Genomic DNA, 220,502 nt, shown 5'->3' on the forward strand with positions numbered 1-220,502 from the left:
GATGAAGCGTTCATGTCTAATTGCAGCCGTTATTTCTGAGAATTTTTTATAGAAATTCTTTGCAAAGTAGATGACATCTAGGAGTTTTGGTTGACTCGTATAACCTTTGTGTGACTCCATTCTGAGATTTTCGAACATAATGTTAGTTGAAATAATAAATATGCGGAGTTGCTAAAAACAGGCATCTGTAATGCTCTGGGTGGCAGCGAAGATGATGCTGTTTTAGCCGATGGTGACCTTGATGGAATGCACAAAGAATTAGCTTTGGAGGCAGTTGGTAGTGAATAGCCATGTTCATTTGCATGCAGAATAAGGCTAGTAGCACTTTTTCCCCCTGATAGATGAAATGAAATGTTAATGGAGAGTGTTGGTGGAATGAAATATGACAGGGAAAACCGGAGTACCCGGAGATAAATATGTCCCGCCTCTGCATTGTCCAGCACAAATCTCACATGGAATGACCGGGATTAGAACCACGGTATCCAGCGGTGAGAGGCCGGCGCGCTGCCATCTGAGCCATGGAGGGTAATGTATGCAAATTTAATGTTTTAAAAAAATAACTTGTTTAGTCTGCTCATAAATCTTGTATTCTCAAATTTGTCTATGGATTTCAGGTATGAGCGAGAGTTATATTCAGTTAATTGAGTTACTTTGAGGACAGTTTATACAGATTTATTAAATCCTGCTTTTAATGCGTGTTCTTGCGGGACTGAAAATTTGATTTATGATACTTCTAAGGACAATCGATGGAGGACGAATACATCATCATTTTTGCATTTTGTAGAAGGAGGCAGGTAAATTAAATGTTGTTAACCATGTTTGGAAATTATTATTTTTTAGACAAAATTGTCAGCTTTCATTGGTTATTTTCTCATTTGCTGCACACATTTCTGTCTTGTAATAAATCTAGTGGGGGAAAGAGCAACTCATTATGCTTGTTGATGCAAAGAAAGTAGTGTTTCATCTTAATTGTACTATGGCAGTTTATTCCTTGACTTGGTGTGTTGTATAGAGTGTTTTTTCTGAATCAAAGTTGAAGCCAGTGACATTCCTAGGTGTGGTATGACTCGTCTGTTCACCTTTGTCTTCCAGCCTCAGCTGCTTAATAAAAGACCAACTGTTTCAACTTCCAACTCAACTTGTTCAAATCTCATATCTTTTCTGTTATTTAAATCAAACTTTCTGTGGCACTTTTCCGAATTTTGTTTGTTCTGTTCCTAGCTTGTCCTTGCAAGACTCCTAAACAGTTTTTTATTTGCTTGCTTTCATCTTGTATTTTGTGGTATCTAGCTACCCACTTTATCATTCCTATCTTGTAGCTCTTCCCAATGGCCACCTCTTCAGTATGTTGTTCCTTCAGGCCTTTTAGAACAGCGTCAGTGACTGCTCTCTCAAACCACCCAAATCTGAACTCGTATCCATATTTATCTGCACCATTGATTTTAGCAAGAAGAAGAAAACAGAATCCTTGAGTAAAGTTTGTTCATAGATTCACATTTGGATTAACCCTTACCCCTCGAATTAAAGTTCTCTGTGTTGTGTCTACTATTCGTATTTTATATGACCTGTATTCATCTATCATGATTTCGGAGATAGCACTTGCTCTTAAATTTAATGTTTTCAACAAGCCATACTGGAGCAAATAAAAACAATATGTGCAATTTAAGACAAATTATTTTACATTTTTATTATTACAGTAGAAGCTCGATTATACGCTCCCGGAAGCTACGTTTTCCCATATTATTCATTCAACTTACGTGGTCCCGCGAGCATCCAAATTAAATCACGTTGTAAAAATCCTGCCTTGTCCGTTCCTCGAAGAAATTATTTCCTGTATCAACCGTACAGGAAATTCAGTCCCATCAACGCTAAATCCTCGATCACGCGTTTTTTAAGAAACTGTATCTAACAAAAGGACGGCGCCGGCATACTTACGGATCTTGGTGTTAACTTCCCATCATTGCGGTAATTTGAGGAAGTACTATACTGGAAAAGCGATCGGCAGTGAACGTGCATAAGGGACCATCTTAGCATCACATTCTGGTGGTATTGTTTAGAGGATTGAAATCATAAATTGGAAGGAGACGGAGCGCATTTCGACAGCTCTGCTTGAAAATGGAATGAGTTTCGTCAAATGTTCGTACTTGCAAAATGTCTACATTATGTCCAGGGTTAGATATTATTTTTTTTTGTTTTTTTACTTTTTTCGAGTGTATTGCCGAACAGGTTTTCGCTATTTCTCTCAGGGCACTATGTAGTCACTGAGCTTTCAGGCAGGAATCGAAACTGCTCCTCCTTAACCCAGGAAGTGCCAAGGATCGCTAAAAGTGGCTCACTGCGCCTTCCTGTGGTGCCAGGATCGCTTATTGAGATCATTGGTAAAAGTGTGTTTTCTTGACTGTTAAGCCATCTGTTGGTGAAACATTCATACTACATCAACCTTAAATGTCTCTAGTTCCCATTTATCACCACTATTGGTGCTTTTGTTAGTATTTGTTGGAGTTGCAGGTCTACACAAATCTTGTATCTAGTTGTTATCATGTGACTGTAGTAAACAAACATGGCAGTGTCGAGACATTTTATGAGCTTTTGATGAGGGTAGTGAGTTCAGTGATTATGAAGCAGGTGAAATTGATAGTGAAAATGATTCTCAGGAGATTAAAAATACGGGTGAGGCAAGAGAAAGTGTGGATACTTTTATCATATGGCGATACACCATTGCAGACATGCACATGTAAGTAGTAGGCCTGTACATTTACCAGATAGATTTCAAAAGGTGACTTATACTGAAATACCAAGGAATTCTGTAAATTTTGTTGTTAGAGCATTAGGCCTACAGCCTCAATTCCCTCATAATGTTAATGTGATGGAATGTTTAATTTTTTAATTTTTTTTTTTTTTTTTTTCCCCTTATGAGTTGTGGGATTTAATTGTCCTATTGTGACATAAAGTGTTCTAAGAGTGATAATTATGTACACATTTTCTTGAAACTTTCAGGGATTTTTCAGCACTGTATAAGGAACATTTTGCATATTTCACGTTTTTTTGTTATGACGATATATTTTTGTGCAATTTCACTTTGAGTTTGCAAGATATCCAAAATTAAAACCAACAAAATTTTTGTTTTCTATAAAGGATCAATAGTTTTACTATTTTCATTTTTCTTATGTCTTTTTGTTGTGAAACAACTCTTTCTGATGAAAATGGTGCATGTATTGTTGATTTCTGATAATATTTACCAATTTTATAAAGTATTTTCTAAAACCACTATATTTTCAGCATTAACGTCTGGCACTATGACAATTTCTCTTTCCTATAATGCACATTGTGTACTATCCTCCTATAATAATTATTAAGTGACACAAGTTTAGTATTTTAATATTATCATATATTACCGCGACCAGAACAGATGTTGCACCTTACGTACATAAAGCCCTGGGAGGTTTTGGGATTGCCTATTACTGTTTTGGTCCTAATAAATGACTGGGAATTTCACGTTTTTGTGTTAAAATGTTATAAAAACTGCAGTCGTTTTATCTGTGCACGTTACATTTAAAAAAATTTTGTATCATTTCGCACTCGTATCAACTTGTACAGCGAGCTCAAGGTCGCGAATAACCGTAATTTCAGAAGTTTTGATGATTTTTTGCCTTTCCAGTTTGATTGTGATTAGTGACAGGCAGAATTGAATATAATGCATTCGAGAACTTGAGAATCGATACTTACATTCGAAACCATATTCTCGAGTTGAACATAGCCTTTAAAAGTCGATGTAGGCCTAATTTATGCAGTACAAGATTTCCATAAACTGAACAATAAAATAAACAATATACCGGTGACCAAATTACAATGGAAGATTTAAAAAAAGTGATTTTGCCATCATGTTGGGAGTTTTTGTTTCCAGTGTGCTTTATTTTATTAGATTAGAGAATTAAAAACTACTTGCGGTCGATTGTTGTTTGGCTTGGTGTTATTAGGTTTTTCGAACAGTTCGACTGCTCAAAGTTGCTGAACTGAAAGAAGTTTTCAGAGAAAACTGACAAAGTTTCTCCGGTAAAACTGAATGTAAAGTTACGAACTTCAAAATAAGAATAATAGTTAACACCACCTTTTCAATACTTAACTTTCCTTATATTTAGGAAATAAACATTACAACAGGCGTTGTAAGATGGGACATGTTTCGCTTAACTATCATAAGCATCATCAGCCGAAAATAAATCTTAGCCTAAAGTTAGGTCAGGGCCCCGAACCTACTGTCCTTAAAATGTATGGTATCCTAAGAAACAACATTTACATTTAGAAAATCAAATAGGCTTAAAACTAGTTAGGCTAAGATTTATTTTCGGCTGATGATGCTTACGACAGTTAAGCGAAACATGTCCCATCTTACAACGCCTGTTGTAATGTTTATTTCCTAAATATAAGGAAAGTTAAGTATTGGAAAGGTGGTGTTAACTATTATTCTTACTTTAAAGTTCATAATCTGATGTCCAATATGGTCTACAATGAGATTTATTACTTGTAATTAATGTAAAGTTCCGAGATTTTTAAGTCTCGTACCGGTAATTAATGTTTGAAGCCAGCCCCGTGGTCGAACTTGCCTGCCTCTCACCCAGAGAGCCCGGGTTCGATTCTCAGCCAGGACAGGCATTTTTACCTGGATATGAGGGCTGGTTCCAGGTTCACTCGTTCTACGATTACCTTTAATTGAGGCACTATTTAATGGTGAGATGGCGACCCTGGTCTAGAGAGCCAGTAATAACGGCCTAGAGGATGCGTCACCTCGTAATCTGCAGGCCTTTGGACCGAGCAGCGGTCGCTTGGTAGGCGGAAGGGCCATTGGGGCTGTGGTTTGGTTTAGGGGTGTTTGTAAGATTATAAGAATACATATTTCTTTTATTGTGGTGTTTAGCTAAATTGTTGATGGTTCATTCGTTCCCAGATTTTCCACTTTCCCGTGTTGGACTTTTTTTTTTTTTTTTCTGGGGTCCCTCCAAAAACTGAGAATCGAGGTTCCACTGTGCTATCATTATCGCATACCAATTGGTTTCGTTGGTAATTCTGCTGAAAAACTCTAATTCAGTCTCTGTTACATACCTCGCGGTGGTTTGGAGCTTGAAATCGCTGTAAAAGGCAATTTCTTGAAATCTGGATCTGTTGATTTATAATTGCACCAGCCGTCGGCATCAGCTACGTTTTGGGTTACCATCGCCAGTTTACTTGTAGATGCCGTCAAATGCTGTTAGATAATATATTCTTTAGGGTACAGGGAAGGAGTAGACTTGTGAAAATAGATTTTTTGATTGACTGTCAAATTGTATGTAGATTTTACAAAGTTCCACGCTGAAGCAAAAGATGGCAGTACAGTGCAGCATCGTGTATTTTGTCGGCTAAAAGACGAGCGGTGGGCGATACAGACGAGGGGTAAGGGTTAAGCGTGGTCGATAATGACAGTGTTCATGTACTTTCTTATGATATTAGAACACTTATTAATACGTTCTGAAAATAACTCTGAATTTGATAATATCTTATGTTCATTATATTCTATATAATTGTGTGAAATATGACTTTTTAATGGTAAAAATGTATATTGTTGACTTCTTTTTGCTGCATAATGTACCTAGTATTGTTATTCTAACTTAGCCATGTTCATCTTTATCATTCACCTGCTGTAGTTACCGTGAGAGCAAAACTTCATAAAACTTGTTTATCTCCTTCACCTTTTACGGTCAAGGGAGAGCAAGGACACCCTAATTTTAATTTTAATGGTTTTGAAACCGTTAACACATTTATGGATGAGGACCGTTCAAGGATTATAGCATATTACCGTCACATCTTGGCGGTAGGCTATCTTATCTCCTCTTGTCCTGTTTATTGAATTTATTCCAAGTTTAAATTATGGATAAAGACACTTGAATTTCGTTACATAACACTCTATCTGATGTTGGTTGGAATTTGAAACTAAAGATCATTTGAATAACAGCCTAAGATTCTTTACGACGAATTTTCGCTACATATCGTGTATATGTTGAAAGTTGTACAAAATTGTTGTAAATAAAAAGTGACTTTTTAATGACTTGAATTTTTCTGCTGTGCCTGACACCTTATCAAGAAACATCATCTACGCAATTGTTAACCTTCAGAGTGCTATCGATCAATTAGTTCACCATGAGTGCTGCCACCCGGTAAGTTGTTGACAAAATGGTTCGTCGCTTCATGCGCACATTCTTGGTTCCACATTCCAGCTTCTTTTTTGTACCTCTTTAATTAACTAGTATACAGTACTTGAAGCTTGAATGTATTAATGTGAGAAGTTGGATTAAGCGTATAATCATCATCATTTTAATTTCCCCTGCTCCTGCCAGGTTGTGGTGTTGATGGTACTAATCTACCATTCCAGTCCCCTGTTCATGACAGAGTGTATCCATTTGGCTCTGGGCCTCCCTCTTACCCTCGTTCCTTCTATCTTAGTCTCCAACACTTGTTTTGGTATCTTTCCCTCCTCCATCCTCGTAACATTTCCAAACCGTTTTATTTTATTCTTGCCGGGTTGAGTGGCTCGGAGGTTTGAGATACTGGCTTTCTGACCCCAACTGGGCAGGTTCGATCCTGTGTCAGTCCAGTGGTATTTTAAGGTGTTCAGATACATCATCCTTGTGTCGGTAGATTTACTGGCACGTGAAAAAACTCCTGCCGGACTAAATTTCGGCATCTCCAAAAACCATAAAAGTAGTTAATGGGACGTAAAGCCAATGATCTTGTTTGAGTCATCGGTCAATAGACTGGTTTGATACAGCTCTCCATGCCACCCTAGTCTGTACTAACCTTTTCATTTCTACATTACTACTGCATCCTACATCTGCTCTAATCTGTTTGTCATATTGATATCTTGGTCTACCCCTACCGTTCTTGTCAGCTACACTTCCCTCAAAAACCAACTGTACAAGTCCTGGGTGTCTTAAGATGTGCCCTATCATTCTTTCCCTTCTTTGGTCAAATTTAGCCAAATCGATCTCCTCTCACCAGTTCGATTCAGTATCTGCGCATTTGTGATTCGATCTACCCATCTCACCTTCAGCATTCTTCTGTAACACCACATTTCAAAGGCTTATATTCTCTTTCTGTCTGAGCTAGTTATCGTCCATGTTTCACTTCCATACAATGCCACGCTCCAGGCGAAGGTCTTCAAAAACATATTCCCTATTTCAATGTTCGAGGTAAACAAATTTCTTTTCTTAAGAAAGCTCTTCCTTGCTTGTGCTAGTCTGCATTTTATGTCCTCCTTACTTCTACCATCATTAGTTATTTTACTACACAAGTAACAATATTCATCTACTTTTAAAGTGAAAAACTTCATTTAAAGTTAAAAACTTCATCACTGATCTGTATTGAACTAATAGTTACAATGCTAAAAAGAGAAAAATGTTCCACCTTTTCAATACAATAACACTGTTGCACGAATCAATGTAGCAACATATTTAATTTATTAAGGGACCAGTTTTGACATCTGTCCATGTCATCATCAGCCTACACAAAAATGGCAAGAAGTCAACACAATTGTAACACTTATGACACTTTTCTTGAATTAAAAATAGAAGTTCATGTAGAGGTTCTTGAGCACTCTTGCTGATCTAATATTTCCTGCATCACGTGACCTTGTTTGACCGCACTCCATTACTTTTGTTTTGGACTTATTTATTTTCATCTTGTATTCCTTCTCCAAGATTCTGTCCATACCATTCAGCAATTTCTCCAGATCTTTTGCAGAGTCAGATAAAATAATATCATCATCGGCAAATCTCAAGGTTTTGGTTTCCTCTTCTTGGACTTTGATTCCCTTTCCAAATTCCTCTTTCATTTCCTTTATCACCTGTTCTGTGTAAACATTGAGGAGAGGGGAGAAACTGCAGCCTTGCCTCACTCCTTTCTGGATTGCTGCCTCTTTTTCAAAGCCCTTGATTCTTATCACTGCAGACTGGTTTTTGTATAGATTGTGGATACTGCTCCTTTCTCAGTATTATTATTACAATTTACTCTCCCCCCTGTTACTCAGTTTTTCTACCCGTATCTCATTTCTTAGTCTGTCTGTCCTTGTCTTCCCTACTATACTCCTCAGGAACTGGCCTGAATTGTACTTTCATTTCTCTCGAAACATGTTTGAATTTTATTACTCCACCTAATGATGGAATTATGTGTCCGGCTCTATGGCTACACGGTTAGCGTGCTGGCCTTTAATCACAGGGGTCCTGGGTTCGATTCCCGGCAGGGTCGGGAATTTTAACCATAATTGGTTAATTTCACCCTCATCACAACGTGCAGGTCGCCTACGGGTGTCAGATCAAAAGACCTGCACCTGGCGAGCCAAAGTCCTCGGACACATCTCAGCACTAAAAGCTATACGCCATTTCATTTCATGGAATTATGTAATGTATTGAATTGGGGGATACATTTAACTTGACCGTACATACATACGAATATTCAATAGTGTTATATTATGAGAGGGTTTCTTTTTTCTTTTATATAATATGTTTGCATATTAGCCCGTACGGTTGCCATGATCGTTAAAGCATCAAGTCTAAATGGTCTGACACTGTGATTAGCCAGTTTGAGTCCCATATGTGAATATGTCGCAGAGAGGGGGGGGGGGGGGAGAAAAAACCACCATCAGAATGTTGGCGCGCAGGGTAGGAGATGTGGTAGTATACAGTTTCTAATCACTAGATTACGTGCCTAATCCTGGATTAAATTCCAAACCTCTCTGCATTGTTCATAGGGAGGGCATATTACTAGTGATGAGCAACACTCTCGCTCGAGACTCTCAGACCGATTCTCCTGTATTGCGAGCTGTGCGTCGTCGCAGTAACTACGATTGTAAGCTTGATAGTATATCTTCAGCAGTTCTAATATGGAAATGTATGTGCCGATAAATTTTACTAAAAGCCTGGGAGAGTACAGCGTTTTGAACTGTGAGCCCCTTAATACCATTAACGAAAGTGAAAATTGAATGTCAGTGCAGTGAAACCTCGGAAAGCGAGTAACTTGGTCTACGAGTGTTTTGCAAGACGAGCAAATATTTTAAATAAATTGTAACTTGATAAGCGAGTGAGGTTCCGCAATACGAGCGTCACGTGTGCCTGGGTTTTCTCCTCCCCTGTTCGTTTGTTGAATGGATGAACGAGGTCTTTGGTCTTGTAGTGAAGAAATACCTTTCAGAAAATAATCTGCCGCTCAAAGTCTTGCTGGTTACGGACAATGCTCCTACTCATCCTCCAGGCTTTGAGGACGACTTACAGGAGGAATATGCGTATGGATCAGCAAGTCATTTCGAACTTCAAGAAGCTATACACCAGAGCACTATTTCAGCGATGCTTCGAAGTGACCTAAGGAATAAACCTTACCCTCCGAGAGTTTGGGAGAAATCATTTCCCCATCGTGAACTGCCTAAAGATCATCGATAAAGCGCGGGATGGAGTCACCAAGGGAACTCACTTCCGTTTGCGGAAAGCTGTGGCCTGACTTTGTCCTTGGACGTGGCTTTGAGGGGATTGTTGGTGACAATGAGCCGCCGATTGTCGATGAAATTGTGTCCTTAGGGAAGATTGTGGGGCTGGAGATGAATGACGTGGATATTCAAGAGCTGGTGGAAGAACATAGCCAGGAACTAACCACCAACTAACTGATGGACCTGCATCGTGCACAACAGGAGGAATTTATGGCGATCTCGTCCGTGGAAGAGGAGGAGGAAAAGTCAATGGAAATTCTCACTTCAACTGAGATTCGGGAGAAGTGCAAAATGTTGGAAACTGTGCAAAGTTTTGTAGAAAAACACCACCCGAATAAGGCTGTGGCAGTGCGAGCGATGAATCAGTTCAGTGACAATGCAATATCACATTTTTGTGAAATCCTCAAAAAGAGGCAAAAGCAACAGTCATTGGACATGTTCCTCGTTAATGTTGCATGAAAAGATAACAATTCCAGTGAGCCAACAGATAGCAGTGATTCCGTTAGTGAAATTCGTGCTACATAGTAACCCTTCTCATATCTCTCGTCTCCCTCACACCAACAGTATGATTCTATTGTAAAAAAAAAAAGTGCACTTTAATTTGTTTTACGTTATATTTTGTTTTAGAAGTGGTATGCGAATAAATATTTTTGTGTTGTGGACTAATCATCCGCGTTTCAATTGTTTCTTATGGGAAAACTTGCTTTGATATACGAGCGCATTGGATTACAAGCATGTTGCCGGAACGAATTATACTCGCAGTCCAAGGTTTCGCTGTATCTTAAACTGTTCACAACTTATTTGAGGTGGACATCTTAACTGAATAACCTTCTATAATTTGTGAATAACTGTAGATAGGATGTACACCTACTTGGATACTAGAGGCGTACATTATTCGAACCTGAGACGGGGAAATATATGCTTTGCTACATATGCAACCACCATTACACATGAGTGGAACGTGTAATCTAAAATGCCTCGGTATGCTCCAATTCTTTCGAGAGGGGTGATGGGCATCGCTCTCGAGACCGATTCTCCTATGCTGCAAGATTTGTGACGTCCCAGTAACTATGAGTGTAAGCTTAATATATATCACCAGTTCACATATGGAAACGTGTGTGCCAATAAATTTTGTCAAAAGCCTAGGAAAGCACTGCAGGTTTAACTACGAGCTCCTTAATACCATTAACGAAAGTGAAAACAGAATGTCAGTATCTTAAACTGTTCACGACCGATTTCAGGTGGACTTCTTAGCTGAATAACCCGTGTAATTTGTTAATAACTGTATATAGGATGTACACCTACCTGGATACCTCGCAGTTGTCGTCGACGGGTAGCTTCTTATGATGCAGACCGGCCCGGAGGTGTTTTATGACGATTCCTCTTCAGCGATAGTATGCGGGCTGTGTTATGTGACATCTCTTCAAAATAACCGACATCCACGACTTACGTTGCGTTTCGGACGTAGGCTTCAAGTTGTCGCGTCCAACTGGACAGAATTACACATTGCACCGCCATATACCGAAATACCTAATTATAACGCGAATACTCTATAACATTGTAAGGAATTATTTCCTTCGTCACCAAAACATCGGTAAACACAAGCAGTGGTCATGTTATTGAATGTGGGGTCTGATAACGATGTTCACTTACCTGTCGAAAGAATTGGAGCATACTCAAGCATTTTAGATTCCACTCGTGCGTAATGGTGGTTGCATATGCAGCAAGTCGCATCTTGCCTCGTCTCGAGTTCGAATATGCACGCCTCTAGTATCCAGGTAAGTGTACCTACAGTAGCCGTCAGTTTCTGTACTTGGCCTATTCATTCGCATACTTGCGCTGCATGTAATGAGAGAATTAGTGACGGGCAACGCTCTCGCTCGAGACTCTCTAGAATGACGTCACAGATCTCGAGACCGATCCTCCTGTAGTGCAAGCTGTGCGACGTACCAGTAACTACGACTGTAAACCTGATAGTATATCATTGGCAGTTATTGTGTGAAATAACGTTCTCATATGAAAACGTATGAGCCAATACATTTTGTCAAAAGCTTGGAAAAGTACAGCATGTTCAACTCTGAACCTCTTAATGCCATTAACGAAAGTGAAAAACGAATGTCAGTATCTTAAACTTCACGACATATTTGGAGCGGCCATCTTAGCTGAATAACCCTGCATAATTTGTGAATAACTGTAGACAGGATACTAGAGGCGTGCAATGTTCGAACTTGAGACGGGGAAGACGTGCTTTGCTACATATGAGTGGAACGTGTAATCTAAAATGCCCGATTTTGCTCCAATTCTTTCAGCGGGGGGTGATGGGCAACGCTCTCGAGACCTGTTATCGTGTGCTGCGAGCTGTGCGACGTCCCTAGGAAAGTACTGCGTGTTGAACTAAAAGCTCCTTAATACCATTAACGAAAGTGAAGACAGAATGCCAGTATCTTAAACTGTTCACGAGTTATTTCAAGTGAACTTCTTATCTGAAAAACTGGCATAATGTGTTAATAATAATACGTTTATTGCAGCCAATGGCCATAGAGAAACTTACATACTGTACAAAGTAGATGATCATAAATTACAATTTCATCAAATAATTCTCAGTTTGCACAGTATTAACTCTCTTCCGAGCAGAATTTCTTAAGCGACATTCGCCGGTTCTCACAGAATTGCACGTGGTATCGATCGCATAGCTTGCCACACAATGAACAACTACAGTCTTCACATGGCTCATGGAATCGATCCGTGCAACTGACTTTGAAGTGAAAGCCGTGTATCGCGAACCTTGTCACGAGGTGCCTCAGCTCGTAGTTCGCTTCCTTCCAGTCATTTGTTGTCATCGCGTCTGTGCTGTAGAAGTCAATCCAAATGTCTTTCTTTTTCCTCTGGTGTTCGGAGACTATTTCTTCGTAAGCTGGCGTGGATGGCAGTCCAAGCTGTAGGCGGAGATCTTCCAAAAGCATCGTTCGCTGCACAACTCGTAGATCAATCTGGATGGGGAAAATTTGGAGACGCCGAGGACTCGCTTCAAATACGTGGCCTTAACATTTTCGATGTCCTTCAAGTTCGCTTTTGTAAGGCATTCCCAGATTAACTGTAATCCATACGTAGCTCCGGGTATGATCTTAAATTTAAATAGTTCCATCGCTGTTCGGAGTGAAATCTTCCTGATATGTCTGACATCATTTATTGCAATCAGAGATGCGGCCACTCTGTCTTTAACATGTGCAGAAAATGTTCTCCCCTGTGCCTGAAGAGTTATTCCCAGATATTTGAATCTGTTCACATTGCTTAATGGTTGCTGGCCCAAGTATATTACGTCCTCGGCTGCTTGCCGTCCTTCTTTCTTGAAGGTCATTTTCACCGTCTTCAGCCTCTTCAGTTGTAGATCGTTGTCATTCGCCCAGTCAACTAGGTGGTCGAATGCTTTTTGTAGCGAAGTGATCGATGTTGAAACCAGGGCGTACGTCTTCTGTCTTTGTTGCCTGCACCACGTCGTATGTAGCAATGTTGAATAGGAGGGGGCTAAGTGGGTCCCCTTGTAAGACTCCCGTCGTCTGGTCAATCGGGTTAGAGGTGATAAATGTATCGTCCACTTCGATATAGTTCCTCGAAAGTATATTTTTCACCAGAATCGTACAGGAGTTCTCTTCTCCTACGAGCTGAACGAGTTTCATCATTAGCTTCGTTCTGTTGATAGTGTCGAATGCCTTGGTATAATCAACGAAGATAACATGCAGTTTCCCTTTTGGATGTCGAAGGGCCTCATTTATGTCGTTCTGTAGACATTCTACTGCTTGGATTGTCGATCGACATTTCCTAAAACCGAATGTGTTAATAACTGTTATTAGGATGTAAACCTACCTGGATGCCTCACAATCGTCGGCAGGGTACCTTCTTGTGATTCAGACCGGGCCGGAGGTGTTCTGTGACGATACCTCTTCATTGATATTATGTGTTTGTAAGTGCCGCATCATCCCTGAAGTATTTCTGCCGACGTATTTTACTTCTTTTGAACAAGTAACACAGCGGTCTGTGCTATGTGACATCTCTTCAAAATAACCGACATCCACGACTTACGTTGCGTTTCGGACATAGGCTTCAAGTTGTCGCGTCCAACTGGACAGAATTACACATTGCACCGCCATATACCGAAATACCTAATTATGACGCGAATACTCTATAACATTGTAAGGAATTATTTCCTTCGTCACCAAAATATCGGTAAACACAAGCAGTGGTCATGTTATTGAATGTGGGGTCTGATAACGATGTTCACTTACCTGTCGAAAGAATTGGAGCGAACTGAAGCATTTTAGATTACACATTCCACTCATACGTAATGGTGGTTGCATATGAAGCAAGGCGCATCTTGCCTCGTCTCGAGTTCAAATAATGCACGCCTCTGGTATCCAGGTACGTGTACCTACAATGCCAGAATGCGTATCCTTTATAATTATGTTAAACTGTGTCAAAATATACCTCGGTAGAAATGAACGTTCAAGACGCTTGTTGACGCGTATTTACGGAATGGAGAAGGCACGTGGTTTGCTATTCGCATACTCGGCATAAACAACATTCAGCTCCGACTACCTGTATGCCTACGGCAGCCTGCTCGCCACACAACGCTCTCGAGATCTCTCGAAATTTCTCGCGAGAAATAGTGCCTGCGCTAGTCTCGAGAAATACCGAGAAATCTCGAGAGCTTGTCTCAGACTACCCATCACTACCACATGCATAATATTGGAACTAGGTATGAATGCTTTAACTTGGAGAGTAGTGAGAAGAGGATTAGTTAAGAAAGCATTGGCTTGCACTGCATGTGAAAATTCAATCTGAAGACGATTACGTCCCTTGCGAGTAATGGATTTGGCACTTAAATTATGTTCATGAAATTTTCACCCCAAAGCCATCGGGTGCAAATTAGTGATATTCTGTGGATTGCTAGATTCCACATATACAATATATGGTCCATAGTAATTATTAGGATAGGTTTCAGTTACAACAGGCGGAGTAGAATCAGATTGGGGTTGATAATTAAATCCTTCCATATTTTGAGAAGAAGAATTGGGTAATTGAGCGGAATTAAGTAGTGAGTTATCATCTTCCATACGGAGTTCTATTTCCCGTTCAATCTGTAGCTGTGACGAATCAGGCGATTCATCATCCCCACTATTCTCTGCCATATCGCACACAAACACACTACACGAAGAGGTAAAAGATAGTAATATGCTATGTAGCACACACTGCACTACACTACACTCGACCGTATGCTATATTATACAAGGCAACCGTTCAGGAAAAATCCCGGATATGAACTAAGACACGTAATAACGCAATTCACTGTTCACAGATTTCCTATTCCAGGCACAACTTCGCTCCAAACCACCAAATCCGAACAGTTTTAATAGCACGCTGCTCCTAGTTTACGTATTTCACAACAATGTGGAAAGAAAGAACATGAATGTAGTAATTTTATATTGATAACGGAGAGAATTGAAAACAAAATATTGGAGCTCATTGATAAAAAGTTCATAAATTCACCACAAAATGGCTATATGTTACTAAGTTTTTGCACGGCCGACTTGATACGTCGCTCTCGCTAGCTAAGGAGCACAGCGAGCGATCCAGTCGGCCGTGGTTTTTGATGAAAAGTTCTTAAAGTCACCAGAAAATGGCTAAATATATAATGTTAAGACTGGGCCTGGGGCACAGTGCCGGACTTCACACCTGGCCCCACCCGTCGGCTGTCCTGAGAATGGCTTTCCGTGGTTTTCCATTCTCCTGCACTAAGGCGAATGCCGGGACAATTCGTAGTGTAGGCCACGGCCGCCTACCCCCTCTCAGAGGTAGGTGCATCAAATGTGGTAACTTCTTGTTGATAAACGTAGACTTCTTCACATGTACATCATATCAATGATAATAATAACAACGGATCAATATGAACATGATTACTGTCCTTAATAGAACGCGGCATGTAGCATTCCTGGTGCAGTGTTATGTCTCAGGCGGTTGAGGCGCTGACCTTTCGACCCCAACTTGGCAGGTTCGATTCTGGCTCAGTCTGGTGGTAATCAAATACGTCAGCCTCGTGTCGGTAGATTTACTGGCACGTAAAAGAACTCCTGCGGGACTAAATGCCGACACCACGGCGTCTCCGAAAATCGCAAAACTAATTAGTGCGACGTAAACCCAGTAATATTACTCTATTAGTCTTATATCTCAAGTAGCAACCAACTTTGTTAAACCTCTGCTAAAAGTGACCTAACATCCCGTTAGGTTAGAAAGAACGATATATTCACTGTTTTCATTGATGTAATATTATAAATACATGCTCTGAGATCTGTCTTTATGATAAGGTAATATTCTTGTCTCCATCACAGGTGAAAGGAAGTGTCTCCATGACTCAGGTGGCAGCGCGCTCGTCTCTCGCCGCTGGGTTCCGTGGTTCAAATCCCAGTCACTCCATGTGAGATTTGTGGTAGACGAAACGGAGGTGGGACAGGTTCTTTCCCCGAGTACTGCAGTTTTTCCTGTCATATTTCATTCCAGCAACTCTCTCCACTATCAATTCATTTCATCTTTCAGTCATTAATCATTGCCCCAGAGGAGTGCGACATGCTTCGGCAACCGGCACAATTCCTATCCTCGTCGCTAGATGGGGGTTCATTCATTTCATTCCTGACCCGATCAAATCACTGGTAACAGGCTGTCGATATCCATTGCTAAAAGGAAATGTTACGTCTATAGGGTTTGTAGTTAAGCTGTAAAGACTGGTAAGACCACAATGGGACAATTTATATGGACTACAAAAAGCAATTGAGTTTATCCTTGAAAGAAATCTGAGATGAATTGTTGAAGCTCGAGTTCCAGTGAAGGTGCCACATCTGCAGCAGTGAAGCGTTAAAGAACGTGAAGTAGGGAAATGCAGCAAACATTGTTGACTTAGCTCGACTTGAAAGTGTTGAGGTAACATTTTTATTCAGGTTTATATTCTGAAAAGACACAATTACATGTGCGCGGACATAAATGTTAAATCACTCATCGCAGGGAAGAACGAGATAAAGGAAAGGAGCTCGATTTGTTTTGGGTGATTTCCGACAAAGGAGTAGCGTTACAAACTTTGGGCTGGGAAGACTTAGGAGTAAGGAGAGGAGCTGCTCAACTATGTGGTATGTTTCGAGCCGTCAGCGGAGTGTTGGCGTGGAATGACATAAGTAGAAGAATCTGCTCGAGTGAAGCTTTTAAAAGTAGGGAAGATCACAATGTGAAGATAAAGAGGAGAGATTGGGGCAAGTATTCATTTACAGGACGAGAACTAAGGGAATGGTAAACATTATCAAGGGAAATGTTCAATGAATTTAAAATTTTGTTGAAAATATTTAAGAAAAATCTAGTAAATGAAAATATGATGTAAAATAATTAATAGGGAATCTGCGATCTGGGGACCACCCTAAATGCAGAGCATTGATTAATTGATTGATTGAGTTATCTTATTAATATTCTGAAAATTGTTAAAAGTGGCTTCAACCGGATAAATCAATACTATCATTTTTGTTGTTATTATGAACGTCGACATTACTATCTTGTAGATGAATAATTGGTAGTGAAATTGCACAGCCGCCTTTGTTAAGAGAGCGGTTAAAATCTTACTAGTTAACAAAACACAAATGTGACTTACACCACTTTGGTTCTCGTCAATAAAGGACAAGTCAGTTTCATTCGCTATTCAAATCAGATACTAACTAAAATTTTGATTTAAACAAAATGAAACCAGAACCATTATTTAAAAGCTGTTTCATGTCACGCAGAATGGTTTGACAACATTTGGTTAATGGGTGATTTCGTATTGTTTAAAAAACTTCCGCTGATAACTTTAATTTTCTAATTATCTTGTTATTCGCTGGTATGAGAGAAATGATCTTCCACTTTCTGTAATGTTTCATATTTTTATATTATATTTTTTTCTAAGATAACTATTTTCATTCATTATTCACAAGGAAACTTGTCTTGATTAGATTAGGCCCCCTCAGTGGTAAAAGAAAGGGTTGGCATTGCTACAGTTAACAAAACTTCGCCACCCCTGCTTAAGAAATTGACAGTATATGTGAAAATAATCAACAAGAAGACAATGACATGAAAACAAAAGATCCTACTTCACTAGTCAATATGTCACTTTCTCTTGGACCATGCCACCGATCATATTATCATAGCAATCAATCAATGATTTGCATTTAGGGCAGTCGCCCAGGTGACAGATTCCCTATCTGTTGTTTCCCTAGCTTTTTCTTAAATGATTTTCAAAGAAATTGGAAATTTATTGAACTCCTAAAAACGAATATTTGCCCTAATTTGTCCTCTTGAATTCCAACTTCATCCTCATATTGTGACCTTTCCTACTTTTAAAGACAGCACTCAAACGTGTTCGTCTACCAATATCATTCCACGCCAACTGACCAATGACAGCTCGAAACATACCACTTAGTCGAGCAGCTTGTCTCTTTACTCTCAAGTCTTCCCAGCCCAAAGTTTGCAATATTTTAGTAACACCACACTTTTGTCGGAAATCACCCAGAACAAATCGAGCTGCTTTTGTTTGGATTCTTTTTTTTTTTTTTTTCAGTTCTTGAATCAAGTATACCCAATGAAGATCTTTTCTTATATTAGCACCTAGGTACTTACAGTGATCCCCATAAGGAACTTTCACCCCACCAATGCAGTAATTAAAACTGAGAGGACTTCTCCTATTTGTGTAACTCACAACCTGACTTTTAACCCCGTTTATCATCATACGGTAAGTGAAATGTATTCCACTCGCAGCTTTCCTATACAATAGTGATCTTCTGTTGAGTAACAGCCAAATGCATGTATAGTAAAAATCAGCAAAAGTCGTCTTACCATCAATATTGACTAATATCAAATACACTATACACGTATTTACCAATACCTCGATGTAACAAAACTACCCGAAGGGAAGGAATGCTTATATTACTCAATGACTAATAAAAACTCCCTGGTCGAAACTTACTCGCTCTCGGCTGAACGCGCCTCAACTTCACTCATTGGCCGAGAAACAACGCGGGATGAAGCAAGACCGACTCCAATCCTCAGACCGTAATATAAAAAAACATGGCGGCCGAAGTAGCCGGATTGCTGGTATTGGCTAACACGAAAATATCACGTACATATTATATAAACGGCGATAATTTAACATAATAAATGTAACATCATAGGGAAAATCACTTTTGCACGTATGAAAACGCTTCGCCAACAAGTACGCACCACATAAAATCAAGTAGAATCACATACCGTATATTCTACTAGAAAAGAGACAACAAGCTGATTATTTAGAAATTTCAATTAGTCAAATAACGTTTTCTCTTAGATTTCACTTCGCTGGATAGATGAAAATACATGATAAAACTGTTAAAATGATACTTCTAACATCATTTTGAATGTTTCAAAATAAATTAAATTGCGAAATTCCTCTATTTATTCGCTCTTAGAGAACTATGAAACATAATTTGTTGCCTTAGTTTGGAAATGGTGGACAATTTCTTAACATCAGCACCCAATCAATGGGAAGTACACCCGAAATAATAATGTTATTGGCTTTACGTCCCACTAACTACATTTTTTACGGTTTTCGAAGACGTCGAAGTGCCGGAATTTAGTCCTACAATAGTTCTTTTACGTGCCAGTAAATCTACAGACACGAGGCTGAGCACCTTCAAATGCCACCGGACTGAGCCAGGATCGAATCTGCCAATTTGGGGTCAGAAGGCCAGCGCCTTAACCGTCTGAGTCACTCAGCCGAAGTACACCCAATGAACGGACATGGTAATATTAAAATAATGTTGACATATGGCATAGCAGCACTTCACACAATGATAGTAACGTTAGTAATGAAACGTTCAGACACTAAAGATATAATAGGTTTTTACCCATTAAATAACATGAGTGCGAAAGCTCTATTGACTAAACATTGATATTTAACCACATGCACGAGCTTCAGTTCGACGCAGTCTGCTTGATAACAGATAACCACAGCATGAATCGGAAGGTGTTGGTAGTGTAAAACCCTACGTTTCAAACCCAGCTAATCCCTCTAAGTCAGTATTTATTTTGTGTAACAGTATACAGATTGCTCCAACTGTCACACGTATGTTTTGTTATACTCCAAGATCCAGCCAAACTTTTCCACAGACAAAGTACAGATTGTTGTAAAATACACTTGCATCTAAATCACTCGGCACTTCGAAGGACATAGACACTGACGGAATAACACAATATCAATTATATTCTATCTAAATTAATATTTTACGAGGAACACGAATAGTTTGGAAGTAGGGAAATGACATCTCTAACCTCAGACTTATTTTCAAAATGTTGTATGCACGCTACAGTTTTGTCATGGACTTCAAAATAATCACGATGTATATTCCTAATCCATTTCTTTCATAATGTTCTATTCCTTAGGAAACGTAAGAATAGTTGTATGAGAGGCATTGCCACAGTTAGACTAAAACCTGGTCCACCTAGTGTACTCATGTTCTTTAATGGATAAAAACACGATCAAAACAAGCACATTCTCACATTACTGCGTATAATTACAGATCCTGCGTGTCCACTGACTTATATAAATACACTCGCACACTTATATTCTACAAGGAAACTAACTTTATCGTCAAATTTAATAAAATTATAACGACTACGTACGATAACAACAAACCATGAAATTTAAAAAGTGATACGAGGGCAGGTAGGAGGTCCACTCTGCCTCGGGACGTCAACTGAGTAGAGATGGGTTCGATTCCCACCTCAGCCATCCTGGAAGTGTTTTTCCGTAGTTTCCCACTTCTGCTCCAGGCAAATGCCGGGATGGTACCTAAGTTAAGGCCAGAGCCGCTTCCTTCCCTCTTCCTTGTTTATCCCTTCCAATCTTCCCACCCCCACCAAGGTCCCTGTTCAGCATAGCAGGTGAGGCCGACTGGGCGAGGTACTGGTCATCCTCCCCAGTTGTATCCCCCGACTCAATGTCTCACGTTCCAGGGCACTGGGGTTGGCGACCACGGGGTCCTCAGCTGGGTCCTGGCATTGCTTTCACTTACTTGTGCCAGGCTCCTCACTTTCATCTATCCTATCCGACCTCCCTTGGTCAACTCTTGTTCTTTTCCGACCCCGACGCTATTAGGTTTGCGAGGGCTAGGGAGTCTTTCATTTTCACGCCCTTCGTGGCCCTTTTCTTTCTATGACCGATATCCTCATTTTTCGAAGTGTCGGATCCCTTCTATTTTTCCCTCTGATTAGTGTTATATAGAGGATGGTTGCCTAGTTGTACTTCCTCTTAAAACAATAATCACCACCACCACCACCACCACATCCAGGACACTGCCCTTGAGGCGGTAGAGGCGGGATCCCTCGCTGAGTCCGAGGGAAAAACCAAACCTGGAGGGTAAACAGATTAGGATGAAGAAGAAGAAGAAAACTTGCAGTTTATTAAATACTAATAGCGTATTAGATCTTGAAAAATATTTTTGCCATATTGGAAATTATTCAATCGTATTTACTTCAACATATTATTGCAGTACTGTGGCTACTAAACCAAATTCGTTGTACTTGTGTGCGTGGTTCTTATTAGGCCCATTCTCTTTTGCATTTCATTACCCAAGATGTCAACGCCGCTCTGCCACGGCGATGTATAGTCTCGGGGTAACGTACTGGAGTGCGAAAGCTGAACCCTGAAGTTCGGATCTCAGTGGGTCAGAGGTTTTTTTAATGAATATTTAATGGATATAGCCTTTAGTAACAGAATATCAAGGAAGTGTGTGGACCAGAACAGCCAATAGGAAGCAGGACGCAAGGGCTGAATAGGTGATGTCATACAATCGATATGCAGGACTGAAGAAACTTGAAAACGCATGTATGAAATAAGACATGAAGAACAAGTCTTACGAAGGGAACTCCTGGAAATGGTTCGGAAGAAATACGATATGAGTAAATGGGTTGGGCTGAAAGGGAAACATGCGCCTGTGAAGTAGACAACCCGTACAGTAGGATATAAACCAGCGTAGAGTCCTCTCTGTATTTAAGACGTGTTCCAACAAGTAGCCCGCCCTTATACTTCCACTTATCAGGGCGAATGGATTTTTTACCTCCCTTCTTTTTGAACTTTATTACCCAGTATCTCAATTCTAACGTTCGACAGTGAAGAGTAGTCTCGGGGTAACGCACTGGAGTGTGGATGCTGAACACTGGAGTTCGAATCCCAATGGGGCGGAGTATTTTTACTGAATAGTAAATGAATATAACTTTCAGTAATAGAGTAGCAAGGACGTGAGCAGCCAATAGGAACAGCTGAGTGGAAGGTGTCATGGCGGAGACATGGATGGGTCAGAAACAAATATCAGAAATATGGCGGATGAGAAATATGAAATAAGGAATTCTGAAAAAGACAATGTCCAAGAAATGGTCGAGAAGAAAGATGATACGAGTAAGGAAAGTTGTTCAAGGGTGGGAGTGAAAATGGGGTTAGCGCCTGTGGGGCAGGCAACCCGCACGTCAGGGGTCAACGAACTATTTTTAAACAAACCGACATAGCGTCCCCCCTGCATTTTAGACAGCTGGGGGTAATGGCTCCGGTTCCCCCCTGGGATCGGCCGACCGCTGCCTTCGACGTGTTCCCAACTACTAACCCACCCTTATACCTACATTAAACAACAGACCAGAAATCCAGTATTTCGTTCTGGTTACTGATTGGTTGTTAGCGGTCACATGCTCACGCATGCGCACTGGAGTATATTGGTACTCTTATTACTGAAAGTTATATCCATTTACTATTCAGTAAAAAATTTCTGCCCTCTTGAGATGCGAACTCCAGTGTTCAGCATCCATACTCCGATGCGTTACCCCGAAACTACTCTTCACTGCCGAGCATTTGCGCTGAAATCATGGGTAATCAACTGCAATAAATAAAAGGACTAGTAAACCCATTCTTCTTCTTCCTCCTCCTCCTCCTCCTCTTCTTTATCTGTTTACCCTCCATGGTCGGGTTTTTCCTCGGACTCAGCGAGGGATCCCACAGCCTCAAGGGCAGTGTCCTGGAGCGTGAGACTTGGCGTCGGGGAATACAACTGGAAAGGAGGACAAGTACAAGCGGCTTCACCTGGCATGCAGAAAAGGGTCATTGTGATGGGATGAGAAGATCCAAGCCTCGTACCACTTTTCAAATTTTGCGGCAGAATCGAACCGTGACCTCTGGGGGTGGCAGCTAATCACACTAACCACTACACCACAGAGGCGGGCTCTATTACTGTTATGTTGCTAATAATTGGGATATATCAACGTTAATGTCATGGTAATGTACCTCGTAGACAAATGCTACTTAAATACCTAAGTACACAGACTGAGATAGGTCGGTTCCTTATTGTACCTAATTACACAAAATCCAAACACTAGCGGTCGTGGGTGTTGTTTGGTCTCGGAGTACAGCAACGGAGTGAGAATATACAGCGCATGAGTTTGATTCACGTCAAGGCAGAATTTTTTTAACTGAATTGTAAGTGAATGCTACTTTCAATAAATCATTGTGACTGTCATTGTTCTACAGATCTGATTTCTGGTCTGATGTTTGATGTAGGTATAAGGGTGGGCTAGTGGTTGGGAACACGTCGAAGGCGCTATGTCGGTTTGGACATTGTCTTTTTCAGAATTCCTTATTTCATATTTTCTCATCCGCCATATTTCTGATATTTGATTCTGACCCATCCATGTCTCCGCCATGACACCTTCCACTCAGCTGTTCCTATTGGCTGCTCACTTCCTTGGTACTCTATTAAAGTTATATTCATTTACTATTCAGTACAAATTCTCTGTCGCACTGGGATTCGAACTCCATTGTTCAGCATCCATACTCCGGTGCGTTACCCAGAGACTACTCTTCACTGTCGAGCGACTACCCTAAAATCATGGGCTATCAACTGCAATAAATAAAAGGCATAATAAAATCCATTTCTACAAGTAAAATTATCGCCAATTTTATTTAGCATGTACACTACTGTCCGCCTCTGTGGTGTAGTGGTTAGTGTGATTAGCTGCCACCCCCACGAAATTTGAAAAGTGGTACGAGGGCTGGAACGGGGTCCACTCAGCCTCGGGAGGTCAACTGAGTAGAGGTGGGTTCGATTCCCACCTCAGCCATCCTGGAAGTGGTTTTCCGTGGTTTCCCACTTCTCCTCCAGGCGAATGCCGGGATGGTACCTAACTTAAGGCCACGGCCGCATCCTTCCCTCCTCCTTGCCTGTCCCTTCCAATCTTCCCATCCCTCCACAAGGCCCCTGTTCAGCATAGCAGGTGAGGCCGCCTGGGCGAGGTACTTGTCATTCTCCCCAGTTGTATCCCCGACCAAGAGTCTGAAGCTCCAGGACACCGCCCTTGAGGCGGTAGAGGTGGGATTCCTCGCTGAGTCCGAGGGAAAAGCCGAACCTGGAGGGTAAACAGATGATGATGATGATGTACACTACTATTACAAACATAGTGTAAGTGACCACAATAAAATAGAATTGTTTTAAATATAGTAATGAAATCGGTAGTAGGTCTAATTTCTTTCCTAATTCCGTTTACCCTCCAGGGTTGCTTTTTCTCTCGGACTCGGCGAGGGATCCCACCTCTACCGTTTCAAGGGCAGTGTTCTGGAGCGTGAGACATTGGGTCGGGGATACAACTGGGGAGGAGGACCAGTGTCTCGCCCAGGTTGCCTCACATGCTATGCTGAACAGGGGTCTTGGTGAGGGATGGAAAGATTGCAAGGGGCAGGCAAGGAAGCGATTGTGGCCTTACGTTAGGTACCACCCCAGCATTTGGCTGGAGAAGTGGGGGAACCACGAAAGAACACATCGAGGATGACTGAGGTAGGAATCGAAACCATCAAGCTCAGTTGATCCCGAGGCTGAGTGGACCCCGTCGTAGATCTCGTACAACTTTCAAACTTTTGTGCAGAGCCGGGTATCGAGCCTCGCACTCCGAGGGAAGGCAGGTAATTACACTAACCGCTACACCACAGAGGCAGATAATAAAAATAATATCCACCTCTGTGATGTGGTGGTTAGTGTAATTAATTATCATTCCCGGAGGCTCGGGTTCGATTCCAGGCTCTGCCTCGGGAGGTAAAATGAGTATAGGGGGTTCGATTCCCACCCCAGCCATCCTCGAAGTGGTTTTCCACTTCTCCTCCAGGCAAATGCCGGGGTGCTACCTAACTAAAGCAATCTGATATATATCTTCTGCATATTTTGTAGTACAATTCACAGATGCATCTATCATTACAATAATGAAAGTGTTTTGATCTGCATATTTGTTGGTGACGACCTTGAATTGCATATTCTGTAACAACACGTCTTCGGTTTTGATTTGTTTTCATCCTCTTCATGTTTCTTGTGCGTAGGACTTTCTTATATGGACTGGTATATAGTAGCAGTAATTTAAAAAAATGTTTCCTTGGCCAGTTCATTGTCGAGTCTTGATGGAGCTGTTTTTCCTATTCTCAATGCATATTTTAGTAAATGTGCTTTCACTTTCTCGATCCTCTCAAGACCACATGTTACTGCTTCCCAAATTAGTTCTGCACCCTGTGTTACTGTAGGCACTGTTGTGGATTCACCGAGTTGTATTGGTGTGCATAAAGATAGCTGCAGTAAGTTTTGCCCCGGTAGCTGACTTGGAAATAGTTTTGAACTCCATATACAGTGTCGCCGTCGTCGTCATCGGTTTGCCCTTCCAGCGAGCTGGGTAGGGTGTTTGAAAAGGAGCGTCTTCCAAAGTTGCCTATTCAAAAACATTTTGTTGTCCATGACAGATTCGCAGTTCCATCCTCTTCTCTCCAAGTCTTCCCTCAGTTGGTCCATCCATCTTCTTCTTGGTCTTCCAGCTGGTCTTCTACCTGTTATTTTCTTTTCCAAATAAGCACATGGTAACCTTGTGCTATTCATTCGTTTAACATGCCCAAAACATGTCTTTCCTCCATCAATTCATTTAGACCTAGGTTAGATGGGATCTCATCATTTTTCACGTGATCAAGTCTTATCTTTTGGAGGGCAGTTCTAAGAAATTTCATTTCACAGGCTTGAATCCTACTACAATAATTTGATGTTAGTGTGCAGGTTTCAGATAATATGTAAGGATGGGAATGAAATATGCAGACATGCCAACTTTCAAAAGTGAAAAATCAGGAGAAATTTCGCAGCCAATCGCGACGTATTACGACATATCACTGATGGCAGAACATGTACAAATCCATTATAATTCAATACATTAACAATTCTATTTGCCCATATATATTTTTTCATCATTTACATGTGAATACTAAAGACTGGACATACCTGAACTGTAGAAACATGTGACTTCACATCCTTCAACATGGTGATCACACTACGACTAATTGTTGTTCAACACACCGGTAGCTGACTTAGCCCTCTTCAGAAACTCGGAACTAAATTTTTGCTCAAAGCATTTGCCTTGCTGAACTGATTTCAAGGTTAAAAGTTTCTCCAAAGTTTGTTCAGACAGCAAGGATCTGAACTGTGTTTTTGTCTTTGTGACTCTGCTAAAAATCCTTTCACATTCTGCATTGCTATGTGGAACTAATAAAATAGCAAGCATCACCTTAGAGAGTCTGTCATATGTAAGTACACCATCAGCTGATTTCATCTGACCTTCCAATGCCCATTGAACATCAATTCTTCCTTTTGCCAGGTCTGTTTCTTCGAGCTGAAAGTTACAGAACTGGGAGTGCAGAATATCAGTTTCTTTATCCAAATATTCCGCTTCACTAGTCAAAATGTTCGGACACTTGTTAATGAAAAATAAGGCTAGAAAATGATGCCTTACTTATAGCAGAAATATTTGCAACTTCTGCACTAATTAACACTTCATTTCTGAATGGAAATTTATGTACCATGTAGTCACACGATGAAGAGAAACACTTTCTAACAGATTTAAAGAATATGCACTTTTCCTCAGACTTCAAGGTGTTCACTAAAACAAACGCAGAGTTCCGTATCATCAAATCACAAACATCCTTTTGATTTGCTGGAGAATGATAATCTAAAACAAGGAAAGAGGAGGATCTTTTAATAATGTTTGGTTTCACAAACCTTGCCATCACATTCTTCAATAGTTCCTCCAAAACTGACCTCCATAAACGGATGTGCGTCATACTTGACTGAAGAGCTACGTTTGAATTCTCAAAGATAGCCATAAAACTTGAGAGAAAAAGGCAAAACGATTTATGTAAAATTGATGAAAGGAACATGAAAAGTCGTTCTTCACGTGACAATGCATGGCGCTTAGTGTCATCAGTAGTTTCATTCTTTTTTAAGTGAAACTAATGACTGGGTTTTCCTTTTAACTGAGGAGTGAGGTGAAATGTTATAACTATCCTTCACGTTTTCATACAAACAAGACACATCTGCACTTAAACTGTGCTTAGGAATTTTGTAAGTTTTCAAAGTTCCCATCTGAGAATCCTTACTCACAATTTCGCTCCTGAATAATGTAACCAAAGGGTCCCACTGAAGCAAAATCCTGTCTAAACACCTTCTTAGTGATAACCATCGAGTAGGCACATGCTTCAGAATTTTCCTGATCTCTGTGTTGTGTAAAGTCTGAAATTCTCTGAACTTTTCTTTCCTCTTTGCACTCCTTTCCAGATAATAAAATATAGCAATTATACTTTCATCTACATTTACGGGCAAGCACGCCGCACCCTTCTCGGCAGCAAGATTAATTAGATGACAAGAGTAGCCTACGATGATTATGTTACTATTTTCCCGCTTCAAACATCCTGCCATACCATTCTTTAATCCTACCATTACTGAAGCATTATCAGCACCAAGAGCTAGCCAGTTTTTTAATGGAATGCAGAATTCCCGAAAAGTTGAGAGCAAAAGATTGGCAATGTTAGCTCCAGTAGCATCCCCTTCTAAATTAGGCACAGAGAGTAAACAACTCTGAATTTCATTGAGTTCAGGCCTAAAAAATGTTACAACAATGGGATACCAGTATCCCTTCAAGTCGCTTTTACTGCTACCATCAGTAACAGAAAATGCATTCACCTGCAAATATGATACAATTTTCGCCCTTTCTCCCATGCACACTTCTGTAATGATAGCCGCTGTTTTCGTTCTAGCACATCCATATCGTTTAGCGATTTCCGAATCAGGAAACATTTTGCGAAACAAAGGTCCGGCGTGATCGGCACAATTTACAGGCAGATTATGTTCTACTATAAATGACATAAATAACGCCTCGGCATTCGTCACAGGATTTACATATTTGTTTTTACATGAAAAGTTCAGTTTCTGGTTTCTTTCTACACACTGGACACTATCCTTGTGTTTTTTCGTTTGCATATGCTTGAGTATATCGCATTTCCCGCTATGTGCAACTGAAAAATCACACCTGCATATAGTACAGAATGTGAACGTTGGTCCCTTTCTGGATTCACTCAAACACGGAAACTTTTCCCTATAAGCACTTTTAAACACTGCATCATTTTTAAATTTTTTTTTTTTTTTTTTTTTTGACATTTTGACCAAAACAAATATTAAGGCACAACACGAGCACTCTACGGGTAAAACAAATATGATGTGCTACTTCTGAGGTTAGGTTACTCCAAAGAGAATGTTACTCGCTTGACACGCTTGCAAAGCGAATGACCGTATTATAGACTTGCTTGCTTGCTGATGCTTATGGGCTGTGTCTACGACATTTCACCCAGTCAATACTCGCTTACTCATGTAAACACACTAGTATAAATGAAAAACATTCAGTTCAATAATTGATGCTTGAGCTTGCAAGTAGAAAAACACAAAACACGGAACTTCACTATATCACATAACAACCCCATTTTGCTAAAGTAGACTGTTGTCATACGGGAAACTTCCAATCTTGCAATCACACTGCGTCTAAAGCTTCACCCACACGAAGAATCCAAAATAGCACTCACAAGTAATACCGTCATTTGGGGTAATTTCGGACACTTTTAGCGATTTTTTTGGTTACGGTCCTTATTAACGAATTTAATTTATATTATTTTAATTTCTACGTCTAGGTACATATCTAAGAGATAAAATGAACACCGGAAGAAACACGAGAACGCACATCGTCGTGTTTTAAAAAATATTAAAATGTGTCCGAAGTTACCCCATATGTTGGGGTAAATTCGGACATGCAGTGTTTTTAAGTTACCGTCCGCGATTACCTCATGTATGGGGTTATTTCGGACAGTTATTTGCGAAAAAAATATATGTGCATGATATAGCAGAATTATTCTTTATTTACATAACAAAACAAACAAAACTTTGCCGCAAAATATAATATAGTTTACTTTCTATTCAATTTAGTCATTCCTGTGGATTATTTACACAACGTCTGTATCAAAGGTGAATATTCCCCTTTTCTCTTTTGGTGCCGGTAGAATTTTGGCAATCTGGTCCTTCAGAACTGTGTCCTTATCCTCGACACTCGGAAACACAAATATTTTCTTGCTTCCCCTGTGTGATCGTAGGAATTTTACGACGACGTCCTGAGCTCCTATGTTGACCGTCACACCAACATATTGCCTAGTTTGTTTCTTGCTCCCAGACTCGTAATCGTAGTTCACTACGACGAAACTTTCTAGTCCAAGTGTGGAACTGCATGGTTGGCCATCTAATAACTGTGGAACTTCTTCCTGATTTTGTACAGCAGTTTCACTGTCACGTAAGTGACCACCCACGATAGATTTTCCGGGAGGAACATTCAGTTTACGACGGCGAGATGATGCGGTAGAACCAGAGCCGTAACGAGCTTGAGATAGTACTGTCTCGAAAGTGGATAACCAAGACGATTCCTTTGCATTTGAATCTGATGTTTCTGGAAACCTTCTAAGGACTCTCTGGGGGTCAAGAGGAATTAATCCAGTGCTGCGGAAGCCACTTCTGATATTATCTGCTTTTCGCGCCTCTATCTTATCTAGCGTCTCCTTCAGAAGAGATGGGAAAGCATCTCTAGATATAGGCCCACGTGTACACTTCTTCCAGTTCGTCAGCACATCCCTCCAGGCTTTCTTAAGTGGCCCAAAAAAACACACGTCTAAAGGTTGTAGAATGTGTGTGCTATTTGGTGGGAGAAGGATAAAAGAAATGTTGTGCTTTTCACATTCTTGAATAACTGAGAGAGACACATGGCTCGATAAATTGTCCCCAATCATGACTTTTGGTCCATCCAGCTGTTTCAAATACGGCAGTGCCACCGTTAAGAACCAGTCTTCAAAAATCGGTAGATCGAACCATCCACTTTTGTTCCTGTTGTATCGGGTGCCAGGAGGGCCACCTTCTTGCCAGGTATCCCACAGATGCTCAGACTTGTACAAAACGTACGGGGGTAGTAGTTTTCCATCCCCACTTGCACACATCATGACAGAAATACTTGTCTTGGAGAAGTCCATTACTCTCTCCGCATGCTTAATCCCTCTCCTAACAATCACGTGTTTCTTCCCAGGGTCGTCACTTAAGTTGGTTTCGTCATAGTTTATGACATTTTCCGGTGGAATGTTTTCCAGAGTGGGTTGCACGTTAACGAAAAATTCGCGCACGGACTCCGAGCTAAACTCCGCACGAGCTCTCTTAATGTTCTCTGAGAGACGAACGGAGAGAATGCTGGAGTGCTTCTTTAAGAAAGACCTTGCCCATTCGACGCCTGGAAGATTCTGGGTAAATCTCCTCTCCTTTCTTCCAATCCTGTCAAGGTACCCCTTTACAATGTATCGAATATCACTTGAAGTGAGAGGATATCCCCAGTGTGCTGCTCGGACGATCCCGTGTACAAGCATTTCCTCCTCTTCAGTGTCCAGGACAGGTGGTGCTCCGATTGCTTTGGGGTTGGTGCGGTTCACCTTATTCTCCAGGGTCGATCGCGGTACCTGAAAATACTCCGCGGCTTTGCGGTAGGACATTTTTCCAGCCTTAATGGCATTTACTGCCGCATCGAGTTTACTTTTCTCGTAGTTGCAATACAACTGTCCTCCTAATCTTCTCTTGTATACACGCGGCATAGTCCGAAATTACCCCAGCCTTGCACAGATTCACAGAAAAATGTGTGTAGAACGAAGTGTTTAAAGATAAACTTCGTAGAAGCCTCACGGATACTTTCAAACACAACAGAACAAATGGTAGACAATAGTGAACAGCAGCTGGACTCTTTTAATACCTGTGTACACTAAGAAGTTCCTGTACCAATTGTCAAGGCTATAATGAAACCGACAACAACGACCATTATTAACGTGATAATTTCGTAAGTAACGCAGGATATACGCGCTAAAATTGGCGCGGGAATTCGTCTTGAATTCAAAAAATTCGAGCGCGGGAATTCTATCTTGGAAAATTCAGAGTGACCAACCGTGAAACGAAAAAGTACCGTTTTGTCCGAAATTACCTCCTGCGTCCGAAATAACCCCAAATGACGGTACACTAATGATATGAGGAATCACTCAAATGGAACCTTGAAAAGCATGAGTAATTCTCACACTATATTACAGACAGAATTATAACACGATATTGGCTTCATCTAGAAACAAATTTAGCACTCGAATAATCTCGACTGTAGGATTACAGAGCAAACAAGAAACACTGGTAGGAAAAACCTGCTTGAGTCGCTTGAGGTTAGCCAGAAGTTTTTTACGGGGGTTAGCATATAAAGAACATTCAAATAAAATGTGGTTGGAGTCGCCATTACGGATATTTGTACCACACAAACAGTTTGTATCCTGCGTTAAATGGAAATGTGATCGATATTGTGGTGTAAGGGCATGATTAAACCGTAACCGAATGATGTTAATAATATGTCGTCTAGTATAAGATGCTCGTATAAACCAAGGTTTAACCAAAAGTGTTGGTTGTAAATGATAATAAAAGTTACCTTTGACTTGTGCAGTCTGTCGGAAGAAATTCTGCCATTCTTGACACCCCTCCTGTCGGACGTATTATAGACCAAAGAGCAGCACATGACTGGCCACCGTTCCCCGTACTGCCATCTGGTATCATCATTAGAACTACTATCGACCAGCCATACTCGGCCATATATCGATAGAACGAGAAAATCCGCGGGAGTTTAAAATAGTACGAAAATTACGGATATTGCTCTGAAAATCGGGAGATACGATGCAAAATCGGGAGTCTCCCGCTCAAATCGGGAGACTTGGCACGTCTGAATTTGACTTGTACGGGATCATTTTTGCTCTTTTTGGGACCTTCTCATCCCATAGTAGGTGTCTAACGATACTGTAAAAGTTAGAGCCTTTGGTTACTCTGTTATTTCTATCTCAGCTCTGTTATTACTAGCCATTACGCTTCCTAAATATATGAATTGGTGTACTACTTCAGTTTGGTGGTCCTGTATTTTTATGTCTGCTGATTCTCAATGCTGCTGTTTTTGATGGGTTCAGTTTCATTCCATAATCATCAAACTTCTTACACCATGCATTCACATGGCTGATGCTAGTGAGTTCTGCGACTGTAATGTTTTCTTTCACTTCCTCCAGTGTGTGAGGATTTGTTCGATACACTTCTCCGTTCTGTTAACCCTACAAGTATAAATCACACACTGCTAGATCTGAAGAACGAGGGGGAAATAGACCAGCACCGATCACTCTGTTTGCAAACACTTCCGAAATTGTAAGAAGGGAATCTTCTGCTGTATGAGCAGGGGCTGAATCTTGTTTAAACCACCCACGCAAGTTTTCTTTTTCCGTTAAGTGATGGAAGAATGGCGTCAAAATGTCATCTTGGTGCCTGTCTGCATTTACTGACGTGACTTCGGCTCAGTGGTTCTTCAATTGGATACCAGCCAACATATTCTAATCTACTTATCCAGCGACTCAAGGATTCCTTTCTATAACATCTTAATGTGCACTCGACTTCTTATAAATCTCTTTCATAGTTATTTTTTAACATAGTGCTGCACAATATCTCACATGGTATTTACTTTTACGAGACCTTATGTGTCTTTACATTGTTTAATTTCTTTGGTATTTGTGTTTCAATGTTGCTTTAGGCTGACGATGACCTAGTACTAGGTCGAAACTAGTCCCTAATCATTTATTAATTTAAACTCTTCACATTTTGTATTGAAAAGGTGGACCCAAATAATACATTAATTTACTCTCTTGTAATCACAGTTCAATACGGATCTATCATTATGAAACTTATTTCATTTAATTATCCCATCGTTGCCATAAGACCTATCTGTTTTGGTGCGACGAAAAGAAAATTATTGGTCCTTTAATGCAGGGGTTCTCAAACATTTTAGGTCATGACCCCTTCTGAAACATGAAATATCTAGGCCCCTCTACCCACCAATCTTCTTTCCCTTCTTAGCACTTTCCATAGGCTACTTCGCACAAAAACGGATCACGAGATCTACAGTATTTGCTTCTATTATTCAATAGAATGCTGATAAAGCCTAATGTCAGATAATAGTCTTGATATTTACGTACTTTGCTTTTGGATGTAGAATTAATGTTGCTAGTGGGAGCAGAAGTAGAAGCGGAAGAACAATGTGCTTTGATTAAATTCTCATCTCTCGTTCTTTATTACGAATGAATATTTTCGAAATAAGGCAAGCAGTGAAATTGAAATAATAAATAAGGTAGTTCAACCTATTTAATACTAATTTAATACATTTCAATACGGAACATTATGAAATGTTTATCTTTAAATATAATGCAAGCACTCGATAAATCACTTCCATTGGGATTTCTTTTTACCACTGCTATGGCAATACTCTCTATCAGTTTATTGTAAATCGGGCTAACCACTTCCACTAATCACGCACTAGAATTCACCTGTTCATTAACTGTCTTTGAACTGACTGCAAATAGAATCGACAATGGCAGAAACAGAAGATCCATTCTTGTAAGGAAATGGTGGTCACATTGTTATTGGTGGTTGTTAAGTGTTTGGTAAGGTGACACCGCTGCGGGTGAAATGTTACTTGCAGTTTTTATCTGAATACATGCAGACAGGATCTACGTCAGTTTTTGTGAAATAAGACAGCAAATGTACGAGTTTGTTAGTCTTGAATGGCGGTGGAAGAGCTTCCTACCTAGGTTAATGAATGTGAGAATCCGAGGATAGTAATATTTGTTGCAAAATAAGAAATATAAATATTTCAGTCAGCCCCCCCCCCCCTCCCACTTTAGGACCACTGCTTTAATGCACAGTAATTTCCACAACACAGTTTTAAAGAAGCTTTACTCTTGACGTTTCAGGCAGTAAAATTTAGCTTACAATTACAGATTATTGTATAGCTGTAAGCAACAATATTACATGCAAACATCATGTAAGTCACTGCAATCTTGATCTTCAGCCCAAGTCAGTGTTATTGGCTTCCCTGGAGGACAAAATTCTGATTGACTAGAGTCGTAACTCCATCAGCAGTTGGAATGAATGTTGCACACGTTTGTATGGAAGTGTACAGAATTAATTTAAAAAAAAAAAAATTAAAAATGGGTGTTCCATTTAAAATGAGAGCTGGGGTTATTTCCAATTTAAATGGAAGTAGAAGAAATCATTGAGTTCCCAGTATATGGCTATCTCCATGCACACAGATCTGTTTCACTGAACCACATGATGTAGGTGGAGCAGGACTTTTAACCAACTTCCTGGAAGAAAACAAGATCTTACTGCATAAAGTGGTCTTGAGGAATTCTAGGACAGGTGTATGGGGTAGAATAAAACTTCACAAACAATGCTTTGCTATTTTTAATTTTTAATACAATTGTTTCACAAAATATTTCAGGTGCCAACAGCTTTATACATTTCATCTCGTTATGTTAGCTTTAAATATGTACATAAACAACTTATATACATTGAGCATACATGAAAAAGGTAGTCACACTATCTACAGCACCAGCAGAGAGACAGAAATTGTAAAATGGGACAGAGTAATGTGAGCTTAAGAAGATGTACAATATTATAGGGAAGGATCCACCTTTCAATACTCCGTAGTAAGTTGAACTAAAAAGTAGTTACAACCTGTTTATTGGGACCGGTTTCAACACATTTCAAGTGTCATCATCAGCCAATTAGCGAAGATCTTAAAACAACTAATTAAAAAATTAAAAAATGAACATTGTATCATATCGTAGCAATTCAGTTTAACTGAATTTAAGATCTTCGCTAATTGGCTGATGATGACACTTGAAATGTGTTGAAACCGGTCCCAATAAACAGGTTGTAACTACTTTTTAGTTCAACTTACTACGGAGTATTGAAAGGTGGATCCTTCCCTATAATATTGTACATCTTCTTATTTCTCTATTCAATACGAAACAATCATGAAGTTTTTAACTTTTAATGTGAGCTTCTCGTGACTCAGGAAAGGAAATTTCATGATTACTGGGGAACCATAAAATACAAGTATTAATTAAATTTTGATGTTGAACATTTTAGTGAAAACAAAATTGTAGAAATAAGTGGACAAATGTCCTGTCATTGCAGATGGGTCTTGTTCTGATCCTGGAGCATCTTTTGGTGAAGCCTGGCCAGGAGTACTTCTGCTAAGGGCACTTGGACATGAAAACTACATGTTAAGGCCATTTTAGTACTTCATATCTGAGAAACTATTTGTTCCAAGATTACCAAACTTTGTTCACCTTTCGACAGCTCACTTGGTGGCTGTGCTCATTAAGACACCAAGTTTATATTGTCCAATATCGAGGTTAGCTGGTTTGAGTCCCGTTTGTGGAAAACAAATTCATAATCGGAATGCTGGCCGTTAGGGTAGAAGACTTGGTGGTATACAATTTATAATCACTAGATTGCGTGCCAAAAGCTGATGGAGATTTGTCCTTCGGATGGAGACGTTAAGCCTTGAGCAGACAGACCCCTGGTGTTATTCAATGGGAGTACGCTATATACCGACACCAGGTTTCGCCCTCTTGCTAGCTCTGCTCATTTATCTCAGCCAAATGCGCAGGTCGCCCATGGGAGTCAACTCCAGAAAAGCCAAACATGTCCTTGGACACTCCTGGCACTAAATAAATAAACCTTAGCTCATCAACAGTATAATATTATTATAGAAATTTAAACTTTTAAAAGAAAGACTTGCAAGTAAGAACATTTGGAGGTGGTTAGTGCCAGTGCAGCTTTTAGGCAATCAAAGAAGAACACCGAGTTTATTGCTCTGGCTCTTACAAGAAAAATGTACAGATTAATGTCCTTTTCGGAAATTTAATGTTCGCTGACAGTGGTGTCACCATATTTAAAACGCACTTTTGTCGAAGAAACGTACACATATTGAATATTTTTGGATTCAGGAAAGCTTACTCTATTAAAAAAGTGAAAAAGCAAACATGTGAATGTCTTATGTCCAGGTGGCCTCGAGAGAGTCACAATATCTACTCCATAACAGACAGTGCTGTAGGGCTCGGCAAAATAGTATATCCTACCGTTGTCCAGGGTGTTGCTGTATGTTGCAGCTCTTGCTTACAGCTGCGTCGCACACTAGTTCTTTTCCAAGATCAACAAATAAACTAAAATTCCTACTCTGTCAGCATGTAGGAGATTTATTTGTCTCAGTTTCAGAAGCGAATTTGGGCCAATTGCAGAAAAGATGACTAGTTTCAAGCCTTAGACAACGTCTACCTAAACAACATCTAAGTTACGGATGATGTTCCACTGCATAAACAATGTTCAACCAATGTTTAGCTGGACGTCGTTTAAACTTCAAAATTGGTTCGAAAATGGAAATAGGAGTATCTTCCATGCAACTCTTTGCTTGTTGCAACCGATAAAATTTGTCGGTGTGCGCGTCAAACGTTAGTCAGCTGTTGTCTTCCTAAACATTACACAAACATGGCTAAACATAGATAAGAATATCACTTTTGGTGGAAATGAAATATCATAACATTACCAGGAGTAAAGCGACATGCCACCGTACAAGGAAGTGTAGCTTTGATTACAGGGTATAATCAAAATAGTATCAGCAAACGGAAGATGAAATTATAGTACTGTGTAACCGAATGAGTTGTACGGACCATATAGGTAGATGTAGCTTGCATTCTGTAGATCGTAGGTTCGAAATGCACTATCAACAGCCCGAATATTATTTTCTGTAGTTTCCCCATTTTTACACCAGACAAATACTGGGGCAATTATTATGGCCATGGTTCTTCCTTCCCAGTCCTTGCCTCTTGCCATCTCATGGTTACCAAAATTTCTCTGAATTAGCGCACTGAGTGTCCGGAAGAAAAAAACCCTACTTTATAGTGTCATTATGTATGCTTACCTACCAGTAAATATAATAGAATCACTCCCGGCTGACGATCGGGACAAGTTATTCTGATAAGGATGTAACTGATGTGACCATTTTCCAAAGAAAAATAAAATATATCGGTTGCCAAGAATTGTAGCCAAGTTGACAGATAACGAACTGTCCCTTGTGTCAGGCTCGAGAAACAAGTCCCTTATATTATCTCTTGAAAAGCGAAATCGTATTTTAAACTGTGCCTTCCCGCACATTTCAAATGAATTGTTGCGATATCGCAGCAGAAGATCCACAGGAGGCCGTCGGACTTTTCTTCCTGGAATCCTCTCAACAAGGTAATACATACAAAGAACGTGTGTCATGGTACATAACCTCCCACTGTGATTCACTCATATAATTTGAGGTTAAAAACTGTCCTCTATACTTAGTCGTTGTTTAACCATAGACATCGTTTAAATACCGTTTCTGCCATCGGCCCTTCTTGTTTAATTTAGATGTCTGGTTACAAATGTACAAAGACTGGATGCTCAAAAATTTGAACAATCAAAGTGGAGAAACTGATCAATATGGTTACTGGCTAAAAAATTTGACGTTATGATCTGTAGAAGTGGTCAAGCACACAAGCGCTGGGAAGGCGACTTGTAGCTGATGTGCCGCTAGCTATTTTATGTAGCGTGGTTTGGTGACCGTGGGTCCAACCACGTCGATAACAAGTTTGGAAGAACTAAGGATAATTTTTTCCTCTACTTGTTTTTAATAGAGGATTGTTGTCTAGTTGTACCTCCTTTTAAAACAACAATGAACAGCTCAACGCACCGCTTGCTGACAAGTTTTCTGCTCTCCACATATGTCTGGGGCATTCACATTATTTCTTTCATATTTATAAGAGAATTTTCAAAGATTTCTGCTGTCCTGTTCCAAAGAACTTTAGCTTCTTGTTCCCATTTTCATGACAGTTTTTCACAGCAGTTCAATTATCCGCTCAATGGTCTTGTGACATACAGATGTACAGTCTATATTCTACCAGGCCTGTGTACTCCATTTGTCTTGCCTTTCTTATAATAACGTTATTGCTTTTACGTTCCACAAACAATTGACAGTTTTTGGAGATGCCGAGGTGCCGGAATTTAGTCACACAGAAGTTCTTTTACGTGATTTACGTACCAGTAAATGTACAGACACAAAGCTGACATATTTGAGCACCTTCAAATACCTCCAGACTGAGCCATAACTGAACCTGCCAAGTTGGGGTCAGAAGGCCAGCGCCCCAACTGTCTGAGCCACCCAGATCTTACATTTGATCTCCTAGAACTTTTAATCCTTCCCAATTAACTTAAATGTTATAAAATGATTCACTTTATTCCCCAAATTTTCTACTAGAACTCTTTGTCACTGGCTGTGTGAATGTAGATCGTGCTTCTGAACCTATGAGAACAAACAAAAATGCTCCCTATAATGTAGTTTATTTGTTGGCAACAACAGAACTAAAACTGACAAAGAATAAACATAAGAACAAAAATATTATTTCAAAAAACAAGAGACTTTGACTATGTATTTAATAGACTAGGTACCATGGCCTTTGGCTCTTTTTAACATCATTCTTACTATCAATAATAATATCTGGAATTTGGCAAAAATTTCCTTAAAATAAATACTCTTTCAATAATACTATTTTGGGATTAAAATTATATACATTTCAAATTATTATTTATAAAAATATTCTTATAAAATATCCCTCCAGTTAAAACAATGGAGTTTAATTCTAAACCTCTTACAAAGTTTCTTAATATTATATTTTTGCTGGGGCTGTCGCAGGATAGTATTTTATAAGAGTAATCTCAAACTGGTTTCATTCAATTATGACCTAATGGTATACATTTCTTGGAAGATCTAGAAGTTTTGCTTACTTTTTTTCCAATTGCTTTTTTAATAAATTATTTTAAATAAGTTTACACTTTCTTTGTAGAAACCAACTGAATGAATACTAAATTTTTCTGTTGTATTCTTCAAAACCTTCCAGGTGTGCAATATTCTCTGCTAATCTAACATTATTGGCAAGGGCTTATTTCAATAAACGTTAACTGTTCGTTTAATATTTATCAGAGATATTGGCCCTTTTAATATGCTGTAGGCCAGAATAAACTGCTTTTATGTCTGTTAATATCTCAATTTCAATAAAAAATGAGGATGGCTCTTTTAGAACCAAGCCACAGAAATCTTGAGAAGCTATAACAAGACTTAGCGAGGGCGAGGATGGTATACACACTCCTCACAAGAAACTAATTAGTTAGAGGTCAATGTTATGTTTGCTGATTGCATACAACACAACAGTTCCTCCTAGTCTGTCAACTTCTGACATATTATTATTTGTTTTCTTGAGAGGTCATAACCCTTTGCAAGGGAATCTAAATCCATTGCTTTGATGACCTGATCTTCTGGACTCGTTTGCTCTTTGTGCGCATCAAGAACATATAGACACACTTCCAAGTTCTGCAACAGCCCTGGGGTTTTTTTTTGAGCTGCGATAGATTTTCCCTACATTAGAAAGGTACTGTGCGTTAGAGGTGAGAGGCGTTGCCCGAGATATCCGTGATGTCCACGTGGTGATTGGCGTACTCTGGGAAGTCGTACAGGTTGTAGATGTAGGACCCCAGAGTCGGGAACAGAACACACAGGATGACGAGACAGATGATGTTCATAACGATGCCTGCCTTCATCTGCAAGGAGAAAGACAGTCAGCATCAATCTTAGCAAAAGCAACTTTAAAATGCCCACATTTTTCACATTTTTTAAGGGTAAAAAAAAAAAGTTAATAATTGGATAGATTTATACCAAACAGACGTCAGAATGGACGAGCTCTGACTACGAACTGTGGCATACCATAACGTGCTTCTTATTAAATGTTCATAAAACCATTGAAAAGGGCAGGCAAAACAATGTGACTAGGAACGGCATAACAAGACGAGTTATATGACCTAATTATAACGAATGCTGCGGAGCACTTCCTTCCCACTCCTAGCCCCTTCCTGTCCCATCGTCGCCATAAGACCTATCAGTTACATTTTAAACAGTTTTGAAAATATTTCAACGAGTCTTTAATCAGTATTAGTGAATTAATAAATTATATAATTTATTATGGAGTTTGAACTTGTCTTTACTGATACGCCATGCGATTGGATCAGGTAAAGAGTGGGGAATCTTTTAGCTATGATTGTTAAGGTTATTCTGGTTGAGTTTTTTTTCCAATGTGAATCTCTATTGACTCCTTTATGATTAAGGATTCTTGTCATGTAATACTTTAAGATCTGTGCTGATGTCTGTGAAGTGGTGGGTGTTGTGTTCGCAGAAGGCTGAGAGTCTGTTATGTCTAAGTGCGTTTTTGTACCTGCTGTGGCCAATGTATGTGGCATTATTACAGTTCACTTCTTCCTGACTAGCTGATGTACCTGTGCTTCGGTACGGGATTCTCAGAAAGACTGTCTTTGTGGTTTTTCTAACTGAAGTCAACATAGGTCATTACAAAAATGTCAGTAGGAATGTAACGATTAACAGCAAAGCTATCATATAAAATACTCGATCAAATGAAAAACCGCACATTTTCTCAATTTTAACGAACAGTACTACGGTTCATATAGATGTTGGTTCCCATAGGGAACCTGAAATATTTGTCCCGAATGAGTAAATTTATAATGTCCAATAATGGACCATTTATATATCAGTATTACAGTGCCGATCTAAGTCCAAAGTTCCAGAGCTGGAGTGACCAGGCCTCAGACAGCCGTGAACACTCCTCTGCCATTGTTCTGTTAAATATGCACACTACTCATTACAATCAGTGCCTCAGAGTGCCGCCTGAATATCTCGAATACTATATTATATTATTAACATCTTCAGCCATATAACACTGTTTAGATGAAAAATTTATATAATGACAAATGCTTGAGAGGAAGTGTCCTTAAAATTGACATTAATTTCACGATGTAGCATGCTATTGTCTTATCAGAACCAGTCCGTGAACTACCGGCTACTGCCTGCCACCGCCACTAGTCTCTTTAATATTTCATTATGAGCATAGCAATTTATTTCTAGTTCCTATCTTTATAGTATGACCTGCTGCGTGGGCTTATGTTATAATAAACCTTACAGTAAGTTTCCAGAACCCTTCATATATACCAAATTATAGTAGAATAAATCTAATATACGAAAATTATAGAGTTTTCTACCCCTTTCGACCATACAGATTTTGAGGTTAAACTTATACACAATACGTATTTGAGGTTATACAAATTTTATTACACATATTTACAGGGAAACTATGAAACATTTAATAAAATATAATTAAAATATATTAAACATAATAACATAATAATACACCAGTTACGATGTCGTACCGACAACAATTATCCCCTAAAACCTTCAATATCTATCCTCTACATTCCTTACTCTAGGTCTTAAATATTATATCTAGGTGTCCTTATATCTATGTCTTTGTCTCTCTTAAATCCTCACTATTTAATTACACTTAGACTACCACAATTACACTGTCTTCTCGTTGGCGCTGTTGCAGTACACTTTTCACAGCCAGATAGTTCGATCGGTGGCCACCACCTTTCCATGTGAGATTCGCTGGGTCTCGCCAACGGTGTCCTTGTTCCCGGTGGCAAAAATCCACAGGTCCTCGCGTGGTAGTCAAAGCTCCACTGACTTTCCCCTCGTTTGCACCTTTGTGTTCTGTCAGGGCCCACACATCTTCGTAGTCCACCGGTGTGATGCACCTGTTGAGTCTCCTTTTTTTCCGGGATGCTGAACTCAATGTTCCTACCGGCATATGGTTCGTGCTGGGACTAGTGTCCTGGTCAGGTGGCACCCTCGTTTGTTGGTTGTTGGTTCGGACCCCATTGGTTCTCCCTCTTCTTGAGGGGGTCCCCCTGGCCGTGTTGTTGCCATCACTACAATGATCCCGTCGTCCCGTGGAGTTGCCATCTTCACGACGCCGGAGCCGCCATCACTGCTTGCAGACTTTACCCGTCTCTCCAGAGCTGTCGTACTCTCCTCACACAGGGCACTTGCTTTTTCCGCTGGGCCTTGAACTACAGACTCCATAACCACAAGCATCACTTCGGACCGCTTTCCGTCTGGTTCGTTGTTGTCCTGCATGACGTCAGTGATCACCTTGGTTCTGAGAGAGCGCACTTCGTTGCCCAAAGAATTGATTTGGTCCTCTATTTCTTGAGACTGGGCCTCGATTTCCCACTCGAGTTTTTCGGATTGGGCCTCGATCTTTTTAGACTGGGTCTTGATTTGTTTAGACTGGGCCTCGATTTTTTCAGTCTGTGCCTGAATCAAAGCAGTTAGTTGAGCAAACATATGCTTACCCAGTCGTTGGTTTCTTCCTCCGAGGTGACTTTGAAGTCGAAACTGCCTGGGTCCTCTTCGTTGTCTATCAAATCCTGGCGCAGCCTCTCTTGTAAATCTGCTTTGCTTCCAGCCGTCTGTAAACCTCGGAATGCCAGCGCTTTCCGTAACATCACCACGGTCATTTGGTCGATCTTCATTGCCGAGTCTCGAAGTGTCCTGTCCTATCCTGTCGCCAATTTTTCGTTCTCAAATGCGATTTTATTTGACGGAGATAAATATCACACGAGAACACGTTCACTTCCTTATATAAATTACTTTATTATCACTGTAAGTCACAACATACAATTATACACACTAGCAAGTGACACTACAGTAGAATTCCATTAGTCCGGCATCCAACAGTCCGGAACGCCCGATGGTCCGGCATCATTCCAGAATTTTTTAATATTATTATCTCTTAATAATGATCTCTAGTAAACAATTTGATGCATTATTTGTCGAAACAAATCGAAGTGTATTTTTTATTATTTCAAAGTTAATAGTGGAAATGTATCTTATACAATCCATTGTTATGTATTGACTGACTTAAATATCTCTTCTGGAAATATTCAGGCTGTGTGCTGTACTGAGTACTGGAAAGCCAACCATATAATAAAAAACAGAGTTCAAAAATTGACTGTATGGGCCACGTTCAAAAACGGATGGGAACGTGCCTTCAAAAACTGAAGCGGACAGAAGGAAAAGAGAAGTTGTAGATGGAAAGACTCTAAATGGTAAAGGAAGACTTACAGATAAAAACATCGATGAACTCCGGCATTATTATGGAATGGCAATAAGAAACAACATGTTTGAAAAGAGGAGTGTGTTATTAAACTAATGATTCTGCTGATCAACATTTTACTGCAAAACGCCGTGTTACAGCTGTTTTCGCTCTACGCCTTAACCTATATCGCAGTATGAGGTACCGCCCGATAGTCCGGCATTTTCGGTAATCCGGCACCAGGCCGGTCCCGAACGTGCCGGACTATCGGACTTCTACTGTACAACACTTAATAGCGGAGTACCCTGAAGTCAATTCTGACAAGTACAGAAATCAATAACACTGACTCGTGCACTATAACATACTCTCTCTTGAACTCACCGACTCCACCTCGGAGTGTCTCTACACGTATCTGGATAATACAACTTACAGTAAGTTTCCAGAACCCCTCATATATACCAAATTATAGTAGAATAAATCTAATATATGAACATTATAGAGTTTTCTACGACTTTTGAATATAGATTTTGAGGTTAAACTTATACACAATACGTATTTGAGGTTATTCAAATTTTATAATACATATTTACAGGGAAACCATGTATTAGTCATATTTAACATTTAATGAAGATAATTTATCATTTAATAAAATATATTAAACATAACAATTGAAGGTTTTACACCAGTTACGATGTCGTACCTATGACACTGTGCTAACCTTTTCATTTCTAGAAAAATACTACATCCTATGTCTGCTCTAATCTGCTTACCATATTCATACCTTGGTCTACCCCTACCGTTCTTACCACCTACACTTCCCTCAAAAACCAACTGCACAAGTCCTGGGTGTCTTAAGATATCTCCTATCCTATCTTCTTCTCGTCAAATTTTGCCAAATCAAACTCCTCTCATCAATTCTATTCAGTATTTCTTCATTCGTGATTCGATCTATCCATTTCACCTTCAGCATTATTCTGTAACACCACATTTCAAAAGCTAGAAAAGCATTAAGTTATTGTTAATGAATGCTGAAGTTTTTTTCTATGTACTGACTGTTGTCTTCCCATTATCTGCTTTTGTGATGATTAAGGCTCTTTTTTTTTTTTTTTATTTTTGATCTTCACACCTTTCTTACAGAGTTATTAATTTAAAATTAGCGTGTTTTATGAAATTTTATTGTCTAATTATGTTCAGGGCTTTGTTGTAGCTACGTTTTTTACTGTTTCTCTTTGTAGTACTGTTGTGTTTTTGCAGGTAATTTGTACGTCAGTGATTCGTCGTTTTATGTTGTTCTCCGTGTAATATTCATTGCAGTTGAACTTGAAACCATTTTCTTTAGATTTACTTCCTTATTCAGAAAGGTTGTGTAGGATCTGTTGATTTCTCTTGGTTGTTTTCTCGTTTAGTTTGTTTATTGCTTAGGTTAGCAATTTTGTAAGTGATGGAAGTTTTCAGTGTAGGATGTCCATTGAGAGAGGTGCCAAAAGTTGCTTATATTTAAGTGAATGAATAACATTTGCTTGTTTATTTCTTGTTTTGTTATAAATCAAGATGATTTAAATTATAGCTCATGTCGACGTGGGTTTTGTTTTTATGAGTACTTATTAGGGGATGGCCTTTTCTTATTAACTGTAATGGATTTGTCAAATGAAGTGTAACACTTAAAACATGTGAATAGGAGAATGATATGTTTTGCTTTTCACGAAAATCCTCAGATTCTATCAAATCACTTTTAAACATATATAATATGTACAATATTGTTTGCATTGCATAAACTTGTTAAAGATTGTGAACCGATGATATTCTGAACACACGTGACAAATTACAGTGCCTGAAAGTTTTAATCCGTTACTGACACTAATATATTTGAGAAAGTTTTCTGTATTTACATACAGCTCTGGTTCCACACGTTTGTTATCTCCCGTGTCTGAGCTTGGACTGATTTCAGATCGTTGGCCTCAACCATGCATGACAAAGCTGTCTATAGAGGTGGTAGGGGAAGACAGAAGGGGGACAGGGGTCTGATAAATGGAGAGCAAAGAGGATATAATAGGATAGAGATGAATGTCAATAATAAATTTCGGTTCCAAGACAGATAACCCCTTGTAGTTTCAGTCCACAATCAGAGAGTGCGCTGCAATGCGCATTGTGTGCAATACCTTACTATTATTATCAACAGATAGTGCAGAGAAACGACTTCCACCATAGTGACACATATCTGGTTATGCTAACCACAACCTCTCCCTCCAACTTCAATCCTATTCCCCCCTCCTACCCCCCACACCCATATATGATGATTATAATGCAGTTCTATTATTTCCATACCCAATTCAGTACATTATAATTCATATATTTTTATTTTCAAGTACTTGCTATGTCCTAAATAATGATCTGATACCCCTAGTTCATACGGCATACTATGTTATTGAGAGCATAACTTCACATACAAAGTAGTGGATGGTTGCCCAGTTGCACTTCCTCTTAATAATAATCACCACCACCACCAAGTAGCTTTACCTTGAAATGAATGATTGACACATTACCACAAAGCTGATATTATGACAAATAATAAATCCCTTCTAAAGCAAGACAGCAGAGCACAGCATACGCAAGATATGGGTATCACATCAGTATCCAAGTACCACATGAAAATAAAAATAACAGAATTGAGTGCACTGAGACAGGATATATAGAAATACATTAACAGAACCATTCAGCTTCGAGCCCCTGAGGTGTACTCAAACAGGAAACACAGGATTTCAGGATGACTGGAAAAGATATATTTCTAATAAATAAGCACAAGGAACAAAGATTTGCAGCACAGGCACATGGACACTTGGAATTTAAACAACACAAATACTGTAGCATCATGGGAACTATCGCTTAAAATCAATATTAGTTTGAACAAGGTTAATCGATTGGGTAACGCAATCCAGCAATATTATCTTCATAATACTTGACGTTATACGACTAATTCTTTGTCAGAAGGGCCCACTGACTGAGGTTAGACTTGAAATACTTCACTTCGAGACAAACAGCCTTTAATTATTAAAATCGTTATTTTCATGCCTACTTGCCTGCCATCTACAGAACCTTCCTACAACTATCTACTCGTTGTGAATGACCTCCAGCGCCATCTAAAAATTAGGACTGGAACTACCTTAAGCTAGCTACAGATTGGAACCATAAGCCATATTAGACTTTCACTGACTGAGCTTGATAGCTGCAGTCGCTTAAGTACGGCCAGTATCCAGTATTCGGGATATAGTAGGTTCGAACCCCACTGCCGGCAGCCCTGAAGATGATTTTCCGTGGTTTCCCATTCCTAGCCCTTTCCTGTTCCATCGTCGCTGTAAGACACATCTGTGTCGGTGTGACGTAAAGCCAAAAAAAAAAGACTTTCACCGGGGTGGTGGAGAGAGAGTAGTGGTTATGTATTAGAAAACTATTGCATAATAATGATTTTTGGAATAACTTAAAATGTGCAGCAATTAACACTCTCACTACCAGACCATATTGTATTTATGTAAATATCCCTGGAAACCAAACATTTTCTGCGATATTTAAATTTATTTTGTGTTGTAATTATGCTCCGAACTTTAATGAAACTTATATAAGGTCTATTCTTCTGAAATAACAAATAAATAAAATAATTTACAAAACAATTATTTCCAATAAATCTCAAACTTTACTTGGGATTTTTCAACCACGTAAATGTAACAGAAAAGCCCAACAAGGATCACCGTTCACAAAATTGTATAATTTCACCTATTATCACCAAACCTATGGTGCAACAGCCCCGAAGGGCCATGGCCTAGCAAGCGGCTGCTGCTCAGCCTGAAGGCCTGCAGATTATGAGGTGTCCTGTGGTCAGAATGATGAATCCTTTCGACCATTATTATTGACTTTCTAGACCGGCGCTGCTATCTCACCGTCAGATAGCTCCTCAATTGTAATCACGTAGGCTGAGTGGACCTCGAACTAGCCCTCAGATCCAGGTAAAAATCCATGACCTGTCTGGGAATTGAACCAGAGGCCTCCAGGTAAGAGACACTGCAGGGCTGGCACACTTACTATCATGGTAGATAGGATTTATAGCATGTTTTACACCATTATTATTAGTTTTAGGTACATTACTACACAGAATCATATTGTTTCTTTGTGTGATGAATTTTGAAGCATGGCTACATACACAGCACAACACCGCACTGCTAACATTGGTGGCATGTCTCATTTACGAGAAGCTTTCTTGCTTGATTTCTTTCTTCTCGCTCTGTAAACGTGGCATATCCTTGCAGCATACTTCTTGGTTGTAGAAGGAAGTACTACATCACTAACTATGTATAACCCTGGAGTTAATTTGAGTGATCAGCTTTCTCAGTATAACCCACCTGAAGAGAGAACAGTGAAGGGGTGGAGGAAATTGTACTGTTTGGTAAACGCTCATTATTTTGTTATACCGTGCTTATTGTATGGTGTTTTATCAAGTACATACCTTCAAACGTACCAGCATCTAATTCCTCATATTCCAAATCATCCATACAGTCATCTATATTAGCAAAACAATCCTCAATATCATGCCGTGATAAAATTTGGCGAGCTTCCAATTCCAATCACCTGCGCACGCTCGTGAAGTGGTGTGATAACACTGTCATGTGAAAGGCATAGCCTCGAAAATATGTCAACTGGAAGGTCATCTCTTGCTCAACATCAATACTAACAGTACGAGGCATAAACCCCCCATGTCCAGACCCGTAGAAACATTGCTTAGCAAAGTAACATTCGTTTAAATGAACAACCCCGTAGAAACTACGGGCTTGGCAATTTTTGGGAGGAAGGCGGCCTGTAAAATCTATGGGCTTGGTAGCAAGAGAGTTACAGAGAGCCTTGTATGACTATCTTTAATGATAAAATGATAGCCTACAGTATGTGGCAGGCTGTTGCTGCCAAAATTCAAATACTAAAGTACAGATAAGTATTCCAGACGAACTTTGCATCAGAGTAACCTCCAGTTGAGGGAAAATAGTATGAAATGTTCTTTCACTGACATTTGAAGCAATTTGGAGATAACCTTTATATTCTCTAATGAAAAAGCATAATATAGTCTTGTGGAGGAATATGAATGAGGAGATGCAACCAACCAACCCACCCACCCACCGACCGTTTCTACCATTTAGCCAGAAGCCAATATACGGAAGTTGGGAATACACAAAGGATAAAAGCTCCATCTCTGGATCAGTGGTAGAGTGTCAATCCTTGGATCCCAGGATCTCAGGAGAGGTTAGATTAAGGGTGGAAAAAAAGTCCATTCGACACTCCACGTTGTACAATCTTGGCATGTAAAAGATCTCTGTTGTTACATTTGGGTGTTTACCCAACAAGTTAAATTTAATTGGCCAGAGATCCAGTGCTCTGCCATCAGGTAGAGTAAATAAAGCATTGAAATTGACATAGAAGCAGCCTAGATGGCATCAGATCAAAATGTGTGCACATAGATACAAAGGATAAAAACAATAGCACATTAGAGCTAGCGAGATCTGTGTCCAAGTAGCACAGACTTTAATCGTTCGGCTCTTACCATCTCCCTGGATTTCATGTTGGAAGCAGCCAGGACGATAGCATTGGGAGGCGTTGCTACTGGCAACATGAAGGCATAGGAGCAGCAGAGGACGGCTGGCATCATGAAGTACAGCGGATGAATCTTCATAGCTATTGCCTGAAACATGTGAAAGCGATTCTTGTAGTTTATTCTGAACAGGCAATCAACAAATCAGTGGACCCATCTTTAGTACGAGACTGGTATGAAGTTTCTCTCTCCAGTAATGGCATATTGTAGTGACACAGGGAAAAGGTACGGGAAAACACTGTGAGACAGGAGTCTGTAAACAAACTACGGAAATCTTACAAACGATGTAAGAACAACTTTATTCCTTCGTTAAATGGGATAAAAGTGGGATTCGTAAAATTTTGAAAATGAGAATATAGTTATATTGTCACTGATATTACTTATTGAATAGGTGGACCCCTCTTACTTTTTTTTTAAAAAAATTGCTTTATGTCCCACACAAACAGATAGGTCTTATTGCGATGATGGGACAGGAGAGGAATAGGAGCGGGAAAGAAGCGGCCGTGGCCTTAACGTACAGCCCCAGCATTTGCCTGGTGTGAAAATGGGAAACAGCAGAAAACCATCTTCAGGGCTGGTGACAGTGGGGTTCGAACCCACTATCTCTCGAATGCAAGCTCTCAGCTGCACGGCCAACTCCCTCGGGACACAACACTTCATTAGACCATCCATATTCAAACAGTGTCGACATAAACTGGCACATTATAGTATTGAGTACACATTAAAATGTCACAAAAATTAAAAATCCATGAAGAAATATAAAACATTTTGAGACACAGTGCCGAATTTTGCGTGTGTGTGCTACTCTTCAGAAGATTGCGCCTTACTTCATATAAGTGACTGACCTCCTACTTCTTCTAGATTTTACGATTTAAAATCACGCAGTGCCAATCCCCATTATCTAATATTGCTTCTTCAACTGTTTTTGTGAAAGACTCATCCTTTAATTTCTTGTTTTCCTATGCATTGTTTTTGTATTTTTATTTGGCTCATGATGACCTAGATTGGGGTCGAAACCGGTACCGCTTTCGCTTATAATTACATAAGAATGTAACACCACATTTCTTATTTACTTGTACTGAATAGGTTGAACTACGTTATTTGTTATTTCAATTTAATTGTAATACAGTTCAATACGGAACATCATTAAATTTTTAACTTTAAATGCCCAAACTATGCATATTGTGGGGACTTGAAGGACGCTGTATGCTACATACAGAACTTGAATATTTGTATATAGATGTATGTAGGAAGTTATACTTCAACAGTGGGAACTTCTATATAATTTCATGTATGTAATAACTTAATATAATTTAGGCCCAGTTTCATCAACACATGTTAGTACATAACAAGGTGTTAAATCATTTTAACATACAATTTAAGAAAATTTGCGTTGTATCAACAACTGTTAAATTTAACATATGTTAAACTGCATATTAGCCTAAAGTTAACATCAGCCATTTCGCATATTAAATGGCTAACGTTAGCATTTAGCAACCTGTTCCAAAATGGCTGCTGTGAATCTCCCTTTAGATGCGGAATTGCTCTATTTAGATCATTTACACAATAATCCTGATCGAAGAAGAGTTCAGCAACATAATGACCTTGAAAATTTGACGGATGCAGAATTTCTTCATAGATACCTACAGGTTATCGAAAATAGTCGTTGGCAAGGTTGTTCACGAAATTCGAGTGAGGTTGGAATATCCTATGAAGGGAAACTTACCTCTTTCTCCAATGTTGCAGGTACTGATAACATTACGATTTTTTGCTACTGGTTCTTTTCACATTATGGTCAGAAACAATGCTGGAATTTCTAAAGCGAAAAGAGAGTGGAATTTCCGTGATCATCCGGAGCTTATAAATTTACAGATCGCAAATGGCTTAGACATGGGGACACATATTAATACAGACAAGACTGCGGCGGCAATGACCAATTTTAATGCGTAACAATTGCGTTTAAAATTAGTGAATTTTATCACCTGGAGGCAATAGGGCCAAAATATATCGTAATCGGAAGGGATATTTCTCTGTTAATGTTCAGGTGATCAGTGATACTAACCTCCAAATCAGGGATATAGTTGTCAGGTGGCCTTGTTCTGTACAGGACAAAGCAATATCAGAGTACAGTTTGAAGTGTCGACAATTAACGAAGGGACTTTGTTAGGTGATAGTGGATACCCGCTAAGAAAGTATCTGTTAACCCCATTGAAACCCTCGCAGACTTTCTCCCACGCCTCGTCCTTTTCTTTCATCGTCAATCCATCTGTGCGCATGCACTCAATAATTTCTCTATATTTACTAACTAATTCAATTAACAACTCCTTTTGAAGGAGGGAAAATTAGAACTACGACTCTGTTTCACTTCACGCGCCATATATAACAGCTGTACTCAAACAAAAGCGCATCGGAGCGCGCTGTAAAACAGCATGTTTGTACCACTGCCTCCTTGATTCGCACCAGTTCGCAATGTTGGGAGAGTTAACAGTCGATTAGTTAACATTTCATAGGAAAAGTTTCATGAAACGCAAGAAACCTAACAAGACGTAAAATTTTTAACTCAGTATTAACTAACAACTTGTTAGCATACATTTAACACGTGTTGATGAAACCAGGCCTTAATGTTTTAAGTAAATAAATAAATAAATAAATAAATAAATAAATAAATAAATAAATAAATAAATAAATAAATAAATAAATGAATGAATAAATTAATTAATTAATTTCCCCAAAGCTTTCGTATCCAATCTTGTACAAGTGACGTGTCCATCCAATCTTTTCCTTCCTTCATTATGAGACAACTAATGGAAAAGCATTGGGAGTACGGGAATGATACGGTGATGATATTCATTGACATTGAAAAGGCATATGACAGTGTCCCCAGGACGAAAGTTTGGGACAGTCTGGTGAAAAAAGGAATTGGACAGGGATTAATAAAAATGATCATGGCATTGTATAAGAAATGTTGTAGTTGTGTGCAAACACAAGTTGGCAGGACAAGTTGGTTCAAAATACCTGGTGGGCTGAGACAGGGAAATGTTCTATCACCAATCCTGTTTACAATAGTAATGGATGACATCATGAGAACAGCAAAAGCAGCATATGGAGGAAGAGAAATGAACACGATGTTATTTGCAGATGATATTGTGATTTGGGTAGAAGACGACAGGAAGGTTCAAGAACAGCTGAATGTGGTGAATGAGAAGATCGAAGAATGTGGATTGAAGTGTAGAAAAGAGTAAAACTCTTGTTATGACTAGAGGGGAGAAAGAAGGGAAAGGTCAGATTAGACTTGCAGACAAGCCCCTGGAAGTAGTGGAAACGTTTAAATACCTGGGGAGTGAATTAATGGAGAATGCTGGACTGGATGCTGAGATTAGTAAAAGGATTCAAGCTGGAAGTTGTTTCTATCATAGTGTAAGAAATATGTTATGGGACAAAGATGTGCCAATGGAAGCAAAGGATACTATGTACAAGATGCATTATGTACCCATAACAACTTATGGAGCAGAAACTTGGACAATGACAAAGAAGGATGAGAGTCGAACACAGGCAGCCGAAATGAAGTTCTTGAGGAGTATGATACAGAAGAGTAGAAGAGACAAAATAAGGAATGAGAAAATCCGGGAAGAAATTGGAGTGGAAAAAATGAATGATAGAATAGAGAAGAGCCGACTAAGATGGTTTGGGCACATAAAGCGAATGAACGACGAAAGAATGCCAAAAAAGGGGATGGAAATGCAAATCCAAGGAAGGAGAGGCCGTGGACGACCATGATTGAGATGGAAGAATAGCATCCAACGCAGCATTATAGAAAGAAACCTGGACTGGGACACAGTGTTGGAGGAGGAGTGGTGGAAAGACCGAAGAAAGTGGAGAGGAACCATATTTGCCCCTACCCGGCTACAGCTGGATAAAGGGAAATGATGATAATGATGATGCTGATGATGATGATGATGAATGTGGATCCCTTGCGGAAATTTTACCTTAGGCATTGTTTTTTGTTTTACAACAACATAAGGTGCAAGCTTTCTGCCATCACCTGTTACAGCAAACATTGCAGTACATCGTTTTTCGCTTCCGGTAACGCGTACGATAACGGTGGATGTCCCTTTCTTATTGACTGTTCGACTTTGTGGCATATGGAAACTGATTGGCGTGACCTGTGGTTCCTATTTGGGAGAGCAGATGTTCCTTCACTTTACGCTTCTCAATCACAAAGCAATGATAATTACTTTTTGGTTGAAATCATTCGGCATTTTGTGGCATAATGTTGTTCTCCATTGAAGATAAAGTCCATTTCTCTTCATAAAATTAATCATCAAGCCTCGGCTAAACTTCAAATCCGAGACGTTGATTCCATGCACATTAGCTATTTCTCGTCCTTTAAAATACAGCATTTCGTGAGAAACGGCATATCCAATGTTGCGTAACAAAATCATATATTTAAGGACATCATCGCCTACTTTCGGAAACTTGCCACTTATTGGCCCGCGAAATGCTATGCAAGACTTGTTGATCGCCTGAAATACACTTCTCTGTTAACACAGTGATGAACATTCCATTCCGACACTGATTGCTCGAGGCCCACTAGCCTGTTCCCGTACGTTACGGAGTAACTGATCACCGCAAGTTTATATGATGCAGTATTAGTCGAATACTTGCTCAGTGTGGACTAACAAACAATTTTCAGATCACAGAAAACGCATGTTTCGTACCCGAAACGCCATTAAAATAGGTTTGTACCAGACTGGAATAGAGCATTACTAGTCACTTCTGCGCTGATTCTTTCAGTGAACTAGTGCAGTGGTATTTCCTATCGACTGATAACACGTTGCCCAGTATTTGGAATGCCCAGTCTTGCAATAGGAAGGCTACTACCTGAGTAGTTGACATCTTTATTTCGAAACGCATCCGGATCTGCAGGATGGATGTTTGAAGAAGTGGGTGCGTCAAATGCGTGAACCTTTTTCTTCACTTTGGACCCAAAAATGTTGGGATGCATAAATTTGCAAGGGCATTAATTATGCAAGAAAATACGGTATGTTATGTGAACCTAGAATGAAACGGAGAAAACGGGAGATGAGTGGTTGTACTATTAGGGATACTGAGCAAGGATGAGAAAGTGCTTGAACTTACATTCTGTCTTCAAGCCTTTGCTGTTGTAAATGATCTGGCAAAATGGTCATTTGAGTGAGTGCGTGCCTTTGTTTGTTCAAGTTTGTTGATGAGGAAGTGAATTTGGAGGGACTTTTGAGTTGAAGGATAAAGAGCTCGTGACCCGTTTTGCGCAGGCTGTGGGAAATTTGAGCATGTTGATGTTAAATAATTTGTCATATGTTGTTTTCTCTGCAATTTCATTGAGATTATATGCGGAATTAATTTTTTTATCCATTTGTTCAGAAAGGTTCCTTTCTTATCCGTTTGGAGTATTGTCATGTCCTCGTTCATGTTGGTGAATTTGTGATTATTATCATTCCTGTATTCATTCATCACAGAAAATATTTTATATTTGTTAGCATTAATGTGTTCTTTGTAACATGTAGTGAAGCTTCTGTTAGTTTGTCGTATATAATGCGGCCTCACATTTCAGTTTGTAAACTCCTGATTGTATTTACTATTAACTGAATGGGTGTTGGCAATACTGGTATTGGTTTTGAATGCTCTTGAAATGTTGTTTTCTTGAAATGTTGGTGAATTAGTAAATATTATTAATATATTCTATATGATATATATAATATATTATAAATATATTATTATTTTATCATCAAATCAGAGAGCTTTTATGGGATGACAAAGTACTCAAGAGAACGAAATTAACATTATATAAGCAGTATTTCATACCAATTGTAACATACGGACTAGAAACGCTCGTAACTAATAAGAGACAAAATAGTAAGATCCAAGCAGTAGAAATGAACTTTCTAAGAACATTGGTTAAAAAGGCAAGAAGAGATAGAATTCAAAATTTTAAAATCACAGAAGAGCTGAATATAGAGCCATTTGTACAGAACATACAGAAAGCAAGACTGAGATGGTTCGGACATGTAAAAAGAATGGGAAAGGAATGAGTAGCAAGAAGAGAATTGCAAAGAGAAGTTAAGGGAAACAGACCAGTTGGAAAACCGAGAAGAAAGTGGATGGATCAGATTTGGAAGGACATTAGATAATCTGGATTGGATGTGGCAGAAGTAATGGAACAGAAAATGTGGACGGACAGAAAGGAGTGGAGGAGGCTTCTAAACCATATCCGGGCGACTGAAGGGGGACATTGATGATGATGATGATGATGATGATGATGATGATGATGATTGTAAGTGAAGGTAACAATCTTTTTTTAATTTTTTTAAAAATTCTTTCTTCAGAGTAATAGGAGGTTTGTAGCTTCCTTGTTCTGCCAAGCAGCAATATAAATGTAATACTGTTATGTGCTCGCCACATAAGTATTTTGAAACAAATTCTTCAAATTCAAGCAACGAACTATACAACCATACAGCAGTCAAACAATATTGAGGAGCTTTCCCTTCCCAGGATAACAACAAGACATTAATATCAAGTACAAGTAAACGACTTCCAAGGAGAGATTTCAATTCAACAAATTTCAAAACATCATACTGCATCATCTCTCCTAAACTGAAATGCCATTAGTATAAGATGTAAGAAGTGGGCATTAAAAATCAAAACAAGGAAGACAATAGTGTTATATACTGTATGTGCAATGTTTCAAAAAAATGAAATGATTTCAGATTTATTTGTTATGTATTTTCTATTTATTTATAGGAATATGTATCTTCTACAAGTTGAAGACATCTCCAACCAGCTATGAAACGAGTATTTTTAATATAAATTAGTTTTAAAATGTATTTCATTTAAAGATAATACAATATCTGATATTGAAAAGGATGGACTCTTCTCAATATTTGACATGAGATAGTTGAGGGTAAGCCAAAATATTCAGCACTGGTGGTGTACTGGATCATATGAGCGTTGAGCAATGAAAAGGTTAACACAGTCTTGCTGAAGTGTTACTCACCATCTCGGCAAGGACAGGGAGCACGATGTTGGCGATGGCCGTGTTGGAAGAGACCTCCGTCAGGAACGTCGTGGCCGTGCAGATGATGATCAAGATTAGTGGAGTCGGCAACACCTGCAGAGCGACTAACTCTTGTCCCAGAAGTTTGGACAGTCCTGACTCCTTACTGGCTGCTGCCATCGCAAACCCACCACCTGAAAGGAGCAAATCGTCAAATTCTGAGCAGACCAACCCGTACTGGGTCTTGTCTGGGTACACTCTGAACAGACACATCCTTACTACGATTTAAGAATTCAGCATTACAAAAGTTGTGTGTGAATGTGGTTCAGTCCAGATAGCACTAAATAGTGCACATACAGGGTGTCTTGCATAAACTCGGACCGAACGCACAGTGTTTAGCTGCAGTATGGTTCTCGAACTGGCAAGCATCTCAGCTGTTAACAGGGTGAGACTGTTATCCTTGCAACACCGTATTTTCAAACGTAAAAGTTCTATTGGTGTTTGGTGTGCTTCTGGTGCAAGACGAATGATTAGGCCTATTTTTTTCAAGAAGACATTAAATGTAGAGAGGAACTTAGATGACATTTTGACGCCATTCTTCCATCTGTTAACAGAAGAAGAAAAATCGACTGGGTGGTTTAAACAAGATTCAGCCCCTGCTCATGCAGCAGAAGATTCCCTTCTTATAATGTCAGAAGTGTTTGCAGACAGAGTGATCAGTGCTGGTCTATTTTTCCTTTGTTCTCCAGATCTAACAGAAAGAAAAAGTGTATCGAACAAAGAGGAACTGATAACATTACAGTAGCAAAACTTGCTCACGTCTGCCAGAATGTGGTTACCAGATACAATGTCTGTATAACCCAGAATACTTCCAGCATCTTTTATAAGGTCATATTTAATATACGATTGTACACACGCTCAAAGCAGGGCCGCGTGAGACTAAGGCGGCTGCCGTGGCGCAGAGTACAAACACCGTGCATTTGATCTTAGCTTATATGACCCTGTAGGCCTTTAAATTATTTTAATGCATGTATAACAGAAACAGTAATTGGTAGCAGCCAGCAAGTGTTAAATCAAAGAGACGGGAACAGGATAAACACAATATGGGAAGAGGAGACAGGGACAATCTCCACACAGATGTGCTCTCTCGTCATTAATCTCATTCTTCCCAGCTTCATCAGGACACCATTATCGTTTCCTCTTATCCAGCTCCTACTGGGTTGGGGTATTTATGGCACTTCTACATCTTCTCTTTCCGTCCACCATTCCCCTTCCAGGATCTTGTCCCAGTCTAAATTTAGTCTTCTTATGCCGCTCTTCACTGATTCAATCCACCTTGTTCTTGCTCTCTTGCCCTCGCACTTTGCCTGCTACATCTGTCTTGGAATTCTATTCTCCTTCATCCTCTTTACATGTCCAAACCACCTTAGTTTATTCTTTTCGACTCAGGGCCGGTTCTACCACCTACTGGTAAAGTAGCGCGTAATTTGCCCTCCGCGTAAAAGGATGTTTCCGTTCGACCACTCCCAGGTAGCACTATCGGCAGCATAAATCGTCGTTACCCGGCGTGTAATTTATTGGCCACTTCGAGGACCCGATAAGACTTTACCTGCCGGGCAAGTTTTGAGAGCTGAACATTATTAGCTGTATTTCTGGTGACATAAACTGAAATTAGCTTAGTATACTGAAAAAAGCATTATACTGTAACAGTGATCGATATTGTATTGCAGGATTTTGAACATTAATGCTTCCTTAGAGTTGCAACGGTCACACCAGCCTCTCGCATTGATAGCGTAGGGAACACATTTTACACGTCAAGCTTTCGCAAATAAACTCTAAAAGGATATAAAATCAAAACCTATTTGGAAATAATTTCAAATTAGATTTAATATTATACTTTTTCAGTTTTCAAACTCCAGGTATAAGTTGTTGCTATGTAGCCGTATTACCTTAAGGTACCTCGAAGCGTAATGGCTAAAGTGCACAGCTCATAATACGAGGTTTTCAGGTTCGAGTCTTCTTTATGACGAACCCTTTTTCTTCTCATTATTAGCGTTGTATTAATCTGTATGCCTCTTTTCATACATTCTTTTGTTAATAACATATTTCATTGAAATGTTTAATCACAATATTATGTCTACTAGGAAAATGCTTTATATGACGTGTGCTACTTAGGCTATAGAAAGTGATGATACGATTAATATAGCATACGGTACCGTATAGGACTGTCGCCCAGGTAGCAGATTCCCTATCAGTTGTTTATATAGTCTTCTTGTAAATTATTTCGAAGAAATTGGAAACTATTCCATTCCCGAATGTCTCTTCCTATGATGGATATTTACCCCGATTAGTTCTTTAACAGTACGGTGCCTTCCAACTTTATCTTCATAAACATTAGAATGAAATGCATTATAAATAAATGGAAGCATGTGGAACTAAACGAGGTCACAGAGCTAGTTGCAAATAGAGCATCGTGGAGATACTTAATCAATTCACAGAAGCCTGCAGATAGAATGCTCAAAGGCAATAAGTCCATAAGGAAGATGTTGGGTGTTTATACGTATATGGAAGCGCGTGAAAAAGAGTTAAGAACAACGGCAGGGAACGAAAATATTTTTAAAATGTAAATTAGAAATACGATGAAAACCTGCATACCTTCTATTACGGAGCGAGCTACTTGACCAATCTACTACGAGAATACTCTCCAAAAACGCTGCCTTACATGACAGGTTATAACTGGCATAAGAAAATGTAATCTCGAGATTTTAATCCCAATTAGGTATTGATTTTGAAGCTCATAGATTAAAATCACGAAAGCTTGACGTAAATCGTTGTCCATAACTTTAAGACTCCCCTTATTAGGCTTTTTGAAGATAATCAACAGACCAAGCACAGGAAAATAAGACAATCGAAATGAGCTTCATACACCTGACGATAGATAGCAGCACACTCGAAAGCGAGAAGTCTCTGAAAATCAGTCTAGCCAACTCCGTATATCGGTGTCTAGCTCCTGGTAGCTACCCAGCGCTTGCGCGGAGGTGGTTGCACGCAACGCAAAGTACCAGCTGCTTTACACCCCCAGGTAGTTTACCTCCCGGGCAGCTGCCAGCCACTTTACCAGCAGATGGTAGAACCGGCCCTCACTCATTTAGTTTTCCTATTCCAACTTCCTTCCTCACTCTAGAACACCTTGATGTGGGAAAGTGTGGGGTAAAAAGAAAGTTCATGTCACTTGTTTGTGTCTTTCCATTACTTATATTTATTTCTAGATCTCCTTTTGTGTTCTTATTCTTTTACCACCTGATTCATCTTTTTCTTGTGTTTATGGAGCTATCTTCTTTCTTCTCATTCCACATTTCTCACTCAATAAAAGCTGATGTCCACCCTCCTGACTAAGACAGAAAACTGTTGAAAAAGAAAACCAAGGATCTGTCTGAGAAAAAATCAAGGAGAACCATAAGGATATTCTCACAAAAACTAGCTAGGAAAATTCAGAGAATGAAGGAGAAAAGAATGAGAAAGTGATGAGAGTTGGGGTAGCTTGCCTGCCTGTTACCCGGAGGCCCCAGGTTTGATTCCTGGCCAAATTAAGGATTTTTACCTGGATCTGAGGGCTGGTTTGAGGTCCACTCAGCCTACGTGATTACAATTAAGGAGTTAGGAGACGGCAGCCCTGGTCTAGAAAGCCAAGAATAACGGCCGTGAAGATACATCCTTCTGACCACACGACCACACGACACCTCATAATCAGCAGATCTTCGGGCTGAGCAGCCATTGCATGGTAGGCCATGGCCCTTTGGGGCTGTTGCTCCATGGGGTTTCTTTTGCTTTGATGGGAGTGGTGTAATTGTAGCCCTTAAATGCAACTATCTCTTCTTTTTTGACAGTTCGTTTCTCCAGTTTCTGCAGCATGAAGCACCTATCACAACAGAAACCCCTTTACAATGACCAGGATAATGGTGATGAAAACTGATAGCAATATCACATCTAGAAAACCATTTCCCATGACAAAATCTCTTTTGAGAGCTCTAACTGAGAAGAACAAGGCAATGTATTCAGGTATCTGGTAATAGACTCAATGTCATAGCCAAGGACTCTACTGTTACATTCCAGTGGACTCCCTCCCTTGTTGACTGAAATAGCAGATTAACTGGCACCATCACAAATACTTCGCTCAAAAGTCTCGACATGTGAAGTAACGATGACGTACAAGAAAGTAGTAGCTGAACAGTGACAAAAGAGAAGAAAACAAGGGAAAACCCATGAAGGAAATAGTAGTAAATTTTAGCCTCATGACAAAGTTACTTTATAGAAGTGTTCAAAATTTGTAAGAGAATCCCAGATGAATAATAATTTGAAATTTCTCACAACTTAACTCTAAGGAGAGATAAAAAGCTGAACACACCTAACAGGTCAGAGCTTGGCGTTATCTCCCATTTGTACTTCTCCCTCTACCACCATCAGGCAGGTATGTGTGTTCCTACCCTGCTGCCTGCCTTCCTGTCTTTTTTGCACATTTGCTGGATTCCCTCTTCTGCCATTACCTTGTCTTCTGTTAACTATTTAAATTTGATTTCATTTTGTGTCTCCTTTTTGTTTTGTTTTCAATTCTGCTTTCTTCTTAACTTCCCAGATCAGTATCTCTCAGTGTTGATGCCCATGCATCCAATAAAAAATGAGCTCAATCAGAGCTTGAGAAGAAAGAGATTTGAATGAACTGGGGCTGTCCACTGAGAAACAGCTGTCATCTCATCTTCCTGTACTGTGAGATCCTATCTAACTAGATAGCATTTGTTAATTACAGAGATAAACTTTTTTGTGTTTGTCAATTAGCAACATTAAACATAACATGAAGAGACAACAAATTTGCATCCTCAATCTGTAGCAGAATATACAATATTAAATCTTTCATTTTCCAGTCATGTATAACAGTACAAGCAAGAGTTCCCACTCTCCTTTACAGTCTTCCGTGGGAATCTCTTCCTGGAGTTCACTGGCGTATTTCTTCATGATCACCGCTTTATGATTGCTTTTGCTGGTTATCTAGGAGAAAAACCTTTTGAGAAGTTGCATGTTAACACGAATGGAATAGAATATTTGAATAAACAAGAACAGAACAATAACACACATATTTCAGCCATAATTTATTCTCACTAGTACTAATTATGTCAGTGATAATAATTACTAACCTCATTCTGCGTTCATGTCTGCAGTGCTGTGAGAACACATAATAGAGCCACCTCTTGGATCTTTGATTAAGTCATTTCTGTCTGTGGCAATGGCAATTCAAGCATATTCTTTCGTAAATATATTTTCATTGTAAAACTTTTATCATCCAGGAGAAATGGGTCACTTAGTCTCCTAAAGTGTTTTATTTTACTAACATGTCCACCCTCCATGACCTCTAAATGTTGTATGGCTTCCGTGTTACGAATATCGTGGAGATTATCAACATTATTTTCCTTTCTTTCATTGTGTACTTTATAGAAAATGAAAATCCACTGCCTCTTTCCAGTCATCTGACCGGGTCAGGAATGGAACGAACGAAGCCCCCTTCTAGCAGCGAGGATGGGAATTGTGCCGGCTGCCGAAGCCTGTCGCACTCTGCTGGGTCAAACGATTAATGGATGATTAATGAAATGAAATTGGAGTGTGTTGCTGGAATGAAAGATGACAGGAAAAACCGCAATACCCGGAGAAAAACCTGTCCCGCCTCCGCTTTGTCCAGCACAAATCTCACATGGAGTGACCGGGATTTGAACCACGGAACCCAGTGGTTAGAGACCGGCGCCCTGCCGCCTGAGCCACGGAAGCTCACTGAACTTAATAAGTCCGATATTTTAAGACGATTATATTACTGCAGAGTAAATACCACTAAAAAAACTGATCACTCATTGTTTCTTTTTTGTCACTCGCTGATATACAACGCTTATACAAGGGCCCTGGTCTGTATAAGCAATTCAGTGAATAACTATAACAGATGTATACACAGGAGGCTTATACGCGGTTTATTAGTAACAAATTGCACATAAACTGTGTATAAACCTTGTATAAAAAGTTATACACCATTTATTAGCAAGACTGTTTAAAAAACACCTTATAGAAATTCCTCATAATATTTCACGAAGATGCTAGTTGAACAGCGATGGACTCGTTCGTGTTTTAAACCAATTAGGACGTTTCAACACATCGGTATCAAACTACTTATTTCCAACCACATCTTGAAGTCGGTGGTTGAAACATTCCTCTTTCCCGCTTATGGAGAACTCAAATTTCCACTTCCATTCCTCAGCCATCTTTACCATCCAGAGATAGACTTACCTAGCAGGAGGACCAGCCCCCAGGGCACCTTCTCGTGAACCATCTTCCAGTGCAAGAGCGCCGGAGCCACCGTGCATGATCGCCTCTCTGTAACAATCAAACACAGAACATCCTTACAATATGAAGAGAACAACAGGCAAGAGGAGACAAGGACAGGCAACTCTTTCCAGCTTTATCAGGATGACTGAGCTTACTGTCTTGATGTGGGATAAGAAGAAAGAGTGGAAAAGAGAAGGAGCTGCTTCTTATCCTGCCCTCTTCCAAATGTGCACGTGATTTGGCCCAGTTTTACGGTTCACATCCCCATTTGGGGATGCACTCACTATGTAGTGGGCTGTATGGAGATGAAAACTGTATTAAGATCAGCACATACACAGTTAAAATACCGAGCCTGAACCGTATGGTGACCGTTCAGCCGAGGAGCTGAATACAGGTAATAAACAGGACAAACACACCAAATCATCATCCCACAATGACCTAAGAACTAGAAGTATATTGCCACGTGGCAACTGTGGTTCTGAAGCTGGGAGAAAACTACCCAATACATTTTCAGATCAACGAACAGCCGGAGGCAAAAGAAATGCTAACATCGGTCGCTTGGAGCTAGAGGAACCATACCAGGAGAACATTTGAAATTCCCAAGAAATGTAAGGTAGGTAAAATAGGAAATGGTTGTTACCAATACACTCTTTCAACATCACCCTCGCGGCCGAATCCCCCGGAGACAGGGCACGAAATCATATCGATTTTATACTGATCAGAACTCGCTGGACGTCATCTGTTTTAAACAACAGAAGTTAGCGTGGTGCTGAATGGGGTTCAGACCATATCCTAAATAATGTTCCACTAACTACTTTTACGGCTTTCAGAGATGCCAAGGTGCCGGAATGTTGTCCTGCAGGAGTTCTTTTACGTGCCAGTAAATCTACCAACACGAGGCTGACACATTTGAGCACCTTCAAATACCACCGAACTGAGCCAGGATGGAAACTGCCAAGTTGGGGTCAGAAGGCCAGCGCCTCAACCGCCTGAGCCACTCAGCCCAGCCAGACCATATCCTTGTCATCATGAGAATGTGACTGAAACTCAAAACCACAACAAAGGTACGGAAATTTGATGATAAAGCTCTATGCAGATTCCGTGAGGCTATTGGTCCCAAACTACAGACTTTAGAAATAAATCCCACTGACACTGCAGATTCGGTATGGAACAACCTGAAGACTGCTGTGAGTAGTGCAAGCGAGGAAATATAGGGTCACAACTAATTTCGTCGGAAGCCATGGTTAAGCGCCGAAACTTCGAGGCTAATAGAGGAAAGGAAACAGCTAAAAAGAAACAGTTACAAAACTGACGAATATTTTTAAGTACATCTTCTGGTTTTCCTCCCCTCTTCTCTATGCACTACCACACTGAATCTGTCCACCTCTTGGTCGTGGTCTCTTTCCTGTTAACTTCTCTGAAAAAGCTTTTATTGGCACTCTCTCTTCTCCCATTCTCATCATAAGACCATACCGCTTTAGCTTTGTTGTTTCTATCCTGTCTTGAAGTTTTAAGATTCCTGTCCTTTTCCTTATCTCTTCATTTCTAATTCTATCTTTTCTGGTCTTGCCTTCGATACATCTTAGGAATTTCATCTCCGCTGCCTGTATTCTACTCTCCTCTCATTTTGTTGTAGTCCATGATCCAGCTGCATAGGTTAGTATGGGTTCATAATAGGTTCTTACATTTCTTCGGAACATCTTGGTTCCACAAAATACCCCTTACACTCTGGTAGAAGCTGATCTTCTGTGATCGCACTTCCCACATACTTGAGGCTTTTAACCACGTCCAGAATTTTACCATTCAGTTTTATCTTTCCTCTTCCTTCCTTCCCCTTGTTGTCACTATTGTTTTACTTTTCTCTGTACTTACTTTCATCCCAAATTTTTCTATCTCTTGATTCCATACATCTACTTGTTTTTCGGTTTCATCCTCACCCCGTATCACTATATCATCAGCAATTAACATGGCTTCTGTTGCCTCTCTTCCCAATCTCTGTTTAATGTTCTTATGTTTCATCCATGACTATGATGAATAGTATGGGGATAGTACAGACCAGTTTCAACTGTAAACCATTTTGTTTTTCCTATACTAGTCTTCACATTACTAACACATAGCTTTTATTATTTGCACTTCCACTCTGTTAACTTGTTTTTTCCTTAATGTGTCCCATACCAACTGTCTGGGCGCACTGTCATAAGCTTTCTCAATGTCAATAAAAGTCATCACTATGTGTTTTCCAAACTCCCATCTTTCCCCCATCATTTGTCTTAATGTAAAGATCAGGTCAAACATTGATCTGTATTTCCTAAAACCATACTGTTCTCCTTCCATTTCTTTTTCTGGCTTCCTCCTCAGACTTCCTTCCAATACTCTCTCAAGTATCTTAGCTACATGGGCAATAAGGGTGATCCCCCTGTAGTTATTACATTCCTTTTTTATCACCTTTTTTAAATATTGGGATCTCTTTCTTCCTCCACATTATTCTATACAACCACTGTAGCCGTATTGGTCCTGCAGCTTTTATCATTTCTGTAGTCGCCTCATCCACTCGTGCTGCTTTACCGCTCTTCATCTTTGTAAGGCTTCTTCTATTTCTGACATCGATATCTCCTTTTCTTGTTCTTCTTCTTTCCCCATTGTTTCTTCTTGCTCCTTCTCATCTACCAGGTCACTGTATTTAATATTTAGCAATTCTGAAAAGTATTCTTCCCATCTTTTAAGTATGTCATCTCTTTGTGTCAATATCTGCCCTGTTTCAGTTTTTACAAATTTTGTATCTTCTCTATTTCGTAAACTATTCTTCACCAAACCATACAAAACATTTTTACTTCACTTTATATCCTCTTATAAATTTTGTTGAAACTTTCCAGCTCTTCAGTTTCTCTTCTTGTACTATTTTCATACATACCTTTTTGGCTTTTTTATATTTCTACCAATTCTCTGTACTATTGCTGCCTATCAACTTCCTCCAAGCCATTTGTTTCTCTTTAACTGCTTCCTTTATCCTGCTGTTCCTTTTTCCTCCCTGATAGTCTTCCACAGGTGTTTGCTGCACGCTTTACAAATCCATTTCTGAAACATGTCCATTCCTCTTCCACACTGTTCACATCAGATTTGGGAATTTCTTTCTTCAGATCCTCTTGAAATTTTTCCCTTATTTCTTTCTCTTTCAACTTCCATCCCTTTATTTTTATTTTCCCTTTTTCTATTAACATTATTTTACTAAGTCTTAAAATGGCCCAGACAGTTGACCACTTAAAATGGGAAACCAATATATAGAAGCCGTCGATGAGTACATCTATCTTGGACACAAGATAAAACTTGGAAAAGACAATCAATGTGCAGAAATTCCTCACAGAATAGGTATGAGCTGGATGGCATTCCGAAAACTAAGATTCATCCTGACCAACAAGGATGTTCCAATTAACCTGAAGACCAAGGTTTATAATACGTGCGTGCTGCCAGTTACTACCTGCGGTCTGGAAACGATGACTCTGATGAAGGAAAGTGCTCGCAAGCTTCAGCGAACACAACGAGTCATGGAGCAATGGATGCTAGGGATAAGCCTTAGGGACAAGATCCGTTCAGAGGACATCAGGAGAAGAATGAATGTAACAGACTTCCTGGAGAGTAACAAGACTAAAATGGTAATGGGTAGGACTAGAGTTTGTGATTTTTAGCATTTGCGATAAATGCGAAATATGTCGAAACTTTGTCATTGTATGTGCCTTCATCATATATGACCCGTACGAGTGATTTTTAGCAATTTCGAATTAGCGATAAAATGCGAAATTGATTCAAAATGCAAAATTATACAATTTATGTGAAATAGATGCGAAACTCGCAGTTTTATATGAAATAAAAATATATCTTTTTAAAAACGATGCATTTTTCTTAAAAATAAGATATATGTTATTTATTTCAGGAGAAATAATTATTACGGCGCCCATTGCGATAGTAAAGCGGTAACATGCTTTGACGGACACTTCCGTCCTGCTGCACGGAATATTTATAAGTTCATTATCGCAATTAGCTGGTCGGAGAGATTTATTCTCTTTGTTTTCAGCCTACCCGATTGATGTCAGATGATATCTGAAGCTATTTTCTCTGTGTAACTCTGAGCTGAAATACGGAAAATAAAAAGCACCTCATTTTGCCGCTAGTTGTAAACAATCATGGCGGTATCCAAGCGCGGCATGATGAGTTTATTCGTAACTGGTTTGAAAATAGTGATGTTGAAAGTGGAAATGATTCTCTGGAGAGTGAAAATACTTCTTCTTCTTCTTCTCCTTCAACTGACAGTGATGAAGGTGATTCCGATTTCAGTTCTGAGATGATAGTGCCAATTGAAACTACGTGACAAAACCAGAATGCAACAAGAATGAGCGAGAAGTCTAGGTGGTTTTTTTTTTGGCTAGTTGCTTTACTTCGCACCGACACAGATAGGTCTTACGACGACGATGGGACAGGAAAGGCCTAGGAATAGGAAGGAAGTGGCCGTGGCCTTAATTAAGGTACAGTCCCAGCCCTTGCCTAGTGTGAAAATGGGAAACCGCGGAAAACCATCTTCAGGGCTACCGACAGTGGGGTTCGAACCCACTATCTCCCGGATGCGAGCTCACAGCTGCGCGCTCCTAACCGCACGGCCAACTCGCCCGGTGAGAAGTATAGTAAAATGATACTTGGAATTATGATCTTGTTGAGAATAAGCCTCTTTCTGTAACATGTAAACACGTTTTTGAAATTCACTCTATAGTGGGGAGGGGGGGTTGGGTAATAATCTGAATAAATGGACGTAGGGAGTGAATTTCTGACCCCACAGTTCTGGGATCATGTTACTAAATAAACCAATGCCCATGCCTCTACATTTCTTGCTAATTTATCTGCTTCCCTTGAAACCAGTAATAATTACGAACAAAAACATTGGTTTCCTGTTACTATAGACGAGCTAAAAACTCACTTTGCTTTGTGTATTCTTATGTAGCCTATGTGATTAACCCAATTTATGTTAAAGTGACGAAAAAATAAATGGTGTGTAAGGGAATATTTCCTTTCACAAGTAATGGCAGGCCAAAGGGTTAAATAATTCAATGTGTGGACTTTCTTTCACTGGCTAAAGAGCACTGCAAGGAACAATCAATCAAACAGCAAATACACTTTCAAGCACCACGTTCATTCTCTTTGTGTGTTGACCCTTGATCATAGTCGGTTATTCTTGACATTGGTGTTGAGTAGTAGTTCCGTTTAAAAGTACGGTAGCGATTTATTTTATTGTCTGGTAGCCGATCAAACAGCACGCCGAAAGTCACAAATCAGGACATTTTTATGTAAGCGATACAGATGGCCTATATTGATGTGCCGACTCTGCAATCAAAGACATGAAGAAGAAAAAAAGTTTTGCAGTCCTTCCTTTGCCTTGGCAGCACTTCTGTCCATTTGGGCCTCTACGAACAGTGTCGATGTGGAGTTGTTTCTAGCAACTGCAACATAATTGTAACTGATAAGCAGTCTCAAATGAAGGAGGACACCTTTTAAGCAATTGGCATGTTGTACTTTAATCAACATTGGAATTCCTCTTCCTTGTAGGTGTGTTGTACTGTGATAAATAAATACGTTCAGAATAGTATTTTTCACTTTGAAATTGTGTTTGTAAATTTGAAAATAAGCATATTCCTGTGTGTGCGTTAATACTTCTTGATGTTTGTCTTATTTTCCATAGTGAATTCAAAACTGCATGACGAGCAATGTGTGATTAAACAGTATGATTTTACTCCCAACTGTTGTGTGTGCAGTTTAGCAAATTATGCCTATTTTTAACCAATTTGCTACAAAATGCTAAATTTGAAAATCAAAACACTAAATCTCTGATTTTTAAATGCTATAAACCACGAACTCTAGGTAGGACACATAGCTCGACAAGACTACAACAGGTGGACCTCTAGGATTGTTCACTAAAGACCATGGGAACACAAGAGAGGCATCGGAAGACCCTAGAAGAGATGGCTCGATGACATAAAGCTGTTGGCTGGAACACGCTGGTTCCAAGTGGCTCAAGAATGAAGTCGATGGAAGCATATGGAAGAGATCTACATCCAGCAGTAGATTGAAATAGGCTAGAAAAGAAGAAGAGGATGATGATTTGTGGAATTTATGTCCATTCATATTTATGTTCCTGCCCTTCTGACATGCCCTTTTAGTTTTCATTTTGATTATGTGATCTGAAAGCAAAAACCTATCTTATCTACCTTCAATAACACAGGCTATAAACTCTTAATGTGTCTTGTTATTTCCATCTTGATGTTTTAGTTGAAATAAATATACTGTAAATTAAGTGTTAATATTCTCTCACACTCTCAAGATCAATCTACAAACACCTTCCATGGCCTCACCCAAGAAACTTTCGTACTCTTTTTTCTAAATAATATTAATAAATATATATCTTTTTTAAAAGTTGCTTTACGTTGCACCGACACAGATAGGTCTTATGGTGATGATGGGATAGGAAAGGGCTATCTATGGGTGGGAAGGAAGCAGCGGTGGTCTTAATTAACCCTTTCGCACTCAGCCTATATGCAGGGGTTTGCTCGAAGGAGCTCAAAATAATTTCTGTGATTTTCCAACCAAATTACAAAAAAATCAACACGTAAACAGTTTAACACACATTAAAATAAAATAAATCACACTACTAATACTGGTAAAGCCAAAGAAAATATTAAACTTTGAAAATAAATTTAAAAAAATAAATTATGGCTTTTTAATGAAAGAAAGATCAGATATTACAGCGTCTTTCTTCTTTACTCTTAGACCTGAAAGAAAGAACATTTACTTCTGTTCGATACACGGTGAGCAGCTGTGAATGTGTCACTTCCTACATAACGGAAATTACTTTCAGCAAAAGAAGTCCATTTGAAACATATCATATTGCCCCAGGGACTTTTATTTGCATAGTGCGCAACACTGTGGAGGCGTTAAATTTGAAAGACTTTGTTTGCGAGGTGGCAAGCAAACGGCTTTGTGCTGGGCCGCGCCCTGGAAGAGCGGCCGGAAGCAGGTTTGAATCGGCCTGTGGTTTGAAAGTTTGAACGAGGCTGTGGGAGTGTCGCAGCGTCACCTAACGTGCGGCGAGTTTGAAAAGAGCCAATCGCGAGCTGTGAAAGCGAGTCATAGAGAATTGCGCGGGGTTGCTAACTTCGATCATCACAGTGCCGACCTATTAGAAATAAGGGTGAAATCTGATAAATAACCCCTTTCCACGGTTTCGATACGCCTGATGAGTAGTAAATGAATTTAGACTTCTTTATCTGTTCATTCATCGGCTAACTTCTACATATATATTTGTGTGGCTATGTTATAACGGTTGTGGGCTTTGTCCTGAGAAAGCGGTTGAAACCTCGCGCTATAGCCAACAGGGCCACCCCCTCTTTTCGGAACGACGCGGGTGGGTCCATAAAAACCAAGAGTGGCTTGGGGAAGCGGGTCTGTCTTTCGTGAGGTGTCCGTGGTACAGGAAGTAGTCTCCACGCCAGTCGAGATCGCCATTTTCTTTGTCCGACATCAAAGTGCTACAGTGACGTTATTTCTTCATGATTGCTATATGAATATCATACATGTAGAAGCGTGCCCAGACTACAGTAAAACGTATCACCCTGGTGTGAGTTACATTTAATAAATACGGGAGTTACAAGTCCGTATATGTGTATTTACTGCTACGCGTGTGACGCTTCGCTCTTACATCAAGTGCGGTAGGTACCACGTATGTGTGAACGCGGTAAATAAAAGGGACGATAGCTGGGCATACCGGGAAGATTGTCGTGAACTAATTAGCAGTATTATACGCCAACGTTTCGGGTCGGTTTCGCGATCGCGGAGAAAACGTGTTCGATCGTATCGTAATTGCTCTTGCATACGGACGGATCCGGGGCGCATTCCCTGAGACTACGACTCTGATTAAAGAATTAATCTTTGCCCAATTATGTGTGCTAAGCAATATCTCCTTAATTAGTGTGCGCGTATGCAATTGAGCAAGTGTAGTGCTAACCTGTTTTCCATTCATTGTAGGAGTGTTATCTGCAAGGACAATCATGGAAGCTACATGTGTAATTCATATCTTTTGTAACGCCATCAAAGAGGATATGATGGCCGAGTAATATCCTGACGCTGCAGTTGTGCAGATGGTGTGATTGCCGAAGACAACAAAGCTAAGTGGATATGTCAGATTTTTAAGCATGTGGGTAACATTTGAGGTCAATTCAGTTTCATCCAGTTTTTAGGGTAATATTAACGGTCAATGTCAATTTGCTAACGATGAGTAATTTTACTGTCAATAAATCAGTGGGAGATCCAGGGCAGCATGCTAGTGCCCTTATTTGTTGCAGTGATTCGTGGTTAGTTTAGTTATGGGAAAAAGGGTTGTAAATAGGTAAAGTTAGGAGTGTGTGTGCATGCATTGTTTTTAATCCTTTCAGAGCATTCCTAGGTGTGTGTGTTAAGTGTTAGGAAGGTGGATAGTTTCATCATTGACGAGGCCAGGCCGCCTTCTCTTTGTGGAATAATTAGCAGTAAAGACCAGTGTAGGCCTCTTATATTTGATCTGTGCGCGATTTCAGATATATGTTCGCTGCCACAGGAACGCCACGACGTCTTCGTTGGGTAGTTAGGTTCTTCTAATGAGCAGAGACGACAGTAGATCGGGGTGGAGATTATTGCGAGGGTTGAGAGGCTGAGATCGCCTGATATATGACGCGGAAGTCAGATATGGGTTTGAATGCCTGTAAACATGGCAAGGAAGGAATGTTAGCAGGGCAAGCTGCTTTAAACAAGGATGGGCTTGGATATGCCCGCAGAGTAAAGAGTCAGAGTCGAGAATCGAACTCCCGAGCCGCTGAGACGGAAGACCATGTGTGACGTCTTCCTTGAGAGCGATGTTTGCGGCATATGTATTGAAAGGTGAAGAAGAGATGTTTCTGTTGTCATAGAAGATTTTATAAACGGGAGAAATAATTAGTTTACGTAATAAAGCAGCAGTATTTAAGAGTATTTAAGAGAGAAACCTTCTTTTGTTGTGTGAGCAAGTCTGGCTGGGATAGCCGTGAAGGAAGCAATTACCTGCACCCCGCCAAGTGTAAGCTGCACCCCGTTTGCCTGGAGTCCTTTGCGAGGCAGTATGAATAACTTTCCAGCGGGGTTCCGCTCCCATGAAAAGTGAAACTTACCACTAGTCAAAGGGGAATGTCCTGATCGCCCTGGCGGACAGGGGCGTGCCACTAATGACCTGGTGATGAGGAAGTGCTCTGACTGCATGTACATATTTTCTTTATATTGTAATTATGCTGTTATTTTACAGGAGTTGTGTTTGTATACTTATGTACCTTGTATCGAAGTGCCTTGTCGTATCTGTTGTCAGTGTGTTGTGTCTTAACGAATTAATCTTTGTCTCTTAAATTTAGCCCGGAGCTAATTTTCTCTGGTGGTATGCAGCTTCAGGCTGGTTGTTTGCGACAGATCGGATCTGTCAGTAGAATCTGTGTAGTATATAAGTTAGGATCCCTGGATTTTCCCTTATCAGGATTAATGATTTTGTATATGTAAATAGTTGTATTATGGAATGAAACTGACGTGATTTTCTCTTGTCGAAGCATAGCTTGTGGACGGTCGTAATCGAAATTCCCCTCGGGGAAATCGGCATATTCACTTGGCGGCGTTGTCGAGAATTAAAGATGTAATTCAGGCCAAGATTTAAGATTTTGTTCTTTTATAAATTATTTGTTCGGTATTTGGACCGATATTTTTTTTAGTAATGTAATATGTAGTTGTTCTTAATGTGCACGGCACATTATACTTTTTTTTATGACAGTTTGCGTCATGTTTTATTGTATTTTGTGGAATTTCGATAGAATGAATATTAATTATGTGCTCTAGTGAATAAATCCATTTTACCCCTTTATCTGTCTCTTATTCACAACAAATGCAACTGTTTCCCATTCATATACACCATTGGTGATTATTTTTATAGAAGTTAGATTTAATTCTCGCCCACAGACCGAACGTAACCACGAAGCTCTAACCGACTGAGTCTGGCATTGTGATATCGATGGATGGGAACGGTTCACATTATTACTGTCTAAATCATCTGAAAATTCCAGGATATCGGTCTCATTCGGCCTTGAATATGGCCTAGCCATTAAGATAAAAAGATGATGCAAGCACGTGCAACAACGGAGTAATGAGTAAAATTATAGTCCGCGAAGTACAGTAAACACTTGATATAACAAAGAAACAAAATAAACTCTAAACTAAAATGATGATGTACTGTCAACTTGTGTGGTGTGTGGTGGAACGCTGGTCACACTCAACGTGTTTATCAGCTGACTTTCATCAACCAAGTAAGACCATTCCATATTAATTGTACTTGTACATTTTGGACTGTCACTTCCTGTAATCATCATATGAGGATTTGGTTTGGACATTGAAATTGTACCATATAACCTGGTATCCTCCGTTTCAAACTTTTTTTTTTTCTATTTGCTTTACGTCGCACTGACACAGATAGGTCTTATGGTGACGATGGTATAGGAAAGGGCTAGGACTGGGAAGGAAGCGGCCGTGGCCTTAATTAAGGTACAGTCCCAGCATTTGCCTGGTGTGAAAATGGGAAACCACGGAAAACCATCTTCAGGGCTGCCGACAGTGGGATTTGAACCCACTATCTCCTGAATACTGGATACTGGCCGCACTTAAGTGACTGCAGCTATCGAGCTCGGTGTTTCAAACTTTTCACCTCCCCTGTGTTCTGGCTTCTGGAGGGGACAATCTGTGACGTGAATATGGCAAAAAGTATTTATTTATACTTAATGGGCTTGTGTACTGAGATTTTATTCCACCCTGATCGTCCATTGTTGGAAAGGGTGTTAACTGGTGCTGTCTACAATGTAAATGTATTTAAATCTATTATCTGCCATTATTACATCTAGATGCGATCATCCCATTCCTTCAATAAGTAAATTGATTCTGGCACGCATGCGCATAACTCGTTTCTGAACTGTGAGCTAGGGCTGCTTCCGGATAGCCGAGGACTTGTTCTTGAGCCATTGTACAAGATAGAGGTAGATTGCCCTGTGTTGCGGAAGACACGCTTGAGTGTTGATGCGATGGAGTCTGATTCTCCAGGCTAATTGCCATGTAAACTAAGGTTTTGCCTTAATTCTTGTGATTTAGTTTTACTATTTCATTTTACTTTGGTATTTTGTGAAATGTGTGACCTCTGAATTGCTGGGAGTGTGTGCTTGATTTCAAACATGACTTAACGGCGTAGGCTATTGGATTACTTTACTCGGATACTCTATGATGAAAATGTAAGTACTGATACCTTTTAATATTTTGGTGAATACATACTGCCGTGGATTATTTGGGGAAGACATTATCTACAACCGTCGCCGTGTGACGTAATTATAATTTGCCTTATGGATTCATGGAACTTTCGGCAATGGTTTGTTTATTAAATTAAACTGGGATCTCTTCTGCATCTGACATTTTCATAACATAATCTGCATCATCAAGGTTTTAAAAATGTAATAAGATTTTTATCGAATTCAACCATGGAATTGTAATTGAATTATCGGGGTAATTTGGAAACACGGTATATGCACCTATGAGTAATAAAATTATTCTATCCGTTTAATTTAATTGAGATTACCATTGTGTAAATTTTCTGCTTCTTAATTGTGTTGGGATATTATTATTATTATTATTATTATTATTATTATTATTATTATTATTATTATTATTATTAATTTTGATTGGTGGATTTCTTTCTATATTTCCTGGTTCTTGTTTTTTGGTCTCTAATTGCACTGTTATTTATTGTATGATGCCGTGTGCTGGTTTATTTTTCGTAATGGGATTGTTCTTTTCTGCCTTTCCGGGGTGGGTTTATATTCTGACTCATACGCACATTACCGTACTTCCAAGGCCTCCTAACTTTAAATTTAATAACAGCATTTTGGTCCTCTGTTAAAATTTTGTTAAATGAAATGTTACATTCAATCAACTATATCTTCTTCTTATTATTATTATCATTATTATTATTATTATTATTATTATTATTATTATTATTATTATTGTAATACTGCAGTTGTAGCGAAGTGAAATTTGTTTCTTTCATTTCTTAAATATTCTTTTCTTTACGCTCCCCAGTCTAATTCATGTTCGTGTTTTGTTTCTTTTTCCTTTCTTATTTGTTGCGTCACATTCACTTATCTTCTCTCCCATGTATGCTATATTTTGGCTGGCTTTGCCAGTTGTTAATTAATTATGATAGCTTAGCTTGGGTAGCTGCAAGCTTCAGTGTGTATAGTCGTTCTGTTAATTGTGGAACATTAATATTGTTTTCCCTACGAAACCTGTAACTTGTTTGGGGAATTCTTTTTCTGCAATTTACTTGTCTGTTAATTTAATTATTTATGTGTGTCAATTTTTAATTTCTGTTGTTGTTTCATTTTGAATTTTGTGTATGACCATGTTTCCGGGATGGTTCAAATATTTATGTAGGAGGACTGGAAACAAATTTCAATTTCACCAGATTAATTGTAACCTACCTAGTTGAACTTACTGGCCAGTAGTATTATTATCTCTTAAGGAATGGATCCATTTAATATTAATTATTATTTTTTATGTCAGTTCTCGACTTTGCTTATTTTTCAATACATTGTAAGAATTACAGTAGCTTGCTATGAATGTGTGTTCACAATTTTTAATTAATTTAACATTAAATTTTTAGTCCTCGACCTTCCTGATTTTTCGATACATTGCAAGATATTCTGAATCTTGTTATTTAAGTGTCATTATGACATTTTTTCTTTTTTAAGTAAATATTTTGATTTAACCTTTAAAATCTTGTCTCTTATTTGGTAGTCTTAGTTGCTTTGACCTGGCAACCCCTCAAGTGTTAATTTAAGATCCTGGTCTTTAATCCGCTTTTTTATTTTGGGCCCTCTTTCACATTTTATGTTTGTATGCTACTGCGCCAAGGCAAGTAATTTTGTGCTTTAATGTTGTTCTTTGTTGTTTTACTGTATTCTTTTTCTGTGCCCTTGGGCCGTTGCACACAGCCCCAGCATTTCCTTGCTGTGAAAACGGGAAAACACGGAAAACCATTTTCAGGGCTGCTGTTAGTGGGATTCGAACCCAGTATCTCCCGAATACTGGCCGCCCTTAAGAGACTGCAGCTACATAATAATAATAATAATAATAATAATAATAATAATAATAATAATAATAATAATAATAATAATAATAATAATAATAATAATAATCTGATTGTAATTCATTCACGATTCATTTTTTTAAACAAAGGCATAATATATTATTAAGAAACAATTAAGACAAACAATTTATTCGAAATATTTATAGATTAATGTTTTGCACTCCTATGTCGCGTGGGACTGGACATTAAATTATTAGATTTGCGCTCTGATGTTGAGCCCCACTCGACATGACAATAGCTCGTACTTTCAGCGCTCCTATGACGACTGTGCTATATTCCACTATTGTAGATCTAGCGGTCTGCGGGAGAACACCTTTCCCTATTTACAATAGTTCGCAGGAATTGTAAAGAATTTGTAACTTCTGTTATTCTTGAATGTTTATGATAGTTTACTGATGATATAGATTGAATGTAAACACGGCTTCTGCTTCATCTTTGCTCACAGAAATGGATATTTTAGAACAGTTAGTGAACAGTATTGGTGCTTTCAACTACTGGAAACAATTAAACTGTGTTGAACAATTAGAGAAACCAAACTTAATTATTGGCTACACGTCAAAAATGGAAGGCATTGATCGCTCGGATCACTACACATCAAGATATGCTTTTGCAGTAAAAAGCTTGAAATGGGGAGGAAATTGTATGCTTGACTATTGTAAGTGGCAATAGTCGACAGAGATTACTGCACCGCGAATCGCACGGACATTCCATCACACAAAACCTTGCAGAAACAGGTGATCAGTGGGCTGGTTGGCGAAGTTGGCGAGGAAGACCATGTACTTCTGATGTTGAACATTTGAATGGTAAACTGCACTTCATCAACAACCTACCTGGAAAACAACAAAGACTGCCGTCTGTTCAAACAGGAGCAAGTAAGGAAACAGTTTACTACTGCAAAACCTGGTCTTAACTCAGAAAAGTACCACACAATGAAAAACTACAAGGATTAATGTATTTTGTGTTCTAACGGCAAGTGTATAACATGTAACATAATTATATTTTGTGTTAGATAGTTCTGCAGTGTTCACTTTCTGCAGCTGTTCATAGTGCAGACATTAATTCGCAGTGGAGCAGAAAGCACACATGATTGAGTTCAAAAGGCAAGCAAGAGAGTATGTTTCTCCATTTCATTACTCCAGAACAAAGATGTGCTATTAGTCTATGGGGTCTCTCCATTGAGTACAACAGAATCTACTCGCGGTGAAGGTCATAAAAGTGCAAAGCTAACAAAAGCTTCTGCCACACAACTTTTGCAGATAAGCCACACGATAACAGGATTACACTAGTCTGTTGGGTTCCTTACCATTAGAGTTGAAGCGCAAGAAATCCAGGTTAGATGGCAACACGAAGAGAAGGAACACAGCCAACATGACGGGTGTTGCATCTTGGATCTCTCTGTAATACAAGAAATCAAGAAATTAACTAATATAGATACACAAGTGATTCACCAAATGCTCTCTCCAATAACATGCTGTCCCATCTTACTTTACAATGAGCAGTTTGTTCAATGGGATGTGATGCCAGTCACTTTGTCATATAATAAGCAGAAACAAGCTGAGAAGAAGAACAGGACGGCAGTAGGAGGAGATTGTCCTTGTTCCCACACTCTCCTACCATTGTTTGCTCCTCTCCCTCCCTCTATAGAAACCTTAGCTTTTCTCCAGGACAATCTGCACATATTCAAATAGATAAGCTCTCTCCTCATCAATTCTGTTCTAGGTCTCTGATGTCGAGACGAGAACTACTCCACACTGACCTGACATTGTGTTCCTTTCCAGCAGTCAACTCCCAATAATTGTGGCTAATGAAAGGGAGAAATGAAAAACACACATAATCCATTTCAATCAAAGTGTACTTTGACCCAGATGCTCCGTGAGAAAGGATTTCAAGTGCATGAGGAAGTCCATGGCATTGGAGTAAATGGCACCATGAGCATAGGCATGATCGCCATTAAAGGGAAGAAAGGATACATATTAGACCCGACAGTAAGATTTGAAATGCACTCTGACCAACAAGATGAAGTAGACAGAAAAAAGGAAGTCTATCTACCTGCCTACAGTGCCAGTGAATAAATACGGGCTGGATGACGCGGAAGTGAGGGGTCTCATGATCCGTGCGAGAGGGACAGTCCCTAAGAAGACGATCGAGCTGATGAAGATCTTCAACATCAGTTCCGAGGAGTTCATCGACCGGGGGCTGAAAGCGCTCAGGGGTTCCCTCTTGATACTCGAACATCATTTATATCGGCCACACTAAGACACAATTTACTTAATTGTTTTATTTTTGAAACAAATTGTTTTTGTGCATTCTTTGTCTTGGGCAGCCTCCGAGTGGAGGAAGATTTCAAAATAAATTTTATAACATAATAAAGAGTATGTTATGAAAAATAAACTTTTGAAATCTTAAAAGTTCACTTCTACTGGCACTGTTCTGCACCTCTGTGTCTCCAAAAACCGTCAAAAGTAGATAGAGGGAGGAAAACCAACAACATTATAATAAAGGCACTACTTCTGGAGAGAATATCTGAAGTTCAACTTACACTGAGGTGACGTACTCAGCCCAGCCCGGGATGAACTCTGGCTTCCTGAAGAACCACAGCAGCACCACTCCGACGAAAATGGCGAGCGTGCAGCCTTCGTGGAAAGTCATAGGGCCCAGCTCTTTGTACTTCTGGCTGATGAGTTCCTTCACCGTCTGCACCTTCTCCTTGCTCATGTCCGAATGATTCTTCTTCCTGTGGCACAACATCGAAGTAGTTTTAACTCCTGGTCTGTAAAGTCACCCAACATCCTTGAGCACTTCACACAATTCCTACCTGAAGAGTCCCATGTAGAGGATCTGCAGCCACAGCCAGGCAGCACCCACGTTGATCAACATCAGCGGGATATTGAAGATCATCCAGCTCGCAAAGTTCACTCCGTCGCCATCAGGGAACACACTGCAACACGTACCAGCAGCACTCGATCACACACATTAGTGCTGGGAGTCTACATGCAACATCATGATGATAATTCACTCATCCCAGGGAAAAAACAGATGTCAGTTTTTCTTTTCCTTTCTTTTCAATTTTTCCAGTAACCTACTGAAGACAACGCTCTCTATCCTTTGCACTAACAAGACAAGTGATGTCATCATACTATTGAAAAAATAAGCAATTTTTACTTACAGATTATTCAAGAATTTAAACAGTCCCCGGTATGAACCAGGTAAGTTGAGTTATCTTGTTAATATTCTGAATATTGTTAATAAAAGTGGCTTCAACCAAATAAGTCAGTTTGTCATATGTGGTTATTGTGATCTGGATATTATCATTCTGTAAATGAATTATTGGCAGTGAATTTACACAGCTGTCTCTGTTACTAGCTAACAATACATAACTGTGACTTTTTACTGATCCACCTGCTCAATATAGGACAAGCCACTTTCACTGACCATCCAAAGCAGATACTTCATTCATCTTCTGAAAATCTAACCAAAACCATTACTTAAAATGCTGCTTCATATAACACGGAATGGTTTGACAACATGCGTTGCACGTAAGCTTTGGGAAAGCATTCTTTCTGATTATATTAGACATGTTTGCAAAATTAATAACTAGTCGACAGAAGGCAGTTTGGGTTTAGGAAAGGTTTTTCCACTGAAGCTCAACTTGTAGGATTCCAGCAAGATATAACAGATATCCTGGATTCAGGAGGTCAATTGGACTGTATTGCGATTAAGGTGGATCATGGGAGACTACTGGCAAAAATGAGTGCAACTGGACTTGACAAAAGACTGATTCAATGGGTGGCTCTGTTTCTAGATCACAGAATTAGAGTAGGCAAAGCTTTATCTGACCCTGTAATAATTAAGAGGGGAATTCCTCAAGGCAGTATTATTGAGCCTTTATCTTTTCTTATATATATCAATGATATGTGTAAATAAGTGTAATCAGAGATAAGTCTTTTTGCAGATGATGTTATTCTGTACAGAGTAATAAATAAGTTACAAGATTGTGAACGGCTGCAGGGTGACCTCAATAATGTTGTGAGATGGACAGTAGGCAATGGTATGATGATAAACGGGATTAAAAGTTAGGTTCTGAGTTTCACAAATAGGAAAAGTCATCTCAGTTTTAATTACTGCGTTGATGGGGTGAAAGTTCCTTTTGGGGATCATTGCAAGTACCTAGGTATTAATATAAGGAAAGATCTTCATTGCGGTAATCACATAAATTGGATTGAAAATAAAGGGTACAGATCTCTGCACATGGTTATGAGGATATTTAGGGGTTGTAGTAAGGATATAAAGGAGAGGGCAAGTCTCTGGTAAGACCCCAACTAGAGTATGGTTCCAGTGTATGGCACCCTCACCAGGATTACTTGATACGAGAACTATAAAAAATCCAAAGAAAAGCAGCTCAATTTGTTCTGAGTGATTTCCAACAAAAGAGTAGCGTTACAAAAAAGTTGCAAAGTTTGGGCTGGAAAGACTTTGGAGAAAGAAGTAAGTTCCTTCAATTTCTCCTTACTTCCACAGCCATTTCTAACTTTCTTTCCAGTTTGCACCTCCTTCTTAGTCTCTTTACTTCTCTGTTATAATATAGTGGATCTTTACCATTCTTTACCACCTTTAAAGGTACAAACTTGTTTTTGTATTCTTCTACAATTGCTTTAAACCCATCCCAGAGTCTCGATCATAGTTACTTTTTTAAACTCCCTCATGTCTGCTTTATCAGGCATATGATACTGCCCAATAGTTCTACTTTTAAGACCTTCCTTTCTATCACATGTATCTTTAACTACGACAAAAACAGCTTCATGATCACTAATGCCATCTATTACTTCGGTTTCTCTATAGAGTTAATCTGGTTTTACCAGCACCATATCCAGAATATTCTTTCCTCTAGTTGGTTCCATCACTTTCTGAATCAGCTGTCCTTCCCATATTAACTTATTTGCCATTTGTTGGTCATGCTTTTTCCTGTCGTTCGCATTTCCTTCCCAACTGACATCTGGTAAACTGAGATCTCCCACTACAATCGCGTTCCTTTCCATATCTTCTCTCACATAGCTGATTATTTCATCTAATAATTCTGAATCAGTATCAGCGCTACCCTTTCCTGGTCTGTACACTCCAATGACATCAAGTTGCCTATTATCTTTAGAAATGAGCCTTACACCTAGAATTTCATGTTTCTCATCTTTAACTTTTTCGTAGCTTACAAATTCTTCTTTCACCAGAATGAATACTCCTCTCCTACCATTCCTATCCTATCTCTATGATACACACTCCAGTTCCATGAGAAAATTTCTGCATCCATTATATCATTTCTCAGCCATGATACAACTCCTATTACAATATCTGGTAAGTATATAACTACTAATTACTTAATTCTATTCCTTTCTTTACAATACTTCTACAGTTCAACACTAATATTTTTACATCATCCCTACTTGACTTTAGATCCCTGTTCCCTTATCATCGCTCCAAAGATCACCCCGTTTCCCTGAATGTACCTCTAAACAAATTTCCTAATTTATACGTACCACTGCAGTTTAAGTGAAGGCCATCTGAGCGCAGATCCCTATCTCCTAGCCACCCATTAGGATCTAGAAATTTCACTCCCAGTTTCCCACATACCCACTGCATAGTTTCATTTAAATCCCCAATCACCTTCCAGTCAGTATCCCTCCTACACAGTATTCCACTGATAACAATCTCCGCTTCCTTGAACTTCACCCGTGCTGCATTTACCAGATCCCACACATCCCCAACTATGTTGGTACTTATACCTGCTTGTCTTATGTTGTTAGGACCAACGTGAAACACTACCATCTTCTCCTTCTCTTCTACTTTCCTCAACATCTGCCTCAACCTAATTCCTGGATAGCACTCTGCCCTGGTTCCCTTTCCTCCACACACTTTCCCCCCATGTCTAACGATGGAATCCCCCCATGACCAGAGCCACGACCCTACCTACCTCATTTGATCCGCTCCCCTTGTGGTCAGCCCTATCTTTCCTGATAGCTGCAGAAGCTACTTCCTTCTCCCTTTTCTCCCTCCCATGACCCAGTTCCACCTGTCTTTTCTTATCCACTACTACATATTTCCCTTTCCTACCTTTCCCCTACTTCCACACTTCTCAGCAACAGTTCCCTGTTCCTCATCTTTCCTCGGTTGTTCTACCTGCAATGACTTGTATCGATTTCTCACAGACACCTGTCCTGAATTCTGATCCTGAATGGAGCCCTTAGCCTGCAATCTCCTTCCCCTTAAAACATTAGACCACCTGTCTTCTACAATTCTCCCCTTTCCTTCCCATCCCTCTTTAACAACTACTGTATCCTGTACAATGTTTGAGGGAGGCCTACCTTCCTTCTTGGCTTCTGAGAGAATCCTTGAAACCAAAGGATATAGCACAGATCAATACAGGAATTTCCGAAGGGCATAACGATACTGTCGTTAAAACGGGGTTCTCTTCTACTGTACTACAGCGCCCGCGGTCGAATGTTTATGTGAGCCAGACATCTCACTTTAGTGCTATGCGATCACGCTCTTAGATCCCTCTTCTGCCTTGAATCATATTTAGCAAGCTTATGACATCTTTTTCATAGGTTCTTAATGTCCCATAGAAATAAATACTTGAGAATTTTGAAATTTCTTAATGCTAAATGGGGGTTTTGCTTTAATGTGAATTATGTTAAATCGAATAATAAATTACGTTACTCTTACGGAATAATTTTCGGGAGTTGAAAATTCTTCAGCTAAATGTGAATTTATGCTGAATCGAGGTCATGCAAAATCAGGGTTATACTGTATTATTTATGTTATTTGTAATTATAAATTATGCAGATGCATACTCTTCAAAAGTATAAGGGGGACTTGAACCCTAATTTTGCTGCAAATAAAGGCATTATCTATCTATCGACTCATCAATCCCAGTTTTTCTCAGCACACCGGTGAATTTGTTTCTACTTCCCAGCTTCATCAGTACTCGAACACTCAGCGACTCCCCGTATTAACATTACTCTGTTCCTGTTCAAGTAAGGTATACATAGCAAATAGATGGAGTGGAGCCACTTTCCAGGTAAGTACACACAAGACTGCAGCCTTAGTTGAGGATTGAGTCACTACAATGGTGACTGTTGTTGTAAAGGAAATGCCACTAGGAAATAAAAGTGGTGGATACAAGAGAAAGAAGCAGTTAAATGATTGTTAAGATTGTTAAGGTTGGGTGCTTCCCTGGACCCGAGCACCCAACCGACTAGAGGGCAAGAGGGTAGGAGAGCAGGACATTAACAGTGAATCCTTCATGGAATGTGGTTTGACGGAGCCAAGTGTGAAAAGGAGCAGGCGGCTGCATTACATGAATACATAAAAAAAGTAGAGATACCTGTCGAAGATCCCCTTGAATGTGAGGTTTGTCCCTGTTCCAGTCAGTGTCCCGGCTCCGCCCAAGTTGGACGCGTAAGCAACTCCCAGGTAGTAGCAGATGGTCTCTTTGTCGGGTCGTGAGGCTTTCCTGTCGGCAACAAAGACAACAGTTATCATTGTCTCACACAGTTAACGTGGTTGCTCAGCAATCCTCGGTAATTTACATTGTAATGTGATCCTTGCACCAATTCTCTACAACTAATACCACTGAATATTTTATTTTTTAACAAAAATTGAAAGTCTCAATAGTAGCAATTATATATGAATGGTCCACCTTTTCAATACCTTTATTATGTACATTTGTTGTGATACTAGACCTAGTTTTGGCCAGCAACAGCCATAAGATAAATTTAGATGAAAACGTTCAATAATACTAAAATGTACATACATACACAGGATGACATTAACCCTCCAAGTGAAATGAGTCGTTAACGATGACTTTATCACTTCACAAAGGCAGAAATAAGTCGTTAACGACTCGTATCACTTGGGAGGGTAAAAAGCATCCATGGGTCGACTAAAATGGACATTAAACAAACACTTGCATGTAAAATCAATTTAAAATAGGAATTATTTTCTGTATGAGACAAAAGAGTCCTTGGATGCATATGTTGTGCATCTTGCTAAAAACTATTTTCTTAGCGCTTAAGGATAAAACAATCTGTAGAAATTGGGTGAACATAAGTCTCAAATGTATTAAATGGTTCTTCTTTTTGAAGATCATCAAATGATGACAAGGGAATGGCACACAACAATATGTCTTAGCGGCTGGAACATGCAAAACTTTGCCCGCATGTTATGTGGTACAATATGACATTATAGTGCTACTACTTTTGGATTGCTCTGTGAGCCCCTGTTTGTGAAAACAGTCCCAAACACCACCTTGGGGATTATTTCAGCAACACTGCTCCTTTGCCAACTACACGCTCTACAGCTGAAGAGCTGCCTAAAAATAACACCACTTTTCACTAGCCGAGGCGGTACGGATGTGCTCCGTTCACCTGGAAGGACATGGGTTCAATTCCCTGTCAGAAAGTTAAAAGATTTAAGAAACAAGATTTCCACTTCTGGGATGGCATATGGCCCTAACGGTCACTAAGGTTAATTCATAGGAGCAAATAGCGAACCACTCTACTACTCCAAGTGCCAAGATTACAGATAGTGGAAGACTTTACCTTTCACCCCTTCAAGGGTCTTTGTGGCCTGTACGGAGATGAGTTGGATTTTTAACAAAGTTCAAAATAAAGTTATTTTAAACCTGTTAATGGAAATAAAATCCACAGCCTGTTTCCAGTCATCCGACCGGGTCAGGAATGGATTGAATGAATCCCTCATCCAGCAGCGAGGATAGGGATTGTGCTGGCTGTCGAAGCCTGTTGCACTCCTCTGGGGCAATGATTAATGATTGAAAGGTGAAATGAAATCATATTGGAGAGTATTGCTGGAATGAAAGATGACAGATAAAACCAGAGTACCCGGAGAAAACTCTGTCCTGCCTCTGCTTTGTCCAGCACAAATCTCATTTGAACCAAGGAACCCAGTGGTGAGAGGCCAGCGTGCTGCCGTCTGAGCCATGGAGGCTATGCTACTGAATAAGAAAATACAATCTTTTTTTTTTTTTTTTTGCTATGGGCTTTACGTCGCACCGACACAGATAGGTCTTATGGCGACGATGGGATGGGAAAGGCCTAGGAGTTGGAAGGAAGCGGCCGTGGCCTTAATTAAGGTACAGCCCCAGCATTTGCCTGGTGTGAAAATGGGAAACCACGGAAAACCATCTTCAGGGCTGCCGATAGTGGGATTCGAACCTACTATCTCCCGGATGCAAGCTCACGGCCGCGCGCATCTACGCGCACGGCCAACTCGCCCGGTAAAAATACAATCAAAACAATGCAGGCTTCAAACTAGTGCATAAAGATAGCAGCACGTGAAACAGGGTCAAAAGACGACTTATGAAGTTTTTCTAGGCAGCCACTGAATTAACAATTCATAGGGACATTGCTGAACTACAGTCCAGCTGCTCCAAGACTAACAGCGGAGTAACCCGAGATCACTCGACTACCAGCCCAGCCACTGTTCTACAAGAAGGCGCTCCACAAGTGTCCTGACTGTGTTGAGACACAAACTATCCAATATATTACTCCCTAAGGGCTTTTGCCTGATTCAATGGACTACCTAAGGAACTTGGATATTACGATATTTTTTTTTGCTGTGTGTAAGTGTGCAATTCCATGGCATTTCACGAACAATAACAAAAATCTAGAGTTTTACAGTTCCAGCTCCTTTACTTCAACCACTTGCTTCTCTTCCATAGCACAAGAGACTTCTTGCGTCTTCCTTCTTTACTTGATGCCTCATGTCAGAAATATGAGTCACCTCAAAAGATAGGTAAATACCTACTCTGCTTCACCCTTGGCCGGCTTTACTGCGATGGACTTCCTCCTAGTCTCCGGGTCGAACGCCCCGCTAGCCTCTTCTGAATCTGCCACAGCCACTACCTGCGATGAGCGGCGAGCCTCCAGGTCATTCTGTTGATACAGAGAAAAACACATGAAGAGACGAACAGCCCTAGAATACAGGGAAAGAGTTATATGGTAAGAGAGACAACAGTTGTCTTTATAAAACAGATCTGACCACTGTGACTACATGTTACCTTCGAGCTGAGCAACAGTCACTTGGTAGGCTGGAGCACCATTGTGTTTAAACTATATAACTCTCTGACAACAAGATGAATCATAATGCAGAAGACAATTTACATCACACACTGGCAGAAAAAAATATACAAACACCATGAAATAAGGAAAGTAGAATATGGAAATTTTGGCAATATATTTGTCGAGGTAACATACTTAAATTGATTAAAGGTACAAGACTACAGGTTAATATCCGCGCACAAAAAGCCATCACAAATGTGTCATGCTGGTCCATTAATAACCGGTGTAATTGCCTGACTGTTGAATGCAGGCATTGTGTCGTACAGGTGCCGGAGTCAGCTTGTGGGATGGAGTTCCATGCCTGTTGCACTTGCTTGGTCAATACAGGGATGGTTAATACTGGTTGTGGATGACACTGGAGTTGGAAATTCTAAGTTCCCATGAAGGGAATTAGATATTTTTCCACCAATAGAGCATATAAAAAATCAGATGTACGGCTTTTCCGGTATTTGCTCTATTAAACAGTGTTTCGTCTTAGGTCTGACACTAGACTCTTCAGAGTGGGATGTGTCAGACCCTACCCACCGACGCTGAGCTGTATGCACGTGAACTTATCAGAAGCCTATTTATGAGGCACAGTCTGATAACTGGAGTATGCAGTTTGAGCTTCCACAACGACAAAGTTTTACTCAAAAATTAAATAATCTGAAACTTGAAATCAAACACATCTAAATAATTATAAAACTACATAATAGAAAATCATAACTAACTGGTAATACATGTCTCAAGGGTAAACATTCAAAAAATCATCCGGACAACGCCGGGTACTACAGCTAGTATTATATATATGAAAACAATGATACTGCCCAGTGGGGACCCCTCCACCAGCACAAATACTCTGTGTTCTATTATTTTCTAGAAATTTAGTCACCCATTCAAACACTTTTTTGTCAAGTCCAATAGCCCTCATTTTTATCCGCAGTCTCCTATCATCTACCCTATAGTCTGTATGATACCAATCCTATGAATGCATTGGTAAATCTGAAGTGATTTATTGTCTTGAATCAGCACGAACAATGGTAGGGGGTTCGAGGACGTAATAATAAGAAGACTAACTTAAGAATGAAGATGGGGGATGAACCCAAGACAAATGAGGATAATAAGTCTAATGTATGCATTGGCTATGGAGGGAAAAACAACCAGAGGAAGACTTACGAGACAATGGTTAGACTTTGTCTTTAATAATTCAAGGCTTTAAAGAAAAGGAATAAAATGAGGTAGCAGTGATGATTGCAAAGATCCCCTGGGTAAAAGACATAGCAACGCTTTGAGGGTAGTGCAACAAATTAAGACATCTCTCCGAGATCAACATTCAGTATGAAGTGTCTGCTAACACTCTTTCCTCACTGTACTTGTAAGCACAGTAAATATTTTCAATTGAATCCTTGAATTCTCACAAGTTCCTGCAGTGCAATCCATTAAAGATTACACACACATATAAAAGAACTAATACATCTCATTATAGTCTGTTGTGGGAGCCTCCGTTGCTCAGGTGGCAGCGCACTGGGACCCGTGGTTCATATCCCCGTCACTCCACGAGAGATTTGTGCTGGACAAAGCGGAGGCAGGACAGATTTTTCTCTGGGTACTCAGGTTTTCATGTCATCTTTCATTCCAGCAACACTCTCCAATATCATTTCATTTGTCAGTCATTAATCATTGCCCCAGAGAAGTGCGACAGGCTGCGGCAGCCGGCACAATTCCTATCCTCGCTGCTAGATGGGGGATTCATTCAATCCACTCCTGACCCAGTCGGATGACTGGAAACAGGCTGTGGATTTTCATACAGACTCTTATGACTTGCAGCATTCCATCTGCAAGAGCTCTGTCATGCTGAGAAGTCTAACCCTTGTAAAACTAAGGAAAGCAGCCAATTTTAGTCACAAATACAGCTCGATATAACTACAGAAGGGAAACGTGAATGTGAGTAGAATTTCCGACAGTGGTTAGGCAAATATGGCAACTCTAACAAAAAAAAACACAAAGTAAGAAAAATTACTCCACAATGGTTGCCGACGTGTGAAGAGACTCAATCAGAAGAAGAATTACTCTTGCAGATGGAATGCTGAAACTCATAACAGTCTGTAATGAGATGTACTACAGTAGTTTTTGTTTTGTGTATTCTTTAATTAATTGCACTGCAGATATTTGAGAGAATTCAAGGATCCTATTGAAAATATTTACTGTGCTTACAAGTACAGTGAAGAAGTAGTGTTGTTGATCACAGAGATGTCTTAATTTGTTGCAGTACCCTCAAAGCATTCAATTAAGATCACGGCAACAAGCATGGTGGTCACATAGAGAGCCAGTTCCATCTTAAAGAGAAGCAATTGGATTGCCTGACGAGGACTTAGTCAACGGAGATGGCAGTGAGGCCGACCCGACCCCGGCCAATTGACCTCGTGGCTACGCAGTTAGGGAACCCAACACTTGTTGTGGCCAGCTGCGAATGCCATACTGTGCGCATTGCTAACCCACATTGTGTGGCTGTTCCTCCACAGTCTCACAGGCCCACAGCAGGACTTTGGTTCTCCATTTAAACAGTATGTTAACACGCACCTGATAAACTGCATTCGAAAAACCTTGTATTCCATGCAATATAAGAGTAGCAAAAATAAATCATTGTATTAAACACAACTTTGTTGTCAGGAATCACACTTAAAATAATTTTGACTCGTTCTTGCTCGATAAATGTTTGACATGTTATCAACCACTTGTAATGGAGGGTGCCGTGAACGGATCTCATGAAAGTTTATGCACATGTAGATTCAGTTCTTCCAGCCACAAACTGCTTGAAGGAACGCTCTTTCTCAACTTAAAAGTATGTAAAGACTTATCCGAGGTCACTGATGAACGAGGAACAGGCTTTGATTTTCACACTCCTCCACACTGAAGGAAAGTAGATGCAGAAAGCTGAATTAGATGACTTTGCTCACCATAATGTAAGGAAAAAGTCTTCTCATTTAAAGATTTATGTTGAACTGAGCAGAGTGGCCATGCTATGGCGCTGAGCTCTGAATCAATAGAAATGTCTGCACATAGTAGCTCAGACCACATGATTATAATAATAATAATAATAATTTTTCTTCCTCTTTTTTTGTTCTTGAAATCATCAAAGATCAAGTCTAACGCTTGTCTCTGTCTGTTTGTCTTACCACCAAAGTAAAGTTCTATAATCCTCATTTGTCTCACATAACCCTAGTTCATATGCTGCACAATTTGAGTCACATACCCGTCACCTTGCATATGGAAAATAGTGGGTTCGATCTCCACTGATGGCAGATCTGAAGATGGTTTCCCGTGGTTATGCATTTTCACACCACGCAAATGTTGGAGCTGTACGTTAATTAAGGCCATGGCTGCTTCCTTCCCACTCCTAGCTTTTTCCTATCCCATCGTTGCCATAAGAGCTATCTGTGTCAGTGTGACTGGTGGTGATTATTGTTTTAAGAGGAAGTACAACTAGGCAACCATCCTCTATATAACACTAATCAGAGAGAGAAAATGGAAGAGATCCGACACTTCGAAAAATGAAGATATCGGCCAAAGAAAGACAAGGGCCACAAAGGGCATGAAAATGAAAGAGTCCTAGCTTTCGAATGCTCTAATAGCGTCGGGATCAGAAAAGAAGAACAGTTGACCAAGGGAAATCGGATAGGATAGATGAAAGTCAGGAGCTTGACACAAGTAAGTAGAAACAATTCCAGGACTCAGCTAAGAGCCCCGTAGTCGCCAACCCACTCTCCCTGGGGCCACTTTTAGTAGGCTCTTGGTGTTGAGTGATTTAAAGCAAATTGTAAAATATATGCACAGGTTCTTCAGCTCGTCAGACCCGCCTACCGTTGTTCATCCTCATCGTCGAAGCAATCAAGCCTGCTACTTCCAGCATAAAACATCAGGAATGCACCCAGCTTTTACTCATCAGTCTGAAAAAATAGCAATTTAGGGATAATTTTATATGCGAGCTCATTGCATTGGTACTCCCACACCTAGATTCAATTCCTTTTAGGTACATATCATTTGTGCAGTACATGAAATAGCCCATCTGTTCCAACCTCGATTCCCCACCTGACATTCAAACTTCTTAGAATTCTTTAACAAACAGAACCCCAAAGGAGAATGCAAGTACAGTACTTTCCCATTAATCACAAATGGGATTGTAAATAAAGCACATGGTTATGAGGGTGTTTAGGATGTAAAGGAGAGGGCACATAAGTCTCTGGTAACACCCCAACTGGAGTATGGTTCCAGTGTATGGGACCCTCACCGGGATTACTTGATTCAAGAACTGGAAAAAATCCAAAGAAAAGAGGCTCGATTTTTTCTGGGGAATTTCCGACAAAAGATACAAAATGTTGCAAAGTTTGAGCTGGGAAGACTTGGAAGAAAGGAGACAAGCTGCTCGACTAAGTGGTACGTGATACAAATTCTTATAATTTTGTTATAAGAATTTGTATCAAAAGTACATCTTCAATACGGATAAAAATGAAATTTATAACCTGGAAGTGGTACGTTTCAAGCTGTCAGTTAAGACATGGCGTGGAATGACATCAGTAGGCGAATAAGTTTGAGTGGTGTCTTTAAAAGTAAGAAAGATCACAATATGAAGATGAAGTTCGAATTCAAGATGACACATTGCAGCAAATATTCGTTTATACGAAGTGGAGTTATGCCTTTACTGGCAGGATCTAGTGTTTACAGTGCCACAACGTCTTCTGGTATAGGCTAGAGCAATTTTGTTACTTTCATTGATCTGTCTCTGTCTTATCCTTGGCTTTGGCAATATGAAAGTGACTGAGGTATGAGCGATGCTAGTAATGCCATTCCTTCTGCAGCCAGTCCCTGCTATGAATAGTGTGAAAATGTTGCTCATAGGGTCGGTTGGTGCATGCATGTCAGTGGGCTTGGCAGACTGATATGTAATAGCAACTTCTGGCTCAGTGAGGAAAGCAACGGGAAACTACCTCACTCCTCATTTCCCTAGTACGCCTCTTCAGTGATGCCTAGGCCATATATGACAGCTGATGGCAGAGCTGTTGAGGATCCAACCAACCTTAGGGCTGAAAAGTAAACATACAACATACGAAGGGGAGTTAGGGATTGGAATAACTTACCAAGGGAGATGTTCAATAAATTTCAAATTTCTTTGCAATCATTTAAGAAAAGGCTAGGAAAACAACAGATAGGAAAAATGTCCCCTGGACGACTGCCTTAACAACAATGGATCTGAAATAACATCATGAGGTCAGCAACAAGAGGAACTCACCGCCTTGAGCTCATCCACGACAGCTTGCACAATGGGCACCATCATGGCAGTGGTGGCCGTGTTGGAGATCCACATGGAGAGGCACATTGTGGTGAGCATGAAGCCGAGCATCAACCTAAGACAAAAACACACACAATCATGTTTCAGGTGCTACAGTTTGTGAGCCACGCAGCTCGTCATGTGCACAACAGAGTTCAAATAGTTTGGACAAGGAATTAAGTGGTTGTTTTAAAAAACCAATCTCTACCAAAAGAAAGTTTGAGATATTGCCTAAAACCAGTGCCCATCAAATTCATTTCAAGATCTTAGTATGGATGTACATTAACAGGCTTCTCGATCTAAAAATCTAATGTTCCTGCCAGTGCCACACGAGGCACACACCTTCGCAAGACACTGGGTAGTACACCATGAGCATTAAATTGAGATGCCTGTATTCTTCAATAATGTTGTTCTCAGTCAGCGTAAAATATTTTATACTTATTTCAAACGTCTGTTATATGTTAAGTCTTGAGCCAGAAGACTTGTATTCTCAACAACTCCACCATCAGCTGTCATACATGAGGTTGTTTCCCTATTTCTTTCTTCACAAACCCAGAAGGTCCTGTTGCATGTTATTCTAACAAGCCCTCCAAATGGTATTCACAAACCAATCCTACGAGAGATATTTTTGCACCATTCATCACAGCGACTGACTGAACAAAGAATAACATTGGTAGCATCGTTCACACCAATGGCGGTTTGTGACATTTTACTCTGGCAGTGCTGGACCGCCATCTCTTCCCCCTCCCCAATCAGTCCACATTCCACTGACCAGCATCATATTATTATTCATCTAATAACAATCCAGTGCCACTAGCTGAATAGAAATCTGCTTGTTGCACTACAATACTAAATAATTAATTAACTACACTACAATGGCATTTATACACACACACACACACAAACTAGCAAGCTAACAGCTACCGCAATCACGACTACTGTGGCACTGTAATATTACGCTGATCACAATCAACAATAACGACATTCTTGAAAACAAATAAACAGTGCACACCTGAATTTCTCTCGTCTTGCCCAAATCTCAAAGCATAAAGACATATTTAACAATTTGACCAACCTACAAATAGTGCCGTCACCTTATGGTTGCATTTTTAATTTGATTTTTAGCTTATTTATAGAAATTATTTTTTTAACTAGTCAGTATAATGAAATTCATTGTTTTGTAAAATGTTTTAGAATTAATCTCTAGCAGCAGTTAATGTAAGACGTTGTGGGGGGAAAAGTCTAGGTACGTAGGATGCTAAATGGTTTATTTTGTCACCTATTCAATACATATAAATTTTACATTTAGGAATTTATTCTTAATTCTGCTTGAGACATGTTTCGCCCTTCATTGAGGGCATCATCAGTCAAAATTATTACCTCAAGGTAAAAATCAGGTACCTAATTAGTATTTAACATGCACAAATTAGTATACATTACAATGGCAAAATTAAGTACTTAATTTTGACTGATGATGCCCTCAATGAAGGGCGAAACATGTCTCAAGCGGAATTAAGAATAAATTCCTAAATGTAAAATTTATATGTATTGAATAGGTGACAAAATAAACCATTTAGCATCCTACATTCAGTATCTTCAATATGGGCAACAATGATTTTTACCACTTGCAAAGTCTAGGTACGTCGTAAAGTGGTTTGGCGATGCTTTTGCAGGCTCTGCCGGGCAGACCATACACACGCCTGCACTCTTCCTTCCCCTGACGAGCCCATATCGTCTTTCCAGGCTCCTCCCGCACAATGAGGGCTCTTCTGCCTGAGTCCAACCGCCTCACGACTAAAGAGAAAACATCGTGTTTGCTGAACGGCTGCCACAGTCTGAAAGCCTTTGCCATATCTTTGAAAACAATGAACAGAAATATTTACAGCCAAAATTGTAAAGATAACATTGTATAACCGAATAGCACACCACCATAAGTTTGACTTTGCTACATTTGTGCATCTCTTTATGTAATCAGTTATAGAATGAAATTATGTTCAGTGTTTCTGAAAGGGCGGTGGGGCGGCGCCCTAAAGCCTTTCATGCACGTACCGCAACTGGTTCGTACCTCAGACAAGCCAGGGATGGAACAGACAGGTCAATGTTCTAGCCCACAAGTTTTACCAGAAATAGATCTGCGCTTATTCAAATGTCTAGGCAACCATTTTCAAGTGCTGCTACGTCAGCCTGCATACTGTCACTGCGCTGTGCTTGAAAAGGAGCATACAAACATTTAACTCGATGTACCAGCGCGTCTTTGGGAGGTGTCCATTCCATCTCTCAAGCCTTGTTACAACGGGGCAAAATTTTGGACTTGAAATTGACGAGTCAGTTTCTTATTTTCTTACACTGATGTTCTCAGTCGTGTAAGTTCAGGTACCTTAGATCAATTAACCAACAAGATGACAGAGTGAAGGAAGAAATGAAGAGCAGGATACAAACAGGATGGATGAACTGAAGAAAGGTGCTGTGTGTTAAAAGGGGCCACGTACACAGAATGGTAAAGTGCAGGAGATGAGGCACTTGACAAAGAAGTGGGGAGAGTGTGACTGTAAGGTTTGCCAGTAGATAGATAGAGCAGTGGTAGGCATGTTCCCTGTTCTGCAGTGTGTATATTGTGCACTCATCATCATAGGCATTTATTAATCAAACACATATATGTCTTTTGGAAAATCAATTGTGTCTTCTGAAATGGCTGATTAGAGCAATAGGCTATCGTAGTGATGGTACACACTAGTCGTAGCAGCAGAGGGTAGTAAGAGAACACCATTTCTTGCTCTTTCTTTCCTGCAATTCTGTCTCAGATTGAAATCCTCTTCTAACAAAAATGGAATGAGGAAACATGTCTCCAGTCTGTAGCGGAGGACGGAGTTACCAGACCTTCCAGCGGAATGGAGGACATGCTCCTCTAAAATTTACGACACTCAGAAATTACACACTAAAAGGAAAAATGTATGTAAATAAGCAATATTTAATGCATGTTATTGTCACAATAAAGATGTCAAGAACAAAATCAGGCCTCCTTTTACTGTAAAAATCATTCATATTTGAGGAAAAACCTATTTGTTGCAAACCATAATCTTAGAGCAGTGGAAGTGTTTTTCTGTTGTGATCTACCATTCACAATCTGTCCACTGAGCAGAAACTGATGGAAGAAAAGGAATAATGAGAAAAATAAATATATTATGCACTATTCAACAGCTCAAACTGACAAGTTTACATCCAGCAACCACAATAATTACCTGGAAAACTTTATTTTGCTGCCAAGGGCAAAATGTCCATGTGGTCAAGCTATTTACAAAATTCCTATTGAACGTTTTGAAATTCTAGAGAAGGCATTTTAAGAAATTCTTCCCAGAGCCAGATATACTGTCAAATTTTATTAGGGCATGTCACAGATTTTCCAGATGACCAGAAAGCCTGGTGGAAGAGGAGTTGGCAGGAGAGCTTTGGGCAAGATAGACAAGAAAGAGAAATCAGTGCAAAGAGCTTGGGAAAAGTGGTAGGTAGCAGGAAAGAAGGTGCTCGTCATTGCAGTTTTAACAACCTCTCTTATTGGAGGAAAAGGCCTGACTCTTTAATGAACAAATACTAAAGAAAACAAAGGGCTATGAATGATTTGAAAATTAAAGAATCTCTAGGTGTCTGAAATCCAATGACATTGCCTTTTCTGTGTCCAATCAAATCATCAATATGAATGGTGCAGTAAACATTAAGCTGTCCACCTACCGTTTAGGGCTTGTTCCGATGATGAGGATGGTACGAAGTGCTATCCTCTTGTGAAGGTTGCAGTTCTCCACGGCAATGGCCACGATTAGCCCACCTGCAAATACACAATATTTTAGCTGCGTAGATCCTCCAGAGAAAATAAATCATAATTACTTCTGCCTGCAGAGGTACCATTATATTTACCAACTGCACAAACTTACCCTCTGCCAGTAAAAGAACAACTCTTCAGGAAACTATTTTTCTTAATGGGAACTACAATTCCTCTTGGATAAATACTCTTTGAAGAATGAAGCTATCGACAAAAGAAAGGGAAGGGCCCCAAACAGGCCTGACAAGTCATAAGTTCTTCTGGGGTTTCAGAAATTGGCAGGGCAGTAACCAAAACACATTGAGAAGTTTCTTTACAATTGGCTTTAAGTCGCACTGACACAGACAGGTCTTATGGAGACAATGGGAAAGGCGTCCATAGCCTTAATTGAGGTACAACCCCAGCATTTGCCTGGTGTGAAAATGGGAAACCACAGAAAGCCATCTTCAGGGCTGCCGACAGTGGGGTTCGAACCCACTACCTCCCGGATGCAAGCTCACAGCTGCGAGGCCCTAACTCGCACGGTGACATTGAGAAGAAGAAGAAGAAATTACATCAACAAATGGGGATGATGTACAAGTTTCTTTTGTATTCAGTACCATGATGTACTTGTGCATTTTCTCACTAGGAGTCTGTAGTGTGCCAACAGGAAATTTCCAGGAGAACAAAGCATTTTGTGTTATAGTTTTGTAAAAGGAAGTTTGTTGTAACTGTTTAGCAAAGTATCACACAGATCCTCTGACTGATAACACAATATGAGAGTGATACCATGTAGGAAATGGCCAACTGTTTGTGGACAGGCAGGCTGGGCCCATCGCCTGAGACTGTGAATCGCATACATATCTGTTTCTCCAGGAGTTCTCAAAATCCTAAATCAAGGAACCGGTATCGCCGGGAACTGCAAATATCTTTGAGAACTGTCTGGCATGTAGGTACCACACAGAAAACTTTCCATTATACCATACTGGTTGAAGCAAATGCAGGCATTCATTCCCCAAGATAAGGTTATGTCAACTGAGGAACTGCAAGTGAGAGGGGACAACAGTGACTTTGCCGAGGTAGTAAGTTATTTTCTACAAAGTCGTCGTCTTCTTCCTGGTCTTTTCTCAATTTCATGGGACCGGCACTTTTGTGGATGAAGCTCAGTTTTACGTCGGGTCCACGATGTGGAGGAATTTATATTCGCGACTGTATTGCGTGCTGTATGGAAATGAAGGCGAACTCGAACACTAAGCCTCCGAGCTGGAGGAATTAACTACCGGTAGTTATTAAAAATATATATATATATATCCATGGTATCTTCGGAACCGAAGACTTCAGTGCTGACTGATGCTGACCATTCAGCAAAGGAAGGAGCCGTACGTGAGTGTAGAAAATATATTTTGAGATATGTAAATTATTCCTATACTGTTACCAGACGATGTGCTATATCGAGCTATTATTTGCCTGTCAAAAGTTAAATCATTAGTACGTATTATGCCGTAGCGAATGGCTTACCACAGACTAAAAACGCACATGCTAAAAGGATAAGTTGAGTGTGGTAAAATTTCTACTCTTGTGCACCAGCACCACGTTGAAACAGGCCTACACTGTGTTCACTTTGTGATCGTGTTTTAAGTTTTACGAGAAATATTTCGAACCATTCTTTTCACAAACCATATATGCATATACAGTGTGGCAATTTAAGGGAGTGCGGTACTGTATCGTTAGAGGATTTCACCTTTCTTCGGAACTAACAAGCTTCGTGGTCGAAACACAAACACGCGAGAAAAGACAGTTATACGTTGTATTTCCCCTTAGAACAACAATCATCACTATCACTTCATCAGGATGCTTTCTCAAATACTATAATTTCTTTAATTCCGCCTAATATGTATTTAATAACTGCTATGGGCTTAGATCAGTACACCTATTGTAACAGACTTCAATTATTATACACGGAATGACGGAATCAAAGAGGCTCGCGAAAAGACGAAATAAAGACCAAAGAGGGTACCAGAGGATACTTTAAACTTACAGTGTAGCCAATGAACAGAGAGAGAATGTCGCTAAGAGTCGAAGAAATTCCCCTACGTAGATACAGGGTAGGCTACAGGTCTATAACTCCAAACGAGAATCTTGTAGCCTACCATTTCCCTCATGAATTAATCTCATTGTAAATAATAATAATAATAATAATAATAATAATAATAATAATAATAATAATAATAATAATAATAATAATAATAATAATAATACGTACGATGTTGGCATGTAAAAGACCTCTGGTAACACATTTGGTGTTCACCGGACAAAATTCATTAAAAACTCAGCCATAGACTCCCAAGAGAGATTCAGTTTACTCTGCCATCTAGTGGGCCTAGAGTAAAACGGAACGTTGAAATTGACGAGATGACAGCCAGATGGCGTCAAATTAAGATGTCTGCACAAGGTAGCGGTAGCTGAGGCCATACGATTTTTATTATTATTATTATTATTATTATTATTATTATTATTATTATTATTATTATTATTATTATTATTATTATTATTATTATTATTATTATTATTTTGCTAGGGGCTTTACGTCGCACCGACACAGATAGGTCTTATGGCGACGATGGGATAGGAAAGGCCTAGGAGTTGGAAGGAAGCGTCCGTGGCCTTAATTAAGGTACAGCCCCAGCATTTGTCTGGTGTGAAAATGGGAAACCACGGAAAACCATTTTCAGGGCTGCCGATAGTGGGATTCGAACCTACTATCTCCCCTGCCTATTAGTGGGGGGCGGTACTGCCACTTCTACGTAATACCGACTTTTAAATCATGTTCTTGAAAGAAAAACGCCTGACTACATTAGATATTTGCCTTTCCCTGAGAGCTAGGTGGGGGGGGCTGCCTCGCTTGCCCCCGGGTATGGGCGCCCTTGGTGGTGTAGTGGTTAGTGTGATTATCTGCCACCCCCGGAGGCCCGCGTTCAAGAAAGGCTGGAATGGGGTCCACTCGGCCTCGAGAGGTCAAATGATTAGAGGGAGGGTTCGATTCCCACCTCAGCCATCCTCGAAGTGGTTTTCCATGGTTTCCGACTTCTCCTCCAGGCAAATGCCGGGTTGGTAACTAACTTAAGGCCACGGCCGCTTCCTTCCCTCTTCCTTGCCTATCCCTTCCAATCTTCCTGTCCCCCCATAAGGCCCCTGTTCAGCATAGCAGGTGAGGCCCTGGGCGAGGTACTGGTCCTTCTTCCCAATTGTATCCCCCGATCCAAAGTCTCACGCCCCAGGACACCGCCCTTGAGGCGGTAAAGACGGGATCCCTCGCTGAGTCAGGGGGAAAAGCCAACAATGGAGGGTAAAAGGATTAAGAAAGAAAGAAAGAAAGAAAGAAAGAAAGAAAGAAAGAAAGAAAGATTATTATTATTATCATTAAAGTAGGAGTAAATGCCACTGAGATCACCACTCATAGATAGCTCTGCCACTTTCTCTTACCTATCCTTTGCTTTTATAATTGTGCTCACAGATGGCGTGAATAACGCGCGGGTGGCGGGAACATTTGGAGCACCCCAAAGATAGTCCAGGCAATAGGGGGATTTTACCTGTAAAACGTCCGGCTCCATAGCTAAATGGTTAGCGTGCTGGTCTTTGGTCACAGGGGTCCCGGGTTCGATTCCCGGCAGGGTCAGGAATTTTAACCATCATTGGTTAATTTTGTTGGGCACGGGGGCTGGGTGTATGTGTTGTCTTCATCATCATTTCATCCTCATCACGACGCGCAGGTTGCCTACGGGAGTCAAATACAAATTTACGGAAACTGTTCAGTTTACTAAAGGATAGGATTTCGGACCTCGTCATATTTACAATACACGGTTCAGTGGGAACAGAGAGATCTTATATCTACAACATGTTAACGTCATTTATAATCTATATTTTTGCTTTTTATCGTGCCTTCACTCAGCCTAATAACGCATGTTAGTTCCCAGCTTTTCATTTTTCCTGTTGTACAACTTTATCCATTGATGGCAACCCGTACATACGGGAAGTCGATGGTTTAACAAATAATTTCTCTCTAAGACCGACATTCACTGAGAGGCCAAAAGTCACGGGAACGGGTATCCCATTAGAAAATGTGTAGAGAATGACCCCTGAGCGTTACAGCTAGCTGCGGCGTAGCTGAGTAGTCTGTCACAAACACCAGTGTCGTGATGATGGCAAACCGGGTGAGTTGGCCGTGCGGTTAGGGGCGCGCAGCTATGTGCTTGCGTCCGGGAGATAGTGGGTTCGAGCCCACTGTCGGCAGCCCTGAAGATGGTTTTCCGTGGTTTCCCATTTTCACACCAGACAAATGCTGGGGCAGTACTTTAATTAAGGCCACGGCCGTTTCCTTCCAATTCCTAGGCCTTTCCTATCCCATCGTCGCCATAAGACCTATCTGTGTCAGTGCGATGTAAAGCTAATTGTAAAACAAATGAAGATGGCAACACGTCGCGAGTTGACCGACTATGAACGTGGGATGACGGCGCATGGGTCATAGCATTGCGGATATTACACGCGAATCCGGGTTTCCGAGGTCAGTGTTGAGGGTGGATCTTCAACATCGCAGGGAGAATGCACCACCCGCATAAACCGCCGCACAAGAAGACCACAGGTGTTTAACGAACAGACATTACGTCACCTCCACATAACCACACTGGGCACTCGACGGGCTACTGTGAGTCAAATCACCGCCTAATTGAACGATGGGAGTCAGGAACCCATTTCTACCAGGACTGTAAGGAGGCAACTGCACCGCATAGGCTGACGACCAACTCGTGTCCCTTTGCTGACACCTCGACACAGAGATCAACGACGTGCATGGGCTCGCGAACATTTGCAATGGACCATGGAACAGAGGCGGCGTGTGGTATGGTGCGATGAATCCCGATTCCAGATGTATTGAGCTGATGGGCGCGTGAGAGTGTGGCGTATACCCCATGAAGCTATGGATCTTGCGTGTCAATAAGCTTGTGTGCAGGGGGGAGGTGGCACAGTTCTAGTCAGGGCAGCGTTCTCATGGTTAGGTCCCATTGTCCGTCTGCAGGGAGCGCTGACAGGTGCACGTTATGTGGACATTCCTTCAGACCATCTGCATCCCTTTCTGGCCCTGGAGTATCCTGATGAAGATGCCATATATCAACAGGACCAATGCACCATGTCACCGCTCTGCGGTGCCATGCAGGTGGTTGGAGGAGCACTCCAGTGAAGTTAGGACCGTGGATTGGCCCTCCAGATCCCCAGATCTTAATCCAATCGAACTTTTATGGGATGCTGTCGATGCTAGTGTACGCTCCATGAACACCGCACCAACTACACAAAACCAATTGTAAGCATCAGTGCAAGATGCGTGGGTCCAGATACCCCCAGAACGGTTCCAACACCTTGTAGAGTCGGCGCCTCGTCGTCTTGAGCAGCACCTCGTTATTAACATCACAAACTTCTAGCTGCAGTACGTGTTGTTGATGGAACAATCACATAGCATGTACACCCCCAGCTACTTTCCGCCAATCGGGGCACATCGGATCTATCTGAGATGAGTGGCAGCAGAAGAGACAAATCACATCACAACAATAGTCAATGGAATGTTATTGTTGGTCAGTTTTTATGAGCTTTCGATGATTATTGTAGGCGTTTACATTTAGTGATCGCCCGACTCTGATATTAGAGCATCTAATCTTTCTTCTTTCAAGGTTCCCTCTTGAAGCGATGGTTCTTTCACGTTTTTTTTCTTGTTTTCTATGATCATCTTCACAACTTTCCTTGTCGACATGGACCCATGACCACGCGGTTTTACACCTTAGGACAATCATGACAAACATCATCGCCAGGTAACAGGGAAGGTATTCTACAACCTAGCGGTAGTGACTACAAAGGAGCTGTGGTAAGTCCTGGAGTGACTCCCAGATCGTGTGTCGTAGCTATGATAGGAGCGTGAATACAATTTTTTATAGTGTAGATTGTAGTGCCTCTTTCCCAGACTAGGTACAGATTTTCATTAAATTATCTTCGGCCATTTTCTCGTGATGCGCGTACATACATACACTGACTGAGCAATTATCATGGGATAGCGGAGCACTGATGCGCACCACACGCCCCCTGTGCCAGCGGCAGTTGTATAGGAGACCTTGTGAGCAGTGGCTGTACATGTGACAGGTGTAACATGGAACGTCGTCGTGAGCTGACACTATTCGAACGGGGTATGGTGGTCGGTGCCCGACGGATGGGAAGTGCGATTTAGGAAGTGGTGCGGGAATTCGGCTTCACACAATCAACCGTGTCCAGGGTGTATCGTGAATGGTTGAATGCGGGTGTCACCGTCCACAACAGACGAACGACCGGCCGTCCAGCCACCTTCGATGACCGTGACCGGCGACATCTGAGACGGATTGTCAATAGTGACAGACGGGCAACCGTGCAACAAATCACGGCTCAATTCAACACAGGAGTGGTAGACACGTCTCCCAGGGGACAATCCGTAGGAACATGGGTTCGATGGGGTATGGGAGCCGGCGCCACACACGGGTGCCACTGTTAACCCAACGTCATCGGGCGCAACGACGAGCCTTTGTCGGCAGTCACCAGGGATGGACACTGGAATAATGGCGTAACGTGATATGGTCGGACGAATCACAATTTCAACTGCACCATGCCGATGGGAGGCACCGTGTATGGCGCAGACCACATGAAGTGATGGATCCCGCCTGCCTCGAAGGTGCAGCGGAGGTCTCAACGACTGCCATGGCCACCCAGGAGCCCCGATATGAACCCTATCGAGCATATCTGGGATGTCCGTGCCATGGATCCTGCACCCACGAACAGGCCAGCATTGGCGGCCGCTCTGCAAACGATTTGGTGTCAGCTGCGTCCAGAGGACTACCAGGGACTTGTCGACTCACTTCCACGGCGTCTCACTGCAGTTCGCAGGGCCAGAGGACGCCCCACACGCTATTAGGTGACTATCCCATGACATTTGCTAAGTCAGTGTACATACATACATACATACATACATACATACATACATACATACATACATACATACATACATACATACATACATACATACATACATACAGAATGGAAAATTTAAAAGTGTATTTCCTTCTTAGTATGGACACGACTAATACAGAAATACGATTATTTTAAAATTCTGAGCAGTATGTAGAGACAAAATTCTTATTTTATATATGTATGCTGACTGGTCAACATGTTATTGATAATATGAAGGCTTGGTAATAAATTAATATAAAGCCCAAAGAACAACAAGAACAATCTAATCATCAAGCGGGATTTGAGCTGTGCACCTATAAATCGTGGCCTACGAGCATGGCTGACGCAGGCACGATATGTTAAGTCATCATAAATATAGCCTCATATACCCAGGGTACGAAATCAGGAAAAAGCGGTGTGGGGGGGGGGGGGCAGAAGGATCATAGGGCTTAAGTACTAGTGTTTATTTCAGTCTGTACCTGGCGGGGGAGGGGGTATTTAACTCCCTGTAAGTAAATTATCCCTTCTCCCAGGAAAATGTACATAATTTTTTTTTTTTTTTTTTTTTTTTTGCTTGAATACTGTTGTTATAACCAGAATGATAATTATTGGAAAGCTGTTCCTTGTAGGCAATTACATTCTTTCCGTTAGTCATTACACAGTTTAATAAAAATACCAGTGACAAGCAGGCACTTCGAACTAGATGCAATTTATAAGCGTAGAGTGTACTAAATATTGTTATAGTCCATCATTTTTGTCCCTTCTTTGTACCACATCCCCAAGGTACGAAATATGCACCCAGAAGATTTTTTCTTAAAGAAATCCTGCTAACTACCAGTGCACTAATTTGGAAAATCGTAAGTGAAAGAATAAAAGTGAATGAATGAAACGCGTAACGGACGCTGAGGAAATAAAATGTGCCAGCTGGCGAGGCCTATTGCAGTCCTCTCGACAATGATTAATGAATGAAAGATGAAGAGATTGTGGGAAGTGTTGCCGGGATGAGAGATGACAGGAGAAACCTAAATAAAGTTGTTCCTGCTCCGCTTTGTCCAGCACTAATCTCGCATGGAGTGATCAGTGTTTCAACCACCGGAGCAACGGTGGGAGGCCGGCGATCTACCAACTGCGTCACGGAGGTACCGGTATCTTGGAAAATCTTAAGTCATTTAAAATCTTGAAAATGAAAATGCAGATCCATTTTAAAGGAAAGGAAATTATTACAGGATAAGAAAGATAAAACGAAAGAAAAATTGTGAGGTTGTTTTCTCCTCGCTGCTGTTCTTCAGTGAGTAGCGTTGGTCTGTCAAGTGACGGTAACTGCACAATCCCACAATCTCGAAGGGGGTCCATTGAGTTTAACAGTCATCAGAGCCTGCAAAGTGTTCACCAACAAGCGATTTCTCTCGGTTGTTTTGATGCTATGAACCTCGTTCACAAGCGGCTGTTGACAGAGGCACTGAACGAATTTTTCGTATTAATCCTTTGAAATGAACCAAATCATTTAGGGTTTTAAAGCCTACCTTATACTCCCTCCATTGCGATACCACAGTATCACCCTCCAAACCAAACAACTCAGCTGCTTTATATACATCAGAATTGCCATACAATCCACTCATATTACTACTTGTTCCTTTTTCAAACACTGCAATGCACTTCAGTACTTCACTTGAAGGAAATCTTCTTTCTACTTCATCCACTAAACCCTGAATTATTTGTCCTCTTACCCTGTCAAACTCTCTCTCTCTTTTCATCCTCCTCAGAATCACATTTGCAATAAGTTAAATACTTTTCCTTGTAAAGAGTCAAATAAACATCGTCTTTCTCGCGCATTTCTTTAAGGGTCTGCATTGTAGAAGTAACCTTGTTTTCGATGTCACCATAAGAAACCGATTCCTTTTGCATTGTTTTATTTAGCAGGGACAGTACACACGATACATCTAACAGAAAACCCAACAATGGAATACTTTTTATCTGCGACAACTTTCTGTACAGCTCTGCAAATTTACAACGATCTTTACTCAACATTTCACGGATTAGGTACTCCATGATGCAAGGGAAGTCTTTGAAAACTGCCAATAAACGGTCCTTCTCACTTGAAATCTAACGAACTTGGAAGAGTTTTTTTTTTTAATTTACTTTCAAGAACCCTGAAACACCTGTGACTGCCGCAATATGAGCCATACAATGCACGCTGATCAAGTGCGAAGATGCTTGCTCCTCCTGATTCTAGCAGCAACACCTTCGTTTCGGCCAGTAAACACTACAGCTCCGGCCGAGCCAAACCCCACAAGTTTATCTTTGAGCATTTCTACATCTATATAATCTTCTGAAAAGGGTTGGACAATTTTCTCTTCCAGCGACTTAGAATCAGCATTTTGAACAGGTACTAACTTATATAAACAGCAGCAAGTGTTATTCTGTTCGTCAACGTACGTAATGTACAAAGCAAAATGTTTTTCAGAAAACATCCGTAGACTCGTCCACATAAATTGAAAAACAGTCAGACACTTCGATAAAATTCACTCATTTTAAACGTAATTGTTCCGCAATAAAATTGGTCATTGCTGCCGCAGTCTTGTCTGTATTAATATGTGCCCCCATGTCTAAGCGATTTGCGATCTGTAGATTTATAAGCTCCGGATGATCACGGAAACTTCACTCTCTTTTCGCTGCTACATAAACTGACCTTAGCACTTTAACAGTTGTATCTACCTTTTCCTTTCGACTTTTCATGAACAAATCACGAGCACTCGCTGCACAGAGTGAGAATGAATTACGCTATTTTCGTGTTTATAAACAGCGTTCAGATTCTTCTTTTTATTTTTCCTCATTACACCGTTTTTTGCCCAAGGTAAATCATTAGATGAAGTTCCTACCATTTTACACACGTATTGCGAATGTTTAACACACACACTACACAGCCTTTCTCATTGGTAGTAAACAGCAACCAGGCTCAATTTTTCTGCCAAGACGTCGAAAACTTCTCGGTTGCCACCAGCATTGATGATCCTGGATTATCTTCACTGCTGCATTCGTCATTGTGCTCGCTGTGTAAAAGACATTCCGCAGTCACCTTATCACACTTCATCACACTTAGGTTTTTTATTGGATTTTCCTGCACATCATCTTCATATGTCACTGATTGAACTCGCATCGTGACTGGTAGTGACTGTATATAATCATTACCAGTTTTAAAGACGTTAGTAATTAAACTATTCACACCTTTTACCGCACGTTTCATTTCTCGATTCTCGACCTCGACTGTTCGTTACCATTTCAGCTTGCAGACTGGTTGGTGCCAATGGCGGATTTGGCAGACAAGTTCATCTAAAATCCAGACGGGAAGGCTGTTCTACGGAGTAAGAAAGAAGTGGATGCAGCGAAGGAGAAAGAAAGAAAATCGGCTGAGTGGTTTATGAGAGACAAACTGTCCCTTTCCTCAGAAAGGCCAGGCGAAGCGCGTTTAGTCCTGATTTATTGCTTTATTAGTAGAACCTTCCTCTACAAGGGCTAAATTCTGACTGAAAAAAATGTGTCAGTTTGTTCACTCCTTAAGTGTATATCGACGTATTGGCTACCTATCGGAAACACACCCTCTCTAAGAAGTACAGGAGTGGTGTAAGCTCGAGCTACTTACTTTTGCCCGGGTTTCAGATGGCGCCAGATTGAAACATAAACAATAAGCTGCAGGTTCGGAGTTGCCACCGCTACGTTGCTTTATTGTTCAAGGTCTGGCAGTCATTCTATTATGTCTATATTATATGTACACTGACTGACAGAGCAAATGCAACACCAAGAAGGAGTGGTCAGAACTTTATGCCAATTGCAGGGTAGACTGACGTCACTGAGGTATGCTCATGATGTGAAATGCGCCGCTGTGCTGCGCACGTAGCGAACGATAAATGGGACACGGCGTTGGCGAATGGCCCACTTCGTACCGTGATTTCTCAGCCGACAGTCATTGTAGAACGTGTTGTCGTGTGCCACAGGACACGTGGATAGCTAAGAATGCCAGGCTGCCGTCAACGGAGGCATTTCCAGCAGACAGACGACTTTACGAGGGGTATGGTGATCGGGCTGAGAAGGGCAGGTTGGTCGCTTCGTCAAATCGCAGCCGATACCCATAGGGATGTGTCCACGGTGCAGCGCCTGTGCGGAAGATGGTTGGCGCAGGGACATGTGGCACGTGCGAGGGGTCCAGGCGCAGCCCGAGTGACGTCAGCACGCGAGGATCGGCGCATCCGCCGCCAAGCGGTGGCAGCCCCGCACGCCACGTCAGCCGCCATTCTTCAGCATGTGCAAGACACCCTGGCTGTTCCAATATCGACCAGAACAATTTCCCGTCGATTGGTTGAAGGAGGCCTGCACTCCCGACGTCCGCTCAGAAGACGACCATTGACTCCACAGCATAGACGTGCACGCCTGGCATGGTGCCGGGCTAGAGCGACTTGGATGAGGGAATGGCGGAACGTCGTGTTCTCCGATGAGTCACGCTTCTGTTCTGTCAGTGATAGTCACCGCAGACGAGTGTGGCGTCGGCGTGGAGAAAGGTCAAATCCGGCAGTAACTGTGGAGCGCCCTACCGCTAGACAACGCGGCATCATGGTTTGGGGCGCTATTGCGTATGATTCCACGTCACCTCTAGTGCGTATTCAAGGCACGTTAAATGCCCACCGCTACGTGCAGCATGTGCTGCGGCCGGTGGCACTCCCTTACCTTCAGGGGCTGCCCAATGCTCTGTTTCAGCAGGATAATGCCCGCCCACACACTGCTCGCATCTCCCAACAGGCTCTACGAGGTGTACAGATGCTTCCGTGGCCAGCGTACTCTCCGGATCTCTCACCAATCGAACACGTATGGGATCTCATTGGACGCCGTTTGCAAACTCTGCCCCAGCCTCGTACGGACGACCAACTGTGGCAAATGGTTGACAGAGAATGGAGAACCATCCCTGAGGACACCATCCGCACTCTTATTGACTCTGTACCTCGACGTGTTTCTGCGTGCATCGCCGCTCGCGGTGGTCCTACATCCTACTGAGTCGATGCCGTGCGCATTGTGTAACCTGCATATCGGTTTGAAATAAACATCAATTATTCGTCCGTGCCGTCTCTGTTTTTTCCCCAACTTTCATCCCTTTCGAACCACTCCTTCTTGGTGTTGCATTTGCTCTGTCAGTCAGTGTATTATTGCCAATGTTTTTATGAAAATATGTACAGCAAGAATATTCATTTCAGTCATAATATGTTGTACATTTTCCTCATTATTTTATAATGAAAGATTCCCCCTCCCCGTGCAATTTTAGTGGGGGGGGGGAACCTCTGAGATAAAATTGTCGGTGGGGGAACCCCCCCCCCCATCCCCCCGCGGTTTCGCACCCTGCAGACCGGTACTATGTTTGTTGTTAGTGATTACGGTATTGATTATTTCTCTTTGTTCCTTGTATGTTTGCTCTTGAAACGTGAAAGAGGCAACAGTTATGTGACAGTGTTCGAGAGGAAGATAAGAGCACAACCAGCGTTGAATGTTTCAGTTATAAATGAGGAAAGCACGCAAAGCAATACTGCGGGGCTGTCAATAAATAAGACAAAAACACAGCTAGTGACAAACTGATTAGAAACTCCCATATCGGTAGATATTGCCGCACGTAAAGGATTGCGTATACTTACTACAGTTAATTTCCTTCAAGAACAAGATGGAAAAAGTGATTTAAAGAAGACTTTCCGATCTCTACAGTTCACTCTACTAGACAGAAAGCTAAACAGAAGACTCAATTTTGACACGCTGGAATACTTTTTTTACCCGAGCCAAACAAACAGACAAATGACCACACTACAAAATATGCCAAAGGAAGATGGAACGTAAGATACAAGGAATAACAAGAAGAGATAGAATTTCTAATGAGTCACTGTGACAAATATCAGCAGAGATCGCAGAAAGAATCAGACAGAAATGGGAATAGGGAGGTCATGGACATACAAAGCCACCTTGTGGGAGACACGCTTTAGTCAACGTCACAGAGCAGACAAAGACGAACCTGAACAGACTTCAACGTATCAACAAGCAGGTTCGCAATGGTAAAGATTGAAGAATAGCCAAAAGCAGAAGTAACCAACATGGAAAACTATGGAAAGTCTACTTCAAAACAAATGAAAAATTTATGAACGTTATTGGGTGATTAAACGAATTCAGAAAGAAACATCTCAAAGTGTATTAACGTCAGACATTATGTTAGTTAGTGAATTAGCTAAATTAACATGTAAGTGAATAACAATACTGTCTATAGACAACATTTCATATTTTTAAGCACTTAATACAACCATAATGCGATCCATTAAAGAAGAAAGAGCTACTCTTTAGGGGGAAGTCTTTGCCCTTTAAAGGACAACTAGGCAGTCTGTCTTTATCTTATCTTGCTGGTGAGAAAAGAAATGTCTTTATATAACATTTTCTAGAAAGAGAACTTTCGTTTTATGATTAATTTTCCTCCTTTAACCTCGTAATCTGCAGGCCTTCGGGCTGAGCAGCGGTCGCTTGGTAGGCCAAGGCCCTTCAAGGGCTGTAGTGCCATGGGGTTTGGTTTGGTTTAACAGTTAAAACATTTCATTTGGACTATGAATTAATATTTAGAATACTCACAATTACTTGAAATTATTTTGTAGTGGCATATTAGAAAATTCATATAAAGACGTATCAGTATAGAAGTAAAAGTATAAAGCAGTGTCAGTATCAGGAGAACATAAGCGTTAAAATAAATGTGTTTAACGAAAATTAAGATAATGAAGAAGCAATACATCTTCAGGTAAGACTTATGGGCGTAGAGGAATGTGAAAATGGGCTCGAATTCATGGTTGCACAGTTTGTATGCGAGTACAATAAAACGTACCCCAACCAGACTTCCTACATACCGGAAACCCGTAATAGCTGAAAATTAAATTCGGAACGGAAGAATTGCCTGTGTTAAATAACACTGTAAAACGGAAAACTGCCTAATGCGGAAACTGAATCATTCTGGATACATTTGGGTAAATAATCTAATGAAGACGGAACAATTTACTTGTAATTGCTACTAATCAATCAATCAATCAATCAATCAATCAATCAATCAATCAATCAATCAATCAATCAATCAATCAATCAATCAATCAATCAATCAATCAATCAATCAATCAATCAATCAATCAATCAATCAATCAATCAGTCAATCAATCAATCAAATCAACCTTTATTATATTATTAAGCATATTATATGCAACAGACGTAGTCACATACATGTCGTATGCAGATTTTGCAGTTAAATACAGATTATAGCCATTTCAAAGAATTCCTTTGTTGAGTGAAAAAGATGCTGAAGAACCAATTAATCGATCTAGTTTTAAATATATTATTAGAAAGACCTGTAGCCTAGTTGGTAATCTGCCGAAGAGCTTCAATGGATAAATTAGATGACGTGTCTTCTTTTCTGTAATCTGCAGTAGGGTACATCCACCTAGTTTCTACTCTTCGTATTGTGATTGTAAAAGTCATTTCGGTATTTACTATCTGCGATATGTTTTACTTTGCATAATGCATTAAAATGTACAGATTAACTACGGCCACAATAGAATTATCAATAAACAAGTGTTTACAGTGTTTACCTGGTGGAGACTTTGATATCAGCTTTATTTTGGATTAGAAGAACCTCAGATTCTACTGCAATTTCTCCAGAGAAACAAAATACACAATGCTACGAAATAATGCAAAGTATGCGTTTAACAGGAACTTTCTTGTGACTTTATAAGTAAGGGTTCTTAATAAATACAGTACGTTTGACAATTTCCATGCGCTAAAAATCAACATGTGTATCCCAAGTCAGCTTAGCATGGTCATTATTTTCAATCATTTGATAAGCACTTAAGCTAACAATCAATGTTCGAGTTTTGTTGGAATTCACTAAGAGCTTATTTGTGTTGTAAACCATTCAGTTGTCGAATATAGGGTATCCTTTGTTAGCTGTCTATCTTCCATGACAGCATTAGCTTTTGTTATGAAACTTTTATCGTCTGAATATAAGACTGAACTGGCTGTAGAGTTCACAGTGCTCCGACTTCTAGGAACCACTAACTCCGCCCTCGGCGACTGTCTTCAAGGAGTCGGAAGATTCCATAGTATTCCTGGCAGATCATTTTCCCTTTTGTGTAACAGAAGGTCACGAGAAGTTTTCTGATACTACTGGTCTGTACCTATATTGTGTAGCATTGATCCTTCCACCCTTCTTCCAACGGTATTGTTTGGGGTAACCACATAAAATATGATTGTAAATAAAGGGTACAGATCTCTGCACATGATTATGAGGGTATTTAAGGGTTGTAGTAAGGATGTAAAGGAGAGGCATATACGTCTTTGGTAAGACCCCAACTAGAGTATGGTTCCAGTGTATGGGACCCTCACCAGGATTACCTGATTCAAGAACTGGAAACAATCCCAAGAAAAGCAGCTCGATTTGTTCTGGGTGATTTCCGACAAAGAAGACTTGGGAGAAAGGAGACGAGCTGCTCGACTAAGTGGTGTGTTCTGATCTGTAAGTGGAGAGATGGCGTGGAGTGACATTAGTATACGAATAAGTTTGAGTGGTGTCTTTAAAAGTACCGGTAAGAAAGATCATGATGTGGAGATAAAGTTGGAATTCAAGAGGACAAATTGGGGCAAATACTCGTTTATAGGAAGGGGAGTTAGGGATTGAAAAAACTTACCAAGGGAGATGTTCAATAAATTTCCAAATTCTTTGCAATCATTTAAGAAAAGGCTAGGAAAACAACAGATAGGGAATTTGCTACTTGGACGACTGCCCTAATGCAGGTCAATGTTGATTGTTATTGTTGTTGTTGTTGTTGTACGGTAGTTACGATTCACTCGTGGTTTTGTGCTGGCAAGCAACTGGTTGAGTACAAGTAGAATAAAACTGAACCGCATTCACTTTTTTAGTTCAGTCTCATACTATATTGTGCGAACAAGTCGCAGAGAAAGAGAAACAAACAACATAGGTAAGATCCATCATTGTTACCAACGTGAATTGTTGCTTATGAAAATCACTCAACATCACAAAATGAAATAATGGAGATACACTTATCTGAGTACTTACAAAGTTAAGATGTAAATGCATGATGACATTCTCCTACTTTTCTGGAGAACACAGACTGCAGTCATGTCATTTGATTCAGAGACTTACACTTCTTTAAAATAAAATTAAAACCCAACGTTTTGTAAATCGAAACCTCCGTTAAGGGACGATGTTATACAATAACACCAGCTCAAGCAGCAGGCAGGATGTAATGCACTACAACATGTCTGTCAGACACACTCATTTGTTTCGTTCTGTTCTTTTTTTCAAGCGTTTAATGTTCTATGTACTGCCTTTTGTAACATTTCAGGCAACCTCTGAAAAAGGCAATGCTGAAATAAATAAAATGTACATCGGGATGCATCATAAAGGACAAAATTCACATTTGCAACTGAAATGCACTCATAATTATCAGCTTTAGCTCGTGCTGAGGCAGGAAACAGTAAAGATAACATACTTCTCCATACTCTCTGGAGAGAATAAAGATATCTACATTGCCCACGTATGACGTCACCAAGTCATAAACACGTGACGATGTTACAGCACAGAGAAGTAGCCTAAGATATTACTGAATGAGTGTTTGGAATATTTTTTTGTAAATATTTTATTGCTTATGAACCTAATCTGTTGAACAAGTACGCTCCGAACAGGATGAAATCAACAATCTGTTTGATATAATCTACCTATATATTAAAAAAAATTATGAAAACGAAAGTCAGTCAGTCCGGCCATTCTATCCGGGCGATTTCCTTCATGATTTTTTAACTGAAAGGTATTCATACACAGATTTGTCATCAGGTACTATAAATCACTTAACCTCCGCCTTCCTCAAATTATTTGATTTTTCCATTTTTTTTGTCTATCTGAAGCAATGATATCTTTGGTTCTAATTGAGGTACGGAGTTCGTTTTGACCTAAGAACACTCAGTGGATCAAGCTCTTTCATTTCAGCTCTTAACTATTCAAATTGGTTGATTCTGAGGAAAGTTATGAGTGCACATTCAATTTGACGTCTCATTTCTTCAACATTTTTTCTCATTGAAACAATCATATCTTTCGTTCTAATTGAGGTACGCAGTTCATTTTGGTCTAAAAACACTCAGTGGATCAAGCTCTTTCTTTTGAGGTAATAACTACTTAAATTGGTAGATTCTGAGAAAAGTTATGAGTACATTTGTCTCCATGATGATGATCTTCGAAGGACTTTTTAACGGTTCGGCGCGTAGTGTTGTTCCGAGGAACGTTTAATTCAATTTCTTTGTGTGATGTATTTTCAAGTGTTTTGTTGACATAATATTACATTCTATTACCACAGCAGATCATGTGCTTTATTTCATTAACTCGAAACTTTGCAAATACATCCGTGAGGAGAGTAACGAACAACACCATACTTTGTACATTGCGGGCGGAGCCAGCGGGAAACTGCCAGTTTTCCTGAATCCAAAAACTTGCATGTGTTCCTACAAAGAAAGTGTAATTTGAATATATTTAAATATGGTAGCACTTTGTTGACATTTCTAAAAGCGATGTTTACATGTATTGTTCTCAGGAAAAATTCCTTAATTGGTACAAATATGATTTAGTAAGGCACCAACCACCTTGAACATCATCTTGAGAGGTAAAAAAAAGAGATAGGCCATTATAAGATGGTAAAATACCTGTATTGTAGGTACTGGTGTTATTACGTTACACACAAAAAGTAACTATATCTTGTGAAGTAATATTGCCCTTAAATTATGGCAGAAATTTGAATTGTTAACCGATTCATTTACCAGTGGTCTGTATTAAGGGTTGTTGCGGGCAGATTCCCTATCAGTTGTTGACCTAGTATTTTCTTAAATGATTTTAAAGAAGTTGGAAATTTATTGAACACTTATCTTGGTAAACTATTTCAATCCGTAATTCCTTTACCAATAAACGTACATTATTGGAACTTTATGTTCTCTTATGTTTATGAAACATATGAGTAAAGCACTAAGGCGATGTTATAGAGTAGTAGGGTTGTGAGCGACTGCAGCAATGTATGATGGTGAACAGGTTGTGAGTTTCACAAATAGCAAAAGTCCTCTCAGTTTTAATTACTGCGTTCATGCGGTGAATGTACCTCACGGGGATTACTGTAAGTACCTAGGTGTTAATATAAGGAAACATCTTCATTAACGACGCCTTCATATGGTTGTGAGGGTGTTTAGGGGTTGTAGGGAGGATGTAAAGAGAGGGCGTGTAAGTCACTGGTCAGACCAAAATTAGAGTATCAGTCCAGTGTATTGCCCGACACCAGGATTACGAGAACTGAAAATGATCCATTCCAAAGGAAAGCTGAGTGCTTTCCGAGAGTAAAAATGTTGCAAACTTTCGGCTGAGAAGATTTGGGGGTAAGGAGAGGAGCTGCTCGACTAAGAGGACAAATTGGGGCAAATATTTATTTATAGGACGACGAGTGAGCGATAGGAACAAATGTTCGATACATTTTAAAGTTCTTTGAAGTCATTTAAGAAAGAACTATGCAATCTGCCACCTGACTGATAGCCCTAAATGTAGATCAGTGGGGGCTGGATTTGTCCTCATGTATCGCCACTTTATCTTCATATTATGATCTTTCCTACTTTTAAAATCTTCATTCAAGCTTACTGTTGCTATTTTCAACTCTACTAATGAACGTAGCAAGATATACTTGATATTATGTACGTAACCCCAGTTGATGGTAAAAGCAAAGTAAAGTTTTCGAACGAATAGTTTGTTCTATATGAAGTTTAAAGCTTCGTCTTACCTATGAACATCATGTTGGTCTCCTTGAGGTAGGCGATACACACGTGGTCCGTGTCCAGCACTCCCAGCAAGGGGAAGAGAACCACGGGCAGCAAGGAGGTCACTGGTAGAGGGACTACCTCTGTCATCCAGAAGACGGCCATCACAACCACCACGAAGCCACATCGTGCCTCCTGGAACGACCACAGAACGTTTTTACCAACCAGAACCTAGCAGTAGCCTTAAAAACCAGAACAATTGAATGAAAATTTGCATTACGGAAAAATCGTTCAAGATAGAGCAACGTTTACAAGCAAACATACAGGATGGGCAGAAGAACGAAGAGACTAGACGAATCATTGTGCTAAATTAGTTCATACGCGTTCCTTAGTTGGACATAACGAACTTAAAAAAAGATTTTCACTCATATATTTCCTCCACTACAAGAAACAGTATAGAATCAAGGATCCGGTTTTGGGCTTAGAAGACGAGAGAGGCGAGTACAGTTCCCGTCTTAGTAGCCTCTTACGATAGTCAAGGCTTCCACCCACATGGGAGATAAAAGAGCTCCAGTAAATCGAGAGAAAAACGAGTGGCAAGGTTCATGAACTGTCAGATAATATTAATAATAATTTTTAAGATCCTTTGGGCCGTCAGTGCTTGTGCTTTCGCTGTGTTGTAGCCGCTTCTGGTGTTATTGATGGTAGGTTCAATCAATCACTACTGATCCGCAGTCGCCTGTTGCTTTCTTGTTGCTACCGGTCGCTTGAACTTGCTGGCCCACTATTCCCTCATTGTCTTGCTAATCTCAATCTTGAATTCCCCGGACCATTTCCTGGCCTCTCTGTAAGGATCTGGTTTTGATACTTGAACTGTACTTATTTCTCTTAATTATTATGACATTATTGACATTGAGTTCTGCCAGATGGTTCTCTAGCTGCTGGATACACAGCGACCCAGTGGCTTTAGCCTTGCTGGTTACTTTGAACATCTTACAAGACAGCCTGTGGGAGTCCATTCTATACAGGTGTTCATAGAAAGCCAGCAGTTTCTTCTGAAGACTTCTGTGAGGGTTTCTTGGTGTTGGTAGAGTTCACCTTTTGGTTTGTACCATCGCCTTCCATCTGACAGGAACATAGGTGTCCTAACTATCCTTTTCAGGAACTTCCTTTCTAGTACTCCGAGGGCTCTTTAGTTAGCGATTATGATTATTATTATTACTATTATATAGTCCAATGTTTCTCAGATGAAAGATGTTCCACTGATATAGACTATAAAAGAAAACAACGAGTTTGTAATATGATCTGGCCTGTGTGTAATACAAGACTAGTAACACAATAAGAAATCTGGAGAGCTCGGGTTCGCATCCCGGACGCACCGTTTCGTGGCTACTGGGTGATATAATTCTCACCAACTTTTGTCTGCTATTTGGTAATCCGACTTCCACATTTGATTTGTGCTAATACCTCGTGCGACATCAGAACGCTATGAAAAGATTCTACTCTTGTATATTTGGAGTTTGGACTGTACATGTGGTAGTGTGCCTGCGTTCGTTTTCCGGCCAGTTCAAGAATGTTAATTCTGGATTGAGGAGTGGAACGTGGTATGAACACCAAAGACTTGGAAAATAAACAGACTGCAGGCCTTTCAAATGTGTACTTCCTCTTAAAACAATAGTTTTATCGTTAAATAATCACCACCACCCCCAGCACTGTTGTTTTAAAAGGAAGTACAACTTGGCAATCTTCGTCTTCTAGCGGCCGAGGGCGCGCACCTGTGAGCTTGCATCCGGGAGATAATGGGTTCGAGCCCGAATGTCGGCAGCCCTGAAGATGGTTTTCCGTGGTTTCCCATTTGCACATCAGGCTAGGGCTGTACCTTAATTAAGGCCACGACCGCTTCCTTCCCACTCCTAGCCCTTTCCTATCAAATCGTCGCCATAAGACGTATCTATGTCGGTGCGACGTAAAAGCGAATTGTAAAAAAATGTCTTCTTCTTCTGCTTCTTTGAGTTCGCGGGCGCGAACTGGGTCGCACATGTAGATTTTCCCCTGTTTTACGACCGGATGTACTTCCTGACACCAACCCAATATGGGAGATATAATCACTGTTGCGTGTGGTTGTTAGTGTGGTGTGTTGCCCGAATATAAAAAGGAGTGTGTTGAGACAGACACAAATACCCAGTCCCCGAGCCAGAACAATTATTAAAACATAATTACAATCTCCGATCCGACTGGGAATCGAACCCGGGGCTCTCTGAGACGAAGGCCTCAATTCAGCCAAAGAGTCGGGCTAAGTAACTCCATCACCAAGGGAAGAAAATGAAATAATCTTCGCCCAGAATCGGGCAACAGTAACTGTGTTTTCTTCCGCTTTCAATAACTTCGCATCACTGCATGACTCAAGACAGCCTGTTCTTCTCCACAGTCACGTGGTGTTAGCCACAAGATTGTACCTGGATTTACCAACACCTGATCGAGTCTAAAGTACGGTACGTCCAGGAGGTAACAGCTCTGCGGAGTTATCAATGAAGTTAAAGTGAGACATTTTCTCGATTTCAACCTAGATCTTGGTGGTGATAAATTAAACAGACACAATGTTTTTGCTTGTTGTTTAAAGGCCCCACACAATTTTTAGATTTGTCGTTTGAGTTGTTCAGTGAAGAAGTTTATAGTAATGCATTTAGAGTTGTGTTATTTATGTTCGAGCCACGGCCGACGACAAGGGGGGAAGAGGGGGGCCTGAGCAAAGTCATCTCCGTAGAGGCCATGAAGGCACGTGATGGAGTAGAGTGGTTAGCCTTTGCCCCCAGGAATTAACCTGGTACTCATTTTTGGTGTAGGCTGAGAGAAGTGGAAATCTCGTTTCTTAAATTTTACGACTTCCAGACGGGGATTCGAACCCATGTCCTTCCGGGCGAACCGAGCATGCCTTTACCGCCTCGGCCAGGCAGCCCCTCTGAGACCAAATAAATGAATTAAAATAGACATTTAAAGTTTAAATAAATTTAAATGACAATAATAATACCAACTTTTATTGTTTAAAAGAGCAAAGTTAGAGATTGTGTCAGTGTGCAGCAGACATGTGTTGTTGTTGTTGTATACTTTTGGGGTTAAGTGCGAAAGAATATGCAACAAAGTGGCACAAAGGTTACTCAAGAAATGTACGACAATGCTTGCTTGGAAAGATTCACCAACTTTACACCAATTTTGAACCATTATATTTGTGGGATAAATACGAAGAAACGTGCACAAACTTTCCACTAACATAACGCCAAGGTGATTCCACAAACGATCCAAGTCCTTGGTGTAAATTTGGAGCATTTTTGAACCAAATCCGGTTCAGCAGTGGTGTTGACAATAAAGAAGGTTGAAAGAGAAACTTGCATGTACTTCTGGCGCGAACTTAGAGTAGAAATTGTCAGAACAATATACTTAATTTTTGGTGTAAAATGTCATTTCTCTTGCACCAACTTTGTTGGTGAAAATTAATTTGAAAAAATACGTGGTGTAATTATGGTGCAGTTTTCGTTCGTTCGTTCGTTCGTTCGTAATCTGTTTACCCTCCAGGGTAGGTTTTCCCCTCGGACTCAGCGAGGGATCCCACCTCTACTGCCAGAAGGGCAGTGCCCTGGAGCTTCAGACTCTGGGTCTTGGGATACAACTGGGGAGGATGACCAGTACCTCGCCCAGGCGGCCTCACCTGCTATGCTGAACAGGGCCCTTGTGGGGGGATGGGAAGTGTGGAAGGGATAGGCAAGGAAGAGGGAAGGAAGCGGCCGTGGCCTTAAGTTAGGTACCATCCCGGCATTTGCCTGGTGGAGAAGTGGGAAACCACGGAAAACCACTTCCAGGATGGCTGAAGAGGGAATCGAACCCCCCTCTACTCAGTTGACTTCCCGAGGCTGAGTGGACCCCGTTCGAGCCCTCATAACACTTTTCAAATTTCGTGGCAGAGCCGGGAATCGAACCCGGGCCTCTGGGGGTGGCAGCTAATCACACTAACCACTACACCACAGAGGCGGACGTGCAGTTTTCATTCTTGTTAAATCCATCGTCTCTTTTACACCAAACACCACGTTTGCACCGATAACAATTTTGCACCAGTTTTACATGAATGTTTGGTGCAAACTCCGTAGCCAGGGTAAGTCTTGGTTATAAAAGACCCTGCAAGCTCGCAGTTCTGGTTTAAAATAAGTGAGGGAGGAGGGGGGGGGGGTTGCTAGGGGGCCGAGAATCCTGTCACCGGGCCTGGAGTTATCACACATCCGTCAGTGAAACTCAGTGTCACAAGAAAAAGCGAAAAAAAGATACCAGGAATGCGGAAAGTGAGGTAAGTTATGAAAGAGGTGGTCAGCCGTGAAGGGAACGGCAAGAAGTTGAGAATATAGCAGAGGAAGTACAAATGAAGGCATTATCTATCTAACTGCGAAAAGAGGCAAGAAACACTGTACCGGCAAAAGAAAGATAAGGGCCACGGTGGGCATAAAAATGGAAGACTCTCGCAAGGGACGGCGAATGTGTAAGTTCAAAGTGAGGAGGCTCACTCCTGCTACGACCACCGTAGGAGGCTGACGAGATAAAACAGAAATCACAAACAGTGCTCCATTGAGAGTCGGAATTTAAAATTTAAACAAAGTAACTAAATTACACGCCTTGCTGATAACTGACGATTCAGTTATCTTCTGGTATGTCTTAACATATACATGAGTCGTCTGTTTGCAAAACCGGCCATCTCCAAGTCCTTACATTTTTCAGGAAACCGAAAAATAAGTATAAACTCTAAATAACGATATTTAGAAGTACTTTTATTTGCTTAATCGCTTATAAATAGCATTGTAATGAATGTTAGAGAATAGCGATGTATATTATTTGGAATATTTACATTTCATATTTGGAGATGGCCAAAAGAAAGAAAATGAAGGAATGAAAATGTACAAAAATGCTTTATTTAAAAGTTTACTAAAAAGAAATCAATACAGAGTAAAAATCCAATGTACAACTAGACGAGAATGAAATGCCTTTGTCTACACCGTGCTCAGACGCATCTTCTGGGTTGTTTTATGGAAGGTGAATGTGTTCCAAAACTTCAGGACTTTCTCATCTTACCACTGAGTCCCAAAATGTTTAGTCTAACTCCAATGCTCCATGAAGAAAATAAGCCGGTTAAAGGCCGAGTTTGCTGTCTTGCGTAAAAGTGAACACATTCAGCACAAAAAGGGGATTTCCATTATTTTTGGAGATGGCCGGTTTTGCAAATACACGACTCACATGTGAAAAAATTCCTTTAGATTGTATTGAACGATTAAGAGCATTTTCGCAGACTCTACTTTGAAACGGTTCCTATTATCATCATCATCATCATCATCATCAGTTTACCCTCCAGGTTCGGTTTTTCCCTCGGACTTAGCAAGGGATCCCACCTCTACCGCCTCAAGGGCAGTGTTCTGGAGCTTCAGACTCTTGGTCGGGGATACAACTGGGGAGAATGACCAGTACCTCGCCCAGGCGGCCTCACCTGCTATGCTGAACAGGGGCCTTGTGGAGGGATGGGAAGATTGGAATTGATAGGCAAGGAAGAGGGAAGGAAGCGGCCGTGGAGGAGAAGTGGGAAACCACGGAAAACCACTTCGAGGATGGCTGAGGTGGGAATCGAACCCACCTCTACTCAGTTGACCACCCGAGGCTGAGTGGACCCCGTTCAAGCCCTCATACCACTTTTCAAATTTCGTGGCAGAGCCGGGAATCGAACCCGGGCCTCCGGGGGTGGCAGCTAATCACGCTAACCACTACACCACAGAGGCGGACTCCTATTATCAATCCATTGTTTTGACATCAATGAAAGTCGTCTTGCTACATTTGCATTGTGCCCTGGTACAGAAAAAGAGTATTCTGCAAGTTTTAACAACTCTGACTTACGTGAGCTGAAATACTTCGCCCATTTCTGACTACAGGATAACCACTCTCATTCAGGATTTGTTTGAAATTGCAGAACTGATCAAAAAGATTTAACATCAGTTTGAAAGGGTTTAGACTTAGCTTCCAAATACAGAACACATTTTTCAACATCGCAATATTCAGTATCAATTTTCAGTGTCATCCACTTAAAAGAGGCTTCCTTCAAATCCCGGTTATCTGCTGTCAGCTGTCACACATAATTGTGACGGGGTATTGCTAAGTGAGAAGTGGTAAATAGCGTCTCTTAACACAATAATCGCAAGAACTGTAATCACATATCGATACGATATTGGTGATGTCGTCGCGTAATGAACAATACTCGTAAAAACAAGGTAGTAAAAGAGATTGCCCCGAAATTCACTAACAAATAATCCAGCGAGACCCGAGGACGTCTGATCACTCTGCACCGTCTAGAGCATTCACCTCATGTAGACCTGTGAGGTGGCCAACTTGGAGTAACATTTCTCATACTGAGCGGCCCCGCCGAGCCTCGAGTAGACTCACAGTTTAATTACAACTTTTAATCAGTTCCAGTGAGGCGACATTTCTGTCTCGCCTGAGGAAAGGCGGTCACTGAACTCGAGGGGCATGTGCCAGTCACACAGCAGAAGGAAACTCACTCCTATGAACAAGAGATTCGCAATCTCTATTTGAGGAACCTTTTCAAATTAAAAAATAAAAACAAAAAAGGAATTGTGCGTAAATCTTCAAAATATAATAAGTATGATTATTTTTCACCTTAATAAATGAGTATATACTATTTTGTAGCACAAGCAAGTAAGAAAATACATTCGCTGAACTCGAACATAAGGGGGTGTGACATCGTATCAAAGCGGAACATCGCGCACGAATAGGCTCGGTATAGAGTTCTTTTTTCCACAATTTGCTTTACGTCTTACAGCGACGATGGGACAGGAAAGGGCTAGGAGTGGGAAGGAAGCGGCCGTCGCTTTAATTAAGGTACAGCCCCCAGCATTTTCCAGGTGTGAAAACAGGAAACCACGGAAAACCATCTTCAGGGCTGCCGACAGTGCGGTTCAAACCCACTATCTCCCGGATTCAAGGTATCAAGTTCGTGACGGAAGAACTACTACTTCTTCTTTTCCCACACCTGTGCATAGACAATGTTGATTTGGCCCTGTTTTACGGCCGGATGCCCTTTCTGACGCCAACCCTATATAGAGGGATGTAATCACTATTGCGGTTTTCTGTGGTGGTTGGTAGTGTGTTGTCTGAGTATGAAGAGGGGACAAACACAAACAACTAGTCTCCGAGACAGAAGAATTAATTAGAATCGATTAAAATCCCCGACCCGGCCAGTAATTGAACCCGGGATGATGTGAATCGAAGGCCTGAAATCTGACCATTGAGCCAAGAACGATTTGTCGAAATTTTCCCGGAGAAGAGATAGAACGCTAGCGGTGGTGGTGATAGTTGTTTTAAGAGAAGGTATCGGCAAAATTAGACAAGGGCGTGAAAATGAAAGACTCCCAGTCCTCGGAACCTAATAGAGTCAGGGTCGGTAAAGAACAAGAGTTGACCAAGGGAGGTCGAATAAGATAGATGAAAGTGAGGAGCCTGGCACAAGTAAGTGAAAGCAATGCCAGGACTCAGCGAAGGGTCCCTGGCCGCATTCCCACGCTCGCAAGTTAAGAACTCCGGAATCCCTTTTAGTCGCCTCTTAAGACAGACAGGGATATCGTGGTTATTAGTCTACTGCCCTCAACCACAGCGGGACGAGTCAAGACACTACACCTGACATGGGTCTGGGTATTGGCCACCCATTTATTAGTTGCGATATCAGGCGCTTGACGTCACGATCAGTTGACCCACCCTCTGGTCGACCTAATTTATTAGCGAACTCATCTGATCTGCAGCCTGAGCGGCACGCAGATCCAATACTACCAAGGCGAGAGGTTAAGATACTTGACGAACTTTACAGAAACTTTAAAGAATATGTGAATGGCAAATGACCTTATTTCGAACAGATATGACTTTGAACGAATATATCTGCATCTCGTGGGTCTACATGTTCGCCTCCCTTTTGGACAGGCCGGTGTGATTCATTCGTAAGGCACGGGGACTCACAATACATCACAGCACTATGTTCCATCACATAGGGTTGACGTGAGGTTACGTACAGCCCAATCCAAATAATGGGAAAAATCAAACCACTTTTCTCTTTGTGAAAATCAAATGATCATAAATATGCCTCCCGGTCATGGTCATACAGCAACGGCTGCTAATGTCAGATGGTAACCAGCCACATAACACAGCTTGCGTGGTTGCTGACCATCCATCCACACCTTACATCACAGCCCTAGGTAACAATACCTTACATCACAGCCTGCACGGTTGTTAGGTAACGATACCTTACATCATAGCCTGCACGGTTGCTAGGTAACAATACCTTACATCACGGCCTGCACGGTTGCTAGGTAACAATACCTTACATCATAGCCTGCACGGTTGCTAGGTAACAATACCTTACATCATAGCCTGCACGGTTGCTAGGTAACAATACCTTACATCACAGCCTGCATGGTTGATAGGTAACAATACCTTACATCATAGCCTGCACGGTTGCTAGGTAACAATACCTTACATCATAGCCTGCACGGTTGCTAGGTAACAATACCTTACATCATAGCCTGCACGGTTGCTAGGTAACAGTCACAGCCTGCACGGTTGAGACGTAACAATCATAGCCTGCACGGTTGAGACGTAACAATCATAGCCTGCACGGTTGCTAGGCAACAGTCACAGCCTGCACGGTTGAGACGTAACAATCATAGCCTGCACGGTTGCTAGGTAACAGTACCTTACATCACAGCCTGCACGGTTGAGACGTAACAATCATAGCCTGCACGGTCGCTAGGTAACAATACCTTACATCACAGCCTGCACGGTTGCTAGGTAACAGTACCTTACATCATAGCCTGCACGGTTGCTAGGTAACAGTACCTTACATCATAGCCTGCACGGTTGTTAGGTAACAATACCTTACATCATAGCCTGCACGGTTGTTAGGTAACAATACCTTACATCATAGCCTGCACGGTTGTTAGGTAACAATACCTTACATCATAGCCTGCACGGTTGCTAGGTAACAGTACCTTACATCATAGCCTGCACGGTTGCTAGGTAACAGTACCTTACATCATAGCCTGCACGGTTGTTAGGTAACAATACCTTACATCATAGCCTGCACGGTTGCTAGGTAACAGTACCTTACATCATAGCCTGCACGGTTGCTAGGTAACAATACCTTACATCATAGCCTGCACGGTTGCTAGGTAACAATACCTTACATCATAGCCTACACGGTTGCTAGGTAACAATACCTTACATCATAGCCTGCACGGTTGCTAGGTAACAGTCACAGCCTGCACGGTTGAGACGTAACAATCATAGCCTGCACGGTTGAGACGTAACAATCATAGCCTGCACGGTTGCTAGGTAACAATACCTTACATCATAGCCTGCACGGTTGCTAGGTAACAATACCTTACATCATAGCCTACACGATTGCTAGATAACAATACCTTACATCATAGCCTGCACGGTTGCTAGGTAACAATACCTTACATCATAGCCTGCACGGTTGCTAGGTAACAGTCACAGCCTGCACGGTTGAGACGTAACAATCATAGCCTGCACGGTTGAGACGTAACAATCATAGCCTGCACGGTTGCTAGGTAACAGTCACAGCCTGCACGGTTGAGACGTAACAATCATAGCCTGCACGGTTGCTAGGTAACAGTACCTTACATCACAGCCTGCACGGTTGAGACGTAACAATCATAGCCTGCACGGTCGCTAGGTAACAATACCTTACATCACAGCCTGCACGGTTGCTAGATAACAGTACCTTACATCATAGCCTGCACGGTTGCTAGGTAACAATACCTTACATCACAGCCTGCACGGTTGCTAGGTAACAGTACCTTACATCATAGCCTGCACGGTTGCTAGGTAACAGTACCTTACATCATAGCCTGCACGGTTGTTAGGTAACAATACCTTACATCATAGCCTGCACGGTTGTTAGGTAACAATACCTTACATCATAGCCTGCACGGTTGCTAGGTAACAGTACCTTACATCATAGCCTGCACGGTTGCTAGGTAACAGTACCTTACATCATAGCCTGCACGGTTGTTAGGTAACAATACCTTACATCATAGCCTGCACGGTTGCTAGGTAACAGTACCTTACATCATAGCCTGCACGGTTGCTAGGTAACAGTACCTTACATCATAGCCTGCACGGTTGCTAGGTAACAGTACCTTACATCATAGCCTGCACGGTTGCTAGGTAACAGTCCCTGCACGGTTGCTAGGGAACAGTCACAGCCTGCACGGTTGCTAGGTAACAATACCTTACATCATAGCCTGCACGGTTGCTAGGTAACAATACCTTACATCATAGCCTGCACGGTTGCTAGGTAACAGTACCTTACATCATAGCCTGCACGGTTGCTAGGTAACAGTCACAGCCTGCACGGTTGCTAGGTAACAGTACCTTACATCACAGCCTGCACGGTTGCTACGGTTACACTTCCGTCTCAGATTTTGTCGCGTCACGCTTCGGATGCCCTCCAGCCGTAAATCATATTTATTTTGCTCTTTATGGGCGAGAAGCGCCGCTGTTTTCTTCCCTAGCGCTTTCCCTGTGCATAGTCACACAGCGTTATGGGAACATTTCGACACCCGGAGAAGTTCCCTTCCTCTTCCGTATAATAAATGTAACCTGGTCTGAATCAAATCAAAGAGAACCTAAGGCCTCGCGGCAGCGTGTGCTTCAGAGTCACGGTTCTTTGAAGTAAAAAAAACGAAGTCAGTTCATCAAAAGTGTGACTCTTTCAGCCCAAGCGCAGTTAATTAGTTTGTGTACTGGAATGTGTAAGTGGCACACATGTCTCAACAATTAATGAAGTCACCGCCAGCAAGGATGATTTTTTCAACTTCTATTGGCACACATCCGTCTCATTGCTTCTTCCTTCAGTCAAGGTTTCAGCATTCGGTTATAGAACGCACTTCGTACTGTGACGTCACCTTGGACTTCTCTCAATTGAAGGATATCTTACCATTTGCAGCCGTCCAGCCATTGCTTCCTTTGTACCATGAAAATGAAAGCCTACAACCTGTGTTCCAGTCAGTGACTGGGATGGAACCCATCTTCGGGAATAGATACATCATATGATGACGTACCGGTATATAAATAAATAGGTACTTGTTTACACCCCCCCCCCCCCCGTCAATCATCCTATGCATTGTTACTCACCTTTAGTACTAATTAGTATAATTAATGGAACTATAGAATGGTAAGGTATAAGTTAATTTATGTATAACCCTTTTTTATTGATGTCTCCACTATTACTGTTTAAGTCAGCTGATTTTCTTATTGTATGAATCAAAGTTTGTAGATCCGCCATTGAACATATTTTTCATTGTATAATTCCTCCGTACGAGCCTTTGGCTCCTTGGGATTAATTATTGCACTAAATATCTACCATACAAAACCCGTCAGGACATTGGGTTTATCCCTTGCCAACGAATTACTGGAATTTCAACTGGAACTAGACAGCACAGACGTTTAATTTCCGCACAAAATTTAGGAATTGCTATGTTTAATCTCATAGGAACACGATAAACAAGGGTGTAAATTTACTTTTAGGAAAATCAATCTATATAATAAACTTGTAGGAGTCTGCTTTCTGTAATGTCGTTCATTTTGTTATTTTTTCAGATAAGCCTATTTATCCGTTTTGGGTCAACTCAAGACTTTACCAGTGGATTTTAGCGTTCGTGTCTGTTCTACCATCACGGCGAAACGGCTGGATAGATCTCGACCAAACTTCATATTTAGAGTATACTCATCAGGAGCAGATGCATATAATTTAAAAAATCACTGAATAGACTGAGAGTTTATATGAAAACCAGAGCAGGTTTCTTCAATTTTCTCTTATACTATTGATTTTCTGTAAAATCCGAAGACCGTATGTGAAACTTCTTTTCATTTTAAACAACTTTATGTACATATGTACATAATTTCGCTCACCCTTCAAATGACGGAGAAAATTACTATTTTCTGCGGGTTCCATGCTCTGCATTGAGTGAACCCACCGCTATGGATGCGGAGAGTAACGCAATGTCATTACTCCTCTACACACGTGGTTGTTCGTTGTATAGAAGGCGAGAGAACATTCAAGCTGCCATTCTGCGGGATATTTGCGGAGTACTGCGGGAGGCTGTTTATCTTTCAACAGTACTACGGACTGTAGGCCATTATATCGCATCGTAAGGTGTTTTATGGCATTTGCTAACAATTTTAATAATTTCTCTTCTACTTCTTTTATTTCTTGCCTTTGCCTTGCCTCTTTAGGCTAGTAACACCATAAGTCATCTTCTTATCTAAGAATCCCTGCGCCTAAATTTCTCCTCTATTACCGCTTTCTTAAATCCGTAACTCATATGATCACAATTTAGCGAGGGACATTTCATTTTTGCAATACACCCACTTCGCTTTTAGCTTTCCATAGAGTTGCATTTTCCGATTATAATAAAAAAAACCCAACTCGATACTGACTGACATTAAGAAAAGGGGACTCTCTTTATAATGAAAACTCCACATTTCCATTGTCAATGGCAGTAGGCAAATGAGCCTGCCATTATAGTAGAAACTCCCGAACACGATTGTGAATTGCAGTAGGAAACGTGGCCTGCCATTTTCATCAAAACTTCCCAAAGCGCCACCTTACGTCGGAAACAGCGTCAGAGGTCCTCCCCGTGGTGTTTCTCGGGTAACTCTAAGAGACATGCAACTTAATATAATCCTACTCACTGCGTGTACAGCGATTTACGTAGAAGTCCGTGTACAGTGTGGGATGAAGCGGTCATGGCCACCCCTCAGCGGTTGCTACGTAACATATTGTATCGCTAATTTCAGATGATGGCCAGCCATATTTATGCCATGTATTAATATTTCTCGAGGGCCAAATAAAGACGTCTAAGAAGGGCGACCTCTAGGAATTGTTAGTCTGACCCAAGCGATTTCAGAAAGACAGATTAACCTTTGACCCGTATTGTACAATGGCTGGCAAGGTTATCGGACGATACCCACAGCAGCAGATAACATTAATATGTCGGATCATTCCCTTTTGTTGGTAAACATAGTGGGACGTGTGTGAGATCAGTTACAGCTTGACAGATAACGATGGTGCATGGAATGTTTAAGAATGAAAAACCTCATTCATTCATTCATCTCTCTGGTTACTGTGACGGGACTATGGAATGAAAACTACCGAATTATTCGATAGTCGTCAACTACCGTTACAACCGATTGTTTCCGTTTGCATTCGGTTTTCCATTCGGATCACGATGTCGGCCCTGAAATCGGCCTCCTCTTTCGCCATGGAGTAAAGTGTAACACATCCCTGTTGGTGGAACTATGAGCAGTTTGCTCCGCCGGCTGCCCATTGCGTTTGATGGCGCGATTATTTGTTTCATGAGGTCAGGTAATCGATTAAAGGTGAATCAATCCCTTAACGAGCGAGGATAGAGTTAACAACTGCCCTGCCCACGCTAATCTGACGTCTCGCACGTGTCAGAATGCTAATTAGTGGTAATTGGCAACTACTGTATCCATGACCCACATATTAGACTGGGGGTTAAGGTTGGGTGTCACCTTACTCTTAACTGTGAGAACAATGTCACTTGAATATTAGGTGTGTCCTAAGTTCGGCACGAATTGCGAGATGTCCAGCCTTAACGGCCGGCTCCATCCGCGTTCACCAAGTTTTGCGAATCCCAAGGATTGTGTCCCTCGAGTTTCGTAAGTAAAATCATTAAACGGCAGACTAAAGCGTACAAGTTTTAGCTATTGCAGTTAAATTGATTTGAATAAACCTTGATTGTGAGAGGTTAAAAGTTCTGGCCATATAACGGGTTATATGAACGCTACTGATCCACGAAATATCACTGTAATATTTGTCACATGTGGAAGGTAATCATTGATTTACTCAAATAAAGTCTCGAATCCCAGGTAGATTACTAGCAAGAAATATGAATACATACTTATGAGCTGTAAACAGGAGTCCATCACCATGTAATAAGGAAATTACAAGACCTAAATCTCGTGCCGAAGCAACCGGAAAATAGCATGCTCCCTGGACCAATAGATATATTACTTTATTAAAGGAACAGCACTATTAGACAATTGACAGTTGAAGTGACACGACACCAAAGCATTACCGTGAGCAAAGACATGACACACGAAAGTGTTGTGTTACACACAAACAAAACACGGAAGCCCTGCGACGCAGAAAAAATTGTATATAGCTGTAAGGCAGTAAAGTATGTATTCTGTAAAATTAAATATTTCCATTATTTCTTAATCTACCTGGGATTTTAGACTTTATTTGAGTAAATCAATGATTACCTTTCATATGTGACAAATATTACAGTGATATTTCGTGGATCAGTAGCGTTCACGTAACCCATATAACGTTATACAGTAAGGGTACAACCTTACTATTTCTCCCCCGTTAATACCGAAGGTAGTATTTGTAGTTATTTTCTATTTGTTGGGTCCTATTCAGTGTCGCTGACCACACAGTTTAGGCCACCCACACACGGAGCTATTCATTAGTAATTGATTGGTAACCGAAGTTTCACTTCCTGTGTATTTCAATGGAAAGCCACACACTGCGCTACCAGTTAGTAATCTGTTAGTAACTAGTTTGTAATCAGTTCCCGGTGACCCGCGGAGCCGGTCACCAGCGAGTTTAGTTTCTCAGTTCCCACTGATCAAGTGTCTCTTTACGATGGCGTGCGAACAAGTTTTCAACATAAAGTTAGTGGGAGAAATTGAAAAACACCCCATACTGTACAATTGTACGCTGAAGGATTACGCAAGAAAGGGCATTACGAAGAAAGCATGGAATTGTTTTCTAAGCTTTTTAATTTTTTGTAAAAATAAAGTTCACTTTTCTTACCTGAGAGTTATTAGCACTCTTTCCTCAGCGCTCACACATTCCCTCATATTTGTATTTCGCTGTCGAATGGCAGGCGCAATAAGCTGCACCAAGTCCATATAACTGTGTTTGGTCATACGATAAAAAGAAATAAATTGAGCATCCGTTTGTTTGAACTCCTTTTTTTTTTTTTTTTGCTAATTGTTTTACGCCGCATCGACACAGATAAGTCTTACGGCGACGATGGGACAGGAAAGGGATAGGAGTGGGAAGGAAGCGGCCGTGACCTTAATTAAGGTACAGCCCCAGCATTTGCCTGGTGTGAAAATGGGAAACCACGGAAAACCATTTTCAGGGCTGCCGACAGTGGAGTTCGAACCTACTATCTCCCGAATACTGGATACTGGCCGCACTTAAGCGACTGCAGCTATCGAGCTCGGTCGAACTCCTTTTACTGCTATGAATAGTCTGCAGTGGATGTGCTTTTCAAGATATGGGTGAACCTAATACCTTCTTCTATTTTTTTCTCCTGAAATAATGAAACACAATCATGCCTTTCTTTCTTAATCCCTAATTGGGATTCAAAACCGACTTAGTTATGAATATCTTGATTGATCAGTTACTTGGGTAAGGGAAGCTCCATTATTGTTAGTTACATTGAGGTTAGTTTGTTCATACTTATGTCTCGTGATTTCAAATTGTACCGATAATTAGTCAAGTTAACAGCAGTGATGAGGCATTAAGACAATAGGGCGGCGATACGTTATTTTCATTTCTGTGTATAGCCTTACTTGCGAAGTGCTCGTACTTAAACTTCTGGGAGGAAAACTTCCAATGCTGACTGATGTGTAAATACAAGGCTGGTTTTGTTTCTTTTAGCGGTTTAGGAAGCGAGACCCAAAAATCCTCTTCCCTGTCAAGCAAAGCGTCTCTACTGTTAACAAATACAAGAGAGACCTTTGCGCTAGTCCCAGAGAAGGAACATTCAAAAGGTCCGACACTTTGAAGAATGAAGGTATCAGCCAAAGAAAGAAAAGGGCCACGAAGGGCGTGAAAATAAAAGACTCCCTGGGCCTCTTAAATCCACTAGAGTTGGGATCTGAAATGAACAGGGAGATCGGATAGGATAGATGAAAATGAGGAGCCTGGCACAAATAAGTGAAAGCAATGCCAGGACTCAGCTAAGGACTTCGTGGTCGCTAACCGACGTTCCGAGGTTCAGAGTCCCTGAGGCCCATTTTAGTCACTTCTTACGACAGGCAGAGGGTGTTATTCTACCGCCCCCACCCACAGGGGGACCGGTTCTTGGCTGTGGATGCTCGGGCGCCGTTTGATGTTTACAATAATAATATAGAAACATATAGGCTAATATTAAAGCCTCCGTAGCTCGGGCGATGGCGCGCCGGCCTCTCACCGCTGGGTTCCGTTGTTCAAATCCCGGTCACTCCATGTGAGATTTGTGCTGGAAAAAGCGGAGGTGGGGCAGGTTTTTCTTCGGGAACTCCGATTTTCCGTGTCATATTTCATTCCAGCAACACTCTGCATCTGTCAATCATTAATCATTGCTCTAGTGGAGTGAAACAGGCTTCGGCAGCCGGCACAATTCCTATCCTCGCCACTAGATGGGGGCTTCATTCATTCCATTCCTGACCCGGTCGAATGACGGAAAACAGGGTGTTGATTTTCATAGCTAACATTGTATAAATTATGATTAATTAGGTAATTAGAGTGAAATCCACTGCAAGTTGACGAACAGTATTGCTGCTGCCCCTCGCTATTAACCGCATAACATAATGTTGTGAATTAGTAACCGTCGATATAAATAAAAACTGAGGTCGTGAAAATTCAATTCTCGCGATGAGGATGAAATGATGATGAAGACGACACATACACCCAGCCCCCGTGCCAGAGAAATTACAAACTGCAATTTTGTTTGTATAGTTGAAGTCCTGCTGTGACGGTTACACAACTCGCTGGCTAAATGAAGAAATATTTTCGTTAACAACCACCATGACCTTAACCTCTAGTGAATTAATAGGCCTTGGGCTCGCGAAGTGTATTTGAAATGCTGCAAATTCCTCGTTTCAACAGTTGAAGGTCACCGGGCGGCTTCTTTTGCTGGCGTTAAAGAGGTGTCTTTTGTCTGCGAGCTTCTTCGGCGCGAACTGGTGCGAGTCAATGCGTGTTTTAATTAGGCTATTGGTGCTTATCAAACTGCCGAAATTCATGTATTTTTTCCGAAGACCTTCTCTTAAGTCCTCACAAAGACTAGGAATTGACCTTGTCCTAGTATTAGATTGTTATAAGCCATGTGCGAGCAGCTCTAATACAGAGTGTCAATCATCAATGACCTTCATGTTGCCATTAATGCTTTCACGGCCCTTCCCTGCCCCCTTCACTATTGTTATTTCGTGTGGGTGTGTTTTCCAAATTCGTACGTTCCTCGTCGCCAGATGTTTCATTCCAGGCTTGTGTCTATCCCATACACCTGTCTATGTCATCTGTTACGCGAACCGCTTAGTCTCATTCTGATGGTTCGGTCACCTTCCGTTTCGAACGCTAGCGTTGTGTCACGTCCTGGGGGCCATCTGGTGACGAATGACCGTACCATTTCCACTTCTATTATAACGTCCACATTTCAAAATGTCATTGTTTAAGAAGCCTTTCTCGTAGTCAGTCGAGATTTCTTCTGAGGATGCAGAGCTAAGTTTTCTGCGAAACGTTAAGAATTTCACCTTATTTTCTTGACACGGCATAAGCCCAAAAGCCTATACAGCATCATGATCGCCATGTTGCTCATTTGGCAGATTCTCTATCAATAGCTTACCTAGCCTTAACTTAAGTGGTTTTAAAGAACTGATGATGATGATGCTTATTGTTTAAAGGGGCCTAACATCTAGGTTATCGGCCCTTAATGGTACGAAATGTAAGAGCAATTTAGAACTCCACAAGTCATCCACTGACCAGAATTCAAAGCGTGATAACGAAGAATGAATGGGTGAATATGAATTTAACATAATCAGCGAATCTAGCTCACAATATTGAAAGTTAAAAATAATTCCAATTTTAATCCACTGACTAGAATTTAAAAAAAGAAACCATGAACAATGATTATGCACTTCAAACAATTAGTGGATTCGGCCCGCAACGCTTTACCTTCCCAGAAACTATCTCAGGTCAACGGCCCCTTATCGCTAGTGAAGTAGAACCGTGGTATTTCTCATGTAGCGGTACTGATCATAAGTAAGGCAAACCCATGGTGTTCCTGGCGTGTTGGTACTAATTACAAGTACGGTAGTGTCATGGTTCAAATTCAATCATCCCTTGGTCGCATCTTTTAGTCGCCTCTTGCGACAGACAGGAGATACGGTGGGCGTATTCTTCGTTACGTCCCCCACCCACAGGGAGTTGGTTTTAAAGAACTCTCACCTTCTTCCCTAGCAGCAGCAGTAGTAGGCCTCGTTATGCAGAAAGGACTTGTTTTCCGTATCTATGAAAGCTCCTGCTTCTTCCTCAATGTTTGTGCAAATGTAAGCTGCAGTCAACTAATCAGTGCATCTGGACGGAGATGTGATGTGGTGGAGCGGAAATTACAGTCGATAGTCACGACGCTATCTTGTGGTCTCAGGTGCAGGCCTTCCTGTTGACGCCCATGGTCAGAGCGTGAAAGGCGGTAACACCAAATGCGTAACATCTCCGTCCAACGAACGAGTGATTATCACCAGCGTCGTATGTCCCTCATTTCATAAGACGCTGCGGGGAGAATGGAGGCTTTTGGCGCGCCATCTAGTGATATACCACCACCTCTCCTACTCTGATGGTGATTTGTTCCCATCAACAGGACTCGAACCAGCTAATTACCATAACGACTTGACGCCGTATCCAGGCGGGCTATTTTGATGATTACAATGAATACAATGCTCTTGTCTCCTCATCAGTTGGGGAGAGATGTTAATACATGCACTTCGTTTATAAAACTAAACATTAGGCGTAATATATTCCAATTAAAATAATGCTACCACGAAATAATTAAAATATATCAAAAATTAATTTCCCAGAAGGAAAACAACGGGGCACTACTGTGCCACATCGAACGGTTCTGCTCAACGCCATCACGGGGAAATGGTGGCACATACATTTGTGAAACTCACCACTTAATAAGAGGATGAAGAGACTAAGCTGCTAATTACTTTTAGGAACCGAAGGCGACTCGGGGTTTAGAGGAGGCTCATTTTGGTTTCCACAGCAATACGGTGGCAAAAATAAACTGCGCTTAGGAAACAACAGTTAAATAACAAAACCAAACACAGATAAAATCATAGCGAATCAGTAGAAGTCATGCCGTGATGTATCGCTCAGTAACAAGTGCTGTACAGAACAAGAATATTACATCTCACTTCTCTTCAACAGTGACAACGTAACGGATTACGTGTACCAGAGCGATTCAGAAGGAAAATGAGGGAGGGCTGTGCCTCCTCCCTGCGAACGTATTTATTAACTAGAGACTATTAATTTGTTATTTTAATAACTCACGAGCAAGAAAATGCCGCGTGCTTTTTTATTTCCTTCGTAATACAATATAAATTATAATATTCCTTAATCAAGAGGAATCATGGATATCTAAGAGGGAGTGTGTTCTGTCCTTGTAGATTCATAAGAACAATACTGCTTTCTCGACATGGAATGCCCTATAGCCGCCAGCGTCATTTGCTTTACGTCGCTCCGACACAGATAGGTCTTACGGCGACGATGGGAGAGGAAAGGCCTAGCAGTTGGAAGGAAGCGGCCGTGGCCGTAATTAAGGTACAGCCCCAGCATTTGCCTGGTGTGAAAATGGGAAACCACGTAAATCCACCTTCAGGGCTGCCGACAGTGGGATTCGAACCCACTAACTCCCGGATGCAAGCTCACAGCCGCGCGCTTCTAACCGCACGGCCAACTCGCCCGGTATACTATTTCTAGAGGGTCGCCCAGCTGTCAGCTTGCATTAGGGAGCTAGTAGGTTCAAACCCCACTGTACGCAGCTCTAAAGATGGTTTTCCGTGGTTTACCATTTTCACACCAGGCATATGCTGGTGCTGTACCTTAATTAAGGTCACGGCCGCTTCCTTCCAACTGCTAGGCCTTTCCTGTCCCATCGTCGCCATAAGACCTATCTGTCTCAGTGCGACGTAAAGCCACTAGTAATAGGTAATAATAGACACCAGTCTACGTTTAACAACACACAAATCCTGGTCGTATTAAGCCAATTTAAGTTTGATATTTTCTCAGCACCATATGAAATTATTTCCGCTCTATTCACTAGTGATATCCTGTAAGTCACACGAGGTCATTTTGGTTAACAAGTCCTCTAATTTTCATTTCTTGTTATATCACTCTTATTACCATAGGCCCAACGGTTGCGTAAAATATGTTAATTGCTTAATAGGATGTGCATTCTCCTACGATGTAGTAAGCGAGGTGCAGCAAAGCTGATGCACTCATCAAATCAAATCAATCACTACTGATCTGCATTCAGGGCAGTCGCCAGGTGGCAGATTCCCTATCTGTTGCTTTCCCAGCTTTTTCTTAAATGATTGCAAAGAAATTGGAAATTTATTGAACATCTCCCTTGGTAAGTTATTCCACTCCCTAACTCCCCTTTCTATAAACGAATATTTGCCCCAGTTTGTCCTCTTGAATTCCAACTTTATCTTCATATTGTGATCTTTCCTACTTTCATAAACGCCATTCAAACTTATTCGTCTACTAATGTCATTCCACGCCATCTCTCCGCTGACAGCCCGGAACATACCACTTAGTCGAGCAGCTCTTCTTCTTTCTCTCAATTCTTCCCAACCCAAACATTGCAACATTTTTGTAACGCTACTCTTTTGTTGGAAATCGCCCAGAACAAATCGAGCTGCTTTTCTTTGGATTTTTTCCAGTTCTTGAATCAGGTAATCCTGGTGAGGGTCCCATACACTGGAACCATACTCTAGTTGGGGTCTTACCAGAGACTTATATGCCCTCTCCTTTACATCCTTACTACAACCCCTAAACACCCTCATAACCATGTGCAGAGATCTGTACCCTTTATTTACAATCACATTTATGTGATTACCCCATGGAGATGTTTCATTATATTAACACCTAGATACTTACAATGATTCCTAAAAGGAACTTCACCCCATCAACGCAGTAATTAAAACTGAGAGGACTTTTCCTATTTGTGAAACTCACAACCTGACTTTTAACCTTGTTTATCATACCATTGCCTACTGTCCATCTCACAACATTATCGAGGTCATTTTGCGGTTTCTCACAGTCTTGTAACTTATTTACTCTATTACTCTATACAGAATAACATCATCCACAAAAAGACTTATCTCTGATTCCACTTCTTTCAAACCTGTCTTTCTCAGAAGTAAGATTTTGACTTCATGTGTTCTTTCGTCCGTCTGTCTTCATCTTCCTTTGATTTCCTTTCGCACACTCTTTAGTAAAAGTTTTACGGTCTACTCCTTTCTCCGTTTACCAACACTGCATTAATATAATCACCTTCTTCACCGATATATGTTTATGATATCCTCCTACGGTGAAATATGACTTCATAGTTTATTTTAATATTACATAACTATTTATATTACTATTAAATAATTCTTATTTACATTAACAGTGTTTAAAATGCATAAATAGATCAACGAAACATGAGTATAAATACTTATTTTTCACGCTCTAAAGTTCTACTTAACAATGGTGCATGGCAACTACGACCAAGGCAGAACACACGGCTGCTGATAAGACTGCTGTGTGTCACGATGGACTAAACATCTCCTCCGAAAAAACGGTGAAAAATGTTCTTTTGGGAAACTCAAAATTACCATAAATACGTCTTCCAATAAATGAAACTCAAATTAATTTAATTTATTTGCATCATTTTGCAAGGTTAGGTACAGAGCCTTCTATATGTCTCTCAGTCATGGCCATCCATCAATACTTCACATCACAGTCTACAAGATCACATCGACCATTTGTACTGTAACGCCCTCTTTGATAATATGTCTCTCAGTCATGGCCATCAAATAATTCTTCACATCACAGACCGCAAGGTTGCAAGGTAACATCGCGTTACACACTTTATACTTCAGATGGCCGCCATATTTGCGTCAAACACTAATATAATCCTGCACGGTTCTCAGAGGACAAAGCAGCAGGACACGTAGCCTTGCACTATCGCGATACGCTAGCCGTTCATGCGTACAGAGCGATCAAGGTTCAGTCGCGCCGAATGGGGCCAAGTATGCAGCATTCTTCACTAACCCGAAGCCAGGAAGTCCAATGTCGACTGCAACATGAAACGTTCACACATTTAGCTTACAGTGTTGAGAAAAAATCCCACCCTGGTAGCTTGATTCCGATGAGAAGGAAGGTAAGAGACAATCAACTGAAATACACCAATAATATCAATACGAAATGAACTGACCTGTGGAGAGGAGACGTGTGTTCAATTTTCAGAAATTTGCTGTCTCAATCAGCCACCACTGATCTGCATTCGCTATCTGCTTTTTCTTCTTCTTTTTATCTGTTTACCCTCCACGGTCTGTTTTTCCCTCGGACTCAGCGAGGTATCCCACCTCTACCGCCTCAAAGGCAGTGTCCTGGAGCGTGACACATCGGGTCGGGGATACAACAGAGACTATAAAATTATGGAGACTGCCATTAACTTCAGTTGAGACCATTTCAGTTTTCATGTATATTTACTCGAAATCGTATCTTCGTGGCACTCGACGTTTAAGGGCAAATACGATCATCGTGTCTACTTACGTCTACGATTCTATTTCGTTACTCGATATTGTTTGGCCTTGGCTCACCCATGGAGGACCAGGGTTCTAATTTTGCATATAAATATGCCTTATGGCTGCGGGTCATCTGAAAATGGGCTTTACGAAAGTGTAAAGCTACCAACCGTGCAGGCTGCGATCTAAGATATGGATAAATGGCCAGACAATGTTACCTAGCAACAGTGCAGGCTGCGATGTAAGGTGTGCATAAATGGCCAGACAATGTTACCTAGCAACCGTGCAGGCTGCGATGTAAGGTGTGCATAAATGGCCAGACAATGTTACCTAACAACCGTGCAGGCTGCGATGTAAGATATGGATAAATGGCCAGACAATGTTACCTAACAACCGTGGAGGCTGCGATGTAAGGTGTGGATAAATGGCCAGACAATGTTACCTAGCAACCGTGCAGGCTGCGATGTAAGATATGGATAAATGGCCAGACAATGTTACCTAGCAACCGTGCAGGCTGCGATGTAAGATATGGATAAATGGCCAGACAATGTTACCTAGCAACCGTGCAGGCTGCGATGTAAGATATGGATAAATGGCCAGACAATGTTACCTAGCAACCGTGCAGGCTGCGATGTAAGGTGTGGATAAATGGCCAGACAATGTTACCTAGCAACCGTGCAGGCTGCGATGTAAGGTGTGGATAAATGGCCAGACAATGTTACCTAACAACCGTGGAGGCTGCGATGTAAGGTGTGGATAAATGGCCAGACAATGTTACCTAACAACCGTGCAGGCTGCAGTGTAAGATATGGATAAATGGCCAGACAATGTTTCCTAACAACAGTGCAGGCTGCGATGTAAGGTATGGATAAATGGTCGGACAATGTTACCTAGCAACCGTGCAGGCTGTGATGTAAGGTATGGATAAATGGTCGGACAATGTTACCTAGCAACCGTGCAGGCTGCGATGTAAGATATGGATAGATTGCTAGATAGGAACTCTATATACAGATACTCAAGGAAGGGATGGATTTGAGGGCAATTCTGTTCCCTAATTTTAGGCATTGCTGTTATCACTATGAGGAATATTGTTGACAGCGGAATTATAACCATAAAAGAAGACGGAGGCAAGGCTCTGGACGAATTAGTCCAAGGTCGTTAGATTTATAGTCGAGTTAACCTTAACCCAGCAGAACAATGCCCTTGTTGATCCATCATCTTCTTCACTTTCCTTAACCTTCCTCTCTGCCAAGTCCAACTAGGACAGGACAGCACTGTTGGCTTCACATGTCATGGGGAGGGCCTGCCCTGTCTTAACTTGAGAATGTCGGCTCCTAGCTGAATCTGGCACTGCTTCCATTTACTTTTATCAGGCTCCTCCCCTTCATCTTTCTTATCAGACCTCTCTTGGTCAACTTTTGCTCTCTTCCGACACAGAGGGAATTAGTTTTGTGAGGCCTAGAGGACAATGCCTTCATTAATCGAAGTATGGAGACTCTTACATTTCCTCCTCCAATTTGCGCTAACAGGAGATTGTTACCTACAGTAGATGCATTTCCCCTTAAGATAAAGTGATTCAGAACAAGGATAAGAAATTGTGCAAGAACGTGACGATTAGAGTGGAAGATACTGATAAGAAGATGGAAATTACCGAATGGAGGATTAAAAGAACATTATCGGAATTCTGCGAAATTATTCAAAATATGTCAATAAAAAAAGGAAGGCTTCTAAACAGAGATGTGAGGGGTGTGGTGTGCTGACTAATGGGTCTGTATAAAAATAAGGATCAGAGAGAGAAACATGACAGATGTGATCAGAGTAAAATAGCAACACATTATAACCCTGTCCTCTCAAAGCGTTATCTATCATTGATCTGGCTGCATTATTAGATGATCGCAAATTCGACGGACGCTCTTTCTAAAAAGCTGGCTGGTTTTTCTATGAACAGTCGGGGAAATCCAAGAAAAATGTCCGCAAGCTCCGGTAGAAGTCATGAGTGCAGTGAGGACAATCCTGGACGTGTAGCGCATTAGCAGAGTTACCATCTTCCTTATCCATGTGTACGGCACATTTTCGTGAGGTGTTCTAATGCTCCTAATTACTGTATAGTCATTGTGGTATTCTCGTACGAATTTAATTAGTGTTTTGTGTTCTAGCTGTAAGCAATCTGCAGATAAGAGTCGGGACGTCACTCGGAGATCCAAATACCGTACTGCAATTTAAGTGCACCTGGTAACACAATTTGGAACATGCTGTAGTCCTAACAGACCGTCACAGCAAACACTAACCACGGGGAAAATCGAAAAATGAAGGTATCGGACAAATAAAGACGAGCGTGAAGGGCGTGAAAATGAAAGATTCCCTAGAACTCGTGGTCGGGATTGGAAGAGAAACAAGTATCTACGAAGGAAGGTCGGATAGGATAGATGGCACTCAGCTAAGGGCCAACCCACGCTCCCAAGTTCAGAGACCATAGGGCCCGTTTTAGTCATAGGGGATACCGTTGGTGTTAAACTACGCCCCCACCCCCCTCTCACACCGCCGGTGTCGGGAAAGAACAAGGGAGGTCGCATAGCACACAAGCAGAAGCGATGCCAGGACTCAGTCGTTGCCAACCCACGCTCCCTTATATTAGTCGTCTCTTACGACAGACGGGCGATGCTCCACAAGCTGTACGATAAAGAAGCCAAAAATGAGGAGAACTGGAGAACAGCACTGTACCTAAAAGACAATTCCAGGAATAATAGACATCTTGCCTATCTTACGGCAAAGACAGCTTTCAGAAGACTGCTGAATGACCTTAGGACTAGTCTGTATGCGAAGAGTCGAGTCGTTAAATACAAACACAAGAAATCTGGACAAGGAAATAGGGGAACACGGGGGTATAACTTGATAACAGACACTTTGTTGAAGGGCCTGTTGAGAGAGGGAAGAAAAGAGGACAAAGCCTGACAAAAACTAAAATGCATAGATGATCTAATGATGATGATCATGATGATGTTGAGTATATTATTGTTACAGTAAACATAAGAGAACCATATGAACAGAGTTATCGTCACGGTAGACGAACTTTTTCAGATCAATCAAAGCGGTTCATTAAGATTGTTGCCAGAACATCGGCTGTGACGGTAATTAACCAGGACACACTCAATAATCCCGAACAGTTTAACAGCGGAACTAGCCAAGACTCCATGTTCTTCGAGTAGATCGTCAACTTTCTGCCATAAAAACTTTGTGTCGGATCCACCTTGGTACAATTTCCGTCTGATCTACGGATGGAGATTATCTAAAAAATGTCAAGGTTTACGACAGACTAGCTGAACCTAGGAACGATGACAACCGTTACGTCATAACCTCTCTGTTCTAACCTAGCAATGTGTCATTTACAGTCTTATAACTTATAAGATAAGCTATGTGTAAAACAGATAAACCACGAACCAAGCGACGAATGCGTGTGCAAATTATGTGGGAAAATATGTGAACGATACCAAAGTGTAGCAAAAGAGAAAAGACCTTACATGAATACAGTAAAGAGTAGAATCAATTTATATACGGCCATTGGCTGCAATAAAACTTTATTTACAATCTTATAAGAATTACTTCAAATATTTTTAAATTTAACTTCGCTTCATGCGAATACATTTCATTTTATGCTAGTGTGTAATCAATCTGACTCTCAGATGTCTTAGGAAGACCTATCAAACAATGTGTTTTAGAATGTACATATTGCCACATGTGTGTTGCCAATTCAGTGTTCGAAGTCAAGTTTAATGGCTCTTGTTTTATCAATTTGATTCCCATACATACTTTGAATAGGTTACGCTATCATGATTACAGTTTGTCACCAGAAAAGATTTGCAATGTATATAAAATCATATTAGATGTATTTCCAACTGGGCTTAAGGTTATGTTAAATGGCTGATGATGACCCAACTGTCGGGTCGAAACAAGTTCCATGCATATAATACAATAGTTTCTAAAATAATTTGGTATAAAAATCTTTGCTATAGTTGTCTATCGTCATTACAGAACAAGTCTACTTTGATAGAAACTTACGTCACAGTGTCACCGCTTGCAAGAATTGTTTCCTGAGAAAAGAACACCTGCACAATGTGTCACGGAATGGCACCAGGTAGGAAGTGCAATGGTTTAGCACCCTGTGCAGACCTGTGTGCTGGCGTCATGGCCATCTACACTGCACTTCGCATTTGATTTAGCCTAGGAATACTAACTAGTTCCCTCTGTGGAGCATTGGTCGAGTGTCGGCGTCCGGATCGTAAGATACCGGGTTCAAACCCGACAGAGGCAGAGGACGGAATTCTCCATGTGACACTCGTTGTCGTACGATGTGGGTATGTCAAAGATACCCGGTCAAACCTTTGATGTTCAGCCAACAATATTATTTAAAGAGAGATTCGGTTTATTGTGCCCAGTGGCGCGGCGATGAGGATCCCGCCCATGGCTTGTGAGGGGCAAAAGAGTAGAATATTTTGTTACAATTGGTTTTACGTCACACCGACACAGATAGGAATTATGGCGACGAGGAGACAGGGAAGGGCTACGCGTGGAAAGGAAGCGACCATGGCCTTAAATACGGTACAGCCCCAGCATTTGCCTGGTGTGAAAATGGGGAACTACGGAAAACCGTCTTCAGGGCTGCCGACAGTGGGATTCGAAACCACTATCTCCCGGGTGCGAGCTCGCAGATGCGCGGCCCTAACTCCACGGCTAGCTCAGCCGGTACAATTAAATAGAAGTACGGCATGATCATGCAATTAAAAGTTATTTAGTATTTTAATACACACTAAGGAACTAACAGACACTGAAGAGGCTGCCAGACTGACGAATGCGTGCGGCATACCGGTGAATTATAACTCAGTGTCCACGACCTTGGCAAAAACATTATACCCCTACTACCCTTCCCCACAGCACATGCAAAGTCTCCACTACTTGCCGTAGCGCTATACAAATCGGTTAGCCGCGACGAACGGCATTTGGTGCTTATTTCCGCCAAAAATTGATAATAATTAAGGAAAATAAAGGAAAGAATTAGCAGTTAAGACACAAAGGCTTGTACAGATAACGTTTCTTTTACAAATAATTCGCTGTGAGCTTGCATCCGGGAGATCGTGGGTTCGAATCCCACTGTGGGCAGCCCTGAAGATGGTTTTCCGTGGTTTCCCATTTTCACACCACGCAAATGCTGTTGCTGTACCTTAATTGAGGCCACGGCCGCTTCCTTCCAACTCCTAGGCCTTTCCTATCCGATCGTCGCCATAGGACCTATCTGTTTCGGTGCGACGTAAAGCAATTAGCAAAACAAATAATAATAATTCCTAGTTCCAGGTGGCTAAAGTGAATATGTAATGTTTACTCCACAAAGTGGCGAGGGGCGGGGGCGACTTTCCCTTCACGCTCCACCCCCTAATCGCCGCTACTGTTTGTTAACACGCCAAAGATGCAGAAAAGGAAATTTAATAACCTGTTAATTTATACACGTGTAGACATTCCACTCGATAAAAGAGTTGCTTGTATGAAACAAAAACGATACTGTTCGGTGAAATACTTGTGTAGAAGGCATACGTCTGTTTGGAGCTTCGGTTGCATTCCGACCGGGTTGTCCAGATTAAAATAATGTCTATGTATTCGTCGCCACTGAACACACTAGCCATTGGCGATAAGCAGACAGTAAATATAGTGCGGCTGTACCATACACCAGCCTAGAAGTATGCGGTCGAAAACGATGTTTACTAATGCAAGGGGTGCATTCGACCGCCAGCGCTGAGTAACATGCTGCGAGTGTGACTCTGTTTCTTATCTCTTCATATTCTGACGTAACCTGCCCGCTGGCAGTAGTTCCCCTGTTAAAATCAGTTGGTAGACACCCCACACATCACTTATGCATGCGGGACATTTATAAGTAGAAAGTACGGGGTCTGTGAGCCACCTGGTATATATATATTTTTTTACATTTACTGCCATTCAATCAAAATATAATTACTAGAGCCCGGAAGTTAGGCATTTATTTTTGGTTAAAATAGGCAGGCAAAAAGGCAGTTGAAATACTGAAAATAAGCAGTGCTGTAATGAAATAGGCATTTATTAGGAGTGAAAGCAAAGGGGAATCTCATTCATTATTAATGAAAATATGTATTTTAAATACTCATTCATTTCTTTATTACCAATTTATCACATAATTAGCGTAGTTATTTTTACTTTCCTTGGTTACAAGCAACAACAAGGTGCTTTTTCAAAGTATCAACTGTCATATACAGATGCTTGTCAGAAATAATGTTTCTCATCATGGAAAAGGAACGTTCTACTTCCACTGAAGTGATTGGCGCAAATTTGAAACAGCAATTTTGGAAGGACACATGCCAGTTAAAACAGAATTTTCACCTTTCAGGAGATCACGAATGTTCTTCATTTCTTCAATGTCCACATTAGCACTCAGAACACGCTTACACTTTTCACTAACACTGCTTCCTTTTTCTCATGGTGCTTGATTTACTGCGTCTTCGAAGATGGCCATAGATGGTACCAGTGAATCATCTCTTTTCTCCAACTTCAAGTTTGCTTCCGGTATCACACTATAATGTGCTGTTATAAATGACAAATCATTGCTGAGCTCTTCATGGTCCAACAACTCGAACTGAAGCAACTTTGTCTACTAATACGGCATGAAGTACCTCACGTATCTTGTCCCAATTCTGTACCTGAGAACCAGACTATCTTAAGTCCATTTTTTGCCTTTTTGAGATAATCCGGAGTGTAGATGATGAAGGAGCGCTTTATTGAGCCAGACTATGTTAAGTCTTGTAAAACAATAATTTTACGAATTAGCAGTGTCAATATAATCTTTAGTCCTGAGAATCCTGTGAGCCAACTTATCCTAAGTCCACTTACGATACTTTGGTTCTAAGCAAATCATAACTTGCAATAGCCTAAGTCCGTTTAAGATAGTTTGGCATTAAGATTTTGTGTTACCATTGTAGTTCAAGTCACATTATTGACAAGGGTTTTGTTGATTTAGGCGGGAATATTACCATTGTTTTGCATTTTCTGCTCGGTTTCATTCATAAGAAGCAATGAGTCGTGGACGGATGTTGGTTGATCTTGCACTGCAGCTAAACCAGTGTCCAGGAGGTAAGAATAATATTGGTTATTACAATGTATTCATATTTCTATGCTCTACAGATATTGAAAAGTAATTTGTTGACGTTTTAGAAAAGAGTCTTCCTCTTTATGAGCCTCGCAGTAATCAGCTTGTTAATCAATGAGCTAAAGGGAACAGAAACTGCCTTTCCTGCTATGAATCTACATGTAGATAAAAAAGTGGAAGTAAGTATTAAGTTCATCGCACTTTATACTCATGAAAGGTTATACTGTATTTGAGAAGACATTGTTTTAAGAGTCAATGCAATTTGTTCAAGAACTGTTATTCTTGCGTGTGCTTTTATCTGTTGGATAGTAGCTTAAAAATATTTTTTGTCCACAGGCCCCTACTATTACGATGCCCGATTTTGTGAAGAAGAAGAATAAGAAGACGAAGAAGATAGTGGAGAATAGGTTTATACTCAATTAGAATGTGTTAAAGTGAATTCGCATTACACTGACGTAGGTTACAATGATCAAGTCTCCACGCCTATTTACCCGCCGCTTGTTGCTGAAGAGATTTCAGCTTGTGAGTAGTTCTGATAAGAGATCACAGTCCCCACAAGAGCATTCGTTGCTGAATGACCCTAATGATACCCCATCCAGTGCCCTTTCTTCTGTTCGTGACACCAAGCAAACAGTGAGCGGAACATTTTTGCTCCCCTCTCGTACAACTGGTGCTAGATTGGTTCCGTACTCAAATTCCGAAGATGATTTTGAAAATAAAAATAATGGTTGTAGGAAAAGGAAAATAAATAATTTTTTGTGGAAGAAGAATGTGAGGAAAGTAAAGTTATTAGGTGGAGAAGAATGTGTCTCTTCAGCTGGTTAGTTGGTAAGCGTGTCCTTCGTTCTGAATGTAGAAACTGCAGAATGAAATTTCCAACAAAGGTAACTGAGGTTGAAAGACAGCAAATATTTAATGAATTTTGAAGCGCAGAGAAGAGTTGGGACCTTAAGAGAAAGTACACTATTTCCCTTGTGGAGGAAAAACTAGTTATAAGGCATAGGCCACGATGTCATGAGACACAACGGCAAAGAACAGCAAGAAATGTTTATCATTTAAACGTGTCAAACAATAAAATCCCCGTTTGTTAAGGAATGTTTTTAAATACACTGGGGATAAGTATTCAAATGGTGAAAACTGCCTTGAAAAAGGCCAGTGGGTGTGGTATGATTGAAGTTGATGGAAGAGGTAAACACACGCCATCAAATAAAATCTCAGAAGAGCTTTGTCATGACATTAGAGCACACATTGACAGATATCCAGCTTATGAGAGTCATTACAGCAGGGAACGAACGAAGAAGAAGTACACAGGAAGTGAACTGAATCTATAAAAAATGTATTCTTTATACTGCCAAGAATGTACCAAGGAAGGAAAACTAGCAGCAAAAGAATGGTTGTTTCGAAAAATAATCAATGAAGAGTATAACATCGCTTTTAAGTTGCCAGATAACGATACATGTGACAAGTGCGATGAATATAATATCCAGATAAACCAATCATCGTCCACACAACATGAGATATCTGAAATTATGGAAAGAAAGAAAGAGCACTTGGAAGAAGCCACCCGCCGCTACAAAATGAAAGCAAATGACAAGGAAACTTGCGGCGAAAACGAGAAAGTCGTAACGGTGGACCCACAAATGTTTACCGACACCATGTCTAACAAATTCAGAGTGCTACTACCTCAGGAAGTTATGGACACTGAACTATACTGTATATGATTCCACACTAAGACAGTCCTATTGCATGATGCACTGTCTGGTCATATAACTGTTCAGGTCAGAACAGAAATCATCAAATGATTATCATGTACTCCTGGCTTATTTCAAAATGGAAAAATTTGCAAGTTATTAACCACAAGTACTTGTTGCGTGGGCACACCCACATGGAAGTGGGTACTGTACACAGCATTATTGAAAGGAATCACTTGTAATGATTGGATAAACTTAGTAGAAGAATGTGGAAAAAATCTCGAAGTTGAATGAATGTGTTTGGCAGAATTCAAAGATTTCTTGGGTATTTCAAGCAAAGCCACCAATATGATTTTTCTGAGGAAGAAAAACACCCTTGGGAGAAAACGCACATATTTCTGAAATAGTTTGGATCCAGGTGAGAAAAGACAAACCATACACCTATCAGTACAAAACCTCGTTCCAGGATGAAATGTTCCAAGAAGTCGATTTGAGGAGGAATACCAGAAGTGCCAGGACATCTTTCCCACAAACTCTTCCTGTGATTAGAACTGTTAAGAAGTCAATTAGTAAAGAAAAGTATAAGGATTTGTGCACCATTTTGAAGTGGGTTCCAGAAGAATATCACTTGTATTTCAGGAATCTCAAGACTGAAGAATCCGTCACAGAATACTACCCTGACTCGGAATAAAAATTGCCTGGTTAGCAGTTTTGGCTCATGATCTATAAACGTTAACAAAAGCGCAGTAGCTCTCAATGCTGTACTGAATTTTATTGATGTTTTCTTCCTTGTAATTTTGTGTATACTCATAATAAAGTCAATGTGAAAGGAGTTAGCGCTGTAATTTTATAGTTTAACATGTCTTCTCCTATCCTAAGTCCTCTCCACATCCTGAAGAACAGATATCTTAAGTCCACAAAAGTATTTTAAAAATGAGAGAACAAAACCCCGTCATCACAGAATGAAGTACAAGTGCCTATGATTATATAAATGTAAGATAATGTCTTTTGTTACGACCTTGTAGGGAAAGTTGCGAGTAAAAATTCGTTTTCTGGTTCTACTGTTAAACTTACCATTTGGACTTAAGATAGTCTGGTTCTCAGGTACAGAATTGTTGCTGTAATATATGACTGTTGACATCCAGGTTCCCCGTCTCGTGAGAACTGGCTGTGGAGGTGAAGGGAGCTCTGGTGCCACGTCCTTGAAAACCCGGATTCGGGAGGGTGATTTTAGGAAGATTTTCCAGGTATTCGAAGCTACTTATCCACATGAGGATTCAAACTTCTTTTCTCTTCAGCGATTCTGTGAAGTCCATGGGCTAGACATGTGAGGTGGAGCATTTTAGGAAAGAGAACTTTCAAAGCTGTAACTGCTTTTTTCATGTAAGATGCCGCATCTGTGACAAAAAGTAGGAAATTATCATGCCGTATTCCATCCGGCCAGAGTAACATTGAAGAATTTTTGAATAACTCTGCCACAGTGGAACCATTTGCTCTCTCCATCTCTTCTGTCGTCAAAAGAAATACTGATGATAGGTCAGTTTGCTTTGTTTCCATAGTTCCAATGATGACGTTGGCCATGTAACGTCCCATTGCATCCGTAGTTTCATCAATGGAGATCCAGATTTTCTTTTCTGCAACTCTGCTTCGAATCCTCTGCAGGGTCTCTCCAAAGGAGATATTCAAATACGTTTTTCTTAATATGGATTCTGTCGAAAATTCTTTATTGTACTTCTGCAAAAACGTCCTGAGGGATTGATTTTCCAGTTTCCAGAACGAAATTCCGGAGTCCAAGAAAGCTTTACATAGAACCAGGGAAAACTGAGATTGCCTGCTGGATATTGTAACTGTTGTTGATATTAAATTGATCTTAGGGCCAACAATATTTAACCTAGACTGGCAGATTGTGCCGAAAGCCTGCAGTGTGTAATATCTTGGAACTTGAAAATAGGTGCAATGAGTATGGTATGAAAATTAGCCTCTCGAAGACTAAATTGATGTCAGTAGGTAAGAAATTCAACAGAATTGAATGTCAGATGGGTGATACAAAGCTCGAACAGGTAGATAACTTCAAGTATATAGGTTGTGTGTTCTCCCAGGATGGTAATATAGTAAGTGAGATTGAATCAAGGTGTAGTAAAGCTAATGCAGTGAGCTCGCAGTTGCGATCAGCAGTATTCTGTAAGAATGAAGTCAGCTCCCAGACGAAACTATCTTTACATCGGTCTGTTTTCAGACCAACTTTGCTTTACAGTAGCGAAAGCTGGGTGGACTCAGGATATCTTATTCATAAGTTAGAAGTAACAGACATGAAAGTAGCGAGAATGATTGCTGGTACAAACAGGTGGGAACAATGACAGGAGGGTACTTGGAATGAGGAGATAAAGGCTAATTTAGGAATGAACTTGATGGATGAAGCTGTACGCATAAACCGGCTTCGGTGGTGGGGTCATGTGAGGCGAATGGAGGAGGATAGGTTACTTAGGAGAATAATGGACTCTGCTATGGAGGGTAAGAGAAGTAGAGGTAGACCAAGACGACGATGGTTAGACTCGGTTTCTAACGATTTAAAGATAAGAGGTATAGAACTAAATGAGGCCACAACACTAGTTGCAAATCGAGGATTTTGGCGACGTTTAGTAAATTCACAGAGGCTTGCAGACTGAACGCTGAAAGGCATAACAGTCTATAATAATAATGTATGTATGTATGTATGTATGTATGTATGTATGTATGTATGTATGTATGTATGTATGTATGTATGTATGTTTCGTTGTTGCGAAATGTTGAGTTATAAAGTACTTTTTTTCGTGATTAATATATTTTTCACAGATTTTGCAAAAGAGTATAGCTCCATCAGTAGAAAGTGTATCCGAACCGAATGTGATTTACCACGCAACGAAGAAAATTTCGGCATGATAAATAAGTCAGCGCGAACACCCGAGTTGCCTTTAATAAGTTCAGCAGTAGACTAACAGCTTGTTTTATGTTTGACCTGTTAGACAGAAGTGATTTCCTCCTTCCTCTGCATTATCTTATCATTTCGAAATCGGGAATACCAGGCAATTACGCATTGACACAGCAAAAGGGGTGTGAGGAAGGGGAAGAGACGTACTTCCTTCATTCTCTCTCTTTCCTGGTATTCATTATGCTTGTGCATTCCTTTTTCTGCTATTTACAGAGGTTAAATGAATGGGTTGAGAAAATAAGCTTTCGAATGCCTGAAAACAAATAAACGATTTACAGTGAACAATATTCTACATAGATATTTGTGACGGCGATATGTAATTTAATTTGTGGAACTTTTTGTCTTCGATGTACGGAAATTCATTATGTGCTTTTTAAAATGTGTAAATGGCAGAAACAATTGCATAACGATCAAAAAAGGCTTTAAATCTTAAAATAGGCAACGGAAGCCAAAATAGGCAAAAAAGGCCAAATTAAAATTGTCTCTACACTTCCTAAATGCACGAAAACATATTTATCTCTATCTGATTCTTCAATATATCCAGTCAGATAAAAAAGGCACTTTGCCTAACTTCCGGGCTCTAATAATTACACAATGAGAGATATCAGAGCCATCCACAGTAACTGGAGATATACATCACAGCTTTATGATAAAGTTTAAACACGGTAAGTTATTTTAAAATATACGGGATGGTTCACGAAAAATGGGACAATACTTGTCCCTATACTTTTTGCCGGGACAGCTGAAGAGAAATAAGGGATAATCCCGTAAAATAAGGGACGTCTGGTCAGCCCAGTCTATGTGTAATTAGCGCACACCGTAACCAGGCAACCGGTCTACGCCATTTTGATGGACGGAAAAGCGTGTTTCTCTTGGACGTATTAGACCTATAAAGAAACAAAGCAATGGCGAACAATTTTAATGGAAAATCATTAATTACAATTCTGAACACTTGGGAAGGAAGAGAAAATTGTTTCGATTTCTCGGAAATCTTATCTTCCCTGTTGGTGGAGTGAAAGGATGCATTCATTATCTGTTCCATGGCATTTGTATTTCTTCATTTTGTTTTAAGGTTCAGTGACCACAGCGCGCCCCGTCAGTCCAATCAGATAAAATAAATCGTGTGCCCAACAATATAGAGAAAAATCTTACTTCAGCAAGAAAACTTTTACAAGATTGTTTGCACGAACACATACGAACTTAGTGATGACAGTTTAAGACACTTACAGCAACGCTATTTTACAGTAGTCTATAGTTCATGATGTAAAAAATGGTTTTATTATATCTCTATGCGAGTCCGATTTGGCAAAGGACAATCTGCTCCGTCTCAGATAGATTAATCAAGAAGATAATTGTTTAATTCTATTTTGTAATTTCAGTTAGATTTCTATGTACCCATTGTTAAGAAATTAATTCATCAAATTAACGAATAACCAAGGAAGTGTTCTTCTTCTTATTCTACTTCCAAAATCACTCGGTGTGGTGTTTTCCTGTTCTTCTGTCCACTGTTTCCTAGTGGTCTTTTTAGCTTTTTGCACGAGTCTGCGATTTGCAACCAGAATTATAAAGACTTTGCGATCGTATCGTCTGCAGCGTTTATTTCTCGCAAATTCTACTTAATTTATCCATCCAGTTGATCTTGACCTTTGAATTGATTAACGGCCTATAGTTAGCCGATCTCTGATTGTGCATTCTACCACTGACTACGAAGGCAGTGAATGTGACCATAGAATATCAGGCGTCTCCTACGTACGGCATCAGGTCTCCATATGCCATTCACATGAGTGGGACCATATATCTAAATGACAAGTCGTTGAACTTCACTGTAACTAAGCAACATGGAAGGTATACAACATCCGCCATTTTTGTGACAAAATCTTGAATCTAGTTCTTTCAACAATGATAATGATTTTTAATATTCAAAACATTTCTTATAAGACAAAGTAGGGTCCCCCATACTGTGAAAAACGTAAAATAAGCAATTTCCTCAATTGTGCCGGAAGTTGAAGGACTAAAGGGCCAGTCTTCCATAGCTCCATCAAACTAAAAAAAAATTGAAGTCACGTCCGAACTAAATGCAGTTCCGGAAAAACAGCCTAAAACTGCTTGTTTCTTTACTCTTTTTTCTTTCTATTCAAATTAACTTACTTACATAATTGTTTCCGTCATGTGTTCAATACCCCCAACCGTTTTAGATTTTTTGAAAAATGTCCACACCAAATGTAGTTATAAGGGCTCATTGACTCACATTAGCGCTCGTAGTGGTAGAAAAAGGCAAGCTTATAATCTAACCAAATACAGTAGAGACAATACGCGACACTCAGCGAGATATCGAGGGACAGCTATTAGAGCTCTCTCTAGCGGATTGACCTGAGAACTACAGATTCTGTCATAAGAGCACGTGTATTTGTGTGTGAAGTTTTTGGTGTTATTTATGCGTTTTCAGTGAGTTGACTTAATTAAATAGTAGCGTGTGTCATTCCTTGATAATTACCTTCTCTCAACATGAGGGGAAAGGTGTGTGCTGTGTTTGGCTGCAGTAACTATGAAGTATAGAAGAATGCGCGGTCTTTCTTCCGTTTCCCTCGTGCCAAGAAAATGTAAGTAATATTGTGTTTGTATATATATTCTTCTAGTGACAAACAGATTTTTATAGTACTTCATAATCTTCTGACCTGCTCGACCCATATTTTAACTGGCTTAAAATATAATACGCATATTTTGTAGTAATGTGCCGATATTTTTGTTGACAAGTGTTTTAATATGGTGATACAATGCTTAAATGAGGAAAAGAAAAATCTAGCCGTGAACGTTCTGGCAGGAATTCTAAAGCTAAAAAAGTAATGCATAAATGAAAGATAAAGCCATTTCACAGCAGTCCATTTCACATCTTGATTATATGTCTGATTTCAGTCTTTAAACAATAACATGTTAAATAATTCTTCATTCATTTATGCAGAATTGCTTTAGCAACTTTAAAGTTAATATCTTAGTAGGACTTTCTTTCTAGACGTAATTTATTTATCCATTTCCGTATATACATTTTCATTGATATTTGAATTTAGCGCGAATTTTCAGGTCAAGTCTCTAGGAGCGCCACTTGCGACTTGTCTCCCAGTTTAACAAGGCTAAATCCGGGAGTGTCGCGTATTGTCTCTACTGTATTTGATCTAATCGACCGGATGACGATGGTTAAGAGGAGGATTGCAATGATTAGGAATAAATAAAGAATATATTTCACAGTTTATTATATTTTTTCTACCTAACATTCGTAGATCATATCCCTAGGGTGTCCAACACTGAGTTGCTGGCCTGAAGGGATTGTTTTTTTTTTTTTTTTTTTTTTTTTTTTTTTTTTTTTTTTTTTTTTTTTAAATACGGCAAATCAGGCGTGTACTCGTGGGTACTGCATGCGGTCAGTCAGTCTGCTGAAGTAGACTGGGAAATATTGTTGGCTTTTCCTCCTCGTTTATGTAACCTACTTTTGCAGCAGGTCGTGTCAAATCGGACTGAAATAAAATGTTGCTCAATTTAACATTCTACAGTTTGTAGATGTTGGTCCGCCATTATTTAAAATGTTACAAATGTTATACAGCGGCTTTCTCCGAAACTATAATGGTATTTTTTCGTGCGATACAATTTCAGAGGACATTGGTGAGAGCCTATACATGCGATGTTGGAGATTCCCAGAGTATCATCAATGGACGATAAAACTGAAAGCAAAGTGCACACTCAGCGTTCTGGACCAAAGTCCACACGTGCTCCACAGTTGCTGCACTTGATTGCGTAACGAAATAAAAGAACAATACAAAACGAGAATATGTGGAAAATTTTGCTACTGTCGTGGCCTACACATGACGGTTCATCGTGACCCTAAGATAGCTTCGTTCTTAGACCAGCGGTGCCCAGACATCTGCATTTAGGCCTGTCGCCCAGATGTACATTCCCTTCTTTAATATTTACCGTACGTTAGGCCTCTCCTCAGGTCACACATTATTATTATTATTGCACGGATGTTCATGACAAGTCATTTTTCTTTATATTCTTTCCATGGAAAATACAAGTTGAACATAATTTTATCTACGCTGACTAAAATTATGCTATTTTTCCGGGTCATATAAAGTCATATTTTGGCTTTTTTAACGTTTTTTATTTTCCGCTAATTTTTCATATGATGGTCATATTTTACTGTGAATTTTGGTATTTTGTGATATATCTTTTATATTATATTTTCGTATACCTACTTGCATTCGTCTCAAAGACGGATTTTTCACATCTCGTAATTGTTGTCAGTTTCTTACATATATATACGTATGTGAAAGAGGAGGGTAAGGCGTGTGCGTAGAAAGCGACAGACAGATGAGTCTCGTGTTTTAAATATGCCCCGATAACATCCCGGTCTTTTCCCCGTTACAGGTCAATGTACCGGGCGAGTTGGCCGTGCGCGTAGAGGCGCGCGGCTGTGAGCTTGCATCCGGGAGATAGTAGGTTTGAATCCCACTATCGGCAGCCCTGAAAATGGTTTTCCGTGGTTTCCCATTTTCACACCAGGCAAATGCTGGGGCTGTACCTTAATTAAGGCCACGGCCGCTTCCTTCCAACTCCTAGGCCTTTCCTATCCCATCGTCGCCATAAGACCTATCTGTGTCGGTGCGACGTAAAGCCCCTAGCAAAAAAAAAAACAGGTCAATGTTGCGTGAAAATACAAGATCGTTCCTAGTTCAAAACTTTAAGATGTATGTAATTCTTTCTGATCGACCATTAGAATGTGACATTTATTTCATTCTGTGTCCGACTCGTTGGCTGAATGGTCATAGGGTCCCGGGTTCGATTCCCGGCCGGGTCGAGGATTTTAACCTTCATTGGTTAATTCCAACGCCCCGGGGGCTGGGTGTTTGTGCTGTCACCAACATCCCTGCAACTCACACACCACACATAACACTATCCTCCACCACAATAACACGCAGTTACCTACACACTGCAGATGCCGCCCACCCTCATCGGAGGATCTGCCGTACAAGGGCTGCACTCGGCTAGAAATAGCCACACGAAATTATATATATTTCATTCTGTGCAATGTCGAGAGTTACCTCTGGATTGAGTAATTTAAATAAATTCAAAATACAGTTTAATAATAAAAATTATTATTGTTATTGAATGTGCTAGATTTTAAAAGCATCTTCAATATAATGTTAATTTAAACAGCGGTGACGTTTGGAAGATTTCGAAAATGCCAAAACATTTTGCAGTCATGTTTATTGTCATATTTTGATAGCTTTTTAGGTCATAAACATCCGGGCTATTATTATTATTATTATTATTATTATTATTATTATTATTATTATTATTTGAGTAAAAGGAGTTAAAAGTGATAAAATTAGGCTTGAAAGTAAAAACAACCGGGCGAATTGGCCGTGCGGTTAGGGGCGCGCAGATGTGAGCTTGTATTCGGAAGAAAGTAGGTTCAAACCCCACTGTCGGCAGCCCTGAAGATGGTTTTCCATGGTTTACCATTTTCACACCAGGCAAATGCTGGAACTATACCTTAATTAAGGCCACGGCCACCTCCTTCTTGTTCCTAGAACTTGCCTATCCCATCGTCCCCATAAGAGCTATCTGTGTCTCGGCGACGTAAAGCGAAATAGTAGCGAGATAGTAAAGAATTTTAGTGATCTTCCCAGTTGTACAGCTATTCTTCACGGACGACGAATGTAAACAAGTTCTTTCACTTTTAGAGACACTATGTTTTTCAAACAATGAATACTAATACGGACACTTAGCTGCCCCTTTGGGAAACTGTTTTTACATTGTTGCCATTGCTGCTTTCACAGCCCGTACTTATGGACATGATATAGGCTTTTGGGCTTATTCCGTGTCAAGAAAATAAGGTGAAATTCTTTACGTTTCGCACAGAACTGTCATCAGAAGAAAATCTCGACTGTTAACGAGAAAGGCTTCACCTTATTATCTTGACACGGCATAAGCCCAAAAGTCTATATCATGTCTATTTTTTAAATCGTTCACACAAATATCGCTGTTTGGAACCTTAAACTACTTCTCTTGCATGGTGAGGCTAATAATGTTGTTTGAGTCCATAGATTGGTTTGATGCAGCTCTCCATGCCACCCGATCCTGTGCTAATCTGTTCATTTCTACGTAACTACTACATCCTCCTCAAAAGAACACCTGAACAAGCCCTGTGTGTATTCGGATGTGTTCCATCATTTTTTCTTCTTCTCGTAAAATTTAGCCAAATATATCTCCTCTAACCAATTCCATTCAGTATATCTTCGTTCGTGATTCGATCTATCCATCGTACCTTCAAAATTCCTCTGTAACACCACATTTCAAAAGCTTCTATTCTCTTTCTTTCTGAGCTAGTTATCGTCCACTTCCATACAATGCTACGCTCCAGATGAAAGTCTTCAAAAATATCTTCCTAATTTCTAATTCGAAGTGAGCAAATTTCGTTTCTTAAGAAAGCTCTTCCTTGCTTGTGCTAGTCTGACTTCCTTGACTTCTGCCATCGTTAGTTATTTTATTACCCGAGTAACAATATTCATATAATTCCTTTAAGACTCCATTTCCTAATTTAATATTTCCTGCATCAACTAACTTCGTTCAACTGCACTCCATTACTTTTGTTTTGGATTTATTTATGTTCATCTTGTACTCCTCACCTAAGAATCTGTCGATACCATTCAGCAATTTCTCCAGTCTCAGATAAAATAACAATATCATCGGCAAATGTCAGGGTTTTGATTTCCTCTCCTTGGATTGTGATTTCCTTTACCACCTGCTCTATATAAACATTGAAATGAAATGGCGTAAGGCTTTTAGTGCCGGGAGTGTCCGAGGACATGTTCGGCTCGCCAGGTGCAGGTCTTTTGATTTGACGTCTGTAGGCGACCTGCGCGTCGTGATGAGGATGAAATTATGATGAAGACACAAACACCCAGCTCCCGTGGCAGCTGAATTAACCAACGAAGATTAAAATACCCAAACCTGCCGGGAATCGAGCCCGGGATCCCTGTGGCCAAAGGCCAGGAAATTAACCATTTAGCCATGGAGCCGGACATAAACATTGAAAAGGAGGTGGGATAAACTGCAGCCTTGCCTCACTCCTTTCTGGAGTTCGGCTTCTTTTTCTAAGCCCTCGATTCTTATCACTGGAGACTGATTTTTATACAGATTGTAGATAATTCTTCGTTCTCGGTATCTCCAATAGCTTGGTCCAATTAACATTCTCAAATGCCTTTTCAAGATCTACAAACGCCATGTAACTTACGTGGGCTTGTCCTTCGATTCGATATGTAGCATAATTTTAAGAAGTTGATAATACCGTCTGGTGGCAATGTGCGATACTTAAGTCTCTGATCAATTAATACGTTAACTGTTTATTACAAATATGGAATAAAGTGTTTTGTATCTGATGAGACTGAGTGAGAATACAACAATAAATAGCTTGGCTTTGGAACATGAGAAGTCATATGTACCCCGTCGTTGTGCCAGCTCATTTGATTGCATGCGTCATCTTATCACTGCAGCACTCCCCTCCGCGCCACTGTTCAATATCCCCTTCACTAGCAATAACAATGTTCTTTATCTCAGTTTTTGATATGTTGGTACTCACCACAGAAACACATACCTCCATCTGGGACAATTTACATCACGTGACTACTTGAAGAAGAAGAAGAAGAAGAAGAAGAAGAAGAAGAAGAAGAAGAAGTAATTCCTATTTCTCTGCCTGACTGATTGGCTCAGACGGTTGAGGCGCTGGCCTTCTGACCCCAACTTGACAGGTTCGATCCTGGCTCAGTCCGGTAGTATTTGAAGGTGCTCAAATACGTCAGTCTCGTGTCGGTAGATTTACTGGCACGTAAAAGAACTCCTGCGGGACTAAATTCCGGCACCTCGCCGTCTCCGGAAACCGTAAACGTAGTTAGTGGGACGGAAAGTCAATATTATTTTCATCTCTCTGTGTATCAGTCGTAGTGGGTCTACTCTAGGACCGCAATATCGCGGGTTCGGACTTCTGAATTGCGGGATAAAGTCCATCCACACTCCATCTCGTACAAAGCAGACTTGTAAAATACCGTGACACATTTAGAGTTTACCTGACAGGAGTTATTAAAACTCAGTCAACAGAGATGCTGCCATCTGGTAGAGTAGGACGGACGTGCAAGCAGCCTATATGACGTGAATTAAATTTTCGTTCATCGCTCAGGCAATACAACCGCAGCGAAATTAGCCTATCGGATTTCTCGTTCCTCTGACTGCTCCAGACACTGGCGGGCAGAGAGATGGGCACTGTCTAGCGAGTACCCTAGAAAGCAAAATTGCCGTCCTATTCTCTTTGTAATGGGTCATCACTGCTGCCAACTTGACTAGTTACATATTGAAATCATGAGGCATAAACATCAACAAACTAACCTCAATGTAAGAATCAACAATGGAGATTCCATTACCCAAATACACGATCATTGAAGATTTTCGTAACCAAGTCGCTTTTTAAGCTCAGTGAGAAATACACACACACTCACCCTGACTAAATTTTGTGTTATATATTTCTGCCTTTATTTTGATATACACATTACTATAACCGTATTCTGCGGTGTTTGCCTCGTGCAAATAATTCAGCTTACGTGTCTGACTGAAGAGAAACCACGCTATAATAATACACACAAGCACATCTGCCGTACGTCAATAAGAATACACAAAGGCTAAGTGTGCAAACTGTACCATAATCGTGACAAGACACGGGTAAGTTAGGTTGATGACGAAAAGTCCTTCCATTTCAACTGAAATCATATTTTTAGAGGAGGTAATGCTGCTTTCCTTTTCGGGGGAGTTCTTGCATACTTTTCTAGCTTCTTATACATCCTAGCTGAATTCTATTCATACGAATTGGACGAAATAACACCTTATTGATAAAATGCTGCGTTCGTCATTTCACACGAACTTCGTTATTCGATCACGCCACAATTCTACTCACCTGGTATCACCCAAACAGCTTAATAATCTGCTTTATTTATTCCCGTAAATATGACACTAGTGATGTTCATAATACGGCAGGGGCAGTACGTACAATCTCCATTACTACATAGTGCCAACCTGCACTGTAAGACGTCGTATCCGCAAGTAGGGTCGCTGAAACGAACCCGACAGATAGAAAATAACTATTATAGAGTACACTACGTTCAGTATTAACAGGGGAGAAAGAGTAAGGTTGTACTCTTAGTGTATAGGCTTACATTGCAGAGTCTTAGCTCCGTGACATCCTGGGCTACATCCTCACAGACAAGCAGCTCACCTGCACGAGGCCACACGCCATTATTTTTCCACAGAAAGGGGGCATAACGTCGCAAGCAACTACCGAAATGTAAGAGTTTATGAACAAAAGTTTTAAGACAGCCGAATTACATAAATTATTTCGATAATGAAAACTTTAAGATTTTTTTGTTCAGATGTGATTACAGCAGTGACTTTTCTAATGAAATCTATTTGCAGTGGACTTGTTTTGTATACATCGGTATGTGCGATATCGCTTTTAATGAACACCTTATTCAAATTTAGCTTATAGTAAAGGGGAAGTGTTACGATTATGTTGAAAAATGAACGTATCCGAAAATTCCAATATAGAAAATATTGTCTACCCTTCTATTGGGAACAATGAAATTCGAGAATCGTCTTCACGTGCAGCTCATGTTCAAGTTGACCAAGAAGGAGATAAATGGTAAGTTACGGTACATCTTCAAGTTTGTAACTTGTGAGTTATAAGAAATAGGAGATTAAAACTCTCTACTTTGAATATTTCCAATTGCAAGCATTGCGCATGTCTCAAGGTATGTCAAATTTTTCGTTTCATTTCGATTATGTTAACGAGATCTGTTTACAATTTTTCTTGAGTTTTGAAAATGCTTTTACTCTAAAATACAATATTGTAATCGAAGGGCAATTACCCTCTCCGTTTTATTTTATCGCAAAAGTCTACGTTCCATTACATCTCACGGTTCCATGCCGTTCCGTACTTGTCATGTTTCCTAACCTGTTAGATAATATTTTGTGGGTTGCGATGGTCTTTTTTTTTTTTTTTTTTTTGAACAACATTACTTAACATATTTCAAGTTTAACATTTCCTTCTTTAACCATTGTTATGTACTGACCTGCTGTAACGAGTGGTTACAGTACCCAAAGCGATGCTTAATACATGGTGCGTATATGGATTGAAAACAAGTGTGGATGTACCTTATTTTTTACTATTTGCTTTACGTCTCAGTGAAGGGTAAGAGAAGTAGAGGCAGATCAAGGCGACAATGGTTGGACCTTGGTTGTGGAACTAAACCTTGTTGCAAAATAAAGAACCGTGGAAGCGCTTAGTTAATTTATATAGGCTTGCAGACTGAACGCTGAAAGCCATAAGTTTATTTATTTATTTATTTATTTATTTATTTATTTATTTATTTATTTATTTATTTATTTATTTATTTATTTATTTATTTAGCCAGCCTTAGCTCGATTGAATCAAACTCATGAGTCTGAGTGTTTTGAAGATGCACAGAATGACTTACATCTCATACACTGTAAATGTACTACTGTATATCGTCCTTTAGTTTATTGAAGTAGGAGTGATTACTGCGGTACATACTTTACCGAGATAATATTGTTGATGGTGAAAAACACCAGTTATCTCTGTAATCCCAAGTAAATGCCTTTGACGTCTTAACGGCAATATGTCACACGCACAAACAAACAAATATAGTCGCTGACGAGAGAAAGATCGAAGCATTTGAGCTTTGATATTGGCAACATCTGCTGACAATATTGTATTAATCCTAAATTAGTAATAAGAAAATATTTTAGTGGGTCAAGCCAAATATCTCGTTGGAAGGGAGTATAGTGAGGGCCATGTCCGGATTAGTAGCCAAGAAGTTGATGATGATTATTGTTTTTTTAAGGAGCCTAGCATCCAGGCCATCGGCCCGAAACAAGTTCAATGATGACACGTGATCCATGACTACTAATATTACTACTAAAATATTTCCATTCGTCCCCTGAAGGGGCCTCCTAGACGTGACTGAGATTAGGGGCTTGGAGGCCGCTGAACGGATGAGGAGAAATACTTGTTGGAGGTTGATATATGGGTTGATTCGGCGAAATTTCGCTTTCTCCATACGCTGGTGGGGTTGCAGGTGCTAGGCCTAGTTTTACGAATGGATTCCCTTCCTACAGCCAACGCTATGTCGAGGAATGTATCCAACTACCATGTGAGATGATTGTTTTAAGAGAAGTACAACTGGACCACTGAACACCCTTCGAGAAATGAAGGTATCGGCAAAGAAAGGGAAGATCAATGACTCCCTAGACGCAGACGGTATCCTCTGCTGGTCGTAAGAGGCGACTAAAAGGGAAAACCAAGGGATGATGTTAGAACCATGAGAATACTTGTGATTAGTACCACTATGTGAGGAACACCACGGGTCTGCGTTGCTTGAGTAGTAGCCTTATGTAGAAACACCATTGGTTTGTGTTACCTGTGAGTAGTACCATTGAGAGGGGACAGTGACCTTGATTTTGAACCCCTTTAGATAATAATCATCATCTCAGTACTTACGGCGTTGTGAATTGGATCCAGTGATTGTTTTCGTTTCACGATCATTTTTTCATCACCATTCGTTTTTGTTGTAGTTAGTGGATACATTTTGAAGTTTTAATTTTAATTTTGTTGTACCTCGAACCATTAGGGACCGATGACCTAGCTGTTAGGTACGTTTAAATAATAATAATAAGAATTATTATTATTATTATTATTATTATTATTATTATTATTATTATTATTATTATTATTATTATTATTATTATTATTATTATTATTATTATTATTATTATTATTATTATTATTATAAAAATAACAATCATCGTCATCATCATCAGACCTCTAAAGCCTAGTGCCGTCGCGGTCGTAAGAGCAATGGAGTTTGGATAGGAAAGATCAAAACGGAGAGTCTGGCATACGTGGAAGTCTAAAGGCTCAGTGGTCATCATTGTCCTGTCAGTAAGACACGTAACTGACACCCAGGAGTAGCTGCATGTGTGTAAAAGACGAGGCCTGTACAACCCGGCTGAGAATCGAACCTGCAGTAGTAGTGGTGATTATTGTTTTAATCATACTCTATCACCACTATGTTGTTGTACGTGCGCTAAGGTGATTTACAGGCCACGGATGCACTCAACTCGCCTTGGCCTGAGATATTAGGACGCGCGTCATGCGCCTAGAAGTCACTGCTGATGCATCCTAAGGAAATGAGGATTGAGGTAATCTTAAAACGTAGGCTTTCATGACCACTAAATTACAATATTTTCGGGATATTAGGTCGTATCACAACTATTGTAGGCTGACACGTTTCGATCTGCTATGAAGATCGTCTTCAGACCAGAAATAATGTGTATATTGAAAATAAGTTTACTAAAACACGTTTGGCAAATCCGTCCGTCTGCTCTACTGGGCTTCATTTTTGTTGTATTCCCTGCCATTGAATGATGAGACATTGAGAGGTCTATAAGTTCAGGCAACTTTGAGTAATCATAAAATCAAATTGTTAATTGATCAGTACAGTAATTGCAGATGAGCAGGTTCACTCACACTTTCAGTAATATTCTCAGTGATGTAATTGCATACAGTCATGTTTGATTACTTCCTGTCAAGCGAGAGTATACACTTCCTCTGATGATGGAAGGATATTATTCTCTGATAGATACTACTTGATTCTCTGACCTTCCCCAGCTTCTGAATATACTCAACAGATGGCAGAACGTTCCTAATAACTTACATTCTGCTAAGATAAAACAGTCTACGTACGTACAGACAAGAAGGTATCAAGTCGACCAGCCTTCTGTATGAGCGTTAATAAAGCGCAGGGTCAAACTCTTCAAAAAGTATTCAGTCACGACCAATTGTATGTTGCATCAAGATCGTTTGAAAATGTTAAGATCCAGAGAAGCCGGAATGGTCGAAGCTCAGATGGAAAGAAGTTAAATGTTGATAAAACTATTGAAAATGGCAGGCAAAACAATGTGAAAGCCATATCAACACGACCTATTTACAAGGAATGTTCTAGTGGAATATAAAAACAGTTAATTGAAATTGCCACTCCACAGAAACTAGACTGAAGACAGAGGGACCCTGTTAGTTCATTCCAGAGTCACGGAGAAAGATGTTGAAGACAGCTATGGAGGGCCTACAGCCATCCTCTTTGTTGAGCAATTTCTATCGCCTCACCAACCATCGGTGTAAAACGTTTCTGCTTACAAATGACAGATGTTGCATCAAAATGCTCTCTTTACACGGAAAAGCATAAAGTCATGCATGTGGCTTAGAACACGAGGGAGAGAGTTATAGATGACACTACTGACCTGGTGTACAATACGGGTTGCCATGGTTACAATGGTGATGACTCTACAGTAATTCCAGATAGAGGAACCCCGAGCCCATTATAAATGGCATGCTCTTCCCTAGCAGACAAAGACGTGATGTTACTACCTTCCTACAAGTTTTATCAGATGTTTATAATGGCGTATTCTGCCAAGGCCACTGAAATACTCGCACCTATGAGCGACATTTCACACCGGACTGGCTCATACCTCAGTCACTTTCATACTGTCAAAGCCAAGGATGAGACTCAGGCAGGTCAACTGCAAACACTAGGTCAAGCCAGCAAAGTACGTGTTCGCACTAATCAGAAGGAAAAGGGAGAGTTTCGGGCCTTCGAGCAAAGAGTGCGAAGGGGCACGAACAGCGTGCAGAGGAATGACACCCTGTCAGGTTTGGAACCTCCGATCCTCTGAATGTAAGACTATTACAGTGAACTTTCACGAAGGAGCCATATCTTTTATTGCATCATGTACCATTACGTTTAAATCCAGAACTCTTCTTACCGCACCTCGCCTGCCCTTCGTTTCTTGGAGGACCTTGCTCAGACGTCGTCCAGTTTCTAGAAGACCTACGTTCCAACAATTGTCCAGAGAGCAGACCGCTTCCTCCTTCCTCGTGCGGTGTGCAGCTGTGGGGATGCCCCACAGGAACTCCCGCAGATACGTCAGAACTATGTCGTCATCAAAGCGAAACTTCATCTTTTATGCATTTCATATTGACCTTCAACGTTGAGGGGGATATACGATCGCTCTCGGGTTAATCTTGTCTTCTTCATTTCTAAAGAGTGGTGATCCCAAGTTCCTGTCAACTATGGTTTTCAATTATAACACAATTTCTGTCAGTGTGAGTGAGATTTGAAGAGGTTTCCCTTCATACCACTGTCCATGTACTTTGCCTTTGTCTATCAGTTTTTCAAGGCTAGTGCCATCACGTGACCAAAGTACTGCAGAATGCAAGGATAATTAATGTTAATTGCTTTACGTCCCACTAACGTCTTTTTTACGGTTTTCGGAGACGCCGAAGTGCTGGAATTTAGTCCCGTATAATTCTTTTACAGGTCAGTAAATCTGCCTACACGAGGCGGACGTATTTGAGAATGCAACGAGGACGAATTGTCGAGTGGTCTTCTTCTTGTCTGCGGGATGCAGAGAAACAGTCACGAACTCCCTATTTCACATCCGATGCCTCCAAAGCACACATCCCTCATGGAGTAAGACAACTTCTCTTTGCTGCAGTAGGCCCACACGTCACCCGTTCTTCGCTACCCAGGGATTATACGAGACGCGCTGATAAATAAGAATCGAGGTAAATCACTAAAAGTTCTTGCAGTCGAACAGACTTTTGATGACAACATAAATCTCCTTTCGGCTTGACAACAGCGAGCCATTGTAAGGTCCTTCGCTGTTAAGAGAAGTCGTCCCAAGGTTTCCTAAAATTGATATGCTTTTTATTCTCCACTGGCAACCTTATGAAAAGATGATAATTCGTCGGGTAAAAGTAATTGCCATACATCATATGAACACTTCGTCCTTTTTCTGTACTTTTGTGTAGCAAAACTGATCTCTGTCGTAACCGATGGCCTTGTTACGTTGATGAAGACTTATTTGATCAACGAGTGCGTTCCTCTGGGCAGTGTAACGTTCATTAAAATAAAATCACTGCCATCTAGTAAATGAGAGAGGTCAAGATACATTCATTTGTTTCCTCTGGCGCCATTCTAGAACAAACTTCATTTGCTTAAGTGATGCAGTTAGCAAAGAGAACACGAAAAAAATTAATAATAACACTTGAAGCAGAACCACGGTTTAAGTCTACAGAATTCGCACATACAATTTCTAGTATGTACTGTGCTGTCTTACATTATCATTCTTTCCGTATAATTGATGTGCACATCAATCAATCAATCAATCAATCAATCAATCAATCAATCAATCAATCAATCAATCTGCACTTAGTGCTGTCGCCAGGCAGCAGAATCCATATCACTTGTTCAGCTAGACTTTTCATAAATGATTTCAAAGAATTTCGAAATTTATCGGACATTTCATTCTCTCATGCCTCGTCCTATAAGTGAATATTTACCCCAGTTTATCCTCTTGATTTCCAACTTTATCTTCCTACCTTTAAAAGTTCCACTCGAAATTATTCTTCTACTAATGTCATTCCACGACAACTCTCCACTGACAGCTCGAACATACCGCATAGTCGAGCAGCTCCTCTCCTTTCTCCCAAGTATTCGCAGCCACAAGGCTTGCAACATTTTAGTAACACTATAATTTTGTCCGAAATCATCAAGAACAAATCGTGCTTACGCTTGATTCTTCTCCAGTTTTCGTATCAAGTAGTCCTGGTGTCGGTCCCAGACACCGGAGCCATCTTCTAATTGACTTATATGCCATTATTTCATCCTTACATCCTTATTTCAACCCGGAAAATACCCTCATAACCGTGTGAAGAGATCGTAACCTGTCTGCACAACTTCGTTAATGTGATTCCTCTAAAAAGGAAGAAGAAGAAGAAGAAGAAGAAGAAGAAAGGCATGTCATGGAATGCCAGAATAAGGCATTACAACACTGTAGTAAAACAGAATGCCTGTATGCCAGCGAACGTCTGTCGATGAATTACAAATTGGAGAAGCTGAAGATCCTAGAAAGAAGAAAAATACGGAAAATCTTGGGCCCAATCTAGACTGGAAACTTCGGAACAACAATTAAATCTACAAAAATGTGGAGAAAATTTCAGAATCCATGAAAAAGAGAAGGTTATCACTTCTCGGACATTTGTACAGAAGGGACTAACCAAAACGTTATTCGACTACCTGTGGAACAAGAAGACAACGATGGCGTGGATTAAGATGTAGAGAAGTCCAACATGCAGGAAGTTCAGATGTTAGGCAGGAAAACATTTCGGACCATAATTCAAAATTTGGAAGGGTTTCAAGTCGAAAGAACTGCAAATACAGGAAAAGCCGGGACGGATGAACAGAAGAAACAGCATAGCGCCCGTATGAAGGAGTGCAATAATTTCGTAACACTACTCCATTGTTGCAAATCATCAAGAACAAATCGTGACTTATATTAGATGCATACCTGCCAAATTTCCCGATTTAGGCTGGAGACTCCCGATTTTCGACACTTTCTTCCCGTCTCCCAATTATTCTATTATTTCTCCTGATTTCAGCTTATTTTTTGGTGAACTTCAAACATTTGTTTTCAAATCCCGCCACTTCAGCATTGTGGCCAGAAGTCATTCGCTCATTGGCCGCTCTCAAAATATCATCGTTTATTAGTACGAGAAATATGCGCGAATGTGCCATGTTTATTGACATGAGACCAGCTCCAATCCTCAGACCGTAATATAAAAAACATGGCGGCCGAAGTAGCCGGATTGCTGGTATTGGCTAATACGAAAATATCACGTACACATTATATAAACGGCGGTAATTTAACATGATAAATGTAACATCATAGGGAAAATCACTTTTACACGTATGAAAACGCTTCGTCAACAAGTACGCACCACAAATAACCAATTAGAAGCACATGTATTCTACTAGAAAAGAGCCCAACAAGCTGATTATTTAGACATTTCAATTCGTCAAATAACGTTTTCTCTTATATTACACTTCGCTGGATAGATGAAAATACATGATAAAACTGTTAAAATGATATTTCTAACATCATTTTGAATGTTTCAAAATAAGTTAAGGTGCGAAATTCCTCGATATATTCGCTCTCATGAGAACTGTGAAACATAATTTGTTATCTTAGTTTTGAAGTGGTGGACAGTTTCTTAAATTCAGCACCCAATGAATGGGAAGTACACCCGAAATAATGATGTTATTGGCTTTACGTCCCACTAATTACATTTTTACGGTTTTCGGAGCCGTCGAAGTGCTGAAATTTAGTCCTGCAGTAGTTCTTTTACGTGCCAGTAAATCTACCGACACGAGGCTGACGTATTTGAGCACCCTCAAATACCACCGGACTGAGCCAGGATCGAATCTGCCAACTTGTGGTCAGAAGGCCAGCGCCTTAACTGTCTGAGTCACTCAGATCAAGTACACCCGAAATTATTATGTTAACCCAATGAACGGCCCTGGTAATGTTAATATAATGTTGACATATGGCATAACGGCACTTTACACAATGATAATAACCTTAGTAATGAAATGTTCACACACTAAAGATATAATAGGTTTTTTACCCATTAAAAAACATGAGTGCAAAAAGTCTATTGGCTAAACATTGATATTTAACCACATGGACGAGCTTCAGTTCGGCGCAGTCTGCTTGATAACAGATAGCCACAGCATGAATCGGAAGGTGTTGGTAGTGTGAAACCCTACATTACAAACCCAGCTAATCCCTAAAGTCACTATTTCTTCTGTCCGACTCTTTGGCTGAATGGTCAGCGTACTGGCCTTCGGTTCAGAGGGTCCTGGGTTTGATTCCCGGCCGGGTCCGAAATTTTAACCTTCATTGGTTAATTCCAATTGCCCGGGGGCTGTGTGTTTGTGCTGTCCCCAACATCCCTGCAACTCACACACCACACATTACACTATCCTCCACCACAATAACTCTCAGTTACCTACACATTGCAGATGCCGCCCACCCTCATCGGAGGGTCTGCCTTACCAGGGCTGCACTCGGCTAGAAATAGCCACACGAATTTAATTAAACTATTTCTTCTGTGTAACAGTATACAGATTGCTCTATCTGTCACACTTATAAGTTTTGTTATACTCCAAGATCCAGCCAAACATTTCCGCAGGCAAAGCACAGATTATTGTAAAATACACTTGCATCTAAATCACTCGACACTTTGAAGCACATAGACACTGACGGATATCACAATATCAATTATATTCTATCTAAATTAATATTTTTCGAGGAACACGAATAGTTTGGAAGTAGAGAAATGGCTTCCCTAACCTCAGACTTATTCTCAAAAGGATGTATGCTCGCTACAGTTTTCTCATGGACTTCAAAATAATCTCCTAATCTATTTCTCTCTTAGCGTTCTATTCTGTAGGAAACTTAAGAACAGTTGTATGAGAGGCATTGCCATAGTTAGACTAAAACCTGGTCCACCTAGTACACTCATGTTCTTTATGGATAAAAAACCCGATAAAACAAGCACATTCTCACATTACTGCGTATAATTACAGATCCTATGTGTCCACTGACTTATATAAATACACTCGCATACTTATATTCTACAAAGAAACTAACATCTATCGTCAACTTGCATGAAATTACACCGACTACATACGATAACAACAAACCAAAACAAACCCACATTTCCAACAATTCCGGCTATTCGATTCGCCATCTTTGAAGGATCGAGAGTAGCATTAAGGTCTGAGGATTGGAGTCGGCCTTGATTGACACCTGTAAATCGCAACGCGTATATCGGTTATCAATCTCTCGTTCTCGCGTGCTATGTTCGTGTTCGTTCACATCAGTCTAGTCGATTGTAGCGACTAGTCGCTAGATTCGGAGTCTTTTTTAGTAATGTAGTGACATAATTTCAATTATAGTGACTTGTGATTTTTCTAGAGATTATAGGAGTTATTTGGAGACAATTCTGGCGAATTTTAATGTATTACTTGATGCATTGCGCTTGGCGCGAGCGATCTATGCATTTGCTAAATAATGCCATCTAAGTGCATGAATGATTCATACATGTGGAGCAAAAGTTCATACCATTTTCGGAAGGCTTATCAAAGACCGATTATCACACACACACACCTCATGTGACGGAATAGAGGTGTATAATTTTCAGGCTTGTAGCCTCGTATGGCAACAGTCGGGTTTTCAGACAACAGGTGTTATAATATATACCACAGCACTCCTGAGTTGCTCAAGACGTGTAGAATAAGGAGTTTTGAGCAATTGTACCTCCTGACTTCTTATGATTTTCATATCAGAATCTCCTGATATTTGGTTTGGCAGGTATGTAAGGTGGTTTTATTACTTGGGTAGTAGAATTAGTAGGACATAGAATGCAGACCAGCACAAGCAAGGAACGTCTCTCTCGCTTACTTCGAACATTGATATACAGTAAGCATATAAGAATTAGAAAGGTGTTTTTCTTCTGGAGCGTGGCGTTGTATGGAAGTGAAACATGGACGATAACTAGCCCAGAAAGAAAGACAATAGAATGTGGTATTACAGAAGAATGCTGAAGGTGATATGAATAGATCGAATCATGAATGAAGAGATATTGAATCGAACTGACGAAATTTGAGGGTAAAAAGAGATAGAATGATAGGACACATCTTAAGACACCCAGGACTTAGTCGTCTCGTTTTTTAGGGAAGTGTAGGTGGTAACAATGGCAGCGATAGACCAAGGCAGGAATATGGGAGTAGATGTTGTAATTACGTAGAAATGAAATGGTTTAGCACAGGATGGGGTGGAATGGAGAGCTGCAACAAACGAGTATATGGACTGGTGACCCAATAATCATCATCAGTAACATGATCCGTTTTTTATCCGTAGCTGTTTTAAAGAATGAAACTGTGTTTTGCTCAAATGAATGAAACTCCACAGTCTGTTTCCAGTCATGCGACCGAGTCAGGAATGGTATGGCCTGTCGCACTCCTCTGGGACAATGATTAATGACTGACAGATGAAATTAAATGATATTGAAGAGTGTTGCTGCAATGAAATGTGACAGGGAAAACCGGAGTACCCGGAGAAAAACCTCACATGGAGTGACCGGGATTTGAACCACGGAACCCGGTGATGAGAGGCCGGCGCGCTGCTGCCTGAGCCACAGAGGCTCTTTTAAATTGTTGAGTCACGATATTCTTCGCCATCCAGTTCCTCGTCTTCGATTGATTTTTCCTTGGTGCAGTACTTGTAGTAGATGGTGCTTGTTCTTTCGTATCATATGGCCATAGTATTCAAGTTGTCTTCTCTTGATGGTATTGTGGATTTCAGATTGTTTGTTCATGCTATTCAAAACTTCTACATTGGTGATTTTGACTGTCAAATGTATGGTACTCCTCGCGTAAGGATGTAAGGCTGTACACTAAAAGGTAAAGATTGCCGCCATATTCTCTTTTTTAATGGCTGCCAACATGACTAGTTACATATTGAAATCACGAGACATAACCATAACAAACTAACCTCAATGTGAGTATCAATAATGGAGGCTCCCTTACCCAAGTATTATCTGCGCACCTTTTCTGGATAGATTTACACTCTAGTGCTGAATTGGTCGACCTCGGCAATCTTCGAGATTCGTACTGGCAACCTTTGAAACACAAACGATGAATCGCTTATGCACCGCTGTGCAACATCTGGTGTACACTTTACGTACTAGTACTGTTGTTATTTACACAGCAAAGCCAAACTATAGAATTCATGCTAGGAACAAGATTCGCATCGAGACATGTTATATAATGTGTGTGTGACACAGTTGTTGGCTTAAGATAACAAAGGTTTAGCAAAATTCATATCGATCGATCATATTATCGATTCAATTCAGATTTCGTTTCCATTCAGTTGGCAGTACTTACGGAACCGGAATTGCTCCCTCCTTACTCCTCAAACCCGTACACAAATATATATCGATAAAAAGTGCGCAGATAATAAATGATAATAAATGATCAATCAAGATATTCATAATTTAGTCGAGGAATTAAGGAAACACACACATACTCATTTTAACGTTATATATTCTGCTTTTATTTCGGTACACGCAATATTATAACTATTATTCGGTGTTTGCCTCGTGTAAATAATTCAGGTCTCTTATGAAATTTGCAATTATTTATCGGAATGAAGAGAAACCACGCTGTGATAATACACACAAGCAAATATATTACATGTACATCTGCCGTACGTCAATAAGAGTACACAAAGGCTAAGTCTGCAAACTGTATCAAAGTCGAGACAAAACAAGGTTAGGTTGAGTTTGGTTGGTGACGAAATTTCCTTCCATTTCAACTGAACTGATCTTTATAAAGGAGATGATGTTGCTTTCCTTTTTGGAGGTGTTCTTGCAGATTTTTCTTGCTTCTTAGACATCCTACTCGAATTCTATACGAAAGTACTGGACGAAGTAAGACCGCAATTAATAAAATGCTGCGTTCGTAATTTCACACCAACTATCTTAATTAAATGCATTATTCGAACAATTCTACTCGTTTGGTATTACCCGGACAGATTTACAATCTATGCTATACTTACTCCCGCAAAAGTAACACTAGTGATTTTCACAATACGTAATTCTCGCAAATCACGAAGTAAACTATGACTGTATAGTGCCAACAGTAACTGTAAAACATCGAATCGGCAAGTAGGGTCCCTAAACTGTTTGGTTATTGACACTGAATCGAACGCAACTGTTAGATCATTAAAAATCACCACCTTCGCTATTGAGAGGGGAGAAAGAGTAAGGTTGTACATGCCAAGGAGTATATTTTGAGTATAATTCGCTATGTCCGCTTTACACGGTACATGGACGCAATAGCCTACAACAGAATGCTAAGCACATTACACAGATCACGATATGTCCGCTACTTCCTGACTCGCCGTCTCCCTAGTCCACGCGAACAGGACTGTGGCGCGTCAGACAACATACTACCATATTTTAATGTTTTAACATGTAATAAATAGGTCGGAAATCTAGATGCATAGCATATTACGCTTTAATAAAGGAGTATGTGTCAATTCATTTTATGGGCATATTTTTTTACAAATTTTATTAGGTTAAATAAAAAATGCCTAATTCTTGAAATTTAAAAGTTTTAAAAAATGTAATTTTCACTGATGTTTGCAAAATAAAATCGTGAAACAATCAGTCGAGTGGGCTTATATGTAATGCAATCTAATACCTAAATGAAGTCAGATTGTGGATTTCATAATGATTTTAAGGGGACTTGTATGTGAACATGATAGAAAATGCGCCAATAGTTACTTATATTGATGGTACTTTGCTACTCAAGTTTAGAATGCACAAAGTTAGGCCCTATAATTATTATGATAATTTCACTGTACATTTAGAAGTATTTTAAATCCATAAAAGTTGTGCTTTCCCAAAAATTACTTCTGTTATACATTTTAAATGAGTTTTTCTAACATTAAATAAATGTTGTCACTTCATGGATTGGTGCACGTATCTTAGAATCTATGGAAGAAAGAGACTTGACGTTTTGTACAGAGCTCTCAGGCAGGTATCCTATCAATTTAGAGCATTTTTAGGGTTCTAGGTGAAATAATTCCCATATTTAGTTAGAACGAACTACTGAAAATTTTCAATATTTTTTGTTTGTAAGTATAAAAATTCACTCTGTAGAATTCTCACACAGGAAAGGTGATAATGGTCTACTTTGAAGACAAGATTATGGTGAATATCTATGAAAAATTTCATTCCAGTGAAGTTGCTGGTTTCTCAGATACATGTACCAACCCATGAAGTAACAAAATTTACTGAATGTTACACAAACTCATTAAAAAACTCATAATAAATGTAATTTATGGGAAAGCACAATGCTTATGGGTTTAAAATACGTCTATATTTATAGTAAAATTATTACAATAATTATAACCTTGCGTATTCTAAAGTTCAGTAGCAGGAGTATAAGTAAATATTGGCGCATTTTCTATGATATTCACGTACAAGTGCCCTTAGGAAAATAATCAGACAGCAAAAAGTAATAAACAAGTTCTTAATTGACACGTCAGTCCGTAAGGTACGTCCCTTGGGTGTCGCATAGGCTATTTGGAGCAGCTGAAGGCGGAGTTGTTGAGGATCCAATCAGCCTCTGGGCCGACAACTCATCAAACAAACAAACAAACAAACAAACAAACAAACAAACAAACAAACCTCACTGTCACGCCAAGAGTTCGCAGTGTTCCACGAAGAATGCAGATTACACAGTACACGATGACGTTATGTCGGAGGAACCGGTGCGGGCGGTTTCACTGGACGAAGGAGAACTGCTTTTCTACAAATCATCTTGTGTTGTAAACAAGGAAGAACTCTACTTCGAAGAAGCTTCCTCTGTTATCTTGTAGAGAATCTACTGTGCCTTAGCAAAATACTCAAGTCCGATGGTCTTCTCTTGTAGTCACGCATGACCAACTCGAGAGTACTCGCTTATTGTAACCATAATTAATACATGCACTTAGTTTTTATGATCTACTATATAAAAATGAATATTTGTTAATGCTGAAAACAGACAAAGTAGAGGTCCCCACACTACGAAAAACGTAAAATAAGCTATTTCCTCAACTGTGCCGGAAGCTGATACCTCTATAAAACTAAAAAAATCAAATTTCGAAAATCACTTCCGAACTAAATGCAGCTTCGGAAAAACAGCCTAAAATCGCTTGTTTCTTTACTTATTGTTTCTAGCCAAATTAACTTATTGACGTAATTCTTTCTGTAATGTGTTCCTTGGTTCAGTACCCTAATCAACCGGATAACGATAATTAAGAAAAGGATTGTAATTTTTAGGAATAAATAAAGAATATATTCTTATACTTCGTAGCTCATATCGTTAGGATGTTTCAACATTGAGTTGCTTGCCTGTGGATTTTCTCGAATGGATTTAAAAACTACTGAATCAATTTCGCTGAAAATTTTACAATTTGTTCTCATTACTTCTGAGAGGGTTTAGGAAGTGGATTAAAGAAATCCAAGAGGTATCTTTTATGATGAGTAATTTTATATAAATTTAATTACAAGCCGCACCAGGATTGGATCGACCTTGATCTGTACCGTAACAGTCCGGTAAGAAAGCTGTATATAGGAAGATGGGAACACGCCGCCAAGTTTTATGAGGTACCTCTCCACATCTCCTACAGGAGCAATTCCAACCAAACTTGGTACACTTATGATCTACTATTTGTAGACTAACACTGTGCGGAGTAAGCCACCCCTGCGTGTGGGACTGGGAAGGCGGTGGCATATAAAATAATAGAAAATATTGTCGAATCCATAGGTTTCGGGTTCGCTGAAATGAACAGTGACATTCTGGATGCCGTTTAAGTCAAAGTTCAGCCCCATAGGCATAGGAGGTGAAGAGAAAACGTGCACAATGACCGACATTATGGATGATGCATATTACAGCATAGCTCTCAACCAGATTTGTTAGAAATACGACTTACTATGTGGAAAAAAAAATACTCTGGGGGCAAGACACCCCTAACAACCCTAGGGGATAGGGTGAAATGTAAAATAATCGAAAATGGCCAATATTAGCGTTGAATCAATAGTTCAAGTCCAAAATGACCGAAATTACGATGAATTTGCGTATGTTCCATCATAGCTCTCAACCAAACTTGGCACACATAACTTACTATCTGGAAAAAATATTGCTTTATCACCTCAATAATGATATAGCCATTCTCATCCTGACTTAGAGTATGTCTTTCATCCTTCTAACTACTAGGGTTTCTTTACAGGATTTTTTTTTTTTTTTTTTTTTTGCTAGGGGCTTTACGTCGCACCGACACAGACAGGTCTTATGGCGACGATGGGATAGAGGAAAGGCCTAGGAGTTGGAAGGAAGCGGCTGTGACCTTAATTAAGGTACAGCCCCAGCATTTGTATGGTGTGAAAATGGGAAACCACGGAAAACCATCTTCAGGGCTGCGGACAGTGGGATTCGAACCCACTATCTTCCGGATGCGAGGTCACAGCCGCGCGCCTCTAGGCGCACGGGCAACTCGCCCGGTTTTACAGGATTTCAGTAAGTGAAATTCGTCTCTATGTTCACTACAGAGAAGGCACCTTACTGTATACTTTTCTCCTCAGCCATCCCTTGTATTTTATAAATTCCCATCATCCACCAGATCAAACAGCGTGTTTCCCCTCTATTTACGATCACAATAATATGCATGTTTATATAAATGTCTCTAGATTTAGTTTAAACTTGGTAATTATTTTAGGAAATTAGTTTTATGTATTTGTTTACTTAAGGTGCACTTGTATATAATATTTCATTGAATCATCTATAATTGGTAAATAACCTGTTGATGATAAATTATCTATCTGTCTGTATCTGTCTGTGGATTGTCGAATGAACAGAAATCGGACTGCTTCTCTTTGGTTATAGTTCGCGGCCTTGGGGTCCAGAGGCAGGCACTGCCATTGTATTAACGCTGAAGATACGATCAATAAATGCCTGATAGCAAGAGAATAAATGGTTTGTGTGTGTATTAGTCTTTTAGTCCACTTCCAGGAGGCTGAGATCGTGATCCTGTCGTCAGTAAGTATTCATTGAGAACACCATTAAGAGGTCAGCGACTGCATTCTGCAATGACACTTAAAGGGTCGTTAGCTGTCTTACTGAGGTGATAAGTCGACAATATCTTGCTCTACATCTCAGACTGAATGTTCGCCCAAATGTCTTCGTGGCTGTCCTTCAGAATGCAGTTGGGAAAAATAGAGAGTGATATTTTAACATCTATGTTTCAAGCAATAGAATCACCAGTCACTCATCATTTTAGAGATAGGAAATCGTACACAAAACTGTTAAATGAAATGTAATCACGTGTCTTTAAAAACCCTAGAAGTACCTCAACAAATGTATCTCTCACTGTGATTATTCCAATGGTGGTGCTAACAAATTAAAAATTTGTGAACAAATCTTTCGAAGTTGCAGGTATAGACAGGGCATAATTTACCTATGCATTAAATTGACACGAAATCACTTGATTTAACTGTGCTACGTAGAAGACCGTTCTTTTAATGAAGTATTCATTGAAGCAAATTTATAAATTGAGACGAACATTCATCTTCATTATAGACTATTCTGCCTTTCGGCGTTCAGTCTGCAAGCTTGTGTTAATTTACTAAACGTCGCCACAATCCTCTGTTAGTAACTAGCTCTGAGGATTCGTTTAGTTCTAACCATCATTGTCTGTCTCCCTCTACCTCTCTTACCCTCCGGAACAGAGCCCTTATTCTCCTAGGTAAGCTATCCTCCTTCATTCGCCTCACATGACCCCACATGCGTACAGCTTCATCCATCGAGTTCATTCCTGACTTAGCCGTTGTCTCCTCATTCCGAGTACCCTCCTACCATTGTTCCCAACTGTTTGTACCTGCAATCATTCTCGCTACTTTCATGTCTTACTTTTAGCTTATGAATAAGATATCCTGAGTCCGTCCTGTAAAACAAACTTGGTCTGAAAACAGACCGATGTAAAATTGAATATAAATATTTACAGTAAGTTACTTGAACCTACATACATTTGCCTTAAAATTCCAGTTTTAAAAACATTATCGAACAAAGTAGCAACCTCTCTGAAAACAAATACGAAGAAAACATATGTAGGGCTTACTCTGCTATTCACCAAAGGTGTTTGATCCGAAACCTCGAACGACACCTTCAAACGAACTAATAAGAACGCTACTGAAAGTAGCAAGTGGCAGCCTCACAAACCATATCCATTGCCATCATCCTCATTAGATTCCTGAGGCCTAGGGAATGTTTCATTTTCTTGCCCTTCGTGGCCCTTGTCTTTCTTTGACCGATATCTTCAGTTCTCGAAGTGTCGGACTCCTTCCATTTTTTCTGTCTGATTAGTGTTATATAGAGGATGATTGCCTTAAAACAATAATCACCACCACTCGATCAAAATAACCTTCATTGGCCACTAGGCAGCCCACTGTGTACACTTACCCTGAACGCCCTCAAGAAGTATTCTCGTAATATTTGAGCAGTCCAAGTTATCCTCCTCTTCGCTGTTACGCAGCTATACATATTTTGACGTGGCAAAAAGTTTCGAAAATCATTAAAACATCAAATAGAAGTCTGTATTCTATAAATGAACTGTAAATCAGAATGAGCGTTTTTCATTTGTGTATACATTATAATATGTTTCGTTGTATATAGCATGACGTTGTCTGACAACTGTAAACTTCTATAGGCAATACATTTAAAAAACCGAAACTGAAATTGAAAACATACCGGTAGTATACGAACCTAAATTCTCCAAGAGATCGTTGATGGCCTCCACAAATGAGGTCAGGCACCTCGTGCTTCCGTTGTTCTTTCCGTAGCAACAAACGAATCTGAAAGTGAGAATGGCAATGCGGAAGTGTATTGGAGCGGAACGATAATAGTGGCAAGAAAATGCGTGTTTCTGTCGCCTCACGAGTTGATTTCTTTGTCGTAAACCACCTGATAGCCTGTCCTCGTGAATGTTGAAACTGCTGTAACTGCTGTCTCAGCCCAACCTCGGGTTAGTTTGCTGGTGACAATCAGAACAGCTCCGTGTTTCAACAGAATACCTGAGATTAATCCATCCAAATTTCTGCTCAATTTGTCGTGCACTTTTAACACGATTGAACAAGAAAAAACAGATACCTTCTGATTTTAAGCTATTACGCGATTTGTCACAAATGTATATTTTCAGGTCTATATTTCGAAATTAAACTTAGTCATGTATCAGATCCATCAAAGAATGTTCGTTCAAAATGTCTTGAAATGAAGCCCTACGATTTAGACGTTATGTGGTTTCGAGAGACAGACGTAGTCACTAAAGTTTGTAACATTAAGGTATGGCCAAATTTCCACGACGTATTCTTCACACGTAGAGGAAGAAACTGTACTCGCGTTCGGAAACTCTTTATTTCCATGTTACAACTCTATTCCCCTGTGGGTGGGGGCGGTAGAATAACACCCACGGTATGCCCTGCCTGTCGTAAGAGGCGACTAAAAGGGGCCTTAGGGGCTCTGAACTTTGGAGCGTTGTTTGGCGACCACGGGGCCCTTAGCTGAGTCCTGGCATTGTTCCCACCTACTTGTGCCAGGAGCCTCACATCGATCCTATGCGACCTCCCTTGGTCAACACTTGTTATTTTCCGACCCCGACGCTATTGGATATCGAGGCTTAGGGAGTCTTTCATTTTCACGCCCTTCGTGGCCCTTGACTTCCTTTCGCCGATACCTTCATTTTTCGAAGTGTCCGACCCCTTCCATTGTTTCTCTCTGATTAGTGTTCATAGAGGATGGTTGCCCAGTTGTACTTCCTCTTTAAACAATAATCACCACCACCACTTCATGAGAAACACACAGGAACAGGACATATCAGCATAGCACATCAAACTCTTTCTTACTTGCATCAGCCCGTTTTCGCATTGAATCCCGAATACGCCGACGTACGGTATCCAAAGACTTTAAATATTAGGCCTACTTATCCAGACTCACAGAGCGCGCTGATGCTATTGGACACATTCGCGCATCGCCATGTTGCGGGCACTTCAACTTTGAATGTATTATTATTATTATTTATTATTATTAACAAATACATCGCAACTGGGAAATATCCCGGTGGCAATGGTCACTTACAGTAGTGTAATAATAAAGTTAACATGATTACCCAACAACAACCAACCAAGCAAGAAAACATACAAACAACAACAGTACAACAAGCAAATCCCTGGAGAGAAAATATTACAAGAAATGCTACTAGCATGGTGATGTTTACAGTTCCTTAGTGGATCTGTTGCACTACTTTGTGATAATATATTGCCAATGTTTCCAATGAATAAGTGAGAGCTTTTGTGGTTACCAACGAGCTAGGATAACATAGAGAGGCGGAAGCGCTGCCTGGGTGAAGCTAATAGAATGGACGTCCGCCATGTTTTCTGTGGTCAAAAACTCAAGGGGACATGGTCCTGGAGTGGTGAAAAGGGTAGAAAATACGCATTTTATAGTCACTGGGGGAGAATTAAAGACCGTTGCCGAAAGCTTAAACCATTTCTTGACAGAGCCGTGAGTCGAACCCGGGCTTTCGGGGGTGGCAGCTACTCACACTGAACACTACACTATAGAGGCGGCCCACAAGTACTGTACCACTATAATTGTTTAATGTAATTATTTATTATAATATTGGGAGTATATCATGTTTTTCCCATTACCATATCATACTGGGAAGTTGTCCATTACGAAGTGTAGCCTAGTTTTAAATACCAATACCAATGCGAACACCGCCACATCATCATATTGCGGCTCGAGGCCATCACGATCAGTTGATTGTAGGGTAGTTCGAAATCATCGCACAGTGACATACGAATAGGCCTCAAAATCGGAACAAGAGCGTTACTCTGCTTGGCTGCTGTGGTTAACCGTAAATTACAATAAAAACTGTGGAGTTAAATATTTATGACAGAAAGTCTTAAAATGATAGGGACCTATAATAAATTACAACCTCATTCTGATCATATTTAAAAAAGTATTCCAACCCCAGGAGTACCCAGTACTGTCTTTCTTAATCTGTTTACCCTCCAGGATTGGTTTTTCCCACGGACTCAGAGGGGGATCCTACCTCTACCGTCTCAAGGGCAGTGTCCTGGAGCGTGAGACTTTAGGACGGGGGATACAACTGGGGAAGAGGGCCAGTACCTCGTCTGATATGCTGAACAAGGGCCTTGTGGGAGGGATGGGACAATGAAGAGGGAAGGAAGCGGCCGTGGCCTTAAGAAGGGGTACCATCCCGGCATTTGCCTGGAGGAGAAGTGGGAAACCGTGGAAAACCAATTCGAGGATGGCTGAGTGAGGTGGGAGTGGAACCCACTCAGTTGACCTCTCGAGGCTGAGTGGACCCCGTTCCAGCCCTCGTATCTCTTTTCAAATGTTGTGGTAGAGCCGGGAATCGAACCCAGGCTTTCGGAGGGTGGCAGCTACTCACGTTAACCACTAGACTATAGAGCCGGCCCACAAGTACTGTACTACTATAACTGTTTAACGTAATTATTTATTATAATATCGGGAGCATATCATGTTTTTCCCATTACCATATCATACTGGGGAAAAAAAAGAAATGGCGTATGGCTTTTAGTGCCGGGAGTGCCCAAGGGCAAGTTCGGCTCGCCAGATGCAGGTCTTTTGATTTGACTCCAGTAGGCGACCCGCGCGTCGTGATGAGGATGAAATGATGATGAAGACGGGACATACACCCAGCCCCAGTGCCAGCGGAATTAACCAATTATGGTTAAAATTCCCGACCCTGCCGGGAATCGAACCCGGGACTCCTGTGGCCAAAGGCCAGCACGCTAACCATTTATCCATGGAGCCGGACATCATACTGGGAAGTTGTCCAATACGAAGTGTAGCCTAGTTTTAAATACCAATGCAACTGACATCTACAATAAACGCTGCATAAATTTCACAAATAACAGTAAAATATACTGTATTTGCCATACTTGGTGTACGCTTGACCGAAATAGATGGCTTTTCGTGGTTACGTTTCCTTGGTGGTGGGCGCTCCATTGTATTTCATTGTAAGTGTAAATGAACGGTGAGTGAAGGGTAGGAACGGCATTTGCCAGTAATCGCCGTTGATCATTTGTTTCATACATGTACTTATCTTCGAAATGTACAGAGCGTAAGCGACTGTATTTAGTGGGATACCATTTATCTCTTTTCGTCCTCACAGCGTATTGTTCCGTTAATTCCTTGTTCTTTAAAGGAAACCTGAAACATAATCCGATAAATAATTACCGTACTTTCGCTGTGCAAAGAATAAAATGGGTTTAATTACAAACAAAAATTGCATAAAGTTATCTCGGCTATCATTCAGTAATACTTACTTAAAATACGACATATCTTTGGTTTTAATACTCCGATTAGTACAACTGTACGCTGAGCATACGGCTGGCATTCTTTAAAGCGAGAGTTTATCTTTTCACTTCTTAAAACTTACGAGAAATTAGGAAATTAAATTGGCATGCACGATCTCCCTGTCACCTCAACATAATGTTGTTTTGACAACCGTTAACATGGCTGCCCCTTATCAACTTGCTTCCGCAGGGAGCGCTGATGTCAGGCACACAGCCCCTAGCTCGTTGGTAGTTACGTAAATTAATGTAAAATGAGAGTACGTGTGGAGTGAAAACTTATTCAACTATGGTGAACCCTTGTGGAGGTTTTTATTTTACGGATCGCTATCACAAGGGATCTGGTATGTCTTCTCATAAGTGAGTGGAAATTGAACTGTTATGAAGATAGTTTCAGTTACCGTAATCGTGAATTAAACAGGCTATAGGACGGTGAATTCAGTGAACGTGTAGATGTGGAATTTTGAACGTGTAGGCTTATTATTATTGGCCTACTTACAATGTATTGAGTGATAATTCTTAAGAAATAAATAGTTATTCTGAAAAAAAAAAACGTGCATATTTTTCTTACGGACTGTGTACCGGTATAACAATTGGAAAACTATGGGCCCAGAATGCGGTAAATGTGGTTGAAACCTCTGAAAGGTGTCTAGTTTTAGGGCAATGTGTTGCTTCAGACTATAAACTCTTTATAGGTAGCCTGCCGTAAGTCTTAATTTTTCCTTTTTTCACACCTGTTTTGTAGTAAAAGAATGGTTAAATATGCTATTCCGAACATTTTTACTAGGCCCTCGTCTATAAAATGTTTATTACAAGCCTGGTATATGATACTTTTCTCTTTTCGGGGACTGTTCTCTTAATTAAATTTAACTAAATTAAAGGTTTCAGTTGTATGCGTGCACGGTAGTTGGTGGATGCGTCTTTCATGATCACATATTTGGAGAATGGCTAAGGCCTTAATGAGACATTGTCGTACATTTACCGAGAATCAATGTGAAAGAAGTCAGACTTTCACACTTCACGGTCTACTTTTACCACTTCAGACTTCCCTGTATACAATTTCTGCCTCGCATTTGATTTACAATTACGAATATAGTGTGTTTGGTTTGCGAACTGACGAGAATATCCGTACGGAGCTTCTTTTTCCTATTGCGGTCACTTTTAAAAATATTTTCGATGTGCCTAATTAACATTCGTTCTTACCGTGTTATCTCGTGTCATAGAAATAATAACAACGACAGGTGTTTTCACGCGCGTGTTAATGTAACTTAATGCATGTATTCCGTACTACGATCTCCTCGGCGAGCTTAGGAGTGCCTTCAACATGGCGGCACGCGCTACTGCGCAGCGGGCGGTGTGGGATTTTGGATGTGTTCCTGGATCAGTGCGTATGGTTTTGAGTCGCGTTCGTTATGCTCCTGTGCATGATTAATGTACTGTGTAGAGTTGTAGAAAATGAGTTCTAACAGGGAAATAAATAGTAGACTACATATAACAAGTTTTGTTGTGCGTGCGAGGAATGTGGTCGCACCTGCACATGAGTGAGATCGTCCATTAGAAAGACTGAGATTCACGGAATCGAATCTATATTCATTTATTTCTAAAACACTAATTGACGTAGCAGAAGTTTTGTTATACGTTTTGCTTTTATATATCACAAGTAGCAACCGATGAAGAAATAAACCACTTTGCGAAAAGCAAGTGATCATAAATATGTGTGCCGGTCGACGGCTGCTAAAGACATAGCCTGCACGGTTGCTATGGTTATACTACATTTCGTTAGTGGCCCACGCCACAGAGTCTGTTCTCATGTGAGGATTTCAAGTTGTACGTCCCTGAAGCAAGACCATTTTGTCACGTCACGTTATATACATTTTCGGTTGACCGTCACCCATAAAACATATTTATATCAAAATAGTTGTAAAACAATAAACTAATTTTCCAGCTCCCGTGAAAGATCTAGGATAACTTTCTCGTCTTCTGTATCCGAATTGCTTCGCAAGGATGAAGACTGCGCATAGTTCATTGTTGCGAGAAACTGCGTGAAACACTGACAAGGCTCATGTCGCGATATTGACAACTTACGCACACGAGAATGTCGGTGCGAGTTCTGCCATCATTTGTTGATGGCATTGCTTCCAATTACTTGTGCCAGGCTCCTCACTTTCATCTGTCGTATCGGACCTCTCCTCATCAACTCTTGTTCTTTTCCGACCTCGACGCTATTAGGTTTGCGAGGTCTAGGGAGTCTTTCATTTTCATGCCCTTTGTGGCCCTTGTCTTTCTTTGGCCGATACCTTCATATTTCGAAGTGTCGGATCCCTTCCATTTTTTCTCTCTGATTAGTGTTATATAGAGGATGGTTGCCTAGTTCTACTTCCTCTTAAAACAATAATCACCACCAGCACCACACTGAGAGTTCGCACTCCTTATCACGACGAATGTAGTGTAGTATCTGTTAGTCGTGCCGTACCTACTTCTCGGGAGACGCAGATAGTAGAGGATAATTGGTTGCCTAGTTGCACTTCCTCTCAAAACAAAAATCATCACCACCACTCTTTCATTTCGTCTTCATAATGTTCTGTTTTTCGTCATGTATTCAAATGACAGTCATCGACAGCAAAATCCGTACGAGAAGAAATCAAAGAAGTAAGTACGGTACGAACTTACGATCCTCAACAGGCAAAAATGCGTTACATTTTAGCTTCGACGTATGAGATTTACGTCGTAGTGACACAGATAGGTCTTATGGTGACGATGGGACAGGAAAGGCCTAGAAATGGGAAGGAATCGGCCGTGGCCTTAATTAAGGTACAGCCCCAGCATTTGCTTGGTGTGAAAATGGGGAAACCAAGGAAAACCATCTTCAGGCCTGCCGACAGTGGGGTTCGAACCCACTATCTACCGGATGCGAGCTCACAGCTGCGCGCTCCTAACTCGCCCGGTGACCTTGGAATTGTAAGCATGGCAACAGTAGTAGGTCAGCAACAATCTCCTAGTGACATGATGCGAGAACGCGAGCTCTTAGATTCCAGACAAGGAATTTCTTGAGGAGTTGATCCTCGCTAATGTGCATGCAGGAGGAGTATTTAGATATCGCACTGGGCTTGGCACAGAAAGCGATCTGAACACGCCCAAAAGCGTTCGTTCCCAAGTATCTGCCTCGATGAACCACGTACTTCAAGATCGAGCATATCCTCAACATGGCCATGTAGATTATGGTACGAAGGTTTGATCGCCACGTTTAACGCGACCGGTGATACAGTAACCACTGAGTTAGAAGACAATCTCTCGTTCCTGACATCGATTCCCGACTGGACGCAGCGCAAGAAGAACGTGTTTCCGATGATCCGTCAGCAAGGCAAACCGCTGTATTCTTATTAACCCCCTCTTTCGTTTGTAAACTCAAATCAATGACCGTGTTTTTCCGTGTATCGAGCACGATTTTTCTCTCTTTAATATTCATTTCATTGTCTCCCATTCGATTATTCGTCGGGATTTCCCGGGGTGGGGGAGGGCGGCCCCCGCATAGCCACACAGTCGGCTCCCGTCTGAGGATAAGTATAATAAATACAAACAATGTTTATCTACGTAATGTTGACCGTGAGTGAGCGGGCCATTTCAAGTTGTAGGTCTCTTATGCAAGTCGTGATACACTGAGTAAACAACCTCACTGTACGTATCTACTAGAGAAGAAGGCAGGTCATTCACTCTAACCCTAACAGGTCTTGGTCTGTCAAGCGACCGCTGCTCAGCAGTTTGCAGTCCGGGGCCGCTATCTCTCCGTTGTAATCACGTAGGCTTAGTGACTCCCCCGCCTGTCGTGAAAGAGCTCTCAACTGGGACCACGGGCCCTCTAGCTGACTCCTTCCCAGCTCAGCTCTTGTTGCTCTCCGATCCTGATACGGTTTTTCTTTCCTTTCTATTTGTTTTACGCTCACCGACACAGGTGGATCTTACGGCGACGATGGGATAGGAAAGGCCTAGGAGTGGAAAGCAAGCGGCCGTGGCCTTTATTAAGGTACAGCCCCAGCCCACTATCTCCCGAATGCAAGCTCAGAGCTGCGCGCCCCTAACCGCACGGCGAACTCGCCCGGTGCTGATAGGTTTACGAGGTTTGGTAGGGCCCTTCATATTTGTTCACCCCTCATGGCCCCACCCTTTCTCTGCAAAGGGTTAGGGCCCTCTGCTGGTAATTTATGAAGTACCAGGTTATTACCCGCCATTTCTTCCATATCAACACGATCGCTTCTTAACTCGACCTGCCCCCATCACATTACCTATCGTATTTGCACAAAATAAATAAATAAATAAATAAATAAATAAATAAATAAATAAATGATCGGTGAAGCCTCCGGAGAGTCCTGGTGCAGGCATGACAGGCGACCTGCGTGTCTGTCCCGAATGAGACCGTGGGCACATACCCATACCCCAAACCATCGGAATTAACCAATTAAGGTTAGAATTCCCAACCCCGCCGGGAATCGAATCCACTGACCCTTCAACTAAAGGCGAGCATGCTGACCATTTAGCCATGGAGCTGAGAATAATAATAATAATAATAATAATAATAATAATAATAATAATAATAATAATAATAATAATAATAATCTATATAGTAAAAGACTACTAAAACGACTTTGGCAAATACGTCTGTCCGTTCTACTGGACCGATCTGCTTCATTTCTGTTTTATTCTCTCCGGAATCATCTGCCGGTGAATCATGAGACATTGATAAGTCTCAGCCAACTTTGAGTAACTGTAAAATCAAATCATTAAATGATCACTCCAATAATTGCAGACAAAGACTTACCCTAACCCTCAATACATTCTGCACTTAGCAGGTTGCTAAGCAACTAACACTTTCATTAATATTCTGATATATGTGATTTCCATCTTTAGTAATGTCAAATACAGTAGAGACAATACACGACACTTACGGATTTCGCCTTTCTAAAATGGGAGACAATTCGACGGTGGCGCTCCTAGTGACTTGACCTGAACAAATCGCGCTAAATTCAAATATCAATGGAAATGTATATACGGAAATGGATAAATAAATTACGTCTAGAAAGACAGTGGTATTGAGATATTAACTCCGAAGTTGCTAAAGCAATTCTGGATAAATGAATGAAGAATTATTTAGAAGGTTATTATTCAAAGACTGAAATTAGACATATAAACAAGGTGTGAAATGGACTGCTGTAAAATGGCTTGATCTTTCATTTATGCATTACTTTTTTAGCTTTAGCATACCAGCCTGAAATCTTACGGTTGGATTTGACTTTTTTCCTCATTTAAAAACAATGTATCATCACATTAAGACATTTGTCAATAAAAATATCGGCACATTCCTTACACATATGATGCAATGAATTAACATTTAATAGCTGGACAATTTTCCTCTTAACATGAAGCCTACTAACAGAAAGAAAATCTATAAAATCCCGGCTTTAATCTGAGAAAGAAAAGTTTGAAAATGTTGTCGATAGTGATGCTTTGAGGAATATTTACGTACAATTAGAGTAAAAATGTAACATACCCTTGGCTGTATAGTCGAGGAATTTTAAAGTCGCTAGCCTGGAAATGATCTGAACAGATCTTATAATTCTTATACAAGCGTAACGTCCCTTCTTTCTTGTACACTTTATCCAAATCGCTTCTGTGACATTTCAAAACCCACAGATCACACCTACAACAACACATCGGTATTGAAGGTTAACTGCTGCACTATACAATAAAATATGCGTATTATATTTTAAGCCCGTTGAAACATGGGTCGAGTAGGTCAGAAGATTATGAAGTACTATAAAAATCTCTGTCACTGGAAGAAAATATATGCAAACACAATATTACTTACATGTTCTTGTCACGAGGGAACCTGAAGAACGAGCGCGCATTTTTCTCTACTTCGTAATTACTGCAGCCAAACGCAGCACATACCTTTCCCCTCATGTTGAGAGGAGATATCAAGGAATGACACACGCTACTATTTAATTATGTCAACTCGCTGAAAACGCATAAATAACACCAAAAACTTCACACAAAATTACACGTGCTCTTATGAGAGAATCAGTCCTGTTCAGGTCTATCCGCTAGAGTGAGCTCCAATAGCTGTCCCTCGATATCTCGCTCAGTGTCGTGTATTGTCTCTACTGTATTTGGTAATGTCATTGCATGCAGCCATATTTGATTACTACCCACTACCTGTGAAGCCACAGAGTATACACTTCCTCTGATGATGGAAGAATACTATTCTCTGTTAAATACTCTTTGATTATCTGACCTTCCCCAGCTTCTGAATATTCTCAACAGATGGCAGAACGTTCCTAATAACTTACATGCTGCTAAGAGGAAACAGACGGGAAGGTATCAAGTCAACTAGTCTTCAGTATGACCAATAATAAAGCGCAGGGACGAACTCTTGAAAAAGTGGGTGTGTACTTAACCCAACCAGTATTCAGCCACGGCCAAGTGCATGTTGTATCAAGACTGTTTGAAAATGTTAAGATCGAGATACGCCCGAATGGTCCAAGCACAGAGAATATTGCATGGAAAGAAGTGCTGTAAACTACATTACCTGTATTAAATGTTCATAAAACAATATGACTGCGACAGGCATATCAACAGAAGTTATCTGACCTACTTATGAGGAATGCTGCGGAGCATATGGCTTTTAGTGCCGGGAGTGTCCGAGGCTCGCTAAATGCAGCTCTTTTGATTTGACTCCCGTGGGCGACCTGCGCGTCGTGATGAGGATGAAATGATGATGAAGACGACACATACACCCAGCCCCCGTGTCAGTGAAATTAACCAATTACCGGTATGGTTAAAATTCCCGATCCTACCGGGAATGGAACCCGGGGCCCCTGTGTCCAAAGGCAAGCACGCTAACCATTTAGTCATGGAGCCGGACTGCGGAGCAGTGCGGGTCAATTATTATTATTATTATTATTATTATTATTATTATTATTATTATTAATATGCTTATAATATTATAATATTATATAATAATATTAATAATAATTATATAATAATATAATATAATATTATTATTATTAATAATAATAATAATAATAATAATAATAATAATAATACATTTGTCGGGTAGAGAGCAAATGTATGATCAGAGTTCTTGTGCATGCGTACATTGAGTGTCATTTGGGTTTGAAGAGATCTGTATGCAGGCTTGTAGTTTTGCATGACCGCTCATATCTCTGTGTGAATTCCAGCTGCAATCATTTGACTTTTCTTTTCAAAAATTCCCACTTGCATTGGCCGGTTTTAGAATCTCGCTTGCTTTGTTGTGAAAATAAAGAGGCAGTCATCAGTCGGAGTTTGTAATGTATAGGCCAATTTATTTCCCGTTCTCAAAATGCCATAGCGTCAGTCGAGATCCCGCATTGACTTGAATGTGAATCTCCAAAGAACCAAGTGTGTTATCGCAACAACAAGATTATGAGGTATGTGGCCCTGAAAAATAAGGGAAGCGTGCTTTGCTAGGCTAAAATTATATACGATCTTTGTAGAAATAGAATCAAATTATATTCATTTATGTACGGTATTGATTCTGCCGAACGTCAAAGCTACAGCGTGCTCAGAGCATTGAGAAGCTTTTGTAATTATCTTTGCCATTTCAATGTATACGAATGTGATTTGGAGTCGTTTTGCGATTTTCCTCAAACTTGTGTGGGTAGGCGAAGAACAGTCGGAGATCTCTAAAGATGGCCATGCTCCCGTTATCATTGATACCTAGTGTAGCCATATTGTTTCCTACGTGTTAAAAAGCAATAGTTTTCTGTATCTGTCCTCCATCTTTCTGGACGTGTTCCTGAGAAGCATATACCGCGTTTGAAACAACCGTATGATGATTATGATGAACACTTATATGTGGGAGATGTGAGAAATGAATATCGAACCGAAAAATCGCCAGTAGTTAGTAAAATCGGTTTAAAAAGTATAAGTTAGATTTGATACATGTACTCTAGGGATACATCATCGCATGCGTGAGGCCGTAAGAGACAGTTTCATGTGATATGCTGTTCCTGTGTGTTAGTTCTAACATGGAAATAAAGAGTTTCCCGACCCGTGTCTTCTTCTACCTGTGAGGGGTGTGTCCTCAAACTTTGGCTCTACGTTGTTATTACACCGGTATATGGAATCATATATAGAGTAAATAAGTTAAAGGATTGTGAGCGACTGCAATAAGAGATCCACAATTTTGTCACACGGTATGATGGTAAACGGGGGTGAAAAATCAGGTTGTAAGTTTCACCAAGAGGAAAAGTGCTGTCATTTTTAATTACCATGTTGATGGGGGTGAAAGTAGGCTGCTTTACGGGGATCACTAAGTATCTAGGTGTTAATATCCTCATTGGGGAAATCACATGAACGAGCTTGTAAACAGAAGCTTACAGATCTCTTGATATGGTTCTGAGGGTGTTGTAGTGAGGTGACTTGACTGGAGAACGGGGAGAGGTCCAAAGGAAAGCAGCCTGCGCACTTCAGAGCAAGGAGACGAGCTGACGAGGGGAACTTCGCTCCCTGAAAGAAGGGTTTCGATTTATCCGTAGACACTCGACCGTTTCCAAGAAAATGACGGTCGAAGTTTTCGACGTGCTTGACATGCCTTTAAGCGCGTGGCAAGTTTAACCTATGCAGTGCTGCAGTAACTTCACACTTTTGCGCTCCGTGTTCAAATCCCATTTAACTGTTGGTTTTTTTGTTTTATTTATCTACTCATGTCATTCACGATTACTGCACGAATGTTTCTTCTTATCAAGTTGGTAGACACAAAGGCGTTATGTAAATTGTAAAATTACAACTGGCTTTCACAAAATACATTTATCATATATAGCCTATATGTATGTGCGTTATTTTTCAGCGATTACAGTGTCTTGTAAGTTCATTCGTATATCAACGCTTCAGGGAGATGCGGTGGATTCCCTTGGATAAAAGTAAAGTAAACTCGTGTCCTCATCCTGAGGTGGTGCAGCTCTTTTCAGGCACACCCCCATTGGAGGTGAGCTGCATGTACCATTTCAACCACATACCCGCCCTCCTGCCATTCTTAAATTTCTGGCAGTACCGGGAATTGAACCCGGGCCCTGAGGACGGAAGCTAATAACACTAACCGTTACGCTACGGATGATATTGACCGTAGAAATATTCGAAATTTCCCACACCACGACCATCGCGTGAAGGCCACAGTTACAATTCTGCGTGGGAAAGAAACGTTAACATTACTGAAGATTTCACGTGTTGCCAATATGTTTGCGACAAACCTCGCATAACGGATCATTTATCCAAAAAATAATTTCAAATGAGTTGTTTCATTCATTTATTGATGTTTCAAAATTAATTTACCGGACAGAACAAAGACAAATAGGGACAACGATATTTCAAAATGCATTGCGTGTAATAATCGTCAATGCACAAAAGTAAATAAATCAAACAAAAAATCAAAACATGTCGCTTATTTCGACCCCTAGCGCAGTTTCTGTTACACTCGGCGAGTTCCCATCGTGAGTGGTATGTTCGAACTGTCAGTGCAGAGCTGGCGTGCAATGGACATTAGTACACGAATAACTTGAGTAGAGATTTTAAAGGTAGGAAACATCATAATATGAAATAACGTTGAAAATGAAGAGACAAATTCGGTCAAATATTCATTTATAGGAAGAGGAATTAGGGAATGGCTAATTTATCAAGGGGCATGATCGATAAATTTGAAGTTCTTTGATATCTTTTAACAAAAGACGTAAGTGAACAACTAATAGGAAATCTGCCACCTGAGCGACAGCCCTAAATGCAGGTCAGTGATTGATTGATCATTTGAGTAGTTCCCGATATTACCCTCCAGATGCAAACTCAGACACTACATCTCAGTATAATATTAGTGCAGATTACACAGCCACCAGCACTCGTAGATTTGCGAGCGGTTCAATTACTGAGCTGAAGTTATAAATAGCCAACGCGCTTCCCAATTTGCTTAGGTTAGCTCATCATAGTTAACCTCTCCTCAATGGCGGAAAACTTTCATCAGTTCCCAGAAGGCTGTGCGCTTCCTTCTGCCAATCGCTGCTCATTATTGAAACAATTCTAGCAATATCAAATGACTTACACATGATTGGCATATCGGTTACGTACTTAGTTACGCGGACTTAATTCTCAAGAGTCCGCAGACAACATGAGGACGTAAACACGGAATGAAAGAAGACACTGATGCAATAATGTTTGTACTTAATACTGTACAACTTCATTATAGACTTATGCCTCATTCTGCAAATCTTTCAATTAACTACACCCAGCACAGCGCTTTATACGCAACTAGTTCTGTGACCTCGTTTACTTAGACATCTTTTATCTTTAAAATTATTATAAATTAGCTGGTGTACCCGTGCTTAGCTACGGAATTTTCAGAAAGACTGTTTTTATGGTTTTTCCAACTGAAGTCAACATAGATCATTACAACGACGTCAGTACGAATATCGCGATTAAAAGCAATGCTATCATATGAAATATAAAAACCACGCATTTTCTAACTTTTAACGAAAAGTACTACGCTGCCGATATAAGACTTCATAGTTCCAGAGTTACGAATGACCAGGCCGAAGACAGCCGCGAACACTCCTCTGTAATTATTCCGTTAAATGTGCACACTTCTCATTCCAATCCTATGTTATGATGAACCAGTGTGTTACGTACCAGTAGTATCAGAAAATGTATGAACCAGAGGAATAGCTCCCCAGCTACTTTCCACAAATATTCAGGCAGGCTGTTATACTCGGTACACAACAGTAATCTATGGCAGATGAGTGGCAGCAGAAGACATAAAGCACACCACAACAAACAATGGTCAATGTAATGTTATTGTTGATCACTGTTATGAGGTTTGTATATTGCAGGCCTTCACACTTAGTTTTCTTCCGGCTCTGTGATATTACAGCATCTAATGTAAAGTGAGTCCTTCCTCTTGTGTTTTTATTCAAGTGATCGTTCCTTAATATTTTTCTCGTTCTTAGAGTCATCTTCGCAATATAATCACCATCACCACCAATCTTATTATAGTCGGTACGGTAAAACTGAATAAGATATAAATAATCGCAAATTGTATGCTCTACAACTTTTGTTATGTACAAAGCATTCTTCGATATGACGAATAACATAGGCAATTAAAAATTACATTTTAGACACCTTCCCCTAAACTACCATTTCAACCAGGATGAAAAAAAATTATTTATAGGACAGACTATATTTCCTTATTCCTAGACTTTAGGTACCGGTTTTCATTAAATTCTGTTTACCCATTTTTCTCGTGGATCGGCGCTGATGTGGACTTAGCAACAAACATGTACTGTAAATTCATGAGCCCCAGGGGCTCTGAACTTTGGAGCGTGGGTTGGCGACCACGGGGCCCTCAGCTGAGTCCTGGCATTGCTTCCACTTACTTGTGCCATGCTCCTCGCTTTTAACTATCCTATCCGACCTCTCTTGGTCAACTCTTGTTCTTTTCCGACCCCGACGCTATTAGGTTTGCGAGGGCTAGGGAGTCTTTAATTTTCACGCCCTTCGTGGCGCTTGTCTTCCTTTGGCCGATACCTTCATTTTTCGAAGTGTCGGACCCCTTCCATTCTTTCTCTCTGATTAGTGTTAAATAGAGGATGGTTGCCTAGTTGTACTTCCTCTTAAAACAATAATCTCCACCACCAACACCTGTAAATACATGAATATCTCTGTCATCATAGCCGGGACAGTAAAAATGTATAAGAAATAAATGATCGAAAATTTAATACTATATAACTTTAGTTATGTAGTATTTATCAATACGACCAATAATAACATAAATATTTGAAGAATACATTTTTGGACTTTCTCTAAACTACCATTTCACTCAGCGTGAATAAAACTTTTTATAGCCTACATTATAGAGACTTACTCCCCGACTTTACATACCGATTTTCATTTAATTCTCTTGAGCCGTTTCCTCGTGATGCACGTACATACATACATACATACAGACAGACAGACATTACGGAAAAATAAAAACTGCATTTCCTTGTTACCGTGGACATGACCAATACGGAAATAGCATTCATTTTAAATTCTGAGCAATGTATAGACAAAACTCTTATTTTATATACATAGATTGAGTCTTTCTTTGCTTTTCTTATCCATATGGTCCGAGTTATTATTCTCGCGGTGGCTATTGTTTTAAGAGAAAGTACAATTGAACAACTGTCGTCTTTTGATACTAATCAGAGGAGATCCAGCCCTTCAAAAACGGAAGGCATCGGCAAATGAAAGGAAAGGGCCACGATTGTTGGAGCTATTTCGTGCGATCTCACATCACATAACCTCAACTTCTTATCTTACTTCTCATATCATTGTGCCATACTCAATCTGTGCTTCGGTTACGCAACTAAATGCCGCTAAAATAAATAAATAAATAAATAAATAAATAAATAAATAAATAAATAAATAAATAAATAAATAGTAATTAGACCTGTAACTGTACAAGAGGTTGTGGGTTCGGATCCCACTGCTGTCCGGTTGGCCATTTTTGTTCTGTACTTAACATTTCTTCAACACGTACTAAGGCCTAGGAGTGGGAAAGAAGCGGCCATGGCCTTAATTAATGTACAGCCCCAGCATTTGCCTGGTGTGAAAATTGGAAAACACGGAAAACCATCTTCAGGGCTGCCTACAGTGGGGCTCGAACCCACTATCTCCCAGATGCAAGCTCACAGCTGCGCGCCCCTAACCGCACGGCCAGCTCGCCGGGTCTCTGCCTGTCCTAAAAGGTGAATGAGGAGCTCATAAAGTTAGCACTTTGCTGTCTGAGCCACTCAGCCTGGTGAAGGAAATTAATGCATCTCTGTGGTTTTAATACGTAACAATCTTACAGGCACATTTAACCTCGTACAACCTGCATGTCTGTAAGAAGGAGTCGCACGTATACCCCGTCTCTGACCCGGCTGCGAATCTAATCGAGGACCCTTGGACCAAAGGCCGGCATGGAACCGATGAAACATTCCATCCTTTGTTAAAACATCTTGACCTTGAACCTCGCGTACGCAAGCGTAACGTAACGTTAGGGACAGATCATCGTGATTAGAAAAAGGGGCTGCATCATGGTCCTTGGACCTCCAAAACTATGAGATAAGTATAGTCTTCTCACAATGATCCAGCATTTCCTCTTAAGATAATAATAAATACCACCACCATCTCACAAACTAAGAACACTGCACAGCTGTTCTTCTAATTATTTGAGGTCGACACGCTGTATGAACTTAGCCTAGTTGTATGGCCGGACGCCCTTCCTGACGCCTGTAGAGGAATGTATACATTATTGAGTGTTTCTGCGGTAGTTGTATCTAAATGATGTGTGTTAGGAAGGAACACAATCAACCAGCCCTTAGGCTAGATGAATTAACCAGTCCGGCCGGAATTGGGACCCGAAGCCCTGTTCCCATTCAGACAAGGAGCACTGTACAGCACAGAAGACGAATGTATAATATACATAGAATGAAAAGGGCCAATCTCCCGCTTGAGATACCCCTGTGGTAGAACACCACCCACGGTATCCCCTGCCTTCGTAAGAAGCGACTAAAGAGGCCCTCAGAGCTCTGAACTTGGGAACGTGGGTTGGCGACCACGGGACCCTTAGCTGAGGCTTGGCACTGCTTCCACTTACTTGTTTCATCTAACCAGTCCGACCACCCTTGGTCAACTCTTGTTCTTTACCGACCACTTGGGAGTAATTCATTTTCCGAAGTGTCTGACCCTTTCTCCCCGATTAGTGTTAGTGGAGGATGGTTGCCAAGTTGTGCTTCTTCTTAAAACAATATCAACAACAATCACTCCCGCTGTTACTGGACAGTAACGCGCCCGACACGCCGTGAGCAGGATCCTAGCGAGATAATACAGGCGGCCTAGAGAAAAGTGATCAATCTAGCGATGTCGCGCAAGCTATCGGATAATGCGCTGTGATGATATTGTAAACACGTGGAATGCAATTACGACTGCTTTAAGAATCTCTGCAAGACATGCGCGGTCAACACACATCAAACCTATGATTGACAACGTTCTTTTCAAGGTAAAAGTAACCTACTTGATCAACTATATTAATAATAAATACATTGCAGCTGGGATATATCATCCTGCTTACAGTAATATATCAGTAAAAAAATTAAAAAGTAAAATAAATAATACATGAAACAATAATTAGTGTAGGCCTACATGAAAATATATTGCAAGGATTTATATAAGAAAGTTTAGGAACGAAATAAAAAATAATAAAAACAAATTCATTAAAATAAAATACGAAAAGTCAATTTCAGTTCAAATTTACTTACCGTAACTAAACGCAATCCCACAGAAATTCATGCGAAATTTGCGGGTAATAAAATATCCCCTTACACACAACGTAACATAATTACAACGCAGTCCCCGTTTAAATTCACAGATATTTTATATTTTTTCAATACCGTAACATCATGATTTAACAGAAGTTTGAGTGGTACAATGACCTGCTACGCTTCCAAGTTTAAAACTATAAGTATACGTAAATACAAAACCATCCACAGACATGTACACAAAAACTTTTTTTTTTTTTGCTAGGGGCTTTACGTCGCACCGACACAGATAGGTCTTATGGCGACGATGGGATAGGAAAGGCCTAGGAGTTGGAAGGAAGCGGCCGTGGCCTTAATTAAGGTACAGCCCCAGCATTTGCCTGGTGTGAAAATGGGAAACCACGGAAAACCATCTTCAGGGCTGCCGATAGTGGGATACGAACCTACTATCTACACAAAAACTTACGGGGTAATGGGGTATTTTCTTGAAACCTCTTACAATTGCACAACATTAACCGGAAATAAGCCAATTTTCAGTAAAGTTAAAAATAAGTTATTGGTATTTTTCAGTGTTGTTCACCATTGCATATTGTCAGCAAAAGGAGCGAGTCCTAAATTTCAGCTTTAAAGAAAATGGACAGTTTTACTGAGCCTCTAGCCAGTATAAGAACTATCTTTGTCCATTTAATTTCAGTACAAAAGAACCACACAGACTTCACTTTTCTCACAATGTACTCTATGATTACCCATAGTAGGTTTTGTGGATGCAAGAGCAATTATTTACTTTCAATAATCCATCCATTATCTAAAGGCTAAGCCTTGTCGCTGCAGCCACATCCCACGGTGGCATCGCTGCTATACAAGGGATATCCCTAGGATCTTTAATGCAGTGGTTTCCCGTTGCCTTCTGCATCCTAATGTCGTTGACCACATCAAGCCAGTTCATCCTCTCTTAGGGATGATTTCTCATCCCAAGGACAAGAGGGTGCCCTGGACCTCTACCTGCTCATCCGCCCTCCGAGGAGGCCATTGGCACTTGGTAGAAGGGGACCACTTATACCGGTGGTCACTCGGTAGACGCAGTTTGATAATAACTGATTTTTATTACACCTGCCTTGTTAATGTATCATCGACGAACAAAGAATCACTTCACAATAGATTTTCGAATCCAGGAACGTAATAAATCTAATCTCAGTGTTTACCTAAGAAACTGTATATATCTGACTCACGCCAGTCTTACAGGGAGTCATCGTACGTCCAACAGTTCCTTTCTTATCAATGCTGTTCAGTTTTTGGGAAAAGGGTCTTAGTCTGCTGCAGACAATGCGTTCCTCGCTTTACAAATTGCATTTTGTTTCTGAGACCTACCTTTTACTCTACGGTCCTTCCTAGGTAGCCACACTTTTCAACTCTTTCCAGATTGCCTTATAGGCAATGTACCGTCAACCCCACGAAAATTGGCTGGCAAAGAAATATTCACATGAAATACGTCTTATTCCTACTTAAATATGAGAAATTATTACCAATATTATCCATTGGATAAGTTCAAAATGGAGTTCTGAACGAATGTCAATAATGTTTAAAGCAGGTGGCCGCGGCTTCGCCCACGTTTATCAACTCAATTCAACCGCGTTAGATTTTTCTAAACCATTTAATGAAATGCAAAATAAAAACTACATTTATTAACATACATCGTTTTCAGTTTTAATATAGGTCGTTTTCTATTATTTTAATATTTCACCCCCTTTCAACCCCCAACCGTACGGGTGCCTTAACCCTACAGTTTTCTTTACCAAACGTAAGTCATGAGTATCATGTTTGGTTGAGAGCTATGCACACGTACATCCATGATCTCGGTCATTTTGGACATTACTCTCACCCCTTCTAACCCCCATCCCGATTAGGAAGGAACTTTAGCTCAAACGGCATCCAGAGTGTCACGATTCATATGAGCTACCCCAAAGACTATAAACTCGCCAATAATATCGGTCATTTTTCCAGATATAAAGTTAATTGTGTATCTAGTTTGGTTCAGAGCTATGCTATTCACCCGTAAACTCTGTCATTTTCGACGTTTTCTTTCTTCACTCCTTCTCGTCCCCTACGCAACGGGGACTGAACTAGAACTTTTCATTTTTATATGCCGTTCATTGAATTAAGAAACACCCTGTTGGTTAGGCAACCCGCTGACCAGACTTGTCATGCGGTTTACCTACCTTCCCCTATTTTCTTTCCTCCTCCCCCCTTCTCAGCCCTATGCCGAACTACCCACGAGATTTCGTTCAAACGACTTCATAAACCGTCCCAGGAGTAACAAGAACAAATTATGAAATTTTCAGCGAAATCGATCCAATAGTTTTTTAGTCCATTCGAGACATACATACCCAACATTCATTTTAATATAATTATAACGAATATAGATTATGATTATTAGTAGCCACCTGCGGAGCCTGCGTGGGTCAGGCGGCAGCGCGCCGGCTTCTCCCCGCTGTGTTCCGTGGTTCAAATCCCGGTCACTTCATGTGAGATTTTTTGCTGGACAAATCTGAGACGGGACAGGTTTTTCTCCGGGTACTCCGGTTTTTCCCTGTCGTATTCCATTCCAGCAACACTCTCCAATATAATTTCATCTCATCTGTCAGTCATTAATCATTGACCAGAGGAGTGCGACTGGCCTATCCTCACCGCTAGATGGGGGCTTCATTCATTCCATTCCTGACCCGGTCGAATGACTGGAAACAGGCTGTGGATTTTCATTTCATTTCACTAGTCCCCTACTTCTTTACCGGAGCCGCTTTTTGCAAAGGAAGAATTTTCTTTATTTTATTGTATACATTCCCGAAACGCAAGCGAGTTGGCTGTGCGGTAAGGTGAGCTGGCATTTGAGGGGTTGTGGACTCTAATGCTATCGTCCGCAGCCCTTAAGATGGTTTTCCATGGTTTCCACATCAGGTAAATGCTGGGGCTGTACCTTAATTAAGGCCACGGCTGCTTCCTTCCCAATCCTAGCCCTTTTCTATCCTTGCATCGCCGAAAACTTCGATGAGATAGTGCAACGTTAAACCGCTACCACAAAATAAAAATAAAATAATAATCCCTTTTCGAAAAGCTGATGATCATGAACATGTCTTTCAATAAATGAAACTCAATGTTATATCAAGAAGAACTGCAACTCTACGTCATCTTTGGTGACCAAGGCCTACGGTAACGACTAATATGACGTCACTGCCGTCACACATTTTGTCACGTCATGTTACAAAATTTTCCGGTGACGCCACCCATAAGTCATTAAAAAAAAAAACTGTGAATATCGGTGGTCAAAGATCCACCAACATATTCATCCTATTTCAAACAGCTGGGCTGGGTGACTCAGACGGTTGAGGCGCTGGCCTTTTGTCCCTAACTGGCTCAGACCGGTGGTAATGAAGGTGCTCAAATATGTCAGCCTCGTGTCGGTAGATTTACTGATACGTGGAAGAACTTCTGCGGGACTGAATTCCGGCACCTCGGAGTCTCCGAAAACCGTCAAAAAGAAGTTAACGAGATGTAAAAACAACGGCATTATTATTACTATTACAAACAGGAGAACTTTGAGTAAAATACCTCTTCTGCGATGGTCAGTTTTTGTGAGTTGAGTGTACATGGCACATAATCGCCATCTTTTCCTTATAGTCTCCAAAGTCTCCCATCTAAGTTACTTTATCATTACCACAACACCGCTTCTAGGACTGAAATAAATAAATAAATAAATAAATAAATAATAATAATAATAATAATAATAATAATAATAATAATAATAATCCATCACAATAAATAAATGCTCAAATTACGCTGCTGGAATTTGGTCCCACAGGAGATGTGCGCACTTTCAAGTCCACCGGACTGATCCAGGATCGAACCCATTAACTTATAAATTAGATACAAGTAAAAGTTATTATTTTCTGCTGGTCTTTTCCCAATTACTTCCGCACTGCATGTGGATTAAGCCCGGTTTGCTGGCGTCAATCATACGTCGAGTGACTTATTTACTACGGTACTGTAGTGGTTGATATGTACGAACAAAAACACCCAGTCCCCAAGCCAGAGGAAATAAACCAGACTTGCCTATAATTGAACCCCGGACTCATTCAGTCAAGGAGCCGAACACAAGTGCATATTGTATGTTCTCACTGTTCCCGACTGAATACAATGGACAAAGAATGAAAAATCACTTTCTTGGCTTCACGTCCCACCAACTACTTTTACGGTTTTCGGAGAAGCCGAGGTGCCGGAATTTTGCCGCGCAGGAACTCCTTTTGCGTGCCGACAAATCTACCGCCAACTTGGAATCATGAATGAATGATCCTGTGTGGCCTTTCATCCCATAACCTGACACTCGACTGGTTATCTTCTGACAAGGTACAGTTAATTCTCCAGTCTGTTAAATGTACAATTCTGCAGTGTTGGAGTTGGTCTTGTTGAAATCTAATAGAATGGGGTTGGAGAGAACTAATATTTTTGTCTGCATCATAGATCTCCGCCCGTCGCAGATACTGCTAGTAATTGGCAAGGCAGAAACACTCCACTCAAGTGTTATCAAGTGAAATAATTCATTAGTTATCAGCTGTCTATCTGCAGTCTGAGAATCTAGTAAAAGTTCTAGTTCTAGCTTAGAGACGCTCTCCGACAACATAGATATTTGGGTGAAATGAAATGAAAACCTATAACCTGTTTTCCAGTCAATGACCGGGTCAGGGATGGAATGAATGAAGCCCCCATCTTGCGGCGAGGATAGGAATTGTGCCAGCTGCCGAAGCCTGTCGCACTCCTCTGGGCAATGATTAATGACTGACAGGTGTTATTGGAATGAAATATGACAGGGAAAACCGGAGTACCCAGGAAAAAAAACCTGTCCCGCCTCCGCTTTGTCCAGCACAATAATCTCACATGGAGTGACCGGGATTTAAACCACGGAACCCAGCGGAGAAAGGCCGACGCGCTGCTGTCTGAGCCACGGAGGCTATAGTTATCTGGATATTCATTTTTAATATTTTTTCTTTTTTACTTAGTAGACTGCTTGATAACTTATCATTTTAATTTAACATGATTCAATTATGAAGTACCGGTAAGTTAACTCCATTTATACTTGGGATAAGTTCAAAGCACACAAAACAATTATCATTCTAAAAATATATATAAAACACAAGCTTCCGGACGCAAATATTTTCATTCAAAACAGGAAAAAATATTTTTTCACTGACCTTAGATTCCGTAATCACAAGTGGCAGCAATAGCAGCGGCACCAAGACGATCACCAAGGATCGCCAGTGCACCAACAAGTGCTTCAATGGAACAGTCATCCTGTTAACGTAGTGATGGAATTAACAATAGAAATTAGTCTAAACAGAACATTCACTCTTGGGACAGGATGAGATGCTAGCTAGAATTTTACACACAGGCAACGAATAGTAAGAATTTAATTCATAGCTCAAAATTTCCTTTTATATATACACGCCAAGAGTAAAACCTTGTTCCCATTGGCTCATCGTCATAGTGAGCGGCCCGTTGGGATTGGTGCACGTTTAATGACGTCATTCAGTGTTATGGACGAGCACAGTGAAGTTGATATCCTATAAACCTTTAAATTAATAATTACGTATATGAAGTTAGTGGTGTCACGTGGTGATACAATACGTAAGTAATGGAGATATTTGTTTATGTTTATATGCGGTGTATTTACAGTTATTGTGTACGAACTTATTACCTTTAAAACAAATTGTCATAAGATGGATTAACCTTAAATTTGGTAAGCAATAGGTGCGCATTTTCCTTTTAAATTTTATCTATGTACATTAGTATGCAATAATAATAATAATAATAATAATAATAATAATAATAATAATAATAATAATAATAATAATAATAATAATAATAATAATATAGTAACCTTAAATTTGCCACACTCTATAGAAGTCTCTTGTTTCTGAGCTAAATCAAACTTATTTGATATGTTGGATTTTATTAAAGTTAGTAGTTACCTGTCAAACCAGAATGTTTATTTCTACTAATATAATTTTAGAAATAATCATTTACGAGGATAATATTGTTGTAATACTGCTAAGAACTTCGATGACTAAACATCAGCCTTTAACCTTTATACAAAAGGGCTTAAATGCCCGTCAGTTCATGTAAAGTTCATGCTGGACTAAGTATGTGCCGACTCCTGAAGGTGGTTGCTTGATAGTACTTTCTTTTAAAACAATAATCACGACCACCTGCTATGTATGTATTTCTTTAAAAATGTATACTGTGAAAGCAAATAGGAGTGTCAGATCTAATTGTAATTATTTGTGTTTTTCAGATTAAATTATTGGACATCGACCCCTATTACAGCAGCATCTATACTCCTTAACTGAAGAACTAAACCACATCCAAAATGGGTGAACGGAAGGGAACGAACCACTATTACCCACCCGACTATGATCCTGGAAAGGGTGGGCTCAATAAATTCCTTGGAACTCATGCCTTACGAGAAAGGGCTCGTAAAATTCACCTTGGCATCCTTATCATTCGCTTTGAAATGCCATACAACATTTGGTGCAATGGATGTGGTAACCATATCGGTATGGGTGTGCGGTACAACGCAGAGAAGAAAAAGGTGGGAATGTATTACTCGACACCTGTTTACCAATTCCGTATGAAGTGTCATCTATGTGATAATCATTTTGAAATCAAAACAGACCCAGGTAATTTAGATTATATTATTGTATCTGGTGCGAGACGGCAAGAGAACCGGTGGGATCCAACTCAAAATGGTCAGGTAGTTCCAGAAGAAAAAGCGACACAAAAGCGATTATTTGATGATGCTATGTTCAAATTGGAGCATGGGAAAGGTGATGAAAGTGTCGGTAAATCTGTCGATTACAGGTCTCGATCCCTGATTGCTCGTAGAGATGAGCTTTGGCAGGACGATTTCAGTGCTAACTCTATGTTAAGATCTAAATTTAGGGCAGTGAAAAGGGCAGCTAACGCAAGCGAGATAAAAGACAAAGTTTTGTTGAAAAAGTTTGGGCTGGATATGAAGCTGGTGCCAGAACATGAAAGTGATGTGAAGTTGGCAACACTGCTGTCATTGAAGCCTAGCTCAAGTATTACTGAACGGTTAAAACAGACTCGTGCAGACATTATCAACAGACCGGTCTTACCGAATTCCTCAGGAGTGTCAGTATCTAAGTTGAAATCTCTTACCAATGGGAAATCTCTAACCAATGGTAGAAGTTTAATTGAGTGTAAATCAGGTCTTGGACTTGTTCGTAAAAAGTGTTCGGATGCACAGGCAGTGTCCAGCCCTTTGAGACCTGATGGGCAGAGCGATGTGGCAGAACCATCATCAGAAGTGACAAGTGATGTATCGACTGTACAGGACTCTTCTCCGAGGAAAGAGGAATGTGCTGATGAGAAAGTGAATGTGTCCTTGGTGTCATGTCTTTATAACAATGATTCCAGTTCTTCCGAATGAAGAACTGTTTCGTTGAGTGAATGTTACCAGTTTTGTACTAAAATTTTTCTACGTATGTCAGTTGTATTCAGTGGGATGAAACATGTTTTTTAATGTTTGTCATAAATGTTCATGCAAGCAAGTGATAAAAGAATTGGGGACTTTTCAATGTGCCCTTTCATTGAATGTTAGAAGTCCTTTGGGAGGAGAGGTGAGAGTGACTGAAAATAAGTTTTAGTTATAGACATTATCATGTGATATCAAACCTTGTTGCAGCCTGCTGTGCTAGTCAAAGTAGAGCGATACTTTCTATTTTGTGTAGGGTCTACAAGTTGTAGTCATTTGCAAAGTGTGTTCTGGTCATTCATTTTGGTTAGAACACAATATTCTGTGTATAAACATTGTTTGTGCAAATTTTAAAGAGGATGAATGACTGAAATAGATCATGTCTTGTGCCTAAACAGAGATAAAATCTTGAAATAGGAATTGCTTTTATTTGTTATTTTTGAAAAGTACCAAAGTGTCTCTTCTTTTGAGAAAATAATGGATTCTAAGAAGTATATAAATTGATTTGAAATAGGCTACACCTGTTTTGTTTGCCAGCGTTGACATATTCCTGTCTACCTTGAAGTACAACTCTGCAGAGTTCTGTCAGTTATGTCTGGGGCAGTAAAGAATATAACATTCGAAAGGTATACCACCGTTGTAAGATTATTTTTTTAGAATGATAATTTTCTTGAATTCATATTAGAATATATGTCAGGTCAAGGTGCAGCTTATTGTCAAGTTTGAGATGGATTACAGTAGAAGAATTTAAATGGATCTTACATTGAAAATGGTGCATTTGAAAGTAATATTGTTATATTATGCTAATATGATTTTTAGCTCTGAAACATGCACACATCGCCCGTCGCTCTCATTATTAAGGTGAGATAAGTCGTAACATAATCGATGTGCTGGAAGGTGTGTCTGTAATGCAAAATAAAACTTAAAATGAAGCAACTCACTTACACTAAGAGGAGGTTCGTGTGATTCAAATTATTTTGACCATAAGACCTATCTGTGTTGGTGCTACGTAAAGCAAATAGCAATTATTTTGAAAGTACAAATTTAAGAGTTTTGTGAGGTAAAGATTTATTTAATTGAAATAACATTTTTTGTTTTGTTTTTGTTTTCGTATAGGAATAGAACAAATTTATTCATTTATAGTTAAGTAGTATCGTGAGAGAAAGTTGAACATTTTTTGAAAAAAATCTTTGTTGCAGCCTGTGATCATGAAGTGAAATTCTTTCTCTCTCTCTCTAGTCATCAGGCGTGAGGCTGGTTGGCAGCAGTTCTCCATTCTTCACGTTTTTCTGCTTTCCTTTCCAGTTCATAGTATGAGTCGCATCTCATGTCGTCTAATATTTGTGTCATGTAGCCTACTCTAATCTTGGCCATCCTCTACCTATATCGTATATCACATCACAAGATGTAAAAACAACGACAAATCTCTATGCGATTATAGCAAAGACTAAAACAGTCAATAATCTTTGTAATGCACATTCGTGCGCTTTTCTAATAATAATAATAATAATAATAATAATAATAATAATAATAATAATATATTAATTTCCCTCTATGGAACCCTCTATTATTTTCTACAACAACCCCTCATGTCTAAATATTTGCCCTATTAGATGATCCCACCATCTTTTTATTTGTGTCATAAAACACCTCCTCTCTCCTGCTCTTCTGAACACCTCTTCATTTGTGACCGCTGGGCTGAGTGGCTCAGACGGTTAAGGCGCTGGCCTTCTAACCCCAACTTGGCAAGTTCAATCCTGGCTCAGCCCGGTGGTATTTGAAGGTGCTCAAATACGACAGCCCCATGTCGGTAGATTTACTGGCATGTAAAAGAACTCCTGCGGGACTTGGCACCTCGGCGTCTCCGAAGACCGTAAAAGTAGTTAGTGGGATGTAAAGCAAATAGCATTATTATTATTATTATTATTATTATTATTATTATTATTATTATTCATTTGTGACCATTTCTCTCCAACTAATTTTCAGTAATCTCACATAACACCAAGCTTCAAATGCAAGTAGTCTCTTTTTATCCCTAACTAATTTTCAGTAATCTCCCATAGCACCAAGCTTCAAATGCAAGTACTCCCATTTTTTCCCTTTCATCTCATATCCATATAAAGCAATACTCCATACATGGGCTTTCAACAGTTGTATCCTCACATTAAGACTTATGGTTTTTGCAGTAAACAGGCACTTCTTCTTATTAAAAGCATTCTTAGCTGAGCAATCCTACTCAGTTTCTCATGACAACTGTTTCCATCAGTTCTGATTTTACTAACTTACATAAATATATAACTTAGGCCAGAAGTCTTAATTGATTGATTAGTATTTATTTATTTAATTATTTGATAATGTGAAGGTGCATAGGCCAGCCCAATTACATTTCTTCTTGACATATTACATTCAAACTCTAAATACATCAAAACAAATAGTAATAACAATAATAATGGTAAAAAAAGAAACAAATAATAACACAATTGAGTATTAAAACTATAAACAAAAAACTTAATACTATAGGCTACAGATTAGACATAGAAAATTACTAAACAAATCAGAAAAAGAACCCCAATAAAAACTTACAAGTATATGGCATTCCAGCAAAAAGGAATTCAATAATGTTTAAGATTTAGTTAAAATGAGGGGAGTGGGCGCATGGTTTGGGGCACGTAGCTGTCTGCTTTCATTCGGGAGGTAGTGGGTTCGAATTCCACTGTCGGCAGCCCTGAAGGTGCCTTTCCGTGGTTTCCCATTTGCACATCAGGCAAGTGCTGGGACTGTATCTTAATAAAGGCCATGACCACTCCCTTCCCGCTCCTAACCCTTTCCTATCCCATCTTTACCATAAGATCTGTGTGTGTCAGTGTGACGTAAAGCAAATTACCGTATATTTTTTAAAAAAAGTGAAAATTGCCTTTATTTGCATCTTGAATTAGCTACTGCCAGAAAATAAATCAACTTAATCACCAATTGTATTATAAAGCAATAATATTTTAACTAGTGTAGTGTTGGCTACTGAATGAATGATTCGAAGCAGTGTATCGATTCATTCAAGTGTCCAAGTGAATCGATTCACAGGAACGGCGAGCTCACGGTACACGATTCAGCTTACTCCCAGCGGACAGTGCTGAGTGGCGCACTCACTGGACGTTGACGGGGAGCCGAGCTTCCGCTGAAGCGTGACAGTGAATCATGGCACATCGAAAGAATCGTGAACGAACGGGGCTCAGTGAGACACATGATACACACGGCTCCTTATCGGCTCACTGGACACGCGGAGAGCCGAGCTTCCGCTGCAGCGAGACACTGAATCATGGCACATCGAAAGAATCGTGAACGAGCGCGGCTCAGTGAGACACATGATACACACGGCTCCTTATCGGCTCACTGGACACGCGAAGAGCCGAGCTTCCACTGAAGCGAGACATACAGTGAGCCATGCTACACTGAAAGAATCGTATGCTATAATGGACTCTCGAGCTCAGCTCATTTGAAAATAATACCCATTTGCATTCACTGTCCTCTTCTTACAGGGAGGTTTAAATAATAGATGGATTTATTTGCAGTGTTAAAAAGGTAGTCACAACATAATTCTGAAGTAGCTAGTAAGTAGGTAGGCTATTAGGTTATACTATTTATTAATTTAATGAATCTTAGTATTATAACTTAGTTGACATTTGACAATTAAACACGACTCTAGCCTGTCCTGTGACTATGAGTCATGCTCATGACCACTCAAAAGTACCTGTTTTATATTTTGGAAGTTCATATGTCACATCGTTGCACAAGACTTCAATCATATGTGGACAGACGCAATAACAGTATGTTGAATCAGAAAACCAGCGGGCTACTGTACATCTCGGGTAGCCTATACAAAATATGACGATTTAAAAAAATCCTCAGCTGATAGAAAAATATTTTTTTTTAAATGACTGAGCGAGTTGTCGTGCGGTTATTCTATGCGCTTGCATTCGGGGGATGGTGGGTTCGAATCCCACCGTTGGCAGCCGTTAAGATGGTTTTTCCGTAGTTTCCCCATTTTCACACCAGGAAATGCTGGGACTGTACCTTAATTCAGGCCAAGGCTGCTACCTTCCTAACCTTTCCCACCCTGCGTCGCCGGAAACCTTCGATGTATTAGAGTAACTAGCATTTTTTTCTAAGAAAGGAGTTCATTGTATGAAGACCAGCTGGCAGCTGCGAGCACTGAATGCTGTTGCTGCTGTCTTACCAGTACATACTACACAGATGCAGTAAGAACGGTGACCAATGAGCCGTGAATCGGATCACTGTATCGATTCAGTAACGTGAACGGAATCAAATGAATAGATTCAGTAAAATGAATCGAATGTCCCATCACTAAACTAGTGGTGAATTAGAATGGTGAAGGATTCTAGACCTTGGGATGTGAAATAGTGTTTCCTGTTGTGATTTTAACTTACTGGTGGTACACGAAATGGAATGAAACAAAATAATTCTTGACAATTAATTCTTCCATTTACCTACAAGATGATGTGAAAATAAGAATCTCATAATTAATGTACAGTAGAAACCTTGGTCAACTGAACAATAATAATACATTAAAGAGTGAAAGAGGACAAAAATACCTCTATGGTACAATTAATATCTTTCAGTTGTCATTGGTCCAACTTCTTGGTATGTTGACTATCACACCCAATGCATGTTGGAAACGCCAGCACTTTGAGAGCTGTCATTCTAAAGATGTAAGTTCTCCCTCCACTCAAATTCTTAAAGGAGGTCATACAAATCTTGTTACAGTAATCTTTTCCTTTCCTAAAGAACACAGCCATTTGTATATACATTTTATTAGGACTTGAGGGAGGCCATTTGGAGGTTCATCTCGTACACTCAACTCTGGAAACAACATTTATGCTGTCCGTCCTGTGTTGGAATGTAGACATAACATTCCTATCAGCCTACAACAGATTTTCAGGTCCATTTCCCCTTGTCCTGCTCCTGCCAGGTCGGGGTGTTGCCTCTCCTCTTCAGTAATTCTACTCCAGAGCAGTCTTCTTATACTGTTCTTGACAGAGTCCAGCCAACTTGCTCTAGGCCTCCCGCTTACCCTCTTAGTCTCTAACACTTGTTTTGGTATCCTCCCCTACTCCAGGAGTGATTCTAACAGAACCATAATATCATCCGTAAAGGTTAGACGGATTTCAATTCCTCTATTCTTGTATCCCATTCATATTCATATTACTGCATATTCCTTGCAATATTTGGCATCACTCTTTGTTAAGTCTGAGTCTGCTATAGTGAAGAATGTGGGGCTCAGTTGGTTGTGAGAGCTAATAGTTATCATTGCCAGTTTATTAAAGCATATAGGCCTACACTGCCTGCTGTCATTTCTTGATGGATGCAGTACAGGCCAGAGTAAAGTGTAGCTTCCACCGAAGTCCCAGTCAACATCCATGGCTGTGGCAATATGGAAGTTGCTGGGGTATGGGTAGTGCTGAGTAATGGCATTCGGAGCATGACTAGTGCATCTGAGTGTTACGAAAGGGTCAGTCGTGCTGCAATAGTACTTTCTGACCCAGTGAGGAAAGCAATGGCAAACTACCTCACTCCTCATCTTGCCTAGTACGCCTCATTTTGGTGCTGCCATTGGTTTTTGCGGTTTCCTTATAACAGCAAAATCTTTGGTGGTACTATTTGAGGATCCAACCAGCCTATGGGCTGATGACCTAACAGACAGACATAGGCCTACATACATATTAGAATTACTTGTCCCAATCGTCAAAGGACTGTCACATACATCAAAACATGTGTGTAGTCGAAGTGACCTATAATTCCCTGCAAATTACCCCATGTATAATAAAATATATCCTTTGCCAAGAATTGTATCCCAGTTGACAGTTACTGGACTGTCCCTTTGTCAGTCTCAAGAAACAAGTCTCCTGAAAAGCAAAATCTTATTTTAAGCTCTTCCTCCCCGTACCTTTAAAATGCTTTGCTGCGATTTCACAGGGGGTGATCCACAGAGAGGCCGTCAGACTAAACTTTCTTCCCAGAATCGTCTCAACATGATAATACAAATTACATATTTCACAGTACATAACCTCTGATTGTGATGCACTCCTCTCATTTGAAGTTAAACAGTGTTTTCATCAGTATTTAAACATGGCCGGTTGAATATCAGTTTTAGACAGTGTCTAAGTGATAAATAATGTCTCTGCAATGCGGCAGCCATACGTAGGCAGTGTTTAACCGTAGAGATCATCTAAACACCATTTCTGCAATCGGCCCATAATATTTATGATCATCTGATTTTAGCAAAGGGAACAGTGGTTTCTTTTGTTAAGAACAATCCCAGTGCTGGGGAAGTTGTTCACTATATTATATTATATTATGTAAAATCTTTCTATTAGGAAGAAGGACACCCAGAAATCTGCAGATGAATTTAAACTGGCATTCCTTGATGATAGCCAAATACTTTGCAGAGCATTCGACAATAAAAACCGGGAGGGATTCACTTATATTTACTGCCAAGTAAGCACACATAATAGTGAAAACTAAAAAGTAGGTTGTATGTGGTATATTTATATATATATTTTTTATGCTAACTTCCAAAATGCAGATTTTTAGATGACCATTAGCCATAAGACATAGTTAAGCTAAAAGAAAAGTGCGAGACAAACTCATAGGAAAATCTCAATTAAATAGGAACTCTTGGAAATCTCCGACACCTGCTAGATTTCTGTGGTGTGGGAGGATGTTGAATAGGAATGTGTACAGCAACCACCTCACACGAAGAAGAACTAAACATTCCGCAAGCTGTACTGAACATGTCATAGACTGTTTGCGAGGTGCAGACATGTTTGAAAGCTGAGGGACTTCACACTTTGAGCATTTCTCTCAATGCCAGGTAAGTTTTTAGTCGAACCTGAAATAGCTTTCTGTCACTGTTACCTGACGCCAAGTCACACGTGTTTTACCGGCCAAAGGAAGCGTGTCAATGCGGCAACGTGCTGAGGTTTGAGGGCTGCTGCTACGCAGTCGTATAATGAAGACTAGAGCGGGAAAATTGCCAGCACCTGGTCGCCATGACTGCCAAATTCCATTCTGAGTATGTATGTTCAGTCCGTCAGCGATTCCGCTGTTGGGATCCTCAACAGCTCTGCCATCAGCTGTCATAGATGGCCTAGGCATCACTGAAGAGGCGTACTAGGGAAATGAGGAGTGAGGTAGTTTCCCGTTGCTTTCCTCACCGCGCCAGAGTTGCTATTACATATCATTCTGCCAATCCCACTGAAATGCATACACCAACTGACCCTATGAGCAACATTTTCAGACCATTCATAGCAGGGACTGGCTGCATAAAGATTGGCATTACTAGCATCGCTCATACCTCAGTCACTTTCATATTGTCAAAGCCAAGGATAAGACAGAGACAGATCAACAAAAGTAACAAAATTGCTCTAGCCTATACCAGAAGACATAGTGCACTGTAAATACTAGGTCCTGCCAGCAAAGGCATTCCAGTCTGAGGGCAACACAATATTTTGAGTTTTATTTCCGCTCCAGAAATAACACATAAAAATTTAATAATTTGGTGGTATTTTTAAAATCTCGAACAAGGGGACAGGGAGGTGAATGTAATGCAGATGATGTTATGGTGTGGGGAGCAAGCGGAGAGGAAGTACAACTCGACATGTTGAGTGAAATTATTGGAAATTATGGAATGAAAATCAGTGTGGGAAAGAGTAAGACAGTGGTGTTGACTAAAGGAGAAGGGGAAGGAATTTTAAAATAAAGGGACAAAACCTTGAAATTGTGGAGAGCTTCAAGTACTTGGGAAGCAAAATGATGCAGGTGCAAGGCTGAAACCTGGTGTGGAGGACAATGAAGTGTCCCACACTGATTTAGCGAAGACATGGACACTGACAAAAAAATCCCTTCAGGCAAGCAACTCAATGTGGAAAACATCCTAGGATATGAGCCACGAATTCTAGGTAAATAAAATTTAATAAAGTATGACAATCATTATCAATGTACCACTCCAGTCGCCCGGGTGTGGTTTACAAGCCTCCTCCACTCCTTTCCGTCCTTCCACTTTTCCTGCTCCATTATTTCCACCACATCCAATCCAGCTTCTCTAATGTCCTTCCAGATCTGATCCATCTACCTTCTTCTCGGTCTTCCAAATGGTCTCTTTCTCTTAACTTCTCTTTCCAATTCCCTTCTTGCCACCTGTTTCTTTCCCATTCTCATTCTTGCTTTCTGTACCAACGGTTCTATACTTAGCTCTTCTCTGATTTTAATATTTTGAATTCTATCTCTTCTTGTCTTCTTGGATCTTACTATCTTGTCTATTAGTTACGAGCGTTTCTAGTCCGTATGTTACAATTGGTATGAAATACTGTTTATATAATGTTAATTTCGTTCTCTTGGGTACTTTGTCATCCAACAAAAGCTCTTTGACTTGATGATAAAATGTTGTACCTTTACTTAGTCTGTTATTAATTTCAGGGTTTATTCCATTACTTCCATTAATAATGCTACATTGCTAATTGTTCTACATTCTCTAATCGTTCTCCATCCATATTCACTTGGCTTCTCTTTTCCACAGCGCATGACTACAGTTTTCTTTTTACGAATTACCATCCCAAACTCCTTCAGATTTTCATTTCAAATGTTCAAATGTTCAGTCTCCTTTGTACTTCCTTTTCTCCCTTTCTCCAAATCACCACATCATTTGCAAATACCAGATCATTCACTTCATCACTACTGATACTCATGCTGTCCACAAGACATCTCGTAACCTGCAGGCCTTTGGGCTGAGCAGCGGTCACGTGGTAGACCAGGGCCATTCAGGGCTGTAGTGCTATGGGGTTAGTTTTTATTTATTTTTTTTATGATAGGAAAGACAAGAAAGGACAGAGTAAGAAATGAGGACCTCAGGAAGGCAATCAGGGTGGAAAAGCTTTACAACAGAATGGAGAAGGACAAACTAGATGGTTTGGACATATTAAAAGGAAGGAAGGGGGGAAGGAGGCTGAAGCAGATGATGGAGACATCGTTAGGTGTAGTGAGGGCAAGAGGGAGACCCGGTGTAAGGTGGTTGAAAACAGTCAAGAGTAGACAGGGTACCAATAAAAGAACTGCAGGGTTTTGAAGTTAATTATTTTAATGACATCAAACATTAAGGATGATGTGTTATACATGGTTTGAAAGATATTGTCAAGTTCCTTGTACAGATTAGTGCACTTCAATTTATGTCCCAATTGTGGCATGGCCTACATCCAAACGATAATCGGCCTCTTGCCATGTCCTCGCCAACATGTCTGGGGTGATGGTTGCCAGGGAAGGGTTGATCATAGCGGGCAAGCGGCATTAGTTAAGTCAGATTAGATCATAACAAGTAAATCTGTATATCAAAATGTTTTATGCGATGTGAGCGCTGCGGAGCGTTGACCGAGCAGCGGTCTGACCATGTCAGTGCAGTGGAGTGCATTAGCAACTTCACAACATTTCATTTTACAAGTTGCTTTACGTCGCACCAATACAGATAGGTCTTATGGAGACGATGGGACAGGAAAGGGCTAGGAGTGGGGAGGAAGCAGCCATGGCCTTAATTAAGGTACAGCCCCAGCATTTCCTTGGCTGCAAGGGCGTCTGTTCCCCATGCAAGGGGTGGCCTGAATAATTGCTGGCAGTAGCTCTAAAATGCTTTTGAGAGTGGCGACCCATTGTAACAATAGCCTAATATGGGTGATGGTAATTGTAGCGGGAGGTACACCTCAAACTCGTGCATTTAAATGAAGCGCCTCGAGGAACGCTATCACATAAAAATTGAAACAACTAGTGCAAGAAGTTGGGACGTCGTTCAACAGATGTCACTACTAAAGTGATAAGAGTAATGTGTTATTTTAAGGTTTCCAAAACTGACTGACTGGATTTTTTTTTTAAATCACAGTTTGCAACAACTATTTCAAGAAGTTTGGACTTTTCTCCATTGACTTTCCTTGTTTTTGATACTTTAAAGTTTGCAACACTTCTTACTCATCCCGCCAGCTTTGGAGTCTGGCCAATCAGAAATTTTGTGTATTTATTTTTCAGCCAATCAAACGCTTCTTGTACCTTATTTTATCTACCAATAAAGTGAGAGGGTGTGTCTGGTTTTAGTCCAGAGCCTTCTCGAATCTTCCTCTCGGGTATAAAAGCTCACGCTTTTTCGAGTTAACTTGTCTTATTGATCGTTGCGTTACTGAGTGTGTGTGTGTGTTTTAGAGAGGAGGTGGGGGCCTCATTCTTCGGCAGGCAGAACATCAGTTAAGGTAAGGACCACCATATTTCTATCTTATTAGCTGACTTGAGGGGAATGTTCCAATATTTAACTATGTAACAGTCAATTTCCTAAAATGTAGACTTTCTTCCTTCTCATGTAAAAGTTTAAGCAAGTCATAAGTACTTAAACTGAAAACCGGGGATAGAGTGGAACAACATGTTCAATAACATTGAGATGAAGGTGAACAAAAGAAAGAGTGTAGAAATGATCATCAAAAGGAAAAGAACAAACGCAAACCTCTTTTTAGAAGTAATCAAATTGGACTCAGTTTCTCACTTCAAGTACCTTGGAAGCACAAACTCCAAGGACAAGAATGTCAAGCAGGAAATCTTCAGCAGGACACAACCTTTGCAGTCAAGTCAGAAATCTACTCTGGGAATGGTAAATACCTCAAAAAGCAAAAACAACCCTCTACCATACCTACTTCATGCCAATTGCATGTACTCTACTAAACGAGGCTACAGCACAATTCAGGCGACAGAAATGAGATTCATTAGAACTATGAATCTAACTACTCAAAAGAACAAAATCAGCAATGTACTTCAGTTTCTGTTTCTCACCATAAGAACATATCATCAGCAAATACCAGGGCATTTGGTAGGCTTTATGATCTTGTCCATTACTAAGAGTGGCAATAGTGAATTTCAAGTAAAAATAACATTTTATTAAAAGAAAATATTCATCATCGTCAGCTCCTGCCGGGTTGGTTCTTCCTACATTTTGTCCCAGTTCAGGTTTCTTCTTCTTGCACTCCTCTTTACTCCACCTTGTTGTTCTAGATCTCACTCTCTTTCGCTCGAACTTCATCTCCATCATCGTTTTGGTATTCTTTTCTCCTCCATTCTCTTCACATGTCCGAACCATCTTAGTTTGTTCCCTCATTTAGGTTTTGTGTTTCAAACCAAGCAGCTGGAATTGATCAGATTTCTGGGGATATACTAAAGACAATGGGTTGGGATAAAGTACCATATCTGAAATACTTATTTGATTATTGTTTGCATGAAGGAGCTATACCAAATGAATGGAGAGTTGCTATAGTAGCCTCCTATGTATAAAGGAGAGGGCGATAGACATAGAGCTGAAAATTACAGGCCAGTAAGTTTGACGTACACTGCATGTAAGTTTTGGGAAGGTATTCTTTCTGATTATATAAGACATGTTTGCAAAATTAATAACTGGTTCGATAGAAGGCAGTTAGGGTTTAGGAAAGGTTATTCCACTGAAGCTCAACTTGTCGAATTCCAGCAAGATATAGGCTAGCAGATATCCTGGATTCAGGAGGTCAAATGAACTCTATCGTGATTGACCTGTCTAAGGCATTTGATAGGGTGGATCATGGGAGACTACTGGCAAAAATGAGTGCAATTTGACTAGATAAAAGAGTGAGTGAATGGGCTGCTATGTTACTAGAAAATAGAACTCAGAGAATTAGAGTAGGCGAAGCTTTATCTGTCCTTGTAATAATTAAGAGGGGAATTCCTCAAGGCAGTATTATTGGACCTGCGTTTTCTTATATATATATATATATATATATCAATGATACGTGTAAAGAAGTGAAAATAGAGCTAAGGCTTTTTGAGGATGATGTTATTCTGTATAAAGTAATAAATAAGTTACAAGATTGTGAGCAACTGCAAAATGACCTCGATAATATTGTGAGATGGACAGTAGGCCATGGTATGATGATAAACAGGGTTAAAAGTCAGGTTGTGAGTTTCACAAACAGGAAAAGTCCTGTCTGTTTTAATTGCTGCGTTGATGGAGTGGAAGTTCCTTTTGGGGATCATTCTAAGTATCTAGGTGTTAATATAAGGAAAGATCTTCATTGGGGTAATCACATGAATGGGATTGTAAATAAAGGGTACAGATCTCTGCACATGGTTATGAGGGTGTTTAGGGGTTGTAGTAAAGATGTAACGGAGAGGGCATATAAGTCTCTGGTAAGACCCCAACTAGAGTATGGTTCCAGTGTATGGGACCTTCACCAGGATTACTTGATTCAAGAACTGGAAAAAAATCCAAAGAAAAGCAGCTCGATTTGTCCTGGACGATTTCCGACAAAAGAGTAGCGTTACAAAATGTTGCAAATTTTGGGCTGGGAAGACTTGGGAGAAAGGAGACGAGCTGCTCGACTAAGTGGTATGTTTAGATAAGAAAAGTGTTTTTCCACCAATCAATACACAATTTATTTTAAATAGATTAAACTAGTACCGGTTTCGGCTCTGTCAATACGGAAAATGAAATTTATAAATAATAATAATAAAAAATAATAAATAAGTGGTATGTTACACGTTATAATTCTCATGTTAGGTCCGTATTGAAATGTACGTAAATACAAGGTATTAGTTACAAGCAATTATACTTCTAATCAATTACTTCCCAATTCTGGAGAAAACAAGTGAATTTTTTACCTGGCTCCTTTCTGATTTGTCCAGCCCTGGTGAAGACCCTGTATTTATTGATTACTGCTGATATAGAGTGCTCTCTACTGGAGCCCACCTCCTGTCTTACCAAATCTTCTGGTTGTCTGCTTTGTGTGGTATTAGGTTTTTGAAGTGTTAAGGACCTGACAATTCTCCACCTTTCACAGCCATGGCAATTGTCTGGTTGAAAGCCATCTTTTGAATGCAATTATATGGCTTTCATTTAGTACATGATCTGATGGAGTATAATTTGGAGAAGCAGCTTGGTGGTGTAGGTCGCCTGCAGTGCACTGCCTTGACTTCTTTATATTATAATTGAAATTCTTCAGGGTTAGGTTCATGGTATTATTGGTTTTATTGTCCACTAAGCTTTCTAAAGAGATCACGGGTCTGGAAATGTCCCATCAGCATTTGAAAATACTCAAATACACCACTCTTGTGTTGGTACACTTACCGGTATATAAAAGAACTACTGGGATGAGGTCCTGGCACTGCACCATTTCTGAAAACTGTAAAACCAGTAAACAAAGACAAGTGGAAGTGTTGGAGTTAGTTCTTGTCTCACTTTGCTGAGAGGAGCTTTTCAGTGTCTTTATCCTTGAATATGTTCCTATCTGTATTTTATGTATATTCACTCATTTGCTGAGTGTTTAAAACCTGATGCATCACAACAACGTGCGTCTGCACCTACTGTCGTATTGCTACTAAGGGTCAGACCTGATATTGTTTTTGCAGCATGTCTATATAATAACATGCTCTGATTGACTGCTCATCATTGGGCCAAAACTACGCGACATAAAGAAATTACATTTTGGGGATACATTTATATTACAGTCCAGGTGCTCACTAACAGAGGATTTTCGAATATTCCAAAGCTAAGAGAGTGAAGAGGGGGGGTAATTTTTAAATTGAGTACATCTCAAAAACTTAACAGTTTAAAGACGTGAAAATTGGTATTTGGAATCTCCTCTAAATTAAAGAAACACATTTTTTTTTTTGTTTTGACGTGAACAGTACATGTAACTTCCTTAAAAATAGACACATATTTTTTTTATTTTTGGAAAATCCAGTTGTCGAGGTGGGGGTGAAAAGAAATGAAAAATGGGGTGAATTTTTAAAATGAATACATTTTAAAAACTAACATGTTACAGAAGTAAGAACTGGTATTTGGAATCTCCTGTAAAAATAAAGAGACACACATTTTTTGTTTTTGATTTGAGAGAGGACTGTTTCTCACATGACAGTTCTATGTCGCATGTTCCAGAGTTAGCTCTACCAGTAGCCTGGTCATCTTAGCTCCAAAACGCAGCACCACAAGCGTGGTTTTACAACGAGGCACTGCGGTAAATGAAACTCAATTTTTCAGTGAGTTTTTGTACTTCAAGAGATTTTCAGATAATGTCTTAGTGCAGTACGGAGGAAAGATTACTTTTATCAAATTACAAAATCCACGCGAGCAGAGTCGTGGGTAACAGCTAGTCATATAATATGGGTTGACAGGCGAACTTGGATTGCTCTTCAACTTGAGAATACAGAGAGATGCAAGTGCAGTGGGGTCTCCACCAATGGGTCATTTCCTCTCGAATATGTAATGAGGTCTGACCTTGACCTGATGAGGCTCCCCTGCAGACTGACCCATCATTGATTAATTCATCTGTTAGGATCTCAATCATACCGCGAGGGAGCGAGACCACTTAGTTTAGGACGTGAGAATTAAAGTTCTATTTTAGAGCATGTAAATACACACGTAATGGAACGGGAATAAACAAGGCAGTCCTCCCTCGTTCCTTCAAGTGGCCTCCCAGGTGATTCTTTAAAACAAGGACCCCTTGGCAGCAGATGAGATAAATCTTTCTCGGTAAACGTAAGACTGTATGTTACCGAGGGTGATAAACAGGTTGGCAGGAAAAACTATATTGGCTGGTCAGTATCTGTGGAATGAGCAGCAAATGCAGTTCCTTCTCCGGCATACTAAGCCACGTTAACCCGACGTGTTAGACACGCATTGCGCCACATCTGCATTATCGTTCCGTCTCGGGAGTTTCTTTCGAACTATGTCCGAGGTCTCTTCACAGCCATCTAGATAAGGCTTCTTTCTTTCATGTATCTATCGATACATTTTAATGATTTTTCGCCAAGTTATCGATGTATAAAATTCATTGACTATTTCGCTCGTGTACTTTTCTCGCAATGGTGTCGGTAAACAAGGATAATTTTTCTAGTGATGCTATACAAGGCATGTTAAATGAGTCTTTTTTAGTGATTATGAGGATAGTAGTTACAATTTTAGCGATGATTCTGATGAAGTGATGTTGATATTGCCGAATTAGACCGCAATGAGGCTGAAATGATACAGAAGAGACTGTTGTTTCCGACAGTATTCGTGCTAGATGTGTTAGCGTACTTTTTACAGGGATGACATAGATAAATACGTAAGAAATAAACATTTTTTAAGGTCTTTTCACCCCAAGGTTTAGCTCTAAATGTTGTGCAACCAGTAAAGTCTTCCAAACGTTTTTCACTTGAACTCGTCCAGCAGAGTGTAACGGAAACAAATCACTATACTTAGTGTTACATAAGATCCCGAGGAATGTTGTTAACATTTCTATCTAGGGTAAGGGAATTGATTCCAGTTAATGAAAAATGAGATGTATGTTACCTTAGCTCTCTTCATGTTGATGGGAATAGTACAGAAACTAAATTTTAGATCTTACCTCTCAAAAAATTGTACTATTGTCAGGCCTTTATTCGATTCACATATTTAGACAAACTAGAATCCGTATGCAAATTACATCACTTCAACGACACTGAGACTAAACACACTATGTATGGTGGACCAAAAAACTATTCCCAATATAATCACAACTGGTTGGAAATTAACAGAGACAAGGTATCATAAAACAGTTTGGTGCACAGATATGCCAGCCTTTAAATGCTCAGTGAAAGCTCTTCCTGCATCCAGTGAAGGCTAGAGTTTTAAGTGCTCCCGCTCAGAAGGGTTAATGTTTTAAAATATGTCAACGTTTCAACTACTCATCACTAGTCCTTGACAAGGTGGAATGATACAGATCAGTGGATGCCCATACTCCCTCTGATAGTGGTTTCTCCATGACCTGCACAATTTGACAGATTGCAGCCGTTTGGCCAAGACTGCTAATTTGATGATGATGATGATGATAATGATGCTTGTTTAAAGGGGCCTAACATTTAGGTCATCAACACCCAATGGTACAAAAAGGGCCAAAATGTAATGACAACTAAAAAATTCATCCACTGACCAGAATTCAAAACGTGATGGTGAAGAATGAATGGATGAATATGAATTTCAAATAATCCGTGGATCCAACTCACAATACTGAAAGTTAAAAACAATTCCAAAATCGATCTACTGACAAGAATTAAAAAAGACGACGATGAACAATGATTATGAACTTAAGATAATCAGTGGATCCGACCCGCAATGCTCCACCTTCCCAGAAACTATCTTAAAACAATAGTATTACTGACCAAGGCACTGCTTCTAAAGCACAATCCTGAATCGATCATGCTCGTCGTCTAAAGGGGTCCAAAATTCTGGTCAACAGCCCCTCATCGCTAGTGAAGTAGAACTGTGGTATTTCTCACATTGCGTAGACTCACAGTGTTCCACACATTATGGTACTACTCACAAGTATTGTACATCGCACAGCCAACGCAAACCCATGGTGTTCGTCACATAGGTGTACTGATCACAGGGACTCGTACTATCCCATGTTATTCCTCACAGAGTGGGTACTAATCACAGGCAACGCCCAGACCCGTGGTGTTCCGCGTATTGTGGTACTAATCGCAGGTACTGTAAACCCACAGTCAAGCTGTGGTAATTGTAGTCCCTCTTATTTACTTGCATAACTATAGAGTCTGCCCCGAATCACCACTATGTGGCGCATGCGAAGTGACTGTACTTTGTTTAATACTTAAGTTTCCACTAGAAGCGCTGAGCAAAGTAGAATAGTACTGCTGGCAACTGTTGGCTAGATATAGCTATGTTTTTGAAATGCAGACAGTATGCTATAGATAAAGCCTCTCGAAGGGAGTGAGGCCCCAGAGAGACCACGGTTCTCTTGACAGAGATTGCCCTAGATGTGTAAAAATACGTTACAACTCCTAAATGATGTTATTTTCTTGTCGTGTGGACAGTATGCGCCGTGGCTATACATAAAGCCTCTCGAAGGGAGTGTGGCCCCAAAAAGACCACAGTTCTCTTGACAGAGATTGCCCTGGATGTGCAAAAATACATTATAACTACTAAATTACCTTTCTTTCTTGCCACAAGCCCCGACATTACAGGAGGAATTGAGGAAGTAACCAGTCTTACCATAAATACTGTCACAACTTTTGAGGCTGGCTGTACTTCCGCCCGAATGAGGGAGCGGCTACAAAACCGGTACCGTGAGGCTTGAGTCATTTGTTGGTTGAGCTGCAGAAGTGTACAGTTGTCAGCTTGAAGTTTTCAAGACGGAATGGGGGGAGTATGAGAATCGTGTGGCCGTGATAGTGTTACACAAGGTAGGGCAATCACCAGGGGAGATTTTAAAAACCCTCCAGAAGCTGAAAATTAGTAAGAAATTTGTTTACCGCACTATAAATCGATTTGTTGAGGTTGGAACTGTGAGAGATCGACCGCGGCAAGGAAGACCTCGCACAGTACGAACGCCAGAACTCATCAAAGCAGTGGCGGCTCGTGTGCGACGAAATCCGGTAAGGAGACAGTCAGTGATGGCTCGTGAGTTACAGATCTCGCACGTCAAGCATTGACCTGCGACTCCATGCTTACAAACGACGCAAAGGACATCTCCTGACAAATGAACTGAAGCGCCAGAGGCTCCTAAAATCAAAGCGCTTACTTAAGCGTTATGCGGCTAATGGTCATCGTCGAATCCTGTTTACGGATGAAAAGATTTTCAGTGTTGAGGAGACTTTCAACGCCCAAAACGACAGGGTATATGCCCATTCCTCTAGAGAAGTTGGTGAAAAGGCTCCAAGGATCCAGAGGAGTCATCATCCCTCATCAGTTATGGTGTGGTGGGGTGCGAGCTTCGAGGGCGCAACGGAGCTCCATTTCTGTGAAAAGGGAGTCAAAACTTCAGCTAAAGTGTACCAGGAGACAGTGCTTGAGGGACTGGTCAAGAATCTCAACAACACCCTCTTCCATGGACGGAACTGGAGCTTCCAGCAGGACTCAGCCCCAGCGCACAAGGCACGGGCAACCCAGCAGTGGTTGGAGGCAAATGTTCCTGATTTCATTTCCGCTTCAGATTGGCCGTCTGCAAGTCCAGATTTAAACCCTTTCGACTACAAATTGTGGTCCAAGCTTCAGGAAATGGCTTGCAACAAAGGACATTCCAATATTGAAAACTTAAAGCAGTCTCTTCGGAAGGCAGTTGCAGAATTTCCAGTTGATGTGTTGTGTAATGCCATTGATGAGTGGCGACAAAGACTTAAGGTCTGTGTGCGTGCAAATGGTGGCCATTTTGAATAGTTATTTGTGGTTATGGTTCATAATGCATCTATGTAACACTTGTTATTAGGATATTAAAATATCTCTAAACATTTTGTGTCAATTTACTTAAACGTTTGGGACAGTATTTATGGTAAGATTACGTATAAGGTTATCGTCCAATGCCATGACACTTTCAAACTTCACGGGCTCTTTAGCTTTTTATCTTCAGCAGAGGTTGATAACAAAATCTCTATCTCTTCACAGGTAGCAATGATGTCTGAATCTTCGATATCTCGGCCAATGCCCGTCATCCTTGGCAAAAGCAATGCATAATGGTGCCTAGAGAACTACTTTAGGTTATAAAAGTAAATATACTTCTAGGGGCGGGTGGGTTGGACCCTGGCAGGCACAATGAACACATCTCTCCTCCAGAATAATTTCTAAGTAAGAGTAACAGCATTGAAACGAACGTGTTATAATCCTTGCGGGGCGGGCTCTGTATTTTTACCTATTTACTGCTGAAATAGTTGTCATGTTTTATTATCTCCACAGCTTCACAGTAGAGATTACTGGCGAATGGTAGCCTGAACCATGGTTTGCTCAAATTTAATTTCATGATTGAGGAAAGAGAGACCATGCAGGCTGGTGTTAACGTTTGGTTTGTGGTTCCAATATAAACCTTCCTGCATAAAAAGGGAATATGGCACATGCCTCGCTGCAGTGAGGCTTTGTGCAAAGAAAAGTGAAGGGAAATATCATCGAGGAAGTGGAAAAACCGAAAGTGATATGTGATTATAATCAGTATATGGGTGGTGTAGACAAACATGACCATTACACATCTACATATTCATTCACACGGAAATCGGTCAAATGGTGGCGAAAGATGTTTTTCTAGCTGCTGGAAGTGTGTGTGGTGAATAGTTTTCTGTTATTCAATGAACAAAGAATCAAAGAAGGGAAAGTCAAAATCAGCCACAAGCAGTACAGGAAGAACCTCATCAAACAGCTGGTGACTGATGTGAGAAATACTGCTTCACGAAAACGTGGTCGTCCGTCAACTGCAGATTGTGAACAACGCCTCATTTCATCTTTGCAAGTGAAAACAGCAATTCTAAAGATTGTGTTCTGATAGGAAAGTGAAGTGTGTTCTACTGCAACATGTGTACACACAAACCTGGCTTACACCCTGGAAAAGGTTTCCAGATGTATCATACAAAGCCATTGTATTGTCTTGCTCGTGTATGTTATTGCTACCCTTCCTAACTAGTAAGAAATGTACAAAAAGTGAACATTTTTAATATAACTTTTGTGATAAACACTCTGCAAGCTTTTATTTTTATGACTGTTGACCTTGATGTTTTTGTTCCAAAAAGTACGTTGATCTATGCCGAAAAGTGTATTCAGTGATGATGACTGACTGTGTTCTTATTCTATGTTAACAGGGCATTAGTTGAATTTGATAATTTTATTGTACTTTCTTTTAATGATAACGATAGTAATAATAATAATAATAATAATAATAATAATAATAA

General features: G+C 40.4%; 2 protein-coding genes across 3 annotated transcripts; one reads left to right on the forward strand and one right to left on the reverse strand.

The window, feature by feature from the left end:
* Nucleotides 1-34,283: 34,283 nt before the first annotated feature.
* LOC136886265 (protein I'm not dead yet) lies at nucleotides 34,284-198,678 on the reverse strand. Its single transcript, XM_067158998.2, has 13 exons — nucleotides 198,454-198,678; nucleotides 113,322-113,493; nucleotides 94,368-94,461; nucleotides 90,603-90,717; nucleotides 85,023-85,150; nucleotides 82,582-82,710; nucleotides 78,022-78,144; nucleotides 77,746-77,940; nucleotides 76,510-76,601; nucleotides 61,904-61,990; nucleotides 55,583-55,776; nucleotides 48,502-48,639; nucleotides 34,284-39,522 (listed from the first exon to the last, which is right to left on the reverse strand). Exons 1-13 carry the CDS (start codon nucleotides 198,550-198,552, stop codon nucleotides 39,364-39,366), a joined length of 1,725 nt encoding a protein of 574 aa, XP_067015099.2. The 5' UTR covers nucleotides 198,553-198,678; the 3' UTR covers nucleotides 34,284-39,363.
* A 72-nt stretch (nucleotides 198,679-198,750) lies between these two features.
* On the forward strand, nucleotides 198,751-201,635 carry LOC136886266 (coiled-coil domain-containing protein 130 homolog). Of its 2 annotated transcripts, none has more exons than XM_067159000.2 (2): nucleotides 198,751-198,886; nucleotides 199,554-201,635. In XM_067159000.2, the coding sequence occupies exon 2, from the start codon at nucleotides 199,629-199,631 to the stop codon at nucleotides 200,709-200,711; it is 1,083 nt and encodes a 360-aa protein (XP_067015101.2). In that variant the 5' UTR covers nucleotides 198,751-198,886; nucleotides 199,554-199,628; the 3' UTR covers nucleotides 200,712-201,635. The 2 variants fall into 2 exon arrangements, with proteins under 2 accessions (XP_067015101.2, XP_067015102.2); XM_067159001.2 differs by having other exon boundaries at nucleotides 198,872-198,998.
* The last annotated feature ends 18,867 nt before the right edge of the window (nucleotides 201,636-220,502 follow it).

This window comes from Anabrus simplex, chromosome X (assembly GCF_040414725.1).
Source record: "Anabrus simplex isolate iqAnaSimp1 chromosome X, ASM4041472v1, whole genome shotgun sequence".
NCBI lineage: Eukaryota > Metazoa > Arthropoda > Insecta > Orthoptera > Tettigoniidae > Anabrus > Anabrus simplex.

What these genes read in the sequence shown, in the direction of transcription:
- LOC136886265 (XM_067158998.2), bottom strand. Translation starts at nt 198,552, where the DNA reads ATGACTGTTCCATTGAAGCACTTGTTGGTGCACTGGCGATCCTTGGTG. An exon ending in TCGTGGATGAGCTCAAGGCG is followed by an intron (nt 85,151 to 90,602) that starts GTGAGTTCCTCT and finishes CTGTATCAACAG; the next exon opens with AATGACCTGGAGGCTCGCCG. An exon ending in GGGGCTGGTCCTCCTGCTAG is followed by an intron (nt 55,777 to 61,903) that starts GTAAGTCTATCT and finishes TGCTCCTTTCAG; the next exon opens with GTGGTGGGTTTGCGATGGCA.
- LOC136886266 (XM_067159000.2), top strand. Translation starts at nt 199,629, where the DNA reads ATGGGTGAACGGAAGGGAACGAACCACTATTACCCACCCGACTATGAT.